Below are 211,265 nucleotides of genomic sequence, written 5' to 3'. Positions count from 1 at the left end.
TTCTACTCTCCTGTCTCTTGACACTCGCTTCCCTTTGTAACCAGCTTGCTGAAAATCCTCCAGGCTATCCCCATTGCCAGCATCTCAACGGGCCCATCTCTTGCTACATAATGATTTACGCTTCCCAGGGACCGTTTGTTGTCCCTTTGGGAGAGGTGCCCAATTGGTCTGAACCAGCTTTTACTGAAGGAAAGCATCAGAGAAGCCACTGTAATTAGCACTCTAACAAGGGTGCATACAAAGATGAATTTGGCCTCAGTGATACCTCTAATAACTGTTGTTTAATCACATATAGATCACAGTTTCTCCCAGGAATTGCTTGCTGCCTGCCTTTTTGTATTGATTTCAAAAGCCCATTGCCTCACCACCAGGTAACTAGGAAGGTATATCTTGATGCTGCCTGCTACCTGGTGGGATAACATTCCCTTGGCACACACAGACTTCCTCAGCAGGGGTATCAGCCCACTTGCTTGCTCTTCAAATGATTGTCGAAATATAACAAGCATGGTTTTGCCATACATCAGAGATATGAAAACTGGGAGAAAGCAGTCCACCTTTTGGGAGGAACACAGATCCATGGTCTCTTACTTATCACTTACGGAAATGTACCTCACAGATCTGTGTGCTGCCTTCTGCAAATACAAAAGCTCCCTAAGAACCCCATTTTTGGAATAAAAGCATTTTGTTACTTTTGCTCACCTACACAGCTGATGTGTGATGGGAATTAAGATTGTTCACTTAACACTTGACCTGAGAAAAATTCAGAGCCTTACCTGCTTATAACTCAATTTCAACATGCTTATTTACAACAAAACACAGATTATCCAGATTTTTAGGCAAATCTCCATTGTGTTCTGAACCAATAAAACATGTAATAGAAAAAAAATGTATTGCAAGACAGGGGATAATATAATAATTTTTGAAAATATATAGAAGTTTTTACTTTGGAAGGATTACATAAGACCATGACTTTTCACCAAATATATGTTTATTTACTTTGCAATATGCCAAATGTATGCTGGAATCTCCTCAAATGAAGAAGAAAGCCTGAAGAAAGACTACTTCCCACCAGTAGTTTAAAAATCACAAGCCAAAAATGAACCTAATTTCCTTTGTCCTGACATAGCCTGTCTACCTGCATTATTTTAACTCTTCACAGCATTATCTGCACAATATAGCTTCTCTTGCATGACACGAAAAATAACTGAGTGCTACAGAAATGGAGTACTTCACAGGAACATGCACAAGAGCTTTTGGGGGCAGAAGGACGTACACTTGTCACCAAGGAGTACAGTCATGTCCTTGGGACACACATTGCCATGTCAGATGTCAGATCTCTTGTGCATGTAATTGCATTGCATATCCACTGAAACTAAGCCGTCAGAGAGAAGGATTTATTTTCCATCGGATCAGTGCAGCAACCCTTTACAGCAGCAGCCCATACTTAGCCTGGATTAAATGTAGCGTGAACCTGTACTCTGAATGGACTGGAAAATAAATTGCCCATGCAAGCTATTTTTCATTTTTTTTTATTTTCTTTCTGCTCTGTTTGCTTGGAGACAGATACTAAAGCTATATATTTGTGTACGGTTTCTTTCTCTTCCAAGAGAGGGCACTGTTAGCCTTCCTTCCACTGCTTTCAACAGCAACGGTCATTGCAGCACCAGCATGCTTGCTGGGCAGGAAGCACCAAGTGCAGGCCCCAGAGCCCATGCAGACTTCACAAGCTTTCTGTCTAAAAATCTCCGATAGTTTTATTTCTACAATCCCCAAACGGTGGGGCTGTCCACGGGGGACAGGCTGGGAGGACCTCACCACCCTGCTGTGCAAGAGCTGCCTCACTGTTATGTTTCTGTCGAGCCCAGCACGGTTGGGCCTGGCGTGGCTCTGTCTCCATGAGCAGTGGAAGAGGTCACACGTTGCTGTATTTTTTATCCACCATCACTAAATTCACAAACAACTCCGGTGCTTTTGATGATTCAACGACTAGACAGAAACTGATACAGCAGCTGTGACTCCTGCACTTTGACTTGTTAAGAGTGCCAGTACAAATACAGCTACATGAAATGTCTGTGAGGGAAAAACAGCCATCTCCTCTATCATCATAGCTCCCACCTGAGAGGGATGGAGACCTGTGAAGTTTACTGCAACCCATATCTGTACTCATAAGGAACAAATGAGAAGGAAAAAACAACCAACAAAAGAAAACCCAGCTCATACAATTACTAGATACAGAAGGCAAATAAATCACTAGCTTCTGAGCTGGTTTTAGTTTCACAGGGCTGTAACTCACCGAAAGCAGCAGCCTCTAGGGTTAACACGTGCATTAAATGATGTTCCTTCTGCTTTCTTCATAAAGCAAGAGGTTTTAAAGCAAAAGGCTTTCTGAAATAGGAGCTCTGGTGTTAAACACTGCACAGATGGTGCTTATTAGAGAGATTTCAGTTCCCAGCGAACAATTTAAAGCACCACCTAATCTCTATCTAACTCCAGCTCCTCTCCTAAAAAAAGAGCAGCAATAATCTACATTTTGGGTCTGGGGGCTTACTGCTGAGTGTATGTACTTCCACGTGGGCTCCAAGTGGGCCACCTTGACCCACAGGGAGGAAGCCCAACCACCCCACCAAGCACCCTGCACAGGATGTGTCCCTTGGTGCCTGCAGTCCCTGTGGCATTGCTCTTGGTGGGTCTGCCATGAGTCTGCCTCAGGTGGGCACCAACATTTGATCAGAGCCCATCTCTGCCAACAAACATAATGCAACTTCAAGGAGGCTGAGCTGGTGATTAGTAAGCGCCAGCCTTGATGCCACATGGAGAAATGTTCTTCTGCTAGTGAGCCCTTGGCATGAGCTGCGTGGCTGCCACCAGTGTTGGGACAGAAAACCTGGCCACACAGACAGGAGGCTTGTCCAGCTCTCCCATCTTCAGCGATGGACTGCACATGTAGGTCTGTCCTGGGCGCTGCAGTAGGTGGTCTGGCTGTGGCTGTGGGCCTCCTCAGAGTGTGTCAGCTCTTACTGGCTACCCTGGAAATTTCTTACATGATCTGATGCAATTGTTGCTTGTTCAAATGAGTTCCCTAAAGGTTTGCTTTGCTCTATCCCAGCCTGAGTTTAGGAGTAGTAAAGGGCATGGCTTGATCAGTGCTGATGAGGATAATGATGGAAGGATATGGCAGAGACTTGCCTTCCTCTCCTATCTTTAAATAGCAATTTTCTTTATCTTATCTTAACCTATCATATCCTGTGCAGGCAGATAGGGGGATTACACTGCAGCTGTGTTTCTTTGACTGTCTTGTCCTGTTGCATCCTTTGTCACTTTTTATGTTTTAGTTATTTGAACTGAGATCAGTGGAATTTCTGAATGCTTATTCTTCCCAAATATCCACACATTTTTATACCCACCCCATTCTTTAGCAGGGGAATTTATCTCCATCAGTGTCTCCATCTCTCTGAGTATTGCTGTGCCTTTAATTTCCTACATGTGAAATACAGGGAAGAGCAGTTTCCTGCCTGATAAAGAAGGCTTTTAAATCTATCTGTAAGTGGTTTTGTGATCTTCACATAGGAAATTAATGGACATATAAGTTTCATTTTCCTATTGAAGTTAATAATATTAATACTAACATATGTACATACAGTCTTCCCAAGGCAGGTGATCACTAAAGAGGAAAAAAAAAAAAAAAAAAAAAAACGTGATCCCAAACAGCAAAGATTTATTTAATTACTTTTATTAAAATAAAAATATCATGCATTAATACGCATTAGACATTTCTGAGAACCAGTAATATGAAGATTAAGACTACATCATTTCTGCATAAAATAAGTTGAGCTGGTAAAAATGCAGCCTAGTATTGGAAGGGACTGGATGGAAAGATGAAAATGAGAAAGGTGCTGTAGTGGCTTTTTTTTTTTTTTTTTTTTTTTTTTTTTCTCCTGTGTACAAAGTTAATCTATAAAGACAGAAATTATTTAATTTACTAATGACAATACCAGGGACTCATCCAGGCTGAACATGTACTGTCAGTTTAGCTCCTCTCTTCTTTAGTGTCTTGTAGACCCAATGTATTTTGCTCTGTTACATTTATGACCCTGCAATTCCTGTTGTATGCTACGTGTTCCACCAGTTGGATAATTAAACACCAATATTCGGGGGACCCTGAGGCTTTATTTGTCTGGCTTTGATAACAGAATTTCTCTTTCTTGCTAGTGTCATATAATAATGTAAATGTTTTGCATGTATGTGACTCTAGTTGAGACTTTGACTTTCCTTACCACAGAGTCCTGCTGCAATGCTGTTGCACAACACATGACTATGAAATTCACAGATGGCCAGAAGTATGGCTTCATAAGCCAAATGTAATATGGATGAGAATTTGAGGGATTGCTTTGACTGTGCTTCTGCTTTTGCCATAAAACTGAAGTGAGAACCTGCCATGCATTTTGAAAGAGCAGCTTTTATTAGCGCCCTGATAAGCAGCACCTGGGCTTTCATATTGCACTTCCAATTTTCACAATTGTTAGCTGTATTATTGCTCACATTATGGAACTCCAGTACCGTATATGGAGAGAGGCCAAAGAGTCTTGGAGAGAAGAAAGGGTCTTGTTATTAGTTTCACTAAGCTCTGGATAAATCCCCAAGGTGACAACTTGTACGAAAATCTAAGTCAACCAATAAAGAACCCTTATTGTGAGTTCCTGTCTGGCTAAAAACCCTACAAGCTACCCACTGATTTTTCTTCCCCCCAAATACAACAGTATATTACAATAGAGTTCTCCAAAAATTAAAAACAATTAAAAAGAATAATATACACCTCATTTTTTATCGCTCAATATACAAACAATCTTTGATCAACAGTATAAACTATTAAATCATATAAAAGTCGAGAGTTTCTTATTGTACAAATAGTGCTTTCATAGTTGAGTAACTTTACAATGCTGCAAGGTACTGTCTGTATCTATGGGTATATTGCTTTACAGTTCATTAAAACCAAAACATTATTCCTTATACTCAATTGATTGCATCAAGACAAAGCAGCCTAAAATGGGGCAATGGATCCATAGGATCTCTGATTATCAAAATCACTCAACATTAGCCTTTTTTTATACTCTCAGTGAAATCAAGTCAAACATCCCATTAATTTCAAGGGGAACAGTGTTAGGAATGTAGGATTAAAAAGAAACCTAGGTATGTGAGCCAACCTTCCTACCATTGTAGATGACTACTTCACATATTCCCTTTCATAAAATGTGAGGATAGCACTGATGGTATTTGAAATTCCACAGTCTTCAGATAGATTGTGAGAGGTCAGGAGAATGGTTTGGCTAAATTCCAGAGTGACTGGAAAAGATGTACCGTATCAGCTACATGGGAAGAAAACCTTCAGCAAGTCTGGTTGATAGGTTCACAGCTGTGGTTTTGAATATTTTTTTTTCACTTTAGTAATTAGAAAATCCATTACTTCAAAAAGAAAGGTACAGAGAGACCGCAAAACCCACTCTGTCTTGCATCCAGACGGCCTCATCTGCAACAAAGCTGAAACACATAAGAGGACAAGAGCAAAACTGATGATGGAGCACCAGCACCAAGTCTTGGCCAAAGGTATTTTGCCTGATGACTACAGTGGTGCAGGTGATGTGTCTTTTGCCAGCCAGGTCCTCTGTTCTCTCTTTTTCATGAGGAAACCTTTTTCTCTGATGTTACTGAGGGTTTCCTTGACCACTACCTGTGGTACAGCCTACTGTCACCACACTTTTCTCTCCTTGTCCGCTTCATCTTCCCATGTAAAAGAATGAGGGATTTATGTGCAGTACCTCTTACTCATATGAATGAGCTATAATGTTCAGTCCACCAGGCTATGCTAACACAGGTGATCTGCAAATACACACAATGCCCAAAGTAGGCAAAACATGTGACAGAAAGTAAAGCCTATCATGGAAGTGCCGTGATTTCAACTCCCCCTCACAATTAAAGTAATACATAACCCAAAGTATTATCATTTTAAACTCTCACTGCCAGCCTACACGCTTCCTCACATAAAAAGTAGTTATCTAATCATCTCATCTTCACATCATTGTATTTTTTCCTGATGTTGAGCCAAAGCATAAAGTATTTGTTTATTTTTTTCTTGTGTTTTTGTTTTACAATTGTATTCAATAGACAATGAATCAAAAATGTGTAGAGGTCATAGATCTGGCCCTGAAGTGTTACCTGGTCCTGATATTTGGTTTAGTTTTCTATGGACAGGCCTCATCCTCCTGTCAAGCCCTTCTGGCACAGTGGCACTATGGCCCAGTCCCAATGAGTTCTGCAGATTTTCCCAGTAATGAGATGCTATGGAAGTGGTTGGTGATCAATACCCTATTCCTTTAAAGCAAGAAAACAAGACATTATATCTTTGGTCCTAATGCAGCCTATTTAGAAAGCTACTTAAAGGTGTCATGTTTTTCTTTTATATAAACTTTCTATTTTTTTAAAGGCTCCTTATAAAGTTGTATGTTGGAACAAAGAGATAAAACTTACAAAAAGAACACTAGAAAATGGGATTCCCATATAGAAAATTGAATCAGTGGTGATAAAACATTACAAAGCATTCTTGCTAAGTGTTATACACAGAGTTTGACACTTCATCAGTATACAGTTTTCATCAGGAGGAGGACACAGGTACATTTTCATACTTTGTCCTGATTCAACATTTTCTCATGGAGAAACATGGGGAGAAATAAAAGCCGGCATCCTGTAACACCTCATCTGGAGAGGCAGCAGTCATACTAATAAAATGTGTTGAACTCTGAATCTGAAAAATGAGTGCTTGTCTGGAAATGCAAAGTTTCTCACTGGCATCCTGGAGCACCCCCAGACAGCCCAAGGACACCCCAGGCACCTTGTGATGGGACCTGCTTGAGCTGCTTGGGGTCCTGTGACATTGCCACAGCCCTGGCTGCACCCTCCAGGCTTAGGGTGACAGTCATCCCTTAGCACAAAGGCTGAGCATGCTGGGTTTTGCACAGGCAATCTCTGCAGAAATGCAGTTGACTTCTTTTCATTCTGGCAGTGGGAAGAAGTGTGTGCATCTATCCACTCTCACCCACGCGTGCAGTAACAGTCAATGGTTTCAGTGATGTCCTTTGGCAAATTTGGCAGCTGTCTTGGGATGGATTAGCTGGCCATGCCCCAAACCTGGCATTACTCTCCCTGCACAAGCCCCTTCCTTTCAAATAAACCATGAGAGCATATGTTGTAATGCTGGACCTTCACACAGCCATCTGACTGTGACCTGGGGGGACAGGGAAGCACCCTGAGATGTTCCAAAACCACCAGGCACAGTGTCTATTTCCAACTGCTTTCTCTGGAAAACTCACTGTGCAGTAGCCTGTCAGCTGGAAAAAAGAGTAAGATCCCACCCTCTAAGATGGATTTACCCTACCAGAAGTATTGCAACATGAAGGAGATTTCCCAAGCCAACTCCCTTTGCAGCAGAAGAAAACAACCCAAGGCCCAAATGAAGTAAAGTGCACTGACAGTGTACACTGGAAAACATCAAAGCAATGTGAAGACTCTTGACTTATATTTTCATATACTGAGCAGTTATTAAAAGTCTCCGAGCATGTAGTGCTTAAATTATTATTGCAAAAACAGTTCCTTGTTAACTGCTGCTTTATGATTAAGAGACACTGAGCCCTAACTTGTGTGTGCTGTCATTTTGCCTTCCATGAGAAATATAGTGAAAATGGAATCTTTTTTTTTTTGGATTGGTAAGACTCTGCTAGCTTTTAACAGTGGCTGTGGCTGTTACATTTCCCTATTTAGTTGCATTTTAAAAAACGGTATTTTATACCCGCACCTCCTTGGAGACAACGGCAGAAGTTTTAAGTTATTTTTGGATGCTGATTTACGTAAGCTCTCAGTGCATTTATGTTTTTCTATTATTTGAAAAAAAACACAACTTCTGTGTCCCATTCAATAGCCTGCATTCTGTACAACACTGCATCAGCAAGGTGGTCCCATGACCCCCTCCCCAAAACCGCTGCCTGACCATGTTTGCTTTTACAAGCAACTGTGATGTGCATGGGGCTATTTGCTGTTAGATGGTCTATGACCTGCAGTGGGGTAAAAAAAGCCAACAAAGAAACAACAGCAAAAACAAAAAACGATATTTCAGCTACTTTTTTTTTTTTTTCTTCTCTGTTTTTCCATCTCAGTGGCAATGGTTGGATACCTTGCTAATGCCTGTTATCCTACAAGTACCACTACCCTGTAGCGCCTGTGCCTCCAGCAACAGCCTTGGAGCTATGCACTCCCAGTGCCACTGTATCTGCTCCTCGAGGCACTGCCCATTTATCATTTGCTGGCTTTTGAATCATTACTGAGCTGCCTATTTACATATCATGGCTTAGAGGGTACATATTTACTGGAATTATTTCACAATTCAGCTAATCCCACAAATCTGGAATCTTCCTGTATGCTTATATCAAGAGCTTGTAGTCCTAAATCTTCTTTCTTACTTTTCTCATCAGAAACAATATATTCCAAAAATTATGATCTTTCAAACTTACATTGTTTAATTTTAGACGAATTTCCCTTACTAGTAAATAAGACCCTTACTAGTAATGAGTCTCTACTGAATTCCTCCTAAATTGCTTTAAAAGGGCAAGCAAATCAACCTTTATTAAATAATTTTCATGCTACATAATGCTGGTGATACATATTGCCACTTCTCAGTGGCTTTCTTGTTTTAGATAGAAGGTTAAATCAAAACACCAGTACATTCTTCTGTGCAATAGTGTTGGAAAGATCCTGCGGGAGAACTTGCACTGTATGATTTTCTAGTGTTCTGCTTAGAGACATAACAGATTTAGCAATCTGAAAATTATCCATGATTTCTGTTAAAATACATTTTCATTTTATTTACATTCCTCCTGGGGTAGTGGGTGGAGAGAAAAGCACTGCTTGTCCATACAGGCTGCACACTTGTGAGAGCAACAGAACAAATCTGCTCTCAGGAATGCACGGAGTAATCTGTCACAAGTTGGACATAGGAACTGAATTTTGGTTATTGTCTTAAACACAAGCAAGTAATAATCAAATACTGCATCTTCCATAGTGCTGTGGCTAGGACTTGGTTACACTGACACAAATCTGTGAAACAGCACACCAGGACTACCACTGGATTTTGACCAAATATACTTCTTTACCCCAAACTGCAGTGTGGCTGATGAACTACAGCACGCACAGAAGTTACTAACACATTTTCCACTGCATTACTCTTAAAAAGGGTCATTTCACATGACCACTCTTCTCCTTTACTCCTCAATAAATCTGTAAAACCAATGTTCTAAGGATTTTCTGCTTGATCCTGGGGTCCAGATGCAATACTTAAACTGAAGCATGCACTGAGAGACTCAAAGCACAGTGGCAGCACACATTTAACAATTTCTTGCTACTTAAAGTGCTACCTCAAGTAAGTTCCCAACACTTAACTAGTTAATGGCCTTCGTACCAGAATTGCAAAATGTGCATTTGATTTCTGAGCTAATGATTTGATTAAAATAGCACTGCCAAGCTGCTTCTAAGTTACTGGCTGAATTCACGCTTTGGGCATTTTACTCCTGCTACCTTCATAAGAAATGTTAATGACGGAGGAGTTTAAGTTCTGTAACAGGGGTCCCTCGAAAGAATAGCTGTTTCACTTACTGTGATTGACACACCGTTAACACACAGGGTCTATATACTTACTATTAAGCTAAAATTCTAGCTTTGGCTGGTCTGCCTCTTCCACGCTGGTTACAGACCAGGATGGGTGTATAAAGAAGCTGTAGGCAGCCCTGTGTTTCAGAAGAAGAAGACAACTTTTTCTGTCGCTCCAGATTACTCTTCCTTTCCTTAAAGCATTTTCACTGCTCCTCCTGCACTGACAGGGGCTATAAAAGGTTAACCTAAGGGGGAGGTACAATGCGGCAAATAGCCTCAGCCTCTGCCCCGGCCTGATACAGCAATTCGCTGTATTCTGCCTTGAAGTGCAGAAAGTGTAACGCTGACACCACCCTTTTCTTTGCCAAATTATATACAGGATAATTTCTGCTCGGAGTCCCTTTAAGAAGGGAAATAAAAGTGCTTGGCTAGAGCTACCTGTGTTTCTTGCCCTAGTCAAGTTTAATTTAGTATAGTGCATCCTGTGTGTCTCATGAATGCTCCAATTTGCCACCATTTGCATTTCCTTGACATTTAATTAAAGACTGTTAAACATTATTTGACACTTCATTTTTCAGTTTTCAACATCTTTAACAGTTTTGTCGAAGAAAGACATTTTGACATCTCTACAGCTCCTACAAAATGGATCAGAAAAACGTCTTGTGTTTGACCATTAGAAAACCGAGCAGTGAGCGCTTTATAAACATCTATAAATGATTCTGTGCTGAGTTCCTCCTGTCCGCTTTTAGCAGTAGTGGTCAGTAGGTGATGTGTCCTGCCGTTTGCTCCTCGTGCTAATTTTCCCCAGAGCGATCCGCCCCATCCTGCTATGGACAGAATCTCCCATACGTCTCCCAGATGCACTTTTCCTGTTCGTGCCAAGAAGCAGTATATGGAGCCAATTTGTAAAAATCCGGTGGTTTGGAATAACTTTTTCCGTTCCAGGAATTTTGGAAAACTATTTAGTAACATTATTTTTCTTCCTGCTGGTGATCTGAGCACCACATAACAGACCAGCAGTACAAGCATCTGATCTTGTAAAAGATCCAAAAATTCTGTTAAGAAACATTTATAAAAATACACGCTGTAGAAAGGAATTTGACTGTACAATGTGTACAGCTCTCAAGTTCATCCCAGAGTGGCTTCTTACCATGCTACCATTTGAAAACAAAAGGAATGCATCCATATTTCTCCTGTACAGGTAGATCTTGCTCCATTTCAACACACATCTCAGTGCAGGGCTGGCACCTCAGTTAATACGTGGAAATGGGCAAGAAAAGACCCAAGCTGTCCTGTTAGATGGGCTTTGCAGTTTCAGCCCACGCGCTGAAAAGGGAAGGTGTGCTTATTGATGCATTGTGGTTGCCATTCACGCTGAGCAGAGTCTGTTCTTGCAGCAGCCAGGTGATTCACCACGAGTCTGGCTTGCCTCGCTGCAAGAAGAAATTCTCTATGGTCATGCCGAAGCTTCAATGTATTCACTTTTTGGTGCTGCTACCCTCAAGTACTCTGGGTTTTCTGCCGCAGGAACTTTCAAGAGACCGTTAGGTTTCGTTTCCTTCGGTAAGAAGTCCTGCTGGTAGTCAGGATTGTCCAGATTTATTTGGTGGTTACCTGACTGGATCCAGTAAGGAGAGCTCTCAAAGACTGTTTTAGCCAGCGGAGACTGGTTGGTGTTGAGATACTCGGGGTTGTCCACGGCTGTGCTGTGGGAATTCTGGTAGCTCGAGTCCGTGGGGAGCTTTGAGTTTGCTGTGAGGCAGATGTTGTTGTAGATCGGATTCTGGACCATTGCGGTAGATGGTTTCTTGGGCATCGACTGGTTTACATACTCTGGAGTTAAAAACAGACAAATGAGATACTGAAAATGTAGACGTGTAAATAGTGCAGCCATTTGCATCACTCGAGGTGCAGTTTTAACCAAGCTACACCACGCTTTTCGCACACAGCATCTCACCAAACTTCCCAGCTTTGCATTAGGAGGGGAAGAGAGCCAAATACAGTGACTGCCATGCTGTGGCACCACCCTGGAGTACACCTTCAGGAGTGCAGTGTTCAAAGCAGCAGAAGGATGACTGACCACGAGACTGCTAAATAGCTACTGCTGATTTTAGTGTTGTGTGGGTGGCTACGTCCCAGATACTGTTCTGAAATTTCAGTCAGGAAGTTTGGCTGCCAGAAGCCATTTCCCTTGAAAAATGCTTAAAGACAAGGGAAATACCTTGAAAATACAGGATAGGCAGCAAGAGAGACTCCACATCTCGCTTACATGCCATCCCTTGCAGGATCTATCAGTCTTTTCAGCTGTTTTTTTGGGGGTAATGGAAAGAAGGTTGATTTTTTAATTTTATTTTTACATCAAAAGCATCATGACTGCTTAACCCACTTTCTGGCTCACTCTACAACTACCCACGCTGTAAGTAAATGGGAAACTGTGAGCTTCCTTTTGTGTATCAACATCTGAAAGTAGTGACGCTACCAGAAAACTGTTTGTATTGCAGAAAGGGCTTTAAGGGTGAAAAACATTTTTACAGGCTATTTTCTGAAGTAGTAGAAGGCTTCAAACATACACCCACACACACCCAAACTCCCCAGCCTGATGGCACACATGGCAAACATGAGGAACCTGGCTTGTGAAGGAACTGAAATGAGAGGTGGCCAGAAAAGTATAAGAAAGGATATGCGCATCCATTTTCATTCTTGCTTACCTAGCAAATAAAAGCAGGAAGCATTTGGACTGCTTCCTTTCTCTAGAAGAAGAAGGAAAATGACTACATTCAAGCAAGAATCTTAAGGGATATAACCAAATGGCTTGTGAATGAATAGCTCTGGGATGGACACACAGGAGAGGTACTCACCTGGAGCAGGCAGAAAGCCATCATCTATGCTGTCCTCCAAGAAGTTGCCTGTTGGGTCTGAGCTGTACCTCTGGACAAAACTGTCTTCCCTCACTGGGTGCCCCTGCTAGGTTGGGAGTGCAGAAAATCAGTATTGAAGAGACTATTTTGTAGAAGCTTATTCGCATAAATGATGTATAAATGGAGGGAGGGGAGTTTCAATAGGAAAATGACCTCAGAGTGCTACTCCTCTTTTACAAGTCACCCCACTTACCCCGTTTCTGTCGATGCAGGTTGTAGCAGAGTTGTTGCTAGTAGCGCTCTTTTAAAAAGAGAGAGAGAGAAAATATAGGCATCATGAGAAACACTTCACTCTCAAATTGCTTTTTCTGTTCTCAGAGAGGAAATGCTTCCTACCAATGAACTCAAGAGAGGAGTCCGGGATGTAGATGGACTGTTGAAGAAGCCCTGGTGTGGGACGAGATACTCATCTGCATCCACAATGTCTTCCATGTCCTCCTCCTCCATCAGAGTGCGATAAAACTTGGAATCTGTAGGGCTGGGCAAGTGCATCCTTTCGTCTCCCTGTGAGAGAAATCAGTGTGAGGAAGGACTCACAGGCTCCCTCCGAGCCCTTGTTATCCTGTTCTCTAAGAGACAAAGAAATTCAGTAAGAAGCACAAGATTCAATATTTTGATCTGCTTATTTAACCAAATTTACGAAAATTTGGGTCTGCAATGTCTATACTGCTGTAAAATATCTGCATTTTTAAGAGGTTCAAACTCTGTTCTCCTCTAGTGATTGCAGTATGTTACTGGGCATAGACTGGGACCCGTACAAATTAAATATTGACTGGTCTCAAAATTCTGTGTGGAGTTCCAGCTAAGCTTGTTAAGGCATGGAAGGCAGCAGTAGAACTTGGCCTTAAATTATCAGCATGTGTTAAATGCTAATTGCAATACATTTTCTCAACTCATGCTGTTACTGAGCGTGAGCTCTCACTGCAGAGAGCATCACGAACAGCTCAGCTCTGTTTCCTTTTGTCAGAGCCAGAGAGGATGTTCAAAATCTATTCTGCAACTGCTCTCACTTTCCTAAATGGCTTCCCTTTCCACGTCATGTTTCAGCAAACACTTAACAGGAAATAATCCTTCATCAGCAGGGAGATAAACAGTCCAACAGATTCAGCTCTCTTATTCTCTGAAATAGAAAGCTCTGTCATTTCAGTCAGCTTTTGCTCCCTCGCATCTACGCCATTTATGCTGTATCTTTTAGTTTCAAGTAAATGCCAATAAAACAAAACCTTTTGCTGCAGCACCCAGCAGTGGTACAGGCAGGAGAAATCATTCTGCCCCAGCAGGAAGCATGCCATTAGAACATGGGCCCGTGGGGTCTGGCTTCTTTTAAGTGGAAAAAAAAAAAAAAAATTGTGGAAAACCTGTCCAAGCCAGGAATATGTTTTCCTATGTGTTATAAATCATTTTGGGCCTCATATTAAATGCCCATCAGACATGTTACTGCTGTTGGGTTTCCTACCTGTATAACAAGATAGCGTGGAGGGTCACGGGCCATTTTGGAGAACTCCGCAATCAGCTCACGGAACTTGGGTCGGCTGTCTGCATCGATCATCCAGCCTGGTGGGACAGCAGGGAGAGCAATGCACAGTTAAAGTTACTTTGGCAATCAAACACAGAACTTGAAATAAAGCATACATGCATGGTACAAAGAAAGTTCATTCGCCAGCCACTAGCTGGTGTGAATTTCAGCATTTAACATGAATGCCTGGCAGTTTTGGAAGAATGATGGAGGTAGTAAAACAGTGCTGGAAAACTGCGCAGGTGCTCCAGGAGTCCCCAGAAGTGCTGCACTACCATGTGCTCATGGTAGCATGGCTCCTATTTCAGCAACAGGTACAGTTTGCTCCAATGAGAAGGTCTTAAATGCCACCTAGTGGGCTGCCTCTCAGCATCCTCACAAACACTAGTGAGCAGGGATGCAGCCCAGTCCCAGCTTAGGGGATATGTAGGAAGCAAGGTAATAATCTGATATTCTAGCAGCTGACATAGATGAAAAAGGGGATTGGGATTCAGAAGCCCTTTGCTGTGCCCTATCTGGTCAAAAAGTGCTTTAGAGACACCCTACCTCTTGTGCTATTTTACTGCAACAGTTGGTGCTGGAAAGAAGCAACTGAAAAAACAGGGAAGAAATCAGATGAGGAACTCAGGATCTTGAAGTGCATCTGACAGTGCTGTGGTGTCTATGCTCATGGCACTCATCTTGTAAAAGGAGCACACAATCTTTTTCACATAACCATATTTCCATGCCGTTGCCAAGAATTCAGCATATAGAAATGTGATATAATGAAAGCAACAGTGCCATTTTTTGAGCTTAGAGGAGTACCCACAAACCATCCGAACTCACATTTGACCATGATCATGTACACATCAATGGTGCAGATGGGAGGCTGGGGCAAACGCTCGCCCTTCTCCAAGACAGAGGAGATTTCACTAGCAGGGATCCCATCGTAGGGCTTGGACCCGAATGTCATCAGCTCCCAAACTGTTACACCTGCAGGGGGAAAGGAGAAGACAGTGACAGAGGTTTGGTGGGAGTCAGGGTGCCTGGCTGGGCGCAGAGAGGCAGCAAGAGTGTGTCTGCCTGTGAGAGTCAGTGCATACGCAGCAAAAGCATTTTTTGCCATGATTTTAAAGAGAGACAAATTAATAAAACAGGTTGAAATCATACTTCTAGTATCTTAGTGTTGAATGTCCCACAGACTTCCCAGACCCACAGAAAGGAAATACAGGTTATCAACTCCCGACTCAAGCCTAGGAGGTGGTTTTAAAAATGGAAGTTGTCTTTTTGTTTAAAATTATCTCTTTGGAGACAAGCAAGAGCAGTTGTTGAAAGATGTGTAAACCAGCTGCCTCAGTGTCGTTTGCTGACATACCACATACTCTGTGATGTAGCTGTTGTGATTGTCTGGTAGCTTAGGATACAAAACAAGATTTTGGAAGCCAAGATACATAAATGGATTAAGGGGAGCAGAGGCCTTTTTTTAACAGGACACAGGGTTTGACCATCTGTACTAAACATTTTCCAGGAGTATAAGAGAACGCAGAGTGGAAATTTTGCAGCAAGTTTCTCTGTCAAGTTTCCTTTCAGCTCGTCTTTCTTTGAAGTTGACTTATGAAACTATACCAAGTATAAAATTAATTCTCTATGGAGGGTATTGCTTTGATTCCCTTTTTCTGTTGTCCTCTCAATTCCAGGACATCCTACCACCTGCCCTGTGCTGAAGCACAGGCAGGTAAGTACTCCAAAACATTTTAGGCTACCAGGTTAGCCACCACCACCAAGTAAGTTTCTGCTATCACCTGAAATAGTGATGGCAGAAAACGGCGGAGTTACACCGATTGACACTACCTGATCATGTGGCCAATAGTTTTAAGTCTGCCTATTCATTATTCTGCTTTATTGTCTGTCCAGTTCTATTCCACATGAAGATGCTGAAGAAAAGCCTCAGCAGAAGATGACCACATGGAGTGCAGTCTCCTACCTGCAGCTTCGGTCAGGGAAGAGCTCATCGTGTGAAAGCATATTCTGTAAGACACCTTACACCTCACCACCACTCAGTTTTGTGTGAATTTTATTTTGTTGAATAGGTGATTTTGGCCCATGATTTAGTTTTAAACTCTAAATCTTAAGATAACAAAAAGAATAAAGGATGCTGCATAGTCCACTGCAATTGTTCCAGAACATCACAATAATTCTGTTTTTAGACTCACCATAACTCCAGACATCACTTTGATGAGTGTAAATCCGGTGTAAAATTGACTCCAAGTGCCATCCATTTAATAGGAACCTAGGAAAATTCACAAACAAGCCGTAAGACAGGATCAAAATTTTATCAGCAATATTTACCACCAGGGTGGTGTTTAAGCCAATAGTTTGGTTGAGAAAGGAAAATAAAAAACCAAAAAAAACCCACAACCAGCTGAGAGGCAAAGCAGGCAACTTCTTGAGTCCTTATTATTATTCTAATTTATTATGTTGAACTGGAAATTGTGGAGTTTTAAGTAATTAGAATCTTTACAATATTTTTAACAGTCCAATTTATATTTTTTTAACCTTCTTCTACTGTAAGAAATCCAGTCTAAGGTTTATGACAAAGACGGATCTGTGCTCATATGGTTTCCATTTATGTGTCTCTGCAATATTGCAAGCAGCTTCTCTTTAATTTCTCAGCCAGGATACATTCCCTCCACAGCACGTAGTACAACATTGAAGGCGTGTTGAACCAAGTCTGACAGGTCTTTCTTCTGCTATAAATATACAGCATTCCCTTTCTCTTCATAAACTGCACAGTGTTATTGGTGTTGGCTACATGATGAATTCAGACAGGCTTCTTTTTTCAATGTTTTTTTTAAATTAACCTTGTTTTTTTCACCAGACATTCTGGGTGGGAATTTCAAAAGCATTTGTTGCTCTGCTACCCTCTGTCTCCCACTGCAAGTCACACTGGCCTGACGCTGCTCTGGCTGTGCTCAGCGGACTCCCACAGTCTTCAAGGCAGCAAGCTGAGGATTGCAGCTGAGCCCTTTGAAAAGCCCCACTCTCTTTTTTTTCCTGTTTTTAACAGAAAGACTCATGCACAAGCAAAAACACCAATGAACACACAGCAGTTCATCCATACTCTGGTGCGTTTACCTTGCCTCCCTCTGCGTGATACTCCTTCTCGTCGGCACCAAGCAGCTTTGCCAGCCCAAAGTCCGTGATTTTCACATGCTGAGGAGTCTTAACGAGGACGTTTCTGGCAGCAAGGTCACGATGCACCAGGCGACGTTCCTCCAAATAGTTCATTCCCTGCAATACAACAGACTAGAGGTTGGCATCCCACATACACACTTTGGGCTTTGAGGCACAATCAAGTTGCCAAACTTCAGCTGCTCAGTGGTAACTGTATGCACACCACCATATACACACGTTAACCTACCCCTCGTTCAGAAAAAGGTTTGCTATTTTGAATTACGTGATTCTGATTGTTAGGGTGAGGGCATGCATTTGCAGTTACATGGAGAAGGTGGTGGCTGTGGTTCTGCCCTATAGTAACATTTTTATGGGTCCATATTCCAGCGGAGTCATAGAGAAAAAAAGGATGGCAGCAGGTATAGCAGGGGTTCTTCTAGAATTTAGTTCAAGACACAAAATCAGGATAGCACTGGCAAATGAGTGGGCAAACCCATTTTTCAGCTGTGCTTGTGCAACCTTGGTGACCCCAGGATAGTGTAGTACAGACAATAACTCTCATCTGCCCTGTGCACACAGGCCAACTTCATCGGGAGCACTTAGATGCAAATGGCCTGAGAGGAATGCAAGTAGAAATAAATTATCATTCAATATTACCAGTTCTGTGCCTCATTACCATGTACTCTTGCCTTCTCAATGCTAACAAATAGGCATATGCTGGAAAGGCGATAAAAGGAAAAGGGTAAAATAAAATAAAATAAAATTCTTTTTATGGCTGAGCTCAGAGTTGCATCTATTTTCAAGTTGTCTTTGAAAAGGCAAGTTCTTCCAGTTTCACTGCCTCCCATGATTAGACTGCATTCACCATAGTATACGTGCTGTTTTGGTACAACTTCTCTTGAGGAAGAATAGACTTTTCTCTGGAGTGACTGCAGATCTCTCAGAAGATAAAATGGCTAATTGTGCTGTTTTGACTTTCAAGGCATGAATCTAACATCTGCCTCTCTGACCACAGGGATTATTCTCTGTTCCCTCAACTCCAATCTCTTGGTGTATGGAATCAAAAGTTCACAATTTCTAAGTTTCCTGCAAGATCCTTTCTAAAAACCACAATTATTCCCAGTCGATATCTTTCTGCTGGCAGTAGCTTATGTGCTTGTATTTTTATGAAGCGAGAATAAATAAAAAAGTGCTTCTCGCCTACAAAATTAACACCAAATGATCACTGTGATGTGATGACAGAGCATGGATGGAGTAATTCCTTTCCAGCCTCCACCCTCTTCCTAAGCCCACTGTTAACCTGGACCACCAGCGAATCCTCCACTGCATTTTCTCAGCAGAACTTCCCCCCTGCGCTAAGAGCTGCTCTATGTTGCCAAAACAAACACCCAAACAAAACCTGGCACAATGCCACCAAGAGTAATGCATTTAATTATACAAATATATCCTTAATGAGCAGAGCTCTTGAAACAAAAAATCTTGAGCTGCCGATATAAAACAGACTATCTTAAAAAAAATCACATAATCTCGCCTCAGTAGAGCAAAAAATTTCCTGCTAAACATGTATTTCTGCCAGAGACTTATTAGGACTCAAAGCTGCTGAAAAGCAGAATATCAGTTTTGCACTCAGCTATTTAAGATGCTGATAGCCAAAAGACTTGTAACACATGGATAACCATACACTGGAGACGTTGAACTGCTCATGCAGAAAGTGCAGCAGATCTATAATTTTGTGCAGGGCCTGGGGATTCAAGCTATTTTCATCATTAAGGATGAGACTAATGTGTTCAGTTACTTCACAGTGTTTTTACACATGGTGTGTATATACTCTGTCATAACATTTGTCTGAATGACATGGCTGTGTACCTCAGTGAAAGATGATGTTTGCAAAAAATACAAAGAGAAATTATTTCAAAGCTGTGAAAACAGAAACAAAAACCTTCACAGTGGACTTGCCTCCCTGCTGGGTAGTTTCCAGACACAAATATCCTTGCTACAATTTTTCTCCTTCCCAAAAACAGTACATTTTAAAGAGTCAGAGAAAGTCAAAATATCAGGCTTGAACTTTATCAGATTAGTAACACCAGACTCATTGGTGGGAAAAAGCCATGCATGAGATTTATGAGGGCTTTGAGGAGAACTTCAGTACAGAGCGATCACAAAGGAGTGTGCTGAAGGTTCAAGCAGGCACTGGAGAGGGTGGAGGTTGCTATGGGTGAAAGTTGAACCGATGTGAAAAAAAAATCAACAGAAGCTAACAATTGTGAATGGCAACATTTCTGGCAAGTGCACAACAAATGTATTGCCCTGAGGATTGATTTGGGGGGACTGATTTTGCCACCTTAAAAAGCAATGAGGAGGAAGAGAAAAGGAGGAAAATGTGGCCTCCAGCTCATCCTCCAAAGCGAGTGAGACCTAGACAGTACAGTAATTGATTTCAAACGAGAGAGCAAAAATTAGTCAGAATAACAGCAGTTCACATCCCGGGTGGATGCATAAATAAAATTCATTTGCTGAGGAGATGTGCTGTAAGATAGTACACACACGCGAGATGAAAAATGTGCTCTTCAGTATACTTTTGTGGGTATGTTTCTGAGGGTCCTCAGCATGTTTCCTGAAAGGCAAACCACAGCACCAGGAGAGCCTGAGATGTATACAAGGTCTCAAGGGAACCGAATAGGCTGTAAGTTGATGTGGTTAACTTCAGGACCGGAGTTACTGAAATAAGCAGCAGCTGAGCACTTGGGCTTTGCAAACAGTGCTCACGTACAACAAATGTCATACAAAACTGCAGCTATTGTTTTTTCTCCATTCTTTCCTAACCTAACAATCTTCTAAACGCAGCATCTTGCCGCTAAAGGCTAGAGGCTGTACTTCTGTCTCCTTCGTTACACCTCTCTTTGGCTCTGTTGCTGAGTTTAGCACAAGCAGGCAGCCAGTGCTGGGTGTGATAATGATGCTTTTATTTGGCAACATGGCCCTTGCAATCAGATTACATGCACCAACTCAGTGCATATAAATTGCAGAGAGCAGACCTTGGCGTGCCTGAATGTCTTTTGGTCACACACAGCCTACACTACAGCTGAGCTGGTATTTATTAATCAGCAGTTTCGATCCCCAGACCACAGAGATTACAGCCTGAAAAATCAGAGTAATTCTCAGTGTCATATTTAACATCAGTGTTTGCCCTGTGGCACAGGCCAAAGAAATCCAGTAACTGAGGCAGCATTTTGGTTTCAGAATTGCCAAATTCTATTCCCTTCTCTGCCGCAGCTTCATTGCATCACCATCATTTCATTACTGGGTGTTTGGTTTGGACATAAATGCACTGGTGACAATATTACACTGCCTGGAGCAATTTGAAGAGATGATGAGGTTGCACAGCAGCTCAGAGATGGGTAGATTGCTGAAAACAAAGCAAGAGCTTAATGTTGTCCCTAAGGTTCTAGGAACCATGTGGGTGGGTGGAATATGGAGACTTACGATGGACAGGTAAGGGAACAAACACAACATGTTGCCAGATCACCAGGCTGCAGTCTGAGTCCTAGCTGCCCCTGGAGGTGTGCTGGTCAGCTTACCTTGGCAATTTGCACACACCAGTTGAGAAGGTACTGGGAGCCGATGTTGTCTTTGTGCTCTCGGATGTAATCGAGGAGGCAGCCGTAAGGCATAAGCTGGGTGATCAGTTGCACGGTGGAAGTCAGGCAGATTCCCAGCAGGCGGGCACACATGAGGATTGTCAACACTAGCCATCACATAAGCTTCCTGAGAAGGAAAAGAATGGGAAGAAAGTGATGTGAAACACTCCCTTCTGCGTGACAGAAATATTTAGAATGGCAGTATAAAAACAGTTTGTCGTTCAAGAGGTTGCTAAAATACTACATGCAAACTACATGCTGCCTATCAGATACAAAGTATTGCTGTCCGACTCTGTGGACCAAGTGTTTTCATGCAGTGTAAGGTCTAGATTTTGAACACTTGGATCATCACTGAGATGCAGGAGAAGAGACAGTCTCCTGCTACCGGTACACCAAGCAAACACTGGACATCAAGTCCTGGGGACAACGCTCACAGACCTAAGAAGAATTAAAAATCGATCAACCAGCTGGAACCTGATGGAAGTTCAGGGAACTGGCATTTAGTCTGGAGAAGAGGAGGGTCAGGGGAGCTGGGGGTCAAGCCTCTTCTTGCAGATAACTAGGGATAGGACTAGAGGGAATAGACCTCAAGTTATGCCAGGGGAGGTTCAGGTTGGAAATTAGGAGACATTTTTCTTAGAAAGTTTGGTGTAGGTGTTGGAACAGGTTGCCCAGGAGGTGGTGGAGTCACTGTCCCTGGGGGGTGTTCAATGAAAGGCGTGGACATGGTGCTTAGGGACATGGTTAGTGGGTGATAATTGGTGGTAGGGGGATGTTGACCAGATAACCTTGGAGGTCTTTTCCAACCTTAATGATTCTATGATTCTGTGATTTTAAACATCTAACTGCCAGGGACAACAAAGCTGTGAATGTGTCATATGGCTTTTTCCCTCCACATAATATTTCACAAATATGACTGGAACCAGCAGTTTGGAGACCTTCTGCACTTCTGTCAGGCTAGTACTAACCCAGAAAGTCAAAATTTGTCAGCTAGATGGGACTGACAGCTTACTTTTTAAGAGAACAAGACCTTTTGTCCATGTTTTTCTTTAGTCCATGTCAAACCAAACAAGTTAATAAGCAGGTCACCTCTTTAGAAACCTGAATACATCTTACTTTAAGCAACACTGGTGAAAATAATTGTCCCCAACTGGAAAAAAAAACTATTTAGACACATATAGCAATATGATATCAAGAAGGTATTTATAAATTTCATTAAAAACCCTATAATATAGCCTTTGGCCTACTGGAATTTGGAGTTTGAGTTTCATAAATGTATGAAAAAACTCTTCTTTCAAGCCTGGGTTCATCCTATGTAGCTTAGGTACCTGTGAAAGGTACTCAAGTACCTCCTCTTGCACTTTCTGCAGTTAAGAGGTTGGTGCCCTTCTCTTCAGAGGCTGGTGCAGTGTAACAGGGTCACATTAAAGCCCCACACTTCATGGTTCTGTATGCAAAAATTACTTATAGATTTAAATTAGATATTTATATTTGTATTGACCTCCTCTGTCAAGTTGAAAGAATGAATTCCAATAGGGAAAAAAATAGAGGCTGAAGTTTTTGTTTGTGTTGTTTTTGTACTACCTTATGTGTTCAATTTACATTATTTTAGTTTTAGACACTTTAAATCCCTTTGATTGAAAACTGACACAATGGGAAATACATGGGAAATTTTTCATGCATCTAACTTTTGTTCAGACATCATAACTCAGCATCTGGAGTGACACTAACTAATCATCCCTTGGCAACTGAGCATTAGATTAGGCAGCCCACTAAAGCCTAAAATAATAGTCAAGGTACAGTTGAGGCAGGGAAAGAAGCAAATCTACACTTTCTAAGAGGCTTAAGAAATGAAATACCGTAACACTAAAGGTCATCATCTAACAAGTTTTCCACAGATGTCACATAGTTGTATAGCTGGTAAGAACTATTATTAACAAAGATATTACCGCAATGACGTTCAAGAATAAACAACCCCAATTCTTAAGCAATAATGTTCTGGCCCTGGAATTGTTACTTGACGTGCCAGCCTAAGCAAAACATGATGTAATGCAGTTTCTTCTGAGGTGCTAATACTGCATTTGGTTTCTTTGTTTCAGAGCCTGTGGGATGAGAGTGGCCTCCAGGCAGCCAGATTAAAAACGATCTCCATCAGAACTGGATAAGGGATCCCCAACCTCCTGCAGAATATGAGGTTATTGAAAAACAATCTTTTGTCAAGGAGAGCGGTGATTCTGTAGGATAGTCAAGGAAAGATAAAAAGAAGAATGTGATGCACTCTTCACCTACGTAGATATTTACAGCAGCATTTTTTTAGAGAATCTTTGTGAATCTGCTGTGCGATGCTCTGATGGAAACAGAGACCAAAATACACTAATCTTACTAGGCTTCAAAACCCAGCAGTTGTACCGATGAAGGGCGTCTGTTCTTTGCGCTGTTTCCTTTTGGGATTCAGACCCACATTGTATTAATCTCAGCAGGGGCAAAAAAAAAAAAAAAAATCTGCAGACTCAGAGCTGTTCTCTCTTCTCCTGCCCATCTGCCTGTGCAGCCCTTACGGGGCTGACCTGGAGGCTAAGAACGGGAAGCTGAAGGTGCAGGGTGGGTGTATGGCCACACAGCTTTTGGAGAGCTTCCAGGTGCTGACGCTGCCTATTGCTTTTGGTATCTCAAAGTGAAACAGGCCACCGCCTCCTCTCAGGGAGCAGAAGGAACTATTGTCCGTCCAGGGTCCCTCTTAGTAGCCTAAGACCATTAAAGTGGGCCTTTGTTTCAACTGTTTATCTTGGAAATCTCTGCTGTATGCTCTGACCTGCTCCAAGTATGCTTGGTATTCAACAACAATCTTCTGAATTAGCCCTACCCTAATAAAGTCAGCAAGCGCTCGCCTGGATAATACGAACTAAAGCTGCTGTGCTTGTTCAATGCCTAGCGTGTTTCTGTAAGAGGAATCACCTTTAATTGGACATTATTATCTCTGAGGTTTCAGTGACCTTAAAAAGCTGGATGTGTAGCAAAAGGAGAGGAGCTTTTGGAGTCATTCCTCTGACTTCTTTCACCTGTATTTTTTTTTTTCCCCTGAAATACAGAATGAATTCTACCAACCATATCATCTAAAAAATGAACAGGAATGAAAAAAGCAAGAGCTTTTTGTTAAGCAACCTAATTCAATGGAAGAGAAAAGATAATGTGGGGATGCTATACAGAAATTAAGTGCTTTGATATCGCTGCAGAGCACGCAGTCCACGCATCTACTGTCCTGTCATCAGGATATCTTGCTCTGCTGAAGGCAGGATGCAGTACCGTAGGGTTATTAATTAGCCCCTCCTCCAGTAAACTGGGATTTAATGCAGTTCAGTGCAAAGCATCCTTTGTGAAGACTGTTCTATGCCTCCGTATCACTGTGAAGAGTGGAATGATAAGGTTTGTGCTGGAGCAGTGACCAGGGAGACCATGCGGGTTTGCGACCCAGTGAAGGGTGACACTTGTCTCGGGGCAAAGGGTGTTTGTAAACATGCACCACATGGCCCATCATTAACTAAAATCAGGATTGATATTGCTTCATGTCTTGGACCATCTATTCTGCTGCAATACACAATCTGTTAAAGTAGAATAACATGTTGGAGTAATGCTGTTTATTCAGGGTGATCAGAAAATCCCGGTGTGTTTCATTATCATCAGTAGCACAGGTAGTGGTTTGTTCACAGTTGATCATACTGATGCTTTCTGGTCTATGCTTGTTAACATCTTCCCCAGCTTGAACCACTTGAGACAAGCCTTTCTATCTGAGTTGCCATTTGCTGTCCAAAGCTGGATTTTTATTTATTTGTTTTAAAAATAATTTTCCTGTTAAAGTGGTTAACTTCCTAACCAAAAAGAAAAAAAAATCCACACAGACTTGCCCATGGCAGAAGGATTCCTGTGTTTAATTTAATGGTGCCATCACTTTCAAGTGGATTTATATTTAATTTAATACTATATAACTTTAATACTATGTAACTGAGCAACTAGCTTATGACAATCTGCAATGTCAGACATGTTTTTAATGTTCTTATTTGTACTGTCATAATGACAATGAATGACAAAATTCAAGGCCAGAGACATGAGAATAAAGAAAATGGGCTTAGCTGTAAATGTGTGTTTTGTATGGTTCTGCCCTCCCCTTATGTGCCAGTTCCTATCCCATGAGTTTAACATCAGTGATCAACTGCAAGCAAGGCCTTCATGGAAGACACAAAAACATTTGCCAGGCAATTGAATTATGGATGCAAATCAGCATAGTAGTTCTATATGAAGAATTCAGTTTGGGATGTTAAATATTTCTTGCCACCCAAAGTCCTGAAATCCCTTTAGCTGTTATAGAGGGAAATCCACAGACCACTGTCACCTTGGCAAAACAAACATGAAAACTTACATCAAGTATTTCCTTGTTGGCTTTTGGTGATGTAGCTTCTCTCAACTCTTTAATAGCAACAGGTATTTTAACCTTTTCCCCTTCTGGGATCCAAAGTCCCTATCAAAAAAAAGCACAAAGAATTACTCAGTCTCATACCTAACAGGTTAATTTTCACAATTACATATACATTTTACATCTTCTGAGAAGACATAAATATTTGGAGCAATGGCAAACAACAAAAATTTGGCAAGCAACATGTAAAAATCATTGTGTCATGTTGGTGTTAAGAGAATCCTGTCAATGGAATAGTATTTTCCTTTCTGTCACCTCTACCATACTTTTTTGAAAAAAAGACGTATTCATTACCGGTATAAATAGAGCGAGACATGCATGAAGAGCAACTTACATGGATAGGAATCTAATTAATTAGCACATCATGGCAACTGCATATGCAAAATCTTGCCAATTCCAATTTATAAATCATGGGATGAAATGAATTGGGATGTTTTCTTATGCAACAAGATGGCACCTATCCTGTACAAATAATCCAGCCCTAAACATACACAGTGACAGCTAGGTTTTTGTCTAACTGGTTCAGCGCTCTACATCTGTAGTGTCAGGAGGTCATTTAGCTGGGAGGTGAACCATGTGGAGCCATGAGGAAGCTCTGCTGCAGCACCTAGTGATGTAGGTGCCTGTTTTCAAAGGTCAGTGTTGTTTGTACCCCAAAGGTCTCAGCCACAGATGGAAGTCTGCTTCAGAAATAGACCTTTTAGATCCCAGTTCATGCTTTTTTGGGTGACTTTTGCATGTGGGAACAAGACAAAGAGGGAAGGAGAAACATCATAATCTTACCTTATAAACAGTGCCAAAAGCTCCGGAGCCTAAAACTTTGACCTTTTTAAATTCTGTTTCCTTTAAAATTCTCAGATGGGCCTGGTTTGGTGCCTCCCCACTGGGTGTCAGTGGTTCAACAAGCTGGTGCATACAGAAAAACAAGGCTTTAGAAGGACATACAGGCTGGGAGGACAGCAAGCAGCAAACTTTGTTGGGGGGAAATAAATCCTTAATTTAAAATAATGAACATTTTATTCCATGTGAAGTTTATGTGAGGATAGCTCCACTCTGACTTACAGCAATAAATATCTGGAGTTGATCCAAATTTCAGAGGTAAAATCAATCAAAACCAAGCTCCATGGAACCACTTCTGTCCCATGAAATTGCACAGTATGGCAACTGCCATTTTGAAGGAAAATGAAGGAATACTACTGTTCAAATGAAGATTTAGACATCAAAGACTTAAAACACATGGCATGAAGAACAGTGCAATTACCACAGATCTTAAATAAGATTAATTTTTTGAACTTGCAAATAAATTATAAAAATGTTTTAAATAATGTGCAAGAATCACCTGTAACATTTCAGGTTTAATCTTGTTTAATTAGATGAAATTCCCATGGTACTGGAGGTGGCTCTCCCAGACCACAGCACCAGGTTTACAAACAACAACTTAAACTGTGAGCACAATTCTTTCATCAATGCAAAAGGCAATGTTGAATTGACTGTTGATGTTTTAAAAATTTGATCTAAGCCTTATTGCAAACAGAAGTAATGCCCTCCAAACAGAGATATTTAACACTCTTTTTTTTTTTTTTTTTTTTTTTTTTAAATATAAGTCAGCTTTTTCCCTTTACTGATTTCCTTTTTCCTTTCCTTTGAATAAAACTATATTTAGGTAGATACAATCGTTTTTAGTGGACCAGTGACCTTTCTGTTGTGATGAAATATCCTAATTTTGTGGAGTCCAGAGGCTAAAATACAAGGTAAGCACAAACTGAACTCTGTTATTAAAACTGCAGAATAGAGCGGTAAGTAAAATATTATTAGGCAGCATACTGGAAAGCAGGACAGCTGTAAGGATTTTAGCAGTTTACTCTGCAAAGCCAGGGAGCACAGAAGGAAGCTGCAGTTATACTTTTAGCAGAATACCAAATACAATTTGCTACTTATTTACCAAGATCAGACTGGCAAGAGAAGGAGACTAATCGTGAAAGAACATCTTTAAATTGAGGAAAATGAATTTTGTAATTTCATATGTGAGGAACCCAGAGGGTAATGTTGTAACGCACATGAAACCTACACCGTGCAAAAAACAAAGCACTGTAGAAACCTCACTCATGCCCAACAGGGTAAACCACTCACTTTGATGTCTTAGTGTTTTTTGTGTGTTAAAAACAAAAAAAAGACCAGACACAAACACTTCCTTCATCCCTTTCCCTGCTCTCCTTTCTCATTTTTCTTATGAGGATCAGACTTACATCTGATCAAGGGGGTAACATTTTCAACAGTATCCAATTTGCTACTAGGCTTGTCTGGAGGGAGAAAGGTTTCAGTGCTAAGGGTCTAGGTGGCAAGGTAGCATGGATCAGCAAACACATTACACCTCACCCTAAGGCTTAGTCTTTTCCCCAATCTCAGTGATTGTCACTGGGATTTAGGCATCTAAATCCCCTAAAGCTTTGGAAAATTATATCCACAGGGATCAGACTTGAGATTAAGTGAGAAAGTGTTAAGTGCACGCTGCCTCTTTTCCAACAAGCGTGGCAGACGCCGTGTTAGTCAAGCCAAGAGCTTTTTCAGTTACAAAGCAGATCTGTGGTGCTTTAATCCTCTCATTTGAGGAGGTCGGGACCCACTGCCCCAAATAAAGCAGCCAGCTCTGAGATGCAACTGTGGCACTCACCTCCCTCTCCTGCAGCAGCCTGCGCAGGGTCCGCTTCCTCACGATGTGGCGCCGCCGCAAGTACAGGCCGATGCCCAAGCCAACTACAACCAGGCAGAGGAGCCCTCCGACAACGCCGGCTGCGATGGATGGGATTTTGGAGCTGCAACACAATACGGGATGCGGAAAGAGAAAAAAAAATGCTTAGGTGTATGATTAAAAAACAAAACAAAACAAAAAAACACAATAAACCTAGAGGGGCTGCATGTAGCCTCAGGTTTTGACCAAACATATTGTCTGCACACCTCCTTAAACCTATTTGATATTTCACGTCTCTTGAGTCTCAATATTTTTAAGTTCCTCACCCCAGTGATTGTGTTTATTGTTTTCTTCTTCAAGGAAAACTGAAAAATCAAAACAACTGAGCTGAGATGAGACCATCCGGACTTTTACTGTGCTTGGCAGTGCAGCTTTCTCCTCCACTGCTCCGTCACCTCCTCCTCCCTCTGCATGTCATTTCTGCACAGCCTTCTGCATTTATCATTTCTGTGACATTTGCTTTGCTGGGTTTGTACTTTTGTTCCAGATTTGCAAGGCCCTCGCTTATTACATCAAGGCACTTTTGTTTCTCTTTGAAAATTATGGAGAAAAGGCTCTCCATATAGATGACGCATCGACAACTTTGTACACACAAAGAGAAGGTGATATTAAGAAGGAATACACAGTTGGGATACTGGCAATGAAGCTGTTGACAGCTCACCATTATGACAGGATGCGTGGTTTACGATGTTCTTGAAATCACTGGCCCTTCTACCCCAGTACAAAATGTCTGAGGCTGGGTAATGTGTGAACTGTCTGTGTGTACTGATTCCTGCCTGTTTATTGGTCTGGTTGGTTTCAAACTTAAATTGAAAAGAAAAACCTGTTTTCCAAGGTTGTCTTTTGGACTGTACTTGGAGATCCAACACAGCTCTTTATAAGCTGCCCCAGGGGTTACTATTAAATAAAGTCACTTTTTAACAGTTCTTCTAGGCTGATTTTGTCTTTCCATAGTCTTAGTGGCTAGAAACTAAATCCCTCTTAGTCAGAGAAACATGCTGACTTGTTGCATGTTCTTAAGCAAACCATGAGGCCAAACAATGCAAAATAAGATCTTGTGTGAAGAATGAATGCCCATCTATGCATTGAGAGGTTTGAGATACAGAAATTGCTGGGCTGGAAAAGCCCCTAGGGGCCTGCAATTAATTCCCTGTAATGCAGATAACCATATCAATCCTAAACATATCTCTTTCCACCTCTAGATCATTATTCTTTTGTTTTCCAGCTCCTCCTTTTGTTCTCAAGTAACAGAACCCAGGTCTCACCTTGACCTTCTTTTTGACAAGCTAAGCAGAACAAGGTTTTGGAGTCTCATGCTAGTAGGAAATTTCTCAATTATTTAGTCATTTTTATAGAGCCTGCCCTAATCTGTCACTTCTCCCTACATATCTCCCTACATATTCTTTACAGAATGTTAGTCCCAGTGTTGCAGTGTCCAGCACAGAAATGTAAACACACATGCATTCTTTCCAGCTCTGTCATTAATTGTATCAGATGAAATACTCACCCATTTGGACAGCCTTCAAGACCTGGTCCTTTGCACCTGTAAAAACAAATGAATGTTACAAACATATTAGCTCTGGCATACCTACTGCTATAACTCCAGCTAAGAGTGCTACTGATGAAAACTTTGTGTTTCAGAGCAGTTCAAGGTATTCATAATGATCATGCACTCTATTAAATATCAGTCAACTGCTTTGCTCCAGAAGCTTTTACACAGAGGCATAGTTATGCTATGGACTCATTATAAAGAGTACTTTAAAACAGCATTCTGTGATGTGTTAGAATGGAGAGAAGACATAGATACACAGAATAAAAATGGACCTAGAGTCTCTGAATCTATGAAAATACATCTGTGCTTCCTACATGTGCTGTCCTATCCATGCAGCTCAGTCAAACTGAGGCTGCACAAAATATCTGGCCACAGAGGCAGCTGTGGGGTGGCCAGCGTGCAATCAGCCAGCACACTGGCTCTGCGTGGACATTTGTATTAGCATAGAAGCTCAGGGCTGACTGTGGAGGAAGACAGGAGCAGCCTCTCCCCTATCCAAGGGCAGAAAGCTATATGGAAACACACTGCTGCAGATCCTCCTGCATAATCCATGTTTCCTGAGAAGCAAAAGATTACAATTTCCAGACTTCCTATTGCAAAGGAAAACGTCAGTAGCAGATACATGGTCCCAACAGAAAACAGCATTTCACAATCCTTGCTTTAGCTAAAGTGTTTTCTCATGTGTCTGTTGTATTTTTCTTTCACAATCGAAGATCTCATGCCACTGGCAATGTAAACAGGCATGACAGTTACCCAGAGAGACAGAAACTCTACTAGCAAGTCATTCTCCCTCCATTTAAAATGCTCCAAATTAATTTTGGCAGCCCGATGCAAAAAACAGCACAGATGAAAACACATTCACTTGATGGTCTAGTGGGCATGAGAAGCACCATGCATTCCCTAAGTGCTGCTGGGCTACAAGACGTATGCTCTTCATGGAATTGTGGTCTTTGTGGTGCCTACCAAGGAAGGAGAGCATTACAGAGGGGATTACATCACCACTGAAAAACAGAGCACAGCAAAGAGAAAAGTCCAGTTTGTGGTATCCGCTCCCTGTGCTGACTCGAAGAAGGTGCATCATTCCAAAGCAACGCCAGAGGAGGTCAAGCAGGGGGTAAGGAGTGAACCCATGCCAGGAAAAGTGCTCTGAGTTCCCTCTTGCTGGGAGGAGGAAACAAAAATTTCAAGATGGCAGGTGGGGCTGAAGATTTTATCTCACAGCTTGATCGTAGGTCTGGAGGAGGAAGAGGGGAAGCAACCACTCATTTTATTGCGTTTTTGTTTATTTGTTTGGTTTCATTACTCTGATCTTCCCCCGTGTATTTGCCTTGTTTCAGGGCCAACACAGTGCTCCAAGGCCCAGCATCTGGAAGGTCTTGTGAGTTCACTGGGCTCCCATGCAAGAATGTGCATCCTGGTGTCCTGGACATGCTGGAAGTACTGCGCACACTGGTTCCCAGATTCTGGGCACCCAGCTCTGTTAGCATTCTCTGTCTGCCTACAGTTTGTTTTGTTTGCTTGGTTGTGTAACTAAGCACAATGAGGCTGTACATGCAGAGCAGAACCACCAGCTTCCCTATGGTCACAGGAAACATATCTCACTTTGCACCAGGCTCCTTTCTTTGGGCGCCTGAAAGAAAACTGATCTAGGACCCAAGACCTCATCCTATCACACTATATCAATCACATGCATAGGAATTTCTCTATGTTAATGCAACAAACCATATACAACTTCTCCTGATAATGGACATGAAATTAAAAATACATTATTCCAGAATGTGACTGGGTTCCCTCAGATTAACTCTTTCTAAAATTCTGTTTTTCGATGATACTTTATGATTGCAAAACCTCCATGAACTTCATAACAGCAAAAAAAGTTGTCTGCGGGGATACTATCCACAGTCTGAGGAATGACTGACCAGTTATTTTCCTAGACCAGAAAGTGGGAGGAGGAGAGGTGTAGATTTTCATCTGTACCCTTTCTTTTTTAAAAATTATTTCCCACACAAATCCATCAGTACCAAGTCTAGTGGGATAAAGTTAAAAGGTATTCGTGAAGAAAATGATGGATCAGCTTGTGCTTTTCAAATCCCATGTGATTTTCTGATTCATTTCACAAGTCAAAGAAGAAACAAAGCCTATGACAAATATCCATCCAAGACTAAATATAGCCATCTTTTTTAATGTGGAATTTTATGATGACACCCAACATAAGTAACCCAGGTTTTATGGAATCTAAACAATCACTTTTTCCATCCTTGAATCATTTTTCTTCTGCTTACAGAAACTAAAATGAGAAATGTGACCTTGTGTTATAAACTGCCTCAAGATCTTATGGATGTATTGGATGGAATCTAGCAGTAGTTGTAGTCTCTGAAATATTTCTCTACTTATTGGAAAATTAGTGCTGTGTACAGTCCCTGAAACTATTACATCCTGAACTCAGCATTTCATCTGTCTACATAAATATTACTTGTCCCAGTGCAGACACAGCTATTTATTTCCCAAATCCATCAAGATTTTAACAACTTTCTCCTCGACCTATAGTTCCTAATTTGATGTAATACAGCCACGTTGCTATGATTTATGGCCTTTCAGAGGGGACTCATGCTTTAACAGCACAAGTCCTCAGTTACTTCACAGTCATAAAAGAAATGGAAAACCATTGGGTTTTTCAAAGCCTTACAAGAACTTTCTTCTGCCTGTTCTTTCTGATTAACCTTCAGAGCACGACAAAGGCATAGAATATGTGCTGTGCTGCTGCAAGCTTCTCTCTCAGACCCCTGTCCACCTTCTCACCCACCTCTAAATTCCCATGGGGCATTAACAAGAAGAACAGTAAGACGTAATGTTGGTAGTGACTCTGGAGGCTGGACCCTTCAGCCAGTACTATTAACTATGGTTGTGGCACCTCTCTTTCTTGTTCTTCCACCCCACTGGCCGTGGCTGAATTTAATTCTTATACTCTGGGAGAGTCGCAAGGGAAAAACAGATCTCTCAACATGGAGCAAAATAATCAAGCTGGTGTGCTTCATTAGTTGCTGGAGGTATGAACTGGGTAATTTCAGGACTTTTGGGACATTTCTGTCTTTAATGGAGCATATTTTCTCAGCTGCACTACAAGCAGAGCAGAAAGAAGCTGGTGTAAAAAATCCCCAAGCAGTTATAGGGGAAATGGGGGAGAAGTCTTTTGGGCTGAACAGGAGAAAGCTACCTCCCTTCTGTTTTCTAATGAAAGCCAAACAAGCAACTCAGCAAAGAAAGTTAGGCTAGATGAGATTTGTCACAGCAATATAAAGGAGGTGATGCACTGCAAGTACTACAAAAGTTAAAACCCAAATTTGAGACAAAGCTCAGTTGGGGAGAGAGGTCCTGTTTACTTGCAGCTTCTTTGGATAAAGAAATTAGAGCCAGATCCTGGAAAACTGAACTTGTATGAATACTGAACTCAACACATGTAATAAAATTCTGTGCCTCTGTACATGATATTGGACAGGGACAGAAATAAAGAAGTTGTTTCTTGTCATACAGAAATCGCTGAGACTGTGTTTTTTAAAGACGCAAAAACTTTGTGAGACAGATGTTTTCCACCCACTGCTGAACAGATCACATTCCCGCAGCACAAGGAGGGAAAGGCGTGAAGATGACTAAGTGGCATTACTGATTGATTGCCTTCATGGGGAAAATGCTGTGCTGGGCTGCACGTTCCCACATGGTGCCTCTGCCACTGGCTCCCTACCCATCAATGCCCTTGGTCTCAGAAGTCCCATCTGTAAAACAAAAATAGCAACACTACGTTCCTCCAGCTCTCTTAAGCCCATCAGAGGTACAGCCTATTTCTTCTGCCACATTCGGGCAGCAATTTGAGCATGTCCACCACGTAACTGTGGCAAACTTAGCCCAGCCCTTTCATGTAAATGATAAAATAGGCACTACTTTTTTTTTTTTTTTTTTTTTTTTTGTCTCCTGTGGTACATTCTTGGCTGCTAAAGCCAAGTAGGAGTTGATGAGCTCTGCTCTGGGGACTTGTTTGTGCACAAAATGCAACTGCAAGTCTTGCAGTTACATTCCCGTCTGGCAGATTATTTTCCCTGAGTTTGTATTCATTAAAGTCTAGCATTTGATCCTGCTACCAAGGCCACCCAGTTGAAAGACTTGTTCAGATGTGGTTACTGGTTATGCTGATCCAGTAACTGGCCACATGGAAATCCAATATCCTTCTTATGAAGGATTTCTGCATGAAAATGTGGCCAGTTATAAGAAGGATATTGGCTCACGGTGGCCAGTTTGTATCGGTAGAAACTGATGATCACAGGTATTGAGGTCATTAATAAAGATCAAAGCTATTAAGATCCCTTTTCAACTGAGTTAATCTCTTATTATAATTGTGATGGGAAGCTGCGATGAGCTTTGCCTGCAATTGTAACAAGACTCAGGGGTCACCGCTGTAAATCACGGCAAATACACTTTGCTGTTGCAGCTGCCATCTGAAAATAAGAGCACTGAGTTCCCTACGTCATAGCCTGAGAAGCACTAGGGAGGCCAGTTGCTTGCCCTCTTAGCCCTTCTCCTGTGGTCCATGAAGGTGAGGACCTGGGCACTCTATTTTTTCATGACCAGACAGTTGACCGAGGTAAATATACAGTGGAATAATGGTTGGTCTGATTGTAGCTGGAGAACAAATGATGTTAAAACTTCTCTCTTGCAACACATACTATGGAAGGATTTTTGATTGGACAGATACTGCAGGTTACAGGTCAGATGTCTGTGAAGGAAAAGACACCAAACATGGGTTGTCTTTTGCTCTGAAAGCATTATAACGCAACAACCTAATCTGAAACCCCACACCTTACTGCGCATCCCGTGTCCTTTGCAGGTTGGAAACCATCAGAGGACATGGGTGCAGCCTGGTCACTTACTGTCACGTAGGTAAAAGCCAGATGAATTCACAGGTCATTAAAGGGGGCAGTTCAACCATTCCCCAAATGAGGACAAAAGCAGTATGTGCAGATTGGGTTTACTGTGATGCCCATTGATTAAAGCCACTCAGGAGGCAAGTGAAGCTTTAAACCAGACTACGTGGTACCATATTGAAAAAGAGAAAAAGAAAGAAAATCAGTGTGGTATCCCACAGGGATTTCCCTTCAAAAAAATCAAAGGTGTTGAGAAAAATGGGTCCCAGGAACTCAGCATCCACCAGATGTCACTGATGTTCCTCCCCAAAACAGAGGACCCAGTACCCAGCCAGGTGGAAAAAAAGGAAAAATAACAAAAAAGGGCACTACTATTGGGTGAGTTCTGTAAAATTCCAGAAAGTTTCCTATCTAAATAAGCAAAAAAAACCCAAAACTTTCTCAAATCCCCTAAAGCTTTTTTTTTTTTTTTTCAGCTGTGTAAAGAAGTGCCATTGAACTTTTCCTATTTACAAAGTCCACTGTACTCTGCGTAGTTTACCTGTGTATGCCTGACCTCTTTCACTTCCTGCTATATTTTGTTCTTGGTGCTTTGTAATAGGGGAGAAGTCAGGAAGGGAAAGAGCCTGATATGAGCCATTCCTTTGCTTTTTACTTTTTCTTCTCCATTCGGACCCAGGTTTTACTCACCCCCGTGTACAGTTTGGATGGCAGAGCTGGCAAACAGAGTTGGCATCTGCATACTTCCAGACGAGGGTATCGTTTTCACCCAGCACTCCTGCAGGACAGGTTTTCACACAGTGGGGGCCATCTATAAAATGGGCACACTTCATGCAATGGTCTGGGCCCTGGAGAGAAACCAAGAGACAACTTGTTTGTGATGCCTTTATATTGGTCTATTCAGAAGGAAATGCAAAAGATAAATCTACATGCATTCGACGGCAGCAAGTTTTTAGCATCTTGTGGTTTTATTACCTAGCTACCTAAAAGCTTACAAGTATTTTCTCTTGTAGGATGAACTGTACAAAAAGCAGTACCTGATGTCTAAAGCTAATACTTCATTGAGTTTCCTCTGCCTGATGGGAAAGCTCACATTTTTCATTTAAAATGAGGAATAATTTAATGACACCCCGACAAGGCATAAGTTGAAAAGCAGAGGGCTAGGCTGTTTTCTGGTGCAATCTACTATATTGAATGATTTAAAATGATGGAGCTAGGCCTCCTTATCCCTCCTAAAGTACTGGCCCCAAATCATTATTTTCCTGGTTTCTCAGCACAGCTTCCCTCCTCCATTTTCGAGAAGCACAGGAAATGGAGGCAACCCAAGGATGCCATGCATTTTCTACTTTGAATAGCAATTCATTTGTGCTTAAAGGCACTGCCTTTAGCCATTTTTGGCAGAACTATTTTTACTCAGACTGTAACAGCACCAGGAATACCGTAAATATTTTAGAGCAGGGAAACCAGCAGTTCTGGGTCAAATTCTATTACAGAAAGCAAACAAAAAAATTATACCATATCTACAGTGCTGGTTTCAGTGGGACTACAGTAAGACAAGTTATGTGAAGATTACTTTAATTACTGCAATGTCTAAGGGCCACTACAATGACTAATTAGTAGACGCTGGGCAAATGTGGAACAAGGGGTGGTCACTGCCCGAAGGAGCTTATGATGTTAACAACATCCTTTAGGCAATGGTGGTCTAAGCTGGAAGGGAGGATGGAAATACTTCACATTACTGAGCAGTGACTCCTCGGACTGATGGGCAAGGGTTGAACACTCAGTGACTGCAGGAGATGGTATGATGCGTTTTAAAGAGTTGGACTAAGGAGCACAGAGTAGGATCTGTGATGGAAGCAGGAGATTCGATTTCAATTAGCAAAAAGGTCTAACTGAGACAGTGGATGCATTAATGAGAATGAGAATTTTACAATTAAGATATGGGTTTAATCTGATTAATCACAGAATTTTCTAGGTTGGAAGAGACCTCAAGGTCATCGAGTCCAACCTCCAACCTAACGCTAACAGCCCTCCACTAAACCATATCCCTAAGCTCTACATCTAAACGTCTTTTGAAGACTTCCAGGGATGGTGACTCCACCACTTCCCTGGGCAGCCTGTTCCAATGCCTCACAAAGAATTAAGAACAAATAATTTTTCACAGTTGCCAAACTGGACATTTCATGACATGAGAATATTCTAAAAATTAAAGAACAAAATTGAGGAAGATTCTGGATGCCTGGAAAGAGTATACTATATTGGCTTTTGAAGAAGGAGCTTTTGTAAGAATTTGGAAACTATAAGCATGAAAATCCCATCATTTTGTTTTGATTACCTTTCTTTGATCTTAATTTACACCTGCAATTACTTTAACATTGGCTATATACTTTAACCTAGTTAGAGGAAGGAATGCAGTTTTAAGTAAAAATTGTTTCCTGAATATTGTCCAGAAAATATTTTTAATCACAATTTTATCATGGCTTTCCAAGTGAGAAAAGCTACTGTATTAATCCAGTATGTTAGCATTTTTTTCCTGTGAATAAGGATGTGTAATATTTTTTTCACGCCAACTTGGCTGTTCAATAACTACATGTTCCAAAAATGTTCACCACATTAGCATATCTTCACATATGTAAGTAATCCTTACTTTTTTTTTCTGTAAAAGGACATAAGAAAGAAAGGCCCTACAATGCCTGCGATTCTAGGGCTGTCTTGATTATGTACGTGGCAGGGGACACCAAAGAGAAATACATCCTGAAGTTCCCTCTCCTGGTTTTGTCTTCCTACCCCCAGATCTTACCCTCTAATTCACCCCATCTCTGCCTGATCCTGGAGAAGGGTAAAAGGGAATTCAGGATTATGTCAACGAGGGGAATACATATGGGTGCACAGTCTTAGGTACAGGTTTGTTAAACTGAGTCTGCCCTTACAGGTCCAGTGCAGGTTGCGTTGTAAGCAGTGGAGTTCTGTACCAGGCACTCTGGGTGGCAGGGGAGGCATTTGGAATCCCTTTCAAACTCTCGTGGCTCCCTGGAAAAAAAAATAAAAAAGAGAAATCATAAAAACTCAGCTACTTCGTGAGTGATAAAATCTTGTCGTCTCTCCTCTTCCTGGCTTTTCCAGTTTAAGTCCATCAAGATGATTGTCCTGAGACAGAGGAGGTGCAGGGGAACCATCCTGGCCGGTGGCAGCAGCAGGGGCACTAGCTCAGCACAACAAGGGAGAGGTAAGGGAAAGGGAAATTTGGGTGACAGCAGAACACATGGCACTGTGGGCTGCATGCTACAAATTAGTTTACTTTCCGTTTTAAGCTAATGACATAGGATATTCTCAAAGATTTCCACGGGCTTTTAAACGGTAGTAATGCAGAGAGATCAGTAAAAACATTTCAAATGATTCCAAGGCTCCAAATAATAATTAGGAAAGTTAAACAGCAATGCACTGATAATTAAATTCATGCCCTCCCTACAACACACAATGAATCATTAAAATATGAAAGTTGGGAACAGATGGTTTCAATAGCAATAAAGCTGTTCCACTTCAAGTAATGGTGTTATTAATTAAAGTAAATCTACCCATCATACAACACAAAAAATGCCCAGATCTGCCCTTCGGGTCATAATAGCTGCTGGAGGGAATTCACTTATAAAAAAGACAGCTGCTGAATGGCAAGTTGCTAGACAAATACAAACATCATGGGCATCAGCACCCTGTCAAGTACTTGCTTAATACGAATGATTTTAAAAGCACAACTTTGAGAGATTTATTAAGAAACAAAAGTAGAAGTGTTTACACCAACAAAATTATGATGGGAAAGCGTTTGTCTAATGCATGTTACTGAAGATCAGCATATTTTTTGGTCCTAGCCATGCCTTCCCTGCCCACATCACCTGCTGAACTGACTGAAAAAAACAGCCGCCGTCCTGACAGAAAGGCATCAATATATTTTCCTCAGCTCGAGCAAAGCTGAAACAATAATTTTGCCTGAAATTGCTGCTCCCACTGTTCTTCAGACGAAGGCTAATTTTCCCTCCACTGTGACTCTGCAGGGCAAGCTGCTTACCTGGCTGGTGGCCAGGAGCTCCCTGCCACCTCAGTGGGAGCCCCCCAGGCACCCTGGGGTAGCCTCTGACCTCCTGAAACATGTCCAGAAAATCCATCACCTTGAGCATACCTAAGGGTCCCTTTGCAGTGTGTGACTTCAGGGGGTGACTGCATTCCCAGTGACTACAACTGGCTCTGAATCTTGACAGATGTGCTTAACGTGACAGGCTTGGCTTGGATTTTCAGGGGTTTTAAGCTCCTTTATGTCGTATGGGAAGGAAGGATAGTGGTTGGCCTCCTTGGGCCTGCTGATAGCCTCCCGGCAGGCCTGGGGCAATTTATTCACATTGGTAGCTGTGCTGGGAGCACACTCCTGGGCAATGCCAACCAGGGAAGGAGAGTTACCTCTGCTCCCAGCTTTTCTCTGCTGGGGCACAGTGCTCAGCTCAGACTAACACCCTTGCCAAGTGGGTGAAATCTGGAGCAACCAGAGACCCTCTGGGTTGCTTACTTTCTAGCCACATGCATTCTAAAATCAATACCCCCCTCCCCCAAATCATTGCCAAAACCCCAAGCACCCCCCAGGTCCCTTACCCTTGCAGGATGTTGCACTGTTTCACACACTCCTTCTGACGACCGAAAAACCTGCAGGAGAAGCAGTGGAAGGGCCCTGGGCCCCAGCAGCCCACGTCCGAGCACAAGGGGTCACACACGTGCCTCTCAGCAGCTGAGAGGGGGAGAGAGAAAAGAGAAGAAGCTGTAAGCTTCAAGGCAGGAGAGAGGGTAGACACAGCATGGCAAACGAGTCTATCCTGACAGCCAGTTTTTCCAAACTATTCCATAGAAGACAAGAACAGTCCTGGTAGTGTGGAAGAGGAATAATATTGGTTCTCATAATTCCCAAAGCCTGAAATCAGGAGCAATTCCTGGCCTTTCAAAATAAAAATGAGTTCTGTGACCACCCAACAGCCATACAGTAAAGCTGAACCAGTATCAGAGGAGATATATATTCCAAAATGAAAAAAAAAAAAATCATATTTTGCAAAGAGAAATAATTAGATTTTGGCTAAGGGAGCACTGCAACATGCATGAACAACCTTGCCAAACAATTCTGATGTTCAGAGCAGGCTTCTGTGTCCGTCAACCTATGTGGTTTCACTGGGCACATAACAGGACAGTTATGGTCACAATAGTCACCACGAAGCCCACGTCCTCTGTAGACGAATCTTTCTTTCCCTGTCTCCAACAAAGCAGTACCGCTGATGAATTTTGCAGCCAGGGGGATGCTCAAATTACTTTTGCATTTTAGCATGAGCTTCCGTGGGTGCAAGAAGGTAGCTCTGACTTACCACACTCATTTTTATTTCTGTTCTGTATGATTTTAGTTTTCTGACTCTGAGTAGCAAAGAGGCTGTGCCAGTTCATGCTATCAGCATAGCAGAGGTTCTTGTTCTTCATAATGGCAACATCTCCATCACTTATTTCCTTGAGGGAGCGCAGCCCTAAGGACTGTATTTTCAAATTGACAACAGCAAGGGAATACTGGCCACTGAAATGGAGAAAACACACAGAAGAAGGAGGGTTAGTAAACAGGGTTGTACTTGGAACGTTTTTCTTTTGGTTTTCAAATGTGTTGCTGCATAATGATTTTTTTTCAACTGCAAATTCAAAGCTAAATCTGGCAGGACGTGTGCACTCTGTCAATGAATGATGTGCAATGATGGCAGTAGGTAGAACAGCTATTTCACACGGGTCCACAAACACATCTTTCCTTTCGGGCCAAGCCCAGGTGGGTGCTGGATGCTCTGCTATTGTCTGCTCTGCCTGGCAGCTACCATCTCCATCTCCGACTGCCCACCAAGCCCCAGACTGAATGTCTTCAACCCCAAAGTGCTTCTGATCACATCATAAGTTGTCTGGCACCCTCAGCCCTGTACACTTACAGGCTAGGTGGGGAGAGCACAGTCTTTAGAGCAGGCTCATTGCATCCCCCTAAAAGCAGTGCAGAGTTGCAGGTTTGATTCCACTCAACTGCTACAAAAACAGTGCTCAACACCTCAGAGGTTATTTCCCATTTGGCATCGGTTTTGTGACAACCCCGTCTCCCTGTGCTAGATACCCTGGTGTGCTCAGAGAAACGCAGCTCTCAAGAGAACTCCTTTTACAGGCAGCCTGGCATGTGATTTACTTACTGCTGCTTGGTGCGGCCCCGGATAATCTCCAGATTTTCAAAAGCGTAGAGATCAGTAGCATTATCAGGCCACGCCTGAATCAACAAAAATCCTGAAATGAAGAAAAGAAGATTAAAAATATATAACAATAATGCAAATGCGGTCATTGTTGGAGGTGAAATGTCCCCCTCCTGTCAGCTTCTCCTGAGCTGGGAGAAGGCACTTGTACTTTCCATGTGCTTTTCTGAGAATCTCAAAATGAGACATGACATTTCAGGGCTATTTGCAAACACCGTTTTGTAAACAGTTTACTCTTTAGCCCACCACGAGGGCTGAGGAGCGCCAGAGAACAGTGTGTCAGGGAACTGCACATCCTGCCACGCTGAGCCACCAGTGACAACTCCTGCCAGCGAGCACCCTGCCTGAGAGGCTGCAGGAGCGAGGCACTGCCCTGTCTCCTCTGTGAGGTGCCCCTGGGCAAGAGGAAAATTGGGCAGAAAGCAGGAATGGTGCAGAACAGACAGCCGCTCAGTGTGTGTTTGCTGTGACAAGCAAATTTCCCTGCTAAGCTGAGGCATACTGGAGGAGGTAAAGGATTTGGGAAATTGCATGCCACTGTATGAATCTCTGAGGTTAGTCACTGCTGCCCTGAAGGGAACAAGGCAGGTAAAAGAGAAAGGGAAAAAAGGTAGTCTGCAGCCACATCCATGGGCCCAGCTCTGACATCATACTTATTTTATAATGGGATGAACAAAATTACTTTTAATAGATACTTGTACCAGCCTGCAGCCAAGTGCTCTGGTGGCTGCGTTGTGCTGGCGGAGCTGTGCTTACCCCCAGGAAGGGCTCGACAGGCTGGGGAGGTGTCCTCTCCAGCGGAGTGATGCAAGGCAAGGCACTGAACACGCTTCCCTAAGGAGTTGCTGAAAGGTTTTCCACAAATAGAAACACTTGGCTTTTTTTAGCTGGAGGGGCACGCCCCTGCATCACCACATACTTCTTGGGTGGCTGGGGATTGCTTCTGCTTTCGTTCCTCGCTAGGGCTGACAATTAGGCAGAAGGGATGGTCTGCCATAACCACACACCTTGGACAGGAGGCCAGTACAGGTTACCTGGGTGTAACACTGGCAAAATGCTGCTGACCACCTTTGTGAGGGGTGACCCTCAGAAGCTCAGAGACAGAAACAATTAGCCCGCACTTCTCCTCACAGGCTTGAAAACTTCCCTGGTCTTGCTTTGGGTTTTTAGCAGTACCGGTTAGAAAACGTCTCACACTTAGCACGCATCACTGACCTGATATTTCTTTGACTGTTTTGAAGACATCCAGCTTCTTAGGGTCAAGGGGCAGTGTCTTTGTGAAGGCATCCCTGAAACAAAATGAATGAGGAATTGGGAGAATGGATCAGCCTGAATTTCTCCCTAGCGCCTCTCCTCCAGTGCTCAATGACCAGCTTGCAACTCACCCTAGAAATGCAACTGGGAGAATGCTGACATCCCCATTGATCTTTGTACAGTTTTTGAAGGAATCAATGTTTGTGGCATTTATGGAGAGAATCCCTTTCAGTTCACCTATTCCGATGCCATTGCACACTGTTAAAGTAGAGACATGAAAATCAGGGGGAGAAGAGAGAAGCATAATCACATGTAATGGAATAAACATGAAAATACTGCTAGTTCAGAAAACACTCCCACTTGGTCAATCCCACCTCTGTAAGATCTCGTAGATCTTTTGTCTACTATTGCTTTTCAGAAAATGCCAAAGAACAAACGTTTCTTGCTTGTACAGCTGTGCAGCTCTGGTCCTAGCATCTCTGCACACAGGCTCTGGCACATGCCCTTCTCCCTCTTTGTCCCATTTTTGTTTTATTCCTGTTGATGAGATATTGGAAAGGGCAAACAAAGAAGGCAGATGTGCAGGATACACACGCACATGAAGTGCAGTTTATCTGCACAAGTGTACTTAACAGCGTATCTCATCTGGAGAGCATGCTCTGCAGGCATGCTTTCTGAGTACACGGTTTGTCAGACCTGCAAACTATCAGTGGATGTGCATATTGAATTTGCACTTGGAGATCTTAATTCAGGTCAGACCCCCATGTACTTATTCTAATAAATCACCTATCATTTCAAAGCTTTATTGTTTCATGCCATGCTTTTTATACCTTTGCTGCATAGCCCGTCACACTTTTTACACTTCCGAACACCATTTTCTTCCACTTCATAAGTATCAGTATTGCATGAACGAACGCAGGAGCCATGGTCTGTCACCACATAGTTGTCTGGAAAAACAAAGGATGACAAAGAACATTGAAATACAGGCGGGATGCATCAGGAGATGCACATGTATGTCAATACTAGGAAAAAGAAGTTTTTTTTTAACTTTTGGCATACATAAAGCACAGGCATTAATTATTAATTTTCATGTCCTTTGAGAGCAGACAGACATGCAGTGCTATCACCATTTTACAAGAGAGGGGAACAGTCGCAAAAGGGTAAAACAACATTGCAAAGGACAGACTATGCAGCAGTGCTGCTATCTGGATCAATACACGTCCCTTTTGATCCCTCACCTTCACTAACTCTTCCAGGGTAAGGGCCAGGAAGGGCAGTAGTAAACCTCAGAAAGGGATACCAGTTCTGTATGTTAAAGTCTCTCTTGCATTTAAGTCTTGTTTGTTTAAGAGACCAAGGGCATGGAAAAGTGTGAAAGAAAAAGCAAGCATCTGTAGAGGAAGCAATGATCCCAGGATTTCACAAAGAGTATTTAAACCAATGACTTTCTATCTGTCATAAATAAGAACCAGTTAAGAGTTGATACTGCTTCAGTAATCCACAGGATTGATCCCATATGTCTTTCCTGGCCATCATTTTGATGATTCTCATAAGATGTTTTTTCTCCTCATCAAGAGAGAATCTTCAGAAGTCAGAGTGTAACCGCTAAAAATCAGGGAAGCTGATGGATGCAGGAAGACTGAAGAGGCTGTCCTCTTTATCATCTACTCTCTCATTCTTGTTACTTTTTCCCAGTTCCCTGAGAAGCTGAGGAGAACAAGCAAGTGCTCCTGCACTTGGCTGTAACACAGAGGGTGACACAGGTCCCTTCCCACCTCCCTCGAAGCCTTCACCTCTTCTGTGGCAGCAAGCTGAAATGAACTTACGTGGACATTCCCTCACACAAGTGGCTCCAAAGCTGTACTTTCCATCAGGGTTGACATCCATCTGATAGGTGGTGGGGTTATACAGGACCAACGGGGGACACGTGTCCTTGCACGTAGCATCATCCCGAAACTTGCGGCATGCCTGGCATTGAACAACAGCACCATTAAAAAGCTACCAGGGTTTCATATTAGCTGTTTAAAAACACTCCTATGGGCTCAGCTGCTTCCTCTTAGCTCTAACGGAAATTCTGAGCAACTACAGGGATGGTCCTTTGTGCTTTGGAGGTGAAAAGGTGTTTCAGGCACCCTTGGGCAATTTAGTTTGATATTTGAAAGAAAAGAGTGAACGTGAGGTTTTCTTGTTCTGAACAAGAAACCTTGGCACTCTGGAGGAGAGCTGCTGGGATTCACGTGGGAACAGGAGTGAATCTGCATGCCTCAGACAGAAGAATTTTCCCTACAAGCAGTAACCAGATCAAGACAAACGGTACTTTCTTGGCCAGCCACTTTTTAATAACCTCAATCAAATCAAGTTCTTTCCTGCCTATTATTGACTTTTGTGGCTGAATATTAAACAGAAGATGTTCTATTTGGCTGTAGGTAATGAACAATTAAGCAGGTTTTTACGAAGGACAAGTTGGTTCTTCCAACCCAATCCTGCATTAAATTAATAATTATTCCCTCCTTCCCTTTATTTTACCCCGGCTTTCCAGATTAAAGAGAATAACTCTCTTCCCTGTGAGCCAGTAAGGGCATCCTAGCCATGCGATTTCTCAGATTGCACCAGGAATACAGATAACAGCAACAAAACACAAACTAGACAGTTGCTGTGGGAATTACTTGAGTGTCACTTAACTTAGAATGACATATAGTGCAGAGGTGGGGAGGAGTTAAAACCACAACATGTATCAACCCACGGAAACTTCTGTGGAAAAGCAATGGCATTTTTTATTCCTAAAAAAGTTGGATTTACTCCTTCCCCCTCCACACCACCAGGGTCCTCCAGACCAGATCTTTTGTGCCTGCCCCTCTGAGCCAGGTTTTCAAGCACTGATGACGTTGTAGCATCATTACCAGGCAGTCGCTTTCCCGAGGCCCTGTGCACCCTGCAGCACACTGGTTGTGGCAGCAGTCACTGGGCACCTTTCCCCGGCACCGGCCAGAGCACTGCTGAGCACAGATGACTTTTGTTACTGGAAGACAAAGAAGTAAAAAGAACAGGAATTAAGAAAGTTTAGGCTGAATTGTCTGCAATGAAATTGATAAACATGGAGAAAATGTCTCATGTAGAATCTGTCCTAGAGTTTCCCTGTGGGATGCATATTCTGTCCTCAAGTCAGGAGAAAGTGAGGAAGGGTGAGAGTTGGTGTGGGTGGTGGGGATGTATTTTGCCCTTAATTATCTTGGCTCTTGTGAGGTGCTAAGCCCTCTGGTCCCAGCCAGCACATCATGTCCTGCTTAGAAAGAGCAAGAAAATTCTGGGAGTCATTGCAACTTTCAGCTGGGTAATAGAGCAGGGTTTGGCTCCACTTTATTGAGCTAATCTGCTACTACTGCTGCTAGCTTCGGGAAAAACACCATAACAGGAGAAGTGCCAGAGTTCTGTGCTATAGTGGGAAACTATACATTGTTGGTAGGGTGCTAGGATTCCTTTAATGCACTAAAAATACATGTATTTCTGAAATTTGCAGAGAGAGGGGACACCCACTCAGCAAACTGATCTCATACACATACTATATTGTTTTTCTTTAGGCTTCAATTTCTTGGCCAAATTTCTCATTACTCAACTCCCACGGGGTTTGCACCAGGGCAACCCGAAGGAATAGCAGGCCCTGATTCAGCTTTCTACAGGAGAGGGAAAACAGCCTGCAATATTTTGTTTAGAATCAGGAAATCATCTCAATTTGAATATCAAGCAGAGAAAACAATAATTACAAGAATAAAAAAAAAAAGAAAAAAGAAAAAAAAAAGAAATAATGGCTTGCATATGTTAGTACAATGGGCCAAAGGTCTGTCTGTTCCCTACAAAAGTTACGGATCTGCAGACCCTGGTGATAGGCACCTGACTCCTTGGTCAGGGGAAGTGGATTGCTAACCCGCTGCACCACAGCACCCCAAGCACCTCAGCTGTGCAATAAATACAGTAACTGCTACCAGCTTCTCAGATGGGCACAAATGGGTTACAACATTAGCAGGAGTTCCTGTAAGTCAGAAACAGATGGTTGTTAATTAACAGAGAACTATCAGAAAATGTAACCTGCTACAGGGTACACAACCATAATTATTTCTTTTTAATCACACTTCCTATCTTTTTCCATTATACACCTTTGTACCCAAGCTGTATTATTTCATTTTTTCTTGTAGGTCTGTAAGCAAGATATTGTATTTTCAAGGAAACATAAGCTCTACACTACGCATTAGATTCTCTGATAGCAATTCCTCTGTTCAACCAGAAACAGGGGAATAAAAGGCACATTGTTCTACATGAACAGCATTTTGATAACATTTTTCTCATAAGCATCAGCAGGGGAGTAAAACAGCTCATCACTTTGATAGCTATTGACTGAAGCTTCCTGCTGGAAACATGTATCATGGCAAACGTTTATATTTCATACAGAATATCCCACGTTCATCGAAGGAGAAAGATAAATATCACACCAAACTTTCCCACATATGGAAATGTGGGATACATTTTCAGTTGGCCAGATTCTCAAATGCTTCAAGAGGAGAGCCAGAGCCTGCAAATGGTTTCATTTTATGCACTCTGACTAATCCTCCCAAAGCCAGTGAGAGTTTGTGAGTGCTGGAAGTCTGCAGGATTGAGACCTGACATTTTGCAAGCCCATGGGACAGCTGTGCTGTCTCAATGGCAGGGAGCGACCTAGAAAGACCTTTGTGTGCGCAACCACTGTCCACCTTGAAAGCAATTCACTGTGCTTGCAAAGGCACAAACCAGTCTCCAGAGCTGACCGAGAGAAAACAAAGTTTATAGTAAATGAAGAGGGAGAGGCTCTATGTTCTTTTTTTTTCTTTTTTTTTTTTTTTTCTGTAAGCTGAAGAAGTTGTACAGACTTGACTTGACACTTGGAAGCAAGAAACTCTGCTCTAAGTCATTATTTACAATGGAAAAACCTAAGGCAGGATGTTGCTCTCATTTGTTGTAGTGTAGATCAGCAAACTTTCCACTAAACTTTACAGGGTTACACAAAACTGTCAGGCAAGAAGAATCATAAACAGTGTATTTCCCCAATTGTTATACAAAAAGGAAATAATGAAGTATCAAAAAATTGAGACTCTCTTCCTCCTCAACTTTACTTTAGGAGAAACAAAGCCTTGAAAAATCTCAAACACCTCTGACTATATGTTATGTACCCTCACAATATCAGGCAAGCAGCCTACCTGCAGAATTTTACAGTGAAACACATGCAATCGAACCAAACAACCTCACAATCCCAATGTCTCCATTTCAAAATGAAAAAAATGGCTATACATTTTCAGAGGGCCTTGAAAAGGTCGTCTGAGTGCAATATGTAGCATTACTGCTCATGCGATGGTGACATAATTTGCATTTCTAAAAGAAACCTAAAGGGATGTCAAAAAAGGGAATGAAAGCAAAAATCAGGTTATGTTGTTGCTTCTACTGTTAATCAAAAGCATTGTTAAACAGCCAACAGAACTGCTCTGCTGGCAATAGCTGCAACACAAACAATTCACCTTGCAGCTACTGCATTCTCTCTTATATGGTAAAATAACTTAAAGGATAGATGTTCTCAAGTACAGATGGGAGAAAGTTATGGGAGGCAGATAAAAGCTTTCAACGCAGGAAACAGCTGCAATCTTTTCACTCTGGAGAAATATCTCATCTGCCAGGAAACCCAGACCCACGTCAAACCACCTAAAGACTTCCCATCCAGAAGCAGAGCTGCTCAGAGGGACCAGAGTCGTGGATGCCCCATCACTGGAAGTGTTCAAAGTAGGACTGGACAGGGCTTTAGGCAACCTGATCTAGTGGAAGGTGTCCCTGCCCATAGTAGGAGGGTTGGACCAGATGATCGTGAAGGGTTCCTTTCAACCCAAACCATTTTGTGATTCTGTGATCCCTGTGACTGAACTTTTTTGGAGCAGGAAGCCCTTATGTGCACATGTGATATAAGAGGCTGGTTTCAGACCCCTTATCATGCCCATTGGACTGCGAGGAGAAGCAGGCCACGTGTGTTGGTGGTATGCTTCAAGGAGTTCTAGCATAGCAGGACTGAGAAAAGGACCAGTGTAAAACACTTGCTGCTAGTGCTCACTTGACAGGTAAATTATTCAGTAGATAGAAGGTTAGTCAGTCAGACTGTAGCACCCAAGATCATTCTTAATTAATCTGCAGGCTTACATGTCTGGCAGTTCTGTTCACCAGCACCCCAGCAGTGGTCCTCTGTGCAGTTCGGATGGCATTTTGGACCTAAAACATGAGAGTGGAGCATTATAAAAATGTTTGCTGTTTAAACCCTGGATGACAACATCATAGGTGTCACACAAAACAAAACCTTGAGCCTTCAATCTCAGTAAAACAGGGGGAAAAGCAAGCCTCTGTATACTGGTGCTCAGAAATTTTGAGAGTTGGACCTCAAATCCTTATCTGTTGTTCATCACTGGATTCCTACGTGCAGTTCTCCACACCTTTTAGCAAGCAAGCACAATACCCAGACAGTCTAGCTGACGAAAGAGGAGTATTTTTCCCAGGAACTGGAATCTCAGCCACTGTCCGACTGGGCCTTAGGCTTTAATTTGCATAAAACTGCAAGTCACTGCTGGCCTGCAGTCAGGCATGTGCCAGCTGCTTGCTGCAGGCCACGTGGAAATCAATGCACATTTCTAAGAAGAAAACAAAACCAACTGGATTTGCAGGCAACTGCCAGCTACTCTGACCACAAAGCAATTCTACTTGTCTGCTTCGTGCCCTCCTCCTGCCTTCTGCCAAAAATACTCCTCAGCTTAGGTCTATGCAACAGACAGACAATCATTGGAGAAACAGCAGGATGGACGGACACCCTGCGTGAACTTTGATGTTGTTCAGTACAAGGATATCAGTATTAAGCATCCCTTTCCCACCTTTTCCTCCTTCCTCTTCCTGCCATGCTTACTATTCTATCTTTTTTTACTCTTAATGACAAGCAAAGTCCCAGAGAAACAACTTATTTTAGATTTCAGGATCATTATTAAAACCATAAATGGCTGTCTAAGCAGATTAATCTGGAATTCACTACATTTAAGAGGCATTTCCTATTAGAGTGATTCCTCCTGCTGGTAACACGTGATTCTCCCTCCCCCTCACTGCCCATCACATAGCTGAACAAATGCCAATACTTATCCAAGAGCTGACTGATTTGATGTGGGAGCAAAGAACTGTACTTTTTTTTTTTTTTTTTTTTTTTTTTTTTTTTTTAAGTTTAAAAGTTAAAGGTTAACATTTCTGCGGTGTTCAGAGTCAGGCTCCTGTGATAACTTATGTTGTTCACAGCCCCTTGGTTACACTGGGCTCCGCAGCAAGTATGTCAACACAGAAGCTGGCTATTTGGCTCCCCAGCAATTATGCAACTAGAAGATAAAGAAAATGTTTTCCACCAATTTGCAGTGCCAAAGGTGAAATGTTCAGAAATGAAAAGAAACTCTCCTTCCTATGAGGTAACTGGGGATTTTACAAGGGATTTGTAAGCCTCAAGGATTAGTTTGAGCATACTTCAGGCATATAACACAAACTTTTAAATATACAATTTTCTTCCTCCTGATCTAAAGCATCAGATTTATCTGCCTCTTATCATAATTTTTGCAACGATTATCCATTCAGCCCAAAACACCAGTGTTTTACAGCACTCTAATAGAAATCTGGGCCTTAGAGCAAAAAAAGGCCTTAAGTTCCAGAGGAACTTATGTTCCAGGGGGTGTTATAAACCTTTAAATTAAAGATTTTACTTAAAATATTTAAATAAAAGATTTCTAGGAAACAAATGATTGCACATTATTCTGAGTTGTGTGGCTGTCTTTAAAGAAAAGCATACATATGGTACTGTATGAAAGCAAGAAAAGTTTCTTTGAGCTACGTGTTAAGCAGCAAACCATGATGAAAACTACATCATATGCCAGTTAGGAAGAATTTCCCTTGGAAGAAGGTTTGATGGCCCTGCATGCAAGAATTGGTGGACCTGAAACCCACAACACAAAAGTCGAACTGTTGGTTCTTCTCCCTGAAATGGGGAAGCACATCGTGTTTTGGTAAATTAATACTTACAAGTAGACAGGTTGCTTGCAAAATCAAGTACTGTGAGAGGCTTTCTGCTTGTGTCAATGATGTCATTCCATAGGACGGTGTCCATGTTACACAGTTTGGGGTTGTTGCTGATTTTAACACCTCCATTGAGAATTTCTGCCATGAAAAGAAAAAAAAAGTAATGAGTGAAGCCAACTGCTTAAGTCTTCTCTCTCAGGTTTAAAGAAAGGGAAACAAAATACAGACTTCTTCACCTTCATTACACTATGCTGACAGAAATGGACAGTCTGCATGGCACAGGCACACCTGAAGGTGCAATTAATACCGGGCTCAGACTGACAGGTTTTTGAGGGTTGGCAGCTGTTGGATGCCACTTAGATGTCACTACATGTTGTTTTACACCCAGTGTCAGCTACAGAGGCCACAGCCCTCAGCAGAGATGGCAAACAGGAATTTGTTTTTACTTGCTGCACCTCATGGTCCAGCTTCCTCTTGCAAACACTTCCTTTTAGTGCTACCAAGCCTGCATCAACTGTTGTGGCAGAAGATGAGGCATACAATCTGTTGTGCTGCCTCTGCTACAGCAGTTGTGATCTCTGGTAGAGGTTGAACTAGGCATGATGGTTTGCACAGCCAGAGACAATGTAAGACCCTAAATCTGCAGCTCTTTACACATCACCAGCTCCCACTGGAATTTAAAAGAAAATAACGAAGTGTACACATTGGAATCAAAGAATAAAAAATAAGAAGTGAATGATTCTTTGCCATTTTGGGGGACACAAATCTCACCACCCTGTGGCTTTAGACTTTCTGGATCTTTTTGTAATGGAAAACTAGGAATTTTCTTCATCTTTTGAAAATGGCTGTGTAGAAGGAAAGCAAGTAGGAAACTGGGAAACTACATGCAGTTTTTAAAGCACTGACTGGGAGAAGATCTTTGGTTAGATCTTGATACCAATAACTGTATGGCTGAAGTTTACTTTGTGGGTGCCTCCACCTCTTGCAGTCATCTCACCTGATAGCCGTTTCATTGGTAGCTCTCGAAGCCCCTGGGTTTTATTCATGTGGTAGTTGGATAAAACTGCCAGGGCAAAAGAATTGTCGTAAAGCACATTGCCTCGGATAATCTGGAGGTTTTCAAGGGGAATGACATCCACCATGTTAAGCGCGATGAGCACGTAGCCTGCAACCTCCTGTATGGTCTGAAAGAACAACAGAAGAAACAAGGAGCTTAATCCATAAAAGTTTTCTACAAGCCAGCGTTACTCCCCTTGACAAAGATGCTTTCCTTCCCTCACTTCTCCAATCCACCATCTTTTAATTTTAATGAACAATAAAGCACTTAATCTCATTAAATAAATAAATATATCAGAGAACAAGAAGGGACTATGTGGAAAAGGGAGTTGAGAAAACCTGACTTCATGCTTGTATTCTGTATTTGATTGATTTGATTGACTCTAAGAGCAGCTGCCAGAGGGTCACTCCAAAGGGTCTGCTTACCTGTATCCTGTCTCCAAGCGAGGGCAAGCAGGGATGCCTAGGGGATGCAGGAGAACTGGGCAAGCACATACGATATGCCAACTGTGTATGATTCTTCCCCTGAATACTTGCCCAACCTCCAACCATTTGTAGCAAAGACTTGATTGAGGTTTTTACTCTCTCTCTTCTGTGCTCCTTCCCTAACCAATGCTCCAATGCTCAGCAGAGGGGAGGATCAGGTGACCATCTCTTTCAAGTAATAGGTAATTGCAAGACAAAAAAACAAGAGAGGCACTAACCTAGGATGTAGGTTAATGCCTGTCTTGTACTATGAAATGTGTGCATTTCTGTCTCATATGAAAATCATTGTAAATGAAAAATCCTCAGACTATATCTTAGGATATTCTTCTGCTCTGTGAAGTCTACAAGTGGTTTTTCAGGAGACCTTTTATGTTTCTGGGGACACTGAGCTACATGTTCAAGTTGTTCTTGGAAAGAAAAAAAGCAGTACTGTTGGATTTATAACCCATATGTCTGAAACATTGCTTTTCTGATGTTCTTTCTTATTACACTAAAGCTTTTTTTTTGTTGTTTTGTTTTGTTTTTCTTTTTCATTTCTTTATTGAGGAAAGCTCATGTAAAAAGATTAGTCTTCTGAACTCAGAGTGCTGACCTGCTCATTCAAATCTACCATACAAGAGCTCTTGGTACCAGATATACATTAGTCATGTCAAAAACGTATCTTCCCCTTCCTGCTTCTTTCTTTGTAAACCTCCTAATCTGATAACCAGCAATGCCAAAAGCAATGCATTTAAAACACCTTCTTTTAAAAAATATAACTTAAGGTTTGAAAATGTTGCTGGCATCCTGGCAGTGGGGGAACAAAAGGGGACAAGGGGGAACTCCTTGTCTGGTCGGTGTCTGCTGGTGGGGGCGCCCAGGGGTGCCCGTGACAGGCCACTCCTCCTCATGCTCCAGCTGCATTTTGACATCCATCCTGTCTGTTCCCCTCCCGTCTTGCTGCTGTAGCTCAAGCAGTTGTACCCAGAACAAATGTTGCGATGGGAGTAGCCCGTGCGTTAAGTGCAGAGGATTACCTCAAAGGTCACACAAAAACGCAGCTGGTGCAGGCCGCAGCTGCCTGCCTGTTTGGGATGCTGGCACTGGTAGACTGTGAGGCACTCACCACCATGGCAGGGAAGGGGGTCACAGCCTGGAGGGAAGGGTAACAGCTTCCACGTTTCAAAATCTGCCATCAGAGGGTTGCCACTCACTGCATGATTTGCTTTACCCAACTGTACAACAAAGGCTTTTGCCCTCTCGCAATAAGACAATGAGTAAGCACACAAAAGTATTTATAAATACAAAGAAACCCATCTGCATGGCAGCCAACACAGTTTGGGGGGCAGTGCTTGAAAAGCTATTTCTCAAAGTACCTGATTTTGTATATTTGAGCCTAACTTGCAGCCTAGATACATGCTGAAATTGTAATCTGTGATTTCTCTGACAATAACTAACTATGTTTTTGGATCACCACAGCATTTTATAGGTAACTGATCCATTGCACTTAAAAAATGCAATAAGGTTCCTTTAGCAGGAAAGATCACATTGGCCAAAACCACTAACCTTCAGGAAAGAGAGATCACGATTGTGCTCCACGTAGGTAATCTCCAGGTTACTCAGGACCACCTCACAGTTGTTGTACATCCTCTGCAGGCTGGTGAAATGGTCTTCCACATGCCCCAGCTGGGTCAGCTTGTTATTTGTTCCTTGACATACTGTGGAACAAAGAAGAAAGCTCCATGAAGGAAAGCAAGAATAAGTACAGAGTAAAGACTTATATTAAAACATCTCCATGCTATGCAATAAGGAAGAAAGAAGAATAATACATAAAACAACGTTATAGAAGACTTCACAATACTTTCCGGGTAGAAAACTTCATCCCAACTTTGTTCTTCAGTGGGAGCCAAAGTAGTCCTTCATCTCACCATTACTATAACACATCCCTAGCCTGACCTCGTAGCTTTCCATAACACACTGAAATAACTGCATTCTTTTAACTTGGAAAAAAAATAATGAAGTGATACTTTTATAGAATCATAATTCCTAGAAGCACCAGTCACAAACTATAACACCATTGTGTGGGGTGCTATAAAGCAGATAACAAAGACACTTGACAAAGCTGGAAATAAGTTCAAGAGGGAAAACACCTGTTGAAGGTCTACCAAACAACTGATGTTTCATTAGTAGGAAAAATAACTTAATAAGCAGTGATAAAACCACATGTCAAAACCAGTCACTGAACATGTATTACTTCTCAATGCAGTCATCACCATTACAGAACTACACTGACAACATATGAAATTTTCTTCATCCATGTTTGAAACAGTCCATTCACTCACATTCTTCCATTATTTCTCTTTATATGTCTACATAAACATCACAGCACTCAGGATCAGAGTGGCAACTGTTAGTAAATGGGGACAGTTTAACAAGGACTGTGATTACACCATTTAAGTCGCTTGTTACTACATGAGCATCAAGTGTAGAAAATGACCCTTTTATATATGTCTCAAATTTCTGTAATGGATGAGAAATTCTTAAGCAGGATTTTCTGCTCCATTTTCCAAGTTAACTGCTCCAGAGTGTTCATGCTTAAAATCTGCATTTATACTCCTGAGTATTACGACCACTAATTATCAACCAGAGTCACAGGAGAGGTCTTATTCTGTGGAGTGGCCACATTTTGAAGGCAGAACGTTAGAAACCTTGTCATATACAGGTCTGCTCTGGAAAAGGCATTGCTGTTGGGGATGGCAGTGAAGAGGCTTTGCACTGGCTGGAAAAGTCAAAGAGTCCTCCCAGAGGTCTTCTGGGATTTTGAGCGGTATTATCCTCCAAGGTGAAAACACGGATCAGGGATAGAGCACAAAGCTCAAGACAGGTTCTGTGCAGAAGCTGCAGTTTTTATGTTACAGCTTGAACCCAAGGATAGGCAGAAGGAGGAGCCCTGGCTTTGTCCTCGAGACCACTCATGCCTACCTTCAACTCTGTGCAGCTCTGGCACCAGCTGGACTGTGCAGCCAGACAAGCCAGGCCACTGAAATGAGCTCCAGGAGAAACAGCATGCACTCAGATCTGCTTCCCTTAGGATCACAGAAGTGCTGGCACTCTGAACTTGGGTCAGCCATCCTGATAAACATACTCTTTTTCACTGCTTTCTAACTTGGGGCTGATGCAGCAGGCTGAGGGCATGGTTGCACACATGCTTCTCCTTCTCCCTCTCTCACGGGGCTGCTCAGTGAACCATGCCAAAGAGCTGATCCAAACTCCAAACAATGCAGAACAATAAACAGATCTGGCCAGAAGGTATTTTTAGCTCAAGAAACCTTATCCATTTGGGTCACTGTGGTGCACCATGAACTCCTATATTAGAAACAGCCCTGACAATGAGAAGAAGGAGCAGGTAGCCAGAAGAAGCTCACCAGTGTGTGAAGCTGCAGAGGAAAACCCAGACGTAACAAGCTCTGACAAGGCTTTGGGTCAGTCCACCAGGACCTTTCTTCCCTTTTCCTATGAGTAAAGTCAGTTTTGATGGCTTTCTACCAAAGGTGTCTTAAGCCACATGCCAAAACACATACCCTCCATCAGGCACATCATGTCCTCTATGCAGTAAACAGAAGATGTAGGAATAACATTTCTTAAGATCAAAAGTAAATAGGTTGCTTCTGTTAAGATCGCAACATTATATGGCCAGGAGCTTTCTGACCACCCTAGAGCAGCTCCCCCCCTAACACACAATGTTTTATTTGCTCAGAGAGATAGAGGGTCAAGTCCTTATTTATTGCAAAAAGATTTAAGTACATCAAAAAAGTGAACTCAGTTACAGCAATATTTACCAAATGAGAACCTGGGTCATAAGCACGATATGCTGAGCAAATAGAACCAAAATCAAACAAAACAACCTAGACACTGTTACTGAACTCAGGCAAAGGTATTGAATAATTTTCCAAATAAAAGGTTTTGAAAGAAAAGAAAATGGCATGCTTATATGTGATGAATAATACTATTTCTGCAATTTCTTTGCTTATGGAAACTGTTCTGAGAAGATACATGCTATAATTATCTGGAAATAATACTAGCATGAACACCATTCTGGCCAGAGGGGAAAAAAACAACACCAACAAATTGTAGTGTAATCTTCAGAAGTAGGCAATGTAGACTGAGATTGCATATTTCAGGTAATAGTAGCAGGTCATCTTCTCTGGCCTATGCCAAGCTGCATCTACTCTGGCCACACAAGCAATAGAAGTACTCTGTCACACACAGTGCAGCACTGGCCTGTCTCTGCAGAGTTTAAAGCAGGGCATGCATTCATGAGTGGATGGACAAATCATATTATGATTTAAACTCTGTTAAGCTTTATGTATTTGCTCTCCACTGATTTTGATGCCAGTTGCATTCATTACATACTTTTGTTTTAATGGGTAACAGAACCAGCACTCTGTAGTTTTCTGCAGTTTTAGAAGTCAGTGGTGGGAATGGATTCTTCCATGGTACCGCTGGGTACTGTGGTAGTATATCTCACATAATATATGCCCCATGTGGGCGGTTAGACATGGCTCCAGTACATTTTAGATAAAAGGGAGTGTGTGGGGGAAAAAAAAAAAAAAAAAAAAAAAAATGTTTCCTGATCATAATTCATGGTGAGATTGTCCCCAGCCAACAGAAAGCTAAGATCCAGATCTGAACATCAGCATGGGATGATCTCTGTAGGATGCAAACTTTGCTCTTATCTGTTGTGTTAATTTAAGAAAAATACAGCCATGTGGAAATTTTTGACAATGAGTATTCTTCCCACTGTCTGCAGCAGCACAGGGAACAGGGCTGCCCCAGATGCCTGCAGGCTTACCCTGTGGGGCAGCAGTGCGACCCACCACAGCGCAGCATTTCATTTCCATGGGGTGTTGCTCTTAGCACCTGTTGTGCTTCCTAAATACCTGAGTAATGTTGGTGTAGAATCAGTTACAGTATTACCTCAACAGATAGCCTAAAAGAAATGCTTGCTCCCCTTCTGTACCCCAACTGGGCTGTGAAGTAGCATTCCTAGGTGATGCAACCTGGTTCAACCTCTGCAGCCCTCTGCCTTTTCATTGTTTAAAACTGTGGGGAAGGTTGCTGGTTTCTGCTGAGCACACTGTTGTGCTAAGAACTGGGGCGAAACCAAAGCATTTCCTAAATTACATTTCTCCACAAGTGATTTTAGGGGTAATAGAATGCACCCATCCCATTATAATGCTAAGCAACTGTATTGTCCCAAATCCATTCTAACTCATATTAACCAAACTGGTCCTTGCAGCAATTGCCCTGTGAAATCTGTTTTGATCTTCTCCCCAGAAAATCTCTGATTACTGAAGTACCAATCCTGTCACGCATATTTGTCCCAGAGTTTACAAAACCCTGGAGAAAGCTTTGAAACAAAATTACCACCAATCCCCAAATCATCATCTGTCTCTGTCCATGTTTTGCCTGTGCTATCCCCCCCACGCTGCTCTGACATACATATCAAAATAATAACAAGGCAATTTCCGAGACACCCAAGTCCATTTCCATGCTTCAGACATCACCTGTGGCTCTATACTACCTGGCATAACACATTTATATACCTTACCCACATGTTTTCCAGCCATTACTGACAATAGTGCAAAACCCACAAAGAAGAGATTCTCTGGTTATTCTGCAAGCACATTTATAAATTTTAATCTCTTGTTGCTTGTGGTAAGTTCATTTTTGATTCATTTTGGCATTTTTTGGAAGAGCAGTACCTGCAAGAGCATTTGCTCCTGATGCACAGATGCCTCTGAAGGCCAGGAGAGAGAATGGCTGTTGGTCTCCCAACATCAGAGCTGCCTGCCACCAATTCACTTCAACAGCTGCACCTCCACAGCCCTGGAAGGAGCTTGCGAGGGAGCTGTGGGGTATCCAGTTATGTGTACAGCTGTGTTCACCATAAACTGTCCCAAAAACCTGCCCTCAAACCATCCCAGTCAGCCCTGCACAAGGCATGGGGGGATCCTGGCCATGCCCTGCGTATCCACGCTCCTCCCTGGGAGCCACAAAAGCCCTCTGGACTGCCGTGGAAACCAGGGAAGTGTAGCTAGCACTATCAAACAATCAAGATAGTGGCATTTCAGATTATGAGGCAGCACTAGAGCAGAGAGAACATCTGCCACGATGAATAACAATTTCTGATAGAACCATAGAATGTTTTCTGTAAAGAAAACAGGGGTGAAATGTCAGATGTTCAAAAAGAAAATGACATTTTGTTATATGTGATTAGCAATTTAAATAGTAGCACTTCACTTATTAGCCAGTTCCTTAACACTAGAGAGAGATGTGGTGGAAAAATTTCTGTATTACCAGGTTTCGAGTGTATTTTGCATATTGAGTAAGAAGTTCAAGAGGGAGGAAAGTCCACATGACGCAAAAAGAAAAACAAAGCTGCTGTAACATGCTGTGGGAAGTTACAAAAAGGAAAGGAAAGGAAAGGAAAGGAAAGGAAAGGAAAGGAAAGGAAAGGAAAGGAAAGGAAAGGAAAGGAAAGGAAAGGAAAGGAAAGGAAAGGAAAGGAAAGGAAAGGAAAGGAAAGGAAAGGAAAGGAAAGGAAAGGAAAGGAAAGGAAAGGAAAGGAAAGGAAAGGAAAGGAAAGGAAAGGAAAGGAAAGGAAAGGAAAGGAAAGGAAAGGAAAGGAAAGGAAAGGAAAGAAGTGAGGAATACAAATAGTGCTCAAGTGCTGGCAGATGTTTTCCCTTGAGAAGAGTGGTTACAAATGCATGCAACACCTAAAAAGACCAGTTTCAGCTTAATGTCATCAGCATTTGGGCACTGGAAAAGTTGCCACAAAAGATAAATTATTATTTTGCACATATTCAAATATGTTAATTTGAAACATTGTGAAAAACAGCCCTGTGTGGCTGTTCTAAGTCCCTGCCCAGAAGTGTGGTTTAGAGTAATGCAACTACTGAGATTAATCCAGATTTTTAGACACACTGGGAAAAAAAAACAATGACAAGAGGTCTTAAAAATACTTAGATGGAAACTAATTGTAAAAGTGACCCAAAACAAATGCCATAGTGAAGAAAAAGAATATGCCCTAACGGAAAGCTTTCCCAGATGGTTTCTTATTTGTATTTACTTGATGACAGTAACTTTTCCAGCTAAATCTAAGTTTAAGTTTCTCCTGCTCCCATTAGGAGTCAAAACCTGCCCTTCAATGGTAAAAGCCACATTCCTAAATTGTAGGGACAGAGGCAGTTCTACAGCCAGTTGGCCTGATTGCTGGTGTCTTCACCCGAAAGAATAAATAATACAAAAAACAGCTTGCTCCTGAATGAAGCAGATTTCTTCAAAATCGGAACATTTCTGACAATAAGAGATTCTGCCTTATGAATTCCCTAAGTGTTCTCTCCCCCACCCCCCTGCCCAATACTACTTGCTGATATTTTTGTTTTTCTTCTCTGTTGTCATTATTCAATTCACCATCTACAGATTAAGGCAAGATCAGGATGTGCTGAAATCAGTCTTTCCTCTGGCTTCAGTGAGAACTGGATGTTGGATTAACTTCTTCTCCCAATGAAACTGGTGCAAATTTGGAGCAACTAAATTTACACCGTAGGCTAGTCCAGAGTCTGAAGGAGGGATAAAGCACAAAAACAAGCTTTTCTGTAAAAAGCTCAAATTCAATAATGTGAATAATAGATCACATTTTTTTTGAGGAGGTGTTTCTATCAGGGTCCTGAAAGGTACTTGGTTTCATATCAGTTTTCTTCAGATGGGTTTGTCAGAGGTCTGTAGGAAATCACTGCTGACAATGTCTGAAGATGACACAAACATCTTTGGGGTTCTAAACAATAAAGAGAGACAGGTGACCTGCGCAGGCTGATTTGTATAATTTAGGAAAATGAGCTCTCTGAACAACATTTATTTGAAATATAGCCAAAGGCAAGGTCTCACATCAAAGCCTGCAGAACATGTAGTAGATTGAAAATAGGGACAAGGCATGTAACCTCCCTGAGAAGGACTTTGGGATAATAACAGGTGACCAGCACATGGCTTGATGCAACAGAAAGCCACAGACACTGGATGCATCAGCAGGAAAATACGGAGCAGGGGGAGACCTGCAGCCGGCATTGATTGCCAGCCATGCCCTGGCACGCCGACAGGAGCAGCCTCTGCACTAGAGGGCTCTCCTGTTCTAGCAAAGCATCTTCCAGCGGTGGCGGGAAGGTCCATCCTGGCTTCAACCCTTCTCCAAGGTGGGTTTCCCAGGCTGGTGAGCTGTGCTGTCCTGTCTGCCCAAGACTTGGCTTGTGCATGGAGGGGAAAATAAAGGCTTTTGGTCTATTACAAGTGCCATCACCAGTTAACTCAACAAACGAGCTGTTCCTATAATTTGTTAGTGAGCAACACACAATAACAAGGAAGCTTCATATTTATCGACAACTGTGCAAACACATATACACACAAATGATTACAAATAGTTTATATGGTTTATACCCACCAGTTATTAATTTTGTACAGAAAAACACACAGCTTCTTTCCCTGCCCCAACCCCCTCTGTAGAAACTCAGGCCACACTTCATGCATTATTTAAAATCGATGTTGGATTTTAAGTCCCCACCCCCTGAAGTTTCTCTGTGTGAGCTCTGTGGAGCATGGTGATGAGCCTGGCCCTACAAATCTATCCAGAACGTGATGTGAAAAGCGATGAGTTCGTGTTATAGCTTGCTGGTTTTAGGCCTGCGGTTCCCTATGCAGAGCGGTGCAATTGAACATGCATGCTCGAAGGCACAAAACTCTTCAAGTTGAAACACGCCAGCCACAGCTTGCACGTCTCACAGTGTACATACAACATGGCGAAGCAACACCAAGCACCACAAAGAGTATAACAACACTGGAAACAACTGTGTAGGAAATCGGGGGAAAGGCAGTGCTGGCAGTGTATCTGGTAACACTGGGTGGAAGTACTTCCAGATCCATGGAGCAGGGAAGGGCTGTTGTGCAGCACCACTCATGCAAAGTTCAGCCTTGGTAGACGTCTCAGAGAACTGCAACTGTTCTCAGCATCCACGCTTCATTTTGTGTTACTGTATTGCTGCAAGGGTTGTAAAAAGGCTGTGCAGAGAGCAGCAGCAAGGAGACAGAAGACCTCTAAGATGGCTCAACAAGCCTTTAATCCTGGGAGACGTGCATGGCATGGGCGTGGCCTCTCAAGATCTACACCAGGATTTTGGGGAAAACAAGAGGATGACAGATACATGAACTTGTACCCTGTGATCTGAGAAAATGCAGTCTTTGTTGTCGTTTGTTCTGGCAATGTCTACGAAACAGCAGGATTTTATAGCACAATAAAAAGAGACAGAAGATGTGTGCCCATGAAAATGTGGGACCAGTTTCTAGTTACATCAGCACTGGATTGTTTAAAATAGTTTCAAAATGAGTTAAAACTTCAGAAACAGGATTTAAAAGCGTGAAATGATGCTGTGAACATTTTACCATGTGGGGTTTCTTAGGACACTGCAATTGCTTATTTTCATTTTTGCTTTCCAATGAAAAGAAATTGCACGTTTTCCTTGATTTATATTAAATCAAGTCTTATGTTGAAACAAGCTGTGGTGCTCACAGATGTACTTCTGAATTCCTTGAGACTTAAATTCTATGTGAGCACTCATACACAGCCTCATGAAGGGTATGAGAAACCCATCACAACTGATTCCAAGTAGAAGACTAAAAGTTTGCTATTACAAATGCAACACATTCTCAATTTTTAACCAATAAGTATATATATATATGCATACACACACAAGCATATATATATATATATATATGCACATATGTAACTCTCCAAGGCTACTAGACTGACATCTCTAGAGACTGTAATAGATTTGGAGAACAACAGCAACCATCCAAGTGTTGCTCTCCACCTTGAACCATGCATGCCCACTCTCCATGATAACCACTTCCTTGCACAAATCTGCCCACTGAAGCCATGGCAAGTGCTGCCAGCAACCACAGCGTATGTTGGATCAAGCCTCTGGGCCTGTGTAGCTGCTTCAATGCACTATGCTTGCACTGAAGCTGCTCTAAAGGAAGTAACTTTGCAAATCCCAGTCTCACACAGATTCAAACAGGAAAGTTACAGAAAGAGAGTTTTATGCCCCAAAAGTCCCTGGGAGATATCTTGTCTCTTAGGAATGAGATTGCCTCCTGGAGTGAGACTAAAACAAGACAGGAGCAAGATAAACAATGTTTGCTGCTTCAAACACTAAAGGTACTGTTAAGTTATCTGTACTAACATAGTGAGCAGGCTCTGTCAAACAACTAAAAAGAACAAGTAAAAGCTGATAACTTTAAAAGGTTGTATCCATGGGAATGAATGTTATAGTTAACGCTTACATTAGGGCTTCCAGCAGAAATTTGGATATTTGTACATGTTGACACACAAGCAAGTTAATACATGCCGCTGGGTTTCAAAAGCCTACAATAATATTTAAGTTTAAAAGGAATGGTTGAAGAGAATATTAAATGTAAATGAGCATTGGATCATCTTCTGATCTTTGGTTAAACCCTGACTAAAAGTCAGTGGAGAGACTGCTCTTGAAATCAATGGGATCTGAATCAAGCTCTTATTTCACTTAATTTAACTGTGTGAAATTCAATAAATGAGGTAAATAGTCTTACCGCCTTTTTTTTTTTTTTTTTTTCTTTCTTTTTTTTTTTTTTTTCTGGAAGGAGGAGAGCTACAATTAAGTTTTGAAAGCAAAGCTGAAAAGCCACAAAGTGATTTAACAGCACCTGGGTAAGTTTTGAAGATGGAGACCAATTTATCTTCAAAAGTCTGGGAAGAAAAAACATTGAATTTGGTCGTTGCTACTATAAATGTTGCATGTTACAGCAAGTGCACTGCTTTTAGAGTTGGCCTTATTTAGCAAGACAAAATCTCAGCTGCATTTAATGCCAGATTTCAGTTCTGTGAAGAAATGTAAACAAGTTTGAACATTTTAAAATATACTTGAAATGCACGGTACGATACGTTACAGGCTGTTCACACTCTGAAAAAGTTCCCTCTCCATCTCTTGATTTGCATGCTTAGCCTCTGCCATGCAGACTGAGCTCAACCACATCCAGCCTTCCACATGCTCCTTCACCCTCTTCAGCAAAGAAACTGCTCAGTGGCTTAGTACTGAGCCCAGAAACTGCAATCTGAACTCCAGAAGTACAATGTTATACTAGATAAACCTCTGCTAATGCTCTCAGAGCTCTGCCTTCATAATGCACATTTGCCAAGGTCACAGAAAATGAGACGATGTAGTTAATCTTTTGTTTTGATGGGTTGTAGAATAGGGCACAGACACGGGTTTTATTTCTATCGGACCTTGCCAAAATAGTTTTCCCACTTCTCTCTGCTTCTTTCTTTCCATCTTTATAAGAGAAACATTGCAGCTCCTACGTGAAGTATTCTGAGGGCCATATGTACAAAAGGCTATAAAACCGCGGAAGACTTTTGAGGACCCTTATTTATCTTTTGTCTTTGAAAACACTAATAAAATAAACATTAACAAATGGGTCAATGGAATTATTTTCTTTTTTTGAAAAGGATTAAAATGTAGATACGTCAAAAGTAGATACATCATCTAGTACCATTTTTTGGGTCAAATTATTAATTCAAATATAAGCAGAATTTGTTTAGATGCTGCTTAGATGTGAGTGGTCTCCAACTATTAAGAGGCCAAATGCAGCTGCTAAATTTGATTCTGCAACTTGCCTGTCCCCATGGTTTGAAGAACAATGCTGCTTTTGTGTTCCTCATGGACCATTTCCACAGAGTCAGGTAGACAAAACCCCATGCACTTTTCTAACACACGCACATAAAAAGCTACTTGCAAATATGAAAATTCAGTTGACAACATGCAGATAAAGATTAAAAAAATAAAAAAATAAAATAAAATCACCCTTACATAAATGCCATAGAGAAAAAAACATGCCAGAAAGAAACTGCTGCATCGGTTCAATGAAAAGGGAGTAAATGTCCCCTTTTATATGGAAAGCTGTTACATTAGCTACAATGTAAGTTACAGCACAGAGTGTAAAAATGTTATCGGTAGAAGTCAGTTGCACTGTGCTTATCTGTGCCAAAGATGTCTTGAGGGGAAAAAAAAAATAAACTTTTTACTAGTGCAGCAAAATGCGTGTAGAGACATGAAAGCTTCACTGTAAACCTGATCTAATTCACTCCTGCTCCCACCTGCTGCACTGTTCCTGAGATGTTTGCCCTGCAAAAGATTGCACTCAGGTATTTGGATGGCTGGAGGTTTTTTGCTTTGTATGTGTACTTTGTATGTTTGTTTTGTTTTGTTTTTCTTTTCTAGAGATGGTCTAGAGGAAAACAGAGGGGAGCTGCTGTGTGAGGAGCAGGGAACACCACCAGCGTGCACTGTGGCAGGAAGATGGACCCAGCATCTCCTTGCCTCTGACGCTTTGTTCTGAGAAGTTGCTTTATAAGGGTAACTAAAAAATCACGTTTTGGCATTTTTCTGGCACACTGTGTGGAGGTGCTACATTTTTTCCCAGACTGCCTCTTGTGTGGCAGTTCAAAGAAAAAAAGAATCACTGGGGTAGCAAGCTGTGAAGAGAGTAAAGGCAGGCACTAATTTTTGAAATCCACTGTTCTAAGGATTTGCACACTTGAAGCATATAAGGACTTTTACTGAGTGTTAAAATACAAGAAAAAAAAAATGCATGGTAGGCACTTATGAATGACTGTTAAAAAAAAAAAAAAAAGAAATTTCATTTTTCCATGATGCAACATTAACTTCCGAGGGATTTGTCTTTGGCCACTGCATCTCAGAAAGTTTCCAAAATTACAAAACAGTTGCCTTCTGAGCAAATAGACACATCACACTATGAACTCTCCCACTCCATTGCAGAGCTGCTCCCTGCATTAAGTAACTTCTGATAAGTCTTACTAAAACCAGAGCCGCCTTATCTTGGCAAAATGACACCTAGCAAGTTTTTAAAGCTGTAGGTCTGCTTGGCCGCCTTTGATGCTTTTGCCAGTCTTCCAGTATCTACCCTTTCATGGGAGGACTGGAGCAGCCCTTGTGAGCCCAGCATTAAATCACCTAGCTGCGAGCAATGAGATGCTACCAGCCCCGAGAACAGAGCGGCTTTGTGCTGTAGATATGCAGACGGGACCCCCGGTACATTACAGGAGCCGAAGCAAATGCCTCTTTACAACCAGTGAACAGATTTCAAAGTTATTTGAGCAAGTGGGAGGAGAACAGTGAAGAGGGAGCTGCAAATGAAGAGATGGAAACCGGAAAACAGAAAGATTAGAAACACAGCAGGAGCTTCAGAGGTCACCTCACACCCCACACCCCAGCTCCAGTGCAGGCTCAGCCGTAATTAAACCTGGAGCTCCTCCGGAGTAATGACGGGTGTCTGTGTCATTCCTGACTAACATTAGCAAAGGCAAGAAGCAAATCAGGTCCGTTTGCTTCCCAGTCTTGTCAGCTTCTCCAGAAAAGCTGGAGAGAAATGGTGGTCTTGCTTAAATCAGTGGGAATTGTATCACCAGCTTCAATACACATGTGCTTTTCACCCAAATCCTCTCAGTTTAGTTTTCTTTTATCAAGAAGTGCTTCTCATGAGAAATATTCTGTTTTTCACTTGCCCTGGCATTCACCCCTACACAAACTTGGAAACAAATACCCATTCTAAACAAAGCCAGCTATTTCTTCCACGGAGTAGGAAATAAAGTACTTTATAGTGCAGAATGTGAGAATATGGTGCTACACGGTACTGCATGGCCTGTCTCCTAAAATAGAGCAAAACAACCCACTTCCCAAAGTGAGAAGTAAAGGTCTGCATTACAAAACCTAAATGACAAAGCATTTAGGGGATTCTGCAAAGTAGGAATAGGAGATCTGCATGCAAATCATACTTCACACCAGTGGGAGGTGGACTTCAGAAATCAGAACTTGCTTTTGAAACTTTTCTCTTTAAGATGGATCAGTGTTACCCAAGCAAGGATGGAAGATAAACAGCTGAAAAATAGAGTTTCCAAACCTGCAATGCCTTCACAAAAGGAACTTCCTGAAGTAATGAGAGCAGAATGTTTGCCCCAAACACCAAATTACAGTGTTGGTATCAATGCTGCATTAGGCCATTTTAAGAGGCTGTTTCACTTCAGAATGACTTCACTTAGTCTCACTACCTTGAAGTTGTCTCCTCATTATTAAGCAGAAGGCAATGGAGCCTTAAAAATAATAGTGGTAAAAAAAAAAAAAAAAAAAAAAAAAAAAAAAAAAAAAAGAATGGTGGGCTTAGAATGGACATAAAACAGCTGCTGGTGGATGCATTAATGCATTATATCCTCACTCAGCTTAAAATCTCCCCCAAATGTTCTTGTACAAGAGTTGAGAAAGCCCATGGGAAAATCTAGCTTGTGATCTGAGTACGTTATACAGCTATGGGACATGTCTCTGCTGTCACTGGGTTTGCTTTTACGAGGCTGCCCCTAAAAGAAGGATTTTGTATTTTAGCTTTTGGATCTCATAACAAAAGTTATTGAATACTTTCAGAGCTTCGCCAAAATAAGTTTCCACTAAAAGTCTCAAAGCAGTCTATGGAAAGTTTCTGCTATACTCTGTTGGACTCCTCCAATAAACGCCAATACTATTTATCCTCAGGGGAAGAAGCTCCATCTATGTGTATCTATTCCAAAAACATGCTACTAACACAGCCCAGAATGGAGAATGTAGGTCCAACAGTAAATCCAGTGTGGTTTTTAGGCTGTTGCTTTTTCCTCCATGCATTGAAGCTGACAGTGGCCCAGAGGAGCTCCACAACCTGTGCAACTGCAGCTCACATGATGTGACTGACATGCTGCAGGATACTGGGACACAGCAAGATACCAGCTGTCCAAAACCTAAAGACTGAGCTCGCATTCTCAGAAGGAAGCAATCTTACCCAGATCTTTGGGGATCTATACCACAGAACTGAAACTTACAAAAAGGAAATGGGATTTCAAAAGCAATGAATAAATTCATGCATCTCAAACATAGCACTAGAAACTTACTTTTTTGTTTGTATTTTAGCAGAGGGATGTTACTAGGTCTCTGTTATTGTTATTTTAAAAGTGTATTATCATCTCATACATTCCAAGTCACCACTTAAAGTGCTTCCTCACCACTTATCATACGCACCAGTGACTTTCAACCTGTGCTCTGCATCTCTCTGGGAATACCTGGTCTATTTTCATGTCCATGAAAGGTAAATAAGGAAAGAGAGTTTACACTCACCAGTCACAGGTCTATGCCCCATCTCCCCTAAAAATACTGAAGGTGCCTGCATACTGAGCAAAGCTGGAAAACACTGGTATGCATAATCCCACACCAAAAGTACCATGAACTCCTTTAAAGCAACTCCTTCCTACTGCCTCCCTGCTCTGCCCCCCACATAGCATACACACGTACATACAGATATACTATATATTTTATATAGTATATGTTTAGGTGGCTTCCTTGTGTATGCAAGTCTTTCTTAAAAGGGAGACTAAACTCACAATTCTTGGGCTTAGAAGACAAGTTTAAATTCTAATTTCATAGAATAAGAGAATATACCAGCTACCACTGATGCACTCTGACAGTGCCGCTACCGCCACCGTGCCTCTGCTCCTGTGGAGTGAAGTTGGCCAGAGAGAAAGCATGTTGTATTGTCAAAAAGGTATTGCTTGGCACTTAATCTTTGCTAAATGATCTTTAGTGTATTTTGTTGTTAAGGAAGCATATGTGTGAACAGACTGCAGAGGGAAGGTGACTTCAGTTTGCAAGAGTGGGAATCAGCAATAGGTGAGCAGCCTATTTGCACTCTTTTGTCCTAGAAAATTTGATACATGGCTGACAGCTTCACAATGCAGGATCCAGACCTTGCATCCTGCAGAAGACACAACATTTATTGTGACATTTATTTATAGACACACACATATATATATATATGTATGTATGTATAAATACATAATGTGAGATTTTTATATATAGATATTTACTTTTTTTTTTTTTTTTTTTTTTTCCCCTCTTAAGCAAGACTGCTGTTCTTAAGGGGAAAACAGTTTCTGTCTAACCCTAATAACCCAGTGCCAAAAAGGGAATACTGCAGTAACTATATTCTAATCCTGCCTCCTTCTCCTAACATGAAGCTTCATGTCCTGACCCACATAAAGAAGCAAAAATATTCTGAATGTGCAAAATCTTACTTCCCTGACAGCACCCAACAGCCTGGTTTTGGGAGACAAGCAGCTCATGCAATAGGAAACCCTGCGTGCAGGAAAGCAGCACTCCTGGTTTCCCATGAAGCCTCAAGTGCTAATGCACAGACCCCTTAAGAAGCAAACACTCCCAGTCATCTACGCATTTATGAGTCTCTCCACAGAGCTGCTGTCATTTCTTCTTTTCTTATTTTTAGTGAATATATGTCATCAGCTGTAATTTATACTGAGCAGTTAAAGTTCCAGATCAGATGCATAAACGTGGCTCTAAGTGTAAAATGAAAATCCTGATGCTGAAGGCACAACGTTCTAGAAAGTGCTCTGAAACAGTTTCAGACAGAAGAACACAGACTCCATATATTTTATAGCTATATGTGATACTAACATATACATGGCTGTGAGCAAAACCCAAGGCTGTCTCAGTTTCCACTGGAGTTTATCATCACATAACCCAGACACTGTAGCTATTTCCTTGCTATGACATGAAAAGCTTCTTTCCTTGTTCAACAGTTGCTTGAAAGGGCAAAGGGTGGGAGGGGTGGAATATCACAGTTACTTTTTTTATGTTCTTCTAAGACAAATGCCTGAGTTAGAAAGTGCAGTAGTTATTTCTTAGCACTCATATGTGACTGTACATACAGAAACAAAAGTAGTCAGTATATTTATCAGTGATTTTAAAACATTCTTTATCCTCTATAATACAATATCATACTTCAAAGCAAAGCACGAATTCCTCAGTCAGTTTTTTTCCTCTAGGGTCATGCTTCTGTCTTGATTATGAAAAAAGAAAATAGATTTTTTTTTTTTTTTTGAGAAAAACACATAATTTTCTTTAGTTTTGTTAAGAGATTAGATATTTACTACTGAAGACATGCTGCAAATATATGACAGCAATAAAGACAATTTAATAGCCTGGGAATCTCTTGCTCAAGAGGGCTAAAAGGTCAAAGTTACAGTGTAAGATTATGATATGTCTTTGACATATAACATATGTTTTCTGAGAGGTTCGGTGCCTTTTAATTGCAGGAAATACTTAGATTTCACAATCTTACAAATATTCCTGAAGACTCAAAGGTATTTCTCAAAGTGATTCAGTCACAAGGCATTTTAAAAATTGACACTTCCTCTAACCACATTACATTAGCAAAGGGTGCCTTAGTGAACGTGTACTCTAACTGGTCATGAGCAGCTAACGAGGTATTTCCCCTCCAGAAAGGGCAAAACTGACCGTGGCAGGGAGATTATGCAAAGTGCTGAAGATAGAGGAAGAGGTCACCTACCATCATGCAGGCCTTACGACAAATAAGTATTAAGTCAAACCATACTGTAAATATACAGTATAAATTGTATAAATTGCACAATGTCCTTTGTGTTAAAATAGCTCTCTCCCTGGTCTAGTATTTTATTTTCCAATGCTTATTTCGAGTTGCAGATTCATTCAATTTATTCAACTAGCCAGACTTCTTTAGCCCTCTCTCAGAAAATAGTGTATTTTCCCTTGTTTTCCTCTTATTATATCCCTTCCAGTTAACATCCATCTTCCTTTGAGTGAGGGACCAGAAGTGTGGACAGTATTCCTGGAGAGGACTTAGCAGTCCATTGCAATTGATATTAATGCTTTATCCCTAATGGTATCTTCTGCACAGTGGATCCTTATCTATTTTTTCAAACTTATTTTCCCTCCTGCTTAAAGCGGACTTAGTATGTACAATTTTATCTAACTTCTGTCCCACTTCTTAGCATCCTCCAGTTCTACTTAAATTCTACCCAGACTCTCTTCCTTCTCAATATCTCAGCTCTCCATTGTGAAACCTTAGTGGAACAAACTTATGTCCTATGCCAAGATCCTTAATGAAGATAATTAGACATGTCCCAAGAACAATTCTTAAGGATATCTAGTAGACACCTATTTCTAAACCTCTCCTGATACAATCTGTTGTGTCCTCTTTAACCAGCTATTTATCCAAGTTTAAACTTTTATGCTAAACTTCACCTCCTTCAAGATAAATAGTAACTTCCACTGTTGTATTAATTTACAGGAGTTACTGAAGTACAAGTAATTATCTCCCTAAAATAAAACAAACAACAACAACAACAAAAAACAACAACAAGAAAAACTGCCTGGTAGGACTGATCTTTGGTAATGCAATTGAGCCTTTTGACTAATTTTCCATTTACTTTATCACCTTTGATTTTTCCTCTCCTTTGAAATGCTTACATAAGCTCTGCATGGTCTCAAAAGCTGAATAATGGTTCTATGGCAGTGTTGCTTTTTTTAGTCCTTGAAAATGTGGGGACCTCATTTTATTGTGTAGACATTTATAATTATGATTGCTTGATGATATATTAAATTGTTGTGTGTGTGTTTTTAATGAAATATGTATTACTCCTAAATTAAAATAGGAATTTGACCCAACTATGCTGTGACTGGGAAGTGTTGGGAAAACTAGAGTTTAACACATTTCTCACAGTGAGGATTTAAAGTCACTGAAATTCCATCAAGAATTACTTTCATATAGATACTGTCCTGGCCACGTACCATTTACTGTTCACCCAGACATCCTGTGTGTCTCCAGTACTGTGTAACACATTTCATGGTGGCAAAATTTACTGTGGAATTAACCTCTGATTCATTTCCTTCTTAATACAACTTTTTGATGCTCACACCCTTTACAGAGAAGTAAGGAAAGCTAGCCTTTTAAATCCAAGTTAATTTTAAAGGGCAAATATGATTTAAAAAAAGAACAAAACAACCCAGATAGTCATTTCTGTCACTGTGGCTCTGTAAGTTGTACCTGATACATCAGCTTCATATACCTCAGAAAACACCCAGTAGTGCCTTCTGTATACCTTGTTTGTAAAGCTCTGCTTACTTACCTGTCAGTGTTTGGCTAACTATTAACCACGATTAACCTGATGGTTTTAATTTTGTTTGTTTGTTTTTTTTTTTGTCTTTTTTTTTGTCTTTTTTTTTTTTTTTTTCCAAACAAACCAAATATTTATCAGAAAAACAAAACTTATTCAGTAAGCCAAATGCAAATGTTGTCTCAAGCAAGGGCAGAGAGGTCGGGGGAGCAATAAGGCGCTTTTTCCACATGCAGTAGTTCTTTAATTATTTCTTGTTTCAAATCAGTAGTAGGTAAGTGGAACATCAAAATCATAATTTTCTGATAGTTATTGGCTTTATTAAAAGTATTATTTCCATACTGGTATTTAACAGACATGCATTTCAGGGGGAAAAAAGTTGTTTTAAAGACTGATAGGTAGAAATATTTTAAAATTCATAGTTTTTTTTTTTTTCCTTTCCACTGTGATGATAGTTTTTTTTTGTTTTTTTTTTTTTTTTTTTTTTTTTTTTTTTCTTCCTATAGTCTGCTTCCGAGCAGTAAGTAACAAAACATTTCCGGAGTGCAATGTAAGTCACATGCACCAACAACTTCTGCGTCCTTTACTAACCTCTTGCTGGCACTCTCCCACAATTTCTCTAACAAAGTTGGTGGTGGCTTCTATCTCCTTTGTCATGTCCCTGGGACAGACCCATAGGGCTAAATCTCATCTCATGTATGGTTAATACTCTCATCTCCCCCTACCTAAAAAATGCAAGGAATAAAATGAGGTAAAACCAACTTTTGTACTAATGGTGTCAAAAGTAGGGCAGGTTACTGCCAAAATAAAAATGTTAAAGTGATTTTAAGGTGATACCATAAGTGCACAGAGAATAAGTTTTACTCACATTGTTCTTAGGGGGGTGTAGGTGTTTCAGCAGATATTGCAGACATCCTAAACTGAGTGCAATCCTTAATAATTGCAATAACTTTTCCTAGATGATGCTTCCCCCATTAGAGGATGTTTGTGAAAACATCCTGCCAAATCTGTGATTTCACAAACTTATCTACATTGATAACATAACATTGAGTAGTGGCTTATCTGTAGGATCAAGCTGTGTTAAATGGAGACTGAAAAAATGTACATTTGAAGGCTTTCTCTCCCTGAAAGAGGAGGAAAGCTCATAAATGCGCACAAAATGAACCACATGCCCCAGGCTTTCAGAATCAGACCTTTTCATTTTGTTCTTTCTGAAAATCTGTGAAATCCAATGAGTTGAAAAATTACATAATAAAAAGTTCTATTTGTTAACTGAATTAACTTAACCTTATCTCTTAATAAAGCAAAATTGTGAGATTTGTGCAATGTGCATTAATATTCTCCACAATCCACTGAGCTTCCAGCCTTACTTTTAAATTAGCATATAATGGCTTTCTCAAGGACAATCAGATATTGCTCTCGATTACATACATGGCAAAACAAAAGTAATGCCACTGACTGGGACAAAATTATTCCAGAGTTACATGGACAGCACTGTGTAAGGATGGCTTAAATACAATCCCTTTAATTAAATCCAAATTCACCATACTTCAACAAGTTATAAGCAAGAAGAAAAACGAGGCTGAGTGCACTAGTCTTATTGCCACCATGTGTTATAAACCCCTCTGAGATTCAACATGAATATGCCCATCCAGCGGGGTTTGGCAGAAAGGAGAATAATTTCCTTCTCCTAACTCAGACAAAAGGTTGGTCTGCAATTTTGATTCAATGGCCCTTCCCATAAGATGTTATCCTATAAGAGAGCAGCAGCCTTGAATTCCCCTCTCACTTCCTTAATGACTTTTGCATTACGTTTTCACTGCTGCAGTCAAAACAGCTTCTTTGGCAGCCACATCTTCCTGCACTCCGCAGCCTTAACAGTGACCGCTGTTATCCCCACCAAAGGCATCTGGGACACCAAGTGCTCTCCTGGATGAAAGTGAGAGCATCTGTTTTCATCATCAAAGTGAAATCCTTCTCATTTTTGCAGAGCTCTGAGGCCCTGATTTAAGTGCTGGGAGAAAGAGGGGATATCATATAGGGCTGTGTATGCAATTATCGGGACATGCATCCGCAGTGCGCGAGGGGAGCAGGGAGAAAGAGGCATCCATGAGTTCCATGCTCATGTAAGCCAAAAAGAGACTAACTTGCCCTTAATGTAAACTGTCCAGCAGTTTATTATTTACTCAGGTAGCAATCAAAGTTGGGCAGCACCATGTGGGGAAATGAATGCAGCAGTAAGGATAAACTTTGTCATCACATATGCTGCTCTGAAGGCCAAATGAACAACAGCATCTCAGAAGCAAGCAGAAATGACCATCCTGCAAATCTTGTTTCATTATTTGTTTTTAACAGTACCTCTCTTCCAAAATGAGGGTGCAGTATGGTACTAAAAAGCCCAAAGTCTCCAAAGACAAAGGTTCCCATCATCAATGGCAAGGGCCATTTTCCTTGTGATCAATCACTGTCAGTCTGTTGCTAACACGTCCAAGGCTTTCTCTACATGCTTCTTGGTCCTGGGATCTTTTTATTTCATCTTTTCACTCGGCATTTTACCACTGAGATCCAGCTCTTTTTTTCTTTAAATGTATACCTTCTGCAGTCTGTTCTCTTCATAACAGGTAGAGAGAAATCATTGAACTAAAAGGCCACTCTACTCTCCCCTAACCTCTCTCAACATACACCTTAACATAGGAGAAGAAGCCAAAAGAATAAAGGTCTCTTTTTGGAAAAACAAAGCCCAGCCCAGAATTAGCTCTGCATTCCCTTCCCGCTGTTTGATATCATCATATAGCAACCCTCAAAAGCAAGATTTGCATTTTTATCCACGCAGTCCAAGACCATTTGTAAACTGAAAATCAGGGGTGTGACATGCTCAGAGTAAATTTACTCAGGGTAAATTTAATAACTAACAGCAGAGGTATTGTTTGTTAATGTGCAGGCCTTGTGCCTTATCACTTTATTAAAATGTCTACCTGTATTTATCCACTTTCAGGAGGTGTTTAATCTCCTCTGTGACCACTAATAGCAGATCCCTGCCAATATTTGATAATACAAAGTGCTAGGCACTAGTGAAGTGCCAATTTTCAGGAGTCACATATAAGAACTCTGCTATGAACAGCACCAAAAAAAAAAAAATAATAGTAAAAAAAGAAAGGAGACCATGTAGTTCTCCATGCTGAATGAAAAAATAATAGTTGTGCCCCCTCCCCCAACCTATGCAGAAATTAGGACAGCCACACAGCCACATTTTAGGGTGTACTTCACTTTCTGTGGCTCATGGTTCTTTCACTTGACGGCACCTATAAGGAAATGAGGTAGCAGAGTCATCTGTGATGGTAATGAGGTTATAAGTCTGCTTTCTCTTAGCCACCCAACTTCCTGACATGAGAGGAGAGGTGAATCACAAGGCAGGTCCCAGATATCAGAATTGCCTGGAGACTCTTCCATCAGATCCTGGAGCCCTCCCACCCAAAGAAAGGCAAGCTTCCAATACCTTCATCACTGCTGCTGTGGCTCCTCCATCTCAGCTCTAGGTGCTCCTGTGCATCGCACAGTAAGAGCATTCCCAAGAACAAAGCAGGAGCCCTACTGTCTTTAAAAATTGCCTATAATTCTGAGTGGTATAGTTCAAAGTAAAAAAAAAAAAAAAAAAAAAAAAAGTTGCAAAAACTTTTCTAAAATGCTCATTTTTTATCATTTATTACAGGACTTGGCATTCTGCCATGCAGTCAGCCTCCTGACACGCAGGGCTGGGGCTCAGCCCTTGAGGAAAGGCCAGGCAGGCATCACAGAACGTGACAAAGCTCACCTCTGCCTGCCATCCTGAACCCTATCCTGGGGCTCACTGAGCAGAGAAGCCAGAAATCTGCTGCAATATAGAGACACCCCCCACACACACCCCAGACGCATTAGAGGAAAAATAAAAAGAATTAAACATGTATTCTGAATTGTGCACACAGGATCTGGGAAGAGGGAAGGGGCAGGGGCAGCCCACAGGCAGGGTTTCCAGGCAGTCAGTGCCGTTCGCTAGTAGGTGCTAACTCAAAACCCATTTTGCACAGCCACTGAGTTAAGTTCTGGGGTGTAAGCAGAAAAATTAAAAACAAAAGCAGTGAAACTTTATACAGAGGAAGAACTTCCAGCTGCCCACTCAGTGGATGGGCTTTTCTCTGGGATTTGTGACCCACTTAAGTCTGCTTTTTACATTTAGAGAAGAGGGAAACAGGGTAACACAACCAGTTTGGACACACAAGAGTGTTTTGCTTTCCCACCCACAGCTGCTCTGTCATCCAGGGAAATTTGATAGGACAAAAAGTGCCTTCAATACACACATTGCATCCCATTACAAATGAGAATCACACCAGGAAGAGCCAAGGGAGCTACATTTCAGGTGTTACCCAAGTTTTAAGTGCTGCTGGTACCATCCATGAACAGCTCACAGGAAGTCTATGTGAAGGCAGACAGGAATTACTCACAGGAGTTGGCATCACACTTTGTTTTACCATGAAGAAACATGGGTTGCTGCTTGGTCTACGTGGTGCCAGAGCCAGAGGATGTCTGAAGCCAGCACAAGTTAACGCTTCTAAATTCAGGCCTCCCAAAAATGCATAACACCCATTCTCCTGTGGAGCATGGTACTGTTCCCTTTCTAATTTCCAGTGCTAATACAAAGACAGTTAGATACTTTGCAAGCTGCTGCATGCAGAATGGTTTCCTTAATATTCCCTCTGAATGACAGGAGGAGAGGGGTACAACAGGCCACGTGCCTGGCATTATTATCCCAAAACCTGTCCCCACCCACACTATCCACCAGCTTGCAGAGATAAGGACATTGGGCAGAACATAGTCCACAGTGTACACAAGTAACAGGAACAATAAACACAGTAACCTGTGCCCTGAAGCAATCAAACTGCCTGCCATGGGAAACTACCCCTGTTCAAACTACCAGCAATTCAGCCTGGCATCTCGCATCGCGTTCTCGCCTGCAGCGCTGCAAAGCACTTGCCGCCAGGGCACGAAGACTCTGCGAGCCTGTCTGGCTGCTGCTGGGATGGATCCTTGGGCAAGAGCAGAGCCTGTGGATGGAGAATGATGCCCCACCTCACGCTCATTATCTCGCTGGTGGCCACCAAGGTGTGCGCGACCTGCTGCAGGATGTGGTGACACGTAGAGACAGCAGACAGGGGTCAGGGTGCAAGGCAGAGTGTGGGCTTCTCCCTCTGGGCAGATGCTCAAAGCCATGCTGTCTCTGGACCCAAACCACTGGACCAGTGCAAGACAGTGTTTGTCAGACACTAGATCTGTATTTTGTGGCCCAGATCCAGGACTACATCAAAAAAACAAAACAAAACAGGTACCTTAGGCTTTTTTAATTTGCAGTGCCAAAGCTGCGTGGGAGAACAGGAGAAAGGGCAGTATGAAGCAGGTTTCAAAGTACAGCTGATCCACATATGAACTTGACAGTGTTTTTTAGTTGTTGGTTTTTTTTTTTTTCTTTTTCTTTTTTTTTTTTTTTTGCTTTTTTCTCAATCAACTTACATAAATGGCAAAGGTAATATTCTCAGGAAAACTGACTCATCTGGGAAAAAGCAAGAGCTTCCAATTATTTTTTCTAGTACCTGTCTCTTCTTGCTTTGCAACTTACTACTTGTAAAAAGAACAACCGTTAACCAATAGGCATTGTGTGCATACTACTCCACCTTCCTTTTTAAAGCAGTCTGAGATCACCCATCTTTTTTCTCAGAGATACAAAGCTCAGCCCATCTCAGCACACAGAAGGGGCTTTGCGTGAACTGTAGCAAAATTAATCTTCTTTCCTTCTGAGCATTGCCATAAGTCTGTCTGCTTTCCCATCTTTTTTGCCTTGAAAAACAATCTTTTGTATTTCTAGGGTGAATGAAATGTTATTGAAACTAAAAACTGAGAATTCTTGAAATTGGGTGGGCAAAAAATAAATAAATAAAATTTCTAAAGATGCACACCTTTTCTTATAGCAATTTATCAGAGCTCACTGCTGGCAACAGCACGTGAACATGTCTGCAGTGAAACATGTCACATTAATGACAATACATAAAATATGTTTAATAATGCAGTGCACCCGTGGTCCATTATCGTAGAACGGCACGTCTCTGTGCAGCACAGCTTGTGTCTGTGCTAAGGGAGACCTCACAGAGCACGGCCTTAATTTCCAGTCTTTTGAGGAGTGGACAGAAAGACAGCATCTAGTGTCGGGGGGTGGGGAGGGTTGTGCACTGATACTCCGTGTATTTATATAGCCTTTAAATATTTTACTTAGCTCCCAAACAGTCCATCCTGCCTCCCCGTGAGGGCCTGCTGGAGACTCGTTTCAGGGCCTCACAGATCTGTCTGGTGGCACAAGGAGGGGAAAAAGGTGACTCTGTCTTTTACACTTTTTCTAGCAAAACCACTCATGCTAGCCAGATACCCTCAAATAAAAACAGAATTTCCCCAGTGAAGGTTTGAGTACAACTGGTGGCTATTCCTGTTCTCCTCTCTGATTTGTGTTTACCAGGAGTGGCAGAATTATACATAATCTAAGCAGTTTACACAACCACCTGAAATAACAGGATTCGTACTGTTTTAACTCTATAGGAGTTCATGACTCACTAGTAATAATAATGCACTTCAAATAAAGACACTTGGCTCCATTTTTTCAGATTAGCAACCTAACCTAGCAGGGGGGTCCAAGCTGCCATTCATCTATTAATATTCTCTCAATAATTAGCTACTTATCATAGATTTCCCTTTCATTTCATGCCAGAAATAAAGCCTTTCCATGAGCAACATGCCAAAAGAGAGAGCTACTATTTTAAAGTGTCTGTGTTCGCAATATGAACTGCTCTGTGTAAACAATGAGATCTTCTCTTGCCTTGAGTGAACCAGATGTTTAAATAAAAAAAAAAGGTACTCCCCCTCCCAGAAGAAAATTACAGCATAGAAGAGTTTCTCCTCTCAAACTGATGGATGGTCTTTCATCACTGGTGCACAGGCTCAGCTTTCAGAGTTTTGTTTCCCCCAGCTTATCTGCACTGTTTAGGCAGAGAGGCATAAACCAGTTTTCCACAGTCATTTCTTAATAGCCAAAGCTTTAAATGCAAGGCTACACCTTCTGTCATGGCTGCCCCCTCTCTCATACACAAATCGTCTGTTCTTGCTATTTGAAGACATTGGATATGGTTGATCATAGTTTCTTAGTTGCTTTTTAAATCCTTGCCAAGGTCCTTTTGGTACAATAAAACACTGTTTTGACACTTCTGGGCAGAGCATTAAACAATATTGTCTTTTCAGGTGCCAAAAGCACAAAGAGAAGAAGGTTATGTTGATGGTTATATTCCACCTGGTACTGTTTTCTGTCCCTGATGAAACCTGTCCCATCTTACCTCTAAACATGGGAAGATGTGTTGCAGTAAGAAAGATTTTGGCTGTGTCTTGCCCTGATGGGCTAAAGGAGCAGGGATCAGCACAGCAAGAGCTCTTAACTTAGTATTGGTGATGATAATTTCCAATGGCAACATTCAGGACTTTGAGATGACTGACTGATTGTTCTTACACTGTTTTGCCTTGTTAGAGTCGTCAGCAGAGAGAAATCAGTGTTCATTTGGTTATTAAAAGATTGCATTTAATTAATCAAAAGAACACACACACACACACGTATTAGTTCCAGAGAAGTGAATATTTATGAGTTGGTTTCTTCTCATGAATCATGAAAGTTCCGTTTTCTACTAAGATGATATAAATTTTATTTTCTAAGGTAAACATTCATGTGCTTTCCTCTGGCTCCTTTTCTGTTTGTTTGTTTGTTAAAATAAAATCTCAGAATACACTAATGAAAAAATAACTTCTCTAGCTTAATAAGAAAAAAAATATTGTAGGCAATTGTGTTGTCTGTCTTTGTAAAAAGCCATGATAGATGCAAAATATTTATGGCTGATCTCAAATTATCTTTCAGATGATAAATGTGAATACAGAAATTGGGTTTCAATACTAATGTCAAGCATCTGCTTTTATTCTCTGCCTAGAAAAACAGAGATGAAAGTTTGCTACTGCTTAAGAAATTAAACTCCTGATGAAATCAACTTGGTTAGGTACTATACAAGCACGGATGTCAGACTGTGGGCTCTAAATCTTCTTGCAAGTCATCGGTCAAGACAAGATTTTTTTCTTGTTTCCTAACAGGTTGACTTGAGAACCCCAAGGAATTTCAGTTCCAGATGTGTTTATACTTCCAGCTTTTCATACTAGTGTCCTCAGAATAGCACAAATAAAAACCAGATCCCCTATAACAAGGTATCTAAATAAAATATACAAATATACTCTGCATCAAAGAGCTTGGGCCATATGATCCCAAATTTCTTTAAAGTACAGCTGCTGGAGCTATCCTCCATGCAGCTATTGCTAATTCAGTTAAAATGCTCAACCAGAAAGGACATGGCCTGTTTTAGTGACCTACAAAATCCTTGTCTTACTGAGCCAGGACGTGCCCCAGAGTTCAAATGTAAGGTGGAAGGAGCTCCCCTGAAGCTGTACTAGTGTGCTGAGACATGCTTCTGCATGGCGCTTGGAAGAAGATACTGCTGGGAGCACTGCATAGCTTCACACCACAGCTACAGCTCTTCCAATCCTTTCCCTACCCAAACTCTACAAAGCAGCCATTGCAGACATCTACTCTAAAGATGAGATAAATATGACCTCGTATGTTTCTCCTGATCTCAAGGAATAGGTCGCCTGCTACAGCCTTGACATGCTGGCTACCATTATGTGAGCAAATACAGCACGTGCCTTGTGTCAGTGCCTACAAAGGGCAAAAGCAAGATTTCATTTATGTGCCTGAGAACTGAAAAGACATGCAGACAAGCTGTCAAATCAATTGCCAAACTAGCATTGCCGTCATCTGTTTACGGTCATCAGTTATAAAAGAACAGCATTGTAAATTTAGAAAATTGGCAATATGCTGAATGATTCAAAAACTTCCCTCAGTCATCATACTCAGTATCTTCACAGCATCTGCTCTGCATTTAGACAGGCTCAATATGTAGCCTGAAGTTTGCCAGGCTGCAGTTTCTGCTAGGCCAGGATGAGGAGCACTTTCCAGACTTGTCAGCTGAACATCCTCTCCCAGGCAGCACAGGTTGGACTTTTGGGAGTTGGGGTTCTGGCAGAGATCTGTTTCTGGAAGTGGGCACAGCATTGAAACATCTGCCTTGTGTCCAACTGAGACGACCATTGCTCCAGATCAAGCTATAACTTGCTGGAAAATCTGTTTGAAATTCCAGAGGTAGGGCAGAGGAACAACTTTGCTGAAATGTGTGCTTCCAGATATAGCATTTCAATAAGCAGAGTTGCAATGTTTATCTTCAAAACCAGATACACAAGCTCTTTCCCATCACTCACATTGCTACACACAAAAGTAAATTTCTGGCTCTATTTAAAATGAATATTTGCAAAGAGAGCTCACATCCTGTTGGTATGCAAAAATTACCTGTCAATAAAGCAATAGACTCCATAGCCGGATAAAATCAAAAAGTTCCCACAATGTCACTAGCACTGAAGAGGCAATAATTTATTTTTCCAAAACATTCCTAAGCTGGTAAAAATGATCCTCCATTAGCAAGTAAAAACGGAATTTGTCTCTACCATTTTTGCCTTTCATTTCACACTGCAGTACCCAGAGGATTTTCACAGTATTCTCTTCTGTCCATATTTCAGAAGTTCACTTGAAATCTTTTCCACCTAAACTTAATGAAAAATACAGGATGATAACCTCCCACTCCCTCTTTATCCCCAATCACTATCAAATAACTTTTTGGAAGGCAATGAAAGTGACAATGAATAAACCAGGTCTTCAATATGTTTGGTTTCCTAGACAGGATAGGACTTGTACATTAATACTCTTTATATTAAACCTGAATAGATTTTTTAAAAAAGAAAAAACATGTAAAAATAAGTATAGCAAAGGGGTAAGACGTCTGAATACAGTTTCTTTGTGCTCTCCAACTACATTTTGTGGTTTGAGACCACATAAATTAAAAAGGACCTACGGTCCACCTCCAGCTGTTGCAAATTTTTATTGTCGCCTTAAAATCACTTAAGGACTCTACTAAAACCACAAATAAACAACACTGCTGTTATCTGCAAAACCACCCTAAAGAACACTATCTGCTCAGAATGAGATCTGCACCTCATTTGGATCCCAAAGACACTAGCACCAACTTTGGTATTGAAAATTTTCTCATATTTCAGTTGTAGGCAGTTCCCACTAGAAAACTGCTTTGCCAAAAGTATGTGATTATTTCAGTTCTTTGAAAACAAAACATTTCAATATTAAAGTCTTTTATTTCTTTTGCAACAATATTAAAAATCAGTATGCACACACACACACAAATCTTCAAAGGTTGTTCTATTTGTACCATCCTTTCTCAAAGTTTGAAGCTCCTAAGCTTCAAAAGCTACTTCATCCATTTGAGAACTACAACCAAAACTGCCATCAAAGAAAATATTTTCCTGCCTTGTTCATGTTATTTGAAGACTAGATTAAACTGATATTATGTGCTACATGCTTGTTTGAGTTTGAGTTGCCATGACTTAGTGTCCAGAAAAAAAGAAAAAAACAAAAACAAAAACAACAAAACAAAACAAAAAAACAGAAGGAAAATAAAAGGAAAGAAAATGTGAGCTCTCTTAAGGTTATGGCTCTACAGATAGTGTGGCACATTACTTTGACTCTTTTATTGCAATGCGTGAATTAGGTCATGGATTGCAACTGGTTCTCTCATGCCAAATAACAAGGACTGGAATTAGCTTCCAGGAGTCTCATTAGACACATATTTAAATACACACACAATGGCTTCACAGGTGCACTTAATCTTCTACACGGCCAAGATTCCAGTGGCTTCAGAAGAGCAGAATTAGGCATTGAATATATGCTGAGCAACAAAGTTACACCTATATACAAAAGCTAAACATCTTTCTTGAGCATGCAGTACTGTTAAGCTAGAAAAACACATTCATAGAGAGTCTAGTAATTCTGCTTATAAAGTAGTTGGTTGTTGGAAGTATATCTAGTATGTATCCTTGTTATGAGTTCAAGCTTTGAGTTGTTTTCTTAAGTTGCCTTCTTTGTAATAGTTTAACACAAAGCTCATGTACACACACATCTATTCTTAAAGCGGTTGTGCTAAAAACAGACTACAAACAAAATAATTTTAAAATAGGAATTTTGAAAAATGTTCATGAAATCTCCACACATAGCTGATTTCTATTTTCTATGTAAATATGTCGATTAGTGCAACTTACACTCTTTCAAGACACATCATACTTTGCTTAGTAGTACTGACAAAGCATAAGAGCAACAAAATGTTAATTATAAACAAAAATGTCCTGTTCTTCTTTGGTGTGTCACCAGAAAAGCTAAAAAGCCTAATTCAATGAAGCGGGTGTTACCCTCTTTTTCAGTAAGAATAACTACATCCAAGTTCTAGTTTTTGGAACTTTGAGGATGCTGGAGAAAAACACACTGCAGACCAGTCAGCATCCAACCACTGTTAACACAATGTCTTTTCCCTCTCATATTGGCCTGCAGAAAATAACAAACAATTGTTTTAGAACCAGTGTTCCCTTCATGTATCAGATCAGATCATCTCTTATCTTGCTGGGGAGCAACAAGAGAAAAACATAGACAAATTACAAGAAGTGTTCTTGCAAGATATCTCTGCCATAACTGCTTGCTGAAAACATCTGCACAACCAAACACAGTCCACAAACACAGTGTACAAAATCCAGCTGAGGTTACATAGTCTCATGACCATGATGTCATGACTTACAAGTGGAAAGGTACATCTATAAAAATTTATTGAAGTGATCAAAATTCAGTTCACATCTAAGGAAAACAGAAAAGATAAATTTTCTGGGTATATTGGTCTCCAGGATTTTTCAGTCAAGAAGGCTACTTTGGTGCACAGGGCCTTAGGGAACTTCTGTTTCAATTGCATGGATTAAATGTAGAATGTAACAGAGCTTTATTTTTTATTTTTCTTAGGGGTACCTGAGATGTTTTGTTTTGTTTTGCTGAAAAATGTAGGGAAAGGTAAGTAGACAGTTCCTAACAAGGCATGATTAGAAACAAGTCCTGGGGAAGTAGCGATCACTATGTTAATGCATTAGGCCTTGATAACAGCAGTGATGATGTCTATTGCTTAAAGAAAGAGCTGAGGTACCACCACTACTTTAAGCATTAAAAAATAAAAAAGAAAAAAAAAAAAAAAGAAAAAAGTACCTAGTGGAGTGACACAGCAACTTCACTGGAAAAAATGAGAGGTCTGGCCTATCCTCATATCCCTGCAAATGCCTCTGGACCTGCCCCTCCTTACTGGAACATCACAGCATTAAACAGCATTAAACTTAATGTGTATGGGGACTTTTCATAAAGCCTGACCTTTAAAATCAAGTCAGAGTTATTAGGAAACATACACCAACAAAATACTCAGTGTTATGGAAGGATAAAAGCACAAATCCTTTCCCCAGAGGAAGGTCAGGCTTCAGGACTGAAAGGCAGTGCCCTAAGCATACCTCATGGGTCACCTAACTGACCAGAGAGTTTATAAAATTTCTCTTTAATAGAAAAAAATAATCCCTTTCTGTGGCCTTACAAGCCATGAAGACACCTACAAATTCCTGCAGCATCCCAGGGCATATCCTGGTCTCTCATTCATTTTACGCTTTGGGACTATGTTGGAAGATGCACGCTCTTGGCTTTTCCTCCACAAAAATGCAGAGAAATAAAGGCTCCAAATCCTGCCCTGTTGCACTAGCCAGGGGTTGTCCAAGCCTGCTATTGAACAAAGCAGCTGCTGAACACCCACAACAGTTACAGCATACGTACTGTCCGAGGGGGCCTGGTAAATTCAAGTGGCAGGGGCTGAGCCTGCGTGTGACAGGAGAAGCCAAAGGAAAAAGCAATACAAACAAAACCTCACCACCCCCGCCCTCTGATTTCCTCCTTCTAAACAGTATCATAATAAACCAGATGTGCCTGTTATTGCCTTTCTCAGGGAAAAAAAAAAGAAGAAAAAAAAAAAAATCTCTCTTATTGCAGTTTTTCCTTCTTCTTTGTCACAAAAATCCAAAATAAAAAGTGGCAAAGGGAAAACACTGTGAGAAGTTCCCTCAAGAGGGATGGCAAGAAATGCCTAGAAATATAAAACAGGAGGCTGCACTTAGTACGAGGACTGCTGGATGCCAAGAAAAAGTTTGTTGGCACATTTCCAGGAAGCCAAAGAGAACGCATCCTCTTGTGTTACTTCTGATGGCTCAATCTCCACCGATCAGCTTTCAGACAAGAGGCATTTGCTTTTCTTGCTGTTATCCCACAACTGTGAGAAAGGATAGCACCAGGCTTTGGCTTAGGCACTGCAACTGAGACAATATAATTAGCCAAATATTTTTATAGGAAAATGTTGGAGGCTTTGTAGCTCAGCTACATAATGAAGGAGAGTGAATAGCAAAGAGGCTGGACAAAAGGACTCCAGGGCAACTTCTCCCTGGAAGAAGAGCATGAAAAAGAAGGCAGCCATTGTGCCCCAATAACTTGTTTTAGCCACTGCTCACAACCATGGTCCCCACAATCATGTCAAAGAGCTGCTGCAATTGCAGCATTGAAGGAATCTCTGAGAAAGGCAGGCAGAGATCCTGCACTGAACACCATGTACACCAGCAAAACAACTACACCATCCGGCTGAGTCCTCTTCTTCCTCATCTCTCAAATTTGAATCTGCTGCCAAACCCAGCCCTGAGAGTTAGTGTATTCATTAACCTTTCCGAAAATGCCTCACCAGATGAATTAAGTCAGGTGATATTTTATAGGCACCAAGTGACTTTCCAGGAATGTTTCTGTACTTGTTAGTAATCTATTTGGATAAAATTTCAGTGCTGTTCCTAATGCTTAATGCTGGAAGTAGAAATGAGCATACTTAAGGAAGAGGAAGAGAAAACAAATGGCACCAGCTTCCCTCTCTGCTCCAGAAAGTAATGTTTCCTCTGAAATACCACATATGAGAAACTCTGGAATGCATTAGAAAATACATATGTTTTGGTTTTCTAATAGCCTTGATCTATTATTCCCTAAAAGTTCGAGGCTGAAACTTTTACATCATTGTTTTCATTCAGAACTCAAACACACAGAGACCAACCATGCCAGAAAAGGATTCCCTTTTCCCTTCTTCCCAGTGGGATTTTGTCCCTATACCACAGGCTTCCCTCTTGAAAATTACCATCCTCAAGCCCCTCTGCATCAGCCTTCTGACACCTCTGCTGGGAAGCCGACGGTTTTAACCCCACAACAATGCTTCCTCTGGACTCAGCTACACATGGGGAAGACTTCACAGTTCACTCCTCTGACTGCAAACCCTCTCCAGATATGAACGTTGTTCTCTCGGTGAAGAAATTCTGCAATTTAAACTTCATTTAAACTTAATTTACTTGAAATAAATGCTGATTATGCCTGACAGACTTCAAAGATTTAAGTGGAAGGATGTAGCCGTGCCTCAGCATGAACTCTGAAGGCATTTACCACTTTGGGTGGTAACGTTTGCATTTAGCCAGCAGACCCTGTTGCTTGAGAGCACATGGACATCTCCAAAATCATTCACAAATAGGATATAAATTGACGGTAGACTGGGATGCCATCTGGATAGCCCTCCTCTGTGAGGCCAGTTGAGAAATGAGCTCTGTTAACAGAACTTAGTAGCCCTGCAGGGTTTTATTAAAAACAAAGCACCCTCCCCCAACACACAGCCCAATGCCAGATCTTGAGGTTTATCAAGAACATGTGAAGATAATAAATAGGACAAAGAAGAAGGTGTGGCAATCAGAATAATTGTTTGCTGTCATTAAGACAATGAGCTTTCGTTTTGCATACCATGGTTTTGTTCTCTGCTGCAGAAATAAGTCAGGGGAATACTTCCAAAAAAAAAAAAAAAAAAAAAAAGATTTTTACAAATAGGTGCTTATCAAGCTGTGTGTATCAGAATCAGTTTTTAATAACAGGATCATGCCTCCCTCTGCCAAACATAGCTATTTAGAAGCAGAATATACCACAAATAGAAATATTAACCAGAGTGCTTTGTACTAAAAAGCCACAGATTTATTTTTTCAATGTATGGACCATAAATATTGATAGAGAAGAGAAACACTAAACATACACCATCTGGCACGCATCTTTTACTTACACACCAAAGTTGTTAGCAGCTTTATTTCAAACATGGATCTATTCTAATGAGGCCATTCCAGCTTCTAGCACTGTATAATATCGTTTCAATGTGCGGCTGAAAAGCTTCCATTACAATTAATTTTTCTGCATTTCTAGAAGCTCAGCTGTTTGAAATCAAAGCCAGTTCAGTGCAGGAGACTTTTCAGATGGCACCAGACGCTCTGGGACATGATACTGTACTCACTGCTGGTGATAACTGGAACAGCCTGGAAGAGATTGTGGTGGTGGCAAGGGAACAGTTAAAACTTTGTTGAAAAGCTTAAGCTATTAGTAAAAAAAAAAAAAAAAAAAAAAAAAAAAAAGCTCAACTAATATTTCCCAAACTTCCTCTCACAAAGTGAAAATACAAAATATGCCACCTTTTCTGCTCGTGTGACTGGATAAAGAATCCCCTACACAAATGGGAATGGTAGCCTTTTAGATGGATAATTTTAAAAGCTAGGATGTTAATTATGTGTTCAGTCTTGTAAAGTTTATAAACAAGAAATTATTTCTGGTGAATAGAAGTGCTGGGGGTTAAGTTTAATTGTGAACCTCTGATCCCTTCTATCTGCTTCTGCAATCAGGAACTCTCTTCATATGCACCAAATGCCCAGCCCCTACATTAGGAGTATGTTTAGGGGTTTTATTACAGACTCCTGCAAAAACCTAATGAGCAATAAACTCGTTGTTGTTTCAGACGTCAGCAATGACCGTGACAAGGGTATTCTGACTAAGCTTCCCTGAATCACCCAGTTATTTATCAGTTGACTAGAATAAATATTGACTGTTCTTTGCACTGTCCTCTACAAATACAAACCCACCAAAAGGCTCAAAAGGCTAAAAAGAAATTAAAGTTCCTAGATAGATATGGAAGAGAGCTGGTTATTTGCCTACAGATTTTCTTGATGTGTTTCAGATTTCCATAATCAAACTACTGCATTTAGAGTATAATCTTAAACAAAGATAAGATAATGGTTTAAAAAACCTGAGTAGCTAAAGTTCTTTTTTTGTTTGTTTGTTTGTTTGGTTTTTAAAGGAATTGCCCAAAAGGAAAATAAAACCTAATGACCACTTTTTCAGTCATGGCAAACTTCTTTCCAGGAAGACAGATAAATACACATACTATGATTTGCATGGGTTTAGAAAAGCTAATTAGCCTGGGGCTCTATCATAGACCTTTAGCTATGACTTCTCTTCTCTCTCTTCTATTTATAAATGATACAGCTTAAATATTCAAATGTAATCACTATCTGGGAGGTTTCCTTTTTTTAGGCACCTTTCTTTCGATTTTGCAAGGGGCCTGTTTCCAAAAACTTTAGTCACAGAGTCTCAAGGATGTGAAAGAACACTGGAAAAGAGCAGCTTTCAGTATCTCCATCTGAGCACTCAGTCAACAAAAAGGCACTCAAAGCCACAGAACTCTTGACAACATCTTGCTCAGAACAAGCTAAAAAAAAAAACATGCAAAAAAACCGTGAAGATAATGGAGAATCCAGTCTCTACTTAAAGCCACCTATGCAGACCAAACGTCAACGTAAGTCCTACTGCACATGACCTCATATACAGCTTCTGTTTCTGTAGTACCAAAACATACTGGTTTAAAAAAAGGCACAGCGTCACATGACATTTTTTTTCACACACACTAACCCCTTCATCCACATTTGGAGGATTTGGAGGCTCTGGGGAGCCAAAACATAAGACCTTCCATTGACCTTGGTGCACTTTGGGTCAAAACTTCAACATCTCTCCTTGGGCACCAGCATAAAGTTCGTCCATTCCTCTGCTGCTGGCCAAGTTGAATGAACTGTCCAATGCCCAGCTGTGAGTGTACAGTTTATGGATGGAGACACCAGTGGTGGTGGAGAAAGAGGTCATGAGAATACAGCTGGGAGGGCAACTGGGGTTACTGTTATGAGGTACTATACACAGGAGAGACAGGAAAAATCAATACAGAATAAATTCCTTTAATTCCACTGCTCAGAGACTCCGTTATGCTCAAAAGTAACATTTAGAGGGTAAAGACAAAATTCAAGAAGTAACACTTTCAGGAGTAACTGCATGCAATTAAATGGTCTGTGTTACTGGATGATGTTAACAGTCACTTTTACATGTAGCTTTAGAAATCTATAGAGGTATGTATCAAGTTCTGCTGCTTGTTTACAAGTCAGAAAAGCAAAAGAAAAACCAAATCCCTCTAAACTTATAAACAAAGCACAGCAGTAGAAATACCAGTCAAAGGCAGTAAAAACGAAAAGCCTTTCAATATTATTTAAAAGGATAACCTGAACACACTACTAACAACATGCATCTGATGAGCTTGAACTAAGATTATCCTTCTAGGAAGAGGAGGTGCTCCTTTCTTGATACTTCTCTTTCTGCATGAACAAATCCAGGGAAATTTTGGAGGGAAATGAATACAGCTCCTCAAATTAAAAGTATGCATGTAATTCCAAGATATTACACACAGTAATATAATTCTTTAATAAAGCCCTGGTTTGAACAAACTGTTTTTAATGAAGATCAGACACTAAAAGATTCTTTTAATGTTTTCAAAAACAGTTTTAATCTCTCACTTAATGAGATGCATTTCATTTTTCTAAAATTGCAGCCCTCTTCCAGATAGACTAAGTCAAGTCAGTAGGAAAGAAACTCCACTGGCTTCAGAGTCACTCCAGCTGCACAGCCCAGCTGGAGGCAGACAGAAGGCGTTACTCCCTGTCCACCCCTTTAGGGGCTAGAAGACCCTTGTTGTCAGGGTTATGCTTGACAGCTTGATACATAGAGGAGGACACAAAATTAAGAGCCTGCAGAAGGCCCGACGCCTGGGTGGGAGTCCTCCCTCAGATACTGTTGTCCCCCTGAATGCCAAGAAACACATCTGACCTCGGATGCTTTCCTGCTGCTGGCTCTGGCTACAGGCTCCACCAGACCCCATGAACATCAGCAGGAGCCCATCCGTTTACTTCAGTTTAGTAGTTAGTACCAGGCCCCCATGTAAGTAGGTGGAATTTTAATTAAAGAAAGGGAAAAATGTTAATCTCATTATTAACCGTGAAGGGGAAAACCCACTAAGATGAAAGCCTAGTTTTATAGGGGCATGAAAAGAATTTCCATACAAGTGGCACGTGTAGTGCTCTTCACTGGTCTGCCCATTCTTTCCTTCCAGTGAAGTCTGGTCGGTGAGGGGCTTATTGTCTGGGAGGGGATAGCATTATACTTCTGTCACTGCCCTTGTACTAATCATCAGCATAACCAAGGCAAGAAAGCAAATGCACAATAAGTAACTTAACACCTTAAATCAGCAAAATCATCCAAAATACTGCATCCTCATGACAGTCCTTGCACTGTTGCACATGCAGTGGGACTTTCAAAAAAGTAGTATGTTTGTGATGTACATTGCTGAAGCACATTGCACAGGCATGTGGTAGACACTAACTACACTAAGAAAAGAAAATAGTGCAACTATGGCAAGTTACAAAAATCCTGCTCACATCTGAATGAATCAAAGGAGTATTAACGTTAAACATTTAAAAATATGATTGTTCAGGTACTTGCATAGCCATAAGGGTTGCAATTAGGCTACTTAAGCTACTTAGGTATACAATCATAGTAGACAACAGAAAAAAATATGAATAACTAATCTTAGATCTTACTGCAAAATTTAAGTCAGTTCTTTCCTAGGAAGTAACAATCTAAACAGATTGGAGACACTTGATATTTGGCTGATGGATGAGAAAAGAGAAATGGGTTATTGAAAAGAAAAGAGAAGTATGTTGAACAAATTTTCAGGGGCTACTCAAGCAGCTGAATTTCTGTTCTAGTTCTCAGTTGTGAAAGCTGTTTTTCATTTGACTTAGAGGCTTTCAACAGTCCTCTGAACATCAGTAAGTAAATGAAGTGAGGTAAAGATGATATGGTTTGTAAACTTTGGCTTCAAATAGCAAGACCCTGAAGTTCCCTCTGAAATCAAAGAAAGTAGAGTGTGTTTATCTCCTTACAAACTTTAATGGGTCCATTTGTGCCCTTGCTTTGCAGGTTTATCTCCTGTTGATTTAAACCAAGGACAATATTAGACTCAACAATTAAATTCCCATAAGTTTGTTAAAGTATGGGACCATTTTTTCCTCTCTATTGCTAGAGTCTTGGATTTTTGAACTTCAGCTCAGATACAATTGCTGTGAGAATGAATCTGATGCCCATGAAATTAAAATAAAAGACCTGTTTCATAAGTGTAATAACATCCAATTCATCAGAAAGGGTTCTATGCTAGCAAATGTCACCCAGCTCACCTCATAAATAAAGTATTTTAATTTGTATTGAGCAAACGTTAAATAATCTAGAGTTTCCATCTGATGAGTTGTTTCCAGATAACATTTCCATTAAAATTTTACTTTTTTCATTTTATTTTATTTTTTTAAATGCACTGAACAGATGGACAAAAGTAAACATTTGTCAATGTTTTTCTGACTTTATCAGCTATGAAATAAACCCACAGGACAAGTACTCTGTTAAAGAGCAGCAGTAGCATTTTGTCTAACTCATCCTGTTAATGTTGTGTTAGATGTCTTTCTTTGGCAGTTCGGTATTGCATACAGAAGTAAGCCCTGTTCTATACAGATACAACCCTGGGTTACATCCCAAGGTGTTTACTCTGTAATGGAGCTTCTTGCATGCTGTTTGACACTCCTTAAATTAAAGTTATTAATTTATTTTAAAATTTTAATTGAGCTCTTTAAACAATGAGCTCAGAATTCATGCTTGTGGGTTGGCCACGCTTCATGTCATTTGACCACAGTGAAAAGAACACGAATTTTATATTATTTCATTACTGCATCTGCTTCAGCAAAAATAATCCAATCCTTCCCTGAAGTCTGAAGACTGCCATTTCCAGGAGACATCCAAAAGTTAACAATATTCTTGTGTAATAGATGGGATGAATTATATTCTAAGCGGGTGTGCAGTTTGATACCGTACCAATATATTTTTCCCATCAATGGCAACTGCCATCTGCACAGAAACAAAACTTCCAAATGAACAAATGTTATCACCAGACGTTATCCCCTGGGTCACAGCCTCAGAATTATGTTTTCCTCTTGCAATGTGGAAAGATGTTCAGTATGCAGCATCTCTGGAAATGTTGTGGACAGTGTGTTCTTTCCTTAATATGAGAAACATTTTTAGAAATGACAGGGTTTGCATTTGATTGGTAAAATATGTCTCTCACCTTCTTCTCCTTGCACACATGAAGAGGGCACATCTCAGAGAATCCAGATGACTTATGAACACAAAGGATTCACTAAAGCAGCTGGATGAAAATCAAGACCAGCTCTAAGAATAACATGCTGGCAGCTGTGACGGTAGTGGTTCTATTATTGATGCTTTGATGGCTTTTGGAGATATAGAGTAGAGAGAAGATGTTCAAGAACATTGTTTCTCATCCTGTAAATCCAGGAAGGCTATTTCCACATGCCCTCACATCCATCCTAGCCTCCAAAACGTTTTCAGTAAGAGTTTAATTAACAGATGGCTTAAGCATTTCATTTTAAGACAATTAAAGCTGTCCTAAGAGGGATGAAGTCTCCTCCCTCATGTCCAAGATCCCAGGAGCGTGCTCTAGTCTTTGGCACCGCAAATGATATGGAGACAGGCTACCCCAGAAGCAGTGCTGCTCAGCCCCTCTTATTTGGGACTACGGCTCAGAAAACCCCACAAAGGCCCTGCAAAAGCCTCTTCTGTGTCACAAACCTACTCCAGACTCACTTGAAGTACACTGGGAGGAGGCAATGTCTTACTGTTTTTCACTCCTTACTTGCCCCTCTCTTCATACATCCCCCTCGAAACCTATTAAGCCAATATCAATGTAATTTCTTCTATAAATGAAACATTAAGCTACAGCAGCAGTCACTATGATTATCTGGGGCATTTTAAAATGGCTATTTTAAAAGCTATTAGAGCTTTGCAGACTCCTATGGCTGGCATAAGGGCTATAAGAACTGGGGTGTGTGCGCACTCACATACTCACAAAAGCTTTACAGGCCAGAACATCCAACTGCTTATCCTGAGCCCACTTCCAGAACAACACAAATGTATTGTATAACATGAATGTAAATTTGCAGTTCAAAGATCATTTACCCATTTTCTCCTGCTCATCTGCCCCAACATGGATAACTTACTTCCTTTTTCCTTCTCTTTAGCAATAAGCAGCATGAAATTCCTGACAAAAAGCAAATGCTGTGATTTGTCTCACGCACAAACCTTTTTCTAATGGCTCGCCAACAAATGCTTGGCTGAATTATCTACATTATATTTGAATGGTAAAACCCAAACCACAGGCTAAAACACAAACCAAAGGGACACAAATATAGTCTTGATCCCTCCCCCACTTCTTACCAGTGACCCTGCTCCTTGCTCTCCAGAAAACCCCCTTCGGGATTTCCAAGGTGTTACTGCCAATAGCTTTCACACCCTCCCTCTACTAAATCTTAAAGGCCTACTACAACTGCACCTGCAGGAGGGGATAACTTGGCCAAATCTGCAAACTGGCAGCATTTTGAGGCAGCATTTCTAGAAACAATAACGATACTGTCACTTCATATCCCATTGATAGCTCATAAATAGAAGAGAAAGGAGAAGGGAGCTCTTCTTTTACGCTAACCGCAATACCCCAAGCCCCCAGCTCAGTCTCCCCTGGCTTGCTGAGGAGTGCAAGCCCCCGCAGTCGCTGGGGTGCAGCAGTAACGTGGGGCTCCTGGCTGCAGCCCCAGGGACGATGCAGAAGCTGGGCCAGCAACCAGGGGCAGCTGCTCACTCGCAGCTCAGCAGTCAGGAATGCGAGCTGCTGGGCCGGCCAGGGGATTAAGTGGGCAGAATGCAGGTGGGGCAGTCACATGCAAATGCAATTTCAACACGCGGCTATCAACTACAGATGCACAAGTTCACAAAGGGCCTTGGGATCGCTCAGGAGCTGCACGCTTTGGATGTGTAATGTTGATGTATATACATAAATTGATATAAAATATTATTGACGTATGTCGGTTCAAGTATATGCTTGCTTTTATGGAGGAAGTGTACATTTTGCTTCCTGCTCTGAACCCAGCCAGGGTGAAGCAGGAACCATTCTCAGAGCTCCGCCAGCACCCACAGCCAGGTCAGCCAGCATCACTGGGATGAAGCTAAACATAGCAGGCACATCTAAGTGAGCGTGTATTTGCACAAGCATCCCTACTGTCTGGCTACAGGGCCAGCCATCAACAGGACAGAAAGAACCAGCTCACAATGGTCTCACACCAGCACCCTGGTTTGCAGTCTCATGTCAGTGTCAGATACATGAGAAAGACATTGAGATCCAGGAGGAAAAACTCTTGGTAAAATTTCTCAGTTAACAATTTTGGCTTAACAGTCTTCAACAATAACTAGGGAGGAGCAAGCCTAAGGGATAATTCTTGTCTGTATATATGTATTTTTAGAACACTTCTCATTCTTTGTCTTGATTAATGCCACAGGGTGGTTACTACCTGTAATAGAAACACTCCAAAAAAGATGCTCCAGTCCCACAACACTTTTTCCTTTTTTTTTTTTTTTTTTAAAAAAAAGCGTGTTCAGAATTGCAATTTAAACCTCAAAACAACTCAGTGGCTCTAAAGAGAAAGAAAAACTAGAACCCTTTAATATTTGACTCACCAAATAGCTCTTTCACAGGACAAACTAACTATAGCAATAACATCAACGTTTCAGAGGAGGAGCTGAAACTTAGCTCTGCAAAGACTCAATTTAACATAAAGGAGTGGACTAGATCTTTTCTTTCATGTGTGTCCCATAATGGAAGATTTCTCTCAAGTGTCAATCAATGTAGTAATCACAGGGGTAGCTTACAGTACAATGCACCTATTCAACTTTACAGTAAATCGCACATGCCCATAGGTGTTCCACTCTACTATAATTTGCTTCATAATGTAGTTTTACCTTAGCAAAATAATACCCTCAGAATTTGCTTTCAAAGTGAAAAGAACTGGCAATTCACTCAGAAAACACACAGAAATTTCCTTTATTTGATATGACTAGCCATTGGTTTGATCTACTCTCTTCTTGAAAACTGGGAAATACCTCTGAAATGGTGAGTGCGCAAGTCACTTCTGAAAAAAACTAGAGGTTCTTCCTGGTATCGTATATGACATTATATATAATATTACATAAAATATCCCCTCAACCTTCCAACCTAAACTTACTTGCTGCTTGTTTGGAAAAAGGAAGGGCTCAGTGCTAACCAGATTCAAATTACTACTGGCTTGTTCTTTGCTGCCTTGGATCCATGCATCCTGCCAGTTTAATAAGTCGATTTTGAAAAGAAGTTGGCAAAATAATTGAATGTTTGCCTTTTCACTCAGTGCAGTGTCGCTGCATATATTACTGTATGGCAAAGTCAACGTTAGCTGTTTTACTGATGTACAATTAATTGCAACCATCAGAAACCCTTGAATGACAACTTCTAAGCAAACAGAGTGCAGCTGACAACCAAAACACCCTTTGGGATTTAATGTTCACTGTCTAATCTAAATTTATCACAATATTTCCAGCGTGTTTCAAAGTAAGAGGAAAGGAAGGCAAAGATAAGCACTTATTAATAAAGCAGTGCTCTTATCTAATTGTCCTGTTCATGAAATATACCCAAGCAAAACAGTCATTTAATATCTACGACTTCCAGACAGCCCTATTGGTGACCACTCCTTCTGTCAGCATCACAAGAAAAGATTGGTGCTGCTGTGCTAAAACACACATGGAAAGCTTCAGCTGCCTCTCACAGAAGCCTGGGTCTCCAAAACTCTGCTCAGAAGGTAGAATGGGACACTTTATTGCCATAGAGTTTGTTTTTTTTTTCTTTTCTCTCCCCTCCCCTCCAACCCCCCCTTTTTTTTCCCTGTTGTTATTGTTGTCTTTATGGAAGAAAAGAGAGAAAAAAAAGTTTCCAGATGAAAATATGCGTGAGTGTAATGGAAATGGCATGCAGGCAGCAGCTTCCCTCCCCCACTTGACTGTCAAACAACCCAGGGCCAAGCAGCACCGCGAGCTGCATGGGGGGGCGAGAGGGAGGGCTCAAGTGGGCAGTGGAAGCAGTGAAAGCCTAAATAAACTTTGACCATTAGATAACAGGGCTATTATTGCTCTGTACGACTTCCTGAATGGCCTAGAAAAACAGAGACAGTTCTTGTTTCTGCCTGAAGGAAAGGAAACACAAGGATGAGTGCTAAGTATGCAGGCTGAAAACTCTGCTTGTTTCCTTCCTGCCTTCTTTCTCCCTCGTTTTTCTAAATTAAATTTTACTTTTTTTTTTTTTTTGTTTGTTTGTTTTTTTTTGTTGTTTTCCTCCTAAAAACTCCACTGCATACTTCACCAAAGCCACAAGGACCCTCTTTTTGTGTGACCCCCCCCGAAGTTTCTATCGCAGGACGTGAAACCCATGCCTTGCACATATGTGCCAGCCGCTGGGGCTACAGCACGACGCTTCCCATCCCAGCAGGGAACAATTGCAGCTCCCCAGCAGCCCCTCTGCACCTTGCTATGTGCAGGTGGGCAGCAGTGACACCAGCAAATGGACACAGGAGCATCCCCATTAGTTAAAAAAACCTAGGACAGGAAAAATGGATCTGAGGAAATCTAATCATTTTCAACAACAGACAACTGAAAATGTGCACACTTTACACTGGGTTATTCTTTCTCCACAGATTTTACACTGAAACAACCGGTTAGCAAATGCAAAACAATTGGCACCGACCTGTATCTTTTCTTTTCCCCCCAATATGCAAACTCTCTGCACGAAGTCATTTCATTCTTTCAGAACTTCAAAAAGGTTATTGCTCACTGAAGTCACCTCAGTGAAGGAGATTCACTGCTGTTAACCTTTTTGCTTGCATATATGATATTGTTGGTGTGCTAAAGCTGCTAGACCCATTAGGAAAACATCTAAGCCAGCAATGTATAATTACAATTCCTCAGGCTCAAACCATATGTTTCAGACACTAACTTGTGTTTTTCTTTTAAGGTGAAAGCAGTGAGAAGAAAACTCAACACCACATTTGGAAGACGATGTGCCTTAGATTCAGAGTCCCAGCAGACTTTCCTCTCCCAAATCATTAAAAACTTTTCCTTTTCTGGTCCTGGTCCACACTTTCCTGGATCTCCCGGTCCATCGAGTGCTCCCTGCTTGCTGTACGCTCCCACCTCCTGGTTGCTCAGCTCACTCTGTCAATACAGAAGTTGTTACAAAATTCAGCAGCTAAGAGCACCTCACCACACTGCCTCTCACAAAATGCTACCCACCTCCCTAAATCTGCTCACCAGCTCTTCTACGAAATATGAACTTTCCACCTATCACTTTCTGGTACTGCAATCAGACCACGTCTGTATTTTTCCACTTACTTCCTCACCCCTTGATTTCTTTACGCTCTTGTCTAAGCTGCTCTAATTATGTATAAGTTTTCTGTTCTTCTCCAGTCCCTCACTGCTCTCTACCTTCTTTTCTGGGCATGCATTTCCCATTCTTTTCTAATAAGCCACTTTAAAGTCCCTTTAGCAGCATTGAACATGTAAACCCCAAGACAGCAGACATTTCTTTGGCACAAGAAAGGTGTGCTAGATCTGCTTAGGGCTCCTCACAACATTACACCTTCTTCTCTGTTCTGTGCAGCATCAGACTGGTCACCAGCTTGGCTCATGCCAAGCACTGAACAGCAACAGCAAACTGGAAAGCACTGGTTTGTAACTGAAGCTAAGGGGACAGACTGTACGAACAGAGACTGCAATGACCTCTGATATCTTTGCACTCTGAACTGAACAGAAAATCCACATGTAACACAGACATTACAAACAGCAGATAAAAGAGGTTGAGTGTTCAGAGTCAGTATTTAAAGAGCAAAACAGAAGAAGAAAACTGAACTCCCAAACACCCCAAAACTTTCTATTTTGGTCTAATAGCCTTAATATGCTGCTTCTTGCTTGAGCAGGGAATAGGTTTTAAAAAAAAAAAAAAAAAACAAACTAAATGTGGAGGAGGGTAAAGAAGCCCCAGGTCTTGGAGGCTGTGTGAAGGCACTGGTAAGGTAAGAGAGGAAGAAAGTGGGAAGAACAGATTGCTGAAATGCACAAGTGAGCCTGTGGCAAATGAGATGGAAAAAAAAAAAAAAAAAAAAAAAAAAAAAAAAAACGCTTCAGCAGATTTCTGGTGCAAATAGTCAGGATTTAATTTCTCACAACTTTTTCCTGATATTTCCCCAATTTTTTCTTCCTAAACTTTCTGCCGTTGGATGAGAAAATGAAAGTGAGGAAAAAAAATAAGCTGAGTGACAGCAAATTTTGCACTTTTATTTTAGTAAGCCCCCAACACCAAACATTCACCAGCCGTTAGCTCATCCAAAACCTTAAGAGGTAGCAAAATCATTCTGCAGGACTGGAAAAAGTGATGTTAGCCACTGTTAAGCGACTTAAAGAAAAGTCTAAGCTTGTCTCCTCCAGTTTCGGCATTCTCTGAGGAATGGAGAAGAGTTAATCCGGGAACTCCTGTCTTTATAAAACATTTTTTCTGGTTAGTGGCTAAGTTTTTTGTTCCCAGAAAGGCTGTTATTAAATAAACAACAGAGTTCACATGTAAAACGACAGACATCTTTCATGCCGAAACAAAGATAAAGCAATTCCAGAAGCTCCTAAAACAACCAAATCAACAGACATGAGAATAGTGTCGGAAGTGACTCAAGGTCTGACACAAGCCCTCATGACTGACCTTGGAAATAAACCTTTCTGGAGAAGAAGTGGGTGAAGAAAAAGAAGGGAAGCCAGGTCTGCTGGTGAAAAGCATTATCACCACATCCCGTAGTTTTTAATCAAACATCAATGCAGCCCCTGTGGTTTGAAAAACCTTGTTCAGTATCTGTGAGAAGGTAGTTGGCTGCTAAGCTGCAGACCTGTGGTGGGGGAAGAATGGAGGAGCCAAAAGCTCTTGTGGGAGCTGCAGGACACAGACTGGCATCTAGAGCTCGGCCAGCACACAGCGTAGAACATGCCATTTGTTAAACTGCTCCTCTAGTGATACCTCAGCAGTGATGTGCCCTGCAAGTGCATTAATGGGGTCTCCAGGAGGAGTGAAACCCATCTCCAGGTAGATGGATAGCAATGAGCCAACCCGACACTTCTGTCTTTGCCATCCGGCTTGCACTGAATTTTCCCTTTCCCCCTAAAAGCTGCCTGGTAAAGACTTCTAAGAAACAAGTTCAATCTGGCAAGTCTGATCTGATGTGCATCTGATGCTGGCCCAGTCTGAACTATGGGTTGCAGCAACATATTAAAAAGAAAGGACCTGTGCTGCTGTTGAAGCCTACATGGCTACTTGGGCCTCATCTGTGCAGCTCCACAGGCAGCTGAGAGTACAGATTCCACTGAGGAAAAGACTGCTCTAAAAATGATGGGACCAGACCGTAATCACACTAGAAGTCAGCTGTCATGGTCATGGCTGAGAAGTTGCTTTTAAATTAACGCTGCCTGTGCACTAACCTTGACTTTTGCCTGTGCTGATTTCCAGTATCATATGTGACTTGCTTCTCTGAAGAAGGACATGTGGAAAATCCTCCATAAAGATGCAATCATTTACCATGATTGAATGCAGTGCAAGGGTTGGTGCCTGTTATCACATAGTAAATGATTATCAGAAATTGTTACCTTGACGGCTGTCCACTTATTCAAGTCTAAAAGGAACATTCCCATCATGATTTCACAGCAGCTCTGGGTATTTTGAATCTAGAGTGTCACCACAGAGACAAAGAGTAAGCAAATTTGGAAAAAATAACCCCAGAAAGAGCTGTTCTTTGCTGCAAGACTCATAACTTCTTGATGCAAGCATTTCAGTGCAAGAAAAATAAAACTTACCATGTTCTATTATTATCAGACCTCCCCAAGCAAGGGACACTTATTCCAGACCTTTGGGAGCAACACATCAGTAAGGTACTTCTGTTTTTGTTTTGTACACCTCTGCATCCATGTTAACTTAGAATGACATCTATTTTAAGTGCACTAAGAGGAGCACTCTGACATTACACCATTAAATGACTTTAAAAGGGGAAAAAGTACAAAACCAGGTTTGAACTACTACAATTTTTTATTTTGTTATTTTTTTCTGGTTGAATGCATTTACCTATATGCTCATTTAAATGAAAAGAAAATACTCCTTTGAGTCCTATTAGTCTGCATAACTAAGGAAATTGGCCAAAAATGAGTGAATGAAAAAATAAATCTCCAGTTTTACTCTGGTTTTTCATTTCAAGCTATCTGATCAGCACATTTTCTTTTCCTGTCCTCAGCCCACTGAAACAGGGGCAAAGTATCCTTTTTCACAGGGATAATCATTGCTTTACCTGGAAAACTCTAGCAAATAAAGTTAAATCCCAGTTTCAGTTTTCACTGAGTGATACTCTTACCAGAATGAAGCAAAAGGAAATACAAGAAATGGGACAGAAATGGAAAACCTGAAATAATTTTCTGAATATTAATTCAATGGAAAGGGCGGCAGAAGTTCACTGTGCTCCTTTTATTGACCGTGCTGGGACATCCTGTGAACACAGAGCGATGCCCATAAATTGCTGAGAGCACAAAGCTGAAATGTTTCTGCCTGCAGCATCAAATTGCAATAACAGCTAAGAAAAGCTTAAACAATTGTGCATTGTATAACTACTCCTAGGAAACACCATTAAGAAAAATACAGATCCAGTTTATTGATAAGTAAAGAACACCAACCAATACAACTGAAAGCTTCAATGAGAGACAAGTGCCATGAATCTCTTGGGACTTGTTGAATTAAATACATTTGCTAAATTATAGAGGGTAAATGATAAGGGTTCCTGATGAAATAGGAAGAGTATAAGGTGAGCATGATTTATAAGGCTGCTTCTCTCTTGATGCCTGTCCATGTCAAACTTCTCTCACTGTTTCCATTACCATCAAAATCCCTGACCTGAAGCACTCGTGAAGAAGACACTACAGCATTTCCTTCAGTACTGCTTAGTCAGGTCCCAGCAGATTAAAAATATATGACAACCTGCTCAATATCATGGGAAACCTCATCCCTACTCTTCTCTTACGGGGCAGAAAGGCAGCCACTGGGACACAACGTGCTCCTGAAAACCCCTCCTCTGCCTCCCACCCCCTTGACATTTCTGACAACATAGCTGAAAGCTGATCTTCCACCAAAGCTTTCCTGGTCTGAAACTCCTGAGGCAAATAGATGGTGGGTTTATCCACCAGCTACTTCTTTGCACAGTGACTACATGCCATGTTGAATGCCTGCTGCCTTGGAGGCATGATCTGTTGTTCTTCATCAGGCATAAATTCTGATGTTCTTCCACTGTTTTCTTACTGCTAGCCCATGTAAGGACTCTGGTAGTACTGAGTTAAGATTACGGGCGTTATTTATTCTCCCCCCTTTAAATACTATTCTACTGAAGATACTTCGAGTCAACCAGAACATTGAACACGTTGTTTCAAGTCTAAAGCACAGGAAAGCCATAGCCCCATCCACCGTTTCCAATTCTGCAACAAAAGGATGCTCCATCACATAAATGAGCACTCTCTCTTCTCCATTCTTCTCTCCAAGCCCATTCTTATCGCCAGCCCAGCCCACAGCATTGTTTCTTGTTTTTTGTTTATTTCCATGCCCAACACTTTAATCTACTCAAACACTTCTTTTATCTTATGCCAATGGGATCTCTTACTATTTTCACAGTTAAGAAACACCTCTTTCTAAGAAACCTCAGGAGAAAAGTAGCTAAAATGTAGTACTAATGATCTGGATTCAGAAACAACCTCTGTGCTCCAACCTGGGCCCCATCATACATCTTCTGTACGACACTGGATAAGTAAATGACTCTTCCTGTATCTTTGCAGAGCAAGACACAGAAGAATTAAATCAAACTTAGGTTCACTAATATTTGCAAAGCACCCATTGATCACAGCTGGGAAGTGTGATTAATATTTTATTGCAGAGTTGACCAACTCAGCTGCAGAGACAGCTCTTCACCTCCACAGCTGAGGCTCTGTGAAATAACCAGCTGAGCTGAAAACCTCACCAAGGTCAGGTGAGACGTGCTCCAGCACTGCCATTCTCGTGGGGGATAGGCAGGAAGGAACTGAAAGACCAAAATCTCATTTCCTCTCATTAAACAGGCTCAGCTAAAAAATAAATAAATAAATATTAAGTTACAAACTGCTAGAGAACTGTGCAAACCAATATCAGCATGGTGTTAGTGTATGGCTGCAACCGAGCATATGAACTTCAAACTATGTGAAAGACTGATGAGATCTTCAAGCAAAAAAAACAAACTACAGACTGTTAAATTAAAAAGAGCTTGTGTGGGCAAGTCTGCCTCATTCCCTCAGGTTTTTGTAGTAGGAAAGGCGCCATTATGAAGTGGCTGGAGCAAGTTAAACACCTTTTAACTGTGTTATAACAATTAGCGGCATCATGAAAAAAAAAACTGGCGTTTGTTTAAAAAAAAAAGTCGTCTCATTTAACTATAACCACACAGCGTTTAAAGCATTAATAGCTGCCTATGCCACTCGTTCCTACATGCTTACATGCTTTTCAAATTGCATTTGGTAAAGCTTGTTCCATCTGTTTTCCCACACTCCGTCAACACATGCAACAAAGTCAGCAGGCGCTACCTATGGTACGGTCGTATTTTGTTTGGAACTTTCTGCTTGCATACCAGAAATTCAATGCTAATTCAACATGCTTTGTGGGCACTCAAGCTATAAAGGACAGGCTCAGGAATGGGAGGAGAGAAGGGGGGGAGCTCACTCATCACAATACACACAGTTGCAGACAAACAAGTGCCCAGGAAACATTTGTGCTTCGCCGAAGCCTGGTTGTGCCCACTGCCTCTGGACTCCAGTACAAACTTGTTGCAACAAGTGAAATAGCAACATTAATATTGTTGCAACACAACAATATTATGCACCAGAAACTGGACAAGTGGCTGCTAATCTGCTGCATTAACTTCAAAAAAACCATAAATTTTCTTTTCAAACCCATCCAACAGGACAAAGAGAAGTCTGTTTGAGATTCATTACAAGTCCCAAGCTGATCGCTAATTTGTATGAAAATGGGTATGGTGGTTCCTGTAAATAGCTCTCCTTAGATGATCTCTAGGTGAAGTGGCCTGGGGAGGATTTCAAGAGAAATCACCCTCCAGGATCAGCCTACATCCAAGCCTGGAAAGAGACTAATGGTCAGATGCACAGCCTCGGAAGGGATGGTGAGCGCTCTCCATACAGAGAGCTGGGGACCACATGGGGAAGGTGCAGAGCCAACAAATGAGGATGTACAATAATGCTGTGGCTTTTCTGGGTGAACTCATCATTGGAAAGTGACCCAGCTTTCCTGCTGCTGCTCCCCAGTCCCTGTCTGCCTGTCCCCGTAAGTGTGGTGTGCCAGCCACCCTGTTGCGCCAGCACAACTGTTTCAGCAGCCATGCTCTGTGAACCGGACTAACAGGTCTGGCTTTAAAAAAAAAAAAAAAAGTTTTTAATTGCCAGGCTATTTTTAAATTCTCCAATGTTACACAACATGACAGGTACAACTGAGGGGGTGGCAGATATTATCAGGAGGCAAAGGCAGGAGGAGAATGAGGATTCCCTTAATTCCCTTAGCAGGCAACAGCAGGAAAGGTTTTGTCAAATGAAATTTATGGCCTCACTTTCTCTTCCACTAGAGTTGACTCTGGCTGCTTTGTCTATCATTACTTTTAGGGTGGCCTCATTGTGGAGACATAAGAGCCCTTGTGCTAGCACAGACAGAGAATCACAGAATATCCCAAGTTGGAAGGGACCCACAAGGATAATTATTATTAATTTTACAAAGTTTTAAATTTTAACTCATGAAACATTTACACAAAGAACTCTACCAGCTCTGGGAAGAAAGCCAACAAGACACACAATTTTAATTTTATTTTTATTTTTTAATTTCTCCTGTGGCAGGGATGTGCACCAGGAGGCACTACATCAGATGCTATCCAGGCATGGAAATGACCATGATTTGTATCATCTCATTGTCTAAAAAGACTCCAACATTGGAAAAAAACACTGGGTTTGGTGAAGCATAGGCAGAATAAAGACAGTCAAATAAACTGGCTCCTGGAAGCAGTTTTAGGTGGAGAAATGAAGTAACTGTCACTTAAATCCTTTGCATATGTAGCTCTGGAGGCATATCGCTAGCAGCTTTTGCTTTCCAGAAGCAGCAAAGATTTTCAAAGTCCACAAAGGAAAACATTCTGAGTTGCCTCACTAGGTTTTTTTTTTTGTTGTTGTTGTTTTTTTTTTTTTTTTTTTTCTCCTAATGTTATCTTTCATATGCATTAAAATAGATGGGCTGCTGAGCATTTACAGTTAGAGTTCAGAATGGATATTTAAAATACCCCCTCTGTTACAGATGAGTTTCTGGTGATGGAAGTTGGATGCTATATACATTCACTGTTAAACACACAGGCAGTAGTCACCTGCATGTGCTCTGGATGTTGTCCAAATGTTAACTAGTAAGCTCTGTAATGGAGCTCAGAACAACAAATTCCTTCCATGAATGTAATGGCCAAAATCTGTCCTCACGCAAAGCACAGATTTTAAATAAAGTGTTTTTCCCATTTAAAGCTTTTGCACCATAAAACACTACGTTCTAATGCAGCAATGGCTTGTACTTCAGGACTAAAGGTTATGGTTTTAAAATACGAGTCCCTGCCTGATTGAATTATCCCCAGCATCATACTGTGTCACTATAAAGTATGCTCTGGCATCTTATGCCAATATAAAACCTGGAGTAAAGAACAGAGTTCCCCATTCAGCTTCTATACTTCCTGATAAAATCCTCAGAGAAACATTTGAAACTATTCTGTGGGTAAAAATTTCAATATTTGGTTCAAATAATGATTTTCCCAGTCCCATTCTACTGAAAAAACTCCCACTGAATTCAGTGAGGCCAAAATTTAAATCCAGGCTCTGCAACCTTCATTTCAACTAAAACTGGTGTGCAAACCCTATGTCACATTGACTGAAGTATCAAGACACACTGTGTGGATGATGAGTTTTATTTTCCTCAGTCCCCCTTGTCTGGAGCTCTTCCTGTGGCATTGGGAGCGACTTGGAGCTTCATAAACTTTGAAACCCCAAAAGAAAAGTCACTGCACCTTGTGGGCTTTCCACACCACGCAGTGTGGTTGAACGTAAGGGACAGCAAATCTCCAGCTCTACTGTGTTTATGTTGAATGGCATGGAAACTACAAGCAAATCAAAGGAGTTTACGTGGTGTCACTGTGATTTTTCCCCATTGTTACTTTTTATAAATACAAAGGGGGAAGAAGAAGCTCTGCAAACATGGGAGATGTTACGAGGTCTTCCTTCAGCTGCTCTGGTGCTGCTTGCAGTCAACTTGTAAGGATGGAGTGAAGCGGAAACATGTTACGCTATGACTCACAGTTAGAGAGGTTTTCTCCAAACAACCTGCAAATGAATAATACCAGGAAGACTATAACATGTAAATGGCAACAGAAGATTTTGACAGGCCCTTATGTCATCTTCAGCTCCAAACAACCCTAAACGTTGGTCCTGTTAAGATGACAGCAAGAAACACCTAGAGTTTTGCTTTCATAATATCAGCCAGGTTGCAATTTGCTGGGAACAGGAAAAAGTTATCAAGCAGCAGAGGGAAATTTTGTTCACTGCAGTTTTGCTTCCTAAACCTAGTGCTTGCCTTATTGAGGAGAGGATTTTCATTCACAAGAGATTTGTCATGCAGCTCCAAAATTCTGGGAGCGTATTGATTCCAGAGCCAAAATTGCAGTTGTCAGCAGTGCAGACTCATGCAATCTGTTAAACACATTCCTTGAAGGTGGGTCGTATCCTCCGCTCCCATTTCCTGTGGGAAAGGCAGCAGCGACAGGCTCTCACTCACAATCCTCTGTTAGGCTTCACCAGGATGGTTTATGGTAGCAGAACCCCTAGCCTGCCTCGCATTGAGGGAGCACAGCCAGCTGATGCTGAGTGATGAGTACCACTCAGTACCACTGCAGGGATCATAGGGGTGCCCTGTGCCACCTCTGTGACAGGGACAGCAAACCCAAGGGCCACCAGGGCACTAAAGGCAGAGGGCAACCCCATCTTGATCTGTCAAGGATTACAAAACACTCCCTCGGCATGCCTAAACCCAAGGTACGAAGCTTTGTTGTGTGCTTTGGTTGTTGCTTTTTTTTTTTGTTTCTGTTTTTGTTTTTAAGCACGTCTAACAGGAATAGAGCAAGTTAGCAGCAAAATGCATGATCTTGCGCAACCAGCCAAAAATCCAGCAGTGTGGCAGAGGAGTTGTTTTGCCTGCTTGCTGCTGCCACCTTAGCCAATTTTTCTTGCAGCAAGGTTTGCTCTTGCTAAGAGAAGTCCACAAGTTTTAAACGGCATGGAACAAACCCATTCTCAGGACCCGCCATCCTGCCAGAGGTTCTTGATCACAAATTAATACCTGTTTCAGACGTAGTAGCCAGGTGAAATGAGGTGTAAGAGATCCCGTTGGCTTCCTAGCAAGGCCTTCAGCCGGAACAAGCTGGCAGAGCGCCCCTGAGAAGCAATGGTATGGGGCTGATTTGCACCGTCTGAGGCTTTGCCAATAACCCTTTTAAGGATTTGGAAGGAGTCCCTGCGAACTAATAGGCTGAGAGATTTTAACACAAGTGAAGGGGAACGGCTCTTCTGTCTGACCTACGCCACCTCCGGAGGGAGAGGTGAGGAGGGGGAAGGGAAGGCAAGCAGGGACCATCAAGCTGGAAGGATATAGAACAGGAGCAGTGTCAGCATGTGTGAGGTGCTGCAAAACCCAACCTGCCTGGAACACAGAAAGCTGCTGCCATCTAAACCAGCATTCTTTCAAACTGGAGACATGAATAGCGTCAAAAAATGCATGCAAGGAAAATGCATTTTCCTCATCAGTTGCGTGTTTCCTTCCCTCTTGCTCTCCTCAGCTACAACCAAGGCCAAATATGAGGCTGTTCTGGTGCATTGCAGAAGGCTTTCCTTTATTGATTTTAAATAAAAATGCAACAAAAATGGCAAAAATAACATTCAAAGTATTTCTATCAGAATGATCCTGCTGGAGGTGCAAAATGTGGACAAGTGACACAGGGGCTAAATTCTTGGCCATTAAAGCCTAAGAGAGATTTTATGGCTTTGTTGTAAGAAACTTCTCTATAAGCACTTTCTTCTTTCAACACGCCTGAAACTGTTGCTAGCAACAAAGTAAAGTAAAGCAGAAGAAAATCTGGACCTAACATGCTCTCAGCAAGATAGGGCATTAGCTGGCATCTTGCACAGCAAAGAAGACCTGCAGAGTTTATGACAATCGCTTACAGGAATACAATATATAGTCAGCCCTTCTGAAAACTGGGCAGTTTGCCTTTAATTAATTTTACTGTCATATTGTCTAGCTATTCTCTATGCTCTTTACAGGAACTGCTATGGATACCGTATTAATCATGAAATTATGAAGGGCAAATGGCACGTTTTAAGAGCAAGCAGTTGAACTGTGGCTCTTTTTACAAAACTAACTCAGTTACACAGATTATTTCTCTATATGAGTCCCACATTTAACATGAGAGGTTACAGGGTATGTTTCTAAAACAGGCATATCAATGCATAAATAAGGTTATCTCTAATCAGAAAGTAGATGATGTTGGATAAATGGTAAGTGCTGTCGAAAGGCACTCATAATTAAGAGAGGACAACTATACACTTTTGCAGAAGCACTGGTGAACAGACAAGAATGATATGTTGCAAATATATGCAACTGCTGTTATATGAATTCCATTGTATTAGTCGTCATGTTCTTCTGGGTATTAAAATCCTTTTCTATAATGAACTGAAACCATAAGCTACTCCAGTTCTGTAAGTAGGTCACAGGATACTCGGAAATTCAAATCCTCCATCCAGCAGTAGTACATGCAGCAGCTACACCAAAGAAAGTGCAGGAGAAAATTATATATAAATAATTTCTTACATCTGGCTGTATTTGTTTTGTTGGTTTGCTCAGCTTGGTGCACTTATGCATGCAGGAAGAAAAAGACAGCACAGGTTATATGCCTATGCTCATCTAGGAGCATATGCTCATATATACAAGGAACATAGGGGAGAGAGAAGCAGGGAGAAAGCAGCTCCTAGGGGAATGAAAACACCTGGCTACCACCAGCCAACCTTCCCCAAATTCCCACCTGTGCCCTACCATTTCACTGTCAGATTCTGTAAAAGATCCAAGACTTTCAGATGTTGTCTGTTTTGGAGGCAGATAATGGGATTTGACATCCCATATGCCACCCATGACATGGTAGGACTTCCCCCTTTGGTTGTAGCCTACAATAACTTTCCCCAGCAGGTAGCACAAATGCATTGGGTTAGCCTCTAGTCTATTCCCAAACTCCAAAAAGCAAAACATTTTTTCTTACTCTTGTTTAAAGAAAGCCACTACTCTGACCAATGACTCAATTTCTAGTACAGCTCTATGAACAGTTGTATAGGTCCCAGCTGGATGTGGGAAACTAGACTGCAAGGCTACAGATGAGGGGACAAAGAGCACAAACTTCCTAAGCCAGCTTTGTAGATGAGGAAAACACAGTTGGAAACAGTTTTCTAAATAGATGTATAGAATAAAATATATAGGCACTTTTTATTGTATCTTCTACCCTATTGTCTTTGTCTACTTTTCATACACTGTACTTACAAGTGCCTTATATAAAGTAATAGAATTAGTTAACTTAGTACCTCTGTTCCATCTGAAATGCTTTCCCTTGGTTGCGTCTGATTAATTTTGGCTAGAGCTCAACAGAGTAGCATATATTAATATGCCTTCTACATATCTCACTAGAGAGTCCTCTCTTCCTGCCAGCTTAGGTTACAAGAACACCCAATTTAAAAAAACTGAGTTGAGACTCATTTAAAGAACTCTTCCTGCTCTAACTTTTGCAATTCATTAGATCTCCATAATTAAACCAAATGGGAAGTCCTCCAGTTCCCCAGTGGGTTTTTGTTAGTCAGCAAAAAAAAAAAAAGGGGGGGGGGGGGGAGAGAAGGAAAAAGAAAGTAGATAAAAAGAAGGAGAAAAAAAAAAGAAAGCACAGTTTTCCTGCATGTGCTTTTCAGCTCTTACTGAGAAAATCCCAGCCTTTTCATGTGAACAGCTGCTGCAGGGTTACCCAGGGTCGGCTTGGGTATGAAGCAAAGGTTTCCTCTAGTGAGTTAGGGGAACATAGCCACGGTTGTCAAAAGGGGAGAGAGAACAACTTCCATTTAAAAGTACTTTTAAGGAGAAAAGCAGCAAGAAACATTTAAGAAGGAGACTTAGCTAATGGAGATGATGAAAAGTCAGAAAAACAGAAAAATCTATATGAAGTGTTAAATATGAAGCCAGAAAAGTCAACAGAATCCAAATCAACCACTGATGAGAGTTTTCGTTTTATATCAGTGCACACAGTTGGCATGCCTTAACCTCGGAAACATGCTCGATACCTTTCTTCAAGTCCTCAGTCTCAGCTGAAGCAGCTTTAACACACACAGTGCCTCCATCCTCCACTGAGTGACCCATATCCCCAAGAGCTTAGCAGCCTGGGCTTCCCAGGTGCATGGTTAGGCACGATGTTACGAGCCAGTACGTGTGGCCTTGTCCTTTTAATCCTACTGTATTTACTTTGGAGGAGGTCAGGGGGAACATCCTCCTCCCCCTCAAACCAAAGGGGAAATGGGTCAAAACCATCCTTGACAGCCTCTTCACTCCGCTAGTGGCTGCTTCACACGGAGCACTTTAAAAGCTCAAGTAAATCCCATTACAGTATGGAAAGGTGCCTGGGTCAGAAAGCAGATTTGTTCTGCAGGCTTTGCTCCATGCAAGACCCCACCTCTCTAAGGACTTAGAAGTGAAGAATAAACAAATTTGTCCTCCTCCTCTAAAATCCCCCTCAAGACCCAAAATGCACCAAGATTTGCAAGGTTCTTGGAGTTTCAATTTCCATCCCATTTACGAGAAATGGTTAGTCTTACCAGCAAACGAAAAGCAAAGCTGACAGGTTTAATATTACTAACCACAACAACAGCTCTTTCTATTCCTCAAAGCCTTCCCCCTGACTTGTGTACGTGCTTATTCTCCCTGTCTAACACGTGCTGCTCATTTGAATCACTAGAAGATACGTCCATATGAGTGGCCTGATGGAAATACCTGCAGTATTTATTTTTCAGGTATTCACATCTCCTCCCAATAACATAAGGTAAAAATACGCTAATACAGAATTCATGATATCCTTGGAGATACTCAAAAGTTGTCTGGACTTGGTCCTGGGCAACCTGTGACCACGATCTCAACAGCAGCCACCGAAGGCTGGGCTGGTTCATTTTGCAGAGGTCCAGCCAGTGATAATGTGACACAGGGCTGAACTTGTGGTCTGTAAGCTTAACAAAACAAGAAAAAAAAAAAAAAAAAAGGAAAGAAAAGAAAAAAAGGTACCTCCCCAGTATTCTGTCCCTACACCATACATTAGGGTTACTAGAGCCAAAGAATTTTATATTCTGTTTTGCATAATCTCACTGTTTCCCATCCCTAGCATCAGCACATGTAAATACATAAAGTACATTAGCAGATGTTCAGATAATCTCAAAAATCAATCCCGATTGGTCATAGATCTTGTTTACCATGTTTTTATTCTACAAACTGTACACCTCATCAGGAAACCACATACCTATGGAGGGGAAAAAAAAACACAAACAAAACAAAAAAATTACCAACCACAAACCAAACAACTTCTATTATTTAGTTCATGGCACGATTAATAGCTTGAAACAGAGATTAGTTTTTTGCATCAGACTACACCAATCATACAAAAGCAGATCCCTGTTGTGAAACAAAACCCATACAACTCAATATGCTATTCATGAATAATCCAATGTGGATACAGAGTTATTCAGCTACAATGCAATTAAGAATGAAAAAGAGAGGGTAACAGTGGTAAACACCCAGGGATATTTTAAATTTAATTGGGATTAGCACGTAATGCGCTTACAGGCTTTTGAAGAGAGACTGTGCAGCAGTATAGTGAGAACATAGGCATTTGAAAGCCACAAGCACCTAATTTAATGGTCTTTTTTTGGATGGCAAAGACTGCTTTTGACAGTCAGTTCATTTGTACAGAGTTTAACCCAGTGCTATTGATTTAGGCTGAACTGTGCTGATGGGGAAAAGACGACAGTGCTAAAGTACATTTTGAAATTTCAGGGCAGAGGAGCGGTGACATGCGAGGGCGTTGCTGGAAGGCCATGACCTTATCTCCCCTGGCAAGTTGAGCTCCTCAAACACAGAGATATTACAGGTAGTACTGAGGGGTGCTAGCCTTGGTGAAAAACGGAATAAAGAGAGGTTTGGGGGGGGTTACCAACATGAGGCCAACTTGGTGTGTACAATATACGTACCTGGATAGGAGGTGTAATCTATAATAATTCTGACCCTTTGTGTGTGCTTGTTCTGGGGAAGATAAAATGGGGGAAAAAATTACTGTCTTCAACTAATATTTGTCTCAGGGAATAAAAAGACCTGTTATGGGCTCCCAAAGTATATGCAGCAGCTGTCAAGCTCACAAAGGGCATCTCCAAGCATCTCTTATAGGGCAAAGCTAGGTAAAAAAAAATGAAGTATTGAGAATTTTACATTATGAATTTTCTCAGCCACTTCATCTTGTGGTGACTTTTTCTACAGAAGAATAGTATGTTAGCTTTGGCACACAAAGAAGAATGTAAAGTGAGGAAAATCTGTGATCATTTTTTTCTTTTTACCTGCTACTTCCCTCTCCTTCAGATCACAACTGTTAGAAGGGCTTCATAAAAAGCCAAAGTTTGCAGTAGGGCTCCTGCTGCAGAGGGGACCAGTGAGTGTCCTTCAGTTGTTCTTTGAGGATTTTCTTCCAAGCTGTTCCCACTGTGCTCCTCAACAGTTACCCAACCCGGTGTGAATGACTTGCACATGTTGCCTCAAATATTTCTACAACTGCAGAGCTTTGTTTGTATGTGGTGATAGCAGGGGAAATGGTGCTTATTACTACAAACCTACTTTATTCTAAATATATCTTCCACTTGCATCTGTGTGAAGAAACATGGATGAGGTTTTACTTTTAAGTGCTGGTAAATGGGTGTAGTGTATTTGTTATTGCTACACCTCTGAGAAAACTGCATTACAGACCGTTGTACCAAGTATTATTTTTCTCATGTATGGACAGTCTCTGCTCTGGTGAGCTTATACAAATTCGCCTTCTGCCAACAACCTAGCAAAACACGGACCAAATATTCCGCTGACTTATGTCTGCTGCAGACCCACTGAAATCAATGAGGTTGACCTACTTGTAAATTGGGCAGAATTTAATTCCTGTGTTTATTTGCGGATGGTGACAGAAGAGGCTGACAAAGTCTGCATGGAAAAAGATAACCCAGAACATCAGAGGTAGCTTTAAAGGAAGTAGCTTCTGCTTGGACAAGACTTCTGAGGGTTTGAGGACAGAACATGGGAACGGATGGACAAATCCTTACAAAAATAGCAACCAGACTATGCTTTGTTAACCTGGGAAGTGCTCAGTGAGCTCCCATCCTGGGAGAATTCACATGATCTCACTTCTTATGCTTACTACCATTTTTAATTTATACATATAATTTGAATAAAAGGTAACTGCACGTCAATGGCATTTACTAATACCACTGCAGCAGTAAATCAGAAGCAAAAAGCCAAGAAAAGCCCTGAAAAAACTGTCGGTATGCCACATAACTGACAGTGCAGGGGAGCCCAAAATGTGCTCCATCAGTCAGGCACAGCATTCAGATCTGAAGCACCACAAGCAACATAGCAACATAAATCTGAACATCCATCCTGTATAATAACAGAAGAGTATTAGCATTTGCCAAGCTGCTTCTAGTTGCCACAGGTTTAACAGGGATAGAAACAATGATGGGACATAACTTAGAGCCAAAGTAATTAAAGGTTTGGGCTGATGACTGCGATTAAGATACCAGCTCTGCTGTTTATCTGTAAGCACCAGGTATCTCAGGAACAGCTGCACTGGTTGCTGAGCTGTTACCTCAGGTTCAGCAAGGATTTATGCACCGTAGCCTGCAAATATCACTGGAAAGGGATGGGTGGAAAGGACAGCTGGAGGAAGCCTCAGTGGTCTGGAAAGTACTTCTGAAGCTTGCACCTCTGCTACAAGAAGTCTTTTTGGAGACCACAAGTTTTAAAAAGGCTGAAAAGTATGAGCACATAAGAATTTGAGAGATCCAGGACATGGGTTTGGAAATGGCTAGCATACTGCAGAAAGTGAGACAGCCTGCTATCAAACCTAGCAGAAACTGTGGTTTTTGCTCATTGAATAGCTACTTGGGTAGGTTGAAAGGGATGTACATGATGTCTGCACCCTCATTTTAGCAGCAAGAAATCTTGGCCAAAAAAAAAAAGTACGCTACCCTTAAGTGAGTAAAACCAGGAATTATTTAAAAGTTCATAGGGAATAGAAGGAAAGTCCAAGCAGAGGCAAGGTAAAACATCTTAAAAATGAGCCTCTACACAGGGCTCTCCATCATTTCCAGCATGCTCTAAACCAAGCTGGCATTCTGCGGTGCAAAGGCCAGTTTTCACTGGCATGCAAGAGCTTCTGGCTTCCAACGATTTCCAAACTCAGCAGGAGCTATGAGCCAGGAGCCGTTACCTCTCACAGACACGCTACCAGCATGCTTAATTTAGGAAAGGAAAATACAGTCTGGCACATAATCTTTGAACGGCTGCCAAGCCCTGCTCTCATCTGTGCATCGTCAGAGCTGGCCAAAAAAACAGAAAAAAAGCCCAAACACTAAGCTGGACACCCTTAGTAATAAACCTCCCATCCCAGCTATCTAAGTCCCCATGTGCTTACCTTCCTTTAAGCATAACAGAGAATCAGAGCTTCTATTTAGAGCCGGTGCAAACATCATGCCATGAGCAATCTTGGAGAAATCAGGAGTCAGGCAATCCAACACAAAAATGAATCTACACAGGAACTTTCACAGCTTATAATGTTGAAATAACTACTTCTGGAGACCATGACCAGGCTTACTTCACCGTCCTCCTCGATACCACCACTAAGAATGGCAAAAATTTTGCCTCCAAGGCTGCTCCACAATACATTCTTCTGTGCCTAATCCAACTGTAATTAAATATACCTAATTTCAAATGGGGAAATTTCAAACTTATTAAAAAGAAACCTGCAACTATTATGTGGATTAAGAAACATTTTGGAATTACATATGCATGTATTATTAACACATGTTAGGCTTAATCAGAAAAGATACCCAAAACTGTACCTCATTGAATAAAGACTACTACGCATAGATCTCTGAAATTACAAAGTAATGCAGAATGGAGTTTTATAAAAATAAACTTATGATAATAAATGTGGAGATAGCTGTATTTATTTACATTTTAAGCCCTAGGAAGCATTGATGTCTTATTTCAAAACATTCTCTACAAGCAGGGAGACTAAAACCAACATTTTGGGTGGGCCTGTTTGGGTTTGTGTCTTATTTTTATTTTTAATATTTTTGTCATTTAACCACTTACCTCTGGAAATCTGGACTTAAAAAAAAAAAAAAAAAAGCAAAGTGGCATCAGTTGACAGTGCTGACAATGAAAAAAAAGAGTTTGCAAATAGGATATTCTATTTTTGTCCAATACCATAAAATAATGGTTACCTTCAAAAAACACACTCTAGAAAACACACTGAAATACACATGAAAATATATATTTTGGTTGATGTCTTCTGTTGCAAGTATTGGTATTGAAAAAATTAAAAGTTTTCTACACTCACTAAAGGAAGAGAAGGAAGAAGACTCCAGTAACACACTACAGTGCAGCTCAACAATATGCTGTTCAGATCACAGAAAATAAAGCTGTTATGTTATGCACAATCCCATGAATTGCTTTTAACAACTACAATTTTTATGAAGAACACAAGCAATTATATACCACATTCTCTTCAGTCCAACTCCAAAGTTCCCAACCCAGCCATACCAGGCAGTGGATTGGCTGATGGGTATCTCAGTCCACTACACCAACACTAACCATCCCACTGAGTCAATCAGCTCCACACCTCTAACTTTCCTCCCCAAATCTAATCCACCCTTGAGTCCAACCTTCTCTTCATTTGTGGACTGGGGCAATGAACCCACCTCAGCTGGAATTTTGATGGTCACTTGTAGAATCACCAGCTGGGACCAGCTTAGACAGTTTTCTTGTGGGGACAAACCTCTGTGTTCTCTCTCCCAACCCATTCATATGAATGCACAGTAAGAGGCAGATGTAATTATTTTTCATGTTCCCTATTAAGATAACTATTGATTTTGCCCCCTAAGCAAGCCTTGATACCTCTCTGGTTTCAGGTGAGCGCTGGACAGATCCCCAGCTGCACGGGAGGTCCAAGTGCCAAAAAGGTAACGTGTCCTCCCTGGTCATATGTTAAATAAAGGGGCTGAAATCAGCCTATCTTTTAAAATGCTCCTACTACTATTTATAGTATTCAAGCCACCATAAATCTCAGGGAAGTGGACCAAAGTTCTAGAGAATTTAAACAATGTTGTCTTTAATTAGAAAAGAAAGAGTTAGTTTCGTTTCATGTAGAGATAAACTATTGAAAAGGTCTTGGAAAAAAAAAAAAAAAGACAAAGTATTTCAGATGAATCATGTAGTAGGGGAAGTGTCTCATTTTGTAAGCTGTGTCAGTTGCTGACCCTTTCTTGCCTTCTCTTACATTCATTCAGTGAAAAATTAACTGTTCAGAAGTGCAACATAACTACAAAAACATGAAGCCACTCATTCATGAGAAGTGAGCCTTCTAGGAAAGCAGCAGCAGACACCCTGCTGATTCACTGCCGGAAGGAACTTTGTTGAAGGTGTATGGAAAATGTATGGAAAAGAGTACAAAAACTTATATAAGCAAGACAGCCCCTTCACTGTTCTTATAAAACATTAATATTCTGGCTTTATGTTGCCAAATTTGCTACTTCAAGGAGTTGAGCAGCTGGTCTGTCACAGAACGACACCGCCTCTTGGACATGGAGTAGACTAAACAATGATAACCCACTTTCAGAACCTGGCAGAAGTGTCCCAGCCCATCTTTCTTTAACCACAGGCTCCCTCCTTGCTCTGTTTAACATCAGCCACCTGTTTACCAGTCACAAAACTGCCTTGAGTCCCTGGATTTGCAAAAATGTTGCCATCTCTCACAAAGCAAAAATTTCAGTGCATTTCAGAGACAGATGGAACCATCTTTCTGCTCTTTCTCAGCATTTGTTTGAATTATGGTGCTTTCAAGAAGAAAGAAACCCACAAAACAAACCGAACAAATTAGGACAATTTGCACTTGAATTGTCCTACCAGGAGCAACAAAGCATGCTTTTTCTCAGTACTGTTGCTGCTCAGATGAAGGGGCAGTAGGAACTGGTAAAATAATTGTGATGTCCTCACAGCAGCCCATCTCACTCCTCCACCTTCTGTTTGGACAAAGTGATAATTTAATTCAGCTGTTACTGATAATTAATTACACAACATTTTAAAGTAGTAACACTGCTTTTGGTATTTTTCCCATCAGCATTGAGCTATGGTCACTTATTCGTGGCACCTAGTGAAAAGCTTTGAAAGTAGCTCATGACCTGCTGCCATTTCCAGGCATGTTTTATCAAAGAACAGCACACATAAAAGCAGCAAGGAAAATAAGTGGAAGAATATAGCTAAAAGCACTCATTTTTTAGGAGCATCATGCGAAACTGAAGTAATGGGAAAAGCATGCTTCCTTCTGTCCCATACCCTTGCCATCTTGTCCTGCTTTGCCATCCTTGAAGGACAACACAGGGAAAACTTACTGTCTTGTTTCTAATTTGCTCCATGCCCAGCCAAGGGGGTTCTGGTGCAGGAAAAGCAGCCATCACTCATCAGAAAAAAATCCTCACATAAAACAGGGCAGAACCATCCACCGGATCGCTTCATCAAGTCCAAGTAATCAAGCCAGAAGGAAGGTTTATTTAATCTGAACAATATTCAGGGGACCAGGGGAAGAGAGCAGAGAGGGGAATATGCTTCCAGCATTCATCCCAGCAAGCTGACTCAAACTAAATGCACACAAGCTGAACAACGACACAGCTCTCTCATTTGCACCAGGACTGTTGGCCATGCTGGAATAGAGCATCTCCTCCCTTCTGTCTTTGCAAACATTCCCATGGGTTGACTTAAAACAGGATCTTCAGGGCTGCACGTGTACTTCATTATCTATCTATACAGTATCTTTTCTAAAGATTGTGCTTCAGATCACTGGTAACATACCCCAGAAACCAACATGATAGATAGAAACTTGCCTCCTGACTGTCTCATTTTCAGATAACGGAGACTCAATTTTACATTTATTGGCAGAATTTCATGCATCAAATTCCCCTTTTTTCCAGCTGGACTAATCTACTAACTTCAATAATGGCATAGAGAGGCGCATTTTTCCCATTTCATCTCACATGCATTCTCTAGCTGCAGGGGACATTAAGCTTCAATAAGGACTATTTTAAGAATCAGTTTAGCCTTTTTTTTTTTTTTTTTTTTTTAATTCCCAAACTCAACTATGAAATTGAACAAAACCAGACAATTTGTCATTAATCTGTCCATTTAGATAGACCCACTGAGCTAGGATAATGACATACATTGAGTGGTACAAGCTCAGGAATTACACTGAGCTGAGAATGCACCAAGCTCAGGAATTACACTGAGCTGAGAATGCACTAAGCTGCCATGAGAAATCTGTGGTGTCTTGGTGTGATCTCACGCTGCAATTTCCATTCATGGATGGCCCTGTCAATCAAGATGTACTAGAAATGATTCAAGACTTCTGGTGTTGCTCAAAAAGATCTTTAGGCACCAAATTTACATGAATGCTTCAGCTTTTAGGGTTTCTGACATAGCAGTCTATGTCACCAGTTGGGGCATTCAGTGCTCTCCCTGCAAGTCAAGACATAAGCAAAAAATGAAGATGCAAGAATGAAAAGAAGCCCCAAATTAAAAGGCAACTCTTTGATCATCATAGAAAATAAGGAGTAGGTCAACATGGAGTAAGATATTCTGGTCACACATGAGAGACCAGAGCAAGTGAGGAGCAAACCCTAAAGCAAATCAAGGCACATATGTATGTATTTCGCTTTAACTCAATGTTGCAGGACCTGCAAAAAAAAGGTTTCATCAATAAATAAATAAACAATAAATAAATAAATAAGTGAACTGTCTAGTTTTCTAAAATCTGAATGAAATCTCCAGATGTAGCTAATGGCAGCTCATCATAGGCATGAAACTGTTGTTACCTCCTCTGTACTGCTCTTGATGTTCAGCAAGCAGAGGGCATAAAAGTCCTTCAGCTTCACCCACCCCCTCACATCACTTCCTCTCTTATTCTTTGGCACAAGGTTTACCTGCCCTATGTTACTCCAATGACATGTTTTATCTGTGTACCTAAGTTACCATGGAGTAGGAGAAAACTTTGTAAATCTCCACTGTTCAAACAAATTCTCTCAAGATGTGTCATTTTAATGCATTTTCTCATTCTCTCTTTACATACCATCCTACCTCCCTCCTTCCCCTCCAGCTGAATTTCCCTTCCCGTTTTCTTCAAGAATAGTGCACACAGAAAGAAGTGAAAATGCAGCAGCTGCTCACTTGTTAAAATATTTATATTTTTCATTTGTGCTTTAGAGATTGAGTCAATTATGCACTCTGACCCAATTTGAAAAAAAAAATAGGGAGATGTATGATTTATTTAATCTAAATAAATATGCAGAGAGTCATTTGAGAGACAAACACAAGTGACAGATTGGGGGATGGGAGAAAAAACGTGCTGGCTATTTTTTGAAATATAAACCTGTTTTTCAATCCTTTTTTGGGAATGTTTACATCTGTATTAACACCACAAATTATTTCAACTGCTCTGTAAATATTTCCATTAATTTCATAGATCAGTTAAATTTCTTTAGTATCCTAAATATAGAAAAAAAAATAAAGGAAATACCTTTAAATGATTCACAGGATGTGAAGAACTTTGAAGGGACATTGGAAAAGCTCCTGTTTGGTACTGACCCTGCTCCCCTACAACAGTCCAGCAATGATTTCAATAACTTCTACTTGAATACAGTTATAGCAATCCCTCTGAAAATGCTACAAACTCTGTAGTAATGTGCAGTTGATGTGTGTATCAAGAAAGGCACATTTTCAGCAGTGAGAAGTATGAGAATTGAGAGCTGCTTAGGGTTCAGTGGGATTAATATTAGTTGAGCACAAAAGGTCCATATGGAAATGATCAGTTAAATGAAGACTGAACGGTCTGTATGAACTCTTCTTAAGTAGAGCAGAAAAATATATTACTTTTCATCTGTGCAACTGACCTTTTTTTTTTTTTTTTTTTTTTTTTTTTTTTTTTTTTTTTCCTTTTCCAGTAGAAAACTCCTACCATTCATTAAAGCACTTCACATGCAACAGTCCTTAAAAGGAGATATGGCTCTTGCCCAAGAGCAAGATGGATATCTATCCGGCCCCTACCCATACAGTCGCCTCAGCTTATGGGCTAATTAAAAAAGAAAAAAAAAAAAACGGGGTACTGTAGGTCTCGTCTTCATCTCTTTAATTTTACTCTTCATTTATCTTTCTGTTTCATACCATTTGGCTGAATTGCATTTGGGTAATATGTCATCAACTGAGGGCCAGAATTAAAACCCATCTGTGGGTTTTAACCTTCTTGGTTCAGTTCTCTAAAAAAATATTAAAAAAAAAAACTTCAGGTGGACAGTAACTCATGGGGAAGCTTCATACTTTCATTGTTCCATAGCACAGGCCTGCACACCTGCACTCTTTTAGCAAACAGCTGAAGCAGTCAAGCATCTTCCCACCACAGCTCCCTTGCTCTTGTCCCAGCCCTAGCCCTAGCCCCACAAGATGGACCTACACCTGAACATTGACACAGTTTCAGTTTACATCTCCTTCCTCTACTGATCACCAGCTTCAATACCGGGATGTAGCCACCTGGGGTTTAGTTCATAACAGCTTTCATTTCCATAATTTATTTACAGAGTCATAGTGACATGGACCATATCACATAGGCATAAGGAGCTCTGCTTTTCTGTGGGGTTTTCACAGATTTTGATATTTTTTTTTGTATCTGGTGAGCACTTTTCAGGCAAGACTTGCTGTTTCTTCTACAGTTCACAGATGAAGATAGCAACACTATATTGATCATCCAGACTCAGGAGGCAGTTTTCCAATCTTGTTTTAAAGTCAAAGCTAGTTCAGATAAAATACGGCAAGCAGTAATGGAGAGTGTGTTAAGGAGGAGCAACCTAAGATGACAGTTTTATGAGGCACCTATCTATTGTGCACATTGTTGTCTAAGAAAAGACACAGCACCCACCAAATGCATTATAGGCACATTTCTAGAGGAGAACTATGTCTAAATGAAATCTAATGAGGGCAGGAGACAATGCTATCAGCCAGAAGCAGAGATGCAAATGCCTTCTCCTTTTACCCAATCTTGTCTTCACAGTTTTATGTCACAGAATATATTTACATATTTTTAACAATGTATTATTGAATTCATTTATCACAGGGAGAGTCAAAACAGTCAAGAACTGTCTGGTTTGCAAGGCTGGTGCTACTTCAGCAAGCTTAAACCCCATCAAAAATCACTTGGATCTTCACAGAAAGTGTGCGTTACTTCTGAAGGCAGAGGAGAACCCAACCCAGGTCTAGCTGTTTAGCCTTTGCTCAAGAACCAGCTTGCCACCAAATTTCACTGGATTTCAGTTCAAGATCCAAGCAGTCTTTCAGCAACTTATTTTTCCTTCTGGAACGACAGCGTACCTATTCTCTGTACATTAAAAAAGAAGAGATACAAAAGCCAGAAGTTCTTCAATAAAAAACAAGCTGTTGGTAACACTAATAAGATATATTAGTGGCTTCATAGGAAGAGATTGATATCAGGCTAAAAATATGCTGGAGGATCAAGGAATATCCACTAGCAGTACCCCATAGAAAACACAAGACAAGTGCCAAACATGAGGCCATGGATGGGGAGCCTGAGTGGGCCAGGAGCTTTGCCCTCATGTCAAACACCTGATTTCCCCTGCAGAAACTGCAGCTGGACCCACTGTGGGCCATGTTGTCACCCTTCTGCCTTTGCTATGTGGTTTGAATAAGAGGACAGGAAAACTATGGCTCCATAATTGCCTGTAGCAAGTGTCTCATTGGAGAACTTGGAGGATTTGGATTGGCCATGTGACAGCACTTCTGGTAGACTAGTTGGGGCACATGATATGACATTTATTTTAACTTCATGCTTTCACACCACCTTCATGCAAGCTGTAGAAGAACAGCTGGTATCTGATCAGGCACCAAGCCAAACGGTACTGAATTACATAATCCAGCTTTTCTTATTTTTTATTTGTAAATAGACATGTGAGACTGGATGTGCAAGGAACAGCAAAGTGGGAATAACCTTATCATGAAGCCACCAAAGCAAAAGACAGTAAGTTGGGTATGGGGTGTGTGTACAATATAGGTGGAACTGCCATCAGACTGGCCACTGTTTAATAATGTACCTGACCCCTGCCTTCCAGTCGTGCCTCATAGAGGTCTCCCACAATAAAAACGCCTTCTTCAGCCTGCCAAAAGTCTTAACAAGAGCACTGCAAGTCTGAGGGCTTGTGTGTAGCTAAAGGAAGATGCCCTGACAGAACTCTTCCCCATTAATGCCAGGACATGCCATCTACTATATATCTTCTGGAGCTGAGTGTGCAAAAGTCATGGGGCATTTCATTGGTGCTATGTACCTGCTGCTGTGGGGCTGGGTGGGACCAGCATGGCATGTCCCTGCACGGAACCAGGGTAGTGCGGCACTTACCTGGTGCTCCACCCAAGACTCCATACCCTGAACATGTTCGCAGTGTTTTCAGACCTCTGGCTCCACTATTCCTGTATAGTTATTTTGTTCCAAAGCACTCTGGAAAGTCAGCATGCAAAATGTCTTACTAAGGAAGTGAAACTCTCCTGCAGGTACTTGAGAGCCTCCTATTACAGTTGGTATAGTAAGGTCATTCACAGCTCCTTCAGTTTAACATACACTCTCAAACAATTATGTTTAATTAATAAACCTAATAACTCTGTCTACTGCTAAGGTATAGAATCAACATCAGTCAGACTTTTTATTGTCTCCTCTTCAACACCCTCAGCCATTATTTTCAGAGATTTTTAAAAGAAGATGTTCAAGGAAGTAGAAGTATGTACTTTAAGAAGTAGATTACTACAGATACACCAAACAAGAGAGTTTGCAGCCTTAGGCTGGGAGAATCCCCTCCACCCCTCAAAACCAGCTTCACATTGCAAGTACAACCTCACTGCTGAAGAACGCCTGAAGCAGCAAGGGAACAAGAGCTTCTGCTAATCTTTTTAACCCCTAAAATTATCATTTTATGTATCTGAATTACTGGCGAGCCTAAACTGCAGTGGTTGATACATGTTTTGGCCCCGGCCTGTATCTTTATTGAAAATAAACAAATAAATATGTATATTTATATGCACAGAGTTTGTATATGTTTGGGAATACTTTGGATTTTATGGAGGAATCCTCTGTTACTACAGCAGATATATTAACTTGTGTGAAATTATAATAAAAACATCAATCTTGACGTGAATTTCCCTTTTGCCTTCTTGTATTTCTGAACTGTTCGTCTATCATTTTGCTCTAAAGCACTAAAAGTTCCCTGGATGGGACTATAGGAAAATTAGTGGCCTACCTCACCTTCATAGCACCACCACAAAGACGTTTGAGAAGGTAACAGAAAAATTATTTTTGCCATTTGGAATTTTGAGCTAAAATGTCATGGATCACCCCCCAGAAATATCAGCTCCACTTAAATTTAGTGGTAAAATCTTAGGGTGGATAGCTAAACTTTAGCCTGAACTTTGGGTGCTATGGGGTTCTCCTCAAGCAGAAAGTGCTAAAAGGGAAATAAAGTTAATCCAAAGCTGGTCAGTTTATCTCTGTTTTCCAATAAAAATATGTGTTTAGCATACTTGCATATATTGGCATGAAGCAAGATTTAGACCACAGGTTAAAATAATTGCGAGAATATTATTATAGAAAAAAAATCAAGATAATAATTAGAGAAAAGCATCTTTTAACTTCTGAGATTTCTCCCTGCTCTTTTATATAAGATCAGTTCCTTTTTCACCATTTATTTTCAACGGTCCTGCTGACACTGCTGGTTCAGCTCCCAGTGAGTAGCTATACTTAATGACAGCTGAGTGATCCATGTTCGAGCAGGCCAGCAAGTGCTTGAGAATGGAAGTAAATCTCAGGAGTTTTTGTATAAAAGTTTTTGTATAGTCCTCCCTCCTCCTTCAGACTACTTCCCTCCTCTTTTATAGAGACTGTCCAAAACGCCTTGTCTACCTATCTGCAAAGGGAGGTGGCATGGTCTTCTGTAACTGTACCTACAAAACCTCCATAACAGAGAGGACATGGGGGGAAAAAGTCCCCTGACCCAAAACCACCAGACAGACTTAACATCACAGGGGAGTAATGGTGAAGGAAAAAGAACTGGAAATGAACAAGAAGCAATACAATCACACTAGTTACTTCCTGTTCATTTACTTCTTAATTTTTTTTATTTGTATGTAAATTGACCCCATCTTTTTTTTTTTTTTTTTTTTTCATTCAACCCCTGAAGGGAGAATATGTACCATAGTTTAATAACAACATTCCCATGAGACTTGGAAATTCAGTGTCATCTTGATATATTGTTCCAAAAAGTAGAGGCAGAAGGCACAATGTGAAATAGCGTAGCAGTGCCATGTGACAAGCAATAAGCATCTGCAGAGACATGTAGGATAAGAGTGAGCTGACAGCAGAACTGAGAACAAAACAAATGTAATCCAACATTAAACACCAAAGCACAAGTGTACAATGCGAAGACTAGTTCCAGCACGGCCTCAAGCACTGAGATGACTTTCCCACTGGTACTTTTGCCATAAATTTTTAAGGTAACCATGGAGCACTCACAATATCATGAGAAAGTCACAGACCAAGGAAAATATATTTTGTGGGGAAAAAAAATATATACATCATTCTTTTGAAATCTCTTCAAGTTAAACACTGTGGAAGAAGAAATCTGTAACCACCCTTTGGCAACTCTGCAATATAACATTCTAATCTCATACACTATTAAAATGGCCAAATGCTTTAAGGAGTTCCATCAAAACTACCTGAACCCCTGCTTAGTGGCTGAGGTGGCCATAATCATTATTCAAACAAAGGTTACCACTTCTTCACTTTTGAGGATGCCATGCAAGAGACTGTTTTGACGATGTTCATCTCTGCACATAAGCTCTTAAGGGTTAAAGACTAAAAATTTGACTTCTTAATGACTACACACAGATTAACTGAAGCCTTCTGTGTGGACAAAACAGTCCCGCTGTGTTATTTGGAAAACAGTCCTTCTAATACGGATTTTGGGGGTTATGAACTTGCTTTAGATTCAGGTCTCATCCACAATTTATTTATTGTTGTTATAGCCTCTCCCTTAAAACAGGAAGATATCATTTATATATTTCCCCAACTCCTTTGGACTAAGGCACTCAGCCCTCCACATTACCCTTGTGCTCTAATTCGAGGTTACAATCATACAACACAAAGTGATTTATTGCCCTGGCATACTCTGCAAAAGGTACCCAGTTCTGAAAACAGGCTCAAAAAAGGAAATTTTCATCACCCAGTTCATAATAAAAACATTTTAAAGAAACAGAGTAACAAAATAGAAAACACATGTGCAACACAGATGTTGTAGGAAAAATTAGTTTGTTTCTAATGCAGTGGTGAAATTGGTCAAGACCACCACATCTGTTCTGAAGTACAGTTCTCATAAACACAAACAAGGCCACAAGCAAAGGCAAGGATTAAGCAAAAAGGAGGCAAGATGCCTTCACTCCCTTATTAGCATGGGCCAGAATAGCACATCTTCCCTTACTTCATGAGAGGCAGGAGGTGCCAATGCATTCATATAGAGGTCAATGTCCACTTCTCTTCTGAGCACAGAAGAGTGAGATGTCCTCAAAACAGCTCAGCACTTGTCCTTTGGAAAGCTGTTCCCTTACCTAACTGCATCCATCTGCTTTGGGACGCAGACAAATGTTATTGCAAACTTTTCTGGGAAAATAAGTATCTTATTGAGAAAATAATAATAATAAAAAAAAAACACACAACCACCACCATAAATCAGATGCCTTTTCATTAGATTCCCCAACCCCCCAGATATTAGAAAAACTTCAGTCAGTATAGATGGAAACTGTATTTTTGGGAACAGAAAATTCAAGCATGTGTAATTTGAGAACAGCCAAGCACTGTCCACCCTGCAGAGATATGCCTCCAGAGCATTCCCTCTCAACTCTACAGCTAGAAAGAAATACTTTTACTATCTAGGCAATCAAGTTTTAAGTAGAAATTGTTGCTTTCTATAGGGTGTCAAGGTCACTGACAATTTCTACTAAAACAAAAGAGAAAAAACAATAGTAGAAGTTTACCCCAGTGAGACTTGTACATGTCCAAAAAATAGAGAGAAAGAGATGAAATGCCAACACTGTGTACTTTTGCAGCTAGTAATGAAAGAAACACAAGATAGAAAATCAAGCCTGAAAAATCTTTTTATAAACTTTACTTACAATGGAAATATATGTAATAAGGTGGTATGCTGAAATGGAGATGTGGGGAAAAATATAAAAGGAGAAAACATCATTAACGGATAATTTATTTTCCTCTAAATATCACGTAAGAAGAGGAGAGGGGAAAGAGGAGAAAGGAGAAAAGGAGTCATTTACGAGTGCTTAGAGGTAAAAGTCGATACATAACAACTCAATAAAAGAAAGGCTACCTTGAACATAGCAAATTTCTATTAAGATTAATTACAAAACACTGTAGAACAATAAACTTTCCTTTGCCATGCCCAGTTGTTGTATTTTTACATCCCCCATGACCTTCTCACTGTGCCCTTGACCTGTAGCATTAGTTACACACAATGTATTGTGAAGTAAAATGAACAATGATCATCCATGCCCAAACTCCATATATAGATTTAAAAAAACATTGGCGAATGGGCTATTAAAAGTAGATGCACCTTATTGATCTCCCCTTAAAGCAATTTACAGTTAGACAGCACTGTTTTCTCAGTGGTGTTAGAACAAAAATTGCTTGTATTTATCTTGTTGGCAAGGACAAAATGCATCAACACATTAGAGCTGAGATTTGTACCCTGCTCAGACAGCCCTAGGAGCTCATCCATTGTATATGGCACTGAACTGCACATGTGCTAACGTGCTGATACTTTAAAAGACTAGGATTAGCAAAAGAAAGAAATATTTTGCCATGCAATTGCATTTCTAAGTGATTCCCTATATTATTCAGTCCTCAGTGTGTACTCTTCAAGACAAGTAATTATAGAAAATGCTTTCACTGCAAAACGTCTGGAGGATTAAACTAGCGTGTTTCATCGAGACAAAAATATCTTTATCTATGACACTTTATTTGCTGATCCCAGAGAGGAAAAAGCACATATGGGAAGGAAAGAGATATGCAGGAATGGGACAGGGGTAAAAGGAAAAGATATCTTAACTGACCAAAAATGCACATGAATCAGAAAAAATAAACTCAGTTTTATCACTTCCTTATGGTACTCTGGTCAGGACAAGTCTCCTGCCTGACATGCCTTCCCCCCTTATAAACTTTCTGTTATACATTCTGTAAAAAATTTGTGAAGGGACATGGAAAAAATGCAGGAGTATTGCATTTTGCTTTCAATTCAGTGAGAAACCCACACAGACCATGCTGCACTAGTCAGTTGTTTATTAATGAAATATAGAGGTTCTACCTGCACGTCAGATTGAGTCATGCTTAATGGGTTCAAAATCTGTCCCCCCTCAGTAGACATGACTTTAGGTACACACCTTTTCCCTTCTATAAGCAGCCAGTCACAAAACCATGCTTCCAGAAAGTCAAACAGTGATAAAAACATTAGTCATAGTAATCAGACAAAAGAAGAGTGTGAGACCAAAGTTTTTATTTTCATTTGGAGTAATGGCTGAATGTGATAAACCCTATCCGTAATGACTGTGAGCATCATCTAATCCAGACAATGGACTTGACCATGAGGTTTAAAACTAAGCGGAATGCTATGATGCCATCATGACGTTAAGTCACCAGAAGCACTGATGCTTCAGAGGGCTAAGATGCTGTTAGCCTATTCTCATCCCTTCCCAGCAGACATTTATCTTTCTGTATCATGAACCCCTAACAATGCCCCATGTCCAAGCACCTACTATTAAGAGTTGAGGTGGCATTTGTGCCATCACATGCAACAACACTGTGTGCCACATTATACCACTCTGATCTTGACCTGCATTCCTCTGCTGCTCTGGTCTGGAAACTCTTACTTGTGTGTGAACGCCATCTTTTCTCCTACTTGTTACTGCAACATTTGAGATTATTTCCACTTCAGATAAATAATATTCCCATTCACATAAATTGATGAGGATCCATGAAATGGTTTGGGGAAATAACTGTGAAATCCTACCTCATGTCGACCTATTGGGAAGTACAGCTTTCAGATTTAGAGTTGAGATCCCACAAACGTAACACTGAGTAAGGACATTAGTCCATATTCAATTAACACTATATGTTGTTCTCGATGTAACATAGCAGACACCACTAGAGTGGTTGAAATGCCTTGAACAATCTAAGAGTCAGAGTCCTTGAGATAACTGATTAGCCACCGTATGAACCCTAGTATCTGAATGCTCTCAATAACCAGGGAGTACTGTGCTCTTTTTGGCAGTTTCTGGGAACACATTCTAGAAAAAGGACTTATCCCAAAGGGACCCAGGGAGACAACAGGAACAAACAGAAGTTCTGCATGCTAATAAGGCTGGCAAAAATAGCAAAGTCCTCTCCAAGCAGGGTTTATCTGAGCCTTGCTATTACAGATCTGAGTGGAAGGCAAACATGACAGCAGATCTGAGCTGAGGCAAAGGAGAAGTGCTTCGACCTTTGAGAAAAGGCGGTTTTGACACATGCAGATCATGGTACCTAGGATCCCATCTTGTGACAAAGTATACTGGCTTGTGCTCAAGGCTGGAATCAGGATGCAGAACAACACCAGAATCCTTGCAGCTTTCTTGACGGCATACTTTTTGGATTGCAGAAGTAATCAAGAACATTCTTCTACTGCCATTATATAAAAGAGACAGGTCTGGTTGTGATGACCAAAGGGCACCCACCATGCCTACAGACATGTGCTTTATGCTCTTGAATTTCTGTTTTCCTATTCAGCTTTTGGGTGCCCCTAAGTACATATATCAACTGTTAAAACACACAACTGCATAACTGCACCATGTCTGGCAGATCAGATTTTTCCTACTCATCATGCAAACACAACATCAGTTACACTGTAGTGCCACCACTATAGAATATGTAAACAGCTTGTCAACTTTCAGCATTTAATAAAGGAAAATAAGATTAAGCTTTGGAACAGGCACTAGCAGAGACAGACAAAATCCATGTCCTGATACCCCACAAAAATTCATCTGACCGTAACAGAGCTTAAGTCTCGCTTTATAAAAGCACTTCTTGAACTGTGTCAGGCACTCTTTATCAAATGCCCTTAAGGGGAAAAAAAAAATGTTACAGAGAAAAGAATACAAGATGTATGATTTCCTTATATTAAAATAAATACTCATTAATACACTGGAGATGTCTGATTTACAAAGCTCTGGGCTCTGATCTCACTAGTCACACCCATATCGCACAGACTTGCTGTCGTCAAATCACTGTGAGCTGAGATTATGCAAAGTCTCTCAAGGAAAGCCTTACAAAACAGCCTGTATTTTGCACTTTTAACTGTTCTTTCAGTATTTTACAGAGAGGATACTGTCAGTAAATAGACAGATAATACTTCCATAGAACTTTTTTTTTTTTTTTTTTTAAACTATTGAAAGAGAAGTTTAATTTTACCATGAAAGGTTGGTTTTCATGTGAATATCTGCTTAGCACAAGATACTTTGGTGCTGTTAAATCCACAGAATTACCACAGTATTTGCATCATCAGATATTATTGCAGTAATTGAATCAATCTGTAAATAGACCAAATCTGTACAGGCAAAATGCAGGCTTTACTTCCAATTCAGAGATTTCTACAGGTTCCAGTGCCTTCTAACAAATTTCCCATATAGAAATATGTTAATAAGACCAGTTTTGTTACAAAATTGTGCATGGTATTTTTGATGTACAACTAAATGTACCTGAAAATCCCTAAAACTGTAGATGTCAAAGAACACACGCGCTGAATCATAACAGCTTATTCTTTGGAGGCATTTACTGAATTTTGAAACTAGGTGATGGCAATTTTGCCCAGTGCCTCCCAAGAGATTAGCGTTGATTCAAAAATGCGCAGAGACATTTGAAGAGCAACAACAAGCATCTGAGCAAACCTGGGGATTTTATAGTGTGCGGAAGATGGATATTTTGTTCCAAAATAAAGTGGCTTGAGCTGGAAGATGCATAATGATCATCTTACAACAGCCTTCTGGAGCTCTCACAAATGAACACTAAGGTCAGGTGCTAGACTCCCCCATTTCAGATGTGCAAAATTATTGGTGCAGAAAGCCACAAAGGTAACAGGAAGAGCGCAGAAACAATAGTGGGGTTGTCTTCTACATGGCTGAAATGGCTGTCAAGAGGAAAATGAAAACTGGTTTCAGGAACTTTTCTTTCTGAGAATACCAAGAAGTTCAGAGAGCATCTTTACAAAGCCCTTTATGGCAGCTATGAGACACATCAGGGGTCAGAAGATTGCATTGGCCAGCACCAGCAAATCAGCAGGAATTATATTGAAACACTTAAAGAACTGCAGGCTAATAGCCTCTTCCCATTCAGCTATGACCTGGATAACTATAAAGCATTTTGAAATGGACTGATTGTTTTGAAAGGCTTACAGATCAGCAAAAAATAAAAGTAAAAAAAAAACAAAAGGCACAATACCATTAAACACATAGGCATTGATTAGGTGGCAGAAACTTAGCTACAGATTCACACATTTGGAATGAGCTTTCTTCTAAAAATCCAAAAACACTCTTGAAAGATGTTTACACGGGAAAATGTTCTAGGCTGGAAAACTAACCCAGGTTGTTTTATTTTTATTTTTCCTGCAAACAGCCAAAGGTGAAAGGAAGTTCTCTGAAATTAATCTCCAAATTTCAGCAGTCCCCAAAATCTCTGTTTTGGATCATCAATTTCCTGCTGTCAAATCACCTGCCATATACCAGCATGATGCCCACAGCACCACTAAGAGCAGGAACATCCTGCGGTTGGAATGAACTGCTGTCCTAGAACGGGGCTGGTAACCACTCACATTGAAGAATAGGCAAGGCCAATGTCACTCAGGAGATAATCTCTACTCCTATTTCTTTTCTACTTCAAAACATACACTATTCAAACCCCCACAAATCAGAGCAGGAACCAGATAAATGAAGTTCAGCATGTCTCAGGACTTGAGAGCCTTATGGTCATTTAGACTGTAAGCCTCTCCATCTTGTCCCCTGCTCCAGTGGTGGCAGCAGCAAAGGTAAGCACCCAGGAAAGCAATGAAGAGTAAAAGATATTTACTCTTTTTCTGTAAACCTGCTGCTGAACAAATTCCTGAACCAGGGGTTGTACTGCAGCACTTAATGGCACTTGATAGATGTTTCTTCCACAAACTTCCTCTGCTTGCTCTTGTAACACGTGTAAACACCGTGGCATTGAGTTCAAGGGTTTAAATAAAATTCCTCCATGAGGAGATGCTCATCCAAGCTCAGGTTTCAAACAAAGCTGTCAAATTCATGGCATAGACTATAATATACGGTTGCAATACAGTGGTATTTATGGAAAAGCAACCATAGGAAAGCTAAAGGCATTGGTGCATACTTTGAAAAGGGAAGGACTGGGCCTGCCTTTCAACCCCTTTCACAGGATGAAACTCATTAGTGACACAGGGCTGTGCCTAGAGGTATCCTTAAAGGACCTGTTAGGCAAACATTTAGACTCCAGCTCTGTTTAAGTGAGATTCCTCACATGCTTAAAGCAAAGCAAGCCTGTAAATGTAGAATTCTTCTTTGATAATGCTTGTCACTGTAAGAGCACCAAGTATTTGTTATTGCCTTGGGCAACCTGGGGACTCTCAGAGAGATGTTAAATTCCTGTTCCCAGGAGGGAAAAGGTCATTGGAATTTGGATCCCACAGCTACAGGGACATATCAGAGGACGGTTGAGGGCACAGTCCTGTTAATGAAATGCTAGGAAGTCACATCTTTTGCTGCCCTTGTTCAGAGTCCGTCACCTGAGTCCCTTTCAGCATTTAGGCTCTGCTAATACACAGTCCTGTTCTGGAAACACAGCTTATGACACGAACCGCGTAAGGCTTCCAAATACAGTCCTTAAAAATCTTCTATAGTGTTTTTTCATGTAGTTTAAATAAAAATAAATAAAAAAAAATAAAACAGTGACTTCAAGATCTGTCTGAACAAAATATTTAAAAGAAGTATTATGGAGAGCGGAACAGCAGCAATAGGGAGATGCAATCAGAAAGGTTGCATCTGCTTGTGGTTTGGGCATCAGAGAGATACCCAATTCCTGCCTGTGCCACAGAAAAAGTTTATTATTTATTTATTTATTTATTTTTAATAGTACATTACTGAGGCTGTTGCTCTGCAACGGAGGGGTTTCAGCAGCAAATGATGACTTAGAGGAGTGGTTGCACATCTCCACCAGCTTGCTTGCTCCTCTCAGCCCTGCCAGAGCAACCACTGGAAGGTAGCATGAAGCCTTCCCTTTCATCTTGGTAATGGAAAATTTTTAACCTAGGCCAGTGCAGCAATCCATTTCAAAGAACAGCAGTGTTTGGGGAGTGTTTGGACACACCAGGGTGTAGAGGAGCAAAGCCATATGGCTCACCTATGCCAGCAGTGCTGCAGGTGCCTCCTGTGACCCTGAGGATGAGTGAAATGCAGACAAGCAGTGTGAATTTAATGCTGTTGCAAGCATGTAACTAGACGACCACCATTAGTCACAAATAACTTCCTCTTTAGGCATGGATTCCAGGTCCTTAGAACACAGGAGAGCTCACCAGGAGTGCTACTGGAGCTGCTCTGTGGTGACACAGAGCAAAGAAGAAGCAAAAGGTTTAAAAAGGATTTATTTATCTTTTTGGCTTTTCTAAGTACATTCCTTTGTTTCGCATTAGAAGATAATGACTTCTTGCTGCGCTGCAGAGCAATTATAGAAATAATTCTATTTACATAGTATCTTTTATCCTGAGAGATCCAAGGGGTATTATGAACCATAGGCCAGATTTTTTTTTAGCTCAGGAATCTGTGCAACTGCAAACAAACACCTTATCGGTTTGTTCAGTTCAAACACCTGCACGTGCAAACAGCCAGCTACGTGTTCCATTTCATCTGCTTTTAAACAAACAAACAGAAAACATGCATATTTGTAAAATTTATTTGTAAAAATAAAATTAATGTGCTTTTAGAAAAATGCTGAAAAGCTTGAAGAAAAACACACTAGTAAAATTAGAAATTCAGGTGTGGTCTTGTTACAGATTTCCATAATAATTGCACCCATCTAATTGCAACCCATGCATACCAATCTACCACCAATCTTCTGGAGCTTGTTTTGTTATCACTTTATAAGAATATCTCCCAGGCAACTGACTTTGGGGAGCAGTGACAACTGCTGTTTAATCAGTACAGCCATTAGCTTGAGCTCAGCTTAATGGCTGAACACACAACTGATGGCAAAGGCTTTAGTGGTGTTTAACTCAGGGATGGAGCATAGGCAGGAGTCTAAACCTCGATCTTGTTTCAGATGAAACTGCGATGAAGATTAAATTGAATAAAAATAGTACAAGTATCAGATAGTAACAAGATTTCAGTAAGGATCATAATTAGGATGTTTTTAAAATAAGATCGGTCCTCTTGGCCAAGTGCAGTAACACCATTCCTGAAGAGAACTTCCTAAGGGAGTGCTGAGGGTGGGAGGCAGAAGGAATCTTTCTCCCACTGCAAAACTACTTTCAATCTGATGGCTGAAACAGCTTTCTGCAGCCATAATGCTCTGCTCCTCCAGAGAGCTCGGGGCACAACCAGAAAACCCGTGCTAAATTTCAAATGCTTCCAGATGCACTGTAAATAAACCATAGTGAAGAACCCACCGCCCTACCCAGTTTTATAAATCCTCTGCAACTCGGCATCCCAGAGTGGTCAAAAAAATTGTTAAGGGCTGGGGAAAGCACTTCCCAATCCTGCTCCGAAGCCCCAGGGACATTCTCTTCCAATCTGTGAGTCACTAAAGAACTGCTGCTAACGAGGTGGGAAGGGTAACACCGCTCTGAAAGCCACACCGCCCCCTTTAAACGCTGCAAAACAAATGCAGAGAGAGCTCCACCAGCCACGTTACATCTGATGCATTTTTGATTGAAATCCTGATTTGGGCCTTAATAGCTTTACCAGGGAAACCAGACGGGTCTTTTGCACCTGACTAGGGGCCAAACAGTACCTCAGCATTCTCAAATGCTCCTGAATAGTGCTACCAATTGCTATCTCACAATTACAAATGAAACCAGACGGTCTTTCTCAGAATAGAGTACACTATTATTAAAATTAGCATGAAAACACTTAGATAAAAGGTGCTAATCGTTTTTAACAAAGCAAGGTGCTCTTAGCGGACACTCAGAATTTACTAGTAGAGTTGAACATTCAAGTGAACTGCTTTTATGTGGTCTGTGATATCTGCTGTTATCTGATGCTTTGAATATGAATTACTGCAACAAAATGCTAAACCTCTGCTGTTTAGAGGCCAGGCAGAAGATAGAATTCAATTTACATCAAGTGGACATAATTCACTAATTTTTGGAAGTTGTGAGCAGCTAACCGTTTACATCTGTGCCATACATAAAATTAATCATCTTTTTGTTGCGTTTTTGTGTAACAGTGATTTTTCAAGCCCTCCTGCTGAATTAAAAGTGAGGATCAAGCCAGTTTGTATTCTCCAAGACCGAACAAATAGAAGTCCCCAACAGATGTTAAACTCTGCATGCTGTGTTTAAAAAACCATGCAAGGAGGAGTTTATTAAAGACAATGTTGGTGCATTACGTAATGGTTTTGTAGTATCATTTTCTTTTTCAGTAGAAATGTTTTGTAAGAAAAGTGTGCTGCTAGGAAAAAAAAAAAAAAAAAAAAAAAAAAGTGATACAAAACACAGTATGTGGTGGCATCAGCTGTGTCTTGGTGCCATGTTCGCAGTAACAGAAGCTGCCCTTCCTAGTGCCAAGACACAAATACAGGGGGGTATAGGACTTTAATCCAGAGGGCTGGTTTATACTGAGTTATTCTTGATGAGCTTTGCACACAAACACACGCAGATCTACTCTGCTACCACCACCACCACACGCTATGTTCTTCACAAGTATCTGCTCTCCATTAAACAGACAGCTTTCAGCTTTCCTAATCTGCTTTGACTTTTTGGAGTGGATTTTGGCCACACATGAAGTTACACAGATAGATCAGTTTACGTTCACACCCAAGTTTACAACAGTACAGTTCTTCCGTAAAGACTAGCACTTGCTCGCAAGATGCAACAACACACAATGTAAATACAGGGGCCATACTCCTTTGCAAGAGCCTCCCCATGGAGGTTGCAGGGCTAGCCGCTTTCTCCTTATGCCACCAGACCATCTGAAATGCTAACTTCCACCTCCACTGCTCTTTCTAGGGGATCCTGGAGTGGAAACCTTGGTGGCAGCAGCTGCCAGGACAGAGAAACTGTCCCAGTTTGAAGCTCTTCAGAGAAGACAGGGAACAGTTTCACCAGTAAAGATGTTCAAGATGGAGCAGGGGAAGAAGGGGAGCATGTGTTTGTCCCAGAATTTGAATATAAACATGAGGAGCTCTGCTCCGCCAAGCTGAATTTTGTTTCCTCTCTGAAGCTTCAGAGGTGTTCCACACAGCGGAACAGAACAGGGTTGTTTAGCACCCGAGGCAAAGAACAAATGTTTATTAACCGAGAGAAAACATTCCTGCTCAGACATGGCCTGGCATGTACAACTGATGAAAAGTCACTCCAGCCTTCTACATTAATCAGACTTAGTTCTTCATTAGAAGGTAAAAGAGGTGTCTGCCCTGCATGTCCACGATAGCTTTTACTTTTTCTTTTTCTTCCTTTTTTTTTTCTAATAAAATACAAGTTTTTCCAATTTAGTTTAATTAATCTGTCATTCTTAGCTATAACCATTTGCTAGATACATCACAGCTTCCACTTAAAAGGGTCTATTTTCATTACTAAGCATATGGTTTTCTAATCATTTCATACTTTTAACTTCCGTTCATCTTTCCATCTCCTAAGACACTTGAACACACTCTATCCTATTTTAAATGCTTAAAGAAAATACATAATGCTAAGCAAACTTGAGAAGTGTTTAAGATCCCAAAGCTGTAACAAAGCACAGGTGAAGCAGAATGGATTTTAGATACCTACATGTGAAAGCAATAGAGACTTCAGGATATGAAGCTGCTGTAAAAACATTTATTTACGGTTATCAGCTGTTTCATTTGTACAGTAAGCACAGCAATTGCCAACCAAAATTCTGCTGAAGCTAACAGTCAAGGTGACATCCTTAATTGGTATCAATGCCAGGGGTCAACACATGCTCATACACACTGAAAATAATCTAGATTTCTTTCTGGGACAATATCCCTTATTTGCAATTCCTTACTATATCCTGGGAGTGCAATGTCCTTCCCACATGGACTAAAAGTGCAACCATTGGATTTGGATGAATAATTACTGTCTAGGCTGAAACGTCTCCACTGAAATATTCTTCCACCACAATATCGGAAACCTTCCTTGTTTTCTTTCAGTTCAGAATACAAAGCCCAAAGATTCAAACAGGCACCCCCTCTTATGCCAAAGACTTAGTCTATGGAAAGTTTGTGCTTATTCAGTAACAAAAACAGGGCATGCTGTCACCTGGAAGTGACTACAAGAACAGAAATGGGCTGACAAATACGAACCATATACCCTTAACAAAACAAACAAACAAAATACTTCACATGAAATACAAATCATGATACAATTACACGCACAAAACAGGACAATCAGCATTCATCTCAGCAGCACTATGGCTCCTAATTGCATGTAACCATCTTGCCAGGTAGCAAGTTACTTATTAGATCCACGACCTCAGCAAAAGCAGCCAGATCATTGTTCTTATCCCTGGAAGTCTTCAAAAGATGTTTAGCTGTAGAGCTTAGGGATATGGTTTAGTGGAGGGCTGTTAGCGTTAGGTTGGAGGTTGGACTCGATGACCTTGAGGTCTCTTCCAACCTAGAAAATTCTGTGAAATTCTGTGAAATTCTTCAACATACATGTTACCCAGGGAAAGGTAGGAAAAGCCAGTTCCTGCCCCAGCAGACAGAGTCTCTCTCCTGACTTCTTTCTCTCTCATTTATAAAAGATCGATTGCAGTAATTTTCTTCACAGGCAGCCTTAGAAGTACTCTATGACTCCAGGGCAGACATTTTGAAAAACCTAAAGATAACTCCCACTGTTGATAGAGAAAATGTGCTAGTATGAGAAATGTCTAACAAAACCCATATTCCACATCAGCTGCCCATGGAAGAGCACTAAAGCCTCAAAGCACCTTCCCCCTGCAAAACAAAACAAAACAAAACTTTGCTCTTCCAAATGCTGAGAAATAAGACAATGCAAGCAAGAAAAATGTATATTTTTACTCCCCCCAACTAAGGACTAGGCTTTAGACCTCTGTGTTTCTTATGCAGAAAGGATTCAACAGTCTGCAGTGTTGGCCATGGGCGTTTAACCATATACAGGCAAGCACCAATTTGAAAAGTGGGAAAGGACCCAGGAATCTCTCCACAAAGATGAATGCATGGAATTCAACCATGTTATCTACAAGAGCTTGGAGATATCCCAACAACAGGTTAGAACAGCCTTGACATATCTGATGCTTCAGCAAGAGCCCTCTGGTAATGGCTCCTGCCAACCTGTGCAGCTGCAAGCATCCAGCTTCCATACATGAGATGAGAAGCCCAAGAATTCAGCCTGACAGTGAAATACCCTTAACAACTTCTGTGCCAGGGATATAAAAACTGTTTTTGTTTTTGAAGCTTTGGCCAGAAGACACATAAAGTGAGGCAGCCAAGATGCATCTGGAGCTGTCCAGTAGCTCTCCAGCTGCAGTGTTCTGCCACTCCCCTGGAAGAGCTGAGCACCTTATATTCTGCCTGGACTTCTGAGTTCCAGAAATCCTACATGCTTTTCAAACTGCTAGCAGATACATCATGTGGGCCAGTAAGCCTAAAAAATGACTTTTTCCATCAAAAGAAGTATAGAGATTGACCACTAATTTAAACCATGAATCATATGTTGAGGGGATAGAAGTTCCTCCAGACTACCACTCCCTAGGATTATATAAAAGTGGACTTTCCGCAACATCACCCACTCAGCAGTCTCAGTTTAACTCTTTAAGTCAGATTATTCATTTCAGGGGTGACACACAGCACCTCCTCTGATTTCTTGTTAATTAAAATTTAATTATCCATACTTGCATGGACGTTTCTTCCAGGCAAGAACAAAAGCCCTTGGCACACACAGCCCTTCCTACTGACTACTGGTTCTATAGACTATCTGCCAAGATTGATTGTTTCATCTCAGTCATACCTTTGATGCTCTCACAGAAGTCACCATTGCTAATTGCTTCTAATTCACACAGACTACTGTAAGACTTAAGGGTTTGTGCAGAGAGTGAATATCCCTTTCCTAGAGAACCCCACCTGACTTCCTAGGCTTTCTGAACTTTCAGGGAAGCTAGTTGTTCGTAGTTCAGAGTTAGCTCACTGGTGATTCAAATGAAGATGTTAGACTGAGCTCCAGAAATGGAGACACTATTCCCTCTGCAGACCCTCTGCTGCTGTTGACAGTGTCGGGCAGAGGGGACTACTTCAGCCAGTCCAGCCTGATACAGAAGCACGTGTCCTGAACTTTACCTCTTGTTCTAACTGTGCTTAGCAAGGCGCAGTTTTGTGCTGCAAATGTAGGACTAGGATCAAAAAGAAGTTTAAGAAAAAAATCCATTTCATGTAGCACTTTTACTGGCAGAGAAAAGTTCACTGATTTACCACCAGAAAGGTCAACCACTGGGCACTATAAGGAAGTTGCTCTATTTTGAATACATATTCTACTAACTATAAAATAATTTCTGTTATTACACTGTTGGGGGGGTCTTTTGAATTGTGCCACAACATGTTTGAAAGATTATGAATCAACACCCTCAAACTAGCCTTAGGGAAACAATTGTTCTCTCATTTTTTAAATGTTTATTACAGCCAAGGCTTAGGTTTGGAACCCAATGACTAATCTAAACAACATACCTGCTCTTCTGGAAGGTGGAAAATAGAGATAACTTTCAGATGAAAAGCAGCAAGTAGTATCTACCTTTCATTTAGTCACATCATTGTCTCTTCATCAGCTTCCTACTCTTTCTTTGCATGGCAGGCTTGAATCAGACTGACTGTCAACAGGGTACACAGAATTTATTACAAAGCCTATCTTCACTTTGTAATCCCCATGTATCTTAAGAGGCACAAACAAATTTACATAACATAATTGTGAATAGCCCATGTGCTTAGCAGGGCGAGAGCTACTGTGGGCCTTTTAGGGCATTTCCACCTTTGAAGTATGGAAACACACCTTTTCTTCTCAAGTCCATAGAGCCAAATGTGAATTTCAACAGAGGCAATTGCACAGAAGCATCTACTTTTTTCCCCTCAGTGAGTGGTAGGGCTAAAATTCAAAATCAATATTTTATATGCTACTTCTGCTTATTTAATCTAGCAGTCTGAACTATGTTTTGAAGAAACAATGAGAAGACTGGATTAAAAAAAAAGTTGTGTTCTTTTGTTTTTTCTCCCTCCAAATATGTATGAAGTCCTTGGACATCCCCACCAGTTTCTGGCCTTGCCTTTAAAGACTGTAATGTGCTTAAATACCTGGGAAATTAGGTTTCAATTATTACAATCCCCCAGAGGTATTTTTTACTCTTTATTCTTCATTATGCAAAGAATATAAAATGAGATCAGTTTTTTATGAGCCCACCCACAAAGGCATCAAATACACTGACTCTTAATAACAAATTTGGAATGAAGAACCTAGTCTTGGTGAATGTATTTTAACGTAAGAAAGAAGAAAAATAAAACCACGGAGAGGTCCTTTCACTCTAACTGGCAGAAGAACAGAGCAATAATGAAAGCACCGTGGCTTCCTGGTGTCCCACAAAGGTCGTTCCATGCAGTTTCATCAACTCATTTCATTCGGCATTCCCTGCACAACACCCACGAGGAGCCAGGTCCAGCTATAATTCCACAGAAGGTACCTGCAGAGCCCAAGAAATGGCAATGCTGGCACACAGGACTCTAGTGTTGTCTTGCTTCTCGTGCTGAAGCCATGGTGCAGGGTAGATCTAATATTCCTGTTTTCTCCTTCTTTATTAAAGAATTTGATGGGGAGGAAGATCTGGTAGCTTTGTTTCCATCCTGTTCTCCAGGCACTGGCAGGGGTGGGCAGAAATGGCTCCAGTGGTCAATCACTACACCTTGCTGATGTTGAAATAGATGAGGTGACTACCAGAACAATAATGCAAAAAAAATCAGTGGGTGTAGGCCCATAGCAGGCAGTTAATAAAATTACTAATGCAGTCATTTAGTAAAACCATCCACTTACTTTGTTTACGCAATAGAAATTTTAGGCCTTCTTGAAAATTAACTTTCATCCTCTGGGAATGGAGTTTCATGGTTGGCTTCAAAGATTCTGGCACCAAGTGCAGACCTTTTGTTTAATTACTCTCTTTTGAAATGGAATATTAAGTCAAATGAAATTGAATATGAAAGAGAAGCCATACTGAGCGTATGGGAACAAACAAGCTAACACAGACTACATCTATCCCCTTTTCCCCATCTATAATGTTATTAAGGGAAGCATATTTTCCCACCTAGCTTACACAAAATGCTCCACCTTGAAATAAAAATTGTTTGGATGGAAAAAAAAAAAGTATGCTTCCAAGTGTTTTTTTGTTTTGTTTTGTTTTGTTTTTTAAACATACAACCAACACTATGAGTTGTATGCAGTATATAGACTGCATATCCAGGTGCTGGCATTCTCAGAACTATTGGCACTGGCATAGTTCTCCTTCCTCTGTAATGAATTCACTGATATCAGCAGTGGTCTGAGTTAAGCTACATTGACTTGAAAAAAAAAAAAAGAAAGAAAAACAGGGGGCAACGCTTTCAAAGAATCAAAATTTCTATGCAGCAGACATGAAAATATGAATATATATGTACAAAAGTTTCCAGACATAAATACACAAACATTCACACACTCTGTGGACACTAGGGCTGTTTATTTTGTTTGTTATAGATTTTTTGTTTAAATTTTCCAGTATGCTCCAATTTTTACCTGCTACCCTCCATTAAAAATGAAATTGCCAATGTGAACATCCTGATCTAGCAAATGAAAGTGAATAACTACTCAGAGAGCTGTACCTATTAACATGGGATGAATTGCTTAGCTTAGGGCAAAATTTTTCAGGGAAAGTAAAAAACACTTCTTCCTTTTAGTGTAACAGCAAAGTTTTCTACTTTTTTTCACGGACATTCAGAACATTCTTTACTTAAAGCTTCCAAAACTTATATGAAACAATTGCATTGTCTTCATCCAGTTAAATCAACAATTATAGATGTTACAAGTATGAAAGTTCTAGAGTGCAAGGAGAGAGCTTTCTTAGTCAAAGGGCTCTAAAAATAAATAAATAAATAAATAAATAAATAAATAAATAAATTTTGCTCTGCTGTTGTTTAACATTTAAAAACATCTTTTCCCTTCCCTTGTAAGTTTTCACCTCAAAGGAATTCCTTCAGATTGGGATCTGAGGTATGAAGGAACACAGCCACGTCCTTTACTATTGTGCTGGGGAGTGCATGTAATTCACGTGAAGAAGACAAATTGTCGCCCTAAAAAGAATGTGCAATCTACAACTACACAGTTGCTAACGAGTCATTACATGCTACAGCACGCACTGAAACACACAAAGTAGATCAAAACCACCGTGTACATTTAAGTAAGAAGACAAATCCTTTTTCATGGCAAATACAGAAATGAATGCTGCTCCTTGCCACTGCAGACAGTGTTCTCTGCTCAGGCATAGATCCATACTGTACTGTAAATTATGGCCTGCTATAAATGAAAAATGCTGATTTGGGGATTGTTCACTTTGTTATAATTTTCCAAGAGTAATATCCTGCAGGGAACAGCCAAGTTAATACAATGTTTCCACTCAAAAATTGGCAGACTGAATGCAGCCAATGGGGTGTATTTAATGAGAGTTTGCCTGCTGATAAAATGTTATTGCAGAACATGCAAGCAAAAGAGTCTCTTATTTTCCATCCCAGAATGTAACCTTAGACTAGTGAAACTGGGTAACCAGCAATAGTTTTCTGGATTTCTAATATGTTTTTACTCTGTTTTAAGCATGTTCTGTAATTTATGATGTCTTTCAGCCATTGGAAGCGTACAGACACTGTTTTGTCTGGTTTATTCTTGCAGGTAACAGCTTGTGACCTGCCTGCGGATGCGACTCATACTGGTTATTTTCACACTGAGCTCCAGCATGTGGCTGGATGTGCCATGCAGCATTTGGCTGCTCGGCTTGAGCATGCAGCTCATCGGTTCCAACAAAAGTATACGTTGATCTTTCTTTAAACTACTCACGGACTGCTCGGTATTTTCTCCAAACTTCCCATTTCTGGCCCAACCAGTGAATAATATAAGAGTGAAACGCAAACTATAGTAGTGCACAAACAAAAGCTGGTATTGAGCAACTGAGATGAAAAAAATCTGAGGTGTCAAAAAGCCCCCACTGCTCTGCGCCAATCATCTCACGAAGATACAGATGTGCGCAGCCCTGAAACCATCCTCGCTGCCCCTTCCCCAGTCCTGCAGACGCCTACAGAGCTCAGCACTCCTTTCACATCCATCAGCTTACATAAAGCTCACAAGTTGCTCAGGTCAGAGATCCACAGCGAAAAAACTCCATTTCAGGCTAGATCTCAGTGATCAGCGTCATACCCACGCAGATCAGCACACAGATGAGGGTTCAACTCCTGTGACCACCACCAGATGCTGGATCACCAAGAGCACAGAGAGCTCAGATGAGGAAGCTGAGTTCCTGAAGCAAGAACAGCGAGAGGCCTATGGACTGGGCATGGCAGGATGCTCAAATGCACATTGACAAATCCTACATGTAATGTGAGTTGTATAAAGCAATAGTTTTGACACATTTTGTAGAACCTTGTCTTGCAACATAACTGTTTTGCACCCAGTACTGTGCAGAAAGGGAAAAAAAACCCCAAACACTGAATATTTCAGACCAAGTATTTCCTAGAAGCTACTAACATGTGCATGTGTACATGTGTCAGCGTGTGCAAGTAACTCCATAGATACTTTCTCCACCCCCATATACAGTGCAGGGAATCTGCTAATGCTTAAATGGTCAAGTATTTTTTGTGGGAAAGCCAACAGTAATTTCACTGCCTCTCTGGAATTCTCCAAACAGCCAAATTGCACAGCTTAGGAAGAAAAATAAAAGTTACTCTTTAATTTAGGATTTTGAAGAAACCATAGCTTTACCGGTCCTAGAGTCAACCACCCGAGTGTACAGACCCACTGTATGTTCCCAGAAACTGCAGGCAGCAAGTTCTTCCTTTGTAAGCAAAGCTCCATCTACTTAGTGCAAAAACAAGCTTCCAAACGTAGAAACAAGACCTCAGAAACCTACTTGGTCACAGACATGCTGAAACACCAGTAACCTTCCCTGACTTTTCCTAAGGATTCCTTAAACTTTCCCTTGTGCTTCTCCAAAATAAGAGGCATGGAAACACTTGGCTAGAGGCAGAGAAATGTTCTCCAAGACATGGCACTACACTTAATCTGGAAGCATGTCTCCTTTATCATTTGGGGTGAACAAGGTGCAGATTTTGCAGAAGAGGTTGCTGTTTACACAAGTGCTTTTGATTGGACACGTGCAACTCTGGGGAACAGCAAAAAGCAGGCTGTTGTACTTAACGTGTATTCCATTTCTTGTCTGCTGGGTGGCATCTGAAAAGATGTTATCTGACACCCAAGCTGGAATAGAACAGCTCTGTCTTCATTCTCAGGTATACGTTTTTCCTGGAAGAGGGCAGGCCAGTGGGAAGGACCCTCTGTGCGCTGCCCCGGCTGCTGTTCCCTGCACCCAGGAGCGGCCGTGCATTGCAACACCCTTGCTTGGCAGGGCAGGCTGCGGCATCCTGCAGCTGTCCTGGGCAGCAGCCAGGGGCTCTTGCTGAAGGTGCTTCGTCCCGTGTCCAAGTCTCTTTATGAGTCCCAGACTTGCGTAAGAGGAGTGATGCCAAGTTCAGTATGTTGTTGGTTTTACTGGCTGCCTTTTAATTAAATTAATTTAGTTCATAATGGGATGAGAGACTGCGAAGGGCAAGGTGTGAAAGCTTTGCTTGCCTTTGTTCCAGGTTGCTCAGTCTTTAGCTGGAGATGCTCACCCAACAGCCCAAGGCCTCAGTCAGTACCAGTGGGGTGATGCAGACATTTGTCTGGTAGGAGCAGAAGATTAGAAGCATTAAGCAGCCAATCCCAACTAAAAGAAGGGAGCGATTGGCCTGTGCCAAACTCTCATATTAAACTGCTACTAAGTGACATAAAAAGTGAGCCTCCCTGAAGTTTATTTCAAAGCCTCCAGCAATTGTTCCATTACCAAACCTCAAATGGCTACTCCTTCAATCATTTGCATTTTAGACCTCTGTGCCACCAGGTTTTCATTAGCCACAGACATTTGGAAACCAGGTACTTGCACGATTTTGCTCTCCTCATCCTTAAGCCAAATGACAAAGGGCCCACTATAGAAAAAGTGCAGAGGAAAAGCTCAGTGCTACAGCCTCCCTGTGTTTAATTCTCAGAGCTCACCATGAGCAGACCTTCCCGGTGGCTGGGTTCACCAAGGATATATTCAGTGCGTGCAGGTTCCAGACCCAAGGGATTTCCTTCACATCAGATAAATTTCTCATCCAGCTGGTAACTTCTCTCGTCACAGAGATCAGGAAAGCAAGTTAACAAGCATTCGCCAAATTTCATAAGAAACTCTGACTATCCAATAGGACCTGGCTACACGTTGGTTGCACATGCCCTACTCAAGCATATATATCCTAACTGGGGTGGAAATGGAGTAGATGAACTGTGCCAGCAGTTGAAAGGTTTTCGAGAAACACTTAAAATAAAAAATAAAAAACACAACATTCAACTGCAGACCTCACAGCCTCATCGATATGTTACAGAAATAAAAAACACTTTGTTTGGAAGGGGTCATTAAGCTTTTAACTATCCACTTAACATTAATGCCACTAGCAATGCTAGTCAAATAAATGTTTGTGCATGATTACACTTCAAATTTAGATGCGAGGCTATTGCATATAACACGATCTGTGTAGACTTGTTGCTGGTTCCTAATGGATTTAAATTGCCAATAAAGCGGGGCCTAAAACTGAGATGCAAAACGAGGCTTGAAGAACAACATTTTCTCCATTATTCCTTTTCAAAATGCTATGAAGATTAAGGGGATTTTGTCTTGCCTGTACAAACAGGAAATTAAAATTTCAATTAAAATTAAATAAAAATTCTATTTCAGAACCAAATCACGTGCATAAGAGCTATCATGTGCAGCTCCTCTCCACTCCCTTGCCCTAAGGGACAAAGGCTGTGCACGCCATATATAGCTTTGTGTGGTGGGGTAGCACATCACATGCCTGCTGCATGGAGGAAAGCAGCTTTTGATCCCAGCTTTTCAAGAAAGTGGGAAAGAGGCTTCCTTACAAACCACGTGTTGTCATAGAACTGCAAGTATAGCCCTGCGTGCATTACCCTTCTGAAAACTTCAGGCAAGGGCCAATGTGCAAGCAGCTGTGTGATAGGAATAAGCCTATCTCATCTTGAGAAGAAAGCAAACACAACACGCCCAAGATTGGTTGTTTCTTTCCTTCACCACCAAGAAGTCCTCCACCCCCTTGGGCCTGATCCTGCCTGTCTTCAAGTATTCTGGTAGCACATTAAGTAGATGCAAAAGCTGTCGATCATCTTTTACCAGCTCCCCGGATATTGCAGGGCTGGGTTTCCTAACAAAGCCCTTTTGTCTTCTGAAAAGAAGTAAGATCTGCAAACCAACTATTGTCCAGAGATTTCTGCAAATGCAGAAAGGACAAAATTTTTTACTGAAATACGTTATGAAGTACTAGCCTCTACAGCATCAACTGCTTTTGAAAAAGCAAGAAAGGAGACAGTGTCCTGCCTGTTATCCTGGCATGCTGCAGAAAGTTGTGTGAAATTAAAAACCAAACAACACAATACTGAAAACTTTCCAAACCAGAACCCACTACACCATGCAGGTGTACCATAAATGTTGTATATAAACTTTATACCCATACTTGAATTTGGGCTGTAGGATTGCAGAAGGCTTGCTGCTAATGCTGCAGAAAACAGTGCAGATTAATTCTCAACATTAATTAGAGCAGAATATCCCAAAGTTGTGAGCTAATAAGACACCCTTACATGCAATCATTGCTTAATAGCAGATTTTAGACAACATATAGTTTGAGGCTTAATAATTTTGACACAGACTTTAGCAAAAAACGCTTCTGATGGATAAATTAAAAACGCTTTAAGAAAATGAAGGGTTACATAAGTCCTAGAGAAGGTGAGCCTTGGCACAGTGAATCATGCCTAACCCAAACACAAGCTCCCAGCTTATCAAGGAGGCTCAACCCACTCCAGAAACCAAGCCAGGGCCAAAGAGCAAGTGCCAGGATGGAAAATGTTAATTTCTTTAGTCCATGTGCCGTGTATTAGAGCATGTAATTTCTTGGTTATGGTACAACTTCTTGAGTCTGGGGGGTGGGATAGGGTTTAAGTCATATCAAATCTATGTAGCGGTACAGACAGTTATAATACACAGGTCCTGATCTATAATCCTCTTTTGACTATCTCATGGGAAATGTATTATTCTGATCCTTATACAGTCAACCCACCCCCAAGCACAAAAGCAAAACACCTTCACCCCTCCCCAAAACCCTGAGTGCCTTAAAAGTTTGATACTTGAATTCCAGGTTGCCTTTTAGCTCTTCCTTGCTGCATTTTTTTCTTGGCTATTCTTCTTCTACCAATTAAACATATCTGAGACACTAAACCAAGCGCCCTGCTTTAGCTGAAACAGACCAATTATAATTTCTCTGCAGAACTCATTATTAGGTTATACCGAGGCCCTGAATGCAAGGAAAAAACGGAATTACTTTTCCAAAACACGGAAAAGTAATGTAAGGAGTGCTGCATAGAACTTCTCCATGTGGGCTTTGATTCCTAAAGGACAAACAACATTTTTCTTGCCAGAAGCCCTTTACACCAGGTGGCACAGATGGAGAGCAAACCTGAAAGACTTGCATCTCTGCTTTGGAACGCTGTTTTCCTGGCTGTTTGGGGACCCAAGTCTTCTTCCAGGCTAGAGGTGTACTACCTCATTACTTCAGCGGGCTGTGAAGGTTTACCTGAGGGCAGAATGTGACCTCGTGTTTTCATAACATGGCGCTACAGATACTTATACTCTCTCAGCCCGTACCTGTGCACATAAAGGTGCTGTTAGCTTTAGATAACAGCTGCCCATGCAGCTGCTTGCTGTACAGGTAAATGTTTGCTATTCCTCCCTCTAAAAGAAACTACTACCCCTGTCAACTAAAGCCTTCCTTTCTCACACCACTTTCAGAAGCCTTTGATGTTTAACTTGGTCCGTAGCTAAGGCAAGCTCCTGCATTTTAGCATACTGCACTGCATATGTTCAGGAAACACAATAAGTGTATTGTATGCATTTTAAACATGGAACAACAAACTTGTAAATACATTTGTTTGCAGTGAAACATGGGGCCTATGAAGTAGCTTTCGAAGCCTCAGGAAGCTTCCTCACTTGCTTTCAGTTTGTACAAGTTGCAGAGAAAAAGTGGAGTTCAGATATAAACCCTAGCTATCACCACATGGTTTTCAAAAAGTCCTTAACTTGTGTACTAGAATTATTTCACTGCCTTAAATTTTGAATTTTTAGAAGTTTGCTGATTCCGAGTTTAAACATCAGGACTGAATTCACAATCTCTTGTCCAGGGAAACAGCACCAAAGAGCCCTACGTTTTCTCCCTGCGCCTAGTACTTGTCGTCCCTGCAAGCAGCATCCCAGCTTTCATTAAGTAACCCAAGGTTCACTGCTTCTCTGGGCTTCAACCACAGTGAATGCAGATGAGAAGGGAAGTTACTGGTAGCCCAATCTGTTTCAGTTCTTCTTTTTTTCTCTAAACCTTCCCTAGGAATTCAAGTTTCATTATACAGCTCATCTGTGTTTCTAAAGCCCACAAAAAGCAGAATGCCTATACTTGTAAAGGCATAGAGCGTCCCTCCATGTCTCTGTGAGAAGACTACCAAATACATTTTCTGTGTGGTTAAACCACTACAGACAGCGAGCCCCGTTTCCTGTGCCACTAGGAACTCCTTCCAGATAAACAATCATCAGACTTCTAAGCTCCTCCATCTCTTGGCCTCAAAAAGCGTTCTTAATATACATATAAAACAGCTTCTTACTTCCTGCTAGTGCTGGAGAGCATTCCTCGCATAACATTGAGTTTAACATCAGAGTGATTAATTAGAAATCAGGCAGAGGCTGCATTTTTAAAGGTATACATACATTTTTGAGATAATTTGCTGCCAGCCTAATTATTGTTGCAAAGTATTCAAAACACCACCAACAAAACATGTATTTAAAAGTTCTACTTTTAACTATATTTTTTGTTGTTGTTGTTAAGTTTCAGGCATATTAATATACATATAACGTGTCAGAAGCGCCTTCACTAAAATCTGTTTATTTAATACAGTACTGCAAAATGCATGGAAAAATCTTCAATATGCTGAACCCCTCTGCATATTAGTACCAGGCCCAAATTAGAGTTACTGAAAAAAACTTCTTGGGGACCTTTGCTCCACTTCGCTCAGCTGTCCTTATGCTGTGCATAGCACCACAAAGTGCCCCATGTGAAGTTCCCAGTCCAGGGTATAGCCATTGTCACTGCCTTTAACTTAGTGAACTTCAAAGTCCTTTTGGCATTTGCTCAAACAAAATGAGGCTGTAGGATACTTATCAAGTGTAAAGGTGCTCCACTGTCCTAACGTACAAGCGGCAATAAAGATGCTTATCAAGGGAGCGTACCTGTGAAGATCAAAATGGAAATTAGAGAGTAAAAATATCAACACAAGAGCTGGAGGTTGTTTCACAGTGCATATATCAACAGCAGAGGTAGAGAAATCACCCAAAAGTGATCTTTTAGCATTCACGCTTCCCTGGCTCTTTAGGATGGCTGCCTTCCAACACAACACAGATTGCACACAGAACTTGCAGCTTCTCCACATTGAATTATCTGTATTTTCACAGGCATTTTAACCATGCCCAGATTTCACCAGGACCTGGGCTCAGCTCTGAACATCCAGCTGCAGCAGAAGAAGCAGGCAGATTTCTGCAGTGCTCCCTCCTAAGTTATCCAACTAATGTCCTTCATGGGAGAGAAAGGATGCAGGCCCCAGTGTTGCCATCCTAAAGCACTGTCTTAGGTAGACCATCAGAAACACCCCTGGAACACACTGGGGAAAACACATTAGCCTCACAGAAGGGACACCAGTAGACAAGCTGCTCCCTTCAGCCCCTCACGTCATTTATCCAACAACCAGCAACAGCTCACTGGTTAACATTAGCAGAGGAGGCTGAAACTCAGGCCACAAAGAAGAGGACTCATTCTTATGCGTACATGGATTAGCACCTATGCAGATTTTGAGTTTCTTTTTTTTGCATATGTTGATTTCATAACACTTTCAAAGAATAAAGATGCTGTCCAGCAATTACTGTGAATGAACAGAGAAAACACACCACTTGTGAAGCATACATGTATTGCTTTTTTTTTTTTCCCCAAGAATCAGAAAACCAAATTTGTGCTTTTATTCTATGCAATCTGATAGAAACAACTTTGAGAGGAAAAACGAACAGTCAACAGGAGGGCAGCAATCAATCTTCTTACAAACACTGTGCTACTGAGCAATACAAATAATTTCTCATAATCACAATATGCTGATTTATATAACTGCATAATTTTATAATACCAGATACTCAGCTCTTTCTAAGAGTTATGAGGTTAAGAATCAAAGAACGTAGTAAATTCATTAGCGTAGAAAGTCCTTCCTGTGCTACAGGGGCTTAACAAGGAAACTCCTGAGCAAGATGTCATTCTTGCACTACAAGGTTATCAGTGATAGAGTCTCACTGAGTCCAGACTAGTTTAGTCTTTCCTAGCCTTTCCTAGGTTTCTTACCCCTTGTACTTGCATGTGTTTTATTGTACAGGAACATTTATAATGCACCCATTTATATCTCTAGGGTTTAATAGACAGAAAAATATCATTATACACCATACCTTGACACCATTCCTTGCTCTCAAACACAAGTGGTGCACATATTGAACATTAAACTTTGCCCCAAATTCACATCCATAAATCATAATTTCCAGCAGCTTCAGCTTCTGACACTTCCATTTGTTGTAAATTTTTCAATAATCCTCAGAGGCTCGTTTTCAAGACATGCCAAGTACCTGCCCTTAAAGTGTCTCTGCTTGAGCTCTCAAATTATTACTCCCTTAAATAATATAATTTTTGTCCCATGTAAAACAAGGCTATAAGGCTTAAACCTGTACAAGCTCTGTATACCTACATACAACTCCATTGATTTCAAACAGATACATGTGCATACATGTGAAGTAATGCATTTACAAAAGCGCTAGTTTGCTGATATTGCTAACTATCCATCAGCAACTTTTTTCAACTTCAGAACCAACTCATGCTCTCTGACTGCAGTATTCAGCAAGCGTTAAGCTCCTACTCTGTTTTAATTTCATGCACCTTAAAAGTCTGTCTAATGTACTTTCTGAAGTGCTACATTGACAGGAGTTCCTTAAGTACTGGGTGGTATAGCAGTGCTGTTGTAACACTATTTTTTCTTAACTATAAAGCAAGAGTGCCAGAGGCCTGCATAAACTAAGAACAGCATATTTACATATTGTTTCAGGGCTACAGTAAATAATTCACTCTATTTCTTTTATATACACATATGAGTATATATATATGTATACAGAAATATAATTCTTTTCAAGAACTTCGTTTAGAAGTCTTGGTCCAACACATCCAGCGTGTGAGTGAAATGCCACTCAACTCAACTGAGATCCTTCCAGCAAATTTTGATCCCCCTTTTAGCTGCAGTAGTATAGAAAACACCACGTTGGCTGGCTGAAGCCACATCACCATATACAAACCTAAAGAATTCACTTGTCTCAGTCCCATCCAAAAATATATCTAGAAACAAGTCTTTTAGGAAAAGAAAGGGAATGGCAATTAACAGCATATGTACTTACTAGGCTTAGTTTTAAGCACCGCCAGTCAAAAGACTCATTTAAAGTTGTAACATGGACACCGCAATACCTTGTGATGTGATTATAATTTATAATCTTCTATTTCAAGAGAATTACTTTTTGACAAAATCTTCATATAACATAGTGTGGTATTCTATATCAGCTTCACCTTTAACTAGATGAGAAGAGCTTTCTTAGGCAAATAAAGTAATAAAAAACTTGATCCTTCAGTCCTGGCTGGCAAAATATCCAGAGACTTCAAAGGAATATTATGCCTAAGGTTTGCTGGATCATGCATCAGTAGAAGATGCATGTCCCTGCTGCAGCATTATTGTAATTGAGAAGCAAGAGTCCAGATTTCTTCTTTCTCCTCCAGCTCTCCATAATTTTACCTTTTCCACAAACTCCCCTGCATGTAGCTGCGGTACTTTTCTTCAAAGTTGCATAATCTTGCATGGGAGAGCCAGATTCTTCTTGGGGCTGTCCTTGAATTCCATGTTACCAACCGCTTGCAACATTAGGAAGGTGGGAATGGAGTGAGAAGTTTTATCACTGGTAGTGTACCAGTCAAACGTCATTATTTTAGGAACTGTAATTTTTCTGAGGTAAAGATTTCATGAAGCAGCATGGTTGCCGACTGGACAATATATTCCCTCAGAATACATTCCTACCTACTGCCCTCCTCCTACAGAAAATTAAGCAAATACACACAGACAAGTGATAACACAAAGAGGACAGACCCTGGGTAGGCACATTTCGGTGGTAGGTACATTTCTGTTCAACTCTTCTCTAGAATGCAAAAATCAAATTCTACCCACAGGCAGGTAAGGCAGCTGTTCCTATGCTGCTGGCCTGAAAAGCTCATGTTCAGCTCTTCATTGTGCTCTGCGTTAGCAATGCCACTGTATTAGATATGCCATTAGATCACCAATGCCAGAGCATTTCACTGCTTGGCTAAACTAATCACATACAGAGCATTTCGTGCTCTCATCATTGTTATTATGAGTGTAGTCCAACAGCTACATTGCTTAAGGCACTGTAAATACCCCATGCTATTTGTTCTCTCACAAGAGAACTTCCTGCTCATTCTTGCTTTGAATTTAGGTCATTTTGTATAAGGCTGAGGCTGATAACAACCAATCATGTGGAAGGGATAAATGGGAAAAAAAGGGAAGGTTATGAAATTAGTAGCTTGTGAAACAATAAATAATTGGAAAGGGACCATATGTTGACACAGCATGTAAGTTGTAGACAAAATTTAAATATTTCAGCATTATATTATTATTATTTTAAGTGAATGGCTTATTAAAGGCGTAGAAAGTAATTATTCCTTTTCAATTTCATGCTCTAGTAAGCATCATGCTAAAAATATACAGAGAAACTAACAACAAAAGAGAACTACAATAAAACTATTTCTTAATTATCCTTTCTATTTCAGACACAGGCAATGGCATTTCTGTTCTGCTGATCTAAAGGGCTTGGAGAGGAAATTCATGGGACTACAGCTTCAGATGAAAAATACCTTAGCCCCACCCAGGTGAAAAGTTCTTCTTGCATTACAGCAACTGTGGTATAATAGATCCATTAATTTTAAGCTGACAGGATTTTTTTATTATGATTATTTGAATATTATACCTTCAGAGTGAAAGTCTTATTTATATAATTATGAAAAACATAATTGATAGTACAATTATTCAGGGCTGAAGAAGTACATTGGCAATCTAACAATGGATGGAATTATTGCTGACAATTTACAAAAGCTTTTATCAAAGTTTATGGGCCATTAAGTCCAACAAGTGCGATTACCACTACGATATCACACTCTCAATAGTACAGCATTGGCCCAGAACAATCCATTTTCTAATCCTGTCTATTATAAATAGTCTGTTTACTCAGACCGTGTTATGTTTGCTATTCTGAAATGATCCAAGCCTTTGAAACAGTACTGAGTTTAGCTTACAGGCAGGACCCATTCAGCGTCACTTTAAAGCAGGAAAAAATAGCCTGAGTCCCTTTCAAGTGCCAATGATTAATTCAGATTTTCCCTTCATGGGATATGTAGTGAATAAAAAAAAAAGTACAGACAAGAGCTGAACATACAAGCACACATATTCATGATATAAGGAGGCAGCTGTGGGAAATAGGTAACACACTAAGAGGTAATATTCCTCTGCAGAACCCCCACAGAATTTAGCTTTTGATGTTAGCTAGGCATTGGCACTTTTGCTACTATGGCACTGTGCTACTATGAATTAATGTGGTTCATAGTAACTAATGACCAGACACAAAAGAAACAGAGAAGGTGTTAATTAGCTATTTTTAGTCTTAATTCACTGAATATGATGTGCTCATTGGTGCAAAACAGATTGCTGCTCCTCAAATCAAAAAGACCCTCATTTGGAAAAAGGTTCTGTTCTTTCTTTTCCATGCTTGACAAATCTTGTAAGTGTCAGGGAGAAATTATCCATGTATACTGATGAGAGCACCTTACAAATTGATTAACTAAAACTTCAGAAAAGATGCTGCTGTATAGTTAATCTGCCACAGGCAACTATGATAAATGATGTTGCCTATGGTATCTGCCTCATTAAGGTGGGAGACAGAAAATAAGAGCAGCCTTGAAACAATAAAAAAAAAATCATTAACATGAACCTTGCAGAGCTTAGTAGAAGGAAACAGACTGACAATACCTTTGCTCAATACTTAATTACATTTGAAGACCGGAAGGAAATGAGAGAGCATATCAGTGACAATCCTTCCAACCCAAGCAAAAGGAAAAATATCAAACTGATCTAGTAATTGGACATGTATATTAGCACAGCTGTTTTAAGAAATTATGAAGGATCCTGAAGAAGCTGAAGGTTGGATTTTCAACCTCCTACTACACGTATCCTCATTGCAAGCTGTCTAATTAGGAACTACCAATGGCAGAATATTTGCTTCTACAACCAAACTAAAACTGCTGCAGCTCAACTGCTATCCTCCATTCCAGGTAGGTAGAACAGAGACTGGAAGCCAAGCACATGGCATAAACTGCATACTCTCTCTTCTAGGTCTGTGGTGAAGGACTTGTCCTTGCTCCTACTCCCGAAGACCAAACTTCTGCCATGAGTTTCAGGGAAGCAGTAGGAGCACCAGTATCTACCTGGGAAAAAACAGCCATGACAAACACCAAGCTGATGCAGCCTTGCACCTCCCTCAGCCTGCTGCACAAAGACACAGCCTTTGTTCTAATGTTTTGCTTTCCACAGCTCTGCAAGTGAAACTTCAAATAAAAGCCTGTGTTCTGTCCTCAGTAAGTACAAGCAAATAAAGACCAGCTAGGGATGTTTCATTAGAAAGCCAAACACTAACTGTTCCACTTGTGTGGGTGATCAATGCGCTGTCAGCTGCTGCACCTCAATAGGGACCGTCTCACTTGGAGCTATCAGATACCAGACAAATATTGAACCTGAAGAGGGAAGTATGTTCTTTCTGGACCTAAGTCTTCTTCTGTTCACATTATCATAGGTCTCCAGCAGTAGATGAGGAGATGGGGCTGTTAATAGATTTTGTGAGAGCTTGTTTCAGGGGAGTGACCTTTCTGCTTTATGTTGGCTCTGAGAAGAAAGTTCTACTTCCACCACTTCTCAACAGCATGCTGCCTTTCAGCAAATGCCAAGGGCCCAGCACCATTCATATCACTCTACTTCAAAACTCATGTTCATCTGGAGACCCAGAAACTTAAATTATGGTCCAGCTGTGGTGATTTTTACCTAGCTAGTCAGCTGAGCTCCACACAACTGCTCTCTCACTTCCCTCCTCAAAGAGAAAAGGGGAGAAAATACGATGGAAAGAGCTCAAGGGCTGAGATAAGAACAGGGATACACTCAATTATTGTCACAGACAAACAGACTCAGCATACAGAGATTCATATAATTTATTGCTCCTTATAAACAGACTAGAGCAGTAAGAACTAAAAGCAAGTTACAAACACCTTTCCCCCCATCCACCCTCTTCTATATCCTCCCCCAAGGGGTGCAGGGGAATGGGGACTGGGGGCAGTGGTCAGTCCTTAACATTTCATCTCTGCCACTCCTACCATGGGGTCCCATCCATCCATCAGGAGCAAAACTGCCCCAGCACGGGTCCCCCACAGGTAGCATCTCTCCCCAGGCCCCCTACTCCTGCGTGGGCTCCTCTCCACGGGCTGCAGCTCCAGCCTGGGGCCTGCTCCTGTGGGGGCTCTCCATGGGCCACAGCCTCCTCCAGGCCACATCCACCTGCTCCACCAGGGGCTCCTCCATGGGCTGCAAGCGTGGAGATCTTCTCCACATGGCCAGCAGTGGGTCCATTGTGGGGGCCATTTGGAGCTGGCTCTGGTCTGACGCCAGACAACTGCTGGACTCTTCTCAGAGGCCACCCTTACATTCCCCCTGCTACTAAACCCTTGCCACTTATGCCCAATATATGCCCACTTATACCAGCTCTGACAAAGCAGCTTCAAGGGTTGGGATTATGCTGAGTAAAATTTCAGTTTCCCCCAAAATTGGTTTGTTTTGTACAAAGACTGCAGCAAATTTCAAATGACTGGGAAGAACCTGCCTAAGAATTCCCTGGTATGACTGAAAAACTGGAGGTGGCAGCTTGGCTAGAGGAATCCTTTTCCCTGTTAGTGTCTGCTTGGGGAAACGTAAGTGTTGAAGATGCAGTGCAATGCCACCTGTACAAACAAATGGATATCTCATTTATGTAAGCTGTGGTTAAGTGGCTTGTGTTGAAATGCCACCTAGCATTCCAAATGTAACCCAACTTAATCGTATCTATTGAAAGCCACATAATAAATAACAAGAAATACGCAGCATGCCATCCTAATTGCAGAGGTTGTCTCATTTACTAGTAGTCATTTATTTATTCAAATGACTTGAACTATGTGATTTCTATCTGAATCATGGAACTAGTTACTGATTTGTGCAAACAGCCTCTTGCTCTTTGCTAAAGGCATTGTTGAAATAACTGACCCAACTGCTAAAACAAGCTTCCTCCTTGAACCCTGCCTCCTTCCTTAGTCTTACCTCCCAAGTCAGCTTCAGAAAACCCAATTGTTCTACAAATGCATTTTGAACTTTAAGAATATCAATAACTAACTAACTCAAAACTGAATTAATTACATGCAATGGTATTTCCAAGATCAGGAAATTGCTAAGCAATAGAGAATCATAACATGCAGCCATAGTAAACAATACTTTTTCACAGCTGTATTTTTATTATCTTAGATTCAAATCAAATTCATCTTTCAGAAGTGCACATATGTCTCTCTGATCTTAGGGGAAGGAGGGGAGTTTGAATACAGGTCCCTAGTGAGAAGCTGCTTTTTTTTTTTTTTTTTTTTTCCAGTTAGGCATCAGAAATATGAACACTGCCATTAAAACCGAGCTGCAGCTATGTAAAAACAGTGATTTCAGAAACAATTCAGACTTCACAAGAAGGTATCTACCTGAAGCCCATTTTGACTTGCAGCTACCACCTCATGCTGCTATTTCAGTAGCTACTGGGACTTTCCCATGCCGTTGGAGCAAGGGGCCAGGCACAGGCAGAGAACAAGTGCACTTTGGCAACCAGAAGCCAAGCCAGATGCATGCCACCACAAGTCACCACATCCCAGGCCAGCCACTGTGTGTGCTATGGCCAGCATCCCTCCAGGGACAAGGAGCTGTTGGGGAAAGAGACTCAGAGTAGCTTACAGGAAGGAGAGGATGCTCTGCACCACACATCATTTCAAAGGTTGTGAATCAACCCCCAGGTAGGAAGCTGGTTACCTTAAACTACAGGCAGTGTTCATCATCAGGTAGGGCACAGGGCAAGAGGCCAAAATCCCAACAGGCAATTTTGCCAGTGGCCAGATGTGTTGCCTCAGGCAACCATTCAAAGTCTCCATGGCTCTGATCCTGCAGTTCCTAATAGGTAAAATAATACTTTCCCTACCTAGGAGAAGTGCTGTGTAAGCTTGTGGTACCCCAATGCCAAAAGTGTTCAACTTCCAGCACTCCCCTGATTATCTTCATATTTACACCTGCATTTGGTGATGGGAAATCAGGGATTATGCCACTGTTTTAATTACAAAATGTACACAAACCCAGTTCCCACAAACTGATATTTTTCTTCTTGTAAAATCCAGAGCTAAAGCACTACTATCCTGTCATCAAAACAGCTGTTTTGTATCTTCTTCTCCTTCCTTCATTCCACATTTCCCTGGAAAACATGTCGCCTAGCATCACCCTGCTCTGCCAGGGGAGCTGTCTACTCCAGCAGCCTGGACTGAGATATTCTGGCAAAACTGCTTTTGCTGGCACCATCTTAAATCTTATTTTTGAGGGATTTGGGATGGACAGGGCTGGCAAAGCTGCAGCTTCTCAGGTGACAGGGAGATGGAGGGCATGTCTGGGAGGTGAGGTGGGTAGCACCCGCCCTTTCCACAGCACCTTTGCAAAATAAAGGAACCACAGAGTGGTAACCACTACACGCAGAAGGCTTTTAACCCACACAGCATTACTGCTGGCCCTTGGGGCACTGCTAATGTTTGGCAGCTTTCGCTCCACCTGCCCAAAGGCCTGTCCTACTGCTGGGACACCAATAAACCCTGCTGTGCCAGCCTCCGGATGGAGGGTGACATGGTTCGGTACAGGCACCACACACAGGCATGCCAGCACAGGTAACCAAGCTTTTTATTATTACTTGATGAAAATGCAAAAGCTATCACAAATATTTCAGACTATATTTATCCCTCTTCTTAACCTTCACACAGTTTAGAGCAAGGCTTTTTTTTTTCTGTACACAAATGACAGTTTATTCCAACCCCCAAACCTCAGTTTTTCAAGGAGGAAGAATAGAATTGAAGTTGGTTCATTAATTTGAGCCAAAAATGCAGCAAACACACCTTGCTCCAAAAATTGAGTGGGAGGGAGTTTTAAGAAAATTAAGTGGTGCTCTGGTATTTTCAAAATAAACCTGCAAATTTTCATTTCAAATAGCATTTGATTTTCCTTTTTTAACCAACTTAAAAAGAAAAGAAATAGTCTCAGGTCTTCCAGATTATCCTAAAATATTTTTGGTGTGTTCAGTGTTCTTTTTTTTTTCTTCACTTCAATAGAACCACCCTAATATATTTGTTTCAGTTTGACTGGAAGTTATTCTTATTTTCCTCCCTCAACCACTGAAACAAACAAAAACCACCCATGATTTGATGCACTCTCATAGCGAGACATGCATGTGAACACGTAGATGTTTACTTTCATGTACACAGATGTGCCGGGCTGGAGAAGGCACACCGGCAGGAGGAGGAACCTTGCATCTGCCTTGCATGGATCTGTCAGCAGGCAAAACCTACTTTGCATTAAAACTTCAAAACGAAAGCTCACACACTATTACAGTCTACATAAATATCAATTGTTCTCTCAACATGGTAGTGAGTGTACAGCTTAGCCAAATGGTCAACTCATATCTCCTTGTATTTTCAGTGGTCATCAGAAGTTTGTGTTTGAACAGGAAAACTAATAAGGATTTTCTCATGCTTCTTCCCTGTGAGCAACCCTTAATAACGTTATTAAGCCCAGAGAGCACAAGACTTACACCTACATGTACATGTTCTCTGTAGGATGAACCACTAGGGCACTTCATAGCCCTTTCAATACATAACAACTTCACTTCAGCAGGAATAGACATAGACATTTGTTTTGATACAACTTCTCTGTAAGTGGAACATATATTTTTTTCCACATTTCCTTTAGGAATGACTTCTGCTGCCCATACTCATGCCAAATGCTCTGCAACTATTTCTGAAGAAAAAAAGTACATTATTACTCAATGCTATTAGGTCAGCATAATTCAGCTCTAAATAAAAAGCATTACAGTTCAGTTTGGTGTAGTTGGAAGCCAGGAAGTAACACATCAAGAACCAGAATAGGCAGGAACAATACTAGATCTCATCCTACACCTACTAATGACATATTCCTGGAAGCCAAGTTGCACAGGAGAAAGCCAAATTGTTACACACGTAGTGGGGGCACCAGGTATTGTACCAAGCTGAACATCATCAGTCCACATCCCCAGGAAACATCGAGTGGTGGATTCCCATCGCAGGTACCATTAACACCTGGCAAAGCAAAGTTGACCTGAATTCTTTCTACCCCCACCTTCACAGAGCTGATAAATCCATGCTGCCGGCTCCCTGTGCCTTCATGTGCTTCACCAGCTCTCTGGAGCTGGCAGGTACAAATGAGGAGCAGCAGCATGCAGATTTCTAATGAATCACCCTGACCCAGCTTCCATCCCATCCTTGTCACCTGAACCCAGGGGTGCCAGGCATCGATTGCATCAGCCTCATTGGAAGGGCACATCCCAGAGGCGAGAGCCTCTCTGCTAATCCCTCGTCATGCCCGAGCCTTTGACGTCACGCAGCCTGGGCGAAGCAGCAGCTCCTGCTCAGTCATCGCCTGTGTAGGACCCAGAGAAGCAAATTCTGCACTCGCTTTTCAAACTGCACTTACAGCCAGGCACGTTGCTCAAGCTGACCCTGGGGTGAGAGCGAGACAGGTAACTAGACTCATCCCAGCAATAATTACTGCTTGAGCATTCATCAGAGGCTACACACCTTCCACAGCTACTGCATGGCAAATCCAGGGGGCATAAAGCTGGAACTTGCCTTCCACTGAGGAGCAAATAGAAGTCCTGCTCCCTTCCCAATCACCTGCTGTTAAAACTAGCAAATCCTAGCTAGATTGAGTGCACTCTGTGCCAGCTGAGCCCCAACTGACACAACCACATTTCAATAGTAGGGACTCAAGGAGAGCAGCACAGCAGCATGGTATTTTGAGAAATAATAAAGAATTTCTAATTCAATTCACACATTTCCAAAATAACAATTGTAGCTAGCCAGTCACTTTTAGAGAATAAGACACCCCCCCCCCCCCGCGTTAGACCTAAATCAGATTTGTGAGCTGAGTCACCCCAGCAAGTGCTCCTCATCCTGGCCAGAGGATGCTTTTGTGGGTACAGCCAGTTCTGGCTCCCCAGAGCAAAGTCCTACAAGTCAAAGTACTTCTGACAGTACAACCACTCTTGCATTGCACAAGCACTTTGGCAATACAGACCAGAGTGTAACATGAGATTTGACACGAGCTCTCGTACCTGTAAATGCTAATGTGTAGACCATGACATGCTGACTACTGAATTTTGAATGCGAGTTTTTTCTTTGATGCAATGCTCACATCCACAGGGTGACTGTACCCTCTGATACACACATACTACCGAAACTTGGACTAATCCAGGAGTTTGGTTTTGCACTGAAACTATTGATATTGCTGCATTTGATGAAGGTACAGTCATCCTCCCTGAAATGAAGTAAACCTTTCAGTAGGCTGGTTTCTGAAGAGCTATCAAGCTAACACAGTTTGTGCTAGAGGAAGATAAGGACACCTTTTGAAGAAACTGGTTTGGCTAGTCAGCTATCTTGCTGCTAAAGCTCACATATCCCAGTGATTTCAGTGATAGATGGATACCCAAACGCAAAAGTCAGCCCCGAGGAGCATAATGGCATTGTGTGACACTCCCTGAAAGTCTCTCTCTATAAATTAACAAATGAATTACAATGGACTACTCTGATTGTAGTCTCCAGGGCATCGATCTTGATTTCTCATTTATCTGCAAATCTCTTCGCATACTCTTGATGCAAGAAATAATATGTTTGTATGTTCTACTATCATTTCTGTGGGTAGTTTGTTCACGTTACACAAATGCACACACTCTGTTGAGACGTCAGCAGATGTTTTGCAGCATTTTGCAGATAGCCACTGTATTTGTAAGTTGTCTGAATTAAGAGGATGACTGCTGTCACTTTATCTTCCTTTTCTTGCTTATCTGAAGTTGCCCTTAACAACAGGATTTGGGTTTTGCCCTTAATCATTCACACATCGAAGCACTGGAATAAGAGCAGGTCTATACTCAACTTCTCTTAATTGTATTATTTCACCAAATTGGACTGTTTTAGCACCTAAGTTTCCATACCTCTAACTGCATACACCTCTGCAGTTTCACAAATATAGTTTCCAAAAGAAAAAAGAAAACAACAACAAAAAGTTCAGTCATTTACGGAGGAGAGGAAAAAAGAAAAGAAAAAAAGCGCATAGTGCACAGACGGGACCTTAGGTAACAAACAAAAAATAACAGCTCCCCCTGCCTCTTTCTCCTGTTTCCATACAGAAAACTCCTCTTGCATCAGTGATAATACAAACAAATGCAGGTACAAGAGAGGAGGTCATCTGAAAAGGCAGAGCTGCCTGCACGTAACTGGAGCAAGCTCTTACAAGCGTTCCAGTTCTTGTGGGTCATGTATCTGTCACAAGTATGGAATAACATGCAGTACAGAAACTACAAAATCTAAAATGCAGCATCACATAGTATCAGTACACATGTAGCCCACTGCATAGAATATTACATGACTCTCTTTCATTTCACATGGAAATGAATACTTCAGCATCCTTAAGGAGGTTAATTTCCCTTTGTTTTCCAGAAAGCAATATACAAGATGGGTACACAAGGGCATCACAGAGAACTTCTGCAGCCACAGAGGTGCCCAGTGGGTTTGCATGTCCACTCCCAGCTCCCATCCCATGATGGCTGCAACTACAGATCAAAACTAATGATAGAAAACCAATAAAGCAATGAAAAGCAGTTTGCTTAACTGTAGTGCAGTCCCTGAGCATTGACAAACAAAACGGACATTGGTCTGATGCATCCTGCAGGAAGCAACATGCCTGCTGTCACAGGTATTTATCTTCGGTACCACCTAACAGGCCATCCAGCAAACATCAGTGGAAATCCAGATTAGTTCCACCATCATTAATCTGGGTCAACATTAGAGCAGGTAGATAGAGATAGAGGTAGATATTGATCCCTTTGAGTGTACTTCTGTTTCCAACAATGCTGTTTGGTTTTGGAATAATCACGATTTTTTGTTGTTGTTTATTTTTCATCTTCACATATACAGTCTTACAACTAAATAAGTTTTCTCTAATCCATATTCAAAGAAATCTTTCTAAAATGTTGGGAAAACATACAACTGTATTTAAATCTCCATTAAACCACTATGTTGATCAGATTTTATAGGTTGATTCAGACCTTCTTCTAGCAAGAACATTTGCCTGGGTACTTTTCTTTATTTATTTATTGAGGCATCAGCTCTTTTGGGGAATAGAACAAAGCAGGTTGAAGTTTTTAAAAGTGTAAATTCACATGCCATTTGAACCTCTAGAGGCAACAGAAGTTTTTTAATAAAACACAAGGGTTGCACATAATTATTACAGCACATTTGCTTTCAGAATTATTCTGAATTCAGATGCCCAGGAGTCCTATAATGTGACCAGACCTCAGCAGGTTTTGATGGTCTACTGCCTGTTGGACCCATTGCTTCAAACCAATATCTCATGATTCTCAAATGCTGCTTCATTTTGTACCCATGACTTACTTTCTTACTCATCCTCAGGTGTGGAAAAAAACAAATAAATACCAAATAACTGATTCAACTGTTCTGCCTTCTCCTCTGCCACCAAGTTTCCAGCTCTCCTCACAGAAACAGTTACTCACTAGCAGAACATATTGTGAATAATCTCCATTGGGTTTATCATGTAGCTGTTGATTATTTAATAATCCTCAAATAAACAGCACCCTCATAATTTCATGAGACATAGAATTAAACACTATAAACAAGGTAAGAACGTTTTTCTCCTCACACTTTACGTATTTCAGGGTATATGCACCTGAGATTGCACTTCAAAAGCTTTAACACAGCACAGGGGGTAGAGTCAACTTGCTTCCCATCATTTTCAAAGGGTGAAGAAAAAAAAAAAAAAAAAAAAGAAAAGAAAAACTGCCCATGTTACATCAACAACAGGTATGAACTTGATTTCTGGAGCAAGAGAGTCTCTTCGCTTTTTTAAGGTTGTGCAACTCGTTCTTTCGAACAGGGTGTTTCTCCCTTTCAGGATGGTTTTACTGTCCACAGTCACGAAAGACTAGCTAGGTCGTTCTAAGCCATGCATAGCTCTTCTAATCACTATTAATTCTCTTTTCCCACTTTTTCTTTAGAAAGAATGGAAAACAACAACAAAAACCAAATCTGCATTTTTTGCTTGCTGGCAGATTTCCAAGATAAATAGGACTGTGCTCTGCCTGGAACAGCAGTCAGGCCTGCTCTCGAAATTCACAAAAGAACACCACACACGGAGAAAAAGCGATGGATCTGACCAGCCAGAACCCTTTTCTCACCCTCAAAACCAGTTTCTCAAATATCAAACCCGGCCCCGGCCCCCAGCGCCCTGCCCCGGCCGCTCCGCGCAGTTCCCACGCACCCGCAGAGGGGTGACAGCCGAGTCGGGGCGGCTTCCCCACGGGGTGAAGGACGGGGATAAACCGCTCTTAGGTTTACCAACGGGAGAAACTGAACCCACGTGAAGTTTTCCCTCTTTCCGCAGTTCCCCTCCCCAGGTGCGTGCGGGGATATTTCCATGCGCACGTCCCCTTCCCAGGTGCGCGCATCCCCATTTCTGGGCGCGCATCCCCTTCCCAGCGTGCGTGCATATTTCTCGTTTTCAAGCGGGACAAGCGGAGGTGTGGGGGCAGAGCGACAAGCAGAGGGTGCCGGAGCGGGGTTTGCTCGGCTTTTCCCCGCCGCGCTCCACGGGGAGCGGTGCGGGACGGGGCCGGCGGCAGCCCCGGGGCTGAGCCGGGCAGGGAAAGCGCTGCGGGAGCCACCGGGCGACTAGGGGAAGAGAGAGGAGCTGAGCGGAGGGGGAGTGAGGAGGGGGAAGAGGAAAAAAAAACAAACAAAAAAAAAACAAACAAACAACAACAACAACAAAAAAAAAAAAAAAAAAAAAAAAAACCACCAAGAAAGGAGAGAAGCACAAGCGATGAGATGTGCCAAGGTTTATTCCCTTTTATTTCCTCCACCCCCACAAAAGAAAATAAACCTAGAATCAGGAAGTCGGAGCTGCGGGAGCGCTGCTAGAGGTTTGTTTTTCCCCCCCTTTTCCTTTTCTCCCCTTCTCTCTTTTTTTTTTTTTTTTTCTCCTAAGGAAAGAAGCCGGGACTTTCCCTTCGCCGCTCCCCGCGGGAGGCCGCGGCGCGCCGCCGCCCGCAGCCCGGCTCCCACGGGGTGCCTCCGGCGGGACCCCCTTTTCCCCCTCTTTTTTCCCTAATTTTTTTCCCCCCTTTACCTTTTTTCCTCCTCCACGGCGAAGCAGAGGGCGACGCACTCCAGAAGCAGCAGCAGCACCAGGACGAGCGGCCCCGGGGGGGCTGCGGCCCGCCCATCCTGCGGGACGCCCCCTCTTGCAGTAGGGTCGGGGGGGCTCGGAGCTTTGCTCGGAGATGCTCTCCTGCACACCAAAGCGCTCAGCCCCTCTGGGCGGCGATGCTCCGCACGGCTGGGCTCTGCATGCTGCTGGGCGGCCGTCGAGGGCTGCGCGCACACGTGCGTGCCCCGCAGCGGGGGGGGTGGGTGCTGCTTTCTTCCTCCTCCCTCTCTTCCTCCTCCTCCCTCTCCTCCTCCTGCTGCCGGGGGCTGCGGGGGCTTGCGGGGAAGCTGGGGCCGGCTGCGGGACAGGGAGCGCCCGGCTTCGCTCTCAGCCCGGTCAAGGAGCGCAGGGGCTCCCTCTGGGGACGCCGAGGAGGAGGAGGATGGGGCGGGAGCAAGGAGGAAGGGGAGGAGGAACCCCGCCCAGGTGGGGAAAAGGCGGCCTCCCCACCTGGCCCGGGATGGAGGGGGAGAGAATATTTGGGGGGGGGCAGGTCCCCTGTCCTCCTCCCCTCTCGGGCCATGGGGTGGGTGTGTAGAGGCTGTATCCAGCTGTCTGGAGGCTTCAGCCCGTGCGTTTGTACCGCTGCTTGCCAAAAGCTGTGTGGCCCTTGCACAGCCTCCGGTCCTCACCGTGTTCCCCCCGGGGGGAGCAGCGCGGAGTTTCGGCAGCAGCACCCCCTCCTGCTCCGGCCCGGCCCCAAAAGGAGCCGGGATGCAGAGCGGTGCCCTCTTTTCTGTTCCCCCGAAACCAGAGCAAACTCGGCTCCGTGCAAACAGCCCTGTTCTCGGGGTGCTCAGCTGCCCCCCAGGGCAAGGCCAGGTGTGTGCGTGCAAAAAAAAACAAAACAAAAAAAAAAACACCCTGCATTGCTCCTATCTATGCCTCTTTTAGTACCAGGATAGCAGGGGCTCTATATGTGCATGCTGCTCCTATTTTCTTGCACTGGCGGTGAGAAGTCGCTCCGTGTAGTAAGTTGCTTAATGAACGCACAATAATACAAGTGTTCTTGAGATGCTCCAGGGAAATCCACAGGCATTAAGCAAAGGAGCACATGCACAGCGATCCTCCCCCCGCAGCATCTTCACACCGAGAGGCAAAACCAAGCTGTTCAGTATTCAGTGGGATATGCTTGTGGTACCAATATCTTTTTTTTTTTTTTTTTTTTTTTTCTCCCAAACAGGCTGCTCCTCCGTAAAGTGGAATAGGACGTGAAGTGCCACTTGTCTGGGCTGGGATCTCACTGTAAATGGTCTGCCACCTCCTGATTCAACATTCAAACTTGCCACATGCTGCTGGTAATTTCTTTCCTCTTGTGAGGAAAGAAATTCTGTTGCACAGTCAATAGGATATGAACTGTTATGATTAATTGGGAACTCCAGAACTGAAGTCCATAATGACATACGGTTTGGGAGATTACGTGCTAAATGCCTATGTCTATCACAGTATGCTGGAACACAATGGATTGCAAAACTGCCACTGAGTGTATCCTGACTTGCCTCTGTGATGCATGTCTTCTGAGAGATGTATTACTTTTCTCTTTCCCGTCAACTTCCTCTGGACAGTCTTTTTTTGCTGATTGTTTAACAACTTACTGTGCTAATTAGGCTAAGAAAAACGTCACCCCATTTACTTATACTAGCACAAAAGAGATGCACGAACACATGCCTTTAACCACGTATTATGTCTAATCATTTATTAAGTTGAACTGGGTTACAAGATAGCTTTTGAGTGATTTAGCTGGCATCCTGTTTTGGTTATATTTTGTAAGTAATGCAAAAGAATACTTTGAGGTAAATTCAGACATTAGTAACATCCATACAACTCTACTTATAGGATTGGTTCTGTGGCTGTAGCAGAGGTCAGAAACTGATTTTACAATGCGACATTCATTTCATTCAATTCACTTCAAAGACCCTCATACTGCAACCTCATCAACTTTATGTATATATGATTCATTTTCATTTATTTAGACAAACTGAAGGATTTTTAAAAATGAGACATCCAGGAAAAAAATAAATCAAATTCTACAGACAGAATATTTGCAAAGTAACCTTGACTCACAATAAAGATCTCAGCTTGCATTATATGAAAGGAAGTGCAATTAAGACATTGAAGAAAAGAACCTCAAATCAATTTTATAGATAAATATCAAACAAAAACTTATGCCTCTAGATACACATGTTGATCATCAAGATACCAACATGGAAAAGAATGGAGCTTTTAAAATCTAATTCAGTGTGACAGTTGAAAAACAAACTAAACATGGGAAAAAGGAAACATCTTTTGCGTGTGAATTCAAAGGATAAGCTTGACAAAGTCCTGTCCTAACATGCTGCAAAACAAATACTTGTATTACAGAATTTTTCATGCAATTGTTATTCTATCTGCTGTACTGAGCAGGAACATTTCATACTTAATTCACCACCCATCACGTCCTGTCCTTAAATGAATCCCCATAAAACCAAGCATTTGATCCTAACTTACCTCTTCCTTCATTCCTGACAAGGTGAGCAAGGGAAGACGAGGCAAATTCCCATTTAAATTTTCTTTCCCACACTGCAAATATTCACTACAGGAAAGTCTCACCTGATGCTGGTAGTGCAGCACTGCTAAAGCAAACTACCATGAATTCTGTCTTCCCACCTTTTTGAGCATAAATGTATTGTTTTCATGACGTTTGTGCTCTACTTGCCAAGGTTGCAAGATACTTAGAGACTCTAAGACTGAGGCTTTAGACATTTATGATGACAAGCAGGTCTTTCAGGCTTTTTTTTACACAACAGAACAGTTTCTGAAAGTTTGAATTCAAATATGGCATTTTCCCTAAATAGATGGTCACATACCCAGCAACTGGATTTGGTATAACTCCTTTAAAGATAATATAACTGAGTGAATTTCATCATGGACATACAATATTCCTTCACATTGCAAAACATTTATTACCAACTGCATATGTACATAGATGAAAGGCCATAGGACGCAGGTCAGGATTTTGACCACTAGCTTTTAAATTAATAGTTCATAGTGAGAATATCACACTAAATATAACATCTTGCTTCAGCTATCTTTTGTTGTACTTATTTTATAGTACATACTTATCTTGTGTCTTCTGTATGTTTAGTATAAACACATGTAAGCTGGTTTCCATTATCCAATGAGAACCGGGTCAGCATTTGTCTCTCTCCAAAAAATTCATTAGCGAGAGTTCCTCAATGGCAACACAGAAGGAGAAGGGCTCTTTGTCAGGGGGTGTAATGATAGGACAAGGCTAATGGCTTTAAAAGAGAAAAGAGAAAATAAGAAGGGAAGGCAAGGCAAGGCAAGGCAAGGCAAGGCAAGGCAAGGCAAGGCAAGGGGATTGATATTAGATGTTAGGAAGAAGTTCTTTCCTATGACTGTGCTGTGGCACTGGAACATGTTGCCCAGAGAAGTTATGTATGCTCCATTCCTGAAAATGTTTGGATGGGGCTTTGATCAACCTGGCCTAGTTAGTGGCATCCCTGTTCATAGCAGAGTGGTTGGAAATAGATAATCTTTAAGATCCCTTCCAATTCCAACCATTTTCTATGTTGCAGAAGTGATTTTAAAGACCAGGCTTTTTAATGGAAGAGAAAAAATGAAGAAGAGCTGAATTAGCAGGGTTTTACAGTCTGGCTCGCTTAGATCTCAGTGCGTGGAGTTTGAGATTGTGGACATTGTAGTTTGCATGATAGTTTGTATTCTATGACTACCTGCTGAGGTTTTAAAGCAAGAACTGAGGTAATAATTCTTTGAGCTTAATGGCACTTTACATGTTCAAAACATTGCACAAACATTAACTAATTTATCTTTGCAAATCTCCTGTAAAGCAGGTTAGTAGCTATCATTTCCATTTTATGGATGCAAAGTAATTTGCCTTGGGCAAAGTGTTAGTGGCAGAACTGGGGTTATCATTCAAGAGCTGTTTATTCTAAACATTGTATTTAAAACTTGTCAGATTATGCTCCTTCTAGAGAGCTTCCCTGATTAAAATGTATATGTCTTTACACACTCAAGTTCTCTCTGTCTTCTCTTAACACTGTTTGCTTGTTTGTACAGCAGCACACAGAAAGGACAAGACCAACACACACGGGTGCTGGAATTGAATCTTAATTATGCTAAATTGCATAGTCAGTATTTTGACACGTGACTGTGTGGTGTTATCTCAGGTGAGTCCCCACAGTTTAGTATTTTAATTTCTTTATGTCCGGGTTTTATCTCTTACCTCAGTCCACAAGTTCAATGATGCCTTTTCTAGGAAAATTATTCCTAACTCAGGAAAATACTTTTAAATATTTTAAACTTGGATAAGGTTTGCAGCACCAGCTTATTCACTAATAAAAATAGCCCCCCCCCCCCCCCCAAAAAAAAAAAAAAAAAGTAGATATAAAAACAAAAACTGATACATTTGTGGCAGTACTGGGATTTAGTACCAAAATATGCCATGCCACTCATTGCTGAAGAGAAACTGCTGGCTATCTGTTTTCTGAATTCTGGGTTCTCTTTGAAAAGCCCCCTGATTTTTGTTTTCTATAAAACAGAAAAGACAAAACAAAAAAACAAAAAACAAAAAACAGTGCTTTGTGCATTTTGTTTAATATCTAAAATAACTACACTAAATAAAAAAGTATATAGCAAATTCTTTCAGTATTTAAATTAAGCATTATAATTGATAATATTAACTGAACAATGTTATCAGGGTATCATGAGAATAATTATACAATAATGATGAAATATTAATTATACAATATTGATGAAATGTACTATATATCAATATAGTTTTAATACCCGTAAAGATATTACTTCTCCAGTCTCCCTGTTCCTCTTCTGAACTGTTGGAGTATATGGCATATCTATAGGCATCTACTTGATAATTTCAAGGGGCAGGATACATTTCCTGCTTGAAAGCATCCATTGCTTTGGTATTTGTAACATCATATTTGCACTGTTGTGTTTTTTCACCTGATTTAATGGTGGGACAAATCCCGATGCTCAACATTTCTTTGATCTTGCTGAAGTTACCAACTGGGTTTTACAGTTTGTACAGGAAAGAACATAAGGATGATATTGTGATCAGATGAGATATGTTATACCCACAGCCTTTGTTACTAAATTTTGCAGCAGCTTCCTGCGGAGAAACAAGCTTCTATGTTATTTCTGTATTTTAACGCTGATATTACTGTGCAAACATGCACTCTCTTTCTCAGCCAGAAGTCATACCTCTCTGTATGGCTGCAGAAAATACAATTTGAACATGCTGTTGATCAACCTAGTGTCAGTAGAAGTAATGCTAGTGTCACCAGTTCATAAATGTTCAAGGTGGGTGACTAGTAATAGTAGGTGGCTGGTTCTTAACATTAATGTTTCTAATTGAATTGCTCTCGCTGTCCATTCTGCACAAGTGAAGAAGGGACTTTACAGCTTTGCTCTCCTAATTCCTGACTGGTTGCATGGATTGTCATAGCCCAGGTATGTCCATAGTGAAAAAGAGAGGCAACAGTACAAGGCGATGACACAAGCTTATGCCCTGAACTTTGCCTCATGGAGAGTAAAAGTGCTGCAAAGCCGAGCTCAGGTGTGATGTCTGGTTGGGGCTGGATGTGCTTAACCTTAACCTTCATTGTCCCTTCCTTTCCCAGTGAGGTCCTTTGATCTGTTCCTTCCCAGCTCCTACCCAAAGTTCAATACCATGAGCAAATATAGCAAGTGGCTGCTCAAAACACTGTCTCCCCAGGTCTTTATAATGCTGGGAAAAACATGGCAAAGACAGAGGAGAGGAAAGCTGATAGCCCTGAGTCAATGTGCGAGGAATGTGCCTTGCATCAAGGGTGCGGCTAATGGGGGTTTCTTCAGATTCAGCCATCTCCTGCTGTCTGCATCCAAAGCGGACACAGATAGGAGTGATAAGAGGTTGCAACACCACAATTCTCCTAAACAACTGCATCTACCAGTCCTTATTTGGGTTAACTAATAGAGAAGAAGTCAGCCTTCCCATTTACCCACACGGTGACTCATTATTTTGCATTGTAGAGGTATCTCTGCTTTAACACACTTTTCTACATTATTTTCTATAGGTTGCTCAAATTAAAACAAAGACACACAGAAGCTGACTATACTAGTAAATCCAGCATTTTCAGGATCATCTCCAATGTGTAAATGAATTGCCATAGAGTAGCTTATATCCACTGTAATGCTAAACTCTCTCAGCCTTCAGACCAGTGGGATGGCACCCAAACTACCGATCAGGAGCAATCCTTGGCCTCTGCAAACTCTCAAACCATGTTTAGGAGAACACTAGCCAGCCTACCCCTGGACTGTTAATATAAGTGAGTAGCACAGGTGATCTCATCCAGGGAACACTCACTGCATAATTTAACAATATGACACAGCCATCCCTATTTCCCAATTTTTCAAAGTCGGCAACTCTGTTTCTCATTCATCTCAGCATCCACATATTCAATACAGAGTATCTCAGTAGGCAAATTTTCCTTTCTAGCCAAAAAAAGCAAAGATGATCATCAGTTCTATTCTCCCAGCTCTTTACTATAATAAGCACCCTAACAATCATAGACACTTCATTGCTTGTTGTTTAGCTGTGACTCCAGAGAAATGCCATTTAAATCATTACCTTGTGTTTTCCACATGAAATCTTGGTTCAATAGCAAAGCTGTCACTGAAAAGAATGGGAAAAGGATTTTTTCTCTCATGTATTTTAAGGTTGTGTCCCCAAAGCATTTTAATGATAAAGTAGATGGTGATTTCTATTTTAAGCAAAATAAGTCATAATGTTTAAAAAAATCCATCACATTTTATTTAGAACTGTATAGCTAAATAATAAAGACATATGTAGCAAACACTGAAGAATTCAGTATGATTAATCTAAACTATATCACAGAGAGATTGCAACTGTGCTGAAACAAATCCCCTAAGAACATGCCAGGCAACCAGTTTCCTTTTGTCTTTATGTTAGCTGTAACTTCCAAAGTTTTTCTCAAGCAGCTGCTTTCTGCAGCATGTTGGAGAGATTCAGCAAATAGAACTGAGTGGAAGAACAGGTTGTGGAGACCAGAGAGGCTGCAAAAAGCCCGGCTTCCCAGCAATGATATCTTTATTTTCTAATGAGGAGGAGTCAATGTAAATGCCCCTAAGGAATGTCTTACTGCAACTCGGTCAATGTAGCAACGCACAATATTGAAAGCTAAGATTTGAGCAGGTAATGTGGCCTTGGAAGATTGGATCTGTAAAGTAAAATATCTGGTACAGAGGCTCTGACATCGTCCCTGTTCCTGCACATTTTAGCTCAGATTGCCTCCAGCATCATACTATGGAGTGAACGTGTATTAGTGGTTGGGGTGTGCTATGCCTGCACCTGAAGTGCACCTTTCTGTTTAGTTTGATCTGGAAGAAACCCAGCTTGTGCACCCCAAAGCAGCACCATGAAGGGAATCAAAGCGTAAGTGGAAATTACATTCAAAAGCACGTGTCTGATCGACACCAAAATGCTTCTACAAATGGGTTTTGTTTGCACTCTTCCTTTTTGCTTCCCCTTGTTTTATCTTTGCCATTGTCCCTGTTGACCACAATTTTATAAATTAAATTTGTTTTCCTGTATAAATTTTAATCTGTAGAAGGCAAGATGGGACCAGGATCCAAACACCAATCGTTGAGGTTTCCAGCCTGGGCTGATCGCAAACCCAGAATATAAACCAACCCAGACCTTCACAGGTTACCTAGAAAACCGCTCAGTATGAAAATGGTGGTGGGATGAGAATGCTAAGAGCTTCCCCTTTACCCAGAGAATTTGAGAGATAAGCTAGACAAAGTAACCATAGGTAATACAAAACATACAGAAGACCTGTAATGAAAACAAAGGACTGGATGCATCCACCTTTGAGAACAACATGAGAGCTCTGCAGAGCTGGTCTGGCACCATACAGCAGTGGGCAGGGCAGGATCCAGGGCTAGCCACTGCATCCTCAGGAATTGTGTGGCACTACAGGATGGAGGGAAAGTTACTTAATCCTCAGACCAGATAACCAAAGGCTGACATCACTTTTTAGCTGCTGTCAAAACATGGATACAAAGAAAGGTTGAAAGGGGTCACCTGAATGCTCCGTGCTTTTTGTTCCTCCCTATTTATAATGTGGTCCCCAGCACACCTCAGGATATCTGTTTGATCTCAGCTCCCTGGTATTTATTTCTTGAGCTCCAAGCAGCTTTGACAGTAGTAACTCCCTTTCTGTTCAGACAGATGAGCAATTCTCTGAGCATTTCAGTAAACCTTACAGAGGTAATTAAGATATAGCTGTCTCCACAGCTTCCTCTCCTCCAGACCCAGGTTCAGATGTTAAAATACCCACGTGACTTGCCACTGAGAGAAAGCTAACCTCTAATCAATTCCATGTGCACACTCCCAGCTTCCATCAGACCCCCCAGCTACCAACGTGCGATATCCTGCACCACTGGTACGAACACAATATCCAGATATAATGGAAAGCACACCAGAAAGCAGCCCAGGGATATAGGAAAATAAAGCAAACTGTCTGCTGACATATTTTGTTCTGAGATGGGTCAAACTGGGTAGGCTACATCAGATTCTCTGTCACCACGTCTTTGTAAGCAGCTCCATAACTACAAGCTCCTCGTAATTTCATTTTATGTACTACTTCCTTTCCCAGCCACTTCTGCAGATCTGGGGACCCAATTCAACTGAAAAAATCAGACCCATCACAAAAACATTAACTTCTCCAGACCTACTTCCTTCCTGAACTCACTGCTTATTTGACTGTAAAAGAACTGATGCTGCAGTTTTCAAAGAGGCAAACGAGGACCACAACTTCTATTCCCGGTCTGTGGGAGTGGGAAAGTGACTTGGGCATAAATACATGCAATTTGATACTTTAAATACATCCTAAAACAGCTCCTTTTCCTTTAAAACTAATTTCCTCTGAAGACACTGAAATTTATCACTGATGACTCAAGCTTTCTCAAGGTTTTATCAATTTAAACTTCAATAATCTTCTTCCTTCATGCATTCACGCTACATTGCCTAGGCCTCACTCAGCCAGTGAGCGCTTGCTTGTGCAAACTGATACTTTGGCTTTTCTGGTTTATTTGGGTGATCAAATGCCTCTTTATTACTCACATTGCCTAATTTATTAATTTGAGGATCTTGCAGGAATTGCAGACAAGCCTGCAAACGGATGAGTGGTTTAAAATCTTGCAGTGTTTTCTACATGGCCACAGCAGAAGGAAAGCAAGCGCCTGGGCCTCTGAGCAATGGAACTATTGCTGGCTGGTGTCTTACAAAAGACTGTGCTTTCTTGCTTTGCTCTTTGTCATCTGCAATACCCTCTTGTACCCTGCAATGCCAGCAGGATTGGAGCAAACCTGTGCAGAGACAGATGCAAGTTAATTGGCCATGCGGGCTGATGGCAACAGAGCAGAGAGCTGCTGTGGGCTGCATCCTCTTGTCTCTACCTACTGCCAAGTTTCACACGGTTTGCAATGTCCTTACTCTTCCATGGAATTTGGTTAGAATTAGTTAACAGGGATAGGGACTGATAGACTGAGTGGCTGCATGAATCTTCCTTCCAGGCTGAAAAACAGGAAGCTGGCAAGAAGCTGCCATGGCCTGACTTGAAACAGTTGAAATGTGACCTTGATGTCCTTGCTAGCACCTCAGTAATAATGACATGTTTAGAGAGTGCAACTCCATGACCTTATTTGAATTGGAGTACGTTGTAGTATGTCTGAAAACTCTAGAGTATGTAGTATGTCTGACATCTCTGAAATCTCTTTTTTTTTTTTTTTTTTTTTTTTTTTCCTTTTAAAAAGCTCAAAGAGACTGTATCAGGACATCAGTGTGGTCCAAGGTTAAGAAAGTTGTTATGGCTAATGGGAGAGGCATATGCGCTGCATGATCCTGATGTTTGTCATTCACAGATCTGCTCCTGACCTCTGTTTTTATCTCTGAATCTCACCCCTGAGCTAACATAAAGTACAACAGAAGCCAGACCTACTTGAGCAAGCCCACACAGAAGTCAGAGGGCTTCCCTGCAGAGTCGGCTAGCTCACACAGACTCCCCTTGGGAAAAGAAACCAAGGAGGTCGCATTTATTTTCCAGTTTCTCAAGAATCAGAAGACTGACCTTACTTGAACGCCAAGCTTTACTTAGCAGAGAGAAAGCAGCAAAAGGAAAATAAGAATTGCAATGGAAACACTCAGGAACACAAGTGGGAGCTTGTCACTGCCGTTCTGGGAGACCTGTGTGCCTTACCAGTGCAAAAAGTGGGGGAAAAAAAAAAAAAAAAATTCCCGAATAAGGAAAATCTTCCTCTGCAGACCAAAAACTTGGAGGCTGAACTAGGAGCCAGGGCCTTTTAAGCTGTAAGACTGCCTCAGCCCAACCTCCCCCCTGCAAAATAGGGATAACAGGTAGCACAAATAGTGTCATTGTTAGAAATAAACACTTAATGTCTACATGGTGCTTTGCAGCCAGGTCAAGTTTTAGGAATGTTAAATATGCTTAAAATTGTGACCTTTCACTATAATTTTGGTTTGGTATACCCAAGAGGGTGTTTACTGTTTGAAAGACCCTCTGCACTCTCATTTCTTGAGTGGCGTTTTATCCCTGAAATCGAAAGATGGCGAAGTCGATGCAATATGGCATTGGTATTGCTGTTCTGTACTCTCTTAATTACTGGTGTGGTGATGAGTGCTGTATAAATCAAGCTGGTCGGGTAAAGGGTTCTTACCACAGGCTGGTTAACCACTACATTAATACGAACATCTGACACTTCATTTTCTAGGAGGGGTTAGAAGCATGGTGAAAGCTTGGGGGAGGCCAGTGGTTTGTATGTTTGGGGGAGCAGGGACAGAGGTTTTAAGCTCCAGCTGCAGTCAGTACAGATGTGGAGCCTGCTTATGGCTACTCAGAGAGAGCCCAGTGTGAAAGAGGGCAATGAGCTCAGAGAGGTTTAACTGCATAATGGTTGTACATGAGCCTACCGGCAACTCCTAAAGACAAATAATTTCCCTCCACTGGTAATCAGAGTGGAATGATGTGTTTGAGCCTCTTCCCTTCTTTAAAAAAAAATCCAGTCAGATCATTTTTAATGGCAGCATTTCCTAGGAAAGGTATTTGTTTATTTTAGTGCTCGTAAAATTTGTCAGAACGATGGTCTGGGAAATTGAAAGCCTTGTCTTATTCACAGAACAAGTATAACAAGTCCTGCAAGCTCTCTTCCAATGTTTCACCAATATGCCTCAACTCAAAGCCAGCAGATTAGACTTCATATGCAACACAGCACAGATTTTTTTTTTTTTTATTTTATTTTTTAAGAAGATAGTGAGGATCCTAGCACTGATTCTGGTAGGAACCAAAAACTTCAGTATCTTTATAAATCTGGGTCTGATGCTAATAACTACCTCCCACCCAAATAGCAACAGGGTTGCTACAAGTTTTGCTGGGAACAGGGCCAGGATGTTGGGAAACTCACTTGCCCAAGAAGAGCAGAGGTCACGGGTCACCTCCTGCAGGCCCCGTAGCCCACAGTCAGGAGCAACATTATTTTATCAAAGCTGTGATTTTGCACTCAGTGACCAGCTTAGTTCTGGAACTCATCAACACAGCATGTCATGACAGACGTGAGCAAAAAATATGAATTCATCAGAGCTTTCAATTTCTTTGAGGACTGTTAAATACAAGGACACAAGTTCAATCAGTCTCTCCAAAAAGGTCTAACATTGCAGCAGCCTTTGGGAGATGGGGGTGATGGGAGAATTGTCATGGAAACATCATTTTTTTGTTTGACATGGTACAGCTGATTTCCCATTGTACTGAAATGAAGCTAGAAAGCAAAAGTGGAAGTCCTTAGGCACTCTTTCCCACCTTCTCAGGTGTTTGCATATAGAGTACAGCTCTTCTCTTTCCTCTGGTGAGGGAATGGCCTTCATCCACCACCACCAGAGCTTGTTTTGAATAGAAGGGAGTGAATTTCCTGGTGCCCCCTCAGGTGCTGCTCTCTCACTGAGCTCATGGAGTGGGCCACACGCTCATCAATCTGCAGAAAATAATTGAGGAGTGACAGGCATCTAAGGGCTGATAGATTTCTGAGATATCCATGAGAGGTGGGCGATATTTGTGTTGTGTTCCCCCAGTTCAGCTCTGATACCAGGCTGCCACCCACATGCTTCTTGTAGCTGGCTGTGTAAATCACTCCTGTGTGATGCAGACCCAGCCAGAATCTGTAGTACAGAAGTACAGGAGGGAAAGAGACAACATTTGTTCCTAATGTTACAGGGATAGGCTCTAAAGCTTGACCCCGTGTTAAATAGTGCTTCATTTCACTAGGAGCTTCCCTGTTCTCCAAGATATTACTTACAGAGGAGTGACCTACTGATCATGAGTAAAGGCTTCGGAATCCAGCCTTTAATGTGGAGCACTATCTTAATAATATTGAATATGTAAATCTCTGCTTAACACAATGTATGCATGATATTAGGAAAACAATGCATAACAATGAGCAAAATAAGGAAAGCTGTGCAGAGCACTTCAGTCTGTATTAAAGCTTGCCCAAGTTAACACAACCCTGTTGATTTACATGGCTGTAGGACAAACTCTTCACCTTATTTTCCACCAAATGGCTGGAACAAGATACTGACAGGTTACTTAAAGAATGTACTCCTCTCTTTCCTTTTCAAACCTGTCCATGCATACATCCACTTGCAGAAGCATTACAGTGTCAAGCAGTACTAGGAGACTGTCCTCCATAGGCACATTGCCACAGATCCCAACAGTTTCACAAAAGACAAGGATACTTAGGATCAGCAACATTTGTTGCCTGACATTCCTTAATCTCAAGCAGAAGATTTCATAAAGCAGTTTGCTATGGTGGAGAAAGAAAAGAGACAGCATTGTATCTTTGAGGACTTCTGCACGCACATTTTTTTTTTTTTACTGTAGAAAAGCAGAGTGTATAGTCAATCAGAAACTGCTCTGTTCTCTATGCCCAGTGGTCTAACCTGTCTGCTAGTACCACTACAAAAGAAGAGATCAAACTCATCAGATTGTAGCCTCATGAATTATGTTTGTAATTGATTTTTGTGTGTGTATACTGGGGAGGGGGGGAGTACTGAAGGGGTGGCAGAAAGGCAGAGGGGGAAAGAGTTTGTTTCAAGCTTGTCCACCTTATCTTCACATAAAAAACCTCTCTTATTTTTCTTACTTATTTTTGGTGTGACTGAACTTTTTTCACAGCTTAAAGATGGGTTAGTGTTGAAATTAACTCATGTAATATATCACAAAAGTACACTTAGGTTCTTTGACTACTTTAATATCATGTATTGCTTGCAGTTCACAACCTACAGTGAGATGTTCAAATGTGATTAAGAGAGCTGAGAAAGGAATAAAAAACATTATTTAAATGAGCAAATGCCACTGTCTGCACAGTGTTGTCTACCTCCACTTGAAATGAAACAACATCCAGTCTAAATATCTGTGCAGTTCCTATTTACGTAGAGGTGTCAACGAGAGGGCACAAGCTGATTTTATGATGTGAATCAAGTCTGGTAGAAACTATTACTTCTGGAGTTTCAGCAGTGGGTTGGCCTAATAGATGATATAAAAAGAAGACTATCCCTGCCCTAAGGGGCTTGCAGTCTAAAAAAAGACCAAAGGAAAGTACTTGTCTCTTGCAAAGTGATTTATTTAGTTGGTTCTCTCAGTTTATAGTCTACTTTGGAGGTGGGCACATTTGTCATGCAAATTTTAGCTTTCTGTGAGAAGTACGGAATAGGCCATACTGAAAATGCATTGTGCTGTTTCAATTTTCCCAAAGATTTTGAAAAACTCCAAAATATTCCTTCTGGTCTGTTTCAGACATTTTGAAAAATAAATTATTCAATTTATTGGTTGGGAATTATTTTTATTTCTAGACTTCCTCTACTATTGTGCCTAAAGATTAAAAGGATGTCATGGACAAAATCTGTCATTCCCAGAAGAGATTCATTCAAACTTTCACTGAAAAATCTGGTGAAAATTTTTATTCTGAATGAAAAAGTGCACTCATATTCAAAACCTGAAAGTCACCAAACAGCAAAAAAACAGACAAACAAACAAAAAACTGCTCTCCAGTAAGCTTTACTGTACTAAACAAAACTAATCATTTCCAGAATGAATATATGCAAGTGATCACTGTAAATAAACCTGCAGCAAGGCAGAGGTCTGGACTAATTGCTGGATCAGGTCCTCTGCAGGACTCTAGTTTATCATTCCAGGTCATAATTGGGTCTCTGACCACCTGCTATGGTAACTGGAAGTGAATGCCGCTGGACTTGGCAGGTCACTCCATCAAACATTTGGTAAAGGATGCATAAGTACTCTTTTTAGCTGCTATTTGCAGGTCAGACTTTAGTCAACACAAATTGTTGCTGATCTCAAGTCTTGCTGTCAGTAGCAGCAGCAGTGGCAAAGGTCATTAGGCAAAGGAATAAAATTTCCTCTCTCCAGTGCCATGGGGCTTTCTGAACACAACGGAATGAATGCATGTTAGATAATCTACAATTCATGATGCTTTCTAAAATGAATAAACACAGAAAGTAACATGGCTTAGTGGAGACTGCAGGCTTCATGCCAGAAATCTGGTGTCCCAGCCTGCCAATGACTTGCTCTGCATCCTCCAGCAAAGGGCATAACCTCCGACCCTCCACTTCAGTTTCCTCTGCCGTGTGGTGCAGATAATGGTACCTACATTCACTTTATAAATTATTTTAAAATATACATGCAAGATGGGTTGTATCATTACAGGGCAAGCACACAAACAAATATATACACACCCAGGCAAGCCATAGTAATACATAAAATGCAGACACTCCCATGCACAGAAATGTACTGATCACCTTAGGCTAATGAAGTCTGGGTGGTACTGCCAGTATTCGCAGAGTGCACATTCAAATAGCAGCGCAGGTCTGCACAGGTGCGCACAAGCAACCAGCAGGCCATTTTGCTCCATGCTTGCTGGTGTGGCTGCTCCTGGGCTGAGATGTTTGGGGTGGCTGGCAGTGGAGCCAGGAGGCCCCCAGGATGTTCAAGAGCTTGTGGCACTGCTAGCAATTCTTTAGGGTAAGAGAGTGACAGAAAACTTCATATTCACAGTGGAGGGAGAGAGAAAATAGTTCCCAGTTTCTAGAGAACTTGGATTTTTATTTAACATAGTTGCTCTCTTCTTTCAAGGCCTTGTGTAATTAACAGAATTGAGAAAACACTCTGAGCCTTGCTAGACGAAATGCAGTGTGGCTTGTGGCCAGGTTCCAGAAGCGTGTCTCGTTCAACACTTTCATCAGCAGTGAGTGTCCTGGCTTCTTCCACAGAGTTTTAAATTGCTATCTTTGGAAATGCTGAAATGAAAAGCCATGGGAGGAGAAAGGAAACAAAAGGAAAACCTGTTGTGGGGAAGATTAATTTTCCCAACTTTAAGTACAATTTTACAAGCAATCTGAAAAGTTTATTCCAGATGGTTCCATGCTTTGTAATTTTCACACTCCCAGAGTCCTCTTGCAGGAGATCAGGTTATTAATACTATTTCATCAGAGACAAATCTCACAGGTATAGCATATCATGAGTACATGGCACTGCAGCTGGCTTTCTGCTGAGATCTTTATACAAGCAATAATCTTTTTACTGTCTGAGATACACCTCACCATTTCAAGCGTTAGAACAGCTCACATGTGGTACACAACCGAGTCTTGTTTTATGTCTGCTTGTTAGATAATCTACAAAGAGGGGTCCAAACACATGAAATTAAACATCACATTAAGAGAAATAGGTCTGGTGATGCTCTACCTCTCTACAACCTGGCCAGTTTCTAGGCCTTTACTCCAAATTTCATGTCATGTTCCTGTCAAATTTTATGCAGGATGTTTTAAATCTTTGCCATCCGTGCCAAGCCAATTAGCACACACTAAACAGCAGTGGTACAATTACACTACCTGCAGTGTCCTGACTACAGTAAGAAGCTGAGTGTTATTCCACCCCAAAAGGAAGAGGCTTCTTACTCTAACTGGTCCATACTGTCATGCAGACAAGAGTTCAGGCACATATGAGCAGTGCTGTTCATCATTAGAAATAGTATAAGGTAACTTTGCACCTTATATGGCTTCTTGAATTCAGAAGCTATTCATAGCAATTATGTAAAATAATAATAATATAGAAGTTAATTAAAAAGTTAAAAAAAAGTGCTCAAATAATGATCAGTGACTGAACACAAACATCTCAGCATGCTTTGGGACATTCCATAACCAGACAAGCGTAACCAGGTCAGTTCAACTTCTTATTGCTTTTGTGAATTTATATAGGAAACTACTCCGCAAGCTACCAGGCTGCATTTGACTCTGAATGAACCTGTTACTTTATTAGGTAATGCAGTCTTACAGATTAAGCGTATATTCATATGCAGGCAAATAACTTTATCACTGCCTGACTGACTTTATTGCTTTGTCTTTCAGCACGTTAGGCATTACAGGATCACCCTGAATTTCTCTTCCAGTAGCACCTCCCTCCTTGCTACTACTAATGCTTCAGGCACCAGTTCTAGTTTGGTGACTGCCAGTTACCAAATATATAAGGTTCTTTTAACCTGCTTTCTGAGAAGAAACAGAGACTACATAGATTAACCTAACTGTAGCGCTCTGTGTCCATCTGTCTACCCACCTTAATTTCTGAGTGTACTGACAAATTTTACCTCAGCAGACACCCCACTAATGTGTCTATAGTGAGAAAGACTGGCATAATTCTCATTAGATTCCATAAAGTCCCCTCAGAGAGAAGTGTTCTGCAATGCAGCAAGTTTCCACCAATCTTCTCATCCTCTTCAAACACCAAAGACAATAATCATGAAATAGATATTTATAGGAAATTAGGTTTCATTAGTTCATCTGTTCTTGGAACTGCTCCTTTTCCTATCCTCAAGACAGTGATGAATTTTACAGATTTGTCAGAATTGCTCAACAACTGCTTGTAATAGTTAAGAAACATTCAATTTCCGAAAGTTCTTTGAAGCAAAGACTCTTCTACATTTTTGATGCTTGGCATTCTGTATTTGTCCAGTGACTCAGAGTGCGAGCATGTTTCCTATTCCCTGAATGGATGACTCAGTCTGTACATACAAGAACAGTGCCTGAAGAGAGCACATCACTCTGCATGTAGAAAAAGATAAGGAAAGGAGAATCCTGTAAGAGTTAAAACTGCTTCAGAAATATTAAACACGTTCTAGGAATATGACTGACTTTTTGTATATAGGAATATAAATAGTCCATGATTTTAAGAAAAGTGGTGTTTAAATTTAACAACAGTTTTATTTTTTTTTATACTCTCTTTTATACTCTTATACTATATACTTCTTGGCAGAAAATAATTTCCTGTTTTTTTTTTTTTTTTTTTTTTTTTTTTTTTTATTGTATATAAACATTTAATTAATGGATTAGTATTTGTATTTGAAAAAATAAAGCTTGCCTCAATGTTCCTGTGCACAAATGTGACAGATAACTAGTTGAGCTGCTTAACGCAGTATGAGGAGAAATCACATGGTGAAACACGGTACAAACAACACAAATAGACGATCCATACACACTAACTCACAAGAAGCCAAGTGAGTTGAACTTGCCAAAAACAAAGCAAGCATTCCCAAATGACATCAGATCCACTACTAAGCCAACAAGCTACAAGAGATGGGATAATTGTAGAAGAGCACAAGCATCTGCAGCAGGTCAGCAACTTCCTACAGAGGCTTCCTCTGCTAATCATTTCAGAAGAGAACTTGTCTTGCTCTTAAAACAGCTCACTCAAGGGTTACTACCTTCATAAAACACACAAGAAAGTTTTGCCATTCCTCAGTTGCTTACTCCACGAGGAATAGGGGGTACGGAAGCATGGCTTTAAGTCTGTAGAAATGCTTGACCAACATCTGCTATATTTTAATACTTCAGTAATAAGGTTTTATAGTTGCTGGATATAGAAACTGGCTACAGAAAGGATTAAAGCTGGTATTTTTCAGTCCAGTGTGAATATTATTAGGAGTTCTGCATTTTACTCTGTTTACTGCTTAGGTTGTTATAACCTCCAAGTGTTAACTAGGGACTATGGAAAAAAATTCTCAAGAAAGACAACAAAAGCCAGTCTGCCTGGTGGCCAGAGCCTGCATCTTCTGCAAGACCTGTGCTACAGTCTGTAGTACACCTTGACTGCAGCACTCAATCACTCCAGACAGGAGAGCCCAATGGCTAAAGCTTGTGACTAGCAGGCAAAACATACATGTGCAACTCAACACCAGCTACCTTGTATTCACACTGGACAAAACACCAAGGCCTACATTTGTGAATGGCCTCTTGCCTTCCTGGAGCAAAATGCAAGCCAGTTATTAATTCTTACCTCACAAGAGATTTGTGAAATTTTAAACATGGTATTTGAGACCTTTACCTGAAAAGTGCTCTTAGTGAATTATTATAGTTTGTTACCAGGCCTGAATTAAAAAAAAAAAAAAAAAAGAAAAGAAAAAAGCAGCCTTTGTCACTTGATTGCATACCAACACAGACCAGCAATTTGAAGCCAAGAATTTCCATATGAATTAGACATCAGGAATAGCATAGTTCTTGCTTAGGAGTTGCTGATAGCTCTGTTTGTCCAATCTAGGGAATTTAATGTTTTTTTTTTGTTTGTTTGTTTGTTTGTTTGTTTGTTTTTGTTGGCTTTTTGCTGAAGAGCTTGTGGTGGGGTGGACGTATCAGTTGAGCTTTGGTGGCCTTGCCCTGGACTATGCAGCTTCAGGAGGACAGAGACACTCACCTATTGAGGTTTCTTCTGGAAGTTTGGTTTGAGAAAAGAAAACTAATTGAGGTGTCCAGTTGCTGGGGGGCCTGAACCAGAGCCCATAGGAGTCAACGGAGTCTTTCTTCTCCATGGTAGGATTTGAACACCATGGAAGTGCCTGCCAGCTGTAGGGGTGTTAAAAAAAAAAAAATTCCATTCAAGTGGTACAAACTTAAAAATTCTGTGTTCAGTCCAAAACTATAATTGAACTGAGATAAGCAATTCTCAGAAGGTAAAAATGTCTTGATGTAAGATGGTCTGTTTGCCAAGTCTACATGTATAGTATATTACGACAGAATTTTCCTAATCAAGCTTTTGCTGGTTGACTATGCTAAGTTTCCTTAAAGGCATTTTGAACTTCAGAGCATCCCCCATCTCCTTTCTCCATTACAAATGCACTGATCACTCTCCATACTTCCCTGTATTTCTTACAACCTTCAAATTTTCAGAGATGTTCAGTACTCCATGGTCCTGAAACTTCTCTAAGGGCATTTTTATGATGCTCTTATCTGACAAGGGAATTATTTGATTTCAATCTTGCTGTCTGGAATTCTTTTTTGAAGTCTGTCCGATTCCAATGCATGTTATGAGGGTTGTGCTGTAACTGGTCACTGGTCTTGCTGTATGTCATTTAGTCCTTGCTTGTAAATATTTTTGATGATAATTGTTTGAATATGAAACCTGTTATATGTTATCTTTCTTGAAATCTCTACCAGTATTTAACAGAGAACTCCATTCCACATATTTTAAAACAGAATGACATACTCATTGGTTCTGCAGGTAAATAACTGGTGTTGAAACGACTGGCAAAAAATAATAAAATAGACAAAGTAAATCCCTTTTCTCTCATAAAAATAAATAAATAAATAAATAAAAACTTAAAAAGGATATCTGTATTTGCACTGCCAAAAGGCAGAAAAGCAGCACCCATATTTATTAAGATGACATGACTCCTAAAACTAATCACATCATTTGTATATGAGGCATTTTTGAATGCCTGTGGCATGCAATACCAGATACTAATGAATAAATCTGCTTAGGAAGAAGAGAAAGGGACTGTGGTCATTCATTCCAGGAAACCCCTCCAGTGCAACATCAGATGTTCCTGGTCATCTTCCACACAGAGGCTGCTTTACTTCTCAGAAAGTGAGAACTAACTTTCCCTTAAAGTTCAGTTAGTTGTAGGACAACTACAAGGACAAGTTGGAAGATATGCCTTTCTTTTCACTACTTCTTTGTGAAGACCAGATTTAGAGGGGGCTGTGAGCAGGGCATGCCAAGAAAAGTTCTCCAAGGAATATCCCTGGACCATTGCTCAGTTCCAGCAATCCCGAGCAGATTGACATGTACAGTTTAGAGCAGCTTTCACACAATTGTGATCTGTTGCCAGTTAGCCTTTGAAAATTTTCTCCCACAATATAGTAAAACTTTATTCTATTAGAAATTATCTGTGCTAAATTTGTCTTTGAGAGTTGCAATTCTCTTCTGTTAGGCATCTTTCTACCCACTCTCTGCATTAGAGAATGCCATCAGAATAAATGCTGCTTATAAACCTGTGGAGCTTATGATATGATTGGGAGCTGGGAAAAAAAAAAATCTTTGCCTGTGAATTGCCAAATCTGTGGTAGCATAAAGCTGAAGACAGACATTAAAACATTAACTATGAGAATGCAAAACTGACTTTACAATATTTTGCACTTACCAGAATCTAACTCAAGTTTGTAGAGGTAAATGCAGACATTTATGAAAGCAGACACGAATATAATGAACTTAGGTGTGCACAACAATTTAGTACTTTCAATACTTAAACTTCAAAGGAAATAGTTCCGTAGATATAACTCAGAGCTAAGTGCTGCCATCCTTGCTCTTATCAAATATTATTCTACTGTCTACCAAGTACTGTGTGAGTCAAGATGAATTTTGTAGCTGATTCTTCCTGTCTGCAAGTTAACATCAGCAGTTTACAGTTACAGCAACAGGACTGTGGATTTCAGTTGACACCTAACCTAATTCCTACAACATTGAAGGATATCAAATGCCCAGGAGGAATTATCTACAGAACAAGTCACCCCCAAAAAAACTTGGCATGAGGCTAAACTTTAGGACTAGAAACAGCATCTTACCACTTGTATACCAGCATCCACACAACAGATCTGGAGCCGTGGGAAATTTTGTAACCACTCTGTGACCACTACGACAGCATATAGGTTAGAGGATCAGCCACAGCATCTTGTTCCATGTGCAACAAGGAGCAGAGCCAAACATAGCCTATAATCATCTGTAAGGGGATGCTTAGAATGAGTTGGCTTGGCCAGAGTTTGATTTCATGTTTTCAACAGTTGAAATGGATTTCAATAGTTGAAATGGATTCTTTTTCATCCACAAGAAAATATTGTGGATGGATTTACTGTTCATCAGATTGAGCACAGTACTCAGATAGGTAGGTTTAGGAATACAATCCCACCACAAACCTCAAATATATTGTTCTTTATTTCTGCAAGGAGAATAAAAGTGATTCTACTTGTTTTGAGTAACATAACTAAAATTATATATGCTTCTCTGTTCACCTGCATGTGTATATTGTATTACAAATCTACCCACACTTCAAAAATATGGTAGTCACTTATGTACATTTTCAAGGTGGGTTTCTTTCATCCCTTTTGCTCTGCTGATAAAACTTGTTCTTGATGTCAGTGAACAACCAGTAGTACAAACAGACCTAACTAGCTGTCTACATTGTCTGTGTGAGGAATACCATTTTTCCTATTAACCCGATCTCATGCACCTTGTAGCTTAGTTTCCTAAGGCAATGAGGTTAATGTAATCATACATAATTCATGTGTGTGTGTATTTGTGTGTATGCATAAACTAAGTCAGTCTCCTCCAAATAATCTTTTAGCCCATTGGCCAACCAATCTGATTTGACAGATCTAACAACCTCAAAGATTTTGGGTTCCTCCATTTAGGCAAAGAGGCAAGCAGGTATGAAGGAAAAAAGCCCTTTGAGCATCCCCATTGAGAAGGCAGCTACAGTATGGATGTCCTGGCTATGCAGAGGTGTCCTAAACTCCCAGTCCTGGGGAAACACACATGGAGTTTACGTCTACATGTAAGTAAACAGAGAACCCCACTGCAAGACAGAACTGTAGGGAACCAGAATTTACCCCCACAGTTCTTGGACCTATGAGTTAGGTGTGACCTAGGTATGGGTTAAGAATTAGATTGCATCTTGAGACATGACCACTGCTATGTCCCTTGCTCAGGGACACCTAACCCAGTTTCTACAACAATGAAGCCTACTGAATGTTGAGGGAGAATTCTCTGCAGACCAACTCACCCCAAAATAACCTGTATTTATGAAGTTGTATACCCTTACTGTAGGCCAAGGGTCCATCATACATAGCAAATTAACCTCTGACGGTACATACCATTTTCCTTCCCCTTCAATTAAGGTGCACAGTAACTTGCTGTGGATGCAACCGCTGACAATTACATGTTCCAAGCTATGGTTCTGGATTCACTGGAGGGGGAGGAGAGAAGGAAAGCAAAGAACATTGACCCTTGGCTGCTCTAGCTGTTGATGTGTACTACTGGATTAAGGTCTGCAGGTACTCACACAGGATAGCTCATTTCATCCTGCTTTGCCTTACAGTCAAGTGCATTGGCTATGTTATAAAGGCCACAGATCTTTGTGTGTAAGACTGTTTGTGGAAATGTCATTTATTTATTTATTTATTTCCTGACATTCCTTCCCCCCACCCTCCCAAGTTCCCTAACCAGTAGGAAATACCGTCTCTCGTGTTATTGGGCTACTCCACCCAAAGTCAGAGACTACAGTAGCCATCCTGCATCACAGCCAACTTATCTATAGGCAGCCAAAGATGGTAAAAGAACATGCAAGTCCTGCCAACTCATCAAGCAGTGACACTTCCTCATACTTGACTGGTTGTGAATAGCTCTATCTTTCTAAAGCAATGACTAGAGTTAGACCAACAAATATGGCCTTCTGTACATTGCTTATTTTCCTTGTGGAAGTGTCTTGTTTCATGAACAACGTTGCCTCCATACATTCCAAAATAAGTGTCATGGGCCTTGCAAATCAAATATTCCCAAAGGAGAACACAGGTTAAGTGTTGCTTTATGATAAACAGAGCTTGAATTTTTTGAACAAGATAAAGTAAAACTAGACAACTGAGCAGCACACAAGATAATCACTTACCAAAATTTCAAATGAGGATTACTGTCAAGATATAAGAGCCAGGGGCAGTATGACAACATCTATTGCTGCTTAAACAGTTCCTTCTGTCTGTCTGTCTGCTTCTTCCAGAAGCTTCCACAAAAAACCTTGTGCAGTCCCCAACTAACAGTATGATGATGAAGAAATCATAGTATGCACCAGCACCAAGGAAAAGGTACTTCTGAGATGATGGGTGGAGCTGCAGACAATGACACCTGTTAGGAAAGAATGATTCAAAGATGATGGATCACCACGTAGCACATGAAATCATCCTCAGGACCAAGGCAAAACCATAGGTGACAAATTAAATGCCCTTAGGTTTCCGGGTAAGCAAAGAAGTTTACTGCAAAGAGCAACTGGTTATTGATCAGCCTTTAGGTGAAAGACAAGCCAGTGTGCGCATGCTGGTTATCTTGCCATGGAAGGCAATGTGTAGGCAGAAGCAAAAGGGGAGCTTGGGGAAGAATGCATGGACACCTGTGTCTGTTGGACCTCAGTGGCGGGGCATAACTGGGGCTCCTGCCACTGAGGGGATAGCGAGATAGGCAGTGCTACCAGGTACCTCAGTCTGCACAACTAGTTCCATGACAGCACAGCCACCATAGACCAACCATTAAGACATAAAAAAAAATTGAGCCCTAGTATTGCCCCCCAAATCATGGATGCTCAAACACAACATACCCAACCTCTGAAGTCAATATGACAGCAAGAAAATTCTCATGAAAACAAGTTTCCATATTGCATTTTGATACTACATCAATACAAAGTGAGGAGTGACACCTGCTGAGTACCTCCCACATCCTGAAGCATTAGCTTAAGATTCCTCTCAGTGTTTGAATCTTACAGCTATCATAGAGTAAAGTGGTATTGCTGTAAATTTAAAACTGAAGCAGGAATTAGGATTTTGGCAATATCAGACAGGACAGAAATTGTCTTTGCTATATTGGAAATGTGTTTGGCAAATCCATATATTTAAATGGACTTTTTTTTTTTTTTTTTTTTTTTCTGTATTACTGTCTTTTGTTGGTATCTTGTTGCCACAAAAGGTAATGACACAAAAATATTTGTGTGAGTGTAAACACCAAAAAGGTAGAGAAAAAACATTGCTATTTAGTCTGTTAGGAAATATCTAGAAAGATGCTACATAGACAACTGCAAAAGAAAGTTGCCTTTTTTTCTTGTTATGTGCGACATGGTGTTGGGTCACACTGGCTTTGCCTGTAAGCTTACTAAGAGTATGTCACCCTTTAAGAATCTCTGCTACAATTTTGGTTGAAGTACCTTTCTGGAAAAGAGAACTCTTGAGAAAGAAAAGCAGTTGTACAAGATGACCTAATAGTTGAATAATCTTTTCCCTTTAGGCAAAGCATGAAAGGACATGAAAGCTACCAAACTGGATAATCAGAAATAACTGGAAATACGCATCCTGAACATGATAGATCCCAGGGGTCACTCAAAAACACATCACTATTTATTTGTCCCCTCTAAACCTGGGAGGGTCTTTGGAGAGTCACAACCTTTTTTATTCTATGTGCAGAACAGACAGCCTAGGATATGGGATAAGGTTAGGCTAAGAGGAGTCAAAACCAAACCTTTCTGAGACAGATAAGCAGCACCCTCCCCATATGCTTGCAAGTGATCTTGGTAGTTTAGGGGATTAAATGTCTAGTGCCAGTTATCATACAAATCAGGGAGGGAGTCAGAGCATCCTGTAGAAGACTGTATTGCAGGGGTGAAGCTGTCTGTCTGTAATGGGAGCAAAGGTGTAGACAGGCTGGAAGGGTCTGTAGAGGGTGATCTGTGCTGTAAGACCACTGTACCACTCCTGAGTTAAAGGGACTGCAAGAATAGCTCTTGGGAGCCCAACTCCAGGCTGGCTGTTAGGGGCTACCATAACATCATGAAGAGATGGTACAAGAAGGATTTAAGCAAAGGAGAGGAGTTGTAGGTTTAGAGGAGAGGGCAAGGGAAGACAAGGGATGAAATCTCACCTCAGGTGCTGGGGTCAGCAGAATGACTGACTGCTCTCCAGTTTGGAAACAGCCAAGAATCAGAAATTTAGAATACTGGATATACTGGATATAATACTTGATAAGCTTTATCCAGGATACTATGCACACAAGCATAGTGCATAGAAGGACAGGGAAAGGAAAGGAAAGGAAAGGAAAGGAAAGGAAAGGAAAGGAAAGGAAAGGAAAGGAAAGGAAAGGAAAGGAAAGGAAAGGAAAGGAAAGGAAAGGAAAGGAAAGGAAAGGAAAGGAAAGGAAAGGAAAGGAAAGGAAAGGAAAGGAAAGGAAAGGAAAGGAAAGGAAAGGAAAGGAAAGGAAAGGAAAGGAAAGGAAAGGAAAGGAAAGGACAATGCTGTTTTAAATGCCTTTTCATCTGGCTGACAGAAGCTGTATCTCCACTCTGATGTGTAGACAGTGATATATTAACCTGGCTTGTGTCATGTTTAAGATGCAGTGGCTTGGGCTAGGTCTGATGAGGATGCTACTAGTATGTTTCTCATGTTAGGTATTAAAAGGCCAGGAGTAAACCTATCCCACTAGATCCTTAGTCATGCCTTGTTGAGTTCTTGCTCTGTTTTGGACTACTGCAATCAACCATCCCCAAGGTTTGAGGAAGGGGACACAAACCAGTATGAATGAGGTGGCACTGGAGTTCATAGAATCATATAATTACAGAATGGCGTGGGTCAAAGGGACCTCAAAGATCATCTAGTTCCAACCCCCCTGCCACAGTCAGGGATGCCACCCACTAGATCAGGTTCCTTAGGGCCCCATCCAACCTGGTCTTGAATATTCCAGGGAAAGTTATTTCTTTTCAGTCTGCACTGCACTTCCAAACTATCCCGAGTGGTCTTGTACCCTTAAACATCTCTACATGCCCTCATGCCATTCTTCAGAAAGTGAAACAAACACCTTTTGATGGACTATGTTCTTTGGTAGAACACAACCCAGTACTCACATTAGTTCACACACTTTGAGCACAAAAAATGACAGATTTTAGTCCGAAGGGCATTGAATGACTTACACTCTACTCTCTAGGAGTGGGAATATTTCTCTATATCTGCACCTGCAGGCTTCTTAAACTAGCAATATTACAAGGCCCTTTGTAAAGAAGAGATGCAAAGCTGCACAGAGATGGTACAAAACTCCAGCAGTTTACCTTCTCATCTCACAGGGCAGAACCTCTTCCCACAGCTTTGGAGATTCCTGCCTTGATGAAGAGACATCAAAGTTGTCAATTTAGCCAAATGTTTTCTAAAAATAGTTTAAAAGAATTATTTTACACATTTCCCTTATTTTCTGCTCTCTTGTTGTCCTCCACTCAGCACAAGATCTTTGGATAGTAACAATAGGTGATACTGGCAAATTTCTTGTTCTGTGTGAGGACCATTTCTTCAATGATGATCATAGCAGGACCAGGACTTTCTTATGTGACAGAGTTCTCCATTCAGAAACTACAAGCTGTGATGCCTAGTGATTCCCATGACATGTGTATGAACTCCCTGCCACATGGAAACAGCTTTACAGAAAGATTGCACTGTGCTTGTTTTCAATTGTATTATTACGCAAATACATTGCATTGTTTTTGTGAGCATAATCAAGCTGTATATGCAAAGCTGACATGGATCTCACATGAAGGCTCTGGAACAGAACATCCATCTCAAAAACAGACCAGTGTGGTGTTGCATATAGTTGCCAGGTTCCCAAAAGGCTGTAGCTCTAGCGGTTTGATTCTCAAAAAACACCCTCTACACATTTGCTTGCACCTTTTTTGTACTGCTGCCAGAATATGTGTCTATATGCACAGATCATGTCCTGCATAAGTAAGAACTGTGAAAAGGAACACAAAGAAAATATCTGTTACGTGTGTACATGCATGTAAGTGCAGAAGAAATATCTGCTCTCATTTAAATAGAAAAGTAAGTATTGTTAGGGTCTTGTTCACTTTGGACTTTAACTAGTGAAGTGCATTTATATAGTAGCAAAGGGTACTGAAGTGGTCGGTCTCTACTTGGTGTGATGGAGAGTAACATAATTTAGATTTATTACTTAAGAAACACTACAAAAGTTTTCATGTAAATACATTAATTTGAACACAGGTAAAGAACGATGTTTTATAGTCTATTCCTTTGTTTCTGTAAAGTTTGAATGAATATATCTTTTTTCTTTCCTTGTTGAAGCCTTGTCTTTTCTCATTGTTTTGAATTATTTTTTAATCCATTTTTGAATTATTTTACCCTTATATTTACCCTTATATTTACCCCATAGTTACCTGTAATAGAGGTTGACTGATTTGAATACATCTGCTTGCAAATCTTACAGAGCTATAAAGTCAGCATTTTTTTAAAATGATTAGACCTAACCATAGAAAGTTTCCATTGAAACTTTTTGTCCTTTTTCCTTCAGTAGAACGTCTAAGAACATGTAAACATACATTAAATTAACCATATGTTTAACCTTTTTTTTTTAAAAAAAAAAAAAGCCTGAAAAAGTCCACCTGTGAGATCATAAAAAAATCTCATACACATCATTTTTATATACATGCATAAATACCCACCAGCGGCTTTGGCTCATCCTCTTTACAAGCAATTAGTTATTTGAGACTCTTGATGAAATGATCTATGAAAGATTGGTGTTCCAGACTCCCAATGTTTTAATAGAGATTTAATTGTATCTTTTGGGTAAGTGCCAAAATGATGAATAGAGTTATCAGAAATAACATTTGCTCTAAGTGCTAACCCCAACTTTTTGGTACAGTAAGTGGAACCAAATTGAGCAGGTAATAGTTGAGTGGTATTAAAATAAAGGAGCTGATACAAGCAAAACCCCCAAAATTAATGAGCTTGCATTTGCCCTTTGGGAGGACAGTGCAGAGTCCAAATGTTTGAGGAATTGAGGTTTAAAATATAATCAGGTCAGAGGTATTATATGGCGTATTTCAGGTGCAGATCAAAGGGAATTCTAAAGAGCTCAATTAATCCTTCTGACCCAGCATGATACCTTTCTTCACATAAGCAAAATCCTGTAGGCTGGCATCCACTATACTAAGGTATTATATTTTTAATGGACAATTCACAACCATCGCTGAGGGTATGCAGAAAAGCCTGTGAAACATGGATTATTTTGCATGAAATTGTAACTAAAAAACAGATACACTCTCCTGAACATTCAAACGCCTTCCCATGATAAGGTGAACACCCCCTCCCAGCTTCATTCTCACAGCATGAAGTAGAGCACCTTTGTGCCCACTGGTAGCACACACTAACCTGGTGGCTTTCCCTATAGCTTCAGCTGCTGCTTCTGGCATGACCCCTTTGCCTTGGGTCTGAGATGTAACCTCAGTCACACAACATGTCTTGTATCTTAGTCCCTGGGCCCTTCCTCAGATTTTTAGATTAACTCTGAACATTACCTTAGCTTTTGAGGACTACGTGTTCTTGTCATAAGAATCAAAGCATTTACACTAAAAGTAAAATAAATAACATACACATATGTATTTTCTCATCTCTTACTGTAGTGCAGCTATCTGCACAGAGAAGGAGGTACCACTATTCTGTCTGAACATCTGAGCTTTAAAACTATATCAACAAACACATCAGGATTTGCTTGTATTTGTTTTCTAGATCTGCTGATTCCAGTCTCTTGCAGAAAGTGTATGCTACCAGTGAGACTGTCCTCTCATCTCTGAGGATGTGCTAACACCACAGCTCTCCTGAGGTCAGGTGGGAAGGGCTGTTCATTGCTGTATTGCAGGAAGGCTTGCTCTAGCTTAAAAAGATGCAAACTAGTTAATCAGCACTGGAAGTTGGACAGCTAGTTATAATCTCCTTTACATGCTCTTTGGCTGTCTTGCACTATCTGTATGAGACAGAGATCTAACTACAATAAAAAATTCTGACTTTAAGCATCAAAGACATCGTTGTTGATTGAACTAAGATTGGAGCATCTGAAGAAATCTGGGATGGGAGGAAGGCTACAAGATCTGTGTCCTCAACAGACATCATGTCATCAAGTTCAAGACAAAAGACTAGTTCACATACAACTCTATACAGGGTTGTATAGGCATGCTCTAGCTGCCAACTTTAAACCCCATGGATTTATTTTAACTGCCTCTCCATTACTATAGACTCTGTAAAAGCATACACAGTAATGGGATCCCTGAAAGAAACTCCAAAGGGAGGAAAAAAAGCAGCATATTTTTGCTTGCAATTGCAGACACAGGCAGAGACCAAGCAGGCCATATGGTCTAACTTTGACACCTCTCATCCATCAAACCAGTTAGTCCCTCTAGTACTTCATATACAAATCAGAAAAACCACAGGCTGGGCAGACATGAACCTTCCTGCCCAGGAATGTTTGGGCTGCAAAGGAGTAAATCCTGGCAGCCAGTGAGCAGAAGTTAGCACTCAAAATGAAGTCTGAGATTTGGGACTGCACTTCACATTTGAATACCATTTTAAGTACATTTGAGAAGATAAAAAGGTCAAAAACTTTTCAGGTATACTAGTGCAACTGCAGCAACTATGTGCTACAACAATAGGCTTTGCTCATACTCACTAAAACTTATACAACACCCAAAAAAGTCTTTTTCCAAGCTTAATGGACATTTTATGCATTATGTCATTACATGTGGGACACAATAACACAAATGCTACTAATTTTTGAGATTACAAATTTCATTTGCAATTTCTTGTAAGACCCAACTCCCAGCTCTCATTCTGATGGAGATGAATTATAGTCAGTTCATTCAGGTACATTTTGCTGCAGTTCATCAAGACAGAAACTGCTTTTTTATTGTGTTCCCACCCTTAGGTGTCTCATGAATGGGCTCTGTGAAGTGTCATCAAACACAAGTGGGAATAAGCTCTGGTTAAGCAGTTTCTAGATGCCTTCATTTAATAACTTGCATGGTCTATCCCAGTAATGAGATATCTGAGTGTTCTTCAGGACTTGGGAAAAGAATATGAAGTAAAATTTATAATTAAACAACAGAATGATACTTTTTTTTTTTTTTTTTTTTTTTTTTGAATAGATAACCAGAGGATCATCCCAGCATAAATAATTCTATGTTAATGATTTCTTCCATAAGCTTTGGGTTCTACCTTATACATTTAAAAAAATGGTTGAAGAACCACAATGTTTCAACCTTACTCATGTCTTTCAGTTAATCATCCAATAAGCTCTATCAAAACAAACAGGATTTGACAGAGTGAAATCCCACTGAAGGTAAGGGTGCAGCAGAACACAAGATTTACTCTACACTGTTAAAATGCAGCTATGTATATTTGTGCACACGCTTTATAAAGCAAACCCAGACCACCCCATACTCTGAGTTTGGAGGTTGAGAAGATGAAAGCAGGTGTGCTACCTTTCAGATATACTCCGTGACTTAACACTTTTCACCAAAACAACCAATCCAGTTTGCCATGAATTTGTTATGACTGTTAGCCATGACTGCAGCAGAGAGACATCTTACAAGGAAAGGGTTTGGTTCAAAGCCTGTGGAAATTAATGGAAAAAATTGCTTACTTCCCAAGTGGTTCTGAAAGAGTCTTCCACTCCTGTGTGGTAAGAATAATACTTTAAAATATGACACGAAGCAGGTAACTGCTAGGATGTATACTGTTTTTTGTTTTTTTTTGTTTGTTTTGTTTTGTTTTGTTTTTTTTTTGGGGTGGGTGCAGGGGAGCATTGTAAAAGAAACATAAAATGTTTTGGCATTTATTTAATAAATCATAGCTGGAGGGGAGAGAGATATGAAGGGAAGAGACAAGGAAATACCACATAGGAGAGGTGGTCAGAAATAAAGATTTTCTGCACAACTGCAGTTGGAATTTCTTTTTTGTATTTTATCTGTTAAAGATAACAAAAAACGTTTCTATAAATACATCAACAGAAAAAGGAGGACTAAGGAGAATCTCCATCCTTTACTGGATGCGGGGGAAACTTAGTTACAAGAGATGAGGAAAAGGTGGAGGTGCTTAATGCCTTCTTTGCCTCAGTCTTTAGTGGCAATACTGGTTGTTCTCTGGATACTCAGTACCCTGAGCTGGTGGAAGGGGATGGGGAGCAGGATGTGGCCCTCACTATCCATGAAGAACTGGTTGGTGACCTGCTATGGCACTTGGATGTGCACAAGTCGATGGGGCCGGATGGGATCCACCCAAGAGTACTGAGAGAACTGGCGGAGGAGCTGGCCAAGCCACTATCCATCATTTATCAGCAGTCCTGGCGATCGGGGGAGGTCCCAGTTGACTGGCGGCTAGCAAATGTGACGCCCATCTACAAGAAGGGCCGGAGGGCAGACCCGGGAAACTACAGGCCTGTCAGTTTGACCTCAGTGCCAGGGAAGCTCATGGAGCAGATCCTCCTGAGAGTCATCATGCAGCACTTGCAGGGCAAGCAGGTGATCAGGCTCAGTCAGCATGGGTTTATCAAAGGCAGATCCTGCTTGACGAACCTGATCTCCTTCTATGACAAAGTGACACGCTGGGTGGATGAGGGAAAGGCTGTGGATGTGGTCTACCTTGACTTCTGCAAGGCTTTTGACACCGTCTCCCACAGCATTCTCCTCAAGAAACTGGCTGCTCTTGGCTTGGACTGGCGCACGCTTCGTTGGGTTAGAAACTGGCTGGATAGCCGGGCCCAAAGAGTCGTGGTAAATGGAGTCAAGTCCAGTTGGAGGCCAGTCACTAGTGGCGTCCTCCAGGGCTCGGTGCTGGGGCCGGTCCTCTTTAATATCTTCATCGATGATCTGGACGAGGACATCGAGTGCACCCTCAGTAAGTTCGCAGATGACACCAAGTTAGGTGCGTGTGTCGATCTGCTTGAGGGTAGGAAAGCTCTGCAGGAGGATCTGGATAGGCTGCACCAATGGGCTGAGGTCAACTGCATGAAGTTCAACAAGGCCAAGTGCCGGGTCCTGCACCTGGGGCACAATAACCCCAAGCAGAGCTACAGGCTGGGAGAGGAATGGTTGGAGAGCTGCCAGGCAGAGAAGGACCTGGGAGTGATGGTGGATAGTCGGCTGAATATGAGCCAGCAGTGTGCTCAGGTGGCCAAGAAGGCCAACGGCATCCTGGCTTGTATCAGAAACAGTGTGGCCAGCAGGGCTAGGGAGGTGATCGTCCCCCTGTACTCAGCTCTGGTGAGGCCGCACCTCGAGTACTGTGTTCAGTTTTGGGCCCCTCGCTACAAGAAGGACATCGGGGTGCTTGAGCGGGTGCAGAGAAGGGCGACGAAGCTGGTGAGGGGCCTGGAGAACAAGTCCTACGAGGAGCCGCTGAGGGAGCTGGGCTTGTTCAGCCTGGAGAAGAGGAGGCTCAGGGGCGACCTTATTGCTCTCTACAGATACCTCAAAGGAGGCTGTAGTGAGGTAGGGATTGGTCTGTTCTCCCACATGCCTGGTGACAGGACGAGGGGGAATGGGCTTAAGTTGAGCCAGGGGAGTTTTAGGTTAGATGTTAGGAAGAACTTCTTTACCGAAAGGGTTGTTAGGCATTGGAACAGGCTGCCCAGGGAAGTGGTGGAGTCACCATCCCTGGAAGTCTTTAAAAGACGTTTAGATGTAGAGCTTAGGGATATGGTTTAGTGGGGACTGTTAGCGTTAGGTCAGAGGTTGGACTCAATGATCTTGAGGTCTCTTCCAACCTAGAAATTCTGTGATTCTGTGATTATCCTTTTTTTTTTTTTTTTTTTTTTTTTTTTTTTTTTTTTAATATTATATATATTATTTTTTAAGACAAATGGTCATTCTGTTTCTGCCCTGGAATTTCTGCTGGAGAATTCCCACTGAAGTACCACTTACTTCACCAAGGAGAGATGCTTCACAGATAATAGGCAGAGCCAGCACAAACAAGAAAAAAGTAGGCATGAACAGGAGCTATTGTTCAGACTTGCAGAGATTACAAATAAATAAATAAATAAATAACAACAAAGCCCAAATAAAACACATGATTAAATATGTGAGAACTGGCTCAGCTCTTTAATAGGTTGTTTGGATTAACATACCCACAAGGAAGAAAACAGAACAATTTTATGTTTTCAGTCCAAGTGTTCAAACTTCCTTAGCCCTGCACTTCTTCCTGAGAATGGATGTCTTTACGTCTACTGTAGATGTGACAAAGGGCTAAATCTGGAGTGCCTTGAAGGAGATCTACCAAGATGGAAAGTCCTGAAAAACAAGAAAGAGAGGATGACACAGGAGCCCTGTCCTGCTTTCACAGCCATGTTCCCCAGATTTCCTCTCCCTAGCAGTAGAGTACCCCAAGTCAGTCTTTGAATCCATCAGCCAACAAAACAAAAAAGAAATTAAACTGAAATCAAAACAACAAACAGGAAGTTTCCCCTTTCAGCAACCACTGCAAAAAGGGACAGGCAGTTAACACATTTACCTCAGAGGCATCCTTTCCTTTTGTGTAGTTTTGCTATGACTACACACACTCTGCTGTAATCTATTGCTCACCAAAGTCACAGTGAATTTAAATTTTTAATGTCATGCAAAAAGCCCAATCTCTGTTCTTTGAGATGCTCCTCAATAGGCAGCAGTTGCACAGCCCTGAATTCTGTGAAGAGTGGTCATTTGGGCTTTGAAAAATCATTAGATAGGGAAATAGCTGGACATGCCATTGGATCAACTCTGCCTCACAACTCCCATTGTCCCTCCAGACAAAAAACAATCTGGCCAGGTGCTGCTGAGCATCCCCAGAGCGCATTGAACACTCAGATCCTTATCGCACATATTTTGAAGGGTTGCAAGTGAAGCCATGGATGGTATTTCTCTATTTTACTTATCTACTTCCATCCAGCTTCTCTTTCTGTGGACAGTGGTGCCATTTCTGAGATCAGAACCCAAAAGAAAATACTTACTGAGTTGAATTCTCTCAGCAAATCTGAGATGACTTTATTCAGATCCAAATCCCTTTTGAGAAGGAAGTCTCTGTACGTGCACATTTACAATGCTTTCTAACAGTGCCTATGGGGTCATTAATTATGACCAGCCGTTGTATCAGCACTGTACAGAAATAAGTTCTTTAGGCAGCAATGGTATTTTTTCTGTGTTGTGAACATACATGTGATTAAATATTTTCCTGGAAAACTGTGGACTGACTTTTTCAGAAAAAAATCTGAGACATCTGACTTCCAGAGGAGAATGTCAGGAATTTCTGAAGAATCAAAACCCCATACCCAGCACATGTTTTGAACCGGGCACCCAAAACAAATGGTCATTTGGAAGTAGGCTACTCCCAAATATCTCTGTATACTCTGATGTGGAAGTGGTGTGGACACCAGAAAAGAGCAAACTATTTAAAAATGTTAGGCATCAGAAAATAAATAAATAAATAAATAAAATTAATAAAGGACTATTTGATATCCAACTATATATTAAAAAAAAAAAAAAAAAAAAAGTGTGGCAAGGCCAATATTAGCTATTGAAACAGGAAACGCTTCCAACTCACCCAGTTCAGATGCATTTGTGTGGCAGAGCTGGGGTTAAGAATGGCCCAGCCAGTGGTACACTACCAGCTCCCAGCAATCAGCCATGTCAGTAGTTTCTGCCAAAAATCTTTCCTGGGATCACTACGCCTATACATTCACGGTCCTGCCTGGAAGGACCCCAGCAAAGGACAAGGACAGAGCAGAGCGGAGAGGAAGAAGGGGAGGCATTGTGCCTAACCAGGACACGATCCCTGGGCTCCACCAACTGGTTACTAGCTCTGAGAAGTCTGACCTTTTATTTTAACTCTTGCTGATTCAGGCCTTACGCTCCCAGTATGACAGAGGCTGAAAGACTTTGGACTGCACGAAAGCTAAAAACAGAGCAAATGGAATTCTTGCCCTTGGCATGAACAGCTACCACAGCAGCTGGCTGAAAATATGATAATGCATGGGAATCTGGCAGGTGGCTTGGGGTTGCATAGCTTTTTGGGAAATATTCTAAATTATCCCAGAAAGCAGAAAACAAGAGAAAACACATTTTGCACATGCTGCAAACCTATAAACAAAATATTTAGATAACATAAAAGATACCATCCGTGTTTAATGTTAAATATAAAGCCCAGAAATGACTCTAGAAGTTTCTCATGCCCTGAGAGCAGAGCAAGATAACTGTCAGGGAAGGGATACCACATACATACCGCAAGTTCTCCAGATGGCAGAGTCCAGTCTCTAACAGTTCAACAGTAGATCATGCTGCTGCAAATGCTGGAGGAGGCACTTATTGGTTTGTAGGCTCTGGAGCTCTGCTAGCAAGCGTGTTTTCCTTGCAGGAAATGAGGAGGGACCTATTGCATGGACAGGTTTATCCCATGGATTTGCAATCTGCACAATGCTGTTTGAACCCTTATTTGCCTTCTCAGGTAATCCTACTTCTCTCAAAGGTTTTTGACATTTACAGATGTTGGTCTAATTATAAATAATATAATGAGCTGGATTAAAATTCCCTGAGCTAAAGACAGGGCTCTGCTCCACCTGGTCTCCCCCATTCTGCTACATACTTCCTCCAATTATGACACTGTAATGCATTTAAAAGAGAGATAAGAGACTTGAATGTCTGTACATGCCAACAGTTTCTGAAAAATTCTTTCCAGAAAAACTTTTTGTATGTTTCAGGATATTTTGCTGACAGTGGAGGTGTAGTGCTCACACAATTTAATATAAATGACACAAAATCAACATGATGTTATGATGTCTATGCTGGTATCTGCCCCAAGAAAAGACAAGTTTCTACAGTTCTCATTCTTTTGAACAGATTATAAACCACACCTAAAGCTTGAAAAAACACTACAGATTTAATTTTGTGAGTTTTCCTTGGCTCAGCAATGTGAATGTATAAATATTTACAACAACAAATTTAAACTATTTCCTGGAGAAATGGATTCACCAAAGACGTATCCTTTAGTATTCATTCCTTTTTTTTTTTTTTTTTTTTTTTTTTCTTCCAAAGCCATCTACTTAGATTTAAATTAATACTGAAACAAATATAATGTTAGAATTGTGACCAATCAGCAAAACCTTTATACATATCTGCATATATTCACTTTTACACATGCATTTTTTTGGTGCTAGCCAGTAACTGCAGGGTCAGCTTTTCCTCTGCTTAGATGATATCTGCAAAGCTTGGGACCTAAACTATTTACATGCTTCTCTATGTATATTTATCATCATGTGAGGATTCATCTTAAACATCTTTACTGACAGTTGAAGCTTTTTTTGACTTGTTTTATCCTATTCTTTGTTTCTAAAGGAAATGAAACAGCTCTTACCTGAAAGGGAAGAAAGGTCAGTTCCCTGTGTACAGATGTGTGACCATCCTCCTTGGCCATGTTACTTACAAGGTTGAACACATCCAGTTCTGCCACAGGCTTCAATTTTCAATGTATGCTTCATGCTGCTGAGAGTGTTTGCCCATTGCAAACTAGGCCCAAGGGGCACCTACACATCATTTAACACTTCCTACAGGTCCATGCAAGATCCAACGTTATGTTCTAGGCTCAAGGACATGCTCTGTGATTCTTTTCTCATTCCCCCTTTCCCCTCTGCCCACTTTTTCCTTTTCCTAAAAAAATTTCTGTAAAACCAATGCCTTTAATATCGCCACGTGTTTTGCCACAGAAGTTGCAAACTCACTAAGAACCAAGAAAACACTGCTTGTGATTTAACCAATTGCCAATTATTCACTTTAATGTTTTAATGTCATGCAGCTTCATAAACTAATTCTATGCAAGTTTGATTTTTTCAGACATTTGATCAGTCCAGCTTGCCTACTAAAAATGATGCTTGACTCACATCTTGGCAACAGTGTTTATTTGATGCGTGACGGTGAAGCTCTCTAAAATACTGTAGTCAGGCTATTCCAAATTTAGCCTCCTACATCTGTGTGTATTAGTGTTTGGGTGAGACTGAATTATCAGTGTGTGCTAAGTGGGTGACACAAGTCTATTAGTGCACCTTTGTTGTTTAATTACAAGCTATGGGCTGAAGAAACCTTCGAGAGAATATGTCTGTGTTCCTTGTGGGCTTTTTTTAGTCCTGTTTACATTGGGTAGCTTTGTGCTACAAGAAAATACGAGTCACTTTAGTCCATGTAGATCCCCAGCCAAACTCCAATTACTTTTGTTTTTCTCTCCAAATAAAACTACTTTCTGTAAAACCAAACCTATTAAAAATGTGCAGCTGTGAAGTTACAGCCATTCCTACACTCAAGAAATATTAAACCATAGTGCCAAATGTTTCTAAATAGAGGCATACCTGAAAACTAACCCTCAATGGGAAAGGCTGACAATGTTCTGGGTTTCATGTGGGAATGCACCTTCAGGATGCTGTGGAGAGGAGAGTTTCTTACTGAAAGCAGCTGTGCAAAGTTGGCTGTATCATTCTTCCAGCACATGATGGGCCATTCTGCAACCACAGCATCTTGCCAAGGAGCATCCTCCAGGATCGCGACAGCTTCAGCAGGAGCAGAGGCGTTAGGCTGAGCTCCAGCCAAGCCCTGGGTTGCGATGACATACTGCTTCTGAAATGTTTCTTGCAGTTTCAGTTCAGTGATGTATTCCCATCTCCTTGTCCCAGAGGTGGAAAGATCTGGGGGTTGGTTCACCCTTTAAAAATAGGAATGGAATCCTCCCATTCCTGTTTATGAGAAGAGAGCAAACACACAGCTGCTTGAATGAACTGTGGCTAAATCCTCTTTATTCATGTCTCAGGAAAGCATGAAAGCACCTCAGCCTCGCCAGCAGTGGGGCAGGTTCTGCTTTGGGGCGGGGGTGGCAGGGAAGGGCTGTCCTGCCTTCCCTACCATGATTGCACCCTCATCCTTACCTAAGCCATTTCCAATGGCTCCTGCGTGGCTGGTATATGTTGTAATTCCACCATGGTTTTGGAGCATGGATGCAGACTGCGAGGGCATCTCCCTTCTTACCACATGTATGGTAAACTAGGCTGTATTTCCACTCACTACAAGCTGAGCAGAGACACTCTTGCCTGCTGCTGTGAGGCAGTGCCCCATCGTGGGTGGGCAGTACTTCTTTCCTATGGTGACATTATGCAGGTGCTTCAGGTGATCTGACCATTCCTGTCTGCAGTGTATACAAAGTTGGAGAGGACAAGACAGCTAAGATTGACTTCTACTAACTCATTCCTACCTGAGACCTTACCTTCAGGGCTCTTCAAAACAAGCCTTTGGCTTTGGAATGCATCGGATTGCACCAAAACCCAGAAAAAACAGATGAACACAAGGGGAACAGCCTGAGGTTTTAAATCAAGCCGCCCTATGCATGCTCACATATTCTCAATTTCACATCACACAAGCAGGATGACACACAAAAGCGTTAATGCATTCAGAATATTTGTTTTCAGGATAAAAATGCAAGTATTTCCAGCTAGCACAGCAAATTAATTTTCTTGCCAAGATTTGTTGCATTTTTCTTTAGTTGTAGCAACAACCAATAGGTTTAAATCTGAGAACCAATGAACAGACTCCCTGCCTCTCCTCCCTCTTTGCTGAGAGTTTGAATCTCCAAGAAATGAAGCTTCCTTATTTTAGTCCAGGGAACTTTTAAGCACACGCTTATCTTCAGCTAATGTGTTGCATTCAAATGGGTGATGCACATTTGCCAAGTACAGTGTGCATTTAAGTGCTTTCAGGGATGGAGGCTGGAATATAATTGGTTTCTCACAAACTCAGTCTCTGAAAGAATGGGATTGCAAAGAATTTATCTTGCTTCAGAGCGGATTTTTTTTTTTTGTAAGGTCTCCAGTTTTAATAAGAAGCCGTTGTTACTTTTGAGGCTTCTAAGTTAAAGCTGCTTTAAAATAATGTATTTTGATGTTGCACAGGCATGACATTATAAGTTATATATATATAATTATATACATATGTTTATGGTATATATATATACTTTTTTTTATAAAGTGTGGGAGCCTACTGGATGAAAGGTACTCTGCATGTATGTAATATCATTGTCATCATTATAAATACACCATAGTCACAAAAGGCTAAGATGATTTATTATGGACATCTTTCCCTATATAATTTTCTAACACTGTGTGCCTGGGTGAACTGATGAGATCTCCACTAAATTGGGGTTGCCTGTTATTTTATTCAGAATGGAATGGATTTTCTTTCCTTGAACTCCTGGCAGAGAGAAAAGAATCAAAAAGCAATGGATTGTAGATAATAACATTGCACGTTGAGATAGGCATAACAGATATACAGCTGCCAACACTTTTCCCGCACACATTTACATCATTTCATTGCAAGATGAATAAGGCAAAGGTGAGAGACAGAACAGGAGCGGGGTGTTTGCCATTTGGTCCCCCAAATACAAAATGTGATCCTCCTAATAAAGGTGGTTCTCCTCGTATTTTACAATAGCCAGCAGATGGTCTGCCTGGCAGAAGGGTACACAAATAGTTTGCCTTCCTTCAGATACGGAAGGTTGATTATGTTCCACTGAAATCGTATCTAATCAGGCTTTTGTATACTTTGGCCTAAATGTCACACCACATCTCCTGCTCTCATCTCTGGAGAGTTCTTACTGTCAGAGTGACGTATTTTGTGAAGATTTCAAGAAAAATACAGGCATCCTGGCCAGCAAAGCCTCTCCCAGGCTACATGGGAAGCTGTAGTTCAATACATAATGGGTTGCCCTGGCTGTCAACAGAGTCACGCTGGCCCAGGACAAAGCCCTGCTGGAGCCCTGCGGCTCCATCATGCTACGGTGGCTAAGGCACACCAACTCCATAGCCAGCAGCCAGAAGGATGGGGATGTTGTTATCACACCGTGCTGACTGTTTTCCCAGCCCAGATGGCCAGGTGTCCCTTTCCAGCTGGATGTGTCTGGTTCTCTGCTTATCTTGGTCCTCTGGCTCAGGAGCCAGCTGTTTCAACCACTCTTCACTCTGCCCTGGTCCACTCCTTTCTTGTTACCAGATTCTATCTTATGTAAAGTCCCTTAAAAAAAAGATTCTTGGGGTATAAAAAGATATCCAAACTATGCTTGATTCCTTCCTTTCTTGCTGTGTCTGAGTATGTACTGCAAAGCTGGGAGCTGTGGAGTTAGCAGCAGCTGCCTGCAGCTCATGTGTTGGCAAAGCTGAAATCACATTCTCCAAGTGCCAGAAAGATAGTCCTTCTGGAAGGAAGTATCGGCTGAAAGAGCAGGAAAGCGAGTTCACTTCCAAACAATAAACATGCAGATCGGAAATAATTGAGGCACTAGAACAAGCGGGAGGGAAAACAAAACAAACCATAACAATGGATCCTCAGATGAACTGGTTTTCCAGTAAGCAAAGTAGCAAGAGAGAAGAGAGTGCAGGGGGGAGGAGCAAAAAAGAGCTATAGGTAGCTCAGAGCTGACCAGAAAAAGGCTTTTCACTGTGTGATAAAGTCTGAGAAGTTGCTAATCCTGTATGTTCAGTGTCACAGCGACAAGCTGGCATCGTGGCAGTTCTGGTGAAACAGAAGAAATCTTTCAGGACCTGCCTGCCTGCTGGCTGACCTGCCAGTAAGCCAGGCAGCTAGCCACTTTGCCTGGTTTCCTTTAAAAACACTGACAAAATTGACATATTTCAACAGAGCCATTCAGTTCCACCGAATCCCCATCTTCCAGCAGACTCCTGTCTGATCAGGAGATTTCCAAACAGCTCTGTGATGCCAAACAATCACAGCTATTTCAGCATAGGATACCAGGATACCATTCTGTAGAAAGACATATAGAAAAGGAGTGGAATAAAGCCCTTAACCTACTACCAGACAGCACATATGCAGTGTGAATGGTACCTCCAGGCTGCTAAGCTGATGACTGCTGGATCTTGTGGGGTGTAGGGGAACCAGGGACAAAAAATTCTGGAAAGCTGCGGAGCACACACAAACTGGAGGGAAGCAGGACTTTTTCTGTGGCTTCACAGGACGCTGTGTGCTGACATAAAGGTACATGCTATTGTTTTCTACAGCACAAGAGCTATTTTCAGATTACTCAATTCAGGCACCCAGCCTGGCTGGTTAAGTTACTGGCTTGCCTCCCTAAACTCCCTTAATAGAGAAGCTCTCCTAGAGGCAATTCAGAACAGGAGCCTAATATAGACTTACTGAATTGCTCCTGGAAACAAGTCTCTCTCTCTGCCTCGGTTTTTCCATTGACTCCAGAGGGAACCTGGAGAGCCTAGCTGGCTAGCTTAACCAGCCAAGGTGGGTGGTGAAATTTGGGTGGTCTGAACACCTCTTCTATTGCATGAGGCCTGGATTAGGATTTGAGCTTTGTCTTGAACATCTGTATTTGTTAAGTACTTCATCACTCAGCTTTAATGTTACTATGATTTAGATGAAATACCTAGGCATATACTTTGTTTTTCACTTGCACACATGCTATGAATGTGAAAATCTAGAAGTATAGTGTGTTCAGTAATGAAAAGACAAGGGATAAACTGATAAATAGCCCAGAAATAAGCAGAAGTTCACATTCACCGTGGGACATAACCTCTATTGGACTCTGCATCTTCCTGTGTTCTGAGTCACAGCAGTGAATAACAAGTATCAATGAAAGCCCTGAGTTACTACATGAGCAACGTGGTATTGTTCACTCATTGTTCACTGGCTTTGTAATGACTTCTCTTTACGTGCGCCTGTATTCTGTCTGGTTTGCACAGCCTCCCAAATATGAACATGCCTCCCCAGCTACAGCTTGCATTATTGCATTCCAGCATACTCGCCTTACATGACATACCAGTTTCCTTCAAACAAACTTTGGGCTAAGTTTGTGAAAACTAATTCAAAGGTTGTCATTTAAAGAAGATAAACATTTCACGGGTAGGAACTCTGAAGCTAAGCTTTCAACAAACATCTAGTCAGACGTTTCTTTCAGGACTGTGAAATAATATGCAGACAACCCTCTCCTGCTTTTCCACAGCTGGCCTTCAGTAGTTTATGCTCAGACCAGATTAGGAGGCTGAATCATAAATTATTCCTTAAAAAAATAATCTAAGTCACTTGTCTGTGCCCCCAAGAGCCTGGCCCTTATCACAGCAGGGTGAGCTGCCTCTCCCATGCCACAGGTAACAGTGGCAATACCTCCAAGCACTTGGCACACAGGAGGAAGAGCACTGGACAGACCAGGTCATGTCGCCCCAAGCAGGCACTTGGGAGAATGACATGATCCTGTACCTGGAAGGTTGTTCCTTCCCCTTATGATGCAGAATCACCAAAAGGGTGACATTTTTGTAGCCCAGACCTTTCACCATTTCTTGAGCAGACGAGGCTGTTAAAGAGAAATACATATTTATCTTCAGAGCAAGCCAAGCATGAAACCGAAAGGTCAGGGTGTTGGTCTGTCAAGAAAGGGGGAATTACTAACTCATTTTTCAAAGCAGAACAGCAAAGATCCGGTCATACCCTTTTCATATCATGGGGGGAATGGGAAGAGGGAGATAGACGTTTTCCAGTTTTGAAATCAGTGCTAGTGCATACTGTTTCTTACAGTTTTCCCTAGCTCAGAAGGCATAAAAGGATCTCTATGCACTCCTGTCACCTGATTTTCATGACACAGAACCCAGACATGCAACCGTGCTATTATATATTCCTCAAATAGGGGTACGTCTGAAAACATCTGGCCTGATCACATCATCCTTGGCACAGATGAAAATTGCATAAACTCTAATAACCAAGAACTACTGATAGGGAAAAAATGCTGAGATTTTGTTGTGTATACTTTGGAAGAAGTAATTATATTCTGGTTATACAACAATCAGTTATACAACATAAATTCTTCTCAAAGTGAATGGTAGCTCCATCTATAAAGGCTTTTGATGCGGGTTCCAAGAATTTATACTAAATCAAGGTATAAACGGGCTTTTTGGTGGTGCAGGTTGGAAATCTTACAAGGAAGCAAAATTTCCTTGAAAATAAAACACAACACTGCTTTTGAACAAGCTCTTTATTTTCACTGAAATTTTACCAAATTAAAGACTTTGGGCTGCACTTGGCTTCTTGGAGGGTCTGTTGGAGGCCAGTGGTCCTCAGAACCTGGAAGCCATTTGCCTCAAGTCAGCTCATGCCTGCATCTGCTCTTCAGACACATTGCCAGCCCCAAAGCAGACAGGCCTGAGGGTCACCATCCTGCTGCCAGAGCTGCTAAAACTAGCGGGTTCCTGGCTCACATACTCAATAGCTGTGCCTTAGGAAAGGGGACTTTGGAAGCTTCTTGCAACCACCCCAAGAAATTAATATTTTTGAATACTGGAGAAGCCAGGACGGCTTCCAGCTTAATTACAGAAATTTAAATAAAAGTTGGATTCTCATCAGAAACCAACTAAATTGAATTAAAATAGGAAAATATCCTTGCAAGCCTCTGCCTGGGTACCAAAAAGTGGCTGTCTGTGTGGCACTCTCAGTATCAGTCATTTACTTTTCCTTCAGAACTAGGAGCAGCTTTATCAACACACAGGACAGGGCTATCAGCTGGTACCCATCCAAGTCAGAGAGGACTACATCAGACCAAATCAGTCATGGGTATATCCAGAAAGCTCAGTGTTGGGCCAATCAGTGTGGTGAGGCACTGGCACAGGTTTCCCAGAGAAGCTGTGGATGTCCCGTCCCTGGTGGTGTTCAAGGCCAGGCTGGATGGGGCTTTGGGCAACCTGGTCTAGTGGGAGGTGTCCCTACCCATGGCAGGGGGTTGGAATAGGATGGTCTTTAAGCTCCCTTCCAACCCAAACCATTTTATGATTCTGCGATTCTATGATTCTATGTACAAGTAACTTTCCTGTCACTTCTGAGAAGCTTATACACATTTACTGTGCTTAGTGCTCACTTTTTCATGCTTCAGTGAAAAAATGAGCAACATAACAGATAACAAATCCTCATGTTTCAATATAAAATCTTGTATCTTTCCTAAAACAAAATTCCAAATGAATGAATAAATGGCAAAACTTAAACTGTTTGAAAAGAGAGAGCAAGTACTTTGACAGAAGGAAAAAAAAAAAAAAGTCAGGATGGGGGGAGGGCTTGCTTAGACATTATAGCAAGTGTCACTAATATCAACAGAAAGAATGTGAGGGAGAAAGAGCATGCAGTCCTCTCTTGTGTTGTGTGTGCACAGGACTATTTTCTTAATATTCAGTTCTGGATGCCAATAGCCAGTCAATAGCCAGAAATATTAGGCTAAGGGATGAAGGAAAGATTTAGGCACCACTCAGAGTTGTGCAGATTTTAATTTATTTTACTACAGTAACCTTAAAATCCTGTTTTTTTTTTTTTTTTTTTTTTTTTTTTTTTTTTTTACTATGGCCTGAAGTCAATAATACACTTGAAAGTGCATGTATATCTTTAACATAACTTGATCGCTTGAGTAGCCTCATTATTTTAAATGAACATGTGCAAGTACTTTCCTGGGGCCTGGGTATGCTCTTACTAAGTGGCTCAAGGGCTCTGACCAAATGAAGAACCTCGCTTCATTTTATTTTATTTTTTTTAATTAAGTAGAGCATGACAATAAAGATTCTCTAAATTATGTCTCTCATTAACCAATAGAGGCATTCATTGTGATGCAGTCATTATTTATACTTCATGGCTCCAAATTTAAGCAGCATCATTCTTAAAACAAAGGTTTAGAAAAAACTTTCAGTGTTTTACATTGCTCCCCATGGTGTCCTAATGTGTCTGCAGCTGTAATACAGGGATGTATTTAAGGCATTGCCTTGGTTTGATTATTTAGATACATAATTGCACAACTCCAGAAGATCTTCTATCAGGAATTCTTCCTTCACAGGGTTAGGTCTATGTTAGTCCATCAGGATTTGGTAGGACTGAAAATTTTGATTGCACTTATCATATGAATTTTTGCTGGTGTCTTTAATGTTTTTCTCAGAAATGATGCTTTGAATTGCCTTATACATTTTGGCCTTCTTCAAGGAAACATATGAAAACCCTATTGTCAGCTTCTAGTATGGAGCTTTATAAATTAATGCAGCAATCCCAAACAATTTGAAAATATCTAATTCAGTAGACACATTTGTAAACAGGACTTTCTCCTTCCCTACCAAAGTAAAAACAAATGCATTTTCTTGCTGAACGACCTCCACGAAACAGGCTACATCTACTTAGGCTAAGTTAATTAGGTCATAACATCTATGTTTCCAGTTGACATATGAACAACTTCTTAAAATCAAAACCAAAACTTTGTCTCATTTGCAGGAAGTGATTTTAAAAATACTTCTGGTCAATATAATATTTTTATAAGTTTTTATTTTTATGACAACATGTTACCAAATTTTTGGCTTGTAGCTTTTCAGGCACCACACTTCTTGGACACGTCTCCACTCTTTTTAGTACTGAAACAAAATCTTGAATTTTTGTTGAACCTATGTTAGAGCCTCTTGAAGGACTAAACCCATCAATCTGTAGATATGTATCATGTAGATAGTATCATACTGTTGATTTTCATTTGAATGTAAATATATTCAGTCATTCAGTGGATCTAAGGCCTACAAGAAAAGGTTAGAAAAATACTTTAGGGATCAGATGGAGAAATAGTATAGCACAATCTTATTAATAAAATCATCTGGCCCTGTTTTGAATATGTCTGCTCTAGCTTTTGGAAGCGTGTGCAAGAAAATGTCTTCTGACTTAACACCTTAAATGTATTCACAGATATGTCCATATTCATATATATACATTCATGTGCGTGTATGTATATGTATGTAACAGTGAATAATTGAGAAAGTGCCAGTCTATATAGGGCTAGTCTTGATGCCAAGAAAATAATTAATAGACAGTTGCAATAATTTTCTAAATTATACTCACAGTAATAACATAAGAGCTTGAAAAGGTGCTGTGGTAATATTTTTGACACAGTGTGAAGCTGTTCTTTTCCCTTTATAGCTCCATAACAAAGCTCTTAAACATATACATAAATCCCCAATGATTTGAATGGAACTCCAAAATATGCTTAAGGGCTTTGCATAATGGTCCTGGGACAAGAAAGGTCAGAAATGGCACATATCTATTTCCCAGAAAATACAGATATTTTGATATTTTTCCAGTTTGAAGTAGGGCAAAGAGATAAAACTGCTTTACAAAATGAATAAGCCAGAATTAATTTGTATTCCTAATGCTATGAACTTCAAAGAGATTTGACAGATGAGCCATTGTAAATTAGTAATATAGAAAAATAAAATTAATCCCCATAAGATCAATAAAAGCAGCTAAATAAGAAAAAAAAAATATATTGATACTATCCCAGTTAAAGAAAAAAATCTCAATTTAAATGGTTTCTCTGCTCAAAACGATAAAATCAAGATAATCCTCAGAAACACATTGAGTTTCAAAAACATGCAGATTTCAATTTTTATTTTTATTTTTTTTTTTTTAACCAATGAGCCAGTCTTATTTTCCAGTTTAATCATACAAAGCAAATCTTGATATCTATCCTACCTTCAGTGTTCCCACTGAGTTGTTACAATACAATGCAGCAGAAGCTGATCTGTGTGTTTCTTTACACAATAACTAGAGCCCAGGATGCATGTTTCATGGCTTCAGGTTATGAATCAGTGGCTGGGTACTTTTACAATGATGTTCAGGTGAAACCATTCCTAGAAATATTGCATATCGTTTTGTGAGTAACTGAATACTTGAATACTTTTTGCCCTAGCAGACAATAGCAATAAAATGATGCACTGAGTTGGGAGAATATATGCACTCAGAAATAGATATTAAAAATAAATGATTCACCTAGCTCCCATAAAAGGCCTAGTTTAAAACAAACCAGGCTTGCTCACAGCAAGGTACTCATCCTCTCACCCTCAACCCTGTTATTATTCATGCTGCAGTAGTCCTAAGAAGCCCCAGGTTCCTGTTGTGCTACATGCTGTGCAAACGCAGAGTGGTCATGCACTTATTTATTTATAGGGTATTAGATTTCCCTGCTCCCAAGTGAACAGGTAAGGTAGTGGTTACTGAGAACGCCACACATACCCAGGCAGCCAGCCACAGAAAGTAATTTCAGTCTGAGCCTTTGTTTTAAATAAACACCTGCATTTTCATATGGAGAAAAAACATTTGTTTCACAATGAGTTGTCACAGCATGTTTGTGTGCTAATGAACCAAAAGCTCTTTGAATTCTGTATTCCATCCTTCCCACACTGCAATTTTGCCAGCCCTGACTATTCCTTTTATTGCTTTTTTTTTTTTTTTTTTTTTTTTTTTTAACAAAACATTTTTGCTTAGCCCTGCAGTTACTCTGTAATTCCTGTATCATTTACTGTAGTTAGGGGCCATTTCTCCATCTGCAGGAGAGAGAAGCAGATCGCCGTCACTGCTCTGTGCAGACAAGGAGCCACCGTCTGACAGGATTTCAGTGGGAAAATATATTTGGTGGTCAGGACAGGGAATCTGAGACAAAGGTACTCATCTTGTCCAGGATCATGACATAGGATACTGTGCTTGTGGCAGGTTGCATACAAACGATAGAATCACACAATATCCTGAGCTGGAAGGGACCCACAAAGATCATCGGGTCCAACTCGATGTGGCTCCACATAAGATCAACCAAAACCCACATGGTCCCACTGTCAGCTGTACGCTCCAGTCTATCCGGTCCCCAAGGACTTCCATGGACAAGGCCCTTTGTAAACTGCAGAGCTGATATAGGAGCATCTGGCACATGGTAAAGCTCTCCCTGTTCCCTCTGTGAGCCAACCTTTGCTTTCAGCATCATAAAACACAGAGTCAGCCTTCACCTTTCTCTATCACCCAGACCCGTGTCCCAGAGGAGCTTTTCACAAGAAAGTCTGTTTT

General features: G+C 41.1%; 1 protein-coding gene across 1 annotated transcript; it reads right to left on the bottom strand.

Annotated features, from left to right (window-relative positions):
* Positions 1-8,179: 8,179 nt before the first annotated feature.
* Positions 8,180-163,369, bottom strand: EGFR (epidermal growth factor receptor). Its single transcript, XM_032181591.1, is given in 30 exon segments — positions 8,180-11,523; positions 12,549-12,654; positions 12,802-12,849; positions 12,945-13,112; positions 14,065-14,162; positions 14,950-15,096; positions 16,317-16,371; positions 16,373-16,393; positions 17,239-17,394; positions 20,856-21,002; positions 21,004-21,042; positions 25,330-25,428; positions 26,167-26,289; positions 28,055-28,196; positions 29,640-29,675; positions 35,288-35,445; positions 37,528-37,627; positions 39,236-39,368; positions 39,991-40,190; positions 40,834-40,924; positions 42,106-42,179; positions 42,276-42,402; positions 42,975-43,091; positions 43,971-44,112; positions 45,045-45,163; positions 48,352-48,420; positions 50,248-50,382; positions 51,242-51,428; positions 53,332-53,483; positions 163,263-163,369. Coding segments are annotated over 30 exon segments (3,663 nt in total). The 5' UTR covers positions 163,360-163,369; the 3' UTR covers positions 8,180-11,146.
* Between the last annotated feature and the right edge of the window lie 47,896 nt (positions 163,370-211,265).

Source organism: Aythya fuligula, chromosome 2, assembly GCF_009819795.1.
Source record: "Aythya fuligula isolate bAytFul2 chromosome 2, bAytFul2.pri, whole genome shotgun sequence".
In the NCBI taxonomy this organism is placed as follows: domain Eukaryota; kingdom Metazoa; phylum Chordata; class Aves; order Anseriformes; family Anatidae; genus Aythya; species Aythya fuligula.
The sequence above is the reverse complement of the archived record's forward strand: the minus strand, read 5'-3'. Positions and strand labels throughout refer to the sequence as shown.